Source organism: Salvelinus namaycush, chromosome 28, assembly GCF_016432855.1.
Source record: "Salvelinus namaycush isolate Seneca chromosome 28, SaNama_1.0, whole genome shotgun sequence".
NCBI classification, from domain to species: Eukaryota; Metazoa; Chordata; class Actinopteri; order Salmoniformes; family Salmonidae; genus Salvelinus; species Salvelinus namaycush.
This window is the reverse complement of record NC_052334.1, coordinates 7,177,772-7,422,771: the sequence shown is the minus strand read 5'-3', so window position 1 is coordinate 7,422,771 and position 245,000 is coordinate 7,177,772. Positions and strand designations below refer to the sequence as shown.

At 43.9% G+C, this 245,000-nt stretch overlaps 6 protein-coding genes and 1 non-coding gene across 7 annotated transcripts; 4 read left to right on the top strand and 3 right to left on the bottom strand.

The window, feature by feature from the left end:
- The first annotated feature begins 10,382 nt into the window (after window positions 1-10,382).
- hivep2b (HIVEP zinc finger 2b) lies at window positions 10,383-16,866 on the top strand. The gene is made up of 7 exons (XM_038966960.1): window positions 10,383-13,667; window positions 13,894-14,081; window positions 14,557-14,732; window positions 14,953-15,051; window positions 15,206-16,071; window positions 16,369-16,556; window positions 16,785-16,866. The coding sequence occupies exons 1-7, from the start codon at window positions 10,383-10,385 to the stop codon at window positions 16,864-16,866; spliced, it is 4,884 nt and encodes a 1,627-aa protein (XP_038822888.1).
- Window positions 16,867-21,493: 4,627 nt separating this feature from the next.
- Window positions 21,494-50,952, top strand: txlnbb (taxilin beta b). The gene is made up of 10 exons (XM_038966959.1): window positions 21,494-21,514; window positions 25,322-25,562; window positions 26,051-26,142; window positions 42,061-42,231; window positions 43,928-44,122; window positions 46,339-46,458; window positions 46,703-46,777; window positions 46,933-47,025; window positions 49,801-49,896; window positions 50,201-50,952. The coding sequence occupies exons 1-10, from the start codon at window positions 21,494-21,496 to the stop codon at window positions 50,816-50,818; spliced, it is 1,722 nt and encodes a 573-aa protein (XP_038822887.1). The 3' UTR covers window positions 50,819-50,952.
- A 13,032-nt stretch (window positions 50,953-63,984) lies between these two features.
- oct2 (organic cation transporter 2) lies at window positions 63,985-87,800 on the top strand. Its single transcript, XM_038966958.1, is given in 7 exon segments — window positions 63,985-64,446; window positions 68,480-68,742; window positions 69,055-69,205; window positions 70,623-70,723; window positions 71,472-71,686; window positions 72,137-72,245; window positions 87,683-87,800. Coding segments are annotated over 7 exon segments (1,419 nt in total).
- Window positions 87,801-99,696: 11,896 nt separating this feature from the next.
- dusp23b (dual specificity phosphatase 23b) lies at window positions 99,697-101,596 on the bottom strand. Its single transcript, XM_038967608.1, has 3 exons — window positions 101,444-101,596; window positions 100,574-100,863; window positions 99,697-100,346 (listed from the first exon to the last, which is right to left on the bottom strand). The coding sequence occupies exons 2-3, from the start codon at window positions 100,841-100,843 to the stop codon at window positions 100,161-100,163; spliced, it is 456 nt and encodes a 151-aa protein (XP_038823536.1). The 5' UTR covers window positions 100,844-100,863; window positions 101,444-101,596; the 3' UTR covers window positions 99,697-100,160.
- Window positions 101,597-109,857: 8,261 nt separating this feature from the next.
- Window positions 109,858-109,940, top strand: trnal-cag. The gene has a single exon. It is a non-coding gene; the product is annotated as a tRNA-Leu (tRNA).
- Window positions 109,941-111,686: 1,746 nt separating this feature from the next.
- Window positions 111,687-145,533, bottom strand: LOC120023583 (guanine nucleotide-binding protein G(I)/G(S)/G(O) subunit gamma-2). The gene is made up of 3 exons (XM_038967618.1): window positions 145,341-145,533; window positions 119,753-119,874; window positions 111,687-112,794 (listed from the first exon to the last, which is right to left on the bottom strand). The coding sequence occupies exons 2-3, from the start codon at window positions 119,837-119,839 to the stop codon at window positions 112,666-112,668; spliced, it is 216 nt and encodes a 71-aa protein (XP_038823546.1). The 5' UTR covers window positions 119,840-119,874; window positions 145,341-145,533; the 3' UTR covers window positions 111,687-112,665.
- Window positions 145,534-169,480: 23,947 nt separating this feature from the next.
- On the bottom strand, window positions 169,481-229,706 carry LOC120023653 (FERM domain-containing protein 6-like). The gene is made up of 14 exons (XM_038967703.1): window positions 229,567-229,706; window positions 199,175-199,489; window positions 198,704-198,794; window positions 195,356-195,435; window positions 188,479-188,555; window positions 187,756-187,942; window positions 186,032-186,187; window positions 185,873-185,938; window positions 185,700-185,768; window positions 179,748-179,922; window positions 178,978-179,289; window positions 178,446-178,580; window positions 176,007-176,098; window positions 169,481-171,796 (listed from the first exon to the last, which is right to left on the bottom strand). Exons 2-14 carry the CDS (start codon window positions 199,274-199,276, stop codon window positions 171,500-171,502), a joined length of 1,839 nt encoding a protein of 612 aa, XP_038823631.1. The 5' UTR covers window positions 199,277-199,489; window positions 229,567-229,706; the 3' UTR covers window positions 169,481-171,499.
- Window positions 229,707-245,000: the final 15,294 nt, after the last annotated feature.

The following is a 245,000-nucleotide window of genomic DNA, read 5'->3' as shown; positions in this document are numbered from 1 at the left end:
ATTACTATATGTATTATTGTTACTATTATTATTATTACCATATTTATTATTATTATTATTACTATATTTATTATTATTATTATTATTACTATATTTATTATTATTATTATTATTATTACTATATTTATTATTGTTATTATTATTATTATTACTATATGTATTATTGTTATTATTATTATTACTACTATATGTATTATTGTTATTATTATTATTATTACTATATTTATTATTGTTAATATTATTACTATATGTATTATTGTTATTGTTATTATTATTACTATATGTATTATTGTTATTATTATTATTATTACTATATGTATTATTGTTATTATTATTATTATTACTAGTATTATTATTATTATTATTATTACTATATGTATTATTGTTATTATTATTATTAGTATTAGTATTCTTAAAAGTATTATTACTATTATTATTACTATATTTATTATTGTTATTGTTATTACTATTACTATATGTATATGTATTATTATAATTATTATTACTATATGTATTATTGTTATTATTATTACTATATGTATTATTGTTATTATTATTATTATTACTATATGTATTATTGTTATTATTATTATTACTATATTTATTATTATTATTATTATTATTATTATTACTATATGTATTGTTGTTATTATTATTACTATTACTATATTTATTATTATTATTACTATATGTATTATTGTTATTATTATTACTATTGTTATTACTATATGTATTATTATTATTATTTTTATTACTATATGTATTACTATTATTACTATTATTATTACTATACGTATTACTATTATTATTAATATATTTATTATTGTTATTGGTATTATTACTATATGTATTATTGTTATTACTATTGTTACTATATGTATTATCGTTATTACTATTATTATTACTATTAGTATTACTATATGTATTATTGTTATTATTACTATTATTACTAGTATTATTACTATATGTATTATTGTTATTATTACTATTATTATTACTGTATGTATTGTTATTATTGCTATTAGTATTACGATATGTATTATTGTTATTATTATTATTTGTAGTATTGTTACTATACGAATTATTGTTATTATTACTAGTATTGCTACTGTATGTATTATTGTTGTTATTATTATTACTATATGTATTATTGTTATTATTATTACTATTATTATTATATATTTTTTTATATTAATATTACTTTTTCTTCTTGATATGTGGCATTTTGATTCATTACATTTAGGTAACATGTTAGTGGTTTTGTGGCGATGTAAAAAGGAAGTGACTATGTTAAGAGGAAGTGGCGATGTTAGGAGGAAGTGACTATGTTAAGAGGAAGTGACTATGTTAGGAGGAAGTGACTATGTTAGGAGGAAGTGACTATGTTAAGAGGAAGTGACTATGTTAAGAGGAAGTGGTGATGTTAAGAGGAAGTGACTATGTTAAGAGGAAGTGGTTTTGTGGCTGTGTTAAGAGGAAGTGACTACCGTTAAGAGGAAGTGAGTATGTTAAGAGGAAGTGGTTTTGTGGCTGTGTTAAGAGGAAGTGAAACACAAACACTGCATGCCTAATATCTGGACAGAATCTTAAAGCTAGATTTCTATATCCATTTTTGGACTTATAAATGTAATGACATTTATATGATTTTGAAAGAATATAAGCTTAGTTCAACTGTCATACCATGTCTGTACCCAAAATATAAGCTTGTTTTACTCCAATGTTAGTAACAAAATATAAACAAACACTGTATGGCCTCAAAACATGGTTAAGACTATATTTTTGATATAATTGATGGTAACGCCTTGCATCCATAGCTCTGTCTATGAATTTGACAGTGTTTATATTTCTCCAGGCCCATTCAGCTTTTTACCAAAACAGAGGCAGGGTGGCCCTCTTTGTTATTGTTTCAACTAAGGATTCTAGCTTTAAAGTTTATTACAATGTATATAAATAAAGCAATGAGTTTAATTTCCATATAGCTGTTACATAAACTGAGTAAGCAAACATTTGTTGCGCTGTGTAGGTTTTATATTACAAATAAGCCTCTCCTAAAATGTCCTTAACTGCAGTATATAGCTGGTGCAAACCCCCTACCAAGGACTCCTATTCATAGCAGCATCCAGTTGTTCTCACCCAATAGCACCTACTGAAACTGAAGAGGGGGGTTAAGGCAGGTCAGGTATTTATAGTTGTGATAATTGTATTGTATTAAAAGGGCAAAGATTCACACAAATGACAAAGGTGCACATTGCATCCATACAATTAAGTAACACGTGATGATTTTGATGAGCAATACTTTGGTGATGTGAATACTGTAGTACAAGTAGATCAAATTTATTTTAAATTAGAACATACCACTTCTTTAAAAGACAAAATAAATAATCGTAATTATGTGAATATGTTCATAAACAATTAATGCTTCATAATTACGTCTGTCAGTGACAGCAGAGAGTTGATTGGGATATTCTTGGGGGTGTAGACATGACTGGAGTAGTACATAGGCTGCATAGTACACAGCCAGCTCAGGCTGAACAGAACAGAGCAGAAGGGAACAGAGCAGAAGGGAACAGAGCAAAACGGAGCAGAACAGAGCAGAACGGAACAGAACAGAGCAGAAGGGAACAGAGCAGAACAGAGCAGAACAGAACGGAACAGAACAGAGCAGAATGGAACAGAGCAGAAGGGAACAGAGCAAAACGGAGCAGAATAGAGCAGAACGGAACAGAACAGAAGGGAACAGAGCAGAATGGAACAGAGCAGAACAGAGCAGAACAGAACGGAACGGAACAGAACAGAGCAGAACGGAACAGAACAGAACAGAACAGAACAGAACAGAGCAGAACAGAGCAGAAGAGAGCAGAACAGAAGGGAACAGAGCAGAACAGAGCAGAACAGAAGGGAACAGAGCAGAACAGAAGGGAACAGAACAGAGCAGAACAGAGCAGAACAGAAGGGAACAGAACAGAGCTTTATTGTCCATCCAAGGATAGAAAAGTTTATTTGGCGTCACCTTACAAACTGCCTGCTGCACGTCTATATAATAGGATAGTTTGCTCTCCTGAGGTTGGTGTCCTAATTTTAGCCAACAAATTTGCTTTGGGAAATGTTCACCACATCATTGGTCCACTTCTGAATTCCCACAGTTTAACCACCTGGGCTGGGTTTCCCAAAGTGTCGTAGCAATGAGATCATACTAATTCCATTGAAACTAAATGGACGAAAGATGCTCTTAGTGCTACGATGCTTTTGGAAACCCAGGTCAGGAAGAGAGAGAGAGAGAGAGCATGTCATAGAAGCTAACCAGACTGTGGAGTAGTGTAGGCTATAGTGATTACATCACATTTAAACACCTCATGATTTGTTCCTCTTTGTATGGTGAGGAAGAATGTCTTTGTAGTTGTCAGTGATCATAGTGACATGTTGCCCATCTCCAAGAGGTGTTCAAAGTAAGTGTCTGCTGTGTTTTGGCCCACTGAGAGAGTTTAAATCCCCAAATAGCAAACCCGGGTTTCATCCGAGTCCCTCAGTGTATGTGGGTCATCCCAGGTTATCAGAGTCTAGTATAATCAAGGATCCCAGACCTGCTAAAAGCCATTTTGATGTATAGAGAACCCAGTCTACCCACACTGTGTAGTTGAATATTCTATTACTTTTGTATTTTACCACGTTTTTCTCCCAATTTCAATTACGATCTTGTTTCATCACTGCAACTCCCCAACAGGCTCGGGAGAGGCAAAGGTCAAGTCATGCGTCTTCCAAAGCATGACCCGCCAAACCACGCTTCTTAACACCCACCCTACTTAACCCGGAAGCCAGCCACACCAATGTGTCAGAGGAAACACTGTTCAACTGACTACTGAAGTTAGCCTGCAGGTGCCCGGCCCACCACAAGGAGTCGCTAGAGCACGATGAGCCAAGTAAAGCCCAACCTCTCCCCGCCCTATGGAACTCCCGGTCACGGCCGGTTGTGACACAGCCTGGGATCAAACCCGGGTCTGTAGTAACGCCTCAAGCACTGCAGTGCCTTAGACCACCGCGCCACTTGGGTGGCCCTGAATATTCTATTTTATTCTACTATTCTAATGTTGAAGTTGTCTGCTGTGTTTTGAACCTCAAGCTGAGATGTGGCTGTCTGTTGTGTGCCAACCATTGGTAAAAGCAGAATATTGACAACAGTGTTTTCCCCCCACACTGAGACTGTATCTGTCTGCTGTGTTGGAGAAAGTGTCCTAAACCGTGGGCTGTTGTGTAATCCCTCACTGGGCCCCTTGCTATTTCTGTGCCTGGGTCCCGCGTCACGCTTGGGTATTTTCTCTGGTGACTAGCTCACATCAATAGATCTCCTAATGCACGTTCAGTCAGCCAGCATCGGCGGCTGCAACGTCTGATTGATAAGATTTTACCCTCGCTAAATCTGATCATAATTGCTTATGTTATTACTATAGCCCAGGGATGTGGAGAATGGACAGCTGTAATTTGCAATATGAGGAATGTGACATGTGACTGGCGATGTGGGACAAGAAGAGAGTATACTAATGTCAGGTTTGTTTGAGGATTATATTCGACATCTGCATGTCCGTCTGTCTGCTGCTTGTGGAAAGACTATTTGAAAAACAGTAGGATAGAAAACAGTCTCTCATCTCACATCGGTGTTAATTCTGCATGTTGTGTTCTGTGCATGCTGTCATGCCATGGGCTTTCTGCCTCAGTGTCCCTGACTCGATGTGTTTTCCTTATAAAATGTATGGATGAGGGGCTAGTGTTAGACTACTCTGTATAGCTGAACGTGATGCAGTGGCATTGTAATGACGTTTTCCATAATCTATGTACAGTATGCTTCCCATTGTCTCCATGCAACATGCTTCAGCAGTGTTGCTGTACTATGTCTTATGAGCATGTAAATGTATAAGCAAACGGTATCTTGAATATAAAGAAACCTTCTAAGAGTCACCCCCTCCTCTCATCCACTCAATCACACACATGCGAGCAGCACATTCACACGCCAATAGCCAATCCACAATCATTCAAAAACACACTGATTTACCACCCAACTGCCAACCCACAATCATTTCAAAACACACTGATTTACCACCCAACTGCCAACCCACAATCATTTCAAAACACACTGATTTATCACCCAACTGCCAATCCACAATCATTTCAAAACCCACTGGTTTACCACCCAACTGCCAATCCACAATCATTTCAAAACCCACTGGTTTACCACCCAACTGCCAATCCACAATCATTTCAAAACACACTGACTTACTACTCAAATGCCAACCCACAATCATTTCAAAACACACTGACTTACTACTCAAATGCCAACCCACAATCATTTCAAAACACACTGACTTACTACTCAAATGCCAACCCACAATCATTTCAAAACACACTGACTTACTACTCAAATGCCAACCCACAATCATTTCAAAACACACTGACTTACTACTCAAATGCCAACCCACAATCATTTCAAAACACACTGACTTACTACTCAAATGCCAACCCACAATCATTTCAAAACACACTGATTTACCACCCAACTGCCAACCCACAATCATTTCAAAACACACTGACTTACTACTCAAATGCCAATCCACAATCATTTCAAAACACACTGACTTACTACTCAAATGCCAACCCACAATCATTTCAAAACACACTGACTTACTACTCAAATGCCAACCCACAATCATTTCAAAACACACTGATTTACCACCCAACTGCCAACCCACAATCATTTCAAAACACACTGACTTACTACTCAAATGCCAACCCACAATCATTTCAAAACACACTGACTTACTACTCAACTGCCAACCCACAATCATTTCAAAACACACTGACTTACTACTCAACTGCCAACCCACAATCATTTCAAAACACACTGACTTACCACTCAACTGCCAATCCACAATCATTTCAAAACACACTGACTTACCACCCAACTGCCTCCTATAGTACTACTCACTTGCCATATTCCTGTGAACTGTTTTGATATACCATGAATGATATATACTAGTGTATATACACGACCACTGGCTTTACCTACACAAGAAATTGATAGTTTCCTAAAAGAGAGGTCTGTTGGGAAGTGTAGTCTATATCTGCTGAGGGAACTTGTAAATATGACTAAGCAGAGGTTGGGAAGTGTAGTCTATATTTTCCTAGCCACCATGCTTCTACACCTGCATTGCTTGCTGTTTGGGGTTTTAGGCTGGGTTTCTGTACAGCACTTTGAGATATCAGCTGATGTAAGAAGGGCTATATAAATACATTTGATTTGATTTGATCTGCTGAAGGAACTAGTAAATATGCCTTAGCAGAGGTTGGGAAGTGTAGTCTATATCTGCTGAGGGAACTTGTATGACTTAGCAGAGGTTGGGAAGTGTAGTCTATATCTGCTGAGGGAACTTGTAAATATGATTAAGCAGAGGTTGGGAAGTGTAGTCTATATCTGCTGAGGGAACTTGTAAATATGATTAAGCAGAGGTTGGGAAGTGTAGTCTATATCTGCTGAGGGAACTTGTAAATATGATTAAGCAGAGGTTGGGAAGTGTAGTCTATAGCTGCTGAGGGAACTTGTAAATATGATTAAGCAGAGGTTGGGAAGTGTAGTCTATATCTGCTGAGGGAACTTGTAAATATGACTTAGCAGAGGTTGGGAAGTGTAGTATATATCTGCTGAGGGAACTTGTAAATATGACTTAGCAGAGGTTGGGAAGTGTAGTCTATATCTGCTGAGGGAACTAGTAAATATGACTTAGCAGAGGTTGGGAAGTGTAGCCTACATACAGTACAGGCTGTGTCCTTCCCTCTCTATATCTGTAGTGTAGTTCAGAAGAGAGGTATGCATTGTTTCAGTGAGGCAGGCTTATCTCCCTGACACCCTGCACTCGTAGTTCCCTCCTCTTATTGCTTTAGGATGGAAACATACCCAGCTATGAGGTCAGAATGACCTTGAGGAGAGAGAGAGATCCCCTGTCCCCTCCCGCTCAAGGCTTACAATGTTGTCACCTCTGCCCTTGCAGAATGTATCAAGAAGTCACATTTTACAGTATACAGTATATACCGTATTCTCCTCTTTGGTCTGTCTGTCTAGGAGAGGAATACAAACCCTATCAGATAGCTGTAGTGTTTAGCCCTGTGTCAAGTGGGAGGACAAAGTACTTCCCATTTAAATATTAGTTGGACATTCTTGCAGTAGAAGCATAACCTCTTTGATTTAATGTATTTTATCTCTGCATCTTAAGAGTCACCTTGGATTTGTATCATCTCTCTGGTCTGTTTGACAAATGTGTATGATGTCTGTGTGTGTGTGTGTGTGTGTGTGTGTGTGTGTGTGTGTGTGTGTGTGTGTGTGTGTGTGTGTGTGTGTGTGTGTGTGTGTGTGTGTTTGTAACAAAGAGAGAAATCCCTGGTTGTAACAAATAGTGAAAGAGAGAGCAGTAGGGTGGAACTGAAAGAGAGAGCAGTAGGATGGAACAGAAAGAGAGAGCAGTAGGAGGGAACAGAAAGAGAGAGCAGTAGGGTGGAACAGAAAGAGAGAGCAGTAGGGTAGAACAAAAAGAGAGAGCAGTAGGAGGGAACAGAAAGAGAGAGCAGTAGGGTAGAACAGAAAGAGAGAGCAGTAGGGTGGAACAGAAAGAGAGAGCAGTAGGGTAGAACAGAAAGAGAGAGCAGTAGGGTGGAACAGAAAGAGAGAGCAGTAGGGTGGAACGGAAAGAGAGAGCAGTAGGGTAGAACAGAAAGAGAGAGCAGTAGGGTGGAACAGAAAGAGAGAGCAGTAGGGTGGAACGGAAAGAGAGAGCAGTAGGGTGGAACAGAAAGAGAGAGCAGTAGGGTAGAACAGAAAGAGAGAGCAGTAGGGTGGAACAGAAAGAGAGAGCAGTAGGGTGGAACAGAAAGAGAGAGCAGTAGGGTGGAACGGAAAGAGAGAGCAGTAGGGTAGAACAGAAAGAGAGAGCAGTAGGGTAGAACAGAAAGAGAGAGCAGTAGGGTGGAACAGAAAGAGAGAGCAGTAGGGTGGAACGGAAAGAGAGAGCAGTAGGGTGGAACAGAAAGAGAGAGCAGTAGGGTAGAACAGAAAGAGAGAGCAGTAGGGTAGAACAGAAAGAGAGAGCAGTAGGGTGGAACAGAAAGAGAGAGCAGTAGGGTAGAACAGAAAGAGAGAGCAGTAGGGTGGAACAGAAAGAGAGAGCAGTAGGGTAGAACAGAAAGAGAGAACGTAGCTCATAGAATGTCCTAATTAAGAGTAGCTCAGAGGGTTTGAACCAGATAATCTTACATAACCTCGTTAAAGAGCACACAGCCTTTGATACTGAGAAGATGAGAATGATGTTCCCTCTGAGACCCAGCATACCATGAAGCCCCACGATGTAGAGCTGAGGTATAGGACTAGATTACATACCCTGGTCCACAGTATAGAACAAGATTACATACCCTGCCCCACGGTGTAGAGCTGAGGTATAGAACAAGATTACATACCCTGGTCCACGATGTAGAGCTGAGGTATAGGACTAGATTACATACCCTGGTCCACAGTATAGAACAAGATTACATACCCTGCCCCAAGGTGTAGAGCTGAGGTTTAGGACAAGATTACATACCCTGGTCCACGGTATAGAACAAGATTACATACCCTGGTCCACTTTATAGAACAAGATTACATACCCTGCCCCAAGGTGTAGAGCTGAGGTTTAGGACAAGATTACATACCCTGGTCCACGGTATAGAACAAGATTACATACCCTGGTCCACTTTATAGAACAAGATTACATACCCTGCCCCAAGGTGTAGAGCTGAGGTTTAGGACAAGATTACATACCCTGCTATGGAGCTATAGGGTACATCCCAAATGGCACCCTATTCCCTTTATAGTGCACTACTTTTGATCAGAGCCCTATGGGTAGTGCACTATATAGGGGATAGGGTGCCATTTGGGGTGCAGACATAGTGTAATGGAGCAGAGACACAGGTAGTCCCATGATATGGAGCTGAGGTATAGGATGAGATAATAAACAGTACACATATCCAGTGTCTTTGATGAGTTTAGCGTCCAGGTAAACATACACACTGTCATTGTAGTGCACTGGCCAGGGGTTAGATGAGGTACAGGTGAGGTACAGGCATTTGAGAGAGTCTAGTAAAGAGCATGGTTATTATTTTATTTCCTGCCGTGATCACTGGTCATTATGCACCAAGTTTAGTTGAAGGAGGAACTATTTAGGAAAAGGATTTTGCCTGTGAGGTTATAAGGTCCCGAAAAAAATAATGAACCAAGTGTTGATATGATCTGCTTTATGTTTCTTGTTGGGAGAAACAGGAAGTGGGTTGAACGTAAACTACAGTATTTTTGTAAGTAGGTAGTTGTGCTATTTTTGCACCTACTGATTAGTTGTGCATTATGTATTTGGTAGGGACAATGCATGTGTGTTCTTAATGTAATACTGTGAAGTATGTAATGTAATATTGTGAAGTATGTAATTTCACAAAAAATAATTATTCTGTTTCTGTTTTCTTTCAGATGACCCTTTCCTGCAACCAGTTTACATCTGCTAATATTACTACTACAGTAACATAACAGACTTTATCGTCTGTTGGAAATCAACCCTGAAGAGGAAGGTGACATTGGAATCGTCATGGAGTCACTAGAAACTACTGCAGAGGTGAAACGCTCTAAAGAGGCTCTGGATAAGACAGTTCCCCAGAGAAAGTCAGCAGCACCAGAACCTACGACTGCCCAAACTAAAATACCCCCCTCGGCTGATTCGGAAGGGGAGGGGTGGCATCTATGCCCAGAACCTGAGGAGGACCAGAGTAGAACCACATGTTGTTCAACAGATATGTCTGACTCAGGGAAACTAAGACAATTAGAAGGGAAATCACCACGCCAATTACAGGATCAACCCTGCAGTCATCCTCATTACAACGTATTAACCTCATATCCACCACAGGAGAGACAGACAGTTCCCTTTGCTAGACAGAAAACAGCAGATCACTTGCTTTCTGCACTGCCACTTGTCAGCTGTGGAGGGCCCTCTCCTCAGAGGAGCTCCCCCAGTTTACCCGTGTCTCTCCAACACTGTTCCCAGTCAGGAATAGAGGAACTATCCAAGGAGGTGTGTAGTAAGATGGAGCAGAAGCAGCAGCAGAGACCTGGAAAGTATGTTTGTGATTATTGTGGGAGGGCATGTGCCAAACCCAGCGTACTTAAGAAACATATTCGCTCACATACTGGGGAGAGACCCTACCCCTGCGTGCCCTGTGGTTTCTCCTTCAAAACCAAGAGCAATTTATACAAACACAGAAAATCTCATGCTCACTTGGTCAAAGCTGGGACAGTGCCATTTTCAGAACTGGGTTCTTACAATGCCAACATGGAGGACCGGGGATCTTTAGAAGGAGAAGGAGAGTTCTACTCTGATGCTGAGCAGAGCTCGGACACGGACGAAGACGATTCATCGCTCTTGGACACTGTTTCAGTGGAGGAACCAGATAGCACCACTGCTGTTAAAGTACTGAATCTCGTTGCCCAGAAACAGGGAGTTACATTAGCATCAACATTATCTGAGGACGGTCCACCCAGGCTCTTGGAGATCAGTGCTGCTCAGGCTCCAGCTGTTTCTCAGGTCAGCCGTGCGATCCAATCTAGCGCCATCAAGCAGCGGCTGGCACTACGGCTCTCAGAGAAAAGGAGCAGTGACACTGACACATCTCTCTCCCTGCCTAGCCAGGGAAGCAAAGGCAGCACAGACTCAGGCTACTTCTCACGCTCTGAGAGTGCTGAACACCAAACAGGTGGTCCTCCCAACACAAACGCCAAGTCCTATCAAGAGATAATGTTTGGAAAGTGTTACAAGCCGAACCCAAAACAACAGGCCATAACTGTTGTGACTTGCAGGACAGACTTAATGAGTGATCGTAAGACTTCGGAGCGAGGTGTTTCCCGCGTATTCACACAAGAAAAGGAATCAATGGTTGAATCGATCAGAATAAACACACATTCATTTACAAGGGAGGACATTAAGGAGGCTCAACTAGAGCTCTCTGATTCTGGACAGCTGGTCCGGAGCAACTCGATGCCCACGTCCTCGGTGGCATGTCAGGACATGTCACAAGGCCTGCGAGGCAGCCACTCCTTTGATGAAAGGGCGTCCCCTGGAGGCATTAGGAGACTTACGAGACAGGCTGCCTTTGAACACTCTGCACACGATGGACCTCCTGACCACTACGGAAACATCTCTGATATTTCCAACCTTGGAGTGGAGATGGAAAGTTTCACCATCCAACAAAAGCAAGCGATGGAATATGCGACGAGGAAACGGCGGAAGGAAAACTGTGTTGCGGAGGAGGAGGATGTAGGAGGCCAGTATCACACAGACTATGACCACTCTGAAGAGATGAGGGACTATGATTCAAAGCAAACCTCTCAAGGTGCTCTAACCACTACATCCTCAGTGAAAGGACATGCCCAAAGCGTGCACACACAGGATAGAACACAATGTGATAGACTGGAAAGGGAAATGTGGGAAAAGAGAGAGAGAGAAGAGAGAAGATCTTTAGGTAACGTCATCTCTGTGATTCAACACACTAACTCCCTTACCAGGTCTCTCTCTGAACAGTCAGATTCTTACAACTACCAGAGACAGGATAAGCCTTCCTCAATGGATGTGGTGGAGCAAACCGAAACTAGAGAGATGCACAAAAGGACTGAGATCTTTGCACACCAGTTGAGTGACAGTAGATTATTAGATAAGTCGTATCAAATGACACCTAAGCTAGTCCGTCAGTCTAACATACCGGTTCCAGAGATCAGGGTGACTGTAGAACCAGACAGTCCAGAGAAAGAGAAAGCATCTGAGGTAAAACAGGTGAAGGTGAAGGAGCCCGATAGACATATAGAGGAGTTCCAATGGCCTCAGAGGAGTGAAACACTGTCTCAGTTCCCCCCAGAGAAACTCCCTCCAAAGAAGAAGAGACTGCGCTTAGCTGACTTGGAGCACTCCTCTGGCGAGTCTAGCTTCGAGTCGGCTTGTACGAGCCTCTCCCGGAGCCCCAGTCAAGACAGCAATTTATCCTACTGCTCCAGCTTCTCATTTGACCGAGAGGAGAAAGAGAGAGAGGTTATCCCTAAGCCAGCTTCCCCGGCGGCTAGACAGGATGAGTTTGGCAAAGCGTTGGAGTTCTTAGCGGTGCCAGGAAGCGGCTACTCCCTCTCTATCCTGAACCAACGTCAACAACATGAAATGAGACGTACCTCTTCAGAACAGGCACCGTGCCACTCCCAGTGCAGAGAGCTCCCAGAGGTCCGCAGTGTATCGTTTGACTACGGCAGTCTCTCTCCAACGGCCAAAGTTAGACATGCGGAACTCAGCGCCAGCTACTCGGAGCCCAGACGGGGTAACTTGGTAAGACAGGAGTCCTTGAATGTTAACCTTGAATTTGCACATCCAGTCCTTCCGCTAAATATTCTTCCTCAGTACCTCAGCAGTGCCCTGTCGTTCTCAGCCACCGCTCTGCACTCTCAGTCTCTGCCAATGTTCGCCCCTCAGCCGTCACACTCTGGTCTCCTAGTTCCTGTTAGAATCCAGACTCACGTGCCATCCTATGGTAGCATCACATACACCACTGTGTCCCAAATTGTAGATGATCCATTCGAAGGCGTTAACTCCACCAGAACCTCTTTTCTCACTTCTCACTTCGCAAATTTAGCCACGAATTTGGACACATCGAATCTATTATTAGGACACCCTCGAGGACTGTTGACCAGCCCAGTCCAGGTTCAAGTTCTGGATCTGCCCCCAGCTAAGCTGAAGACAGGCATTCCTCTCTCCCTGACCTCCAGAACAATCTCCACCACCAATTGTGGGTCCAGTGGTGGGTCCAACAAGCGCATGTTGTCTCCGGCCAGCAGCTTGGACCTGTTCATGGAGGTCAAACAGCAGAAACGCGTCAAAGAGGAGAAAATGTACGGTGAGATAGTGGAGGAGTTGGGTGCTGTGGAGTTAGGGAATTATAATGTGACTGAAGAGAACAAGCACAGTTTAAAGTCAGAGTTTCAAAGTGACACCAACCAGGGAGCATCACTGTCAGGCTTTCCTTCAAAATCCTCTTTGTCTGCGTCATCCTCGCTTCATTCTCATAACGAGCCAGCAAGAGGAAGCGTCATCTCACCTCAGCAACAAGGGTCAGAAAGTCCTGATTCCCCTATGGATAACTCCCCAACAGAAGCAAGCCTACATCCACACGCTCTGCTTTCTCTGAAGGATTTCAATGAGTCTGGCATGGACAGCAAGGCACAGATGGAGGTGCTGGTGCAGCTAGTCAAAGGTCAGGGCATCCTCATCTCTGACGGGGAAAACACCAAACGGATATCTCAATTTCCAAGTCTCCGCACAATGACAGCTGTGAGTTGGTGCTATCTGAACTACACCAAGCCAAACAGCACTCACAGCAGCTCTCCCCTGTCCTCTGTGTACGCTACGTGGTGCATCAGTTCCCATAACCCCAACCCTCCTAACCTCAACACCAGAGCCACCTTGGCTCTGCTCCGCTCCAAACAGACGACTAACACATGGGTATACACCATGGCTGCCATGTACCAACCTGGGACTGGGAAGCTGGTCTCCTCCTCACTCTTATGGAGGCAGCGGCTCGGGCTGGTGAGAACACTGATCGTTCATTATTTCATTATTCATAATTCCATAAACGGCTATATTGAATGTTTCCAATCCTGGAATCAAGTTACATTATAAATACATCATCTAATTGTAACCATATTATACTTTTTCTTCTATACCTAAACTGCATGTTCACAGAATGTTTAATGTTTCACAAAAGTGTTTTATTTATTCTTTATATTAATGTTTAATGATCTGTCTCATTTAGCTACAGAGCAAACCGGAGTTCAACGAGCTGGAAGGGAGCTCTTATGGACGGAAAGTGAAGGATGCCAGCTGCAGGGGAAAAGCAAGGAAGGAGGACTGGAAAGAGAGGGAGGTCTCCTCGAAACAAACACCAACGCCAACACCAACACCAACACCAGCACCAACCCGGATCAAAATATTTGAAGGAGGGTCCGTTATGATAATATCACATCAATCAATAAGCGATAAAATATGACTTAGAATGTTATTTTGTAATGTGTACATGTTTTATAAAAGGGTTACGCCTGGTGGTAGAAATTATGTTTTACTTTATTTAACCTGGTAGTCCCATTGAAGTCAGAAGACCTCTTTGAAAGAGATCCCTGGAATTAGATTGAATAGCTGTTTTCACTTACTTTGCATGTCTATAGCTACTTATAATATAAAACACATGTCATTCCATGGAGGGCCAAGTGTCTGCAGGTTTTTGCTCCTCCTTTGTACTTGATTGATCAATTCAGGTCATTGATTAGTTAGGAACTCCCGTCACCTGGTTGTCTAGGTCATAATTGGACATAAATTGAAAGGAACTGACAAAAACCGGCATACACTCGGCCCTCCGTGGAATGAGTTTGACACCCCCCTGATATAGAACATCACATTCAGGTTGGTTTTCCTCCCTCAGGTTCAAGTCCAATGAGGACTATGTGTACGTGAGAGGCCGAGGCCGGGGGAAGTATATCTGTGAGGAGTGTGGCATCCGCTGTAAGAAACCTAGCATGCTGAAGAAACACATACGCACCCACACTGACGTCAGACCCTACGTCTGCAGGGTCTGCAACTTCGCTTTCAAAACTAAAGGTGGGTTTCCCTTCTTCTTTCATTGAGATGAATGAGACAAGAGCTGAACAAGCGCTTTGTGACGACTGCTGATTTAAAAAGGGATTGATCAAATCAACTAGATTGAATGATGATTGAATTGATGACAACAGTAACATTTACCCCCCCAAAAAAGTACAATTGAATGATAATGATAATAAGATAATCAGCTAAATGAATCTTTGACATGTTTGTCCTACAGGAAACCTGACCAAGCATATGAAGTCAAAGGCTCACATGAAGAAGTGTCGTGAACTTGGTGTGTCAGTCACAGTGGATGATACAGAGACACTGGAATCTGGTAAGATATTGACCAATGACCAGGGAGTTATTCAGATATTTAAAACTGATTGTGTAACCCATGGTAACTGTACCACAGAAAGAATGACAGAAACACGTGATGTATCCTTTGTCTTTATCCTTTGTCTTTATTTGTGTTCTTTCAAACAATGCAGATGACATCCAGCAAGACTTGAAGACCGGGGTCTTGAGCACAGCCAAACACCAGTTCTCAGATGCAGACGACTCCGATGGCATGGATGAAGAGATCGATGATATCGACGAAGATGACGATGACGATGATGACTACGACGGTGACTCTACTCCCAAGATCCTTTCCCGGAGCACCAGCCCTCAGCCCTGTGGCGTAGCCTCTCTGTCGGTCACAGCTACCGCCGTCATCCAGGGTGTGTCGTCAGACATCCATGGCTGTCCCCTCAGTACCTTCCATCCCCTCCCCAGCTGCCTCTCAACCTACACCCTGCCTAGCGTCGATATCCACCCCCATCCCACCTCCACCCTGCCAGGCATAGATGTCCACCCCCATCCCCATCCCCCCTCCACGGTCAGGAGGACAGGGCCAGACCGGAGAACTGTCTTGGCCTCCAGCCTGGACAAGGAAAACTGTAGCCTGGCCATGCTGTCTCCTGACCAGGGCTGTCTGTTCTTCGACCCATATCCCACCTGTCTGCTGTCCCCCGGCTGGGAGTCCCCTCTGAGGGAACCGCCTAACTCCCGCCTCGGCTACCTCTCCCCCCGGGGAGACCTCTCCCCCCGGGGACGCTCCTCACCTCGATGGGACACCTCCCCGCTAAGGCCCAGCTCCCCCAACCTCACCCCCATCCAGCACCTCTTCCCGGTCTGTATGGAGAGGCCCCTGTCCCCAGGTGGAGTGGACCTGGCTGGGAGGAGACAGAGGGTGGTGCTCAGGGCTGTGTCTCCACGTAGAGGGGGCTCACAACATAGAGACTCCGGGGATAAAACCAGGCAGCAAGCCAAGGCTGAACTGGTTCAGCAGGGAGGAGCCATTGAAATGGATATGGTATGTAATATAGTTGTTTACAGTATGTTTTCATTGACTAGTATATGTTTAGATTGACTGGTATATCCTTGTCCATCAAAACTGCTGCACTGACTTCATTTCAACTGACTTCATTTCAACTGACTTCATTTCAACTCAGTGTTCTTGATGTAAAACCTTTATTAATCACAATGTTTGTTTTTTTCACCAATGGTGTCCATGCATTTTTTTCTTGATTGTCATTTAAAACTTTTTTTTTTTTAGAAAGAAACTGTAGAAAAGTGTCTTCTGATAGTCACTATAACTTGTTGTGTTTAGGATCAGAGGAGAAGCGTGCCTCCCTGCCTGCCTGGGCCAACCTGCTCCAGTTGTCCCCGTCAGAACCTCTTCAGCCACCTCCCCCTACACTCTCAGCAGCAAGCTGGGACTCTCCTACCCATGGTGCCTATCGGAGGGATCCAGGTACTGCGCTCCCTGCCCTCCTGCAGCTCTGGCCGGACCCATCTGTCAGCCCTATCCCCTCAAAAGACTGAGCTCCACCAGGACAGCACTAAGGAGGGATCTGTTCGTCTGGCAGCCCTCGGTGCAGAGGACTCAGGAGCCCAGCAGCAGGGGAGGGAGAGGGGGATGGAGAGGGAGATGGAGAGGGGGATGGAGAGGGAAAGGCTGTCCCCCCTCCAGACACCCCGGGACTCTGAGGAGGAGAACCCCCCTGTCTCTGTCCTCACGGTCAGGAACCCTAAGCAGGAAGAGGTTCTTCAGACCTGCACCAAGGCCATCGCCTCCCTCAGGATCACCTCTGAAGAGCATCTATAGACTGGGGCTGCATCCCAAACAGCACCCTATTCCCTATATAAAGCACTACTGTTGACCAGAGGGCTCTCGTCACAAGTAATGCACTATATAAGGAATAGCGTACCATTTGGGCCTTTCCTCATTTGGGACGTTCCTTGGAGCTTCCTCCAGGAGCAGCTGAGCCCCCCCCCCCCCCCCCATCCAACGTCCAGTCCTCAGCTAGCATGGTTCTAGATCAATTAGCGATGTCTTGACAACTGCTATGGTCACATTTGAGTTGGCAAGACAGCACAAATAGATATGGAACCAGGCTACGTCCACAGTTCCTCTCAACCTCATTCCACTAGACAGGCAGGCAGGCAGGCAGGTAGACAGACAGACAGACAGACAGACAGACAGACAGACAGACAGACAGACAGACAGACAGACAGACAGACAGACAGACAGACAGACAGACAGACAGACAGACAGACAGACAGACAGACAGACCCCTGTCAGGCAGGCAGGCAGACAGACAGACAGACAGACAGACAGACAGACAGACAGACAGACAGACAGACAGACAGACAGACAGACAGACAGACAGACAGACCCCATTGGTTGGGTGTGGGGGGATTCTTCTCTCAGTTTCAGTTACTTCAGGTTTCTTCATGTTAGTAATGCAAAGGTCATGTGTCTTAACATTCCCCTCCCCTCCCCTCCCCTCACCATACTATATCTGAGAGGAAAACAAACCTTTAAATACATTACAAAACAGAGACGTTATACTCTCTATGAATTCTCTATGAATTTCTTTGAACTTTTAGGTCAGTGGAGAGGACGGTTGAAGTAGTGGACACAGGTGCAATATATGGGATTTAAAGAGAATGCTTCTACGTTAATTATGCTTGCATACACTTGCACACAAACAGAAACATTTATATTTATTATACCCCATAACCCACTCTTAACACATTTATTCATATAAATGCATATGTGTACTATTTTCAAAATAGGCTTGTTGTTTAAATTGTATTCATATCGAGTGATTAGTTAAGGATTTGATTCTTGGAGAGAAATTGGAAAGGAAATAACGGGTAAAGTATCGAAAAAAAATATGAAAGTATTTGAAAACTGAATCTGACCAAATTTAGTGTAGACTTGCTTCTTGTCCAGTTTGGTGCTTTTGATTGAAAAGCAAAGATCTGTGCCTTTTCCTTGCTTTCTACGTATGTTTTAAGGAATCATATTAAGCAAGGAAAAAGTGAATATCATGTTTTAAGGAAACTTTGAATCAGAATTGTCTGACGTGACAGTGTTATTATCAACAAAAAAATTGCACAAAAAAAAATTTGCTTTTACTTTGTGGAATTAAATTGCTGGTTTTTATAGCTACATTTTATGTAAAATATATCTATTTGAAATATTTGTTATGTTGCAGATTCTCAATGTTGTGGTTTTAGCTTTTTGAACAAACGCATGAGTTTTTGCTATTGCACACATAGAGAAGTGTATAGATGTCTTTATATATTAGAAAAGTATGCTTTTATTGATGATGGTAAATATTTGTCTACTATTTATATGCTGTATATGATCTCCACTTATGCAACAGTGTGTCCCACTGACCCAATGCTTATGAGATGCTTATGAAGTCATGTCATTGCATTATAACTTATGGCTTTAATCAATCGTTGTTCGTTATTCTGGCCTTTAAACCTTTATGAATTGAAATAAGCACTTTCATCCTATCTTTGATAACTGAATGAGAGGGTTATTAAGGAGAAATAAAAACAGTCATGTGCTCTAGTGTCACTTCAAACATTCCACTACTTTGAAGGGATTATTATCCGTGTGCACGTACAGGGCACATAAGTTTAACTCCTCTTTTATTTCAAGTGTGAATTCATTTTACTTACAAATTTTTTGGTAAAGAAGATGGGTGGGTTGAGTAGTTTGTAACGACCTGTAACGACGTACCTTGAAATTCAAATTTCCTTTACGTCCAATTTTATTTTATTTTTCTTTTTCAGTGTTGAATTCACATGACTTTGTATGTGAATTGTAGATACAGAGATAAACGACTAAGATTATCTTTTCAGAGGTAAAAAATATTGGCTGCATTTTCCAATATGGAAGTTAACAGGAATGTTAGCAAAATTGACATTTTGACATTTACAGGTTCACCGTTGAGGTATGAGTTAGTGGACTGATTTGAAACACACAACTCCACATGTTTACATTACAAGCACGGTGTTATAATCAGCTTTACCTCTCACAAGAATGTCTGGGGTAGCTATCGCTGAACCCAGTCAATGTACATGCTGTCTGGGGTCATACTGTAAGGTATGTACCATATAGCTACAGGGTTATGTTATGTGTGTATTCAGGTGGGGGAATAGAAATTCTTGCAACCAATAGATATGACTTTCTGTTGGATTTCATTTGACTGCAGATTATCAGTTTGTATCATCTCTCCCTCTCCTGCTACTGAACAGAACTACACTGAGTGTACCAAACATTAGGAACACCTTCCTAATATTAAGATGCACCCCCCTTTTGTCCTCAGAAAAATTTAATTAGTCGGGACATGGTCTCTTCAAGGCGTTGAAAGTGTTCCACAGGGATGCTGGCTCATGTTGACTCCAATGCTTCCCACAGTTGTGTCAAGTTGGCTGGATGTCCTTTGGATGGTGGACCATTCTCAATACACACGGGAAACTGTTGAGCGTGAAAAACCCAGCAGCTTTGCAGTTCTTGACACAAACCAGTACACCTGGCACTTACTACAATACCCTGTTCAAAGGCGCTTAAATATTTTGTCTTGCCCATTCACCCTCTGAATGGTACACATACACAATCCATGTCTCAATTGTCTCAAGGCTTAAACATCCTTCTTTAACCGGTCTCCTCCCCTTCATCTAAACTGATTCAAGTGGATTTAACAGGTGACATCAATAAGGGATCATAGCTTTCACCTGGATTCACCTGGTCAGTCTATGTCATGGAAAGAGCAGGTGTTCTTAATGTTTTGTATACCCAAGTGTATTTTCTGTTGCAGAGTATCGTCTGTGTTTTAGTCCACTATGTCATATCTATTGAACTGTGCTTCTCGTGTTCTTTATTAAAGTCTGTGTTAAATCACAGATCCTTTACCCATCACATATTGAAGCAGAAGCTCTGTGGATGATTACATTGACATTTTAGTCATTTAGCAGAGGCTCTTATACTCAATTTACAGTTAGGGCATTTATCTTAAGGTACCTAGGTGAGACAACCACATATCACATGGCAGATAATTCCCTTGTTTAGTTATTCACATCATTACAGGACAGTTCTTCTATTTGTGTCTTAATGTTGGAGCTTGTTTAGTTATTCACGTCATTACAGGACAGTTCTTCTATTTGTGTCTTAATGTTGGAGCTTGTTTGTTATTGTGTGCTATACTTTTGATAAATTAATTTTAAATGGTTTTTAAATGAATATACATCGTTCTCAATCATTTATGAATGTTTACTACAGATTATTTTGAACAGGGAATACCGAGTATTAATAACATTATCAGTAATTTATCTCCTTAAAGCTTTACCTTTGTGCTTGTTGATAATGAATGTCCAAAACCATCTACATAATCTATCGCATAATCTACAGTTGTTTAGGATTAGAGCAAACCCAGTGAGGTTTCAGATTATATCATACTCCCTCTGGGAGGGAGAACGATAGAATAGAGTGATAGAGAGATTCATGTTTCATATTCTACTGACATCCTCTGGTGAGGAATAGTCACTACAGACAGCGCTTACTCTGAGAAAGGGGCGGACTTGCAACTAAATACAATCATTTATAATCCAGCCACTGTTACTAAGCACGCCCTGATCAATTATACAATGGATTCGTGTGTATATTAGTCATAAAATGTCTCAGCTCTCTATGAATTCAGTTGCTGGTTGCTGCAGAGTGAGTAAACGATGGTTGCTGGTTGCTGTAGAGTGAGTAAACGATGGTTGCTGGTTGCTGTAGAGTGAGTAAACGATGGTTGCTGGTTGCTGCAGAGTGAGTAAACGATGGTTGCTGGTTGCTGCAGAGTGAGTAAAACATGGTTGCTGGTTGCTGCAGAGTGAGTAAACGATGGTTGCTGGTTGCTGCAGAGTGAGTAAAACATGGTTGATGGTTGCTGCAGAGTGAGTAAAACATGGTTGATGGTTGCTGCAGAGTGAGTAAAACATGGTTGATGGTTGCTGCAGAGTGAGTAAAACATGGTTGATGGTTGCTGCAGAGTGAGTAAAACATGGTTGATGGTTGCTGCAGAGTGAGTAAAACATGGTTGATGGTTGCTGCAGAGTGAGTAAACGATGGTTGATGGTTGCTGCAGAGTGAGTAAAACATGGTTGCTGGTTGCTGCAGAGTGAGTAAAACATGGTTGCTGGTTGCTGCAGAGTGAGTAAACGATGGTTGCTGGTTGCTGCAGAGTGAGTAAACGATGGTTGATGGTTGCTGCAGAGTGAGTAAACGATGGTTGCTGGTTGCTGCAGAGTGAGTAAACGATGGTTGCTGGTTGCTGCAGAGTGAGTAAACAATGGTTGATGGTTGCTGCAGAGTGAGTAAAACATGGTTGCTGGTTGCTGCAGAGTGAGTAAAACATGGTTGCTGGTTGCTGCAGAGTGAGTAAACGATGGTTGATGGTTGCTACAGAGTGAGTAAACGATGGTTGCTGGTTGTCTTATGTATAGAGCTAAATTGTACTGTTGCAAAGTCCTTAAAGTGTCTTGGTCAATATCAATCTGACTCTTGTCTTTAGGTCATTACAATCTTGGAAGCATAAGTTTGTGTGGTTTCATTGTGAGTCGTCCTCATCAAGGAAAGACATGTATACGTTCCCCTGTCTCTCTCTCTACTGGTGTCAGTATGTTCCCCTGTCTCTCTCTCTCTCTATTGGTGTCAGTATGTTTCCCTGTCTCTCTCTCTATTGGTGTCAGTATGTTCCCCTGTCTCTCTCTATTGGTGTCAGTATGTTCCCCTGTCTCTCTCACTCTCTCTCTCTATTGGTGTCAGTATTTTCCCTTGTCTCTCTCTCTCTATTGGTGTCAGTATGTTCCCCTGTCTCTCTCTCTATTGGTGTCAGTGTGTTCCCCTGTCTCTCTCTCTATTGGTGTCAGTATGTTCCCCTGTCTCTCTCACTCTCTCTCTCTATTGGTGTCAGTATTTTCCCTTGTCTCTCTCTCTCTATTGGTGTCAGTATGTTCCCCTGTCTCTCTCTCTATTGGTGTCAGTATGTTCCCCTGTCTCTCTCACTCTCTCTCTCTATTGGTGTCAGTATTTTCCCTTGTCTCTCTCTCTCTATTGGTGTCAGTATGTTCCCCTGTCTCTCTCTCTATTGGTGTCAGTATGTTCCCCTGTCTCTCTCTCTATTGGTGTCAGTATGTTCCCCTGTCTCTCTCTCTATTGGTGTCAGTATGTTCTCCTGTCTCTCTCTCTCTATTGGTGTCAGTATGTTCCCCTGTCTCTCTCTCTATTGGTGTCAGTATGTTCCCCTGTCTCTCTCTCTATTGGTGTCAGTGTGTTCCCCTGTCTCTCTCTCTATTGGTGTCAGTGTGTTCCCCTGTTTCTCTCTCTCTCTCTCTCTCTCTCTCTATTGGTGTCAGTATGTTTCCCTGTCTCTCTCTCTATTGGTGTCAGTATGTTCCCCTGTCTCTCTCTCTCTCTATTGGTGTCAGTATGTTCCCCTGTCTCTCTCTCTCTATTGGTGTCAGTGTGTTCCCCTGTCTGTCTCTCTATTGGTGTCAGTATGTTCCCCTGTCTCTCTCACTCTCTCTCTCTCTATTGGTGTCAGTATTTTCCCCTGTCTCTCTCACTCTATTGGTGTCAGTATGTTCCCCTGTCTCTCTCTCTATTGATGTCAGTATGTTCCCCTGTCCCTCTCTCTGTGTTGGTGTCAGTTGTGTCCCTGTCCCTCTCTCTGTGTTGGTGTCAGTTGTGTCCCTGTCCCTCTCTCTGTGTTGGTGTCAGTTGTGTCTCTGTCCCTCTCTCTGTGTTGGTGACAGTTGTGTCCCTGTCCCTCTCTCTGTGTTGGTGTCAGTTGTGTCCCTGTCCCTCTCTCTGTTTTGGTGCCAGTTGTGTCCCTGTCCCTCTCTCTGTGTTGGTGTTAGTATGTTCCCCTGTCTCTCTGTGTTGGTGTCAGTATGTTCCCCTGTCTCTCTGTGTTGGTGTCAGTTATGTCCCTGTCCCTCTCTCTGTGTTGGTGTCAGTTGTGTCCCTGGGGTTTATTTTGAGGTCTTATCACAGCTGTTCTATATGTGGGAAAGACCCCCCACCCCCACCCCCTCTCTCTCGCTCTTTTCCTCCTTCTCACTTCTCCTTTTCTTTCTCATATACCCAGGACCTTCTGGTAAGAATCAGTTCAATATCTCGTATGCATTTTGTGTTTTTGGTGATGTAGACCGAAATTTTATCATGGGTATATGTTTCCTGTCTTCTTGTGGCATTATATGGATTGTTTGAAAAGTATTTTGGATAAGCTATTTTTATTTTTGGAATGGGTAACAGATTTGTCATATTGGTGAAGTAGTGTACAGTTTGTGTTACAGTGGACCACTTGTTTTTTGTCATTTTTATGTGAACTTGTCAATTACAATATCGGGATACTGTTGAATCAGATTAGTGTTCGGTTCCAAAAGTCTTTCTTGGAATGGATTAGGCAGGCTGCTTGGAGGTTGATGTCCTATCACACTACTCTATCTGAAAGATTCATTAGAAATACATACACATGCAAAGTGTCCCATTTTTAGACAAGAAGCTGTGGAATATAGTATTACAATAAAAATAGATGTGTTACTTCTTCTGGGTATAATGCAACTCCAACTCTGTTGTGTAGTCACTGTTCTGGGTATTTCAAGTGCTGGTATTAGTTTCATCAATCCATATACTACTACAATTTACACCAACAAAAGTGAGGTTTTGAAATAAATAAATAACATGACCATATTAAGAAGTTCCTAAAATAGCATGTGTGCCCAGAACAGGTGGCAAGTACTCTGACAGCTCAGCTCTGCCTGTGAAAGCACTGAGCAGCGGGAAGGGGAGAATGAGTAGAGGCTTTGCACCCAGGCAGCAGACTAATTATATGCACATAAACAGGCCACAGTCAAGCTCCACCAACCAGACTTCAGTTGATATATTATAAGTTGTGAATCTGATTGACTATGTCATTTAGGGTCATTCAATAGATACAAATCAAGAGAAAACATAATAATATTGGAAAAGATTATGTTAAAGCTATTCTGTTGAAGTTTGGATTGACCTTGCCTTGAATGTTTTCCCCTTATACAGTAGTATAATACTAGAAGTATATTAGTATACACTGAGTGGACAAAACATTAGGAACACATGCTCTTTCCATGATATAGACTGACCAAGTGAATCCAGGTGAAAGCTATGATCCCTTATTGATGTCACTGTAACGTCTGGAGAGTGATGGGTGTGGAGTCAGACGCAGAAGGTTGACGGGAAAAAAACGCTTTAATGTCCTTTCGCACAGTAACCAGTTACAAACATGGGTGAAGCCCAAAACACAGGTGCAACAAACCCAAAACCATAGTTACTAAAAAACCCGGACAGCGAAAACCCAACAGAACACAAACACCACTAATGTATAATAACAACAAGCCCGCACAAACACCAGCGGGCTAAACGAACTTAAATAACACCCATCCCAAAACCCCAACAAGGAACAGGTGAAAACAATTAGACAAAAACAAACGAAAAGGAAAAAGGGATCGGTGGCAGCTAGTAGACCGGTGGCGATGACTGCCGAGCGCCGCCCGAACAGAAAGGGGAGCCACATTCGGTGGTATTCGTGACAGTCACTTGTTAAATCCACTTCAATAGGTGTAGATGAAGGGGAGGAGACAGGTTAAAGAAGGATTTTTAAGCCTTGAGACAATTGAGACATGGATTGTGTATGTGTGTCATTCAGAGGGTGAATGGGGAAGACATAATATTTAAGTGCCTTTGAACAGGGTATTGTAGTAGCTGCCAGGTGCACCGGTTTGTGTCAAGAACTGCAACGCTGCAGGGTTTTTCACGCTCACCCGTTTCCCATGTGTATCTAGAATGGTCCTCCACCAAAAGGGCATCTAGACAACTTGACTCAAATGTGGGAAGCATTGGGGTCAACACGGACCACATCCCTGTGGAACCCTTTAGACACCTTATAGAGTCCATGCCCAACTATTTAAGGCTGTTTTGAGGGCAAAAGGAGGGTGCAACTCAATATTAGGAAGGTGTCCCTAATGTTTTGTACACTCAGAGTATTTTATTGCTTTTATTACCCGAGCATGAGGAACAAATCGGGGGATTTGCATTGTGAGTGTGTGGATTAGCGCATAGTCTCTAGGTCTTGTCTCATTAATGACCATCCTTCATGGAAACATTGAACTAGAATATAACCACATTAGTTTTAGTCATTCTAATATTATGCTGTATCATTCTCTCTCGTTGCTAGCCTATCAGAATGGAGACTTGTCAGGTGAATGGCCAGGGGGAGCCAGCCCAGGGTCAGGGTCAGGTGGACTTGACAGAGGACCTGAGCAAGCAGCTAGAGGACATTATCAGTACCTACCAGGAGGCCAGTGAGGAGCCCACGGAGCAGGAGGAGGTGGAAGAGGAGGCGCTGAAGGAGCAGGTCACGAAGAAGAGCTCTGCCAAGGACCAGAAACTGGAGAAGAAGATGCTCAAAAGCCTTGGTGGGTTCTTTTCTTCTTCTTCTTTGGTTCTATTCAGCATCATTAGTTCTAGTGTTACGGTGTATCAATAGTTCTAGTGTTACAGTGTATCAATAGTTCTAGTGTTACAGTGTATCAATAGTTCTAGTGTTACGGTGTATCAATAGTTCTAGTGTTACGGTGTATCAATAGTTCTAGTGTTACAGTGTATCAATAGTTCTAGTGTTACGGTGTATCAATAGTTCTAGTGTTACGGTGTATCAATAGTTCTAGTGTTACAGTGTATCAATAGTTCTAGTGTTACGGTGTATCAATAGTTCTAGTGTTACGGTGTATCAATAGTTCTAGTGTTACGGTGTATCAATAGTTCTAGTGTTACGGTGTATCAATAGTTCTAGTGTTACGGTGTATCAATAGTTCTAGTGTTACGGTGTATCAATAGTTCTAGTGTTACGGTGTATCAATAGTTTTTGTGTTATTAACTGTACTATAACGTGATCTCTATTCAGGTAAAGAGGCCATGCTATTGATGCAGAGTTTGAACAAGCTCGGCACGCCAGAGCAGAAACTGGAGGCCATCATCAAGAAACATGCTGAGCTGGTGAGCGGAGCGTGCTGATCCATGAGGCAGTGTTGATCCATGCTTCAGAGTTAGTGCTGATCCATGAGGCAGTGCTGATCCATACCCCAGAGGTAGTGTTGATCCATGAGGTAGTGTTGATCCATGCCCCAGAGGTAGTGCTGATCCATGAGGTAGTGCTGATCCATGAGGCAGTGCTGATCCATGAGTTAGTGCTGATCCATGAGGCAGTGCTGATCCATGAGTTAGTGCTGATCCATGAGTTAGTGCTGATCCATGAGGCAGTGTTGATCCATGAGGCAGTGCTGATCCATGAGGCAGTGCTGATCCATGCTTCAGAGTAGTGCTGATCCATGAGGCAGTGCTGATCCATGAGTTAGTGCTGATCCATGAGGCAGTGCTAATCCATGATGCAGTGTTGATCCATGAGGCAGTGTTGATCCATGAGAGAGTGCTGATCCATGCTTCAGAGTTAGTGCTGATCCATGAGGTAGTGTTGATCCATGCCCCAGAGGTAGTGCTGATCCATGAGTTAGTGCTGATCCATGAGGCAGTGCTGATCCATGAGGCAGTGCTGATCCATGAGGCAGTGCTGATCCATGAGGCAGTGTTGATCCATGAGGTAGTGCTGATCCATGAGGCAGTGCTGATCCATGAGGCAGTGCTGATCCATGAGGCAGTGCTGATCCATGAGGCAGTGTTGATCCATGAGGCAGTGCTGATCGATGAGGCAGTGCTGATCCATGAGGCAGTGTTGATCCATGAGGCAGTGTTGATCCATGAGGCAGTGCTGATCCATGAGGCAGTGTTGATCCATGGTTCAGAGTTAGTGCTGATGGAAAAAGTACCCAATTGTCATACTTGAGTAAAAGTAAAGTCACCTAGTAAAATATTACTTGAGTAAAAGTCTAAAAGTATTTGTTTTTAAATATACTTAAGTAGCAAAAGTAAATGTAATTGCTAAAATATACTTGCGTATCAAAAGTAAAAGTAAAAGTATAAATCATTTCACGTTCCTTGTATTAAGCAAACCAGACGGCACCATTTTCTTGTTGTTTTTTAATTTATGCATAGCCAGCGGCACGTTGAAACACTCAGACATCATTTACAAACGAAGCATGTGTTTAGTGAGTCCGCCAGATCAGAGGCAGTAGGGATGACCAGGGATGTTCTCTTGATAAGTGTGTCAATTAGACCTGCTAAGCATTCAAATTGTAACAGGTACTTTAGGGTGTCAGGGAAAATGTATTGAGTACAAAGTACACAATTTGTCAGAAAGTAAAAGTTGTCAATAAGATAAATAGTAAAGTAAAGTACAGATACCCCAAAAAACGAATTAAGTAGTACTTTAAAGTATGTTTACCTAAGTACTTTACACCACTTCCCAGAGGTAGTGTTGATCCATGCCCCAGAGGTAGTGTTGATCCATGCCCCAGAGGTAGTGTTGATCCATGCCCCAGAGGTAGTGCTGATCCATGCCCCAAAGGTAGTGCTGATCCAGACCCCAGAAGTAGTGCTGATCCATGCCCCAGAGGTAGTGCTGATCCATGCCCCAGAGGTAGTGCTGATCCAGACCCCAGAAGTAGTGTTGATCCATGCCCCAGAGGTAGTGCTGATCCATGCCGGAGAGGTAGTGTTGATCCATGCCCCAGAGGTAGTGCTGATCCATGCCCCAGAGGTAGTGTTGATCCATGCCCCAGAGGTAGTGCTGATCCATACCCCAGAGGTAGTGCTGATCCAGACCCCAGAGGTAGTGCTGATCCATACCCCAGAGGTAGTGCTGATCCATACCCCAGAGGTAGTGTTGATCCATGCCCCAGAGGTAGTGCTGATCCATGCCCTAGAGGTAGTGCTGATCCATGCCCAGGAGGTAGTGCTGATCCATGCCCCAGACGTAGTGCTGATCCATGCCCCAGAGGAAGTGCTGATCCATGCCCCAGAGGTAGTGCTGATCCAAACCCCAGAGGAAGTGCTGATCCATGCCCCAGAGGTAGTGCTGATCCAAACCCCAGAGGTAGTGCTGATCCAGACCCCAGAGGTAGTGTTGATCCATGCCCCAGAGGTAGTGTTGAGCCATGCCCCAGAGGTAGTGTTGATCCATGCCCCAGAGGTAGTGCTGATCCATGCCCCAGAGGTAGTGCTGATCCATGCCCCAGAGGTAGTGCTGATCCATGCCCCAGAGGTAGTGCTGATCCATGCCCCAGAGGTAGTGCTGATCCAGACCCCAGAGGTAGTGTTGATCCATGCCCCAGAGGTAGTGTTGAGCCATACCCCAGAGGTAGTGTTGATCCATGCCCCAGAGGTAGTGCTGATCCATGCCCCAGAGGTAGTGTTGATCCATGCCCCAGAGGTAGTGCTGATCCATGCCCCAGAGGTAGTGCTGATCCATGCCCCAGAGGTAGTGCTGATCCATGCCCCAGAGGTAGTGCGGATCCATGCCCCAGAGGTAGTGTTGATCCATGCCCCAGAGGTAGTGCTGATCCATGCCCCAGAGGTAGTGCTGATCCATGCCCCAGAGGTAGTGTTGATCCACGCCCCAGAGGTAGTGTTGATCCACGCCCCAGAGGTAGTGTTGATCCACGCCCCAGAGGTAGTGTTGATCCAGACCCCAGAGGTAGTGCTGATCCAGACCCCAGAGGTAGTGCTGATCCATACCTCAGAGGTAGTGCTGATCCATGCCCCAGAGGTAGTGCTGATCCATGCCCCAGAGGTAGTGCTGATCCAAGCCCCAGAGGTAGTGCTGATCCATGCCACAGAGGTAGTGTTGATCCATGCCACAGAGGTAGTGTTGATCCATGCCCCCAGAGGTAGTGCTGATCCATGCCCCCAGAGGTAGTGCTGATCCATGCCCCAGAGGTAGTGCTGATCCATGCCCCAGAGGTAGATCCAGACCCCAGAGGTAGTGTTGATCCATGCCCCAGAGGTAGTGTTGATCCATACGCCAGAGGTAGTGCTGATCCATGGCCCAGAGGTAGTGCTGATCCATGCCCCAGAGGTAGTGCTGATCCATGCCCCAGAGGTATTGTTGATCCATGCCCCAGAGGTAGTGTTGATCCATGCCCCAGAGGTAGTGTTGATCCATGCCCCAGAGGTAGTGCTGATCCATGCCCCAGAGGTAGTGTTGATCCATGCCCCAGAGGTAGTGTTGATCCAGACCCCAGAGGTAGTGTTGATCCAGACCCCAGAGGTAGTGCTGATCCAGACCCCAGAGGTAGTGTTGATCCAGACCCCAGAGGTAGTGTTGATCCAGACCCCAGAGGTAGTGTTGATCCATCCCCCAGAGGTAGTGTTGATCCATGCCCCAGAGGTAGTGCTGATCCAGACCCCAGAGGTAGTGCTGATCCAGACCCCAGAGGTAGTGTTGATCCATACCCCAGAGGTAGTGTTGATCCATGCCCCAGAGGTAGTGCTGATCCATGCCCCAGAGGTAGATCCAGACCCCAGAGGTAGTGCTGATCCATGCCACAGAGGTAGTGTTGATCCATGCCACAGAGGTAGTGTTGATCCATGCCCCCAGAGGTAGTGCTGATCCATGCCCCCAGAGGTAGTGCTGATCCATGCCCCAGAGGTAGTGCTGATCCATGCCCCAGAGGTAGATCCAGACCCCAGAGGTAGTGTTGATCCATGCCCCAGAGGTAGTGTTGATCCATACGCCAGAGGTAGTGCTGATCCATGGCCCAGAGGTAGTGCTGATCCATGCCCCAGAGGTAGTGCTGATCCATGCCCCAGAGGTATTGTTGATCCATGCCCCAGAGGTAGTGTTGATCCATGCCCCAGAGGTAGTGTTGATCCATGCCCCAGAGGTAGTGCTGATCCATGCCCCAGAGGTAGTGTTGATCCATGCCCCAGAGGTAGTGTTGATCCAGACCCCAGAGGTAGTGTTGATCCAGACCCCAGAGGTAGTGCTGATCCAGACCCCAGAGGTAGTGTTGATCCAGACCCCAGAGGTAGTGTTGATCCAGACCCCAGAGGTAGTGTTGATCCATCCCCCAGAGGTAGTGTTGATCCATGCCCCAGAGGTAGTGCTGATCCAGACCCCAGAGGTAGTGCTGATCCAGACCCCAGAGGTAGTGTTGATCCATACCCCAGAGGTAGTGTTGATCCATGCCCCAGAGGTAGTGCTGATCCAGACCCCAGAGGTAGTGTTGATCCATACCCCAGAGGTAGTGTTGATCCATGCCTCAGAGGTAGTACTGATCCATACCCCAGAGGTAGTGCTGATCCAGACCCCAGAGGTAGTGCTGATACAGACCCCAGAAGTAGTGTTGATCCAGACCCCAGAGGTAGTGCTGATCTAGACCCCAGAGGTAGTGCTGATCCAGACCCCAGAGGTAGTGCTGATCCAGACCCCAGAGGTAGTGCTGATCCAGACCCCAGAGGTAGTGCTGATCCAGACCCCAGAGGTAGTGTGGATCCATACCCCAGAGGTTGTGTTGATCCATGCCCCAGAGGTTGTGTTGATCCATGCCCCAGAGGTAGTGCTGATCCAGACCCCAGAGGTAGTGTTGATCCATACCCCAGAGGTAGTGCTGATCCATACCCCAGAGGTAGTGCTTATCCATACCCCAGAGGTAGTGTTGATCCATGCCCCAGAGGTAGTGCTGATCCATGCCCCAGAGGTAGTGTTGATCCATACCCCAGAGGTAGTGCTGATCCAGACCCCAGAGGTAGTGCTGATCCAGACCCCAGAGGTAGTGTTTATCCAGACCCCAGAGGTAGTGCTGATCCATACCCCAGAGGTAGTGCTGATCCAGACCCCAGAGGTAGTGCTGATCCAGACCCCAGAGGTAGTGCTGATCCAGACCCCAGAGGTAGTGCTGATCCAGACCCCAGAGGTAGTGCTGATCCAGACCCCAGAAGTAGTGTTGATCCAGACCCCAGAGGTAGTGCTGATCCAGACCCCAGAGGTAGTGCTGATCCAGACCCCAGAGGTAGTGCTGATCCAGACCCCAGAGGTAGTGCTGATCCAGACCCCAGAGGTAGTGCTGATCCAGACCCCAGAGGTAGTGTGGATCCATACCCCAGAGGTAGTGTGGATCCATGCCCCAGAGGTTGTGTTGATCCATGCCCCAGAGGTAGTGCTGATCCAGACCCCAGAGGTAGTGTTGATCCATACCCCAGAGGTAGTGCTGATCCATACCCCAGAGGTAGTGCTTATCCATACCCCAGAGGTAGTGTTGATCCATGCCCCAGAGGTAGTGCTGATCCAGACCCCAGAGGTAATGTTGATCCATGCCCCAGAGGTAGTGTTGATCCAAGCCCCAGAGGTAGTGTTGATCCATGCCCCAGATGTTGTCCTGATCAATGCCCCAGAGGTAGATCCAGACCCCAGAGGTAGTGCTGATCCATGCCACAGAGGTAGTGTTGATCCATGCCACAGAGGTAGTGTTGATCCATGCCCCCAGAGGTAGTGCTGATCCATGCCCCCAGAGGTAGTGCTGATCCATGCCCCAGAGGTAGTGCTGATCCATGCCCCAGAGGTAGATCCAGACCCCAGAGGTAGTGTTGATCCATGCCCCAGAGGTAGTGTTGATCCATACGCCAGAGGTAGTGCTGATCCATGGCCCAGAGGTAGTGCTGATCCATGCCCCAGAGGTAGTGCTGATCCATGCCCCAGAGGTATTGTTGATCCATGCCCCAGAGGTAGTGTTGATCCATGCCCCAGAGGTAGTGTTGATCCATGCCCCAGAGGTAGTGCTGATCCATGCCCCAGAGGTAGTGTTGATCCATGCCCCAGAGGTAGTGTTGATCCAGACCCCAGAGGTAGTGTTGATCCAGACCCCAGAGGTAGTGCTGATCCAGACCCCAGAGGTAGTGTTGATCCAGACCCCAGAGGTAGTGTTGATCCAGACCCCAGAGGTAGTGTTGATCCATCCCCCAGAGGTAGTGTTGATCCATGCCCCAGAGGTAGTGCTGATCCAGACCCCAGAGGTAGTGCTGATCCAGACCCCAGAGGTAGTGTTGATCCATACCCCAGAGGTAGTGTTGATCCATGCCCCAGAGGTAGTGCTGATCCAGACCCCAGAGGTAGTGTTGATCCATACCCCAGAGGTAGTGTTGATCCATGCCTCAGAGGTAGTACTGATCCATACCCCAGAGGTAGTGCTGATCCAGACCCCAGAGGTAGTGCTGATACAGACCCCAGAAGTAGTGTTGATCCAGACCCCAGAGGTAGTGCTGATCTAGACCCCAGAGGTAGTGCTGATCCAGACCCCAGAGGTAGTGCTGATCCAGACCCCAGAGGTAGTGCTGATCCAGACCCCAGAGGTAGTGCTGATCCAGACCCCAGAGGTAGTGTGGATCCATACCCCAGAGGTTGTGTTGATCCATGCCCCAGAGGTTGTGTTGATCCATGCCCCAGAGGTAGTGCTGATCCAGACCCCAGAGGTAGTGTTGATCCATACCCCAGAGGTAGTGCTGATCCATACCCCAGAGGTAGTGCTTATCCATACCCCAGAGGTAGTGTTGATCCATGCCCCAGAGGTAGTGCTGATCCATGCCCCAGAGGTAGTGTTGATCCATACCCCAGAGGTAGTGCTGATCCAGACCCCAGAGGTAGTGCTGATCCAGACCCCAGAGGTAGTGTTTATCCAGACCCCAGAGGTAGTGCTGATCCATACCCCAGAGGTAGTGCTGATCCAGACCCCAGAGGTAGTGCTGATCCAGACCCCAGAGGTAGTGCTGATCCAGACCCCAGAGGTAGTGCTGATCCAGACCCCAGAGGTAGTGCTGATCCAGACCCCAGAGGTAGTGCTGATCCAGACCCCAGAAGTAGTGTTGATCCAGACCCCAGAGGTAGTGCTGATCCAGACCCCAGAGGTAGTGCTGATCCAGACCCCAGAGGTAGTGCTGATCCAGACCCCAGAGGTAGTGCTGATCCAGACCCCAGAGGTAGTGCTGATCCAGACCCCAGAGGTAGTGTGGATCCATACCACAGAGGTAGTGTGGATCCATGCCCCAGAGGTTGTGTTGATCCATGCCCCAGAGGTAGTGCTGATCCAGACCCCAGAGGTAGTGTTGATCCATACCCCAGAGGTAGTGCTGATCCATACCCCAGAGGTAGTGCTTATCCATACCCCAGAGGTAGTGTTGATCCATGCCCCAGAGGTAGTGCTGATCCAGACCCCAGAGGTAATGTTGATCCATGCCCCAGAGGTAGTGTTGATCCAAGCCCCAGAGGTAGTGTTGATCCATGCCCCAGATGTTGTCCTGATCAATGCCCCAGAGGTAGTGCTGATCCATGCCCCAGAGGTAGTGCTGATCCATGCCCAGGAGGTAGTGCTGATCCATGCCCCAGAGATAGTGTTGATCCATGCCCCAGAGGTAGTGCTGATCCATGCCCCCAGAGGTAGTGCTGATCCATGCCCCAGAGGTAGTGCTGATCCAAACCCCAGAGGTAGTGCTGATCCAGACCCCAGAGGTAGTGTTGATCCATGCCCCAGAGGTAGTGTTGATCCATGCACCAGAGGTAGAGCTGATCCATGCCCCAGAGGTAGTGTTGATCCATGCCCCAGAGGCAGTGTTGAGCCATACCCCAGAGGTAGTGTTGATCCATGCCCCAGAGGTAGTGTTGATCCATGCACCAGAGGTAGAGCTGATCCATGCCGCAGAGGTAGTGTTGATCCATGCCCCAGAGGTAGTTCTGATCCATGCCCCAGAGGTAGTGCTGATCCATGCCCCAGAGGTAGTGTTGATCCATACCCCAGAGGTAGTGCTGATCCATACCCCAGAGGTAGTGCTGATCCAGACCCCAGAGGTAGTGTTGATCCATGCCCCAGAGGTAGTGTTGAGCCATACCCCAGAGGTAGTGTTGATCCATGCCCCAGAGGTAGTGCTGATCCATGCCCCAGAGGTAGTGTTGATCCATGCCCCAGAGGTAGTGTTGATCCATGCCCCAGAGGTAGTGCTGATCCATGCCCCAGAGGTAGTGCTGATCCATGCCCCAGAGGTAGTGCGGATCCATGCCCCAGAGGTAGTGTTGATCCATGCCCCAGAGGTAGTGCTGATCCATGCCCCAGAGGTAGTGCTGATCCACGCCCCAGAGGTAGTGTTGATCCACACCCCAGAGGTAGTGTTGATCCACGCCCCAGAGGTAGTGTTGATCCAGACCCCAGAGGTAGTGCTGATCCAGACCCCAGAGGTAGTGCTGATCCATACCCCAGAGGTAGTGCTGATCCATGCCCCAGAGGTAGTGCTGATCCATGCCCCAGAGGTAGTGCTGATCCAAGCCCCAGAGGTAGTGCTGATCCATGCCACAGAGGTAGTGTTGATCCATGCCACAGAGGTAGTGTTGATCCATGCCCCCAGAGGAAGTGCTGATCCATGCCCCCAGAGGTAGTGCTGATCCATGCCCCAGAGGTAGTGCTGATCCATGCCCCAGAGGTAGATCCAGACCCCAGAGGTAGTGTTGATCCATGCCCCAGAGGTAGTGTTGATCCATACGCCAGAGGTAGTGCTGATCCATGCCCCAGAGGTAGTGTTGATCCATACGCCAGAGGTAGTGCTGATCCATGGCCCAGAGGTAGTGCTGATCCATGCCCCAGAGGTAGTGCTGATCCAGACCCCAGAGGTAGTGTTGATCCATGCCCCAGAGGTAGTGTTGATCCATGCCCCAGAGGTAGTGTTGATCCATGCCCCAGAGGTAGTGCTGATCCATGCCCCAGAGGTAGTGTTGATCCATGCCCCAGAGGTAGTGTTGATCCATGCCCCAGAGGTAGTGCTGATCCATGCCCCAGAGGTAGTGCTGATCCATGCCCCAGAGGTAGTGCGGATCCATGCCCCAGAGGTAGTGTTGATCCATGCCCCAGAGGTAGTGCTGATCCATGCCCCAGAGGTAGTGCTGATCCACGCCCCAGAGGTAGTGTTGATCCACACCCCAGAGGTAGTGTTGATCCACGCCCCAGAGGTAGTGTTGATCCAGACCCCAGAGGTAGTGCTGATCCAGACCCCAGAGGTAGTGCTGATCCATACCCCAGAGGTAGTGCTGATCCATGCCCCAGAGGTAGTGCTGATCCATGCCCCAGAGGTAGTGCTGATCCAAGCCCCAGAGGTAGTGCTGATCCATGCCACAGAGGTAGTGTTGATCCATGCCACAGAGGTAGTGTTGATCCATGCCCCCAGAGGAAGTGCTGATCCATGCCCCCAGAGGTAGTGCTGATCCATGCCCCAGAGGTAGTGCTGATCCATGCCCCAGAGGTAGATCCAGACCCCAGAGGTAGTGTTGATCCATGCCCCAGAGGTAGTGTTGATCCATACGCCAGAGGTAGTGCTGATCCATGCCCCAGAGGTAGTGTTGATCCATACGCCAGAGGTAGTGCTGATCCATGGCCCAGAGGTAGTGCTGATCCATGCCCCAGAGGTAGTGCTGATCCAGACCCCAGAGGTAGTGTTGATCCATGCCCCAGAGGTAGTGTTGATCCATGCCCCAGAGGTAGTGTTGATCCATGCCCCAGAGGTAGTGTTGATCCATGCCCCAGAGGTAGTGTTGATCCATGCCCCAGAGGTAGTGTTGATCCAGACCCCAGAGGTAGTGTTGATCCAGACCCCAGAGGTAGTGCTGATCCAGACCCCAGAGGTAGTGTTGATCCAGACCCCAGAGGTAGTGTTGATCCAGACCCCAGAGGTAGTGTTGATCCATCCCCCAGAGGTAGTGTTGATCCATGCCCCAGAGGTAGTGCTGATCCAGACCCCAGAGGTAGTGCTGATCCAGACCCCAGAGTTAGTGCTGATCCAGACCCCAGAGGTAGTGCTGATCCAGACCCCAGAGGTAGTGTGGATCCATACCCCAGAGGTTGTGTTGATCCATGCCCCAGAGGTTGTGTTGATCCATGCCCCAGAGGTAGTGCTGATCCAGACCCCAGAGGTAGTGTTGATCCATACCCCAGAGGTAGTGCTGATCCATACCCCAGAGGTAGTGCTTATCCATACCCCAGAGGTAGTGTTTATCCAGACCCCAGAGGTAGTGCTGATCCATACCCCAGAGGTAGTGCTGATCCAGACCCCAGAGGTAGTGCTGATCCAGACCCCAGAGGTAGTGCTGATCCAGACCCCAGAGGTAGTGCTGATCCAGACCCCAGAGGTAGTGCTGATCCAGACCCCAGAAGTAGTGTTGATCCAGACCCCAGAGGTAGTGCTGATCCAGACCCCAGAGGTAGTGCTGATCCAGACCCCAGAGGTAGTGCTGATCCAGACCCCAGAGGTAGTGCTGATCCAGACCCCAGAGGTAGTGCTGATCCAGACCCCAGAGGTAGTGTGGATCCATACCCCAGAGGTAGTGTTGATCCATGCCCCAGAGGTTGTGTTGATCCATGCCCCAGAGGTAGTGCTGATCCAGACCCCAGAGGTAGTGCTGATCCAGACCCCAGAGGTAGTGCTGATCCATACCCCAGAGGTAGTGCTTATCCATACCCCAGAGGTAGTGTTGATCCATGCCCCAGAGGTAGTGCTGATCCATGCCCCAGAGGTAGTGTTGATCCATACCCCAGAGGTAGTGCTGATCCAGACCCCAGAGGTAGTGCTGATCCAGACCCCAGAGGTAGTGTTTATCCAGACCCCAGAGTTAGTGCTGATCCATACCCCAGAGGTAGTGCTGATCCATACCCCAGAGGTAGTGCTGATCCAGACCCCAGAGGTAGTGCTGATCCAGACCCCAGAGGTAGTGCTGATCCAGACCCCAGAGGTAGTGTTGATCCAGACCCCAGAGGTAGTGTTGATCCAGACCCCAGAGGTAGTGCTGATCCAGACCCCAGAGGTAGTGCTGATCCATACCCCAGAGGTAGTGCTGATCCAGACCCCAGAGGTAGTGTTGATCCAGACCCCAGAGGTAGTGCTGATCCATACCCCAGAGGTAGTGCTGATCCATACCCCAGAGGTAGTGCTGATCCAGACCCCAGAGGTAGTGCTGATCCAGACCCCAGAGGTAGTGCTGATCCAGACCCCAGAGGTAGTGCTGATCCAGACCCAGAGGTAGTTCTGATCCAGACCCAAGAGGTAGTGCTGATCCAGACCCCAGAGGTAGTGCTGATCCATACCCCAGAGGTAGTGCTGATCCAGACCCCAGAGGTAGTGTTGATCCAGACCCCAGAGGTAGTGCTGATCCAGACCCCAGAGGTAGTGCTGATCCAGACCCCAGAGGTAGTGTTGATCCAGACCCCAGAGGTAGTGCTGATCCAGACCCCAGAGGTAGTGCTGATCCAGACCCCAGAGGTAGTGCTGATCCATACCCCAGAGGTAGTGCTGATCCAGACCACAGAGGTAGTGCTGATCCAGACCCCAGAGGTAGTGCTGATCCAGACCCCAGAGGTAGTGTTGATCCAGACCCCAGAGGTAGTGTTGATCCAGACCCCAGAGGTAGTGTTGATCCAGACCCCAGAGGTAGTGTTGATCCAGACCCCAGAGGTAGTGTTGATCCATGCCCCAGAGGTAGTGCTGATCCAGACCCCAGAAGTAGTGTTGATCCATGCCCCAGAGGTAGTGCTGATCCATGCCCCCAGAGGTAGTGTTGATCCAGACCCCAGAAGTAGTGCTGATCCATGCCCCAGAGATAGTCCTGATCCAGACCCCAGAAGAAGTGTTGATCCATGCCCCAGAGGTAGTGCTGATCCATGCCGCAGAGGTAGTGTTGATCCATGCCCCAGAGGTAGTGCTGATCCATGCCCCAGAGGTAGTGTTGATCCATGCCCCAGAGGTAGTGCTGATCCATGCCCCAGAGGCAGTGTTGATCCATACCCCAGAGGTAGTGCTGATCCATGCCGCAGAGGTAGTGTTGATCCATGCCCCAGAGGTAGTGCTGATCCATGCCCCAGAGGTAGTGTTGATCCATGCCCCAGAGGTAGTGCTGATCCATGCCCCAGAGGCAGTGTTGATCCATACCCCAGAGGTAGTGCTGATCCATACCCCAGAGGTAGTGCTGATCCAGACCCCAGAGGTAATGTTGATCCATGCCCCAGAGGTATTGTTGATCCAAGCCCCAGAGGTAGAGTTGATCCATGCCCCAGATGTAGTCCTGATCAATGCCCCAGAGGTAGTGCTGATCCATGCCCCAGAGGTAGTGCTGATCCATGCCCCAGAGATAGTGTTGATCCATGCCCAGAGGTAGTGCTGATCCATGCCCCAGAGGTAGTGCTGATCCATGCCCCAGAGGAAGTGCTGATCCAGACCCCAGAAGCAGTGTTGAGCCATGCCCCAGAGGTAGTGTTGATCCATACCCCAGAGGTAGTGTTGATCCATGCCCCAGAGGAAGTGTTGATCCATGCACCAGAGGTAGTGCTGATCCATGCCCCAGAGGTAGTGCTGATCCATGCCCCAGAGGTAGTGCTGATCCATGCCCCAGAGGTTGTGTTGATCCATGCCCCAGAGGTAGTGCTGATCCATACCCCAGAGGTAGTGCTGATCCAGACCCCAGAGGTAGTGCTGATCCAGACCCCAGAGGTAGTGTTGATCCATGCCCCAGAGGTAGTGTTGATCCATGCCCCAGAGGTAGTGTTGAGCCATGCCCCAGAGGTAGTGTTGATCCATGTCCCAGAGGTAGTGCTGATCCATGCCCCAGAGGTAGTGCTGATCCATGCCCCAGAGGTAGTGCTGATCCATGCCCCAGAGGTAGTGTTGATCCACACCCCAGAGGTAGTGTTGATCCACACCCCAGAGGTAGTGTTGATCCACGCCCCAGAGGTAGTGCTGATCCAGACCCCAGAGGTAGTGCTGATCAATACCCCAGAGGTAGTGCTGATCAATACCCCAGAGGTAGTGCTGATCCATGCCCCAGAGGTAGTGCTGATCCATGCCCCAGAGGTAGTGCTGATCCATGCCACAGAGGTAGTGTTGATCCATGCCACAGAGGTAGTGTTGATCCATGCCCCCATAGGTAGTGCTGATCCATGCCCCCAGAGGTAGTGCTGATCCATGCCCCAGAGGTAGTGTTGATCCATGCCCCAGAGGTAGTGCTGATCCATGCCCCAGAGGTAGATCCAGACCCCAGAGGTAGTGTTGATCCATGCCCCAGATGTAGTGTTGATCCATGCCCCAGAGGTAGTGCTGATCCATGCCCCAGAGGTAGTGCTGATCCATGCCCCAGAGGTAGATCCAGACCCCAGAGGTAGTGTTGATCCATGCCCCAGATGTAGTGTTGATCCATGCCCCAGAGGTAGTGCTGATCCATGCCCCAGAGGTAGTGCTGATCCATGCCCCAGAGGTAGTGCTGATCCATGCCCCAGAGGTAGTGTTGATCCATGCCCTAGAGGTAGTGCTGATCCATGCCCCAGAGGTAGTGTTGATCCATGCCCCAGAGGTAGTGTTGATCCAGACCCCAGAGGTAGTGTTGATCCAGACCCCAGAGGTAGTGTTGATCCAGACCCCAGAGGTAGTGTTGATCCAGACCCCAGAGGTAGTGTTGATCCAGACCCCAGAGGTAGTGTTGATCCAGACCCCAGAGGTAGTGTTGATCCATGCCCCAGAGGTAGTGTTGATCCAGACCCCAGAGGTAGTGTTGATCCAGACCCCAGAGGTAGTGCTGATCCATGCCCCAGAGGTAGTGTTGATCCATGCCCCAGAGGTAGTGTTGATCCAGACCCCAGAGGTAGTGTTGATCCAGACCCCAGAGGTAGTGTTGATCCAGACCCCAGAGGTAGTGTTGATCCAGACCCCAGAGGTAGTGTTGATCCATACCCCAGAGGTAGTGTTGATCCAGACCCCAGAGGTAGTGTTGATCCAGACCCCAGAGGTAGTGTTGATCCATGCCCCAGAGGTAGTGCTGATCCATGCCCCAGAGGCAGTGTTGATCCATACCCCAGAGGTAGTGCTGATCCATACCCCAGAGGTAGTGCTGATCCAGACCCCAGAGGTAATGTTGATCCATGCCCCAGAGGTTGTGTTGATCCATGCCCCAGAGGTAGTGCTGATCCATACCCCAGAGGTAGTGCTGATCCAGACCCCAGAGGTAGTGTTGATCCATGCCCCAGAGGTAGTGTTGATCCATGCCCCAGAGGTAGTGTTGAGCCATGCCCCAGAGGTAGTGTTGATCCATGCCCCAGAGGTAGTGCTGATCCATGCCCCAGAGGTAGTGCTGATCCATGCCCCAGAGGTAGTGCTGATCCATGCCCCAGAGGTAGTGTTGATCCACACCCCAGAGGTAGTGTTGATCCACACCCCAGAGGTAGTGTTGATCCACGCCCCAGAGGTAGTGCTGATCCAGACCCCAGAGGTAGTGCTGATCAATACCCCAGAGGTAGTGCTGATCAATACCCCAGAGGTAGTGCTGATCCATGCCCCAGAGGTAGTGCTGATCCATGCCCCAGAGGTAGTGCTGATCCATGCCACAGAGGTAGTGTTGATCCATGCCACAGAGGTAGTGTTGATCCATGCCCCCATAGGTAGTGCTGATCCATGCCCCCAGAGGTAGTGCTGATCCATGCCCCAGAGGTAGTGTTGATCCATGCCCCAGAGGTAGTGCTGATCCATGCCCCAGAGGTAGATCCAGACCCCAGAGGTAGTGTTGATCCATGCCCCAGAGGTAGTGTTGATCCATGCCCCAGAGGTAGTGCTGATCCATGCCCCAGAGGTAGTGCTGATCCATGCCCCAGAGGTAGTGCTGATCCATGCCCCAGAGGTAGTGTTGATCCATGCCCCAGAGGTAGTGTTGATCCAGACCCCAGAGGTAGTGTTGATCCATGCCCCAGATGTAGTGTTGATCCATGCCCCAGAGGTAGTGTTGATCCATGCCCCAGAGGTAGTGTTGATCCAGACCCCAGAGGTAGTGTTGATCCAGACCCCAGAGGTAGTGTTGATCCATGCCCCAGAGGTAGTGTTGATCCCATGCCAAAGAGAAGATTTTGCAATTTTATAACTAATTTCATGCAATTCTACTTATTTTACCATGGGATGGAGAGGAAAAGCTTCTGTTTTACAATACATTTCCTGCAATTCTGCACATTTTGCCAAAGGGTGGTGTCTTGTCTTTACTATCCTTAAATGTGAAGACTGTTATTTCATCAAATCAATTCTCTATGTGTAATTATTATTACGTGATTAAGCTAATCATGTAAACTTTCAGCAACTAGGAAGTCGGGGCACCAAGGCAAATGTTGATACTCTCTTCAGATATTTTCATATCTTTTCGAGTACAGTCTTCTATTAATGATTATTAATCTTTAACTTCCGTCAGACTCATTCCAAATGTCGTAAAATTGTTTTTGGGGACCTTCAATGCTGCAGAAATGTTTTGGTACCCTTCCCCAGATCTGTGCCTTGACACAATCCTGACTCTGAGCTCTACGGACAATTCATTCGACCTCATGGCTTGGTTTTTGCTCTGACATGCATTTTCAACTGTGGGATATTATATAGACAGGTGTGTCCCTTTCCAAATCATCTTTCCAAATCATGTCCAATCAATTGAATTTACCACAGGTGGATTCTAATCAAGTTGTAGAAACATCTCAAGGATGATCAGTGGAAACAGGATGCACCTGAGCTCAATTTCGATTTTTTTTAGCAAAGGGTCTGAATACTGAAGTAAAAAAGGTATTTCTGTTTTTTATTTGCAAAAAATTCAAAAAAACTGTTTTCACTTTGTCATTATGGGGAATCGTGTGTAGATTGATGAGGAAAAAAAGTCTGTAACGTAACAAAATGTGGAAAAAGTTAAGGGGTCTGAATACTTTCGGAATTCACTTTTTACTACATAGATTTGTTTTGTTTGTGAAGAGGAAAAGTAATGTGTGTTCGTGTCTTTGTGTGTGTGTGTGTGTGTGTGTGTGTGTGTGTGTGTGTGTGTGTGTGTGTGTGTGTGTGTGTGTGTGTGTGTGTGTGTGTGTGTGTGCGTGTGTGTGTGTGTGTGTGTGTGTGTGTGTGGGTGTGTGTGTGTGTGTGTGTGTGTGTGTGTGTGTGTGTGTATGTGTGTATGTATATATATATATATATATATATATATATATGTATATATAGCTGGATGAGCACCGGGGTGACCAGAAGCAGCTGAAGTGTCTGCAGAAGAAGCTTCTCCAGGTGATGAAAGAGAAGGACCAGCTCCAGAGTGAACACAGCAGGGCTGTTCTGGCCCGCAGCAAGTTGGAGTCCCTGTGTAGGGAGCTGCAGAGACACAACAAGACCCTCAAGGTGAGCCTCTCATTGTAGCATGATTTACACTACATGACACTACACTACAAAAGTATGTGGACACCTGCTCATTGAAAATCTCATTCCAAAATCATGGGCATTAATATGGAGTTGGTCCTCCCTTTGCTGCTATAACAGCCTCCACTCTTCTGGGAAGGCGTTCCACTAGATGTTGGAACATTGCTGCTGGGACTTGCTTCCATTCAGCCACAAGAAAATGAGTGAGGTTGGGCACTGATGTTGGGTGATTAGGCCTGGCTCGCAGTCGGCGTTCCAATTCATCCCAAAGGTGTTCGATAAGGTTGAGGTCAGGGCTCTGTGCAGGCCAGTCAAGTTCTTCCACACCGATCTCGACAAAGCATTTCTGTATGGACCTCGCTTTGTGCACGGGGGCATTGCTATGCTGAAACAGGAAAGGGCCTTCTCCAAACTGTTGCCACAAAGTTGCAAGCACAGAATCATCCAGAATGTCATTGTATGCTGTAGTGTTAAGATTTCCCTTCACTAGAACTAAGGGGCCTAGCCCAAACCATGAAAAACAGCCCCAGACCATTATTCTCCTGGCATCTGCCAAGCCCAGATTCGTCCGTCGGACTGCCAGATTGTGAAGCGTAATTCATCAATCCAGAGAACGTGTTTCCACTGCGCCAGAGTCCAATGGCGGCGAGCTTTACACCACTCCAGCCGATGCTTGGCATTGCGCATGGTAATCTTAGGCTTGTGTGCGGCTGCTCGGCCATGGAAATTAATTTAATGGAGATCCCGACGAACAGTTCTTGTGCTGATGTTGCTTCCAGAGGCAGTTTGGAATACGGTCGGGAGTGTTGCAACCGATGACAGACAATGACAGACAATTTTTATGCGCTATGTGCTTCAGTACTCGGCAGTCCCGTTCGGTGAGCTTGTGTGGCCTACCACTTCGCGGCTGAGCCGTTGTTGCGCCTAGACGTTTCCACTTCACAATAACAGGACTTACAGTTGACCAGGGCAGCTCTAGCAGGAATGAAATTTGACCAACTGACTTGTTGGAAAGGTGGCATCCTATGACAGTGCTGTGTTGAAAGTCACTGAGCTCTTCAGGAAGTCCATTCTACTGCCAATGTTTTTCTATGGAGATTGCATGGCTGTGTGCTCGATTTTATACACCTGTCAACAACGGGTGTGGCTGAAATAGCCAAATCCACTAATTTGAAGGGGTATCCAAATACTTTTGTATATATAGTGTGCCTCAGTACCCATAACACTCTGTGTAACATGTCCAGGGTGAAGCTCTCCTCTCACTGACTAGTACCGCCAATCAGAATTGTATCAAATACTACTTTGAAATACCTGAACTGCTATTGGTTTACTTTGCCCTTTAAAATGGAACCAATGGATTAGCCTTGAATGTTCAAACTCCAAGCTAAATCAAGCGCATCTCAAATACTTTTACATATTTATTTGACCTGGGTCTGATGCAACAACCAGTGGCCCTCACTAAGTTAAAATTATATGGCAGGTGTAAGGTTAGTATGTGAATACACTGTCTGTGTATTCACTCCTTACATGAGTTTGTCTGGGAGTCCAAATGGCACACTTTTCCCTATGTAGTGCACTACTTTTGACCAGAGTCAAAGGTAGTGCAATACATAGGGAATAAGGTGCCATTGGGGACAAACCCTAATGGTGCATCATCCTGTATTCTATGATTGTTCAGGAGGAGACCCTCCAGAGGTGTAGGGAGGACGACCTGAAGAGGAAGGACATCACCACTCACTTCCAGAGCACGCTAACGGACATCCAGGTCCAGATCGAGGAGCACAGTACCCGCAACACCAAGCTGTGTCAGGAGAACAGCGACCTGGCAGAGAAACTCAAGAGCCTCATCTCCCAGTACGACGCAAGAGAGGCGGTATGGAGCCCTGTTACAAACTCTCTGGATCTTGTAGTGCAGTTTAAACTGAATGTGTTTACTTACAGTACCGGTCAAATGTTTGGACACAGGTTTTTGCTTTATTTAAAAAATGTTATACATAGTAGAATAATAGTGAAGACATCAAAACTATGAAATGACACATATGGAATCATGTAGTAACCAAAAAAGTGTTAAACAAATCAAAATATATTTGAGATTTGAGATTCTTCAAAGTAGCCATCCTTTGCCTTGAAAACAGCTTTGCACACTCTTGGCATTCTCTCAACCAGCTTCATGAGGAATGCTTTTTCAACAGTCTTGAAGGAGTTCCCACATATTCTGAGCACTTGTTGGCTGCTTTTCCTTCATTCTGTGGTCCAACCCATCCCGAACCATCTCAATTGGGTTGAGGTCGCATGATTGTGGAGGCCAGATCATCTGATGCAGCACTCCATCACTCTCCTTGGTAAAATAGCCCTTACACAGCCTGGAGGAGTGTTGGGTCATTGTCCTGTTGAAAAACAAATGATAGTCCCACTAAGCGCAAACCAGATGGAATGGTATATCGCTGCAGAATGCTGTGGTAGCCATGCTGGTTAAGTGTGCATTGAATTCTAAATAAATCACTGACAGTGTCACCAGCAAAGCACCCCCACACCATCACACCTCATCTTCCATGCTTCATGGTGGGAACCACACATGCGGAGATCATCCGTTCACCTACTCTGCGTCTCACAAAGACACGACGGTTAAACCAAAAATCTCAAATTTGGACTCATCAGACCAAAGGACAGATTTCCACCGGTCTAATGTCCATTGCTTGTGTTTCTTGGCCCAAGCAACTCTCTTCCTCTTATTGGTGTCCTTTAGTAGTGGTTTCTTTGCAGCAATTCAACCAGGAAGGCCTGATTCACGCAGTCTTCTCTGAACAGTTGATGTTGAGATGTGTCTGCTACTTCAACTCTGTAAAGCATTTATTTGGGCTGCAATCAGAGGTGCAGTTAACTCTAATGAACTTATCCTCTGCAGCAGAGGTAACTCTGGATCTTCCTTTCCTGTGGCGGTCCTCATGAGAGCCAGTTTCATCATAGCGCTTGATGATTTTTGCGACTGCACTTGAAGAAAATTTTCCGCATTGACTGACCTTCATGTCTTCAAGTAATGATGGACTGTTGTTTCTCTTTGCTTATTTGAGCTGTTCTTGCCATAATATGGACTTAGTCTTTTACCAAATAGGGCTATCTTCTGTATATCACCCCTACCTTGTCACAACATAACTGATTGGCTCAATGCATTAAGAATGAAAGAAATTCCACAAATTAACTTAAAAAGGCTTACCTGTTAATTGAAATGCATTCCAGGTGATTACTTCATGAAGCTGGTTGAGAGAATGCCAAGAGTGTGCAAAGCTGTCATCAAGGCAGATGGTGGCTACTTTGAAGAATCTCACATATAAAATATATTTTGATTTGTTTAACACTTTTTTGGTTACTACATGATTCCATAGCTTTGATGTCTTCACTATTATTCTACAATGTAGAAAAATAGTTTAAAAAAAAGAAAAACCCTTGAATGAGTAGGTGTGTCCAAACTTTTGACTGGTACTGTCTATTAACACGCAATCACACATGTATTTTAAATAGCGTTTTTCATTACAATGATAATCTCAAAGATGCTTTAAAATAAAACAAATGTTACAATGTTAGTATTAAATTGTACACAACTTTTTTGTCTCTTTCTAACATCCATCGCACACACTTCACATCACACACACTTCACATCACACACACTTCACATCACACACACTTCACATCACACACACTTCACATCACACACACTTCACATCACATCACACACATTTCACACACTTATATTCAATTCAATACTCAACTGAGATAGAAACCCATCATGATTGAACACAACAGGCCCATGCAACAATAGGGGTCACTGTGTGACAATATAAGCTTGCTCCTCCTTGAGTCAAGGGCATGCTCAGTTGTTAATTTGTCTCATTTCTCATTATTGTTAGTGTCTGATGAGCTTGGCTCGGTTATGGATGTCAAAGTTCACCTTTCAAGCAAGAATGATACCACTAAGAATACACCAATGATACAAACCAGCCCTTGCCACTCTTTTACTGTGGAAACGTTGTGTAAAATGTGTAGTGTTTGTCTCAGTGAAAGTGATCCAATCTACCTCTTGTTACCTCACAGAACCTGGAAAAGGTGTTCAAACATAGAGACCTGCAGCAGAAGTTGTTGGAAACCAAACTTGAACAGGCAAACATGATCATTGCTGCGGGAGAAGAGAAGCACAAGCGAGAGAAAGACCACGTAAGTTAGCATCTTACAGCACTTGACTGACAATAGATTTGACACAATTTACAATATTTTATTTTCAGGTTATATTGACTATGAGAAGAGTTTCATCACATACAGTGTATTCATATACTGTCTATTATTGAAGATCAGTGCATGGAATAAGCTACACACATGAAAAAACATAATGGAAAAATGTTATTCAGTGACAAGGCAAAGAATTCACAACTGATATATTTTCATTTGACATTTTTTGAAGTTGATAAATAAGGCTGCACGGTCGCAGGTGAAGGTGCAGATTCTGAAAGAACAAGAGGAAGGGATGCAGGCCCAGGTAAATGGAGACTGTTTCTTTATCTCTGTCTGTCTTCCCTCTCACTCTCTCCCACTCTGTCTCCGCTCTATCTCTCTCTGTCTGTCTCCCCTACCCTCTCTCTATCTTTTTTACATACTGCTGCACAAACTTAACTTTCTAATTACTCCCTCCAGATTTCCATGTACTCTGAAAAGTTTGATCAAATCCAGGGGACTGTGTCAAAGAGCAATGGAGTGTACGCCAGCTTCAGACAGGACATGGAGAAGGTAGCCAAAGTCTTACTCTCAGTGTATATCCTATAGTGATGACCTTATGTATAATCTTATATGAGACCAATGGTGTTGCCATGGCACAAATACATTCCATTTATTTATACCATGGCATTGTTGAATACTAATATCTGATTGGCTCTAAGGGCATTCTAGAGCTTGCATTATTGAAGTGACAATGCCCGAGAAGCTGATGTTTGGAAGATATTGGCATGGGTTACCAACATATTCAAATAATAATTGACATATTTTCATTACAAACGTTATTTTTATGAATTTATTCATACTATTTCATCCAAAAGATATAGTCCCGACTCACAAATGTAGGTTTGTTACCAAAGCCGGCTGGTCGTTCGTTCTATCGGTACGGTTGCCAGAGACTCGACCCAGTCATCCAGTCTTTTTGTTCTGTATCTATTGACGGGACCCAGTCGTTCGTTCTAAATGTTACATTGCCATACTGGCTGGCAACGTTCTCATCCCTTGCTTGCTAGCTACTTACAGTCACGTAAAAAAGTGCAGCCAGAAAAAAAGCTAAGTAGCTGCATTTGCATTTGTTTAAGCTGTTTTCTAGTGACATATATTTGGGTACATCCATAACAATGAGATAATGAAGCGTGATTTCGGCTGGCATAGAAAATCTGCACACTTGTCTTGTTCAGGGGAGCTATCCAACAACACAGCAATCCCTTCAAACTGAAGCTGAAAAGACTGCAAACTAGCTGCACTTTGTTTTGTTGAACCTTTTTTCAATTGACATTTCTTTGTTTATGTCCATAAATGAAGCCAGCTGATTCATGATTTTGACTGGCTGAGAAACGCTGCCTGCCTGTCTGTCTCGTCCCAACACGTTCATTACTATGGGACAGCTGGAGTTGAATATTGAAACAATGTTGCAAATGTCGGAGAGACAGACAGTAAGGTTTATACAAATTTCCGCTGTTGAAAACTAAATATTAGTCTAAAAGAAATGTGAGATAATGTCTAGATGCTTTTTATAGTGGAGATCAAGTTTATAAATTCCCTGGATGGGCTGATGAGACAGTGGATTGCGCAGTCAGATCCAACAGAGTAAATAGACATTTTAACATCATATATTTAACCGGGGGTAACTTGTGGAATAGACACCGGCTGGAATGTGTTTTCTTAATAAAAAAAATATCCAATTGGTAGTTACAGTCTTGTGCCATCGCTGCAACTCCCCTACGGACTCGGGAGAGGCGAAGGTCGAGAGCCACGAGAGCCTCCGAAACATGACCCTGCCAAGCCGCACTGCTTCTTGACACATTGCTCGCTAAACCCGGAAGCCAGCCTGCACCAATGTGTTGGAGGAAATACCGTACAACTGTTGTTGACCGAAGTCAGCATGCATGCACCAGGCTCACCATAAGGAGTCACTAGAGCGCAATGGGACAAGGACATCCTGGCAGGCCAAACCTTCCCCTAAGCCGGACGACGCTGGGCCAATTGTGCGCCGCCTCATGGGTCTCCTGGTCACAGCCTGCTGCGACACAGCCTGGGATCGAATCTGGGTCTGTAGTGCCTTACATGCTGACCACATCGCCCGCATCGCGTGCGAGCATTGCAAAAGAAATGTACACATACATGCTATTCAATTATTGCACCCACTTGGTTCTATTTGTGACGCTTGATACGCGGCAAGTCCCGCCTCTCCCATCTCCTCATTGGTTTTTAGAGATTACTAGAAACAAACCCAGTTTATCCATTTATCTGTTTATTAATTGTCAGAGTAGAGGACCTTGTGCATTTCAGGTAAAATAACAACCCAATGTTTATATCCCAGGACAAATTAGCTAGCAACAGCAAGCTAGCTAGCTAAATTGCAATACATGTTTAATGCTTTTCAACATGTCCCCAAATGAATATAGTTGGTTCAGAGTTTGTTTTTGATATTTCAACCTGCGTGTCCTGATCGAGTCTGGTGTGGGTGGGCAAAATCAACATGTGCGCGATGTGAGTGGTCTGGTCAGCATGTTAGACCCAGAGGCTGGAATGCAGTTTTAACCTTACAGCATTCAGGATTAGACCCACCCATTGTATAATACCCATTTTAAACTGGGTGGTTCGAGCCATGAATGCTGAATGGTTGATAGCGTGGTATATCAGACAGTATACCACGGGTATGACAACGCATTTATTTTTACTGCTCTAATTAGGTTGGTAACCAGTTTATAATAGTAATAAGGCACCTCAGGGCTTTGTGGTATATGGTCAATATACCACACCCTCTCGTGCCTTATTGCTTAAATAAAGCACGGTAGATGCACGGTAGGTGGCTATAGTTCATTCTTACATGTTCAATGTTTGAGCTGCTTTTGAAAGCAAAAGTCGAATTGAAAACATTATTGGCATTGTTGAATTCGATATTCATAATAGCAAGCTAGGACAGATGGTTTGGTTAGCCAAACTAGCAAGTCTGTTTGTTCGGTAACCAAGGCAACTGACAGTTACTGTCGTATCTAGTAAACTTGCTAGCTACTTCAGTTGATGTTTAACAGATTTCTACCTGCAAATGATCACATTTCTAGCTGCAAATGTGTTAAATTATAGCCATTGTATAACAGGGATAATCAACTCTGGGCTCTATGCGTTCTCTGGAAAATAATGCAACTCCGTGCAAGGTTGGTTGAACTCTGCAAGCGTGTCGTGGAACACACCTTCCACGTCCTTCATTATTTTCCATAGAGCGCATAGCCCCCTTGTTGATTATCCCTTACTTTTCAATTGAACTGTCATTTTTTTGTCTTGTAGATGTCCAAGAAGATGAGGAAGCTGGAGAAAGAGTCTATCCAATGGAAAAGCCGTTTCGAGGGCTGCAACAAGGCTCTTATCGATATGCTCACAGACGTAAGATACCATACACATTTCACCCATTTTTTGTAATACTCAGTGCTCTTTTACGTTCACCCTCTATCAAAGACATGAAAGACAAACAAGCAACAAAGACTTAAACATGACTGTAGATCTTCTTTGACTCATGGTGGAGATAGTGTTTGCGTACCAAATTGTACCCTATTCCCTGGTGCAGTGCACTACTCTTGACCATAGCCATATTGGCTATAGACACCAGATAGGGTATAGGAGGACTTTTGTGATGATGGCTATGATTTATCTTGACGAATCTCACCCTGTATCTTTTTACCCCATTCAGAAAACCTTGAAGGAGAAGGAGTTTGAGCTGTTCACCTTGAAGACTCAGAAGCTGGAGAAACTGTGCCGGGCACTGCAGGAGGAGAGGAACAGTCTCTCTCATAAGCTCCAGGAAGCCAATCCAGCGGCTGCCACCAGTGTAGCGGAGACAAAAGAGAAGGAGAATCCAGAGGTACCTGCTACTGAAAAGCCCAGTGAGACACCCTCTGAAAAACCCAGGGCTACTGAAACCTCTGTTCCTATAGAGACCCCCGCAGTCGTAACTCCTGCTACTGAAAATCCCGCTCCTGCAACCCCCCTGACCAGAGAGCTGGCTGACCTGAAGGCCCAGAAGGCCCGTCTACAGGAGATTCAAATGTCCTTCACCCTTTCCAACGTCGTGCCGCCTGAGTTCTTTGACAACGAGGAAGAGGAGGAGACCACCACAGAGCCACATGGACAAACTGAGGCCCCAGAGGCCAGTAACGAGGCAACCAAGGCCCCAGAGAAGAATCACATAGAGGGGTGTAACGGAGACAAGACGACAGAGGAGACCACCAGTCCATCTTCTTCTGCCGTAGCAGCTGAAGAAGACGAAGCCCAGGAGCAGAGAGATAGGGATATGGAGTCAGTTGACTAGACTGACTAAATTAAAGCCCAGTCTTTCAGGCACTGATGATGCAGCTTCTAGCCAACATAGATTAAATGATTATTATTGTACGTGATTACCAAATATGTTTACATACAATAAAATACATTGATTATTATTCACCACCAGCCTCTCTGTGAACAAGAAAAAGGAAGCTGAGGAACTATGGACGAGAAACTACCAGTAAGACATCTAGTATAGCTACCTTTCCTAATGAGAACCATTGACTTTGAACGTAAACACCTTTGTGAGATCAACTTTATTAGAGCCAATGCATTTAGTAATAATCAACTTTATCTCATTCATCACATTATATTAACCTTTGAACAGCACATACAGAAGTTACACAGATTATCTACTGTTATTGCTCTCTATCTCTCTCTACATGTAAGGAAATGCGGAATGCTGTTGAGGACTTTATACAGCTGGGAGTAGGCTGATATACAGTACCAGTCAAAAGTTTGGACACACTCATTCAAGTGTTTTTCTTTATTTTTAAAATGTTCTACATTGTAGAATAATAGTTACGACATCAAAACTATGAAACAACATGGAATCATGTAGTAGTAACCAAAAAAGTGTTAAACAAATCAAAATATATTTTATATTTGAGATTCTTCAAAGTAGCCACCCTTTGCCTTGATGACAGCTTTGCACAGTCTTGGCATTCTCTCAACCAGCTTCACCTGTAATGCTTTTCCAACAGTCTTGAAGGAGTTCCCACATATGCTGAGCACTTGTTGGCTGCTTTTCCTTCATTCTGCGGTCCATCTCCTCCCAAACCATCTCAAAATTGGGTTGACGTCGGGGGATTGTGGAGGCCAGGTCATCTGATGCAGCACTCCATCACTCTCCTTGGTCAAATAGCCCTTACACAGCCTGGAGGTGTGTTGGGTCATTGTCCTGTTGAAAAACAAATGATAGTCCCACTAAGCGCAGACCAGATGGGATGGCATATCGTTGCAGCATGCTGTGGTAGCTATGCTGGTTAAGTGTGCCTTGAATTCTAAATAAATCACCATCACACCTCCTCCATGCTTCAAGGTGGGAACTACACATGCGGAGATCATCCATTCACCTACTTTGCCTCTCACAAAGACACGACGGTTGGAACCCAAAATCTCAAATTTGGACTCATCAGACCAAAGGACAGATTTCCATCGGTCTAATGTCCATTGCTCGTGTTTCTTGGCCCAAGCAAGTATCTTCTTCTTATTGGTGTCCTTTAGTAGTGGTTTCTTTGCAGTAATTCGACCATGAAGGACTGATTCACGTAGTCTCCTCTGAACACTTGATGTTGAGATGTGTCTGTTACTTGAACTCTGTGAAGCATTTATTTGGCCTGCAATTTCTGAGGCTGGTAACTCTAATGAACTTATCCTCTGCAGCAGAGGTAACTCTGGGTCTTCCTTTCTTGTGGCGGTCCTCATGAGAGCCAGTTTCATCATAACGTTCAAAGTTCTTGAAATGTTCCGTATTGACTGACCTTCATGCCTTAAAGTAATGATGGACTGTCGTTTCTCTTTGCTTATTTGAGCTGTTCTTGCCATAATATGGACTTGGTCTTTTACCAAATAGGGCTATCTTCTCTATACCACCCCTACCTGGTCACAACACAACTGATTGGCTCAAACGCTTTAAGAAGGAAAGAAATTTCACGAATTAACTTTTAAGAAGGCACACTTGTTCATTGAAATGCATTCCAGATGATTACCTCATGAAACTAGTTGAGAGAATGCCAAGACTGTGCAAAACTGACATCAAGGCAAATGGTGGCTACTTTGAAGAATCTGAAAATATAAAATATATTTTGATTTGTTCAACACTTTTTTGGTTACTACATGATTCCAGATGTGTTATTTCATAGTTTGGATGTCTTCACTATTATTCTACAATGTAGAAAATAGTAAAAGTAAGAAAAACCCTTGAATGAGTAGGTGTGTGCAAAACCTGCTGTATAGATCATACTAACAGCCCTATAAACAAACCTGCAGTACATACTGACAGTCCTATAGACAGACCTGCAGTACATACTGACAGCCCTATAGACAGACCTGCAGTACATACTGACAGCCCTATAGACAGACCTGCAGTACATACTGACAGCCCTATAGACAGACCTGCAGTACATACTGACAGCCCTATAGACAGACCTGCAGTACATACTGACAGCCCTATAGACAGACCTGCAGTACATACTGACAGCCCTATAGACAGACCTGCAGTACATACTGACAGTCCTATAGACAGACCTGCTGTTGAGGACATATGGACAGTCCTATAGACAGACCTGCTGTAGAGGACATATGGACAGCCCTATAGACAGACCTGCAGTACATACTGACAGCCCTATAGACAGACCTGCAGTACATACTGACAGCCCTATAGACAGACCTGCAGTACATACTGACAGCCCTATAGACAGACCTGCTGTACATCTTGACAGCCCTATAGACAGAACTGCAGTAGAGGACATTTGGACAGTCCTATAAACAGACCTGCAGTACATAATGACAGCCCTATAGACAGACCTGCAGTAGAGGACATATGGACAGCCCTATAGACAGACCTGCAGTAGAGGACATACTGACAGCCCTATAGACAGACCTGCAGTAGAGGACATACTGACAGCCCTATAGACAGACCTGCAGTAGAGGACATACTGACAGCCCTATAGACAGACCTGCAGTAGAGGACATACTGACAGCCCTATAGACAGACCTGCAGTAGAGGACATATGGACAGCCCTATAGACAGACCTGTAGTAGAGGACATATGGACAGCCCTATAGACAGACCTGCAGTAGAGGACATACTGACAGCCCTATAGACAGACCTGCTGTACATACTGACAGCCCTATAGACAGACCTGCAGTAGAGGACATATGGACAGCCCTATAGACAGACCTGCAGTAGAGGACATACTGACAGCCCTATAGACAGACCTGCTGTACATACTGACAGCCCTATAGACAGACCTGCAGTAGAGGACATATGGACAGTCCTATAGACAGACCTGCTGTACATACTGACAGTCCTATAGACAGACCTGCAGTAGAGAACATATGGACAGCCCTATAGACAGACCTGTAGTAGAGGACATATGGACAGCCCTATAGACAGACCTGCTGTACATACTGACAGCCCTATAGACAGACCTGCAGTAGAGGACATATGGACGAGCCCTATAGACAGACCTGCAGTACATACTCCCGAGTGGAGCAGCGGTCTAAGGCTCTGCATCTCAGTGGTAGAGGTGTCACTACAGGCCCTGGTTTGATTCCATGCTCTATCACAATCGACTGTGATTGGGAGTCCCATAGGGCGGCGCACAATTGGCCCAGCGTCGTTAGGGTTTGGCCGTGGTAGGCGATCATTGTAAATAAAAACGTGTTCTTAACGGACTTGCCTAGATTTTTAAAGGTATGCTGTTGGGGTACTGTATATTATTCTGTTTTAATCTTACTCCTGAATCGATACAATAAATATAATAGTTTTTCTTCCATGTATTTTTTAACAAAGATGATAGTTACGTTGAAGTACAAAGTGTAGGGATAAGCCTACAGATGAAATCAGTCTTCAGTACAAACAAGGTGGTATAGCAAGGAGATTAGAATGCCATGAACCAAGAGGATGTGAGTTCAAATACCAGGTGAGGACATGTTGAATAATCATTACTTTATGAATTTACATACACAATGTTGGTCATATTTGTAAATTGAAAACACTATGTTAAAAGCACTGTCTGTGTGTCCCTAGTGTTGCCAAAAGACAAAGAGATGTGATTGGATCAGTGGTTCACCATTCAGGGTCTTGATGTCCTTGGCAACAGTAACAAGGGGTGATGTGTAATGAAACTAGGGCGCACGTGTCCTGGGTCAGTACTTTTTGGGTGGGGAGAATATTTTTATTTTGCGACAATCAGGTGACGTCCCCGGAACAAACCGGGAACTAAACAAAAAACCTCCAGAGGACCATGACTCAAGGTCCCAAGAACGTTCAGCGGACCTTTAGGGGACCATGACCTAACATCTAAAGAAAGTCCTAAAAACTGGGAACTAGACTTAACCTCCAGGGGACCAATGTCCCAAGAACGTCCTAAAAACGTTCACGGGACAAACCGGGATCTAGGCAAAACCTCCAGGGGACCATGAGACAACATCCCGAGAATGTCCTAAAAACTTCCTTGGGGACATCCCCAGGAACAACCGGTAACCAGACAAAACCTCCAGGGTACCATTACACAATGTCCTGACGACTTAAGGCAAACATTTTGTGACGTCCCAAGGACATTGAAGCCAGTTCACTGCTTTTTTAAATTCTTCCCCTCGAATAAGGGACTGATTTAGACCTGAGACACCAGGTGGGCGCAATTAATTATCGAGGTAGAACAGCAGTACTTGTAGAGTAAGATTTGAATAACCCTGGGCCATAGTCTCCAGTGCCAGAGAAGAACAGCAGCTGTTAGGAGACAACAATACCTAGCTAAACTAATCTCAGAACCAAGAACCAAATCTCACATGGTCTAACAGTCTTTTACAGAGCCTTCAGAAAGTATTTACACACATTGACTTTTTTCAAATTTTGTTGTGTTACAGCCTGAATTTAAAATTGATAAAATTTAGATTTTTTTGTCACAGGCCTAAACACAATACCTCATAATGTCAAAGTGGAATTATGTTTTTTGAATTTTCTACAAATGAATAAACCATGAAAAGTTTAATTGTCTTGAGTCACAATTCTAAGACCAAGGAGTTTTCCAATGGCTCACAAAGAATGGCGCCTATTGGTAGATGGTTTAAAAAAACAAAAAAAGCTGACATTGAATATCCCTTGGAGCATGGTGAAGTTATTAATAACACTTTGGATGGTGTATCAATACACCCAGTCACTACAAAATACAGGCGCCCTTCCTAACTCAGTTGCCAGAGAGGAAAGAAACCATTCAGGGATTTCACCATGAGGCCAAAGGTGACTTTAAAATAGTTTCAGAGTTTAATGGCTGTGATAGGACATAATTGACGATGGATCAAAAACATTGTACTTACTCCACAACACTAACCTAATTGACAGACTGAAAAGAAGGAAGCCTGTACAGAATACAAATATTACAAAACATGCATCCTGTTTGCAACAAGGTACTAAAGTAATACTGCAAAAAAATGTGGCAAAGCAATACATTTTTTGTCCTGAATACAACATTTTATGTTTGGGGCAAATCCAATACAACACATTACGGAGTCCCACTCACCATATTTTCAAGCATAGTGGTGGCTGCATCATGTTATGTGTATGCTTGTAATCGATAACTACTGGGGAGTTTTTTTAGGATAAAAGTTCAATGGAATGGAGCTAGGCACAGGCAAAACCTTGTTCAGTGTGCTTTCCACCAGACACTGGGAGATTAATTCACCTTTCAGCAGGACAATAACCTAAAACACAAGGCCAAATCTACACTGGAGTTGCTTACCGAGAAGACAGTAAATGTTCCTGAGTGGCCGAGTTACAGTTTTGACTTAAATCTGCTTGAAAATCTATGGCAAGACTTGAAAATGGCTGTCTAGCAATGATCAACAACCAACGTGACAGATTTGAAGAATTTTTAAAAGAATAATGGGCAAATATTGTACAATCTAGGTTTGCAAAGCTCTGAAGACTTACCCATAAAGACTCACAGCTGTAATCACTGCCAAAGGTGACTCTAACAAGTATTGACTCAGGCGTGTGAATACTTACGTAAATTAGAAATTTCTGTATTTTATTTTCAATAAATTTGCAAAAAAATTGAAAAACATGTTTTCACTTTGTCATTATGGGGTATTGTGTATATAATGGGTGAGAAAAAAATCTGTTTAATCCATTTTGAATTCAGGCTGTAACACAAAAAATGGTGGAATAAGTCAAAGGGTATGAATCGTTTCTGAAGGCACTGTATAAGACACTATCAAGACCCATTACAAAACAAACATGTTCTGTAGTAGCTGATCAGTCGAGAGATAAATTATACACTGCTCAAAAAAATAAAGGGAACACTTAAACAACACAATGTAACTCCAAGTCAATCACACTTCTGTGAAATCAAACTGTCCACTTAGGAAGCAACACTGATTGACAATAAATTTCACATGCTGTTGTGCAAATGGAATAGACAAAAGGTGGAAATTATAGGCAATTAGCAAGACACCCCCAATAAAGGAGTGGTTCTGCAGGTGGTGACCACAGACCAATTCTCAGTTCCTATGCTTCCTGGCTGATGTTTTGGTCACTTTTGAATGCTGGCGGTGCTTTCACTCTAGTGGTAGCATGAGACGGAGTCTACAACCCACACAAGTGGCTCAGGTAGTGCAGCTCATCCAGGATGGCACATCAATGCGAGCTGTGGCAAGAAGGTTTGCTGTGTCTGTCAGCGTAGTGTTCAGAGCATGGAGGCGCTACCAGGAGACAGGCCAGTACATCAGGAGACGTGGAGGAGGCCGTAGGAGGGCAACAACCCAGCAGCAGGACCGCTACCTCCGCCTTTGTGCAAGGAGGAGCAGGTGGAGCACTGCCAGAGCCCTGCAAAATGACCTCCAGCAGGCCACAAATGTGCATGTGTCTGCTCAAACGGTCAGAAACAGACTCCATGAGGGTGGTATGAGGGCCTGACGTCCACAGGTGGGGGTTGTGCTTACAGCCCAACACCGTGCAGGACGTTTGGCATTTGCCAGAGAACACCAAGATTGGCAAATTCGCCACTGGCGCCCTGTGCTCTTCACAGATGAAAGCAGGTTCACACTGAGCACATGAGCACATGTGACAGACAGAGTCTGGAGACGCCGTGGAGAACGTTCTGCTGCCTGCAACATCCTCCAGCATGACCGGTTTGGCGGTGGGTCAGTCATGGTGCGGGGTGGCATTTCTTTGGGGGGCCGCACAGCCCTCCATGTGCTCGCCAGAGGTAGCCTGACTGCCATTAGGTACTGAGATGAGATCCTCAGACCCCTTGTGAGACCATATGCTGGTGCGGTTGGCCCTGGGTTCCTCCTAATGCAAGACAATGCTAGACCTCATGTGGCTGGAGTGTGTCAGGAGTTCCTGCAAGAGGAAGGCATTGATGCTATGGCCTGGCCCGCCCGTTCCCCAGACCTGAATCGAATTGAGCACATCTGGGACATCATGTCTCGCTCCATCCACCAACGCCACGTTGCACCACAGACTGTCCAGGAGTTGGCGGATGCTTTAGTCCAGGTCTGGGAGGAGATCCCTCAGGAGACCATCCGCCACCTCATCAGGAGCATGCCCAGGCGTTGTAGGGAGGTCATACAGGCACGTGGAGGCCACACACACTGAGCCTCATTTTGACTTGTTTTAAGGACATTACATCAAAGTTGGATCAGCCTGTAGTGTGGTTTTCCACTTTAATTTTGAGTGTGACTCCAAATCCAGACCTCCATGGGTTGATAAATTTGATTTCCATTGATAATTTTTGTGTGATTTTGTTGTCAGCACATTCAACTATGTAAAGAAAAAAGTATTTAATAAGAATATTTCCTTCATTCAGATCTAGGATGTGTTATTTTAGTGTTCCCTTTATTTTTTTGAGCAGTGTATGATATTCCCTCATTTCTTATCAGATACCCTTGTGAATTATTATTTTTTTGTATTGCTTACAGATTTTAACTTATGCATTTGAATAAATATAATTTGAATATCACAGCTTTGCTTTGACTTATAAACCCCCCCCCCCAAAAGAAATAGATAAAGTCTTGGTAAATTGCATTTGTTATCATTAATTGCTTGCTGTTGTATACCTTTTTGAAAGTGTTTTGGATGCCGTAGATGTCAGTCATGTACCCATGCTCTAATTTTGAGCTTGGTTCTTCTACTGTACCTACTATGGTACATAAAGGTGCAGACTGTCACAATCGTCTTGAGGTGAAAGAGTGGACCAAGGCGCAGCGTGATATGAATACATCTTCTTTTAATACACTGCTCAAAAAAATAAAGGGAACACTTAAACAACACAATGTAACTCCAAGTCAATCACACTTCTATGAAATCAAACTGTCCACTTAGGAAGCAACACTGATTGACAATAAATTTCACATGCTGTTGTGCAAATGGAATAGACAAAAGGTGGAAATTATAGGCAATTAGCAAGACACCCCCAAAAAAGGAGTGATTCTGCAGGTGGTGACCACAGACCACTTCTCAGTTCCTATGCTTCCTGGCTGATGTTTTGGTCACTTTTGAATGCTGGCGGTGCTCTCACTCTAGTGGTAGCATGAGACGGAGTTTACAACCCACACAAGTGGCTCAGGTAGTGCAGTTCATCCAGGATGGCACATCAATGCGAGCTGTGGCAAAAAGGTTTGCTGTGTCTGTCAGCGTAGTGTCCAGAGCATGGAGGCGCTACCAGGAGACAGGCCAGTACATCAGGAGACGTGGAGGAGGCCGTAGGAGGGCAACAACCCAGCAGCAGGACCGCTACCTCCGCCTTTGTGCCAGGAGGTGCACTGCCAGAGCCCTGCAAAATGACCTCCAGCAGGCCACAAATGTGCATGTGTCAGCATATGGTCTCACAAGGGGTCTGAGGATCTCATATCGGTACCTAATGGCAGTCAGGCTACCTCTGGCGAGCACATGGAGGGCTGTGCGGCCCCACAAAGAAATGCCACCCCACACCATGACTGACCCATCGCCAAACCGGTCATGCTGGAGGATGTTGCAGGCAGCAGAACGTTCTCCACGGTGTCTCCAGACTCTGTCACGTCTGTCACATGTGCTCATGTGCTCAGTGTGAACCTGCTTTCATCTGTGAAGAGCACAGGGCGCCAGTGGCGAATTTGCCAATCTTGGTGTTCTCTGGCAAATGCCAAACGTCCTGCACGGTGTTGGGCTGTAAGCACAACCCCCACCTGTGGACGTCGGGCCCTCATACCACCCTCATGGAGTCTGTTTCTGACCGTTTGAGCAGACACATGCACATTTGTGGCCTGCTGGAGGTCATTTTGCAGGGCTCTGGCAGTGCACCTCCTGGCACAAAGGCGGAGGTAGCGGTCCTGCTGCTGGGTTGTTGCCCTCCTACGGCCTCCTCCACGTCTCCTGATGTACTGGCCTGTCTCCTGGTAGCGCCTCCATGCTCTGGACACTACGCTGACAGACACAGCAAACCTTTTTGCCACAGCTCGCATTGATGTGCCATCCTGGATGAACTGCACTACCTGAGCCACTTGTGTGGGATGTAGACTCCGTCTCATGCTACCACTAGAGTGAGAGCACCGCCAGCATTCAAAAGTGACCAAAACATCAGCCAGGAAGCATAGGAACTGAGAAGTTGTCTGTGGTCACCACCTGCAGAATCACTCCTTTTTTGGGGGTGTCTTGCTAATTGCCTATAATTTCCACCTTTTGTCTATTCCATTTGCACAACAGCATGTGAAATTTATTGTCAATCAGTGTTGCTTCCTAATTGGACAGTTTGATTTCACAGAAGTGTGATTGACTTGGAGTTACATTGTGTTGTTTAAGTGTTCCCTTTATTTTTTTGAGCAGTGTATAACGAAGACTGAAGAACACTGACAAACTAATACAAAAACCGTGACGCTATACAAACTACGTGCACACATGCAACATAGACAATTACCCACAACCTACCTAATGCCTATGGCTGCCTTAAATATGGCTCCCAATCAGAGACAACGATAGACAGCTGTCTCTGATTGAGAACCATTCCAGGCAACCATAGACTTACCTAAACACCTACACTGAACACAACCCCATGAACTCTACAAAAACTCCCTAGATAATAAAACCACCCAAGACGAGACAAACACACACAAACATCCCCCATGTCACACCCTGACCTAACTAAAATAATACAGAAAACAAAGATAACTAAGGCCAGGGCGTGACACAGACATGCGGCACAGTTTTGATTGTTGTTGTTTAGATCCTGATTACAGATAACTTGGGTCAATTATTTCTAGGTAGTTCTTTGGAATCTTTTTTTTTAGTCTAGTGATCATTATGTATAAAAAAATAAAATAAAAAATAATAAAACATTGTATTATGAAGAGCAGTATACCTGGGCATGTTATACTGACACGTTATTCTTTACGATATATTCAAGACAGGTGTATCTTAGAGAATGTGAATTCAGTGAATCTGAAATATGTCATAGCACACAACTTTCAAAATGAGTCCTCAGATCTTTTATTGCCTTTAATGTAAAGAAGATCTAGCAGTTATAAAACGTAGACTTTAATAACAGTTGTGACCATTAAAGCCAGATGTAAAAGGGCAGCTCTGCTGAAGAGCAGTGGCCCATGTATGGTCTGTCATGCAAAATGAAGAGTCCTGTTTATTACATCCAGATGGGTAACAAATAGCTTCATATGAGTACAAGGTCTCCTTTGAACATTCATGTTATCTACAGGGGCTGTCTCAATTGTCACACTATTCCCTATAGCCTAGTGCACCAGGCACCTTATTACCTATTTAATGTGGGAATAGGGTGTCATTTGGGAAACATGCGGGGACTGGAGGAGAGTTTGAGAGAAGGGTTTGTCCTCGTCGAATAAAGAAATTTAATATAGTCCTGGAATATTGTTCCCTGTTTTGTTTCGGTACCATGATAACGCAGTGTGTAGGAAAGACAAAAAGGAAATGAACTTCAAGGGGATTTTTTGGGGGCATTTATTGTATTCAATCTCACATTCTGTACAAATCTTCAAAACATGTTATGTATTGACTTGTGGTTGTCTTATTATTATTACTGTGTTATTATGTCCCGTGTCCCGGTGCTCAAGGCCAAGTTAGGAAAATTAACAAGCTGTCAGTATCTCTTGAAATGTTGCACAACTGGACAGACCAGAGATTTTTTAATTGTTTTATTTTATTTTTTATTTAATCTTTATTTAACTAGCCAAGTCAGTTAAGAACAAATTAAGAACAAATTCTTATTTACAGTGACGGCCTACCAAAAGACAAAAGGCCTCCTGCGTGGACGGGGGATTAAAAAAATAAATAGATAAGATTACCTATTGAAACAGCCTTTGAATGCTTCGAATGGACTCGTGAGTAATATTGTCATGCTTTATATATTGAATTAAAGAAAGTTGGGACATTTAGTCAGTTCTTCTTAAAATTATTTTATGAAATAAATAAGTCTGAGGGGTCAGCATTATTTTTAGACTCTGAATATGTTTACTTTCATTTGATGTTCAACTCATTATTGTATAATTTCTGTTACATATATTGTAAAATGTGCATGTTATATATTGCATGTTATATAGGCTAAATGCAATATGTTGCATATATATGTTGCATAGTGCACCAGGAATAGGTGTAACGGAACTCTAATTCCTCCTCCTCCTCGGACGAGGAGAGGAGAGAGGGATCGGAAGACCAATGTGCAGCGAGGTATGATGACATAATAGATTTATTTAAAGACGAAGACGAACACGAAAAAAACACTTGGAAAATTACAAAACAAATAAACGAATGTAGACAGACCTGGACACGAATTTACATACAACGTGAAGAACCCACGAAACAGGTACAGACTACAAACCAACGCTACAGTCCCGTGTGGCACGAACATACATACATACAGACACGGAAGACAACCACCCACGACAAACAATGTGAAACAACCTCCCTATGTATGTCTCTCAATCAGAGGAAAACGAAAACACCTGCCTCTGATTGAGAGCCATACAAGGTCAATTAACCCTGACACTTAACAAGGAACAAACACAGAGAATGCCCACCCAGCTCACGTCCTGACCAACAAAACAAAGCTATACATTACATTTACATTTACATTTAAGTCATTTAGCAGACGCTCTTATCCAGAGCGACTTACAAATTGGTGCATTCACCTTATGACATCCAGTGGAACAGCCACTTTACAATAGTGCATCTAAATCTTTTAAGGGGGGGTCAGAAGGATTGCTTTATCCTATCCTAGGTATTCCTTGAAGAGGTGGGGTTTCAGGTGTCTCCGGAAGGTGGTGACTGACTCCGCTGTCCTGGCGTCGTGAGGGAGTTTGTTCCACCATTGGGGTGCCAGAGCAGCGAACAGTTTTGACTGGGCTGAGCGGGAACTGTACTTCCTCAGTGGTAGGGAGGCGAGCAGGCCAGAGGTGGATGAACGCAGTGCCCTTGTTTGGGTGTAGGGCCTGATCAGAGCCTGATCAGAGCCTGAAGGTACTGAGGTGCCGTTCCCCTCACAGCTCCGTAGGCAAGCACCATGGTCTTGTATACAAAAGGAAAACAAGGTCAGGAACGTGACAATAGGCCTCTCCCTTGAAGTCAACTACAGGCAGAAAATACTTCAGACTGTCAACCTATACAGATTTAGAATCTTAATTTGAGCCAGTTTGCTTCAGCAGGAAAATAATAATGTAGCAACAAGACATTTTAATTATTATGTGGATTGTAATTAATGTACATTTTTGTTGGGGAAAATCAATCAAAGTGTAAATTACAACCTGCAGAATCTTTTTAAAATCTCAAATACACTATGAGTTTTACATTTCTTGCACTGCAGAAAAGTTCTGCAACAGGGTGATCAAGTTAAGATCATACATCTGTACACATGGTGTTGTATCAAGTTCAATTTACATTAGCCTACTGAGCCCACAGTTCTGCTTTGGTCATAACACCCCTTTCTTGAGTGTCTTCTCCTTCTCCTTGAGGGACTTTGAACAAGTCTCTAGACTAGCCCCACCTCTACTTCTACATATGTAGGATATTCATTCATTTGAGCCAGTTTGCTACAGCAGAAAAATTATCCTGAAGAAAAAGGAAATGTGAATTATTATAATTAAATGTTGTTGTTTTTTATACGGGTTGTTAACATTTTGTTAGGGCAAATCAAGTCTGACATTTCAAAGTGGAAATTACAAACTTTAAAAGCCTTTTTAAACATTGAATACACTACAAGTTTGCATTTCCTGCTGTGCACAGGACAATAATCAGCAGCAACAGAGTGATCAAATTAAGATTCTACATCTGTAGTAAGGTAAAATTACGCATGGAGTCAACCGAACCAAATGATTGATTTGAACAAAAGGAGTGCCTTGTCAAATTACTTGACCCTATCTTTAAAATGATGGTGAGCCCTCCTCGCCACCAGTGACATCTGTCAACCCAAGATAAAATAATAAAACAATGCCGAATTTAGATGACCTGTTCGTCCACATCGGAAATTACGGACCATACCAAAGGAGAATCACTGTCCTCGGATCTCTGCCGGTGCTGACCTTCGCGTTCGTCCTCGTAGGAGTCGTGTTCTTGGGGAACACTCCCGTGCACTGGTGCCGGACCTCCGGGACAGAGCGCATCCAGGATGAATGTGACTGGACAGACAAGGAGCTGCGTGAACTCACCGTCCCGCTGTTGGATGAGTCGGGGCAGGGCGCATTGGGCGCCTACAGCCGCTGCCAGAGGTTCGATGTGGCCTGGAAGTTCTGGAACGGCAGCCAGAGCAACTGCAGTGACCTCACCGACTGGCCCTTGATTTCTAATCTCACCCAGTTACCGGTAGTCGCGTGCGACAGAGGCTGGGTGTTTGATCCGTCTCGCACTACTATCGTTTCAGAGGTAAATTTGGTCTTCAAAAACCCCCGCAGTGTCTGGAAGTTCAGGAGATCAAATTCTACTAAGAAATAATTGAATGAATGAATTCATTTTATTTAACCTTCATTTTATCAGGGAGTCATACTGAGATGAAAGGTATATTTTACAGATGAGCCCTGAATTAAATTACAGAAAATACACACATCAATATAAATACAAAATGCAAGCAGAAAGAAAAACATGGTCATAAAAAACGAAGATATTAATCTCTTAAAAGGTCCTCAATCAGGATTCTGAATTGACCTAGAGGCACCAAAACAGCACATTTCAGTACATTTTGAATACTGTTCCTCAATTAAGATACAATAACTAAAAGCTGATTTACATAATTAGTGACCAAAGGAATTTTCAGAGTTATCCATCCCTGAGACCAGGGGTGGTAACTCCTCTGTCTGAGGTTAAGTGATGCTGTTAGGTCCAGTGGGATTTTTTTGTAAAAGGACTTTATAAATGAAAACATAGCAATGTATCAACCTACATGCCATCAAAGAGGGACAACCAACTTTCTAGAATGCAGTGATGAGTGCTAAAACCGTTGCCCATAATGAAGTGCAGTGTATTATAATAAACTGCATCTAACAGCTTTAATGAAGTAGCAGCTGTGTTCATATAGATGACAGTGGAGGATGATGAGGGGAGGATGGCTCATAATAATGCCTGGAACGGAGCAAATGGAATGGCAACCGTGTGTTTGATACCATTCTATTCATCAGCCATTACCACCAGCCCGTCTTCACAAATGAACGTGCCACCAACCTCCTGTGATAGATGCTGTCGCCGTAGTCTTGGACAGATAGGAACTTTGACTGAATAACTTGCTTTATACTACTTATCGAGAGGCATAACCTATTTGTATAGAAACCTATTTTTATTCTCAGCTTCTTAAGTATATTTAAAACCAAATACTTTTAGATTTATTTACTGGGTGACTTTCACTTTTACTTAGTCATTTTCTATTAACTCATCAATATGCTTTTTAAAAGACAGCTTTTCATCTATCCAGGGACATGATCAATATGGACACCATCCAAAGTACATATGCTCAAATCATCAGAGCTGTTTTTATGGTGCTCTAGAGAATAACATATACTTAGTTTTACCTATATTCACTAATGTAGTACTAATGCACCGAGACTGCCACGCAGCTCCCCTTGGACTGCCGTGCAGAGCACAGAATAAATATCACTCCACAGAGAGAAGCACCAGATTGAATTTCACTCAACTTTCTAGAGTTTTCCCTGTTAGTTAAGACTATCGACGTTTCCCTTAACTGTGACAACTGTGATCGAATCAACGAAATATTAACCACTTTCAATGCAACATAACGAAACAAAACGAACTATGCAAGATATTTTGTTGTAGGCAGAACGCATCAGAGTTGGATTCTATTGCACATGCCTCAGCTGTACTGTGCACAGACTCGTGCGGAATAACCAATCAGAGCTGCAGTAGGCCTTTATGCAAATAGGCCATTGCCATATATGGATCTGTGTCATTTACTTGTACAGCAGGAGCGGTCGCGAGTAGATGCGCTTGTCATGAGATCAAAGAGAGAGCTGCATGTAGCCACATGTGCACATTTTGTTCATATCCTTTGCTAGTTAGTGAGTTATTAGCTCAGTTATAGATCATTTGTAGTCAGCAAGGGAAGTGATTGCTTCCTACAAGAGCACAAAACATGTGCATTTCTAGACATCTTTGAAAAGCAATACAGGTGAATATATTTTTTTGTCTTAAAGGGGCAGTGTTGTATTTTGAGACAGGCTTGAATAAACTAAGTAGCCAATAGGCAGAGGGTAGCATAATTTGTTTTATTCTCTGTAATACTCGTGGTTTCTTCCATCAAACAACACAACAACATTTTCTGTCACCTCCTTATCTAAAGGACAAGTGGATAAACAGATGTATGTCAAGCCCTGCATATCTTTTTCAAAAGTCTCATAGACACCACACATTGGCTTCTACTGTAGGCTGAATGATAGAACAGCTATTTCCATGTTAAAATATTATGGGATGCATTTTCTCTATAGTTTTTGATGGTAGTCCAGTCTGGTATGCCTACATTACGATCAAATAGCCACGGTAGCCTACTTGTCAACTGTTAAAACTGTAACTTAAAGCGGGTACTGCCTCAGTGGTCACAGTCAACAAGTGCAGGAAGTTGCACAGAATTCTTTATTCTACAGACATGTCGATATTGTTAGTCTAAAAAGTAAAGGACCCAAACCTTTCGTAATATCCAGGAAACCTGATTTAACACCATCAGTAGATATACATTGAGTTCTGTCTGTCATGTAATTTTTTAACCAGTTACATGCAGCCTGGTTTAGGCCAATTGAGGAGCCTCTGAATTAGCAGTGAGTGATCATCAGTATCCAAAGCCTTTGACAGGTCAATGAAAAGGGCAGCAGAATGTTGACTTTTATCCATACAGGTAACCACATCATCTATAACTCAGGATGCAGCAGAGATAGTGCTATGACCTGGTCTGGAACTTGACTCATGTACATTTAGAATAGATTTCAAAATTACATAGACACAGACACTTGCATACACACAAGCGATAACATACACACTATACACACAGTGTAACTTCCAGCACGTGTTGACTGTGACCACTGAGGCAGTATCCGCTTTAAGTTACAGTTTTAACAGTTGACATATGCACTATACACACACACAATTACATACGCACTATACACACATGTGCACATGGATTTTGTGTTGTAGATACAGTGCCTTCGGATAGTATTCAGACCCATTGAATTTTTCCACATTTTGTTACGTTACAGCCTTATACTTATTTAATTTTTTTATTCCCTCATCAATCTACACACAATACCCCATAATGACAAAGCAAAAACAGTTTTTTTTTTTTAAATGTACATATGTATTCAGACCCTTTACTCAGTAATTTGATGAAGCCCCTTTGGCAGCGATTACAGTCTTGAGTCTTCTTGGGTATGATGTTACAAGCTTGGCACACCTGCATTTGGGGAGTTTCTCCCATTCTTCTTTTCAGATCCTCTCAAGCTCTGTCAGGTTGGATGGGAAGCGTTGCTGCACAGCTATTTTCAGGTCTCTCCAAAGATGTTCGATCAGGTTCAAGTCTGGGCTCTGGCTGGGCCACTCAATGACGTTCAGAGACTTGTCCTGAAGCCACTCCTGCGTTGTCTTGGCTGTGTGCTTAGGGTCATTGTCCTGCTGGAAGGTGAACCTTCGACCCAGTCTGAGGTTCTGAGTGCTCTGGAGCACGTTTTCATCAAGGATCTCTCTGTACTTTGCTCCGTTCATCTTTGCCTCAATCCTGACTAGTCTTCCAGTTACTGCCGCTGAAAAACATCCGTACAGCATGATTCTGTCACCACAATATTTCACCCTTGGGATGGTGCCAGATTTGCTCCAGACGTGACGCTTGGCATTCAGGCCAAAGAGTTCAATCTTTTCATCAGAGCAGAGAATCTTATTTCTCATGGTCTGAGAGTCTTTAGGTGTCTTTTGGCAAACTCCAAGCGGGCTGTCATGTGCCTTTTACTGAGGAGTGGCTTCCGTCTGGCCACTGCACCATAAAGTCCTGATTGGTGGAGTTCTGCAGAGATGGTTGTCCTTCTGGACGCTTCTCCCATCTCCACAGAGGAACTCAAGAGCTCTGTCAGAGTGACCCTCAGGTTCTTGGTCACTTCCCTGACCAAGGCCCTTCTCCCCCGATTGCTCAGTTTGGCTTGGTGGCCAGCTCTAAGAAGAGTCTTGGTGGTTCTAAACTTCTTCCATTTAAGAATGATGGAGGCCACTGGGTTCTTGGAAAGGTGTGTGCCTTTCCAAATCAGTCACATGGCAGTCACACATAATATCACTGAAACACATGGGTATTGTTTCTACAAAGTAAAAATGTATTAATAATATATGCAAAATTATAAATCGCAGAACACAAAAACAGAACACAGAAACACAGAAAAATAGGAACACAGGAACACAGTCCATACAAGGTTTTTAGGTAGAAAGTCAGTGTCCATGTTTTAGTGTTCAGAGGAATGATGTGGGAGGTTTTGTGCTCCGTTCTGTACCGGCTCCTGCTTTGACGGTTCTGTTATTGTGGTCTGTCTTGTTTTTGTCTTTGATAGTCATTGAGTTCTTTGGCTCAAACAACCGGAAGTTTGTCTCATTGGTGTCCCGTACCTTTTATTCCACTGGGATGGCCATCCTCCCTCTCTTGGCATACTTCTTGCCCTTCTGGAAAACCCTGCAGCTGGCCATGAGACTCCCCTGCTTCATCTTCATCACTTACTTTTGGTAATATGTCAATATTTCTGCACACACACGCACGCACGCACGCACGCACCCCTGCACGCACGCACGCACGCACGCACGCACGCACGCACGCACGCACGCACGCACGCACGCACGCACGCACGCACACACACACACACACACACACACACACACACACACACACACACACACCAAGTAGGTGACAGATGGAATATTATACTTTATAAATATGCAATCTACCTAGATGATCCTATAGTGTGTGGTGGGTAAAACCTAAGAAATTAAGCTGATTATTATTATTATTAAAATATTAAAATATATTTTCCATTTCAGGGTCATTCCAGAATCTCCTCGCTGGTTGTTGTCACAACGAAGAACCAAAGAGGCTATGAGGATCGCTAAAAACATTACCAAGTGCAATAAGAGAACTGTCCCGGAGAATTTTAGAGAGGTGGCCTACTTTTGATTTCTGAAACATCTTGTTGTGCTTCAGGGAGCTCTCTTCGGAGTAGTGTCTGAAACATCTTGTTGTGCTTCAGGGAGCTCTCTTCGGAGTAGTGTCTGAAACATCTTGTTGTTCTTCAGGGAGCTCTCTTTGGAGTAGTGTCTGAAACATCTTGTTGTGCTTCAGGGAGCTCTCTTCGGAGTAGTGTCTGAAACATCTTGTGCTTCAGGGAGCTCTCTTCGGAGTAGTGTCTAAACATCTTGTTGTGCTTCAGGGAGCTCTCTTCGGAGTAGTGTCTGAAACATCTTGTTGTGCTTCAGGGAGCTCTCTTCGGAGTAGTGTCTAAACATCTTGTTGTGCTTCAGGGAGCTCTCTTTGGAGTAGTGTCTGAAACATCTTGTTGTGCTTCAGGGAGCTCTCTTCGGAGTAGTGTCTGAAACATCTTGTTGTGCTTCAGGGAGCTCTCTTCGGAGTAGTGTCTGAAACATCTTGTTGTGCTTCAGGGAGCTCTCTTCGGAGTAGTGTCTAAACATCTTGTTGTGCTTCAGGGAGCTCTCTTCGGAGTAGTGTCTGAAACATCTTGTTGTGCTTCAGGGAGCTCTCTTCGGAGTAGTGTCTGAAACATCTTGTTGTGCTTCAGGGAGCTCTCTTCGGAGTTGTGTCTGAAACATCTTGTTGTGCTTCAGGGAGCTCTCTTCGGAGTAGTGTCTGAAACATCTTGTTGTGCTTCAGGGAGCTCTCTTCGGAGTAGTGTCTAAACATCTTGTTGTGCTTCAGGGAGCTCTCTTTGGAGTAGTGTCTGAAACATCTTGTTGTGCTTCAGGGAGCTCTCTTCGGAGTAGTGTCTGAAACATCTTGTTGTGCTTCAGGGAGCTCTCTTCGGAGTAGTGTCTGAAACATCTTGTTGTGCTTCAGGGAGCTCTCTTCGGAGTAGTGTCTAAACATCTTGTTGTGCTTCAGGGAGCTCCCTTCAGAGTAGTGTCTGAAACATCTTGTTGTGCTTCAGGGAGCTCTCTTCGGAGTAGTGTCTAAACATCTTGTTGTGCTTCAGGGAGCTCTCTTCGGAGTAGTGTCTGAAACATCTTGTTATGCTTCAGGGAGCTCTCTTCGGAGTAGTGTCTAAACATCTTGTTGTGCTTCAGGGAGCTCTCTTTGGAGTAGTGTCTGAAACATCTTGTTGTGCTTCAGGGAGCTCTCTTCAGAGTAGTGTAAACTGCGATCTACAGTAGATGGAAGATGGGAGGCTGATATGTACTGTAGAACTGAATGAGCACACAGTTAGTGCAACAGTTTATCAATCCTAAATATATTTTTTCAGCCTTTTTTAAAATATTTTTATTATCCGGACATGGTTAGCTGGGGGCGGGGGGGGGGGGGGGGGGGGTGTATCATCAGGCATATCATCAGGCATATAACTTATCACATATCAGTCTTTTTTCTGTTTGATCCTCTGGAGGAGAAGCAGGAGCAGGAGGCAGAGATAAGTCGTCCGTCATTCATGGATCTGTTTAGGACGTCCAACATGAGGAAAAACACTCTGATCCTCATCTACGCTTGGTAAGAGACAAGCCAACTGGGCAACAAGATATCACGGTCTCACTTAAGTATTTAACGTTTGTCCAGTGCGGGGATAAACGTGAAATTTCAAAGGTCAAGTTTAGGCATTAATTCCCGAATTTTTAAGGTAAATGTTAAGGTTTGAGATAGGGTTGAAACAGAATAAATTTAAACCAGTGCCGAGCTCTGGGATTGAACCTGTGACCTTTCCTCTATCCCATCCACAACACATACATTTTTTGTCAATGGTTGTGTGGTGATGTCTACAAACAAAATGAATGCACAATGAAAGGCTTTGAATGTAAAACTGGTTTTGTTACAAGTGTTACCAGTTTGGATGTTTGTACTAAGAGTTTAGAAAATTCACCACATTCACCAAATAACTGTCATAGCTGGTGCCAGACACATTTGAAATGGAATGTGCACTGTACATGATGTTTACTGTTCCACTCAAAGAGTTTTTTGTAAAAGAGTAGGCTACATACAGATGCAGTTTGCATCATATCATGCTGCACTCAACTGGAGAAAAATATTTTACTGCATTTAATTGAACAAATGCCACACATCCTCATCATCACCATGGAAATGAAATGATGCTGTGCCAGGTGAGTGCCGCATGCTGTTCTGTGACGTCAAAAAAGACTTTATCTGTACATGAAGTCCTCAGATCAATTGATCCAAAACATCACCCTGTCTCTGTCATGGGCTACGTTCCACACGAACCTCTCACTGCTGGTCTTCCTCCAAGGTTCACGAGCGCAGTGGTTTTCCAAGGGCTGGTTCTCCACCTGGCGATCACTGGAAACAATATCTTCCGGGATTTCTTCATCTCTGCAGCCGTGGAGCTGCCCACCGGCCTCATCTTCTACCTGTTGGTGGACAGGGTTGGACGGAGACCTCTCATGGCTGTGTCTAACTTCATAGGAGGAGTCGCCTGCCTCATAGTGCCCTTCGTCTCAGTAGGTGAGTAGGTATTTTAATGTATTATTTGAAATAGAGAATAGAGACTTGTCCACTTTCTGCATTATTATATTATTAAGCTCAGAATACAGATGTTATTGTAGAGGGGAGAACGTGAGAAGTGGTTGGGGTGGGATTCAATCCCACGTTGCTCCTGGTGGTGGCTTTTCAAGCTGAAGATGGAGGTCAACCAATTAAAACTCAGTTACACAACTCTGATGATAACTGACATGGTGAAGCTCAGACTGAAAATAATAGATTCTGAGAGTTGCTTTCCCCCCTTTTATTCGTTTTTATTTTCCTCTCTTTATTTCTGATCGTTTACTTTGGTTATGAGATTATCTGTTGTATTCCCATCCTTAACATTTCCGGGATGACCATTCTGCTTAGTTTGGCCGTTAAAATATGATGGGTAGTTGAATCTATTCACCCTTCTCTTTTCATCTTCCATAGACTATCTGTGGCTGAAGAAAGCCATAGCAATCATTGGGAGGCTTTCTGTCACCATTGGATTTGAGACCGTCAATTTTGCCAACTCTGAGCTGTATCCAACACCTCTCAGGTGAGAGTGAGACCAAATAATAACATCAAACTCAAGTCATTAATGCTGCTCAATCCTAACGTTTTTACAACCTGGATTACATACTGGTAGTCAATGTTGAAGTACTCGGACCCGTCTCGGTCTCGGTTTCCATTCAGTCAGCACATAAAACCGCTTCACCAGTCCAAATATATACACCTTTATTTAAACATTAATATCTTAACAGCTTTGTCTATTATAGACATGTTTGTGAAGTGGCAAACCTATAGGCCTTCAGTAAGTGACAGGTTGGTGATTCTGAAAGGACAGCAGCCCATCTGTAACTCATGTAGGATAGGACACTTTTTGTAAAGCAGAAAGGGACAGTGTAGTGGAGGGTGTACACAGGTGGGCATTGAGTATACTCACTTCTTAATCCCTACTGATGTGTATCAAAGTAGTGTAGTGGTGTATGATTTATCAGTTATGTAATACAAAAGAGAAATTGTGCACAAAGTAGCCTACACAATCGCAAAGCACGTGGAATATATTCACATGCGCACCGCACACAAAGCCTAGTTTCAACAGAATCTGCAGGCAGCAAGAGTGTTCAGCTCTCAACTGGTTTTGGCATGGAATGACATCGATGTTATTCCATGCCAAAATCAGCCAGGACCTGACAGACCCACCCACTGGGGAGTCAGGACCGGACAGGCCCACCTACTGGCTGGCTCCCCATTGGGTGGGCCTGTCAGGTCCTGACTCCCCATTGGGTGGGCCTGTGTCCACCCAGGCCCATCCATGTCTACACCCCCCATTGTTGCCTTAGTTAGCATTTACTGGTCGATATCATGAATTGAAAGGTCTTTCCTACCCTACCGGCTACCGATGTCATTCCATGCCAAAATCAGCCAGAACCTGACAGGCCCACCCAATCAGATTGATGTGGTTTAAGCATTGTTGAGGACTTAGACCATCAAATGTTTGCATTTTTTCTATAAAAACAAAATGGTGATTTTGAGAGTGAAAATCTGACAAATCTATAGGAAAACACAGTACATTTCACTCAGGGGGCCTTTCTCTGTCATGGGCTACATTCTACATGAACCTGTCACTGCTGGTCTTCCTCCAAGGTTCACGAGCGCAGTGGTTTTCCAAGGGAGGTCCACATGAACCTCTCCATGATTGATTGGACATTGATTGGACATGAATGTTTGGTAACTTTCTGGCAAAATTAGAGTATACCCAAATCTCCAGGCACCACTACTACATTGGATAGGGCTGATGGAAAGACAGCAGTCACACACAGCATGATGTTAAAGGATAAGCAGTCCATAAACTCTGACATTGTAAACCAGTAGGTCCCAATGATAATAGTACAAAAACACAACCATTAAGCGTTTCCCAATCGAAATGTACAACTAGTACTTCCCATTGCACAACAATGTCACATTTAGCACACACAATTTTATTTAAAAAGCAAGTCAGTTAAGAACAAATTCTTATTTTCAATGACAGCCTAGGAGCAGTGGGTTAACTACCTTGTTCAGCGGCAGAACAACAGCTTTTCACCTTGTCAGCTCAGTGATTCGATCTTGTCCAACGCTCTAACCACTAGGGTACCTACCGCGCCGGGGACCTAAAGTTTGAAGTGGAACTGACAATGTTTTAAATACTTTGCAGATATGAAACAAACAAACAATCATAATATCAGTCCAAAATATAAGATTCCCAATTTATCCTACTGCTACTTATCCAACTTCATAAGAGATTTTAAAATATGTTCTATTTGACTCAACGTTCCATGACGTACAGTAAGGCATTGTTGTCAGAATAGATGGATGCAGTTCAATGCATGATCAAAATAATTCACCAATACAAAACAAATATTGCTATCAGGTTGTAAATCACAGGTGGTCTGGTACATTGTTTGCTGCCTCCATTCGTGTTGTACTGTTTCAGTTTCAATGACTCAATATTCTGGACAAAAACGGACGAATGTAACTAAGGCTGGGAATGTCAATACAATCTAACTAGTAAGGGTAATGATCACAAGTCAGAAAAATATACATCTTCAGGGTTAACTCTTTCCTTTCCAACAAAAACTCGAGAGATTAAATCAGAACATCATTAAAAATCATAATATAATGATAATTATTATTATAATAATTATTTTATAAATCCTTAGCCATTCTCTAAAGGAGTAGAAGGCCCATTGATCCCCACTGTGTTTGGGTTAGTAATAATTTGTAGAGTGGCTTTCCCCCCAGAATGCATTTATTCACTATTCTAAATGTCTAAAGCAGGGGTGTCAAACTCATTCCACGGAGGGCCTAGTGTCTGCAGGTTTTTGGTTTTTCCTTTCAATAAAGCCCTAGACAACCAGGTGTGGGGAGTTCCTAACTAATTAGTGATGTTAATTCATCAATCAAGTACAAGGGAGGAGCGAAAACCCGCAGACACTCGGCCCCCCGTGGAATGAGTTTGACACCTGTGGTCTAAAGGATCCATATGTTGTTCTGAAACATGAACACAGAAATACTGGACATTTAGAATTCTTATTATGATGGTGATTTGACAAAATTACAGTCATGGTCTTGAAATGGACTCCCATTTTTTTGATCTCGGTCTTCTCCGGTCTTGGTCTTGAATCAGTCTCGCTTTAGGCGGTCTCGAACACAACACTGCTGTTAGTACTACAGTTGAAGTTGGAAGTTTACATACACCTTAGCCAAATACATTTAAACTCAGTTTTTCACAATTCTTGACATTTAATCCTAGTAAAAATTCCCTGTCTTAGGTCAGTTAGGATCACCACTTTATTTCAAGGATGTGAAATGTCAGAATAATAGTAGAGAGAATGATTTATTTCAGCTTTTATTTCTTTCATCACATTCCTAGTGGGTCAGAAGTTTACATACACTCAATTAGTATTTGGTAGCATTGCCTTTAAATAGTTTAACTTGGGTCAAACGTTTCGGGTAGCCTTCCACAAGTTCCCACAATAAGTTGGGTGAATTTTGGACCATTCCTCCTGACAGAGCTGGTGTAACTGGGCCAGGTTTTTAGTCCTCCTTGCTCGCACACGCTTTTTCAGTTCTGCCCACACATTTTCTATGGGATTGAGGTCAGGGCTTTTCTGATGGCCACACCAATACCTTGACTTTGTTGTCCTTAAGCTGTTTTGCCACAACTTTGGAAGTATGTTTGGGTTCATTGTCCATTTGGAAGACTCATTTGCGACCAAGCTTTAACTTCCTGACTGATGTCTTGATGTTGCTTCAATATATCCACATCATTTTCCTTCCTAATGATGCCATCTATTTTGTGAAGTGCACCAGTCCCTCCTGTAGCAAAGCACCCCCACCACATGATCTTGCAACCCCCGTGCTTCACAGTTGGGATGGTGTTCTTCGGCTTGCAAGCCTCCCCTTTTTCCTTCAAACATAACAATGGTCATTATGGCCAAACAGTTCTATTTTTGTTTCATCAGACCAGAGGACATTTCTCCAAAAAGTACGATCTTTGTCCCCATGTGCAGTTGCAAACCGTAGTCTGGCTTTTTTATGGCGGTTTTGGAGCGGTGGCTTCTTCCTTGCTGAACGGCCTTTCAGGTTATGTCGATATAGGACTTGTTTTACTGTGGATATAGATACTTTTGCAATTGTTCTCTCCATTATCTTCACACGGTCTTTTGCTGTTGTTCTGGGATTGATTTGCACTTTTCGCACCAAAGTACATTCATCTCTAGGAGACAGAACGCATCTCCTTCCTGAGCGGTATGACGGCTGTGTGGTCCCATGGTGTTTATACTTGCGTACTATTGTTTGTACAGATGAACGTGGTACCTTCAGGCGTTTGGAAACTGCTCCCAAGGAGGAACCAGACTTGTGGAGGTCTACAATTTTTGGCTTCTAAAGCCATGACATAATTTTCTGGAATTTTCCAAGCTGTTTAAAGGCACAGTCAACTTAGTGTATGTAAACTTCTGATCCACTGGAATTGTGATACAGTGAATTATAAGTGAAATAATCTGTCTGTAAACAATTGTTGGAAAAATGACTTGTGTCATGCACAAAGTAGATGTCCTAACCGACTTGACAAAACTATAGTTAGTTAACAAGAAATTTGTGGAGTGGTTGAAAAACGAGTTTTAATGACTCCAACCTAAGTATATGTTTACTTCCGACTTCAACTGTTCCTGCTGCTGGGTTGTTGCCCTCCTACGGCCTCCTCCACGTCTCCTGATGTACTGGCCTGTCTCCTGGTAGCGCCTCCATGCTCTGGACACTACGCTGATAGACACAGCAAACCTTCTTGCCACAGCTCGCATTGATGTGCCATCCTGGATGAGCTGCACTACCTGAGCCACTTGTGTGGGTTGTAGACTCCGTCTCATGCTACCACTAGAGTGAAAGCACCACCAGCATTCAAAAGTGACCAAAACATCAGCCAGGAAGCATAGGAACTGAGAAGTGGTCTGTGGTCACCACCTGCAGAACCACTCCTTTATTCGGGGTGTCTTGCTAATTGCCTATAATTTCCACCTTTTGTGTATTCCATTTGCACAACAGCATGTGAAATGTATTGTCAATCAGTGTTGCTTCCCAAGTGGACAGTTTGATTTCACAGAAGTGTGATTGACTTGGAGTTACATTGTGTTGTTTAAGTGTTCCCTTTATTTTTTTGAGCAGTGTACCTCAACTGGTATGCCATCCAGCCCTAGAGTTTTCCCGGACTTGAGGCTTTAATTGCGTCTAGGAGTTCCTCCTCTGTAATTAGGCCTTCACATGATTCTTTCTGTATTGCTAATTACTATACACTATTAATAAAGAAAAAATCCTTACAATTAACTTCAGTTAATGGAGATGGAGGAGACTGAAATGAAAACATATGCTTAAAGTATTTTGCTTCTTCTTTCAAAATATAATTTGGTGAATCATCGATGACTCTGTCATTTGTAACAAGTTTCTGTATATTTTTGGTAGCATTTCTATGTTGATGATTAAAGAATATTTTGGTGCATTTTTCCCCATATTCCATCCAGTTTGCTTTATTTCTATAATATATTACACTTGATCTTTCTTGAATAAGTTCCTCCATTTCTTTTAGTTTTTCCTCTAACTTATTCTGTGCCTGTGTTATAGTTTTTATTGCTATCTATCTGTATTGTTTGTTCCTCTATTTCCTTTTTTAAGATGAACTATTTTGACCTAAATTGTTTTTGTCTTAAAGGTGATTATTGAATTGCATGGCCTCTAAAGGCATATTTAAAAGTGTCCCCATACAATAAGGGGATCTGCTGTACTTATGTTATGCAGGAAAAAGTCAATTATAAATTCTGTTTTGGTTAAAAACAAGTTGTCATCCAGAAGGCTTTGATTACATTTCCAATATCCTCACCCTCGCGGAAATTCTGTAAGAGTAATGTGTATACCAATTATTTGATGGTCCAACCACATTCGGTCCCCTATCAACACTCTTTTGACTTTTGGTGCCAGAGAAATTTATATTAGAAAGTAGTCAAAACAACTACCTTGACTGAGCCTCCGCCATGTATATCTCACTAGGTCAGGATATTAAACCTCCGCCATGTATATCTCACTAGGTCAGGATATTAAACCTCCGCCATGTATATCTCACTAGGTCAGGATATTAAACCTCCATGTATATCTCACTAGGTCAGGATATTAAACCTCCATGTATATCTCACTAGGTCAGGATATTAAACCTCCGCCATGTATATCTCACTAGGTCAGGATATTTAAGCCTCCGCCATGTATATCTCACTAGGTCAGGATATTTAAGCCTCCATATATCCAATAGTTACAATTAGTAATTTCCTTAAATAAGTGCATGAGGGTGATAGTTTGTAGTGTGATTTCCCTTACGGTCCATTGAGGTACTTAAAACCGTATTATAATCTCCCACCATAATAACTGAGTCATGTATTGCCTTTTAAAGACACGTGGATCATCATTATTTGGACCATATAGAGTAATACGCCAAATCTGTTTATGGTCGATTAGCATATTTAAAAGGATCCACCTTCCTTGCTGATCTGTTTGAACAGTTTTCACATTCTGATCTAAATGATTGTTAATTAATATCATCACCCCTTTTGAGTTTCTTTGCACATGGAAGAAAGATATTTCGTTCGTCCGTCCCCCCCAGTCCTTTTTCCATACAACTTCGCATAAAGGTGTAGAATGAGTTTCCTGTAAGCAATAGATATTATATTCCTTCTCTTTTAGCCAGGTAAATACTGATCATATTTTCTTATTGTCTGCTAAGCCATTACAATTATAACTAGCTATACTTATTTCACCGTTTACCATAATGAAATACATGTTTTGATTATACTTACCATAAAATATGTTTGTAAACTTACCATTAATAAGTACCATGATAACTGAGTGTAGCTGGGTCTAAGTAAACATCTAATTGTCCTCCAATATTCCACCATCTAAAACCTCCCCCTATCCCAAGTTGGGTTGTTGTCCCAGTGAGGGCTCTCAAGTGGCGCAGTGGTCTAAGGCACTGGGCAAGAGGCATCACTACAGTCCCTGGTTCAATTCCAGGCTGTATCACATCTGGCTGTGATTAGGAGTCCCATAGGGCAGCGCACAATTGGCCCAGCGTCGTCCAGGTTTGGCCGGGATAGGCCGTCATTGTAAATAATAATTTGTTCTTAACTGACTTGCCAGGTTAAATAAAGGTTCAATAAAAAAACAATAAACTGTCTGACCATCTCTGTACATATGGATCCTAGGGTTTTTAAGAGATAGGGGCCAATCCTTTATAAAGAGCACATGGTGCCATCTACAGTAAAGAACTAGATCCGCAGTCAACATCATTTGGAATGCCTTCGCCTCGATTCTACTGCATCTAGTTATTTAAAAAAATATATATATTAAAACATCTTGCATATCTTAATTTATTCCCAAAATTGACAAATAATAAGCGTAATAATATAAGCACTTCTAGGAAGGATTGTATAACAAGGGCTGGCAGTAGGAATTCTACATTTTTGTCAACAGATGTGGGATGCATACACTCACTCACCCCACCCCTCCCAAACAAACACGTTTGCTCCTCTCTCCTCTTCCACCCATAGATCAACATACCCAGCACTGCCACTACCTAGGTGGGGTACTCCACTGGAATTCCCACCTGCTAAGTACGAGGTCATCAAGTTTCTCATTAGCAGCTTTGAGAAAATCCTTGTATATTATGCTCACCCATCTGGCGGCTTTGGCTTTTGGACCTATCCTGTCAGGCAGGGTTTCAGACTCTTGAGGGGGCAGTGCTACTTTAGTGGGTCTCTGACTGCGTTCACCTTTCTGTCTCGGCTGCGTGCAGGCTACTTGCAGTAGGCCTATAAAGTGGATAAGGACTTCTCCTTAGTGGGTGGGTCGCTCAGGTGCGTGTCTAGGATATAGGGTTGGCAATAGCATTCATTGTTTTGTGTTTTAAATAAGATTTAATTGGTTGTTCATGTGTATTAAGGTATTTGTTCTATTGTGAGTTACTACTGGAAGCGTCAAGAGCAGTCACAAACAGTGCCTTACATTAATGATGTGGTTGAATGGTCTGGATTGAAGGCCTGTAACACATACTGGTGGAGATCACATATATCCATCAGAAGCGGACTCCACTCAAGCGTGATAACTTCCCGGACGCCACTAAAGGAGGGTGGAATGTGCTCATACATACTGTAGCAAGCTGGGGCTGACTTTTAGGGTTCAGGGTAACTACTGTATCTTCATGATTCAGATCAATGATTGAACTGTATGTGTAGGGTACACTGCACCAGACGCCCCCTGAATACACTAGCTGCATCTCATTGCCTCAAGAGTGACTGAATATACTTTTTTCATGAGAAGATATTGTGAATAGACTTTGATGATTAGGCTTGTACGGGGGGGGGGGGGGGGGGGGGTACCATAAACCACACGGTGTAGGGGTTTTCCCAGTTTTTCATAGGCATACATCCCATACCAGATTACCCACACTAGTTAACTATGAAATGAACTAGGACACTGCCCACTTTTACAGTAAAAACAATAGCTATTGGGCCCATAGACTTGGTGATGTTGATTTTATTGTTGATATTGTTATGCTATAATATTGTACACAGGAAGTGCAATATGTATTATTATAGAATCAAGTCATCTGGGTAGCAGCTACGATCAATCAAGTCATCTGGATAGCAGCTACGATCAATCCAGTCATCTGGGTAGCAGCTACGATCAATCAAGTCATCTGGGTAGCAGCTACGATCAATCAAGTCATCTGGGTAGCAGCTACGATCAATCCAGTCATCTGGGTAGCAGCTACGATAAATCCAGTCATCTGGGTAGCAGCTACGATCAATCCAGTCATCTGGGTAGCAGCTACGATCAATCCAGTCATCTGGGTAGCAGCTACGATCAATCCAGTCATCTGGGTAGCAGCTACGATCAATCAAGTCATCTGGGTAGCAGCTACGATCAATCCAGTCATCTGGGTAGCAGCTACGATCAATCAAGTCATCTGGGTAGCAGCTACAATAATTTGATTAAGAGGCCAGTCTATTGTTGTCATGGTCACACATAACAAGGGTGCGATGACCCGCCACTAACAGAGGTGAGGAGGCGTCCCAGGGCCTGCTGCTAGAGAAAGTCATTACGTTATTATGTTTAGGCATTCAGAGTTGTACTACAGATGGGTTATACAGGAGACACAGGAATAGGCTTTGGATTTGCTCTCTTGTAATTGCAGGATAGCGCACTGGAGGAAGAGTGTGGCCAATGAAAGGATTATTTTGAAGACAAAACACTGTCCCTTTAGTATTTACTGGGTTGACGGACAGGGAAGGAAGAGTGGTGGAGGTTAGCTGATATCATCCAACATTGGAACTGGACCTGTTTGAGACCAGTCTGGACCTCAATAATAGAATCAATAGAATCTATATTTAATCTTCACTGAACAGAAATATAAACACAACATGTAAAGTGTTGGTCCCATGTTTCATGACCTGAAATTGTCCATATGTATAAAAATATTATTTCTCTCAAATTTTGTTTACATCCTTACTGGTGAACATTTCTCCTTTGCCACGATAATCCATCCACCTGACAGGTGAGACATATCAAGAAGCTGATTAAACAGCATGATCATTACTCAGGTGCATCTTGTGCCTTTTTAAAATGTGCAGTTTTGTCACACAACACAATGCCATAGATGTCTCAAGTTTTGAGGGAGCGTGCAATTGGCATGCTGACTGCAGGAATGTCCACCAGAGCTGTTGCCAGATAATTGAATGTTAATTTCTACGACCACGACCATAACGTCGTTTTATAGAATTTGACAGTATGTCCAACCAGCCTGACAACCGCAGACCACGTTACCACGCTAGCCCAGGACCTCCACATCCGGCTTCTTCAGCTGCGGGATCGTCTGAGTCCAGCCACCGGACAGCTGATGAAACTGTGGGTTTGCACAACCAAAGAATTTCTGCACAAACTGTCTCAGAGAAGCTCATCTGCGTGCTCGTCATCTTGACCTGACTGCAGTTCAGCGTCGTAACCGACTTCAGTGGGCAAACACTCACCTTTAATGTCCACTGGCACACTGGAGAAGTGTGCTCTTCACGGATGAATCCCAGTTTCAACTGTACCGGGCAGATGGCAGAGTGCCCCATGGTGGCGGTGGGGTTATAGTATGGGCAGGCATAAGCTACGGACAACGAACACAATTGCATTTTATCGATGGCCATTTGAATGCACAGAGATACCGTGACGAAATCCTGAGGCCCATTGTTGTACCATTCATCCCCCACCATCACCTCATGTTTCAGCATGATAATGCACGGTGTTGCAAGGATCTGTACACAATTCCTGGAAGTTGAAAATATCCCAGTTCTTCCATGGTCTTCATACTCACCAGACATGTCACCCTGGATTAATGTGTACGACAGCGTGTTCCAGTTCCCACCAATATCCAGAAACGTTGCACAGCCATTGAAGAGGAATGGGACAACATTCTACAGGTCACAATCAACAGCCTGATCAACTCTATGTGAAGGAGATATGTCGTGCTGCATGAGGCAAATGGCAGTCACAACAGATACTGACTGGTTTTCTGATCCATGCCCCTACCTTTTTTTAAGGCATCTGTGATTAACAGATGCATATCTGTATTCCCAGTCATGTGAAATCCATAGATTAGGGCCTAATGAATTTATTTAAATTGGCTGTTTTCCTTATGTGAACTGTAACTCAATAAAATATTTTAAATTGTTGCATGTTGTGTTTATATTTTTGTTCATTGTATATACAGGACAACTGGGAATAGTGTCCTTCTAGCTAGGGAACTAGATTAAGCTGCGGGATGATTTTTCTCGGAGTGGGTGGTCGGGGCCGGAATATAATTATAATATTTTTTACACTGCAAATTGACCACAACTAAACCCAAAAAGAGATTGTATTTAAGAAAAAAAAACAGTTAATACCTCGATTACAATGAGACACGATCATATATGTCTATTTTTGTGTGTGTGGAAATACCTGGTGAACAGATACCCCCCCCCAAAAAACATTTTAACACGCAAGATTTTGTTCTGTTCTGAGATTACGCTTTTACTAGTTTCTGTCACTCTCTATTCCTACCACCAGATGGCGTACTGAACAACCTGATGGGTGACATGTGCTGTGCTGCCAGGTCAATGTGCTGCTCTGCTGCCAGGTCAACGCAGCCCTCACCATCCAGCTGTTCTCCCAGCTCTTCCACTCCACCAGCGCCTGGCTCTATGCACACTCACAAGACCATATACACTATATACACACACTCACACACTACACTGACACTCTCACACAAAACCCCCACCCATTCACACTACATACAGTGCATTCAGAAAGTATTCAGACCCCTTGACTTTTTCCACATTTTGTTACGTTACAGCCTTAATCTAAAATGGATTAAATAGTTTTCCCCCCTCATAAATCTACACACAATACCCCATAATGACCAAACAAAAACAGGTTTAGACATTTTTGCAAATGTATTACTGTCACGTTCCTGACCTGTTTTCCCTTGTTTTTGTATTTGTTTAGTATGGTCAGGGCGTGAGTTGGGGTGGGCATTCTATGTTGTGTGTCTAGTTTGTCTGTTTCTGTGTTCAGCCTAATATGGTTCTCAATCAGAGGCAGCTGTCAATCGTTGTCCCTGATTGAGAATCATATATAGGTGGCTTGTTTTGTGTTGGGGATTGTGGGTGGTTGTTTCCTGTCTCTGTGTTTGTGTTCTGCACCAGATAGGACTGTCTCGGTTTTCACGTTTGTTGTTTTGTATTGTTGTAAGTATTCACAGTTCGTTAAATTAAACATGTTGAACACTAACTGCGCTGCATTTTGGTCCTCTCCTTCATCCCAGGAAGAAAGCCGTTACAGAACCACCCACCAAACCCGGACCAAGCAGCAGTAGCAGGAGAGGCTGCTGCAGCAGCAGCAGCAGCAGCAGCAGGAGAGGCTGCACTATTTGGAGGAATGGACATGGGAGGACGAATTAGACGGCAAAGGACCCGGGGCAGAGCCAGGGGAATATCGCCGCTCCAAAGAAGAGCTGGAGGCAGCGAAGGCGGAGAGGCGCTATTATGAGGCGCTCGCACGGCAGAGCGGCTGGAGGCCCGAGAGGCAGCCCCAAAAATTTCTTGGGGGGTGGCACACGGGGAGTGTGGCAGAGTCAGGAGTCAGACCTGAGCCAACTCCCCCTGCTTACCGTAAGGAGCCGGTCAGGGCGGAATTGGAGGTGAGCGACGCAGAGACAGTGAAGGAGTTAATGGGGAAATTGGAGGAGAGAGTTATGAGGGAGGTGCTGGTTTGGTGCATGAGGCATGACATCCGCCCGACTGAACGTGTCGGGGAGTTGATGTCACCGGGAACAGCTCTCCATACTCGTCCTGAGGTGCGTGCTAGCCGTCTGGTTAAGACTGTGCCAGCCTCACGCACCAGGCCTCCTGTGCGCCTCCCTAGCCCTGCACGTCCTCTGCCAGCTCGGCGCTACAGCTCTCTCAGCCGTGCTTCCAGTGGAGAGAGAGGGCGTCGTACCAGGCAGGCACCGTGTTATGCGGTGGAGCGCACGGTGTCCCCGGTGCGTGTGCTTAGCCCGGTGCGCAACATCTCAGCTCCCCACATCTGCCGGGCTAGGGTGAAGATCCAGCCAGGGCGGATGGTGCCAGCCCTGCTCTCAAGACCTCCAGTACGCCTTCACGGTCCGGTCTGTCCAGTACCACCAGTGCCTACACCACGCACCATGTTTCCAGTGCGTCTCCAGAGCCCTGTTCCTCCTCCACGCACTCTCCCTGCGGTGCGTGTCTCCAGCCCAGTACCTCCAGTTCCGGCACCACGCACCAGGCCTACTGTGCGCCTCAGCAGGTCAGAGTCGGTCGTCTGCCCAGCGCCGTCTGAGCCATCCGTCTGCCCAGCGCCATCTGAGCCATCCGTCTGCCCAGCGCCATCTGAGCCATCCGTCTGCCCAGCGCCATCTGAGCCATCCGTCTGCCCAGCACCATCTGAGCCATCCGTCTGCCCAGCGCCATCTGAGCCGTCCGTCTGCCCAGCGCCATCTGAGCCGTCCGTCTGTCCCGAGCCGTCAGAGCCGTTCGTCAGTCAGGAGCCGCTAGAGCCGTTCGTCAGTCAGGAGCCGCCAGCCAGTCAGGAGCCGCCGGAGCCGCCAGCCAGTCAGGAGCCGCCGGAGCCGCCAGCCAGTCAGGAGCCGCCGGAGCCGCCAGCCAGTCAGGAGCCGCCGGAGCCGCCAGCCAGTCAGGAGCCGCCGGAGCCGCCAGCCAGTCAGGAGCCGCCGGAGCCGCCAGCCAGTCAGGAGCCGCCAGCCAGTCATGAGCCGCCCTCCAGTCATGAGCCGCCCTCCAGTCATGAGCTGCCCTCCAGTCATGAGCTGCCCTCCAGTCATGAGCTGGCCTTCAGTCATGAGCTGCCCTTCAGTCATGAGCTGCCTTCCAGTCATGAGCTGCCTTCCAGTCATGAGCTGCCTTCCAGTCATGAGCTGCCCTCCAGTCATGAGCTGCCCTCCAGTCATGAGCTGCCCCTCAGCCCGGAGCTGCCATTAGTCCGGAGCTGCCCTTCAGTCCAGAGCTGCCTCTCTGTCCGGAGCTGCCCCTCTGTCCGGAGTTGCCCCTCTGTCCGGAGTTGCCCCTCTGTCCTGAGCTGCCTCTCTGTCCTGAGCTACCTCTCTGTCCTGAGTTACCTCTCTGTCCTGAGCTACCTCTCTGTCCTGAGTTATCTCCTCTATTTAGGAGGGACCTTTGGGAAGGTTCCTAGACCAGGGTCGGGGGCGAGGGTCACCACTCAAAGGACGCTAAGGAGGGGGACAAAGACAATGGTGGAGTGGTGTCCTCGTCCTGCGCCGGAGCCGCCACCGCGGACAGATGCCCACCCAGACCCTCCCCTTGAGTTTTAGGGGTGCGCCCGGAGTTCGCACCTTGAGGGGGGGGGGGTTCTGTCACGTTCCTGACCTGTTTTCCCTTGTTTTTGTATTTGTTTAGTATGGTCAGGGCGTGAGTTGGGGTGGGCATTCTATGTTGTGTGTCTAGTTTGTCTGTTTCTGTGTTCAGCCTAATATGGTTCTCAATCAGAGGCAGCTGTCAATCGTTGTCCCTGATTGAGAATCATATATAGGTGGCTTGTTTTGTGTTGGGGATTGTGGGTGGTTGTTTCCTGTCTCTGTGTTTGTGTTCTGCACCAGATAGGACTGTCTCGGTTTTCACGTTTGTTGTTTTGTATTGTTGTAAGTGTTCACAGTTCGTTAAATTAAACATGTTGAACACTAACTGCGCTGCATTTTGGTCCTCTCCTTCATCCCAGGAAGAAAGCCGTTACAATTACAAATAAAAAACGGAAAAATCACATTTACATAAGTATTCAGACCCTTTACTCAGTACTTTGTTGAAGCACCTTTGGCAGCGATTACAGGCTAGAGTCTTCTTGGGTATGACACAACAAGCTTGCCACAACTGTATTTGGGGAGTTTATCCCATTCTTCTCTGCAGATCCTCTCAAGCTCTGTCCGGTTGGATGGGGAGCGTCGCTGCACAGCTATTTTCAGGTCTTTCCAGAGATGTTTAATCATGTTCAAGTCCAGGCTCTGGCTGCGCCACTCAAGGACATTCAGAGACTTGTCCCAAAGCCACTCCTGCGTTGTCTTGGCTGTGTGCTTAGGGTCGTTTTCCTGCTGGAAGGTGAACCTTTGCCCCAGTCTTAGGTCCTGAGCGCTCTGGAGCAGGTTTTCATCAAGGATCTCTCTGTACTTTGCTCCATTCATCTTTCCCTCGATCCTGACTAGTCTCTCAGTCCCTGCCTCTGAAAAACATCCCGACAGCATGATGCTGCCACCACCATGCTTCACCATAGGGATGGTGCCAGGTTTCCTCCAGACGTGATGCTTGGCATTCAGGCCAGAGTTCAATTTTGGTTTCTCTTGTTTCTCATGGTCTGGGAGTCCTTTAGGTGACTTTTAGCAAACTCCAAGCGGGCCATCAAGTGCCTTTTACTGAGGAGTGGCTTCCGTCTGGTCACTCTACCATAAAGACCTGATTGGTGGAGTGCTGCAGAGTTGGTTGTCCTTCCGGAAGGTTCTCCCATCTCCACAGAGGAACTTTGGAGCTCTGTCTGAGTGACCATCGGAGTCTTGGTGGTTCCAAACTTCTTCCATTTCAGAATGATGGTGGCCACTGTGTTCTTGGGGACCTTCAATCCTACAGACATTTTTTGGTACCGTTCCCCAGACACAATTCTGTCTCGGAGCTCTACGGACAATTCCTTCGACCTCATGGCTTGATTTTTTGCTCTGACACGCACTGTCAACTGTGGGACCTTATATAGACAGGTGTCTGCCTTTTCAAATCATGTCCAATCAATTAAATTTACCACAGGTAGATTCCAATCAAGTTGTAGAACATCTCAAGGATAATCAATGGAAACGGGAGTCTCATAGCAAAGGGTCTGAATACTTATGTAAATAAGGTATTTCTGTTTTTGATATACATTTGCAAAATTTCTAAAAACCTGTTTTCACTTTGTCATTATGGGGTATTGTGTGTAAATCAATGAGGGAAAATGTTAGTATAAGGCTGTAATGTAACAAAATGTGGAAAAAGGGAAGGGGTCTGAGTACTTTCCCAATGCACTGCACATGTATGTTTAATTTGATTAGATTTTACTGTGTCTTGGCTTATTTGTGTGTTTTTTAATTATATTTTATTCATCAATTTATTGCCTCCTGTTGTTTTTATCTTGCTTATTTTATTTGACTGTAAAGGTCATGACATAACATCAGATACATTATAAAGCAATTAGAAGGATTTATAATGGCTTATTCATGGAAGTTATTGTAAAGTGTAACCAAAAAACACAGGTTTTCTCAAATACCCCTTATGTCTTCCTATATACCATGAACCCTGCGCTCCAGGGTGTGATTGACAGGGTGGTGTCTGCTGCAGAGGCCAGTGCTGATGAGGTGGTGCATAGTGAAGGGCGGGACCTCCAGCTGGAGGAGGGGCCAGACCTCCACTTCCCCTTGCTGCTCTCTGAGGATGGCTAATCCTATGACACGGTCAGAGGCATCCCACAGGGCTTCAGAGAGTTCCTAGAGCCTATCTGTCCCAAGGGTACTCTTGTAATCTAGCAAAAAGACAGTGGTGTAAAGTACTTAAGTGAAAATACTTTAATGTACTACTTATGTAGTTTCTTGAGGTATCTGTACTTTACTATTTATATATTTATTTAACTTTTAACTTTTACTTCACTACATTCCTAAAGAAAATAATGTACTTTTTACTCCATACATTTTTCATGACACCCAAAAGTACTCATTACATTTTGAATGCTTAACAGCAGGAAAATGGTCAAATTCACGCACTTATCAAGAGAACATCCCTGGGCATCCCTACTGCCTCTGATCTGGCGGACTCACTAAACACAAATACTTCGTTTGCAAATTATGTCTGATCGTTGGAGTGTAAATTATCCGTAAATTAACAAAAACAAAAAAAAATTACAGTTTGGTTAATATAAGCAATGTGAAATAATTTATAGTTTTACTTTTAAAACTTGAGTATATTTTTACAATTGCATTTACTTTTGATACTTATATATATTTAAGAGCAAATACTTTTAGACTTTTACTCAAGTAGTATTTTACTGGTTAACTTTCACTTGAGTCATTTTCTATTAAGGTATCTTTACTTTTACTCAAGTATGACAATTGGGTACTTTTTCCACCACTGTAAAAAGATAATATGATTACGTTTGCATTCACTTGTCATTAAGGTTTTCTGAACTTTAATGTGTTTCAGTAGGCTATAAAACAGTGAATGACTTTTAAAAACTGGTATTACATTTACATTTAAGTCATTTAGCAGACGCTCTTATCCAGAGCGACTTACAAGTTGGTGCATTCACCTTATGATATCCAGTGGAACAACCACTTTACAATAGTGCATCTAACTCTTTTAAGGGGGGGGGGGGGGTTAGAAGGATTACTTTATCCTATCCTAGGTATTCCTTAAAGAGGTGGTGTTTCAGTTGTTTCCGGAAGGTGGTGATTGACTCCGCTGACCTGGCGTCGTGGGGGAGTTTGTTCCACCATTGGGGTGCCAGAGCAGCGAACAGTTTTGACTGGGCTGAGCGGGAGCTGTACTTCCTCAGAGGTAGGGAGGCGAGCAGGCCAGAGGTGGATGAACGCAGTGCCCTTGTTTGGGTGTAGGGCCTGATCAGAGCCTGAAGGTACGGAGGTGCCGTTCCCCTCACAGCTCCGTAGGCAAGCACCATGGTCTTGTAGCGGATGCGAGCTTCAACTGGAAGCCAGTGGAGAGAGCGGAGGAGCGGGGTGACGTGAGAGAACTTGGGAAGGTTGAACACCAGACGGGCTGCGGCGTTCTGGATGAGTTGTAGGGGTTTAATGGCACAGGCAGGGAGCCCAGCCAACAGCGAGTTGCAGTAGTCCAGACGGGAGATGACAAGTGCCTGGATTAGGACCTGCGCCGCTTCCTGTGTGAGGCAGGGTCGTACTCTGCGAATGTTGTAGAGCATGAACCTACAGGAACGGGTCACCGCCTTGATGTTAGTTGAGAACGACAGCGTGTTGTCCAGGATCACGCCAAGGTTCTTAGCACTCTGGGAGGAGGACACAATGGAGTTGTCAACCGTGATGGCGAGATCATGGAACGGGCAGTCCTTCCCCGGGAGGAAGAGCAGCTCCGTCTTGCCGAGGTTCAGCTTGAGGTGGTGATCCGTCATCCACACTGATATGTCTGCCAGACATGCAGAGATGCGATTCGCCACCTGGTTATCAGAAGGGGGAAAGGAGAAGATTAATTGTGTGTCGTCTGCATAGCAATGATAGGAGAGACCATGTGAGGATATGACAGAGCCAAGTGACTTGGTGTATAGCGAGAATAGGAGAGGGCCTAGAACAGAGCCCTGGGGGACACCAGTGGTGAGAGCACGTGGTGCGGAGACAGATTCTCGCCACGCCACCTGGTAGGAGCGACCTGTCAGGTAGGACGCAATCCAAGCGTGGGCCGTGCCGGAGATGCCCAACTCGGAGAGGGTGGAGAGGAGGATCTGATGGTTCACTGTATCAAAGGCAGCCGATAGGTCTAGAAGGATGAGAGCAGAGGAGAGAGAATTAGCTTTAGCAGTGCGGAGCGCCTCCGTGACACAGAGAAGAGCAGTCTCAGTTGAATGACTAGTCTTGAAACCTGACTGATTTGGATCAAGAAGGTCATTCTGAGAGAGATAGCAGGAGAGCTGGCCAAGGACGGCACGTTCAAGAGTTTTGGAGAGAAAAGAAAGAAGGGATACTGGTCTGTAGTTGTTGACATCGGAGGGATCGAGTGTAGGTTTTTTCAGCAGGGGTGCAACTCTCTGTAACGGCTGTCGTAGTCGTTCTCCTCCTCAGACGAGGAGGAGCATGGATCGGACCAAGATGCGGATTGGTAAGTATTCATATTTTAATGGGAAAACAACAAACACTACAAAATACAACAACCAACAAACGTGACTAACCTGAAACAGTCCTGTGTGGCCCAAACACTGACACAGGAACAAACACCCACAAAACACAAGTGAAACCCTGGCTGCCTTTGTATGATTCTCAATCAGGGACAACGATTCACAGCTGTCTCTGATTGAGAATCATACCAGGCCGAACACAAAATCCCAACATAGAAAATCAAACCTAGACCAACCCACCCAACTCACGCCCTGACCAACTAAAACAAATACATGACAAAGGAAAACAGGTCAGGAACGTGACAGAACCCCCCCCTTAAGGTGCGAACTCTGGGCGCACCAGCACAAAGTCTAGGGGAGGGTCTGGGTGGGCGTCTGTCCACGGTGGCGGCTCTGGCGCTGGTCGTGGTCCCCACCCCACCATAGTCAACCCCCGCTTCCGTGGCCTCCTCCCAATATTCACCCTCCATGTCAATCCCACTATTCCAAAGGGCAGTAACAGACTGAGGGGTAGCACCTGACTGAGGGGTAGCACCTGACCGAGGGGTAGCACCGGACTAAGGGGCAGCACCGGACTAAGGGGCAGCACCGGACTAAGGGGCAGCACCAGGATAAGGGGCAGCACCAGGATAAGGGGCAGCACCAGGATAAGGGGCAGCTCCGGACTGAGGGACGGCAGCTCCGGACTGAGGGACGGCAGCTCCGGACTGAGGGACGGCAGCTCCGGACTGGGTGGCAGCTCATGACTGGAGGGCAGCTCATGACTGGAGGGCAGCTCATGACTGGAGGGCAGCTCATGACTGGAGGGCAGCTCATGACTGTAGGGCAGCTCCTGACTGGCTGGCGGCTCCTGACTGGCTGGCGGCTCTGGCAGCTCCTGACTGGCTGGCGGCTCTGGCAGCTCCTGACTGGCTGGCGGCTCTGGCAGCTCCTGACTGGCTGGCGGCTCTGGCAGCTCCTGACTGGCTGGCGGCTCTGGCAGCTCCTGACTGGCTGGCGGCTCTGGCAGCTCCTGACTGGCTGGCGTCTCTGGCAGCTCCTGACTGGCTGGCGGCTCTGGCAGCTCCTGACTGACGGACGGCTCTAGCGGCTCCTGACTGACGGACGGCTCTAATGGCTCGGGACAGACGGGCGGCTCTAATGGCTCGTGGCAGACGGATGGCTCAGACGGCGCTGGGCAGACGGATGGCTCAGACGGCGCTGGGCAGACGGATGGCTCAGACGGCGCTGGGCAGACGGATGGCTCAGACGGCGCTGGGCAGACGGATGGCTCAGACGGCGCTGGGCAGACGGATGGCTCAGACGGCGCTGGGCAGACGGATGGCTCAGATGGCGCTGGGCAGACGGATGGCTCAGACGGCGCTGGGCAGACGGATGGCTCAGACGGCGCTGGGCAGACGGATGGCTCAGACGGCGCTGGACAGACGAGCAGTGCAGGCGGCGTTGGGCAGACGGACGACTCTGACCCGCTGAGGCGCACAGTAGGCCTGGTGCGTGGTGCCGGAACTGGTGGTACCGGACTGGAGACACGCACCTCAAGGCTAGTGCGGGGAGCAGGAACAGGGCACACTGGACTCTCGATGCGCACTATAGGCCTGGTGCGTGGTACCGGCACTGGTGGTACCGGGCTGAGGGCACGCACCTCAGGGCAAGTGCGGGGAGAAGGAACAGTGCGTACAGGGCTCTCAGGACGCACAGGAGGCTTGGTGCGTGGTGCCGGAACTGGAGGCACTGGGCTGGAGACACGCACCACAGGGAGAGTGCGTGGAGGAGGAACAGGGCTCTGGAAACGCACTGGAAGCCTGGTGCGTGGAGTAGGCACTGGTGGTACTGGGCTGGGGCGGGGAGGTGGTGCCGGAAATACCGGACCTTGCAGGCGTACTGGCTCCCTTGAGCATTGAGCCTGCCCAACCTTACCTGGCTGAATGCTCCCCGTCGCCCGACCAGTGCGGGGAGGTGGAATAACCCGCACCGGGCTATGTAGGCGAACCGGGGACACCATGCGTAAAGCTGGTGCCATGTAAGCCGGCCCAAGGAGACGTACTGGAGGCCATATATGAAGAGCCGGCTTCATGGCACTTGGCTCAATGCCCAATCTAGCCCTACCAGTGCGGGGAGGTGGAATAACCCGCACCGGGCTATGAACACGTACAGGAGACACCGTGCGCTCTACTGCGTAACACGGTGTCTGCCCGTACTCCCGCTCTCCACGGTTAGCCTGGGAAGTGGGCGCAGGTCTCCTACCTGCCCTCGGCCCACTACCTCTTAGCCCCCCCCCCAAGAAATTTTTGGGTGAGCCTCTCGGGCTTCCAGCCGCTCTGCCTTGCTTTCGCCTCATAATACCTCCTCTCCGCTTTCGCTGCCTCCAGCTCCGCTTTGGGGCGGCGACACTCCACTGGCTCTGCCCAGGGTCCTTTACCGTCTAGGATTTCCTCCCAAGTCCATTCCTCTTTTCCCCATTGCTGTTGTTCTTGCCTTCCTTCTCCAATCCGCTTGGTCCTGTTATGGTGGGTGTTTCTGTAACGGCTGTCGTAGTCGTTCTCCTCCTCAGACGAGGAGGAGCATGGATCGGACCAAGATGCGGATTGGTAAGTATTCATATTTTAATGGGAAAACAACAAACACTACAAAATACAACAACCAACAAACGTGACTAACCTGAAACAGTCCTGTGTGGCCCAAACACTGACACAGGAACAAACACCCACAAAACACAAGTGAAACCCTGGCTGCCTTTGTATGATTCTCAATCAGGGACAACGATTCACAGCTGTCTCTGATTGAGAATCATACCAGGCCGAACACAAAATCCCAACATAGAAAATCAAACCTAGACCAACCCACCCAACTCACGCCCTGACCAACTAAAACAAATACATGACAAAGGAAAACAGGTCAGGAACGTGACACTCTCGCTCTCTTGAAGGCGGAAGGGACGTAGCCAGCGGTCAAGGATGAGTTGATGAGCGAGGTGAGGTAAGGGAGAAGGTCTCCGGAAATGGCCTGGAGAAGAGAGGAGGGGATAGGGTCAAGCGGGCAGGTTGTTGGGCGGCCGGCCGTCACAAGACGCGAGATTTCATCTGGAGAGAGAGGGGAGAAAGAGGTCAAAGCACAGGGTAGGGCAGTGTGAGCAGAACCAGCGGTGTCGTTTGACTTAGCAAACGAGGATCGGATGTCGTCGACCTTCTTTTCAAAATGGTTGACGAAGTCATCCGCAGAGAGGGAGGAGGAGGGGGGGAGGGGGAGGAGGATTCAGGAGGGAGGAGAAGGTGGCAAAGAGCTTCCTAGGGTTAGAGGCAGATGCTTGGAATTTAGAGTGGTAGAAAGTGGCTTTAGCAGCAGAGACAGAAGAGGAGAATGTAGAGAGGAGGGAGTGAAAGGATGCCAGGTCCGCAGGGAGGCGAGTTTTCCTCCATTTCCGCTCGGCTGCCCGGAGCCCTGTTCTGTGAGCTCGCAATGAGTCGTCGAGCCACGGAGCAGGAGGGGAGGACCGAGCCGGCCTGGAGGATAGGGGACATAGAGAGTTAAAGGATGCAGAAAGGGAGGAGAGGAGGGTTGAGGAGGCAGAATCAGGAGATAGGTTGGAGAAGGTTTGAGCAGAGGGAAGAGATGATAGGATGGAAGAGGAGAGAGTAGCGGGGGAGAGAGAGCGAAGGTTGGGACGGCGCGATACCATCCGAGTAGGGGCAGAGTGGGAAGTGTTGGATGAGAGCGAGAGGGAAAAGGATACAAGGTAGTGGTCGGAGACTTGGAGGGGAGTTGCAATGAGATTAGTGGAAGAACAGCATCTAGTAAAGATGAGGTCAAGCGTATTGCCTGCCTTGTGAGTAGGGGGGAAGGTGAGAGGGTGAGGTCAAAAGAGGAGAGGAGTGGAAAGAAGGAGGCAGAGAGGAATGAGTCAAAGGTAGACGTGGGGAGGTTAAAGTCACCCAGTACTGTGAGAGGTGAGCCATCCTCAGGAAAGGAACTTATCAAGGCGTCAAGCTCATTGATGAACTCTCCAAGGGAACCTGGGGGGCGATAAATGATAAGGATGTTAAGCTTGAAAGGGCTGGTAACTGTGACAGCATGGAATTCAAAGGAGGCGATAGACAGATGGGTCAGGGGAGAAAGAGAGAATGTCCACTTGGGAGAGATGAGGATCCCAGTGCCACCACCCCGCTGACCAGAGGCTCTCGGGGTGTGCGAGAACACGTGGGCAGACGAGGAGAGAGCAGTAGGAGTAGCAGTGTTATCTGTGGTAATCCATGTTTCCGTCAGTGCCAAGAAGTCGATGGACTGGAGGGAAGCATAGGCTGAGATTAACTCTGCCTTGTTGGCCGCAGATCGGCAGTTCCAGAGGCTGCCGGAGACCTGGAACTCCACGTGGGTCGTGCGCGCTGGGACCACCAGGTTAGAGTGGCGGCGGCCACGCGGTGTGAAGCGTTTGTATGGTCTGTGCAGAGAGGAGAGAAGAGGGATAGACAGACACATAGTTGACAGGCTACAGAAGAGGCTACGCTAATGCAAAGGAGATTGGAATGACAAGTGGACTACACGTCTCAAATGTTCAGAAAGTTAAGCTTACGTTGCAAAAAATCTTATTGACTAAAATGATAGTGCTGCTGGCTGGTGGAGTAGGCTAGCTAGCAGTGGCTGCGTTGTTGACTTAGTTTGAAAGTGTAGCTGGCTAGGTAGCCTCGGTAACTGGCTAGGTAACCTTGACAATTACTCTAACTACACAATTATCTTGGATAGAAAGACAGCAAAGACAACTATGTAGCCAGCTAACACTACACTAATCAAGTCGTTCCGTTGTAATGTAATAGTTTCTACAGTGCTGCAATTCGGTAGACGGTAGACGTTGGCTAGCTGCTAGCTGCTGGCTAGCTAGCAGTGTTGACTAGGACGAAAATAGCTGACTAGCTAACCTCGGTAATTACGATAATACTCTAAACTACACAATTATCTTTGATACAAAGACGGCTATGTAGCTAGCTAAGATCAGACAAGTCAAACCGTTGTACTGTAATGAAATGTAATACTACCTGCGGAGCGAAATGCAACCACTCGTATAAAACATCTGCATTGTTGGAGGCTTTATTCAGGATGGAAAATATAAACATCTTAAGTAAAATGCATGATATACATAACAATGCACTGTACAGCATGTATTGTTTGTTGTGTCTGTGTACAGTTACCTAAATATGCTCTCTCTTTCTGTTGACCTTTGAATTACAATCTCTCATCCCCACTCTGGACCATCTTCTTCAACAGAGAAAACCATTTCTCTACCTCGAACCAAAAGGGGTTCTCATATGGGGACAGCCAAAGAAGCCTTTTTGAAGCCTTTTTTTCTGAGTGTATCCAAAAGCAAATTATACAGTTCTGTATCCGTTTTTATCTTTTTATCTTATTGTGATCTTTTCTCTGTTTCTTTCAATTATTAGACACTGAACCAACCCTTGAACAGAGGAATGTGGGTCAGCGTCATGGCACCCAAGGTACAAATTCATTAGATCATCCATTCATGCAACAATCACTGACAATAATCCATATTTTGCCCCCATCTACAGGGAGCAGGATAAAACAACCTTGGGATTTACGTCGTCTTTCGTCAAGGGAGGACCAGCAGAAATGGTTAGAAAACTACACTGAGCGTACAAAACATCAGAAAAACCTTCCTAATATTGAGTTGCACTCCCCTTTTGTCCTCAGAACAGCCTCAATTCGTCAGGGCATGGACTCTACAAGGTGTTGAAAGCGTTCCACAGGGATGCTGGCCCATGTTGACTCCAATACTTCCCACAGTTGTGTCAAGTTGGCTGGATGTCCTTTGGGTGGTGGACCATTCTTGATAACAAGGGAAACTGTTGACATCCGGCGCCGACAGAGATGGCCGCCTCGCTTCGCGTTCTCAGGAAATTATGCAGTATTTTGTTTTTTTATGTATTATTTTTTACACTGTTACCCCAGGAAATCTTAAGTCTCATTACATACAGCCGGGAGGAACTATTGGATATAAGAGCAACGCCAACTTATCAACATTACGACCAGGAATACGACTTTCCCGAAGCGGATCCTCTGTTTGGTCCACCACCCAGGACAATGGGTCGGATCCCAGCAGGCGACCCAAAACAACGGTGCCACAGAAGGGGGAGACGGAGCGGTCTTCTGGTCAGGCTCCGTAGACAGACACATCGCCCACCGCTCCCGAGTATACTACTAGCCAACGTCCAGTCTCTTGACAACAAGGTAGACGAAATCCGAGCAAGGGTTGCCTTCCAGAGAGACATCAGAGATTGTAACATTCTCTGTTTCACGGAAACATGGCTCACTCGGGATACGTTGTCAGAGTATACAGCCACCTGGTTTCTTCACGCATCACGCCGACAGAAACAAACATCTCTCTGGTAAGAAGAAGTGCGGGGATGTATGCCTTATGATTAACGAGTCGTGGTGTGATCATAACAACATACAGGAACTCAAGTCCTTTTGTTCATCTGACCTAGAATTCCTTACAATCAAATGCCAACCGCATTATCTACCAAGAGAATTCTCTTAGATTATAATCACAGTCGTGTACATCCCCCCCAATCAGACACCTCGACGGCCCTGAAAGAACTTCATTGGACTCTATGTAAACTGGAAACCACATATCCTGAGGCTGCATTTATTGTAGCTGGGGATTTTAACAAGGCTAATCTGAAAACTAGGCTCCCTACATTTTATCAGCATATTGAATGCGTGACCCGAGCTGGGAAAATTCTGGATCATTGTTACTCTAACTTCCGCGACGCATACAAAGCCATCCCTCGCCCTCCTTCCGGCAAATCTGACCATGACTCCATTTTGTTGCTCCCAGTCTATAGACAGAAACTAAAACAGGAAACGCCCGTGCTCAGGTCTGTTCAACGCTGGTCCGACCAATCTGATTCCACGCTTCAAGATTACTTTGATCACGTGGACTGGGATATGTTCCAGATAGTGTCGAACAACAACATTGATGTATACGCTGATTCGGTGAGCGAGTTTATTAGCAAGTGCATCGGTGATGTTGTACCAACAGCGACTATTAAAACCTTCGCCAACCAAAAACCGTGGATTAATGGCAGCATTCGTGCAAAACTGAAAGCGCGAACCACTGCTTTTAATCAGGGCAAGGCGACTGGAAACATGACCAAATACAAACAGTGTACCTATACCCTCCGCAAGGCAATCAAACAAGCTAAGCGTCAGTATAGAGACAAAGTAGAGTCGCAATTCAATGGCTCAGACACGAGAGGAATGTGGCAGGTTCTACAGTCAATCACGTACTACAAAAAGAAAACCATCCCCGTCGCGGACCCAGATGTCTTGCTCCCAGACAAACTAAACAACTTCGTAGCTCGCTTTGAGGACAATACAGTGCCACTGACATGGCCAGCTACCAAAACCTGCGGACTCTCCTTCACCGCAGCCAACGTGAGTAAAACAATTAAACGTGTTAACCCTCCCAAGGCTGCTGGCCCAGACAGCATCCCTAGCCGCGTCCTCGGAGCATGCGCAGACCAGCTGGCTGGTGTGTTTACGGACATATTCAATCAATCCCTATCCCAGTCTGCTGTTCCTACATGCTTCAAGAGGGCCACCATTGTTCCTGTTCCCAAGACAGCTAAGGTAACTGAGCTAAAAGACTACCGTTGCGCCTGGCACCTACTACCATACCCGTTCAAAGGCAATTAAATATTTTGTCTTGCCCATTCACCCTCTGAATGGCACACATGCACAATCCATGTCTCAATTGTCTCAAGGCTTAAACATCCTTCTTTAACCTGTCTCCTCCCCTTCATCTACACTGATTGAAGTGGATTTAACAAGTGACCTCAATAAGGGATCATAGCTTTCACCTGGTCAATCTATGTCATGGAATGTTTTGTACACAGTGTATAGTACAATTAAAATAATGTATGTGGACTGGGTACAGTATGCAATAACATTTCGATACATTTGAATGAACATCATTGAAATCTTATGTTCCCCATGTGTTTCCATGGCGTTGTGTTGGACAGGATGGCAGGTTGATTTCTGGGGGCCAGTTGATGTGCGTGGATGGACACAATCTGGCAGGATTCTCACAAGAAAGGTAGATAGCGTTCTAACTTTCAGGTCCTTTTTCAGTCCTATGGCTATGTGAAACTTTAAAAAATATATATATTATAATAATTGTTGTGACTCAACAGGTTGCCAAGCAGGGGGCAGCATACCATGGTCTGGCTGACCTGCTTGATGAACCACCTTCAGTAACAACTAGATACAAGTAGAGGAACTTCAGTAGCAACTATAGGTACAAGCAGAACAAGAATAAAAGGCAACATTTCTATTGCATTAGCTTTTTTCCCCCTGAACAGTCCCTCAACAAAGGTGTAATGATCTAAGATCAAAGACAATTTGTATTTTCGATTCAGCTAATTGCATTTCATGGACTCCCATCAATCAGTAGTCGTTTTCCACAATGGAAAACGGTAGAGGAATAGTAGACCTTATAGCTGGTGACATTCTCATGGATCTCTACGGGTTCCGAGATGATCTAGATCTAACCAACTGGTTTATGATTCCCTCAGCATTGGATGGTAGTGGCCCTGCTAAGCCCAACGGTAAGACCCTGATCCTGTATGACGGTATGGTGCAGAGCCCTGGTCCTACAGGACTATGGGGTAATAACCTTCACCATGGAGGGAACAGAACACAGAGAGAACAGGCCCTGCTGAAGAACAGACAGCTGTACTGTTCCAGCCCCAACATGATTAGTGAGTCTAACAATAGTGTTGTTATTGAAAATCGACTAACAATTCATTTAATGGGATAATTGCAGTCTTCTCATGGGTCGCATGTGAGGTAAATATAATACGCACAGTCTGTATATCTGTATAGATAACCTACAATTGATCTTCTCAATAACATGTGTGGGTTATTGATTGGTTGTAATGCAGAGTCCAGCAGGACATCAGAGGTGATGCAGCCCCTGAGAATCTCACATTCAAGGAGCACCAACGTCTCTTATCCCTCAGATCAAGTAGTATTTTACTGGGTGACTTTTACTTCAGTCATGTTATATTAAGGTATCTTTACAGCTGGACACTGTTTACCTGGAATGTTTCCTTATTGTAGGCTACTACCACTTTAAGTCTTAATCTTTACTACACTGTTCAGCACATGACCTCACATGTGAATCCATAAAGAGATGGGTGAGGCTGGCTTAAGAGGGTGTGAACAATGCTGAATGTGTATAGACAAAGTAGAGCTCTCCAGTAGGTTTACCAAAACATTCAAAGGCCATTTTCTCAAAAGTGAGTTTACAAGTGTATCAACTTCCAAAGCAGAATTACTTTCCCATTGTTCCTCAAAAATGCAGTGTATGATACCATTTTGTAGTGGAGTCTCTACTTTTTACCAATGTAAAAAACCCAATTTCAAATGTTGCTACATAAGACCAAATCAAGGTGGTGAGTCACAAATGCTTATTGCATGAGTCTGTTTAATTGAACTCAATCAAAACCTAGGTAGGTCAATTAATGCATTTTTGTAATAAATGAATGGTTCTTTTTGGCAAAATTTACAACAGCAATAAAATGTGTTTTATAAAGCCCATTTTACATCAGCAGTTGTCACAAAGTGCATTATAGATAGCCAGCCTAAAACTCCAAAGAGTAAGCAATGCAGAGGCACAGCGGTCTTGGTTAACATTATAGATGTACCGTATACTTCCCATACAACTCAGGACACCTTCCTAGAGTTAAAAATAGTCACTCCTAAAAAATACATGCGTAGTTCCAAACCTGAGTAGCAGCTTTAAAGAAGAAATACAGCTACAATATATAAAATTTGGCCACTTCAATTGATCAAGTTATAGATGTGTACAGTACAGGTATACAAGTTGATTTCCCCTTTAAAATGATTTAAATGTAAAATATTTAAACAAACAAAGTTATTTAATGCGCTGGTAAAACTGCACCACTGCTTTCTCCTGGTCGTGTGTCTCAATAGAGCCGTGACGTAGTCTTCTGATCTCATTGATGGCTGAGATGCCTGAGATCTTCCTGGTCTTCACCAGATAGCAGGCCAACATGGTCCCTGTCCTCCCATGGCCATGCATACAGTGAACAGCTACACCCTACAGCAGAGAGAAATACATGTGGTTGACTACATAGATAAAGAAGGCAGAAGGCTGTGTGTTAATATACATCAATGGTTGACAATAATTAAACAGTGTACATTTTGACTGTGACCATTGTGAACTCAGTGGTCAATGTTTGTTTGGTTTCATGTGTCAGGACAGAAGGAAGTCCTCTGATGTATTAGCTGAATGGCTAACTGGACACTTCTTAATTGAACCCTTACCTCGCCTTTAGCGTTCGATTCCTCCACAATAGACAGAAACCTCTGAATTTGTTCTGGAGTTGGTGGGGTGAAGTCCATTATATTGATGTGGTGTAGTTTCACTCCTGGGACGGTATCATAGTTGGGAGGTTTTTTCTCACACAAGCAGACCAGGTGTTGAATGCCATTGTCCAGAAGGTATTTGTAGTGGGCAGTCATTCGAGGAAGAGCCAGTCCTGCCAACTTTTTAGGTTCGACCCAAGAGAAATTGGGGGGTGGACTACAGGCCATGGCAAAGTCAATCTGAAATACTGTGAAATGTAGAGATTGTTTTACCATTCAATAATCTCATATTCACAGCCAGTCACAATGTGCATTCAGATGCCCCCCAATAAAAATTAAGGAAAATACTAAAATAAGCCCATTGCTGTGTTAACGTTACTAGGGTGAAACTGTTTGGCCTCAGTTTTGTGTAGTATTTAAGAAAGATGACTGAAATCTGGCGTAGTTGAATTGTACTCCACTGGGAGATCGCATGATACTTGAACAAGGTTTATTATAAACAAACGGTTGGTATAACTTGCTAGCTAAAGATTTCCCCTTTCATCTGTGACTTTGACACTTCAACCCACTCAAAAGCAGCTAGTTAGTAGTAGTTACTAGTTGAGTTAGCTAAATAAATCCATGAACGTCCATGACAAACGGTGGGCGTCAACTCCGTGTAAAAAAAAGATGATAAACTAACGTTTGCTATATTGCCAAAGGTCCAAATGTAATATAAAGTTTGCTTGCTAGCTATCTCTACGTGAAGTTTATAAAATAGGTTGTTAGCTAGCATGCTACTGGCACCTGTCAGTTCATTCATACAATGCAATACACTTATTTACTTACATTCAGTATTGTTTTCTGAAGAAATCCTTGTATAAAAACGTCAGATCTGGTGTGAAAAGGTTTTGTAGCTAGCTAAACGACTAAAGTTAGGGTGTGGTGGGTGATGTTCTGTTAAACAGGGGAACGTTAAACACCAAAGAACACAACCTACACTGGAGCTTAATCCGTTTTTAGAACGATGACGTCAAAGATTTGTAAAGGGCGGTGAACAATAAAATATATATACACTAGACAATATTCGGCGGCACTGTTTTGAAGCCACTGCACCTCCATCTTGGCACTCCTCATATGGTTAAAAAAAGATTTGGGAAGTTACTGTACAGAAATGCATTTATAATGTCTACATTTGTTTTTGACACGTTTATTATATTACAGACACCTTAATGCATACAGAACTAAACATACAAATAAAATCCTTAAAGTATAATTTGTTGAAAGTACTAATGTTACTGTCCCCACTACACCAACAAAAATACTTAAATACATGTAATTTTGTCCGTGAAACATTTAATTGGAATACTGTATAATTCCATAAATTCCTACAGAGGACTGCTTCTTCTGAGGAGTGCCAATATGGCCTCATCAGTGGCTTTAAAGCCTCTCATTGGCCAATACAAAGCTTCTGCAATCTAGGCTTTATATACATCGTTGGTTGGGACCAGATAGAGCGAGTAGCGCTATGGCCGGAAGTGACTTTTTGTCGTTAGGAGAGCATTTTAGCTAACTCTAACCCCTTTCCTAACCTTAAACTAAGTCTCCTAACCCACCACAGTAATTATTATAACCTGCTGCGTAAATTCTTCTAACCTGCTATGAAAAGTCACTTCTGGTCGTAGATGTACTCCTTATAGTCAGAACCTTTTTATAGACATACCTTGCCAACGTCGCGGCGGAAGTCATTGTTTTTAATTGGACCGTTGCGGCAGAGAGATTGCAGTAAGGGTCTGGAGCTGGCCTCCAACTGCCACCTTAGCGGCATCATACAGGTCCCAGTGTCCAATTTCAATCTAAGAATAGTCACTTTAATAACTCTACCTACATGTACATATTACCTCAATGACCTCGACTAACCGGTGCACATTGGTACCCCCTGTATTTTTTCTCGCTATTGTTAATTTGCTCTTTAATTATTTGTTACTTTTATTTATTTTCTTTTTTTGGGAGTATTTTTCTTAAAACTGAATTGTTGGTTAAGGGCTTGTAAGTAAGCATTTCACTGTCAGGTCTACATCTGTTGTTTTCGGTGCATGTGACAAATAACATTTGATTTGAGTGAGCAAAACCTTGGTGAAAAGACGTCAATATGACGTCTTTTTATGATGTCTTATTCTGGTCGCAAACTGGATGAAAAAAAATATTTTTAACGTCTTTTTGTGACCACCATATGACCAAATGGTCATAATTGTGAGCTCTATCTGACCTGGTCATAATTCTGACCACTATATTATGTGCTATATTATGTTGCCAACTGGTTATAGTTAAGACCTCCTCATAACCTGGTAATGACCACCTGACTACAGCGTATTACCTACAGTAAAAAGTATTGCAGAGGATACAGTTGGATATTGAAAATATGGTTCATTACATTTCTATCTGTTTCCATAGTCACCAATTAAAGTTTAAATCTGCAAAATAATCTTACATTTAAAAAAGATAGCAAAACAATAGCAAACAATAGCAAAACAAAATCTACATTACAATATTTTTGCACATCTGCATACAGTAATTGATTCGAAAATCACCCATAGAGTGAGTGACACAGAGTATATAAAGGCCCATTGTTTTATTTCATTAATGAATAATATGAGTGGTATGATGAGGTAGATCCTCATCAAGGACCTCTGAGGCCAGAAGACAATCTGGAGCTTAGTGGCCCCCTTGAAGAGGGGTGTGATTGGTCAGATCTGCAGTGAAGAGAATCAGCGCAGTGAAGAGAATCAGTGCAGTGAAGAGAATCAGCGCAGTGAAGAGTCAGCGCAGTGAAGAGTCAGCGCAGTGAAGAGAATCAGCGCAGTGAAGAGAGTCAGCGCAGTGAAGAGAATCAGCGCAGTGAAGAGAGTCAGCGCATTACAAATGTATCAATTTGAGATTTTAAAAGAAAACGAGAAAAGGACATTCCTGAAGAAACTTTGTGAACTCAGCTACCTAAAAGTATTTCCATGGTACATGTTGAAGAAGTTTGTGGCAGTTATCGCTTAGAGATGCTTTCAAAAAAAGAGCAACTTGCTCATATAAATACTTTGCATCCTCAACACATCAACCTCCTGAGATTTCTGGCTTTTCTTGACACTTACTGTAAGGATAAAAAGAGAAAAAATGAATTATCGATTGGCATAATGTGGGCATGCAGGACACAACAGAACAGTAATGCACAGTAAAATATCTTTAACAGTCAGAATCTATTAAAAATGTCTGATTGTCTATGTCAACTGTTCACATTTCCTTACCAACTACAAACATGCACAGGCATGTTTGCTCCTCCTATGTCCCTTCATTATTGAAGTGGGACATAATTTCATTAAATCATCAATCTGAAACATTTTATGAGGATATCAAAATTAGACAGTAGTTGGATTATGTTTGTTTTTTTACTCATCTCTAAATGGTTAAATTTAACTTAATCCTAATACATGTGGTAATATTTAAAAAACTTTTATAAAAACACCGCTCCATAATCCAGAGGTCTCCTCATTTGAGGACAGCTTGGCAGTCTTAAAAAATGAAAGGTAAATGCAAAAATTCAAGTATGTGTAAAAAGGCAATAAAATATTATATTTTTCAAAAGTTATGTGCCTGTCATATCATTCCTGCAACAAACATTGTTAGTAATGGGTGTATTTGGCAAATATCTTAATCTTCTCTGTAACTGCGCAAGTGTGAGTTTAAGTGAGCGACAGGGAGAATGAGCAAGCGCAAAATGGAAGAAACTTTCTCAAGGGTTTTGCACCTGAAAAAAAAGTTCAAATAGGTTTTTATTTGCTTCACAAATGTATATTATTAAAACAGTGATTTCAATTGGATCTACTTACACTACATTCTTAGAATAAAGGGTTCCAAATGTTTTTTTCGGCTGTCCCCATAGGAGAACCCTTTTTTTGGTTCCAGGTGGAACCTTTTTTAGAAAGGGTTCTAGATTGAAGCAAAAATGCTTCTTCAAAGGGTTCACCTATGTGGACAGCCGATGAATCCTTTTAGGTTCTAAATAGCACCTTTTTTTTCTAAGAATGTAAGATCAGGCAATCATAGGCAGCTGAATAGCATGTCTCTTGGGGAAAGTCTCAGTGAAAAACACATTCATGATAATCAGCATTGCCATTACAAACCTAGCTCTTACAAAGCTGGTTAGTAGGAATCAATACACATTACATATCACATTATCAAACATATGGAAAAAATAACTTTTTGCACACAAAACTTACTGTCAATGACTATGGATTTAAGGAGGGGTAGTTCTGCTCTCTCAATTCCCTGGGATGTGGCAGAATAGATCACTGGTAACTTAGTGGGTGGCCAAGCACTGCTTTAGAGGACATGCATTAGGCCATTGACATGTTCCAGGAACTGTAAATACAGAGACCATTACCATTACCTAAGTTCTTTACTAAGTTAGACTTAGCCTAGCAAGTACATTGACTATGTTGCCCCTCAGCAATCTGGGAGTCAGGCAGACATACGGAGAGAGATAGAGAGACAGCAACATATTTTCATTTCTCAGTCAGCAGGCTGATTAACTTCTGTACTCCTTCCCTTTTGTTACCTTTCCTGCATCGCCTCCAGACCGTAGTCGGGACGGCTCAGGCCAGGGAGCCTTCACTTGCTAGCTCCAGGGCCAGAGCAATTTACGGATGCTCTAGGGTAATTCCCCCCCCCCCCCCCCCCCCCCCACACACACACGCACACCACACACACACATAGCTACAACAGGTAAACATTTAAACTTACCATATCCATGGAGGATTAGCCAAATAGCTGATGTTAGCTAGCTAAAGTTGGCCAGCTAAGTTAGCTAGCTAGCAAATCTTTGCTTGACTTAATTCTCCTCAACAAACCACCACTTTATTTACAAAAGTAAAACAAGAATGCTACCACTTAGCAGTCAAATATTTTAGAAGTTTTTTGTGTACATTTTTTATGCACATTTGTATTCCACAAAAACAACACATAGTTAAAATTATTGGAGCATTTGTTATGAAAGAGCACATGTAATCCTGATTTATAACAGACTGTGGGCTCGGCCCCAACTCAGCTGGAGTTGCATGGCAAATTGTCCAGGAACACAAGGAAAGCACAAAGGAAAATGCCCAATGATTAGTCAACTCTTCCCCTTCTTAGGGGCCAAAATATATCTCTCTGTTACAGTATTCAGAGGACTGACTAATGTTATTATGTCCATGTTTGGTCTCTATCTGACACTTGTTCACTGAGGATAACTCTGATAGCTTTATGGATGTATTGTTATCTGAAACGTGTTCAGAGGATAACTCTGATAGCTTTATGGATGTATTGTTATCTGAAACGTGTTCACTGAGGATAACTCTGATAGGATAACTCTGATAGCTTTATGGATGTATTGTTATCTGAAACTTGTTCACTGAGTGTAACGGAATTCTTCGTCCTCCTCAGACGAGGAGTAAGAAATGTCGGACCAAGATGCAGCGTGGTGAGTATCCATTTTAATAGGAATACTTGAAACAAACAAAATAACGAATAAACAAACAAAGACGAAACAGTCCCGTAAAGTGACAACACAAACTCAGGAACACAGTAACAGGAACAATCACCCACAACCCACAATACAAAACAGACTACCTAAATATGGCTCCCAATCAGAGACAACGACAAACACCTGCCTCTGATTGAGAACCATATCAGGCCAAACACATAGAAATAGACAAACTAGACAAACAACATAGAATGCCCACTCAGATCACACCCTGACCAAACAAAACATAGAAACATACAAAGCAAACTATGGTCAGGGCGTGACACTGAGGATAACTCTGATAGGATAACTCTGATAGCTTTATGGATGTATTGCGTCTATGGTTACTTGTATCTGAACAGGTGAACTCTGAATTGCTCTTTTTTTAGTTTTTATTTAACCTTTATTTAACTAGGCAAGTCAGTTAACAACAAATTCTTATTTACAATGATGGCCTACCAAAAGGCAAAAGGCATCCTGCAGGGACGGGGGCTGGGATTCAAAATCAATTCAATAAAAAATATAGGACAAAACACACATCACGACAAGAGAGTCAACACAACACTACATAAAGAGAGACCTAAGACAACAACATAGCATGGCAGCAACACATGACAACACAGCATGGTAGCAACACAACATGACAACAACATGGTAGCGACACAACATGGCAGCAGCACAAAACAGGGTACAAACATTTTTGGGCACAGACAACAGCACAAAGGGCAAGAAGGTAGAGACAACAATACATCATGCAGAGCAGCCACAACTGTCAGTAAGTGTCCATGATTGAGTCTTTGAATGAAAAGATTGAGATAAAACTGTCCAGTTTGAGTGTTTGTTGCAGTTCTATGCAATGGAGTTTATTGTCTTCTCAGGAATTCTGTCTTATTTACATTGGTACAAAAGCTGAAGAACATACGCACATCTAGGTACTTTCCGCAGATGCTGGAGTTGTAGGCAAACTCATGGAGAACTGAAAGGAAAACGCTGCACGCTGCTGCTCATGCTAACAGGTGATTTATTATCAATTCTAATTTCATAGGCTTCTAGGCCTTTGGCCTAGTAGGCATTTCTTTGTTCATGCTTTGTCTTGTAAGTTAACCTTATGATCCATATGCCTAGAATTATGCTTTGTTAATGTCAGTACAAAGCTTTATGCTTTGTATGTGAACCCATTCATTTTACAAAGCAATTAAATACACCTGTATTTAGAATTCCATTTTCAGACATTTCTTAATTGCCCATTACTGTAACTCAACCAGTGCTCGATTACTGTAACTCAACTATAGTGTTCTATTACTGTAACTCAACTATAGTGTTCTATTACTGTAACTCAACTATAGTGTTCTATTACTGTAACTCAACTATAGTGTTCTATTACTGTAACTATAGTGTTCTATTACTGTAACTCAACTATAGTGTTCTATTGCTGTAACTCAACTATAGTGTTCTATTACTGTAACTATAGTGTTCTATTACTGTAACTCAACTATAGTGTTCTATTACTGTAACTCAACTATAGTGTTCTATTACTGTAACTATAGTGTTCTATTACTGTAACTCAACCAGTGTTCTATTACTGTAACTCAACCATAGTGTTCTATTACTGTAACTCAACTATAGTGTTCTATTACTGTAACTCAACTATAGTGTTCTATTACTGTAACTATAGTGTTCTATTACTGTAACTCAACTATAGTGTTCTATTACTGTAACTATAGTGTTCTATTACTGTAACTCAACTATAGTGTTCTATTACTGTAACTCAACTATAGTGTTCTATTACTGTAACTATAGTGTTCTATTACTGTAACTCAACTATAGTGTTCTATTACTGTAACTATAGTGTTCTATTACTGTAACTCAACTATAGTGTTCTATTACTGTAACTCAACCAGTGTTCTATTACTGTAACTATAGTGTTCTATTACTGTAACTCAACTATAGTGTTCTATTACTGTAACTATAGTGTTCTATTACTGTAACTCAACTATAGTGTTCTATTACTGTAACTATAGTGTTCTATTACTGTAACTCAACCATAGTGTTATATTACTGTAACTCAACCATAGTGTTCTATTACTGTAACTCAACCATAGTGTTCTATTACTGTAACTCAACCATAGTGTTCTATTACTGTAACTCAACTATAGTGTTCTATTACTGTAACTCAACCATAGTGTTCTATTACTGTAACTATAGTGTTCTATTACTGTAACTCAACTATAGTGTTCTATTACTGTAACTCAACCATAGTGTTCTATTACTGTAACTCAACTATAGTGTTCTATTACTGTAACTATAGTGTTCTATTACTGTAACTCAACTATAGTGTTCTATTACTGTAACTATAGTGTTCTATTACTGTAACTCAACCATAGTGTTCTATTACTGTAACTCAACCATAGTGTTCTATTACTGTAACTCAACCATAGTGTTCTATTACTGTAACTCAACTATAGTGTTCTATTACTGTAACTCAACCATAGTGTTCTATTACTGTAACTATAGTGTTCTATTACTGTAACTCAACTATAGTGTTCTATTACTGTAACTCAACCATAGTGTTCTATTACTGTAACTCAACCATAGTGTTCTATTACTGTAACTCAACCATAGTGTTCTATTACTGTAACTCAACCATAGTGTTCTATTACTGTAACTAAACCATAGTGTTCTATTACTGTAACTCAACTATAGTGTTATATTACTGTAACTCAACCATAGTGTTCTATTACTGTAACTCAACCAGTGTTCTATTACTGTAACTCAACCATAGTGTTCTATTACTGTAACTCAACCAGTGTTCTATTACTGTAACTCAACCATAGTGTTCTATTACTGTAACTCAACTATAGTGTTCTATTACTGTAACTATAGTGTTCTATTACTGTAACTCAACCATAGTGTTCTATTACTGTACCTCAACTATAGTGTTCTATTACTGTAACTATAGTGTTCTATTACTGTAACTCATAGTGTTCTATTCACAGCCAGTCCCAATGTGAATTCAGACGCCCCCCCCCCATCAAAACGAAGGAAAATAATAAATAGGCTTATTGCTGTGTTAACGTTGCTACAATGAAAATGTATGGCCTCGTTGAAGTGTAGGATTTTGGACAGATTACTGAGTCTAGGCCTAAATTAGTAGCCCTGCACTCCACTGGGAGAGAGCATGATACTTGGACAAAGACTAACAAACGGTTGGTATAACTAGCTAGCTATATTGCCGTAACAAAGAACGTTTGCTCGATTATCTTTCAAGTGACGTTTATTATGTAGGTTGCCAGCTAGTAACGCATACTAACGTTTTAGCTAACTACCTAAACGACTAAAGCTGGGCGTAGGTGATGTCCTGTTAAACAGGGTAACGTTATAATAACAACGTTAAACACCAAAGTACACAAACTCCACTGGAGATTCCTTCTTCTGCCTTCTCTTGCACGACGACGTCGTCAAAGATTTGTATAGCTCCTTGTGTCGCGTTCAGGTGCTAGTCGGAACTAGGAAACTCGGAAATGTCTAAATCGTTGAATGCAACATGTAAGTAACTTCAACCAGTTAGCAAGTACAAAAAATATATATATTCTCAATAAATCCTGCCACTAATAAAACCAAGAACCGTATATATGCTAGTTTTAAATATACTCGAAGTTAACGTATTTACTTTCTAAGGTTAAAATGATATACATTCGCATATCAATCTTATGTCAGGATGGCCGAGCGGTCTAAGGCGCTGCGTTCAGGTCGCAGTCTCCCCTGGAGGCGTGGGTTCGAATCCCACTTCTGACAAATTGTTTTTTCCCCTGAACTGAATCTGACAAGTGCGTCGATTTTAGTAAGATCCTCTGCTACAAGTAAGTTATTTTATAGTAGCAACGAACGCAATACTAAATCAGTATAAATATAATGTTGAAAATTATGTTGGAGCTGTTATCCACACGAGGGCACTAAAAGTGCAGCAAATAGAAGCTCATCAAACTGCAAGGGTGAAGTTTCTCCTAAATACAGATTTAGGATCAGCTTCCTATCCTTAACCATTAGTGGGGAATTAGTCCTTAACCATTAGTGGGGAATTAGTCCTTAACCATTAGTGGGGAATTAGTCCTTAACCATTAGTGGGGAACATGCAAAATGGACCCAAGATCAGTGACTAGAGGCAAATTCACCCTATTCCCTTAAAGAAAGCTCAGATTTTTTTCATTTTTATTTGAACTTTTTGTAATTTTATGCTCACGGATGATCCAAATATTTCTGAGCACCTCCAAGACATGTTATGATACCTACTTATGGTCTAGTTTAGGGATGGGTAACAGGCGGCCCATGAAGGCCCTTGGATAGAGGGACCAGGAAATCTGGTCACAGTGCAGAACACAGTGGACAGATAACAGACACATTTTAATACCATGTGTAGACACTTTTCAGAATGTAGGCAAGGTCAGGACAAAGGATCCATGTTAGCACCGGGTGATAAATGGGGCTTTAGAGTTTGAGTTTTATTGATTTTCTTTTTTTTTACACACAACAGTTTTCTGCAATGCTGCAGTGCACCCCAAAAATAATCACTTCTTTGGTGCTACTTCGTTCATTTATTTGGGCATACAGTATGTTCACTTGCCAAGATTATAAATATGAATGATTCTGAATATGGTAGGATGCCATGTTCCTCGTGAAATGTGTAGGCCTACCTCTTGTTTTCTGATGAAGGGACTAAAACCTATGTCCGTTTCTGCACATTCTGCAATGTCTACTAGATTTCTCCTTGCAGTTCGAATGGCTGATTTATACATTTTATATAGTTTTATGAATAACCCCCATAGTCTGGCCCATGTGAATGTGAATGTTCATTGATGTCTTGTACTCCAACTAGCTAGTAGCTTTATGTGCAAAGTGCTATAGAAATATAACTTACCAGTCAGAACCAGGTATTGCTATAGCATGAGAGGGGAGACCAAATTAAAGGGACTTTTCTGACCAGCATCCGACTAGCCAAAATCTAAAACGGACAACCTATGCCCTAACCTTAACGAAACAGTTAAAGCTAGGGATAGATCCATGCTTTGGTTTAGTCTCCCTGGCTCTGTTTCAACATACTAACGTTTTAGCATTTGTGGCATAAATTCAAGTCATGGAACCGATATTAGCATTTTCATGTACAAAACATCTGTAAGTGACTTTGTTGAGCTTAACAATCATTTTGAGATACTTTTAGATGATTTGGACATGATGTGTGAAAAATGACTTTAATGGGATTTATGCCAAAATGCTAAAACGTTAGCATGTGGAAACAGTGCCATGGAAACTAAACCAAATCATGGATTGCTGTCATACCTGGTCCATAGACTGTTTGGAGAGTTAGGAAACCAATGTGTAATTTTGTAATTTGGCTGAACTATCCCTTTAACCCTAAATCTAACCTTTAACCCTAACCATAACCTATTTTTAAACAAATTGTGAAATTAAGCAACATCGGCTTGCAGCTCAGTCTTGTCCCTTTCGTTTTTCCTATGACAAAGATGTCCTTATGGAGTCCATTTTGAGTCATTGTTATCCTTTTAATACAGTTGGCACTGCCAGATGGAGGCTGCCTCGTTCATACAATCCCCACATTAAAAATAAAATTAAAAAATAGTTAATTTCATGCAATTATTAATGATAAACACAAACATTCAGAACGCACAGCACAACACAGTTTACTTGCTAGTATTTTTATACAAATAGTAAAAAGAGAGCTTGTATCTGAAGGAAACACATACTGTACCACATTGCCAGATATATATGTTGTATACTTCTCTCAGAAGAAGTTTAAAGAAACATGTCTGTAAAGAATATCACTTAATTGAACGTCCAAACTTTCCATTACAACAGCTTTCACCAATTCTAACGATGTAAAAAAAGAAAGAAAGAAAGTTAAAATAGCTGTTTCAGTAATCACATACAGTATAGAAAGTTGTCTAAGTGATATAGCCAAACCAATTCATCTCAGAATCAAAATCTGCATAAAATAAACAACAGCAAAAATAAAAACATTCCGATAAACAGGCGTTAGTATCTGGTAGTAAGCAGCTCATCTACCCTACCCTACCCAACCCATCATTTAATGTAACACTTGGATTTCATGTTCCAAAAGAACCACAAAATATTTTTTGTTTAGTTTTTTTCCTTCATTCTTTTTTATTTTAAACACAACCTGAAGACTTGGTTGATTGGTTGTCCATCATGTTTCTGGGTGGATAACCATACTATCTTCGGTTGTCCTCTGACTACACGGATGGATCCATCAAACATGCTGCACAGCCCTCAACAACAGCCCTCAGATCAGGTCAGATCAGACCGCTGTAAATGGTTACGTCTTACTCTGTGGTTTTTAAATGCCTGCTTTAACTTCCATTGTAGAGAAAGAGACAGTACTACTCCTCCATGCCCTTCTGTTAGAAGATGTCTACATATTGAACGTCCTCGTTCAATGTCCCAAGATGAGTAGACTTCCTGTCAGACCAAATAAACCACACCCCGTTTACAGGATGGCACAGAAGAACTTCTTCTCCCTAAAAGGGTTTTCGGATGCGGGCACCGGCGACAGGAGTGGGTCCTCTTTGGCATGGGCTTCGCAGTACGACATTAAGTCTGCTGCTGCTTTGGACACCTGTATTGAAAGACACGCACACACACGCACACACACACGCACACGCACGCACGCACGCACGCACACACGCACACACACACACACACACACACACACACACACACACACACACACACACACACACACGCACACGCACGCACACACACACACACACACACAATTTGACTTTGACACAATAGATTTGCTGGTACTTTTACATTACAGTGTGGAATAAAGTGGTAATATCATAGTAACTATAACCTGTTACCATACTATCACCATGTTATTACCACTGTATTCTGTGCTGTAATGTAAAGGGCAACCAATGTCTCATTCTGTATATCCCTTACTTTCCTATATCCTTTTAGGCAGTGATGCTACCTATTTCTCATATTTCAGTTATATGCTTTTTGGCAGTGATGCTACCGATTTGTCATATTTCGGTTATATCCTTTTAGGCAGTGATGTTACCGATTTCTCATATTTCAAATATGCCAGTAATCGAAAGATGCTGGATCAAATCCCTGAGCTGACAAGGTAAAAAAATCTGCCATTCTGCCCCTGAACAAGGCAGTTAACCCACTGTTCCCTGGTAGGCTGTCATTGTAAAATAAGAATTAGTTCTTAACTGACTTGCCTAGTTAAATAAAATGTCCTTTGGGTGGTGGACCATTCTTGATACACACAGGAAACTGTTGAGTGTAAAAACACAGCAGCGTTGCAGTTCTTGACATACTCAAACCAGTACACCTGGCACCTACTACCATACCCTGTTCAAAGGCACTTAAAACCTTTGTCTTGCCCATTCACCCTCTGAATTGCACACATACACAATCCAAGTCTCACAGCTTAAAAATCCTTCTTTAACTTGTCTCCTCCCCTTCATCTTCACTGATTTAAGTAGATTGAACAGGTGGCATCATAAGAGATCATAGCTTTCACTTGGAATCACCTGGTCAGTCTATGTCATGTTAAGAGCAGGTGTTCCTAATGTTTGGTCCACTGAGTGTATATCTGTATTATTGTCACGTAGTGAGGAGACCAAAGCGCAGCGTGATGTGAACACATCTTCTTTAATGAAACGAAGAACACTTATTAACAAACTAATACAAAACAACAAACCGAATGTGCCGCTAAGTATAACGATGGCAGACATACAACATCTCATAGACAATCACCCACAAACCAAACTGGGAAATGGCAACCTAAATAGGATCCCCAATCAGAGACAACGATTAACAGCTGCCTCTGATTGGGAACCAATCTAGGCCACCATAGACCTACATAATGCCTAGACATACCCAAAACCCTAGACAAGACAAAAACACAGATACCACCCACGTCACACCCTGACCTAACCAAAATAATAAAGAAAACAAAGATAACTAAGGTCAGGGCATGACAATTATCCTTTTGGGCAGTGATGCTACAGATTTCTCATATACACAACCGGTCAAAAGTTTTAGAACACCTACTCATTCAAGGGTTTTTCTTTATTTTAAATATTTTCTACATTGTAGAATAATAGTGAAGACATCAACACTATGAAATAACACATATGGAATCATGTAGTAACCAAAAAAGTGTTAAATAAATCAAAATAGATTTTCCATTTGAGATTCTTCAAATAGCCACCCTTTGCCTTTATGACAGCTTTTCACACTCTTGGCACTCTCTCAACCAACTTCATAAGGTAGTCACCTGGAATGCATTTCAATTAACAGGTGTGCCTTAAAAGTTCATTTGTGGAATTTCTTTCCTTCTTAGTTCATTTGTGGAATTCCTTTCCTTCTTAATTCGTTTGAGTCAATCAGTTTTGTTGTGATAAGGTAGGGGGGGTATACAGAAGATAGCCCTATTTGGTAAAAGACCAAGTCCATATTATGGCAAGAACAGCTCAAATAAGCAAAGAGAAACGACAGTCCATCATTACTTTAAGACATGAAGGTCAGTCAATACGGAAAATTTCAAGAACTTTGAACATTATGATGAAACTGGCTCTCATGAGGAGTGCCACAGGAATGAAAGACCCAGAGTTACCTCTGCTGGAGAAGATACGTTCTTTAGAGTTACCAGCCTTAGAAATTTCATCCCAAATAAATGCTCCACAGACTTCAAATAACAGACACATCTCAATATCAACTGTTAAGAGGAGACTGTGTGAATTTTTATATTTTTTATATTCAACCAAGTAGGCCAGTTGAGAACAAGTTCTCATTTACAACTGCGACCTGACCAAGATAAAGCAAAGCAGTGCAACAAAAATAACAACACAGAGTTACACATGGGATAAACAAACGTACAGTCAAAATAACAAAAGAAAAATCTGTGTACAGTGTGTGCAAATGTAGTAAGGTTAGGGAGGTAGGGCAATAAATAGGCCATAGTGGTGAAATAATTACAATTTAGCATTAACACTGGAGTGATGGATGTGCAGATGATGATGTGCAAGTAGATATACTGGGGTGCAAAAGAGCAAAAAAACAAGTAACAATATGGGGATGAGGTAGTTGGGTGTGCCATTTACAGATGGGCTGTGTACAGGTACAGTGATCGGTAAGCTGCTCTGACAGTTGATGCTTAAATTTACTGAGGGAGATATAAGTCTCCAGCTTCAATGATTTTTGCAATACGTTCCAGTCATTGGCAGCAGAGAACTGGAAGGAAAGCCGCCCAAAGGAGGTGTTGGCTTTGGGGATGACCAGTGAAATATACCTGCTGGAGTGCGTGCTACTGGTGGGTGTTGCTATGGAGACCAGTGAGCTGAGATAAGGCGGGGCCTTACCTAGCAAAGACTTATAGATGACCTGGAGCCAGTGGGTTTGGCGACGGATATGTAGCGAGGGCCAGCCAACGAGAGCATACAGGTCGCAGTGGTGGGGAGTATATGGGGCGTTGGTGACAAAACGGATGGCACTGTGATAGACTACATCCAATTTACTGAGTAGAGTGTTGGAGGTTATTTTGTAAATGACATTGCTATCAAGTCAAGGATCGGTAGGATAGTCAGTTTTACGAGGGTATGTTTGGCAGCATGAGTGAAGGAGGCTTTGTTGCGAAATAGGAAGCCGATTCTAGATTTAATTTTGTATTGGAGATGCTTAATGTGAGTCTGGAAGGAGAGTTTACAGTCTAACCAGACACCTAGGTATTTGTAGTTTTCCACATATTCTAAGTCAGAACCGTCCAGAGTAGTGATGCTAGGCGGGCGGGCAGGTGCGGGCAGCAATCGGTTGAAGAACATGCATTTCGTTTTTCTAGCATTTAAGAGCAGTTGGAGGCCACAGAAGGAGTGTTGTATGGCATTGAAGCTCGTTTGGAGGTTTGTTAACACAGTGTCCAAGGAAGGGCCAGATGTATACAGAATGGTGTCGTCTGCGTAGAGGTGGATCAGAGAATCACCAGCAGCAAGAGCGATATCATTGATATATACAGAGAAAAGAGTAGGCCCGAGAATTGAACCTTGTGGCACTGCCATAGAGACTGCCAGAGGTCCGGACATCAGGCCCTCCGATTTGACACACTGAACTCTATCTGAGAAGTAGTTGGTGAACCAGGCGAGGCAGTCATTTGAGAAACCAAGGCTATTGAGTCTGCCGATAAGAATGTGGTGATTGATAGAGTCGAAAGCTTTGGCCAGGTTGATGAAAACGACTGCACAGTACTGTCTTTTATCGATGGCGGTTATGATATCGTTTAGGACTTTGAGCGTGGCTGAGGTGCACCCATGACCAGCTCGGAAACCAGATTGCATAGTGGAGAAGGTACGTTGGGATTCTAAATGGTCGGTGTTCTGTTTGTTAACTTAGCTTTTAAAGACTTTAGAAAAGCAGGGCAGGATGGATATACGTCTGTAACAGTTTGGGTCGAGAGTGTCTCCCCCTTTGAAGAGGCGGATGACCGCGGCAGCGTTCCAATCTTTAGGGATCTCAGACGATACGAAAGAGAGGTTGAACAGGCTAGTAATAGGGGTTGCAACAATTTCAGCGGATAATTTTAGAACGAGAGGGTCCAGATTGTCTTGCCCAGCTGATTTGTAGGGATCCAGATTTTGCAGCTCTTTCAGAACATCAGCCATCTGGATTTGGGTGAAAGAGAAGCGGGGGGGGGGGGGGGGGGGGGGGGGGGGATTTGGGCAAGTTGCTGCGGGGGGTGCAGAGCTGTTGGCTGGGGTAGGGGTAGCCAGGTGGAAAGCATGGCCAGCCGTAGAAAAATGCTTATTGAAATTCTCGATTATCGTAGATTTATCGGTGGTGACAGTATTTCCTAACCTGTAGAAGATACGTTCATTAGAGTTAGTGGGCAGCTGGGAGGAGGTGCTCTTATTCTTCATGGACTTTACGGTGTCCCAAAACTTTTTGGAATTAGTGCTACAAGATGCAAATTTCTGTTTGAAAAAGCTAGCCTTAGCTTTCCTAACTGACTGTGTATATTGGTTCCTGACTTCCCTGAAAAGTTGCATATCGCGGGGACTATTCAATGCTAATACAGTACGCCACAGGATGTTTTTGTGCTGGTCAAGGGCAGTCAAGTCTGGAGTGAACCAAGGGCTATATCTGTTCTTAGTTCTATATTTTTTGAATGGGGCATGCTTATTTAAGATGGTGAGGAAAGCACTTTTAAAGAACAACCAGGCATCCTCTACTGACGGGATGAGGTCAATATCCTTCCAGGATACCCGGGCCAGGTCGATTAGAAAGGCCTGCTCGCTGAAGTGTTTTAAGGTGCGTTTGACAGTGATGAGGGGTGGTCATTTGACAGCGGGCCCCTTACGGACGCAGGCAATGAGGCAATGATCGCTGAGATCCTGGTTGAAGACAGCAGAGGTGTATTTAGAGGGCAAGTTAGTCAAATCAAATCAAAGCAAATTTTATTTGTCACATACACATGGTTAGCAGATGTTAATGCGAGTGTAGCGAAATGCTTGTGCTTCTAGTTCCGACAATGCAGTAATAACCAACAAGTAATCTAACCTAACAATTCCACAACTACTACCTTATACACACAAGTGTAAAGGGATAAAGAATATGTACATAAAGATATATGAATGAGTGATGGTACAGAACGGCATAGGCAAGATGCAGTAGATGGTATAGAGTACAGTATATACATATGAGATGAGTAATGTAGGGTATGTAAACATAAAGTGGCATAGTTTAAAGTGGCTAGTGATACATGTATTACATAAAGATGGCAAGATGCAGTAGATGATATAGAGTATAGTATATACATATGAGATGAGTAATGTAGGGTATGTAAACATTATATTAAGTGGCATTGTTTAAAGTGGCTAGTGGTACATTTTTACATAATTTCCATCAATTCCCATTATTAGTCAGGATGATATCTGTGAAGGTGCCAATGGTTACGGATTTGGGGTTGTATCTGGTAGGTTCCTTGATAATTTGTGTGAGATTGAGGGCATCTATCTTAGATTGCAGGATGGCCAGGGTGCTAAACATATCCCAGTTTTGTTCACCTAACAGTACGAACTCTGAAAATAGATGGGGGGCAATCAATTCACATATGGTCTCCAGGGCACAGCTGGGGGCTGAGATGGGTCTATAACAAGCGGCAACAGTGAGAGACTTATTTCTGCAGAGATGGATTTTTAAAAGCAGAAGCTCGAACTGTTTGGACATAGACCTGGATAGTATGACAGAACTCTGCAGGCTATCTCTGCAGTAGATTGCAACTCCGCCCCCTTTGGCAGTTCTATCTTGACTGAAAATGTTGTAGTTGGGGATGGAAATTTCAGAATTTTTGGTGGCCTTCCTAAACCAGGATTCAGACACGGCTAGGACATCAGGGTTGGCAGAGTGTGCTAAAGCAGTGAATAAAACACATTTAGGGAGGAGGCATCTGATGTTAACATGCATGAAACCAAGGCTTTTACGGTTACAGAAGTCAACAAATGAGAGCACCTGGGGAATAGATGTGATGCTGGGGGCTACAGGGACCCAGCATCACAGAGGAACAGAGGAGGAGTAGGATAAGGGTACAGCTAAAGGCTATAACAACTGGTCGTCTAGTGCGTTGGGAACAGAGAATAAAAGGGGCAGATGTCTGGGCGTGGTAGAATAGATTCAGGGCATAATGTACAGACAAAGATATGGTAGGATGTGAGTACAGTGGGGGTAAACCTAGGCATTGAGTGACGATGAGAGAGCTTGCATCTCTGGAGACACCAGCTAAGCCAGGTGAGGTCTCCCCTTGTGTGAGGTGTGTGACAAAAGAGCTATCTAAGGCATGTTGAGCTGGACTAGGGGCTCTACAGTGAAATAAAATGTATTTATTTAGAATTCAATTGAAGTACTCTGAAAAATATTGATAACCTCTATTCTTACTTGTGTACCCTTCAAGGCACACTTAACCAGCATGGCTACCACACCATACTGCAGCGATACGCCATCCCAGCTGGTTTGGGCTGAATGGGACTATCATTTGTTTTTCAACAGGACAATGACCCAACACACCTCCAGGCTGTGTAAGGGCTATTTTACCAAGAAGGAGAGTGATGGAGTGCTAAATCAGATGACCTGGCCTCCACAATCTCCCGACGTCAACCAAAATGAGATGATTTGGGATGAGTCGTACCGCACAGTGAAGGAAAAGCAGCCAACAAGTGCTCAGCATATGTGGGAACTCCTTCAAGACTGTTGGAAAAGCATTCCAGGTGAAGCTGGTTGAGAGAATGCCAAGATTGTGCAAAGCTGTCATCAAGGCAAAGGGTATCTACTTTGAAGAATATGAAATATAAAATATATTTTGATTTGTTTAACACTTTTTTGGTTACTACATGATTCCAAATGTGTTATTTCATAGTTTTGACGTCTTCACTATTATTCTACAATGTAGAAAATAGTAAAAATAAAGACAAACGCTTGAATGAGTAGCTGTTCTAAAACCTCTGACCGGTAGTGTATCTGTTAGGTTTTTTATCTTCTTGGCCGGTGATATAGACCTAATTCCCCCTCACCTTTATCCTGTCAATGTTGGCCTCCATCTTCAGCTGCTCTACCAGTTTCCTGGCCTGGGCGATGCTTGCTGTGTTGTTGGACGCCATGATAGAGATTCTCAGCTAGGCCTGGTATAGGCTGTCTGAAGGGAAGAGAAGAGGTTCGGTTAGGGTTGAAGCTTAAGGTTAGTCTGTTTGTCTGTCTGTCTGGGGTGGCAACCTGGTCTCAGAGCATTTCGTATCATTCTGTATGTACAGTGCATTCGGAAAGTATTCAGACTCCTTCCCCTTTTCCACATTCTTTTTTACGTTTCAACTTTATTCTAAAATGGATTAAATAAAAGAAAATCCTCATCAATACACACACAATACCCCAAAATGACCAAGTGAAAACAGGTTTTTATAAATTGTTGCAAATGTGTTAAAAAAAACTGAAATACCTTACTTACATAGGTATTCAGACCTTTTGCTATCAGACTTGAAATTAAGCTCAGGTGCATCCTGTTTCCATTAATCATCCTTGAGATGTTTCAACTTGATTGGAGTCCAGCTGTGGTAAATTCAATTGATTGGAAATGATTTGATCTGACAGTGCATGTCAGAGCAAAAAACCAAGCCATGAGGTCGAAGGAATTGTCCGTAGAGCTCCGAGACAGGATTGTGTAGAACCTCAGATCTGGGGAAGGGTACCAAAACAGTTATGCAGCTTTGAAGGTCCCCAAGAAAACAGTGGCCTCCATCATTCTTAAATGGAAGAAGAGGGTCACTCTGACAGAGCTCCAGAGTTCCTCTGTGGAGATGGGAGAACCTTCCAGAAGGACAACCATCTATGCAGCACTCCAACAATCAGGACTTAATGGTAGAGTGGCCAGACGGAAGCTACTCATCAGTAAAAGGCACATGACAGCCCTCTTGGAGTTTGCCAAAAGGACTCTCAGACCATGAGAAACCAGATTCTCTGGTCTGATGAAACCAAGATTAAACTCTTTGGCCTGAATGCCAAGTGTCACGCCTGGGGGAAACCTGGCACCATCCCTACAGTGAAGCATGGTGGTGGCAGCATCATGCTGTGGGGGATGTTTTTCAGCAGCAGGGACTAGAGGAATAGTCAGGATTGAGGGAAAGATGAACAGAGCAAAGTACAGGGAGATCCTTGATGAAAATCTGCTCCAGAGCGCTCAGGACCTCAGACTGAGGCGAAGGTTCACCTTCCAACAGGACAACGACCCTTAGCACACAGCCAAGACAACACAGGAGTGGCTTCGGGACAAGTCTCTGAACGTCCTTGAGTGAACCCGATCGAACATCTCTGGAGAAACCTGAAAATAGCTGTGCAGCAACGCTCCCCATCCAACCTGACAGAGCTTGAGAGGATCTGCAGTGAAGAATGGGAGAAACTCCTCAGTTACAGGTGTTTCAAACTTATGTTGTTATGTTGTGTCATGCCAAGAAGACTCAAGGCTGTAATCGCTGTCAAAGGTGCTTCAACAAAGTACTGAGTAAAGGGTCTGAATACTTATGTAAATGTAGTATTTCAATTTGTTATTATACATACATTTGCAAAAATGTTTAAAAAAACAGTTTTTGCTTGGAATTTCAAATCAAATCACATGTTATTTGTCACTTGCGCCGAATACAACAGGTGTAGACCTTACCATGAGATGCTTACTTACAAGCTCTTAACCAACAGTGCAGTTCAAGAAATATTAAATAAACTAAAGTAAATAATCAACTAAAAAGTAACAATAAAATAACAAGTATGAGGTTTTATACAGGGTGTACCAAGTCAATGTGCGGGGGTACAGGTTAGTCAAGGGAATTTGTACATGTAGGTAGTGGGAAAGTGACTATGTATGGACAATAAACAGCGAGTTGCAGCAGAGTAAAAACAAAGGGGGGAGGGGGGGGGGTCAATGCAAATAGTCTGGTTGGCCATCTGATTAATTGTTCAGCAGTCTTATGGCTTGGGGGTAGAAGCTGTTAAGGAGCCTTTTGGACCTAGACTTGACGCTCCGGTACCGCTTGCTGTGCAGCTGTAGAACTTTTTGAAAATATGGGGACCCATGCCAAATATTTTCAGTCTCCTGAGGGGGAATAGGTGTTGTCGTGCCCTCTTTACGACTGTCTTGGTGTGTTTGGACCATGATAGTTTGTTGGTGATGTGTGCACCAAGGAACATGAAACTCTCGACCCGCTCCACTACAGCCCCGTCAATGTGAATGTTTCAGGAAACCTGTTCGGCCATCCTTTTCCTGTAGTGCATGATCAGCTCCTTTGTCTTGCCCACATTGAGGAAGAGGTTGTTGTCCTGGCACCACACTGCCTGGCCTCTGACCTCCTCTCTATCGGCTGTTTCATTGTTGTCAGTGATCAGGCTGTTGTGTCATCAGCAAACTTAATGATGGTGTTGGAGTTGTGCTTGGCCACGCAGTCGTTGGTGAACAAGGACTACAGGAGGGGACTAAGCACGCACCCCTGAGTGGCCCCCGTGTTTAGGATATGGGGCATTGTGTGTAGATTGATGAGGGGAAAAAATAAATAATACATTTTAGAAGGCTGTAACAACACAATGTGGAAGAAGTCAAGGGATCTGAATACTTTTTGAATGCCCTGTAAATCCGAGGCACTCCATTTAGTATGAAATGTCACGTTTCGTATGGTATGTATTAATTTGTGGATGTCCATCCATTTTGTATGATATATTACGATTTACAATTTATAGGATATGTTATGGATTCCAATTTGTTGTGGCTAATGTTAGCTAGGTGGATAACACTAACGTTAGCTAGCTGGCTAATGTTAGCTAGGCTAGGTGTTAGGGTTATGGGTTAGGGTTAGTATTAGGATCAGGTTAATTAAGGTTAGGGGAAGGGTTAGCTAAAAGGTTTAAGGTGAGGGTTAGGGGAAGGGTTAGATAACATGCTAAGTAGTTGCAAAGTAGCTAAAATGTAGTTCAAAAGTGGCTAATTAGCTAAAGTTGTCCACGGTGAGATTCAAACACTCAACCTTGTGGTTGCTAGATGTTTGCATTATACATAGTGCACTACTTTTGACCAGAGGCCATAAAAAGACAGGATGAACTCACTGCAACCCTCGAAAACACTGGCTGCCTAGTCTAAGGGCCGGGGCTTGGTTTCTACTAAGCTAACATATGGAATTGTTTTAAGATGGTCATACCAAGGATCATTTAGCTATTTTATTTGGAATTCTAGCACCCTTGCAGGTACAACATTTAATGAAACATTGAATTTGGCCTTACTCCTATTAGCCCATAGAAACGTATTGAATAACATATTCATACATGGCAAAACAGATAATCAAAACATTTATTCAAATAAAGTATATTTGGGCCTCTCGAGAGGCGCAGAGGTCTAAGGCACTGCATTGCAGGGCTAGAGGCATCACCCAGGTTCGATCCCGGGCTGTATCACAACTGGCCGTGATCGGAAGTCCCATAGGCTGGTGCACAATTGGTCCAGCATCATCTGGGTTAGGTGAGGGTTTGGCCGGGGGGGTTTATTGGCTCACCGCGCTCTAAGGACTCCTTGTGGCGGGCCGGGCGCCTGCAGGCTGACCATGGTTATCAGGTGAACGGTGTTTCCTGACACATTGGTGCGGCTGGCGAGTGGGTGTTAGGAAGCGCGGTTTGGCAGGTGATGTTTCGGAGGACTCGACCTTCGCCCCACCGATCCCTTTGGGGAGTTCCAGCGATGAGACAATATTTACATTTGTGAGAAAAAGGGGGTCAAATACAAAAAAATTAAGCTTATTTTGCAGTGTCTGTCCTATAGCTCAGGGTTATTATAATCTGTTTCTATCCATATTTAACCACTTTTTTGGCACTAAAGTACGTCCATGCTTCCATCATTTTTTTAAACTGGTACTGGGTTACCTTTAGGCAAGTTTTGTGAGGCTTGTGGGCATCGTAGAGCCCAAACCGTTCAGACGCTACAGACGTTTTCAGGATGTCTCCTGGTCTGACAAACATCGTTGTAGCTCTGCCACCTTCCACCGCAGATGCGGAAGGCCGACATGAACAGATATATCGAGTTTAAATAGACAGATTTTGATGGTGGATTTTTGTTATTATGCTAATTGATTTCTGCATGGGCGGTTAAAAACAGGATTAAAACATTGATAAGAGGGAGGTTGAAGTTTCTGTGTGTGTGCCAGTGTAACTGACTAGCTATCCCTGGTGATTCATCCCATCAGTGGCCTCCTACCTTTCAGCCCCATGGTGCAGCAGGTTAGGGTTGGGCTCACCGTGGGATCAGATGGATCAGTGGGTTAAACGCTCATCTCAGATTTCTGCATGGTGCTGGAACATCAATATTGATGTCCCACAGTGGCACACCTGTCCATGTCACAGCACCCCACCGGTCCATGTCACAGCATCACACCTGTCCATGTGGATGCCTCAAAAGGGACAGCCCTGTAGCACGGTCAGTTTTCACTGCTGTCACAGCCTGACTACACCCTGCACCTGATCTGCCTCAGCCACAGGGTCCAGACCTAACCAGTTACCACAGACCTCCACTAGGTGCTGGTTTATCCCTACCTTTTTCATTTACATTGTCCTAAATCTGAGGAGACAAAACTGCAGAGCAGTGATTCACTTTTGACAGGTTAAGATAACTGAGATACAACTTTTTTTTTTTAGCTACATGTCGCTACACAAGTAAGAATAGAGGTTATCAATATTTTTCAGAGTACTTCAATTGAAAATGATCACACTTATTGCCAGATAGAACTGCATGTTAGAGGTGGTGTGACGAGGTGTATAGTTTGAGGAGGGTCTGTGTGTTCAAGTTTTGTAACAGAGTCTTTTTTATTTAATTGTTTTTATTTCAAGTCCATGCACCCCAGATGGCACCACACAGCTAAGGAACAGGGACCAGACCTCAGTATGTCTGATGAGTAAGCTGCAGCTACAGCAGGCTGTGGTGTTAGTGGGTCAGGTGGTCAGCCTGAGGTGGTGTTAGTGGGTCAGGTGATCAGCCTGAGGTGGTGTTAGTGGGTCAGGTGATCAGCCTGAGGTGGTGTTAGTGGGTCAGGTGATCAGCCTGAGGTGGTGTTAGTGGGTCAGGTGATCAGCCTGAGGTGGTGTTAGTGGGTCAGGTGATCAGCCTGAGGTGGTGTTCTTTATTCATTCTTTATTCATTAGTCTGGTTCTACCCCAGAACACAGTGAGTCTGAGGTCCCACTTGAGTCCCCCTGCACATTTTAAGAATTCCCTTATCCTACCCTTACCTTTCGACACACCTCCTCATATTAAATCCTCTGGTGTGGCCTGGGTTGTCTAGGGGTCAGTGCCACCACATATAGCAAACAAAGACCAGCATCAACATGGGTTCAAATCCCACACTTCCTATGTGGAGCACTGTCTCCTCCATTAAACTCATACTGTCTATGTGATGCACTGTCTCCTCCATTAAACTCATACTGTCTATGTGATGCACTGTCTCCTCCATTAAAAAACTCATACTGTCTATGTGATGCACTGTCTCCTCCATTAAACTCATACTTTCTATGACGCACTGTCTCCTCCATTAAACTCATACTGTCTATGTGATGCACTGTCTCCTCCATTAAACTCATACTGTCTATGTGACGCACTGTCTCCTCCATTAAAAAACTCATACTGTCTATGTGATGCACTGTCTCCTCCATTAAAAAACTCATACTGTCTATGTGATGCACTGTCTCCTCCATTAAACTCATACTGTCTATGTGATGCACTGTCTCCTCCATTAAAAAACTCATACTGTCTATGTGACGCACTGTCTCCTCCATTAAACTCATACTGTCTATGTGATGTGCTGTCTCCTCCATTAAACTCATACTGTCTATGTGGCACACTGTCTCCTCCATTAAACTCATGCTTTCTATGACGCACTGTCTCCTCCATTAAACTCATACTGTCTATGTGATGCACTGTCTCCTCCATTAAACTCATACTTTCTATGACGCACTGTCTCCTCCATTAAACTCATACTGTCTATGTGATGCACTGTCTCCTCCATTAAACTCATACTTTCTATGATGCACTGTCTCCTCCATTAAACTCATACTGTCTATGTGATGCACTGTCTCCTCCATTAAACTCATACTGTCTATGTGACGCGCGGCCTCCTCCATTAAAAAACTCATATTGTCTATGTGATGCGCTGTCTCCTCCATTAAACTCATACTTTCTATGATGCACTGTCTCCTCCATTAAACTCATACTGTCTATGTGATGCACTGTCTCCTCCATTAAACTCATACTGTCTATGTGACACGCTGTCTCCTCCATTAAACAACTACATTGTCCCCACAATAAGTTGGAGAAGTTGAAATAAAGCCAATTATTTCAGTGAGGCAAAGAACCAGCTATCATAGTGGATTTATAGTGACTGTAAACAGGCTAAGTTGTATCAACAGTGTAATGTAAACTACAGGGTTTTACTGAGTCTAAGGCTCTCAGGACATGGGCTGTTTCAGAAATGGCAGCCTATTCCCTATGTAGTGCACATATTTTGACCTGGGCCCTGGTCAACAGTAATGCACTACATAAGGAACAGGGTACCATTTCTGACGCAACCCTGGTTGCTCTGGTTGTTCTCTCTCACACACACACACACACACACACACACACACACACACACACACACACACACACACACACACACACACACACACACACACACACACACACACACACACACACACACACACACACACAAAGTAGCAACCACCTAGTAGACCTTGTCTGGTACCTGCTAGCGGTGAAGGAGAACAGGCTACAGAGGTAGACAGGGAGTTTACCCAGAAGCGCAGAAGGAGGTGCCAACAGAAGGAGGTGCCAACAGAAGGAGGTGCCAACAGAAGGGGGTGCCAACAGAAGGAGGTGCAAACAGAAGGAGGTACAAACAGAAGGAGGTGCCAACAGAAGGAGGTACCAACAGAAGAAGGTACCAACCGAAGGAGGTGCCAACAGAAGGAGGTGCCAACAGAAGGAGGTGGCAACAGAAGGAGGTACCAACAGAAGGAGGTACCAACAGAAGGAGGTACAAACAGAAGGAGGTGCCAACAGAAAGAGGTTCAAACAGAAGGAGGTGCCAACAGAAGGAGGTACCAACAGAAGGAGATGCAAACAGAAGGAGGTGCCAACAGAAGGAGGTACCAACAGAAGGAGGTACCAACAGAAGGAGGTACCAACAGAAGGAGGTGCCAACAGAAGGAGGTACCAACCGAAGGAGGTGCCAACAGAAGGAGGTGCCAACAGAAGGATGTACCAACAGAAGGAGGTACCAACTGAAGGAGGTGGCAACAGAAGGAGGTGGCAACAGAAGGAGGTACCAACAGAAGGAGGTGCCAACAGAAGGAGGTACCAACAGAAGGAGGTGCCAACAGAAGGAGGTTCCAACAGAAGGAGGTGCCAACAGAAGGAGGTGGCAACAGAAGGAGGTACCAACAGAAGGAGGTGCCAACAGAAGGAGGTACCAACAGAAGGAGGTGCCAACAGAAGGAGGTACCAACAGAAGGAGGTGCCAACAGAAGGAGGTACCAACCGAAGGAGGTGCCAACAGAAGGAGGTGCCAACAGAAGGATGTACCAACAGAAGGAGGTACCAACTGAAGGAGGTGCCAACAGAAGGAGGTACCAACAGAAGGAGGTACCAACAGAAGGAGGTGCCAACAGAAGGAGGTACCAACAGAAGGAGCTACCAACAGAAGGAGGTTCCAACAGAAGGAGGTGCCAACAGAAGGAGGTGGCAACAGAAGGAGGTACCAACAGAAGGAGGTGCCAACAGAAGGAGGTGCCAACAGAAGGAGGTACCAACAGAAGGAAGTACCAACAGAAGGAGGTGCCAACAGAAGGAGGTGTCAACAGAAGGAGGTACCAACAGAAGGAGGTGCCAACAGAAGGGTGGCATGGCGACCACTCCAGGACCACTCTAGAAACCACTCCAGGACCACTCTAGAAACCACTCCAGGACCACTCTAGAAACCACTCCAGGACCACTCTAGAAACCACTCCAGGACCACTCTAGAGACCACTCCAGGACCACTCTAGGGACCACTCTAGAGACCACTCTAGAGACCACTCCAGGACCACTCTAGGGACCACTCTAGAGACCACTCTAGAGACCACTCCAGGACCACTCTAGGACTCCTCCGGTACCACTCCAGGACCACTCTAGAGACTACTCCAGGACCACTCTAGAGACCACTCCAGGAAAACTCTAGGACTCCTCCAGGACCACTCTAGACACCACTCCAGGACTCCTCCAGGACCACTCTAGAGACCACTTCAGGACTCCTCCAGGACCACTCTAGAGACCACTTCAGGACTCCTCCAGGACCACTCTAGAGACCACTCTAGGACCACTCTAGGACCACTCTAGAGACCACTCCAGGACTCCTCCAGGACCACTCTAGAGACCACTCCAGGACTCCTCCAGGACCACTCTAGAGACCACTCCAGGACCACTCTAGGACCACTCTAGAGACCACTCCAGGACCACTCTAGGACCACTCTAGAGACCACTCCAGGACCACTCCAGGACCACTCTAGAGACCACTCCAGGACTCCTCCAGGACCACTCTAGAGACCACTCCAGGACTCCTCCAGGACCACTCTAGAGACCACTCCAGGACTCCTCCAGGACCACTCTAGAGACCACTCCAGGACCACTCTAGGACCACTCTAGAGACCACTCCAGGACCACTCTAGGACCACTCTAGAGACCACTCCAGGACCACTCCAGGACCACTCTAGAGACCACTCCAGGACTCCTCCAGGACCACTCTAGAGACCACTCCAGGACTCCTCCAGGACCACTATAGGGACCATTCTAGGGATCACTCCAGGACCACTCCAGGGACCACTCCAGGACCACTCTAGAGACCACTCCAGGACCACTCTAGGGACCACTCCAGGACCACTCTAGGGACCACTCCAGGACCACTCCAGGACCACTCTAGGACCATTCTAGTGACCACGCTAGGGACCACTCCAGGACCCCTCCAGCATGCGTCACACTGATGGGGTGGGTGGGCAGTTGAGTTCTACCATGAAACCAGTTCCCCTTGAACATTAAATACTAGAATAGCAGAACTGAATACTAGAACTGAGTATAAGAATAGCCTACTGAATATATACATTAAATAGTAGAATTGGATATTATTCAGTACTATACTAAAATTAGTGAATACTGTAATTATAATTATTACAGAGAGATAACACAGAGAGGTGCGTTGGATGTTTTCATATTTGTGAGAAGGGTTTTATAATCTTTAACCTGGCTGGGACACTATATCATTCATTTTATATAACCAGCTTAGTCGTATTGAGATATAAAATAGATTTTTCAAGACAGACCTGGATAAATCTTCCATACTTATAATCTGTTATAATCTGGGTCCCCTCTGTGGAGGCCATATGCCTGCCCTTCTACACATTGGCCTCTGATGGGTGTCAGGAAGACCAGCATTGTGAGGTTGAGGCCCCCAAGGGCCTCGTTATATGTTGGATGGTTAATACTGATTTAGGTTATGATTCAGTCCAAGGCGGATTTTAGAGAAACACATTGCTCTTTGACTTTTAAAGGCAATTTACACTTGACCCAAAATTTAAAATATTTACTGTGAATGTGATGTTCGTGAATATCGGGACCATTGCTTTTGAAAGGTGCATTGTTGACAGACCAATGCTGTTCCCTACAAAGCGCCTTGGATTGAAATCCAGACTTGGTCTCCCAATTGCACATGAGAATGTAATTTAAATTGCCCCACTTGTTCAAATAGGGCAGAAACTACAACAGCATCATTGACAAAGCTCTGAACAACTCTAAAATAAAATGATTTTTCCATAATGGGGCCACAATATCATAATGGTCAATACTCATGGGAGATGTCGAAACAGGTCACAATACTGTTTCATTGGGTGACAGCAGTATGATATCAACACTGTCTGCACACTCTTTGAGGACTTGTGCTTGATATTGTACACTGAATAGTGAGAGAGAGAGACAGAGAAGGAGAGAGAGACAGAGACAGAGACAGAGACAGAGACAGAGACAGAGACAGAGACAGAGACAGAGACAGAGACAGAGACAGAGACAGAGACAGAGACAGAGACAGAGAAGGAGAGAGAGAAAAAGAGAGCGAGAGGGAGAGAGAGAAAAAGAAAGTGAGACAGAGAAAGAGAAAGAGAAAGAGAGAGGGAGAGAAAGCGAGAGAGAGAGCGAGAGAAAGCGAGAGCGAGAGAAAGCGGACCCCAGCTGTGCTTAGACACACCATCATGTCCCCCTCCAAGCTACCAATTACTTCACACTGGAGGAAGTTAAGCTACACTAAAGCTAGGCTTAAGAAATGTACAGTTTACTGAACTAAAGTTACTTTGAAAATGTAGTTCACTACATCCAAACTACTTCTTGGAAAATGATCATAATCTGAACCGTCATAGACTATAAATGTTAACAGAATCTGTAATTTAGCATCGACCCATTATTGCAATAAATACAAGGTTTCCTAAATTGCATTCTGTTACAGGTCCTAAACAAAAACATCATGACACTCACAGTCATAGTGCCTCTCTTCAGACCCAGATGTATCCTTTAGTAGTCTGTGTTGTGTGTCAGTATAATGATTGTGGCATCAGTAGCCTCTGAAACATTAGACACTCGTCTGACATCACAGTTACATTACATCCTTATTCTAAAATGGATTCAATTTGTTTTTTTCCTCATCAATCTACACACAATACCCCATCATTTGGGGGTCTCCCCAGTGGCGCAGCGGTCTAAGGCACTGCATTTCAGTGCTAGGAACATCAATACAGACACTCTGGTTCAAATCCAGGCTGTATCACAACTGGCCGTGATTAGGAGTCCAATAGGGTGCACACAATTGGCCAAGTGTCATCCAGGTTTGGCCAGTGTAGGCCATCATTGTAAATAAGAAATTGTTCTTAACTGACTTGCCTAGTTAAATAAGAGGTAAACAAATATTTAAATGACAAAGTGAAAACATTAAATGTTTTATTTAACCAAATGTATTACAAATAAAAAACAGAAATACCTTATTTACATAAGTATTCAGACCCTTTGCTATGAAACTCGAAATTGAGCTCAGGTGCATCCTGTTTCCATTGATCATCCTTGAGATGTTTCTACAACTTGATTGGAGTCCACCTGGGGTAAATTCAATTGATTGGACATGATTTGGAAAGGTACAAACCTGTCTATATAAGGTTCCACAGTCGACAGTGCATGTCAAAGCAAAAACCAATCATGAGGTCGAAAGAATTGTCTGTAGAGCACCGAGACAGGATTGTGTCGAGGCACAGATCTGGGGAAGGGTACCGAAACATTTCTGCAGCATTGAAGGTCCCAAGAACAGAGTGGCCTCCATCATTCTTAAATGGAAGAAGTTTGGAACCACCAAGACTCTTCCTAGAGCTGGCCGTCCGGCCAAACTGAACAATCGGGGGAGAAGGGCCTTGGTCACCTGAACCCGATGGTCACCTGGTCTGAAGAAACCAAGATTGAAGTCTTTGGCCTGAATGCCAAGCGTCATATCTGGAGGAAAGCTGGCACCATCCCTACGGTGAAGCATGGTGGTGGCACCATCCCTACGGTGAAGCATGGTGGTGGCACCATCCCTACGGTGAAGCATGGTGGTGGCACCATCCCTACGGTGAAGCATGGTGGTGGCACCATCCCTACGGTGAAGCATGGTGGTGGCAGCATCACTTTTATTCACTTAAAGAAGTGATACATCCCAGACGTTGCGTTATCAGCAGCAGCTGTAAATGTTTGTGGCCTAGGAAAGGACGAACAATCTCTTCAGAACGACACGGTACTACAACATATCCGTTCTACCACAAGACAACAGACTACAACGCATCTGCCCAGAAATATTCTTCAAAGGACAAGGGAGATCTCTGCTGGGCAACCCAATCTCCATCTTCGACCAATCTATCGAAGCGCAGCTCAGAGTAAATATATTTCTTGCATTTTCCTTTTCCGAATGGGCAGTTATTTAGAATGCATAAGATTCTGTATTTACGATACCATAGCTTCATAAGGTCCGATAGAGACCCAATCCTTCTGTTCCTCAGTCTTCCCGCACTTTCATTCAAACCCCCCTTTTCTTTGTGTAACCAGCCGTCATATCGGTTTCATCCGCTAGGGACGTTTTCTTGTATGACATAATTAGTCATCAATTTATGACAATTTTAGAATAAGGCTGTAACCTAACAAAATGTGGAAAAATGCACTGTACTGTATATATATACTGTATATATTTTTAATGTGTGGTTTATGAGGTCAGAACACTGCCATTGACAACCATTAATTTTAAGGTAAAGAAGTAAGATACGATCTCTTCAAATGAAGCCAGAAAGGAAAACCCAATATTACTTAAAGTAAGTTAGATATTATCCATACATAGAAAAACCACAGAAATATGTTTTTTTATTGCAAAATGCAATTGTGTGGATTGGTCAATGTCACGTTCCTGACCTGTTTTCTGTTGTTTTGTATGTGTTTAGTTGGTCAGGGCGTGAGTTGGGGTGGGTAGTCTATGTTATGTGTTTTCTATGTTGGGTTAATGTGTTGCCTGGTATGGTTCTCAATTAGAGGCAGGTGTTTGACGTTTCCTCTGATTGAGAACCATATTAAGGTAGGTTGTTCTCACTGTTTGTTTGTGGGTGATTGTTCCTGTGTCTGTGTATACCACATGGGACTGTTTCGTTTGTTTGTTCGTTTTAGGTAGTCTGTTCCTGTGTCTGTGTATACCACATGGGACTGTTTCGTTTGTTCGTTCGTTTTAGGTAGTCTGTTCCTGTGTCTGTGTATACCACATGGGACTGTTTCGTTTGTTCGTTCGTTTTAGGTAGTCTGTTCCTGTTCGTGCGTTCTTCGTGTTATTATGTAAGTTCGTTTGTTCAGGTCTGTTGCCTTCGTTTATTGTTTTGTAGTTTGTTCTAGTGTTCATTAGTGTTTCGTCTTTCATTTAATAAATTCAGTATGTATTCATCACCCGCTGCGCCTTGGTCCGTTCATTCACCACAAGACGAACATTACAGAATCACCCACACACGAAGGATCAAGCAGCGGGTTAACGGGCAGCAGCGACAGCAGAAGTGGTACAAGGAGGAATGGACATGGGAGGAGATTCTAGACGGAGAAGGACCCTGGGCAGAGCCAGAGGAGTGTCGCCGCCCAAAAGCGGAGCTGGAGGCATCTAAAGCGGAGAGGCGGCATTATGAGGCGCTAGCAAGGCAGAGCGGCTGGAAGCCCGAGAGGCTCACCCAAAAATTTCTTGTGGGGGGGGATAAAGGGGAGTGTGGCGAAGTCAGGTAGGAGACCTGCGCCAACTTCCCGGGCTTACCGTGGAGAGCGAGAGTACGGGCAGACACCGTGTTACGCAGTAGAGCGCATGGTGTCTCCTGTACGTGTTCATAGCCCGGTGCGGGTTATTCCACCTCCCCGCACTAGCCGGGCTAGATTGAGCATTGAGCCAAGTGCCATGAAGCCGGCTCTACATATCTGGCCTCCAGTACGTCTCCTCGGGCCGGTGTACATGGCACCAGCCTTACGAATGGTGTCCCCGGTTCGCCTACACAGGCCAGTGCGGGTTATTCCACCTCCCCGCATTGGACGGGCTACGGGGAGCATTCAACCAGGTAAGGTTGGGCAGGCTCGGTGCTCAAGGGAGCCAGTACGCCTGCACGGTCCGGTATATCCGGCGCCACCTTCCCGCCCCAGCCCAGTACCTCCAGTTCCAGCACCCCGCACTCGCCTTATGGGGCGTGGCCCCAGCCCAGTACCACCAGTGCCTACACCACGCACCAGGCTTCCAGTGCGTCTCCAGAGCCCTGTTCCTCCTCCACGCACTCTCCCTGTGGTGCGTGTCTCCAGCCCAGTGCCTCCAGTTCCGGCACCACGCACCAAGCCTCCTGGGCTTCTCCAGAGCCCTGTACGCACTGTTCCTCCTCCACGCACTCTCCCTGTGGTGCGTGTCTCCAGCCCGGTACCACCAGTTCCGGCACCACGCACCAAGCCTCCTGTGCGTCTCCAGAGCCCTGTACGCACTGTTCCTTCTCCCCGCACTCGTCCTGAGGTGCGTGCCCTCAGTCCGGTACCACCAGTTCCGGTACCACGCACCAGGCCTATAGTGCGCATCGAGAGTCCAGTGTGCCCTGTTCCTGCTCCACGCACTAGCCTTGAGGTGCGTGTCTCCAGTCCGGTACCACCAGTTCCGGCACCACGCACCAGGCCTACTGTGCGCCTCAGCAGGTTAGAGTCGGCCGTCTGCCCAGCGCCGTCTGAGCTGCCTGCACTGCTCGTCTGCCCAGCACCGTCTGAGCCATCCGTCTGCCCAGCGCCGTCTGAGCCATCCGTCTGCCCAGCGCCGTCTGAGCCATCTGTCTGCCCAGCGCCGTCTGGGCCATCCGTCTGTCCAGCGCCGTCTGAGCCATCCGTCTGCCCAGCGCCGTCTGAGCCATCCGTCTGCCCAGCGCCGTCTGAGCCATCCGTCTGCCCAGCGCCTTCTGAGCCATCCGTCTGCCACGAGCCATTAGAGCCGCCCGTCTGTCCCGAGCCATTAGAGCCGTCCGTCAGTCAGGAGCCGCTAGAGCCGTCCGTCAGTCAGGAGCTGCCAGAGCCGCCAGCCAGTCAGGAGCTGCCAGAGCCGCCAGCCAGTCAGGAGCTGCCAGAGCCGCCAGCCAGTCAGGAGCTGCCAGAGCCGCCAGCCAGTCAGGAGCTCCCAGAGCCGCCAGCCAGTCAGGAGCTGCCAGAGCTGTCCTCCAGTCATGAGCTGCCCTCCAGTCATGAGCTGCCCTACAGTCCGGAGCTGCCACTCAGTCCGGAGCTGCCAGGAGTCCAGAGTTGTCCCTCTGTCCTAAGCTACCTCTCTGTCCGGAGCTACCTCTCTGTCCTGAGCTACCTCTTTGTCCTGAGCTACCTCTCTGTCCTGAGTTGTCTCCTCTATTTAGGAGGGGCGTTGGTGAAGGTTCCTGGACCATGGTCGGGGGCGAGGGTCGCCACTCAAGGGACGCTAAGGAGGGGGACAAAGACAGTGGTGGAGTGGTGTCCTCGTCCACCGCCGGAGCCGCCACCGCGGACAGATGCCCACCCAGACCCTCCCCTTGAGTTTTAGGGGTGCGCCCGGAGTTCGCACCTTGAGGGGGGGGTTCTGTCACGTTCCTGACCTGTTTTCTGTTGTTTTGTATGTGTTTAGTTGGTCAGGGCGTGAGTTGGGGTGGGTAGTCTATGTTATGTGTTTTCTATGTTGGGTTAATGTGTTGCCTGGTATGGTTCTCAATTAGAGGCAGGTGTTTGACGTTTCCTCTGATTGAGAACCATATTAAGGTAGGTTGTTCTCACTGTTTGTTTGTGGGTGATTGTTCCTGTGTCTGTGTATACCACATGGGACTGTTTCGTTTGTTCGTTCGTTTTAGGTAGTCTGTTCCTGTTCGTGGCGTTCTTCGTCTATATGTAAGTTTGTTTGTTTCAGGTCTGTTGCCTTCGTTTATTGTTTTGTAGTTTGTTCTAGTGTTCATTAGTGTTTCGTCTTTCATTTAATAAATTCAGTATGTATTCATCACCCGCTGCGCCTTGGTCCGTTCATTCACCACAAGACGAACGTTACAGTCAAGTTGATCAATTTGGCTTTTTCAGACAAAATATGACTTTATTAAATGGTAAATGGTTAGTAAATGGTTTTAATCCATTTCGATGTGATATTGATAGAATTTCACAGGTTTCTTACCACCCATTTTTCCTACCATTTTCCTGTGATTCCTACCACCTCCCCCCACCACCCCCCCACTTCCCCCAGCTGACCCTCATAATTTAATATTTCATCCACAGAGTTCCAGATGGCTCTGTGAGGGACAAACACACACACAGCGAGGGACAGATTTTTAATTACCATGCTCTGATTTCACACCCTGGGCATCGCAGCATGGGGCAGGGGTGGGGGACTGTGTGTGTGTGTGTGTGTGTGTGTGTGTGTGTTCGTGACAAGGCCCTCCACAGATGTGATCATGGCTGGTGTTTGCCTCTGGATGTCTCTGACTTACAGGGTGATTAATTAAACCTACAGGACTAGATCCTACAAAGGGCATGGAGAGAGACATGGAGAGAGAGATTCATCATTGATTAGTTAATGCTGTGGGAGGGATGAAGCAGGATGAAGCGTGCTGGGTGCTTTATGAATCATCCCTAAACACCTGTCTGTGTTGGAGGGGGAGAGAGGAAGCAGAAGGCCTGGGACACAGGGGAGGAGCGGAAAAGAGATGAGAGGAGAGGGGAGGATAGGAGACGGGGAGGGGACGAAAGGAGAGGAAAAGAGGAGAGGGGGAGAAGGAGAGGAGAGGGAGGGAGGGGAGGATAGGAGACGGGGAGGGGACGAAAGGAGAGGAAAAGAGGGGGAGAAGGAGAGGAGAGGGAGGGGAGGGGAAGGGAGGAGATAGGACACAGGGGAGAGGAGGATGGAATTGGATCACTTGTCATGATGCCCCTTGTATATTATTCTCAGTCCAAATCCTACTACTCTGCTCTGCCTGGGAGCATGACTCAACAATGATGACGACATGCACAAAGAGTAAAAACAAGTAGAAACTAGAATTTTTCCTTCAGAAAAATGGTGTGCTTGCTTCAGAATAATAACTATAAGTCAGAAGCTTAGCAAGCAGATGAATAACAACATTATTCAGTCTGCTACCTCCACTAGTGTAGTTCTCTATACAGTCTGTAGTGGTTGGCCTGTAGGCCTTCCTACTGTACTGTATCTGTCCCAGACATCACATTTCAGACTTTTCCCTGTTTTGTACACTCATGCGACAGGGTTGTGATCGATGTTGATATGGGTGTGTTCTAAAAGAGTCAAATAACGAGAGGACACACCTCTCTTGTCCCTTCACTTCCTTCCTTCAGGATTCCAGACTATCTTTAGATTCTTTAGAACTCCTTAAGCTGCATTCCAAATAACACCCTATCCACTACATAGTGCACTACTTTTGACCAGGGCCCATAGGGTTCTGGTTGTGCACTATATAGGGAATAGGGTGTTATTTTGAATGCACCTAAAGGAGTTGCAACCAACTATAAGGTTCCATTTGAGACACAATCTTTGTTTCTATGATGCTCGATATGAACGTCGGTGCATAAAGAGATTCTGTCCTATAGTGTCCCCACCACAGTCAGACGACCACAACCCACAACTATTAGATTACCCCAGACATCTGTGCCCTCCCCTGGCCTCAGCGGGCACTGTCCTGCCCAGCCTGGTTCTGCTCTGCATGACGAGGAGGAGGAGGAGGTAGAACCTGGGGCTCCAAGGTTTAGGGGGGAGGGGTGAGGGCAGTGGCCCAGGAAATGATGCCTCCCCTGGGATGCGAGGAGACAGCAGGCACGGTCCTTCCTCCAGGCCATTGCCTTATGTCTGTGGTTATTTTAGGCTATTTTAGGCTATTATTATCAACTGGTCTAGGGCCTGACTTACAGATAGGATTGTAATGGTGGAGTGACAGAGAGACAGAGGACTGATTCTAGATCAGGTGCGAGAGAGAGAGAGAGAGAGAGAGAGAGACCATGGAGGGTAGAGATACAGAGGACTGATTCTAGATCAGGTGCTAGAGAGAGAGAGAGACCATGGAGGGTAGCGATACAGAGGACTGATTCTAGATCAGGTGCTAGAGAGAGAGAGAGAGATATAGTGACCATGGAGGGTAGCGATACAGAGGACTGATTCTAGATCAGGTGCTAGAGAGAGAGAGAGAAATAGTGACCATGGAGGGTAGCGATACAGCTAGCTGGACAGGGCTACGGGTGAGTGGGTGCATGTGGCCTTACAGCTGGCCTATACACTGAGAGGACAAAACATTAACACCACCTGCTCTTTCCAAGACGAAGACTGACCAGGTGAATCCAGGTGAAGCTATGATCCCTTATTGAGGTCACTTGTTAAATCCACTTCAATCAGTTTAGATGAAGGGGAGGAGACCGGTTAAAGAAGGATGTTTAAGCCTTGAGACAATTGAGACATGGATTGTGTATGTGTGCCATTCAGAGGGTAAATAGGCAAGACAAAATATGTAAGTGCCTTTGAACAGGGTATGGTAGTAGGTACCAGGTGCACTGGTTTGTGTCAAGAACTGCAATGCTGCTGTTTTTTTCACGCTCAACAGTTTCCCATGTGTATCGAGAATGGTCCACCACCCAAAGGACATCCAGCCAACTTGACACAACTGTGGGAAGCATTGGGGTCAACACGGACCACATCGCTGTGGAACCCTTTAGACACCTTATAGAGTCCATGTCTTCAACTCAATATTAGGAAGGTGTTCCTAATGTTTGGTATACTCCGTGTACAGACTACGTGAAGAATCTAGATGTAATTCTATACTAATAGATTGACCCTACCTTAAATGAAGTCCATGGTGTAATGTACAGTAGTGTGTAGATACATCCCTTGGTCTCTTGACTGATGGACTATAAATGAATGGTGAAAAGGTTTACGTTCATGCTATACATGTTGCAGAGATGATCTATTAAGTTGAAATATCTTTCAAATAAAATGTCATGTAATATAAAAATCCCAACGACACACAAAAAAGAAAAAGAGTTGATGGGATTTTCACAGACTCGCGTTAGAAGGTGTTCTCCTGATGGGAGTACAGGGGATTGGTTGATCCAGCTGACAGGCACTGTGTATGCAGATGTAAACAGGAAGTACAGGGGATTGGTTGATCCAGCTGACAGGCACTGTGTATGCAGATGTAAACAGGAAGTACAGGGGATTGGTTGATCCAGCTGACAGGCACTGTGTATGCAGATGTAAACAGGAAGTACAGGGGATTGGTTGATCCAGCTCACCTGGCAAGCACTGTGTATGCAGATGTAAACAGGAAGTACAGGGGATTGGTTGATCCAGCCCACCTGGCAGGCACTGTGTATGCAGATGTAAACAGGAAGTACAGGGGATTGGTTGATCCAGCTCACCTGGCAAGCACTGTGTATGCAGATGTAAACAGGAAGTACAGGGGATTGGTTGATCCAGCTCACCTGGCAAGCACTGTGTATGCAGATGTAAACAGGAAGTACAGGGGATTGGTTGATCCAGCTCACCTGACAGGCACTGTGTATGCAGATGTAAACAGGGAGTACAGGGGATTGGTTGATCCAGCTGACAAGCACTGTGTATGTGGATGTAAACAGGAAATACTTCTCCATCTGTTCTCATTTACTTGGCTTCATACCCCTCGCTGGAAGCCAGGCCAAAGAGTTGGGTTACATCCCAAATGGCACCCTATTCCCTACATAGTGCACTACTTTTGACCAGAGCCCCTCCCCCTATTCCCTCATAGTGCACTACTTTTGACCAGAGCCCCTCCCTCTATTCCCTACATAGTGCACTACTTTCGACCAGAGCCCCTCCCTCTATTCCCTACATAGTGCACTACTTTCGACCAGAGCCCCTCCCTCTATTCCCTACATAGTGCACTACTTTTGACCAGAGCCCCTCCCCCTATTTCCGACATAGTGCACTACTTTCGACCAGAGCCCCTCCCTCTATTCCCTACATAGTGCACTACTTTCGACCAGAGCCCCTCCCTCTATTCCCTACATAGTGCACTACTTTCGACCAGAGCCCCTCCCTCTATTCCCTACATAGTGCACTACTTTTGACCAGAGCCCCTCCCCCTATTCCCGACATAGTGCACTACTTTTGACCAGAGCCCCTCCCCCTATTCCCGACATAGTGCACTACTTTTGACCAGAGCCCCTCCCCCTATTCCCTACATAGTGCACTACTTTAGACCAGAGCCCCTCCCCCTATTCCCTACATAGTGCACTACTTTAGACCAGAGCCCCTCCCCCTATTCCCTACATAGTGCACTACTTTAGACCAGAGCCCCTCCCCCTATTCCCTACATAGTGCACTACTTTTGACCAGAGCCCCTCCCCCTATTCCTTAGTGCCCTACTTTTGACCAGAGCCCCTCCCCCTATTCCTTAGTGCCCTACTTTTGACCAGAGCCCCTCCCCCTATTCCCTACATAGTGCACTACTTTAGACCAGAGCCCCTCCCCCTATTCCCTACATAGTGCACTACTTTTGACCAGAGCCCCTCCCCCTATTCCCTACATAGTGCCCTACTTTTGACCAGAGCCCCTCCCCCTATTCCTTAGTGCCCTACTTTTGACCAGAGCCCCTCCCCCTATTCCTTAGTGCCCTACTTTTGACCAGAGCATTATGGGGAAGAAGGGGGTCATTTGGGATGTGTTGATGATACTGCCTGGTTATATGGTCTAATTCTCTCCTTTCATCTCTAAGGATCACATACCTTTAGTGTAGCCATCAACTGTACATAATGGTATTCAAACTCATTCCTGTAAAATGTTCAGTGATTGCAGTGAGTTCCAGATAGCATCTGCTACACACACACACACACACACACACACACACACACACACACACACACACACACACACACACACACACACACACACACACACACACACACACACACACACACACACACACACACACACACACACACACCCCAGCGTTGGTCTGGTCAGCAGTGAGGGGAATGTAGTGTTATGCTACGTTGCTCTGGGTGAGGAGGAATAAACACCGCTTCCTCAGCCACCAATAACACTTCCTGACTCCCTCCGCTAGACGGTTAACAGTCACGTCTGAGTCCCTAATGGCACAGGTTGCTGTGGGCCCTGGTCAAAAGTAGTGCACTAAATATGGAATAGGCACCCTATTTGGGACTCAGACAATATTACAAACATCCGGGCTTGTTTAGAGTCTGCAGGAAAGTTTATAACCGAAACATAACCTAAGCAGGCTGTCTAGATAGATATGGATACACTACACAGAGGGAATCATGAGCTAGTACAAAAGCTTGACAGAAAGACTGCAAGGCACATACCTTTGGTTGTTGTTTACCTTGAAGAGAAAAGAAGGAAGGAAAGCGTTGCTAGGATACGATAGTAGATCTTAGTAGGTAGAAGGTGCTTTTAGGTAAGGGGGTTAACTGGTCATTAAAAAAAAACATGCATGCAACATGCAACAATGCATTGTTCATATAATTAAAATAGCTTCATTGTTACGGCATGTTCAATAGAACAAACCATTTCATAACTCTGAAGCGTTACGGCGTAGCCTTCATTTTAAACATGGTCTTTGACCAGCATAGAAAGATATAAAAGTCCATCATACTCTAGTAGTTCAGTAGTGGAATGCTGAGTCTCCTCTAAAGGTTATAAAAGGGCTGTCGTAAACAGAGCCTTCAGAAAGTATTCAGACCCCTTTACTTTTTCCACATTTTGTTACGTTAAGGCCTTATTCTAAAATGGATTAAATATAATTTTTTTCTCAGCAATCTACACACAATATCCCATAATGACAATGCGAAAACAGGTTTGTAGAAATTGTTGCTAATTTTTTAGAAATAAGAAACAGAAATACAGAAAATATATAAGTATTCAGACCCTTTGCTCTCAGACTCGAAATTGAGCTCACGTGCATCCTGTTTCCATTGATCATCGTTGATATTTTTCTACAAAAACCAAGCCATGAGGTCAAAGGAATTTTCCGTTGAGCTCAGAGACAGGAATGTGTCGAGGCACAGATCTGGCAAAGGGTACCAAAAATATCTGCAGCATTGAAGGTCCCAAGAACACAGAGGCCTCCATCATTCTTAAATGGAAGAAGTTTGTGACCACCAAGCCTCTTCCTAGAGCTGGCCGCCCGGCCAAACTGAGGAATCGGGGGAGAAGGGACTTGGTCAGGGAGGTGACCGAGAACCTGATTGTCACTCTGACAGAGCTCCAGAGTTCCTCTGTGGAGATGGGAGAACCTTCCAGAAGGTCAACCATCTCTGCAGCACCACCAATCAGGCCTTTGTGGTAGAGTGGCCAGATGGAAGCCACTCCTCAGTAAAAAACACATGACAGCCTGCTTGGAGTTGGCCAAAAGTCACCTAAAGACTCTCAGATCATGAGAAACCAGATTCTCTGCTCTGATGAAACCAAGATTGAACTCTTTGGCCTGAATGCCAAGCGTCACAATTGGAGGAAACCTGGCACCATCCCTACAGTGAAGCATGGTGGTGGCAGCATCATGCTGTGGGTATGTTTTTCAGTGGTAGGGACTGGGAGACTTGTCAGGATCGAGGCAAAGATGAACAGAGCAAAGTACAGAGAGGTCCTTGATGAAAACCTGCTCAGGACCTCAGACTGGGGCAATGGTTCACCTTCCAACAGGACAACGATCCTAAGCACACAGCCAAGATAACGCAGGAGTGGCTTTGGGACCAGTCTCTGAATGTCCTTGAGCAGTGGTAGAAAAAGTAACAAAATGTCATACTTGTGTAAAAGTAAAGATACCTTTATAGAAAATGACTCAAGTAAAATAAGTACTTGAGTACAAGTCTAAAAGTATTTGGTTTTAAATATACTTAATTATCAGAAGTTAATGTAATTGCTAAAATATACTTAAGTATTAAAAGTCAAAGTAAAAGTATAAATCATTTAAAATTCCTTATATTAAGCAAACCATAAGGCACCCTTTTCTTGTTTTTATTTATTTAAATATAGCCAGGGGCATTTTCCGATACTCAGACATCATTTACAAACTCAGCTTGTGTGTTAGGTGAGTCCGTCTGATCAGAGGCAGTCGGGATGACCTCTTGATTAGCCTCTCTTGATTAGTTTGTGAATTGGAACATTTTCCTGTCCTGCTGAGTCAGGGAAAATGTATGGAATAAAAATAACATATTTTCTTTAGGAATGTAGTGAAGTAAAAGTTGTCAAAAATATAAATAGGAAAGTAAAGTACAGATATCGGAAAACTACTTAAGTAGTACATTAAAGTATTTTTACTTAAGTACTTTACACTCCTGGCCTTGAGTGGCCCAGCCAGAGCCCGGACTTGAACCTGATCGAACATCTCTGGAGAGACCTGAAAATAGTTGTGCAGCAATGCTCCCCATCCAATCTGACAGAGCTTGAGAGGGTCTGCAGAGAAGAATGGGAGAAACTCCCCAAATACAGGTGTGCCAAGCTTGTAGCGTCATACCCAAGAAGACTCACGGCTGTAATCGCTGCCAAAGGTGCTTTAATTAACAAAGTACTGAGTAAATCGTCTGAATACTTATGTAAATGTGATATTTCAGTTTTTTTTTAAAATAAATTAGCAACATTTTCTAAAAACCTGTTTTTGCTCTGTCATTATGGGGTGTTGTGATGTCATTATGGGGTGTTGTGATGTCATTATGGGGTATTGTGATGTCATTATGGGGTGTTGTGATGTCATTATGGGGTGTTGTGATGTCATTATGGGGTGTTGTGATGTCATTATGGGGTGTTGTGTAAAGATTGATGAGGGAAAAAAACTATTCAATCAATTTTAGAATAAGGCCGTAACGTAACAGATTGGTCTGCATACTTTCCTAAGGCACTGTATATACTCCTCTCTACCTGTCACATGACGTGTCACATCTACCACAGACACGGCCGCTTCTCAAATGGCACCCTATTCCCTATATAGTACACTACTTTTGACCAGGGCCCTATGGGAGACAGACACAATAAGGAGAACCCTAACTATAATGTCTCTACCAATCCGGCCAGAACTAGGCCAGTGACTCAGCAGTCAGTGGGTTTTAGAGTGCGTACGTGTGTGTGTGTGTGTGTGTGTGTGTGTGTGTGTGTGTGTGTGTGTGTGGCTACTGACTCAGTCATAAGTAGGTTTTAGAGAGAGCCACACCCCAAAACAGGGTCCAGCTGAGAATGGAAGGCAACAATGAGTTTCGGTGGACAGAAAGGAAAAGTCTTTAACTGGGAAATTATTAGCATTTTCTTTTGTCTTTTGTCTCCCTCTCTCTCACACTCTCACACTCTCTGTCTGTCTGTCTGTCTGTCTGTCTGTCTGTCTGTCTGTCTGTCTGTCTGTCTGTCTGTCTGTCTGTCTGTCTGTCTGTCTGTCTGTCTGTCTGTCTGTCTGTCTGTCTGTCTGTCTGTCTGTCTGTCTGTCTGTCTGTCTGTCTGTCTGTCTGTTATACACACACACACACACGCACGCACGCACGCACGCACGCACACACGCACGCGCACACACACACACACACACACACACACACACACACACACACACACACACACACACACACACACACACACACACACACACACACACACACACACACACACACACACACACACACACACACACACTCATCTACAAACATATGCACACTTCCCTTCTCCGACATCTCTGTTCTGTGTCACGAGAGCTGAGCAGCCTGTAACGGAGCAGTTGCATAATTATGACGCTGGACTTGTTATGTGCCTTTATAACACCCTGGCAGAAAACACTCATCTATCTCAGCGGTGACGGTTAAACCATTTCACTGTAATGTAATCAGGGCTGACGCCTGAGAAAATAACAACGTGAGAAAATGGTCATTCTCACACCACACAGTGAAATACAGTAGGAGATAGTAATACATGCACACCTAACATGGCTGGCTGGGTGTGAGAGTGTGAAGGTGTGTGTGTGTGTGTGTGTGTGTGTGTGTGTGTGTGTGTGTGTGTGTGTGTGTGTGTGTGTGTGTGTGTGTGTGTGTGTGTGTGTGTGTGTGTGTGTGTGTGTGTGTGTTTGTGTGCGTCTGTAAATCTGAATGTGAATCTGTCTGTGCGCGTGAATGTCTGCTTGTATCAGTGTGTGTTCCCAAAGAAAGCCTTTCCCAAAGAGAAGAGAATGTATGCAACATGGCCAACACGAACCCTGCTGCTTTACTGAGAGGACAGCTCAGCCTGTGGTCAGCTGATATTTTACAATAGTACTGAACGGTAACTGCCTTCTGAATAGGAACGACCAGAGAACCCAAGGGAGGGTTGAGGGATTCCTATTCCATTCTCAGCCCCCCCCCTCTCTCTGTCTCCAGCAGCATCTATCCTCCAGTCCTCTCCCTTCCCCCTAACCTCCTTCTCTCTCTCCGTCGCTCTCTCTCTTCCCCCACTCATGCAAATTTTCCCTAAACAGATGCTCCTAATTTCTCCCTCTCTGTATAACAGACCTGTCCAATGTGAAATGAAAACATTCCATTCTCTCAATCCTCGCTCTCTCACATACACACAGAGATCAGAAATCCAAAGGCAGTAAATGCAAAACACACCTCAGAGAGAGAAAAAGGGAGAGAGAGGGAAAGAGGGAGGGAAAGAGGGAGAGAGAGAGAGAGGTAGAGGGAGAGAGAGAAAGAGGGAAAGAGGGAGAGAGAGGGATAGAGGGAAAGAGGGAAAGAGGGAGAGTGCGAGCGAAAGGGAAAGAGAGAGAGAAAGAGAGGGAAAGAAGGAGAGAGAGGGAGAGAGAGAGAGAGGGAGAGAGGGGGATTACATGATGTAGAGACCAGCTGAAGGGAAGACGGGAACAGAACAGATCTTTTTCTCCCCTGCAGCACTGACACAACCACTGACTGTAAATCAACAGACCCACCGCCCCTGTGAAGAAGACACTCCCTAACAATCCTTTTTCTTACAACCAAACAAAGGGAAAGCCAACAATACATGGTTAGAATATGGTGGCAATGTCTTACCTCTGTAATGTGTGGACTGCTCCCCTAGTGATGCCAGAGACATGCAGTCTGGTGGAGTAGTATCCACAAGCTCCCTGACTCTCTCTCTCACACACACACACACACAGTCAGTCAGGCAAGCAAGCAGGAAGGCAGGCAGGCTCATACACACACTCTTTCACTGTGCTGTGGCTCCCTCTCTAGCTGCTCTCACTTGCTGATCCAGCTGACATACGCCCTCCCCTCCTTCTCTAGCTGCTCTCACTTGCTGATCCAGCTGACATACGCCCTCCCCTCCTTCTCTAGCTGCTCTCTCTTGCTGATCCAGCTGACATACGCCCTCCCCTCCCCTCTGCTGCTCTCAATCTCCACCCTTCAGCCAGCACCAACACTACACTACACTACACTGTGCCTACAAGGAGCCAGTAGGAGACCATCTCCTCTCTGCCTCACTCCTTCCCCGTACACCTCTCTCTTCCTCCCCTTCTTTCTCTCTCTCCCTGTTCGACACTTAGACACAGTGCTTCTATGGGGCCACAGGAAAAGGCTTGACTGTCTTTTCTAATCACAGACTGTAAACATACACAGACTGTAAATAAGCACAGACTGTAAATAAGCACAGACTGTAAGCAAATACAGACTGTAAACAAACAGACTGTAAACAAACACAGACTGTAAACAAACGCATAATGTAAATAAACGCAGACTGTCAACAAACACATACTGTCAACTAATACAGACTGTAAACAGACATATAGTGTCAACAAACACATACTGTAAACAAACACAGAATTTAATAGCAGATGACAGTGACACCCATGGCTTTTTCCATCTTTGCATGTAGATGATGTAGCTGATGTAGATGATGTAGCTGATGGTGATGTAGATGATGTAGCTGATGATGATGTAGCTGATGATGATGTAGATAAGGTAGATGATGTAGCTGATGATGATGTAGATAAGGTAGATGATGTAGCTGATGTAGCTGATGATGATGTAGCTGATGATGATGTAGATAAGGTAGATGATGTAGCTGATGATGATGTAGATAAGGTAGATGATGTAGCTGATGATGATGTAGATAAGGTAGATGATGTAGCTGATGTAGCTGATGATGATGTAGCTGATGATGATGTAGATAAGGTAGATGATGTAGCTGATGATGATGTAGATAAGGTAGATGATGTAGCTGATGATGATGTAGAAAAGGTAGATGATGTAGCTGATGTAGATGATGAAGCTGATGTAAATGATGTAGCTGATGATGATGTAGCTGATGATGATGTAGATAAGGTAGATGATGTAGCTGATGATGATGTAGATAAGATAGATGATGTAGCTGATGTAGCTGTTGATGATGTAGATGACGTAGCTGATGATGGTGTAGCTGATGATGATGTAGGTGATGTAGCTGATGATGATGTAGCTGATGATGATGTAGATTATGTAGCTGATGATGATGTAGATGATGTAGCTGATGATGATGTAGCTGATAATGATGTAGATAAGGTAGCTGATGATGATGTAGCTGATGATGATGTAGCTGATGATGATGTAGATAAGGTAGATGATGTAGCTGATGTAGCTGATGATGATGTAGATGATGTAGCTGATGATGATGTAGATAAGGTAGATGATGATGATGTAGATGATGTAGCTGATGATGATGTAGATAAGGTAGATGATGTAGCTGATGTAGATGACGTAGCTGATGATGATGTAGCTGATGATGATGTAGCTGATGATGATGTAGATGATGTAACTGATGATGATGTAGATAAGGTAGATGATGTAGCTGATGATGATGTAGATGATGTAGATGATGATGATGTAGATGATGCAGCTGATGTAGCTGATGATGATGTAGATGATGTAACTGATGATGATGTAGATAAGGTAGATGATGCTGATGATGATGTAGATGATGTAGATGTAGCTGATGATGATGTAGATTATGTAGCTAATCTAGATGTAGCTGATGTAGATGTAGATTATGTAGATTATGTAGATTATGATGTAGATGATGTAGCTGATGTAGCTGATGATGTAGTTGATGTAGATGTAGCTGATGTAGTTGATGTCGATGATGTAGATTATGTAGATGATGTAGCTGATGATGACGTAGCTGATGATGATGTAGATGATGTAGATGATTTAGCTGATGATGATATAGATGTAGCTGATGTAGCTGATGTAGATGATGTAGCTGATGTAGATGTATCTGATGTAGATGTAGCTGTTGTAGCTGATGTAGATGTATCTGATGTAGATGTATCTGATGTAGATGTAGCTGATGTCGATGATGTAGATTATGTAGATGTAGCTGATGTAGATGTATCTGATGTAGATGTAGCTGATGTACAGTTGAAGTCGGAAGTTTACATACACCTTAGCCAAATACATTTAAACTTAGTTTTTCACAATTCCTGACATTTAATCCAAGTAAAGATTCCCTATTTTAGGTCAGTTAGGATCACCATCTTACTTTAAGAATGTGAAATGTCAGAATAATAGTAGAGAGAATGATTTATTTCAGCGTTTATTTCTTTCATCACATTCCCAGTGGGTCAGAAGTTTACATACACTCAATTAGTATTTGGTAGCATTGCCTTTAAATTGTTTAACTTGGGTCAAACGTTTCATGTAGCCTTCCACAAGCTTCCCACAATAAGTTGGGTGAATTTTGGCACATTCCTCCTGACAGAGCTGGTGTAACTGAGTAAGGTTTGTAGGCCTCCTTGCTCGAAGATGCTTTTTCAGTTCTGCCCCCAAATTTTGAGGTCAGGGCTTTGTGATGGCCACTCCAATACCTTGACTTTGTTGTCCTTAAGCCATTTTGACATATCTTTGGAAGTATGCTTGGGGTCATTGTCCATTTGGAAGACCCATTTGCGACCAAGCTTTAAGTTCCTGACTGACGTCTTGAGATGTTGCTTCAATATATCCACATAATTTTCCTACCTCATGATGCCATCTATTTTGTGAAGTGCACCAGTCCCTCCTGCAGCAAAGCACCCCCCACAACATGATGCTGCCACCCCTGTGCTTCACGGTTGGGATGTTGTTCTTCGGCTTGCAAGCATCCCCCTTTAGCCTCCAAACATAACAATGGTCATTATGGCCAGACAGTTCTTTTTTTGTTTCATCAGACCAGAGGACATTTCTCCAAAAAGTACGACCATTGTGCCCATGTGAAGTTGCAAACCAGAGGTTGCAAACCAGCAAGAAAGAGCTTTGGCTTCTTTCTTGCTGAGCAGCCTTTTAGGTTATGTCGATATAGGACTCGTTTTACTGTTTTCTTCAGCATCTTCACAAGGTCCTTTGCTGTTGTTCTGGGATTGATTTGCACTTTTTGCACCAAAGTAGAATGTGTCTCCTTCCTGAGCGGTATGACAGCTGTGTGGTCCCATGGTTTTATACTTGCGTACTATTGTTTGTACAGATGAATGCGGTAGCTTCAGGCATTTGGAAATTGCTCCCAAGGATGAACCAGACTCGTGGTCTACAATTTTTTTTCTGAGGTCTTGGCTGATTTCTTTTGGTTTTCCCATGATGTCAAGCAAAGAGGCACTGAGTTTGATGGTAGGCCTTGAAATACATCCACAGGTACACCTCCAATTGACTCAAAGAATGTAAATTAGCCTATCAGAAGCTTCTAAAGCCATGACATAATTTTCTGGAATTTTCCAAGCTGTTTAAAGGCATAGTCGACTTAGTGTATGTAAACTTCTGACCCACTGGAATTGTGATACAATGAATTATAAGTGAAATAATTTGTCTGTAAACAATTGTTGGAAAAATTACTTGTGTCATGCACACAGTAGATGTTCTAACCGACTTGCCAAAACTATAATTTGTTTACAAGAAATTTGTGGAGTGGTTGAAAAACGAGTTTTAATGACTCCAATCTAAGTGTATGTAAACTTCCGACTTCAACTGTAGATGTAGCGGATCTAGATGATGTAGCTGATCTAGATGATGTAGCTGATGTAGCTGATGTAGATGTAGATGATGTAGCTGATGTAGCTGATGTAGATGATGCAGATGATTTCGCTGATGTAGATGTAGCTGATGTAGATGTAGCGGATCTAGATGATGTAGCTGATGTAGCTGATGTAGCTGATGTAGATGTAGCGGATCTAGATGATGTAGCTGATGTAGATGATGTAGATGATTTAGCTGATGTAGATGTAGCTGATGTAGATGTAGCGGATGTAGATGTAGCTGATCTAGATGATGTAGCTGATGTAGCTATGTGTCACGTCCTGACCTTAGAGATCCTTTTTATGTCTCTGTTTTGGTTGGTCAGGGCGTGAGTTTGGGTGGGCATTCTATGTCTGGTGTTCTATGTTGTCCTTGTGTTGTATTTCTGTGTGTTTGGCCTGGTATGGTTCTCAATCAGAGGCAGCTGTCATTCATTGTCTCTGATTGAGAATCATATTTAGGTAGCCTGTTCCCACTTGTGTTGGTGGGTGGTTGTTTCCGGTTTAGTGTTTGTGGCACCTTTCAGGACTGTTCGTTTGTCGTGTTTGTTGTTTTGTTTAGTGTTGCATATTTTATTAAATGATATGAACACTTACAACGCTGCACCTTGGTCCTCTTCTTCTCCTCCAGACGACAAACATTACACTATGTAGCTCTAGATGATGTAGATGTAGCTGATGTAGATGATGTAGCTGATGTAGATGATGTCGCTGATGTATGTACACCTTTGATTCTGACACTGTGCTGATACCTGCTACGCCCACACAGACAGACAGCCCATTGTGAGCTCCTGTAATCAAAGGGCTTTCATCTTCAGACCACTGGATTATTAAAGCCACAGAAGATTAAACCCCCAAAAATGCCTGCATGCATCCCAGAGTGGAATCACCCTAACACACACACACACACACACACACACACACACACACACACACACACACACACACACACACACACACACACACACACACACACACACACACACACACACACACACACACACACACACACACACATACACCGATACATACATACATACATACATACATACATACATACATACATACATACATACATACATACAAACATACATACATACATACATACACACACACATGCCAAGGCTTTGTGTGTGTGCGTGGAGTCAAACCCTTAGAGATATTGTCTTCCTCATTGTTATCAGAATAAAATATGGTCCGTTCTGGCTCGGACAAGGCTGAATAATTCTTCATTCCCCAGACCTTGCTGTGTATCACACATTTTCTTTTAATCACTATTTCCTCAGCTCCATTCATACTGGTGTTATCCTGTTATCCTGTCTTATCCTGTCTTATCATGTAATCCTGTCTTATCCTGTCTTATCCTGTCTTATCATGTTATCCTGTCTTATCATGTTATCCTGTCTTATCCTGTCTTATCCTGTCTTATCCTGTCTTATCATGGTATCCTGTCTTATCCTGTCTTATCCTGTTATCCTGTCTTATCCTGTCTTATCCTGTTATCCTGTCTTATCATGTTATCCTGTCTTATCCTGTCTTATCCTGTCTTATCCTGTTATCCTGTCTTATCCTGTCTTATCATGTTATCCTGTCTTATCATGTTATCCTGTCTTATCCTGTCTTATCCTGTCTTATCATGTTATCCTGTCTTATCATGTTATCATGTTATCCTGTCTTATCATGTTATCATGTTATTCTGTCTTATCATGTTATCCTGTCTTATCCTGTCTTATCCTGTTATCTTGTGTGGAGAGTTACTGTATGTACTACAAAGCAGTGGTGGAAAAAGTACATTTTCATACTTGATTAAAAGTAAATATATCTTAATAGAAAATGACTCAAGTAAAAGTGAAAGTGACCCAATAAAATACAACTTGAGTTAAAGTATAAAAGTATTTTCTTTAAATACTTAAGTATCAAAAGTAAAAGTATGAATCATTACAAATTGATCATATTAAGCAAACCAGAAGGCAAAATTGTGATGTTGTTTTTTAACGGAGAGCGAGGGGCACACTCAAACACTCCAACACTCGGACATAATTTACAAACAAAGCATGTGTTTAGTGAGTCTGCCAGATCAGAGGCATTAGGGATGACCAGGGTTGTGCTCTTGATAAGTGTGTGAATTGGACAATATTTCAGTCCTGCTAAGCATTCAAAGTATAACGAGTACTTTGGGGTGTCAGGGAAAATGTTTGTAGTAAAAAGTATTATTTTCTTTAGGAATGTAGTGAAGTAAAAGTAATCAAACATATAAAAGGTAAAGTAAAGTACAGATACACCAAAAAACGACTTAAGTAGTACTTTAAAGTATGTTTACTTACTGTAACTACTTTAGATCACTGCTAAAGAGATAGGGATGGAGAAAGAGAAAGAGAGAAAGAGAGAGCGATAGAGACATAGAGAAAGAGAGAGAGAGATAGGCCTAGAGAAAGATACAGAGAAAGAGAAAGACATGGAGAGAGACAAGAGTGAGTCATTGTTCCAGCAGTATAAAATAAAGGAATACTGGAAAAGACCAGAGAATATCTACACCATGAGATAGCTAGCAGTATTTGGAGTTCATTCCATTTAAATTCAGTCAATAACCTGAAATTCAATGTTTTTAAAAGAAAATTGGAATCAGAATTTTGGTGTACTTCTAGAATCGACTGAATTGAAATGAATCTGACCCCAGACCAGATGGTGTATAATCCCCCCAGTAATGGTTCCTCTGCCAGAGGGATTGTGTAAAGCCAGTCTGCTTCCCAAATGGCACTCTATCCCTCTTCCCTATGTAGTGCACTACAAAACTAGTACACTACATATGGAATAGGGCACCGTTTGGGACGTACCTTCAGAGAGATTGACATCACAGTGACAGGGCACACCCTCCAGCCGAGAGAGATAAATCGTGAGAGTTGTTGATTTGTAATCTGGCTATGATGTTTTATTATCGGCTCATAGGATCATCTCTGAACCCTGTTTTGGTGTCACTAAGGCTGTTTTAGTTAATGAGCTGGTTTAATAAGTACTAGATCACTAATCCCTCAGACAGAGGACACTCCCTCCTAGATATACTGCTGGCCACAACAATTCCAGAAATTGGTACAGTGGGGTAGACTAGGGTTTGTGACAGAGGAGGTAGAGTCGAGACAAGGAGCAGAAACAGGTCAAGTACAGGCTTCTTCGGTTGTATTTCCATCATTACTAGGCTACTACTATTATAAATAAGGTATAAAGATCGTAGGCTAGTGTTTATGGTAGAGGAGAGAGTCAAGGAGCAGGAAGAGACATTCCTGAAACATAACAAACAAAAACACTAAAAGAAGAAAAAGAAGACATAAAAGAAAAGAAGCAATCCGAAAAATGAAAATAAATGTATTATATCAACAACAAAACATTTGAAAATAAGTCTAGAGGCTTGAATGGGTCTCCCGCCACAGGCTACAGGCTACAGGCCACAGGCCACAGGCCTTCCATTCTGCTTCGTGGTCATCTGGCTCCTGCAGCAGCTGTTGTACAGGGCAGGGTTTACGCGGCTCTCTAATGATCCGCCAGCTGCCCAATCAGAGACAACGATAAACAGCTGCCTCTGATTGGGAACCATATCAGGCCACCATAGACATACAAATCACCTAGATGACCCACCCAAGTCACTATCACGCCCAAACCAACACAGAGAATAAACAGCTAACTATGGTCAGGGCGTGACAGTACCCCCCCCTCAAAGGTGCGGACTCCGACCGCAAAACCTGACTCAATAGGGGAGGGTCCAGGTGGGCATCTATGATGGATAACACAGGGCGTCGGGTGCGGCTCCGGTGCGGGGCGCATCGCCGGAAGCTCCGGACCGTGGGTCGTCGCCGGAGGCACCGGACCGTGGATCATCGCCGGAGGCACCGGATCGTGGATCGTCGCCGGAGGCTCCGGACCGTGGATCGTCGCCGGAGGAACCGGACCGTAGATCGTCGCAGGAGGCTCCGGACCGTAGACCGTCTCAGGAGGTTCCGGACCGTAGACCAGCTCAGGAGGTTCCGGACCGTAGACCAGCTCAGGAGGTTCCGGACCGTAGACCAGCTCAGGAGGTTCCGGACCGTAGACCGTCTCAGGAGGCTCCGGACCGTAGACCGTCTCAGGAGGCACCGGTGCGTCGATCGTCGCCAGAGGCACCGGACCGTAGATCGTCGCCGGAGGCTCCGGACCGTGGATCGTCGCTGGAGGTACCGGACCGTAGATCGTCGCAGGAGGCTCTGGACTGAGAACCCCTGTTGAAGGCTCCGGACCGCCGACCATCTCAGGTGGCTCCGGACCGTAGACCGTCTCAGGAGGCTCCGGACCGTAGACCGTCTCAGGAGGTTCCGGACCGTAGACCGTCTCAGGAGGTTCCGGACCGTAGACCGTCTCAGAAGGTTCCGGACCGTAGATCGTCTCAGGAGGTTCCGGACCGTAGACCGTCTCAGGGGGTTCCGGACCGTAGACCGTCACCGGAAGCTCCGGACTGGGAACTGTCGCCGGAAGCTCTGGACTGGGAACTGTCGCCGGAAGCTCTGGACTGGGAACTGTCGCCGGAAGCTCTGGACTGTGGAGGCGCACTGGGTTCCTGATGCGTGGGACCGGTACAGGTGGCACCGGGCTGATGACACTCACCTCAGGGCGAGTGCGGAGAGGAGGCACAGGACGTACTGGAGACCTGATGCATGGGACCGGTACAGGTGTCACCGGGCTGATGACACTCACCTCAGGGCGAGTGCGGAGAGGAGGCACAGGACGCACTGGATTGTGGAGGCGCACTGGAGATCTAGAGCGCAGAGCTGGCACAACCCTTCCTGACTGGATGCTCACGCCAGCCCGGCAAGTGCGGGAAGCTAGCACAGGACGCACTATGCTGTGAAGGCGCACTGGCGACACAGTGCGTAGAACCGGCGTAGGATATCCTGGACCGAGGAGACGTACTGGAGACCAGGAGCGCTGAGCCGGCACAATCCGTCCTGGCTGAATGCCCCACGCATGCTAGAGCACGGCAACTGCGGGAAGCTGGAACAGAGCGCACCGGGCTGTGAATGCGCACTGGAGACAACGTGCGCATCACCGCATAACACCGTGCCTGACCGGTCACGCGCTCCTCACGGTAAGCACAGGGAGTTGGCTCAGGTCTGAACCCTGACTCTGCCAATCTCCCCCTGTGCCCCCCCAAATTTTTGGGGGGAGGGGCTGCCTCTCATGCTTGCTGCGTTGAGCTATCTCCTCGTATCGTCGCCGTTCCACTTTCGCTGCCTCTATCTCATCTCCTCCTTTGGATGGCGATACTCCCCGGGCCTTGTCCAGGGTCCTTCTCCCTCCAGGATTTCCTCCCAGGTCCATTCCTCCTGGCCACGCTGCTTGGTCCGTTTTTGGTGGGATCTGATGTCACGCTCGTCGTAATGAATAGACCAAGGCGCAGCGTGAGTAGAGTTCTACATACTTTTAATAAACCGAAACTCAGCAAAACAAAACAAACAAGCACAAACAACTAAACGTGAAGCTACTGTTGTGCACTCAGGCAACTCAATGTAGACAAGATCCCACGAATAACCCCAGGGAAATGGCTACCTAAATATGATCCCCAATCAGAGACAACGATAAACAGCTGCCTCTGATTGGGAACCATATCAGGCCACCATAGACATACAAATCACCTAGATGACCCACCCAAGTCACTATCACGCCCCAACCAACACAGAGAATAAACAGCTTTCTATGGGCAGGGCGTGACACTGCCTTTGTGCTGAGCTTCGGAATCATTCTGCTTCGCGTAATAATATGATTATTATTTTTAATTTGTAATAAAAAATAGGCGTATTTAGTGCAAATTACATCTTAAAAGGAGACAGCAAGAAATAAAGAGAAGCAGGTGAAAAGGGAAGCAGGTGAAAAGAGAAGCAGGTGAAAAGAGAAGCAGGTGCAAAGGGAATCAGGTGAATAGAGAAACGGAGAGAAAAGGAGGAGGCTGATAAAATAGATTTTCCGTCTGTGTTGCCATGGCGACAGTGGTGGCTGGTGGATGACTGATTTCCTGTACAGCTGTGTAGCTGGGAGGAAAAGGGTGAGTGAAGGAGGAGGAGCAGCGAGAGAGAGAGAGAGAGAGAGAGAGAGAGAGAGAGACTGTATTGATGTCATAGGCTGGGGGAGGAGCTTACTGAAGAGAGCAGTCCATGTTTTCTCTAGATTTTAAACCACATCTGATTTCCCCACTCCTGTAACGGGTTTCGTCCTCGTCTGAAGAGGAGTATGAAATGTCGGACCAATACGCAGCGTGGTAAGTGTCCATAATAATATATTTAATCAATCAAACAGAACACTGAACGAAATAACAAAAATACAAAACAAACAACCCGAAACAGTCCCATATGGTGAGAACACTAACACAGGATACAACCACCCACAAAACACAAAGGAAAACAGGCTACCTAAATATGGCTCCCAATCAGAGACAACGACTGACACCTGCCTCTGATTGAGAACCATACTAGGCCAAACACATAGAAAAAGACAACCTAGACATACAACATAGAATGCCCACCCACATCACACCCTGACCAAACAAAACATAGAAACATACAAAGCAATCTATGGTCAGGGCGTGACAACTCCACTGTATTTCTACATGTTAATATCGGGTTATTGACTTGACAGTTATTACAATTCATGACAAATTTGGTTGACTACAATAGCAAATATACTGATGAGGTTTAGGGTAATTTTTTAACTGGGATTTATGATGTTCCCTACACATTACTGACAACAGTGAAGACTAAAAGAGAGAGAGCGAGAGAGTGAAAGGGAAAGAGGGGGAGAGGGAGAATCAGAGAGAGAAAGAGAGCGAGAGAAAGTGTGTCCCTAGCTTATTAAAGCCGACTGTGTACAATGTGATTAATGTCATCTCTTTAACCTACCCACCCACACACACAGCATCCCCCTCCATGAGAAATACTCATTCAACGCACAACACAACTCTCCATCCCACTCAAGTACTGTAGAGCAAAACTCAACAATTGGGAACAATTACTCATACACTCACACACAAAGTGTAGGGGAGACTGGGGTTGGTTGTCACACTTTTTACTCTCATGTGTATTTCTCAGAACCAGTATATCTTACAAGACTATTTTCAAAATTGAAATGGGAACCCTTTTTATCCTAATATCTTATTCAAACATGGAGGTATAAACCATCAAAGACATTGTGTCCACTTGTGACAACCAGCCCCATTGGATGTGACAGTACGGGGTTGGTTGTTTATGATAATGAGGTTAATAGTGACAAACAATCCAAAACCACCCCCCAATGCTAATTAAGATGCTGGTTACCACATGGTTTGATTTAGGAACTCAGAAATCCGTTTGAAATATAGCTCTCTTTCCTCTTTTCAACAAAGATAATTGTTTATCGATCCGTAAAATATTTCTGTATTTATCTGTTTTCATTTTGTATTTAGGTTTTTGTATCTGCTCTATGGATATTATTAATGCTTGGATAACCTATGTATTGATTTATTTTACATTCTTTATGCTGTGGGCACTGCATTCTATGTGAATCATTGTAATGTTTGTTTATGTGTCAATCCCGTAAAGGATTAATCCCGTAAGGGATTAACTGGTGATTTGACACAAAAATAAAATGTCATTAATTAATTAGATTCTCCCATAATTCAAACATTTACAAAGAAAACACAAACATATATATATTTTTTACTTTCACTTATGAAAAACACAAAGTCCATTCACCTCAATGTTTTGTCATTCTGACATGAATTGACCAGGTAGATGAGTTCTTTCAAAGAATTCACACATTTTAACCTTAAAAATATTACACAGCTCCATTTAGATTGGGAGTAATTAGTACTGTGACAACCAACCTGGTCTGCCCTACTCCACACAGTTCCCTTACAGTGCATTCAGAAAGGATTTAGACACCTTGACTTTTTCCACATTTTGTTACATTACAACCGTATTCTAAAATTGGTTAAAAATAATGTATTTCCTCATCAGTCTACACACAATACCCCATAATGACAAAGCGAAAACGAAGGAATTGTCCGTAGAGCTCCGAGACAGGATTTCGTCGAGTCACAGATCTGGGGAAGGGTACCAAAAAGTGTCTGCATGTCTGAATACTTATGCAAATGTGATATCAAATATATATATATATATATTTGCAAACATTTCTACAAAACATTTTTGCTTTGTCACTATGGGGTATCTTATGTAGATTAATGAGGGGGGGAAAACAATTTAATCATTTTAGTATAAGGCTGTAAAGTAACAAAATGTGGACAAAGTCAAGGGGTCTGAAAACTTTCAGAATGCACTGTATACACACTTATAGTGAGCTATAAGAAACAACTATTATTATAGTTCTAACCTGGGGTCTGTAACAGCTTTTCATCACACTCAAGTACTAAATATAAACGCAACATGTAGTGTGTTGGTCCCATGTTTCATGAGCTGAAATAAAAGATCCCAGAAATGATCCATACGCACAAAAAGGTTATTTCTCTCAAATGTTGGGCACAAATTTGTTTACATCCCTGTTAGTAAGCATTTTTCCTTTGCCAAGATAATCCATCCACCTGACAGGTGTGGCATATCAAGAAGCTGATTAAACAGTATGATCATTACACAGGTGCACCTTGTGCCATTTTGTCACACAACCCAATGCCACAGATGTCTCAAGTTTTGAGGGTGTGTGCAATTGGCATGCTAACTGCAGGAATGTACACCAGAGCTGTTCCCAGAGAATTTAATGTTAATTTCTCTACCATGAGTTGCCTCCAACATTGTTATAGAGAATTTGGCAGTATGTCCAACCGACCTCACATACATAAACATTCTTCACTCGTACACACACGTATCCCATGCTTGTTCAATGAACCATAAACAATTAATGAACATGCACCTGTGGAACGGTCGTTAAGACACTAACAACTTACGAACGGTAGGAAATTAAGGTCACAGTTATGAAAACTTAGGACACTAAAGAGGCCTTTCTACTGACTCTGAAAAACACCAAAAGAAAGATGCCCAGGGTCCCTGCTCATCTGTGTGAACGTGCCTTAGGCATGCTGCAAGGAGGCATGAGGACCGCAGATGTGGCCAAGGCAATAAATTGCAATGTCCGTACTGTGAGACGCCTAAGACAGTGCTACAGGGAGACAGGAGGGACAGCTGATCTCCCTCGCAGTGGCAGCCCACGTGTAACAACACCTGCACAGGATCGGTACATCTGAACATCACACCTGTGGGACAGGTACAGGATGGCAATAACAACTGCCCAATTTACACCAGGAACGCACAATCCCTCCATCAGTGCTCAGACTGTCCGCAATAGGCTGAGAGAGGCTGGACTGAGGGCTTGTAGGCCTGTTGTAAGGCAGGTCCTCACCAGACATCACCGGCAACAATGTCGCCTATGGGCACAAAACCCACCACAAAACTGTTTGCATGTTCTTCACAAAGAGGGCAACAGATGCTATTGAGCCAGATATCTGTGTCAGGGGAGAAGCTCCAGGTGGTATCTGATTTTAAGTACCTTGGCATCATACTTAATTCCAACCTCTCTTTTAAAAAGCATGTGAAAAAGGTAATTCAGATAACCAAATTCAACCTAGCTAATTTCCGATTTATACGAAATTGTTTGACTACAGAGGTAGCAAAACTGTACTTCAAATCTATGATACTCCCCCACTTAACATACTGCTTGACTAGTTGGGCCCAAGCTTGCTGTACAACATTAAAACCTATTCAGTCTGTCTACAAACAGGCTCTCAAAGTGCCCAGCCATCATCATTGTTACATCCTCAGAAAGCATGAGCTCCTGAGTTGGGAAAATCTTGTGCAATACACCGATGCATGTCTTGTATTCAAGATCCAAAATGGCCTGGCTCCCCCTCCACTCAGTATTTCTGTTAAACAGAAAACCCAAACATATGGCAGCAGATACACAAGGTCTGCCATGAGAGGTGACTGTATAGTTCCCTTAACGAAAAGCACCTTTAGAAAAATTTGCTTTCTCTGTGAGAGCTTCCCATGTCTGGAATACATTGCCATCAGACACACATAACTGCACCACATGTCACACTTTCACAAAATGCATGAAGACATGGCTAAAGGTCAATCAGATTTGTGAACATAATCCCTAGCTGTGTATTGCCGCTTTCCATGTTGTCTGTTGTCTGTAGCTTGTGAGGTGTGGAAACACTTTGTTGCTTTTATGAATTTTGTCTTGCTGCTTTTTGTTCTATGTTGCTCTGTCTGTATGCTACGTCTTTGCTTGTCCTATGTTGCTCTGTCTGTATGCTACGTCTTGCTTGTCCTATGTTGCTCTGCGTGTGCTCACTGCTCATTGATTGTCTGTATTGTAATTGATTTTAATAACCTGCCCAGGGACTGCGTTTGAAAATTAGCCGGCTGGCTAAAACCGGCACTTTTACTGAAACGTTGATTAATGTGCACTGTCCCTGTAAAAATAAAATACACTCAAACTCAAACAAACCGGACCAAACAGTACTGGCAAAAAGTGCTCTTCACTGACGAGTCGCGGTTTTGTCACACCAGGGGTGATGGTCGGAATTGCGTTTATCGTCGAAGGAATGAGCGTTACACCGAGGCCTGTACTCTGGAGCGTGATCGATTTGGAGGTGGAGGGTCTGTCATGGTCTGGGGCGGTGTGTCACAGCATCATCGGACTGAGCTTTTTGTCCATGCAGGAAATCTCAACGCTGTGTGTTACAGGGAAGACATCCTCCTCCCTCATTTGGTACCCTTCCTGCAGGTTCATCCTGACATGACCCTCCAGCATGACAATGCCACCAGCCATACTGCTCGTTTTGTGCGTGATTTCCTGCAAGACGGGAATGTCAGTGTTCTGCCATGGCCAGCAAAGAACCCGAATCTCAATCCCATTGAGCACATCTGGGACCTGTTGGATCGGAGGGTGAGGGCTAGGGCCATTCCCCCCAGAAATGTCTTGGTGGAAGTGGAAGTGGTGGAACTTGCAGGTGCCTTGGTGGAAGAGTGGGGTAACATCTCACAGCAAGAACAGGCAATTCTGATGCAGTCCATGAGGAGGAGACGCACTGCAGTACTTAATGCAGCTGGTGGCCACACCAGATTCTGACTGTTACTTTTGATTTTGACCTCCCCCTTTGTTCAGGGACACATTATTCAATTTCTGTTAGTCACATGTCTGTTGAACTTGTTCAGTTTATGTCTCAATTGTTGAATCTTATTATGTTCATACAAATTTACACATAATGAAAATAAACGCAGTTGGCATTTATTTTTTGCTGAGTTTACATAAACACTATTCACTCACACACTCACATACATAAACACTATTCACTCATACATAAACACTATTCACTCACATACATAAACACTATTCACTCACATACATAAACACTATTCACTCATACATAAACACTATTCACTCACATACATAAACACTATTCACTCATACATAAACACTATTCACTCACATACATAAACACTATTCACTCACATACATAAACACTATTCACTCATACATAAACACTATTCACTCACATTCATAAACACTATTCACTCACATACATAAACACTATTCACTCACATACATAAACACTATTCACTCACATTCATAAACACTATTCACTCACAGACATAAACACTATTCACTCACATACATAAACACTATTCACTCACATACATAAACATACATAAACACTATTCACTCATACACTCACATACATAAACAAATCAAATACATTTTATTTATAAAGCCCTTCTTACATCAGCTGATACCTCAAAGTGCTGTAGAAGCACGGTGGCTAGGAAAAACTCCCTAGAAAGGCCAGAACTTAGGAAGAAACCTAGAGAGGAACCAGGCTATGAGTGGTGGCCAGTCCTCTTCTGGCTGTGCCGGGTGGAGATTACAACAGAACATGGCCAAGATGTTCAAATGTTCATAGATGACCAGCAGGGTCAAATAAGAATAATCACAGTGGTTGTCGAGGGTGCAACAGGTCAGCACCTCAGGAGTAAATGTCAGTTGGCTTTTCATAGCCGATCATTCAGAGTATCTCTACCGCTCCTGCTGTCTCTAGAGAGTTGAAAACAGCAGGTCTGGGACAGGTAGTACGTCCGGTGAACAGGTCAGGGTTCCACAGCCAGAGGCAGAACAGCTGAAACCGGAGCAGCAGCACGGCCAGGTGGACTGGGGACAGCAAGAAGTCATCAGGCTAGGCAGTCCCGAGGCATGGTCCTCGGGCTCAGGTCCTCCGAGAGAGAGAAAGAAAGAGAGAAAGAGAGAAAGATACTTAGAGAGAGCATTCTTAAATTCACACAGGACACCGGATAAGACAGGAGAAATACTCCAGATATAATAGACTGACCCTAGCCCCCCTACACATAAACTACAACAGCATAAATACTGGAGGCTGAGACAGGAGGGGTCAGGAGACACTGTGGCCCCATCTGACGATACCCCCGGACAGGGCCAAACAGGCAGGATATAACCCCACCCACTTTGCCAAAGCACAACCCCTACACCACAAGAGGGATATCTTCAACCACCAACTTACCATCCTGAGACAAGGCCGAGTATAGCCCACAAAGATCTCCGCCATGGCACAACCCAAGGGGGGGCACCAACCCAGACAGGAAAATCACGTCAATGACTCAGCCCACTCAAGTGACGCACCCCTCCTAGGGACGGCATGGAAGAGCACCAGTAAGCCAACGACTCAGCCCCTGTAATAGGGTTAGAGGCAGAGAATCCCAGTGGAGAGAGGGGAACCGGCCAGGCAGAGACAGCAAGGGCGGTTCGTTGCTCCAGTGCCTTTCCGTTCACCTTCACACTCCTGGGCCAGACTACACTCAATCATAGGACCTACTGAAGAGATGAGTCTTCAATAAAGACTTAAAGGTTGAGACCGAGTCTGCGTCTCTCACATGGGTAGGCAGACCATTTCATAAAAATGGAGATCTATAGGAGAAAGCCCTGCCTCCAGCTGTTTGCAAAAAAATTCTAGGGACAGTAAGGAGGCCTGTGTCTTGTGACTGTAGCGTACGTGTAGGTATGTACGGCAGGACCAAATTGGAAAGATAGGTAGGAGCAAGCCCATGTAATGCTTTGTAGGTTAGCAGTAAAACCTTGAAATCAGCCCTAGCCTTAACAGGCAGCCAGTGTAGAGAGGCTAGCACTGGAGTAATATGATCCATTTTTTGGGGTTCTAGTCAAGATTCTAGCAGCCGTGTTTAGCACTAACTGAAGTTTATTTAGTGCTTTATCCAGGTAGCCGGAAAGTAGAGCCTTGCAGTAGTCTAACCTAGAAGTGACAAAAGCATGGATTAATTTTTCTGCATCATTTTTGGACAGAAAGTTTCTGATTTTTGCAATGTTACGTTGATGGAAAAAAGCTGTCCTTGAAACAGTCTTGATATGTTCGTCAAAACAGAGATCAGGGTCCAGAGTAACGCCGAGGTCCTTCACAGTTTTATTTGAGACGACTGTACAACCATCAAGATGAATTGTCAGATTCAACAGAAGATCTCTTTGTTTCTTGGGAACTAGAACAAGCATCTCTGTTTTGTCCGAGTTTAAAAGTAGAAAAATTGCAGCCATCCACTTCTTTACATCTGAAACACAGGCTTCCAGCGAGAGCAATTTTGGGGCTTCACCATGTTTCATCAAAATGTACAGCTGTGTGTCATCCATATAGCAGTGAAAGTTAACATTATGTTTCCGAATGACATCACCAAGAGGTAAAATATATAGTGAAAACAATAGTGGTCCTAAAACGGAACCTTGAGGAACACCGAAATTTACAGTTGATTTGTCAGAGGACAACCCATCCATATACACTATTCACTCATACAATCACATACATAAACACTATTCACACATACATAAACACTATTCACTTATACATAAACACTATTCAATCATACACAAGCTTTAAGAAAGTGATATTAGTAACAACTCTCACTGACCTATATCCTTGGAGTTAGAGCACATAGTGAGGGGCTATAGAGAGAGGCATGTCCAATCTATGTGCAATGTTTGTGTGTGTGTGACTAAACATTATGTAGCTTCATGATCCCTCATGTCTCCATTAAAAAACTTGCAGTTATAGTTTGTCAGCTTGATACCCAGACAATGAATATATCATATTGAATTACATTGAAATATAATTTAAAAACTATAATCCTTCAATTCAGTATCAAAACATGAAATACAAGTTCAATTTATGAATTCAATGATTCAATTTGTGAATTACAAATGCAAAAATATTGAATTCAAATAGTTAGGGTAAATGTTATTTTTGGGATAGTCAACCCTTTTCAGACTGCACAGCCCTGGCACAGTGTTTTGGGACACAGACAACACTGCCACCTGGTGGCTAACTATAGTATGATGAGGCAGAAAACTAATGACTGCTGAGGTTAGATGTTTTCTACGGGCAGCAGAGGGGAGCATGTCTCCATGGACACAGAATCTTGGCTTCTCCCAGTGTTCTCAGAATGTCAGTCGAGAGGAGAGGTCTCAGTTCCAATACTTCCCTCTTTGAAGTAATTATTGATCTGACATTATTTAGACACAAAGCAGGGACTCCACTACATATATTTGCTTTGATAAACCCACTGTTAGATCAGTGAAAACGTCAAGGAAGGGTTAGGTATAAGAGCATTAGTCATTTGTATACGCAACTTAGTCAGTGGTGCATTCAAAAAAGTATTTGAATAGGGCACTGCGTTTGACTCTGTTTTCATTGCTCAGTCTGTTATACACAGAGTATACCAAAAGCTAAAGACAACTTCCTGATATTGTCGCCTAAAACCCTGACAAACTTTTACAGATGCACAATTGAGAGCATCCTGTTGAGTTATATCACCGCCTGGTATGGCAACTGCACCGCCCTCAATCTCAAGGCTCTCCAGAGGGTGGTGCGGTCTGCAGAACACATTACCGGGGGCAAACTACCTGCCCTCCAGGACACCTACAGCACCCGATGTCACAGAAAGGCAAAAAAGATAATCAAGGACAACAACCACCCAAGCCACTGCCTGTTCACCCTGCTACCATCCAAAAGGCGAGGTCAGCATAGGTACATCAAAGCTGGGACCGAGAGACTGAAAAACAGCTTCTATCTCAAGGCCATCAACCTGTTAAACAGCCATCACTAACACAGAGAGGCTGCTACCTACAGTTGAAGTCGGAAGTTTACATACACTTAGGTTGGAGTCATTAAAACTCATCCACTCCACAAATTTCTTGTTAACAAACTATAGTTTTGGCAAGTCAGTTAGGACATCTACTTTGTGCATGACACAAGTAATTTTCCAACAACTGTTTACAGATAGATTATTTCACTTATAATTCACTGCATCACAATTCCAGTGGGTCAGAAGTCTACATGCACTAAGTTGACTGTGCCTTTGCCTTTAATTTACATTCTTTGAGTCAATTGGAGGTGTACCTGTGGATGTATTTCAAGGCCTACCTTCAAACTCAGTTCCTCTTTACTTGACATCATGGGAAAATCAAAAGAAATCGGCCAAGACCTCAGAAAAAAATTATTGTAGACCTCCACAAGTCTGATTCATCTTTGGGAGCAATTTCCAAACGCCTGAAGGTACCACGTTCATCTGTACAAACAATAGTGTGCAAGTATAAACACCATGGGACCACACAGCCGTCATACCGATCAGGAAGGAGAGGCGTTCTGTCTCCTAGAGATGAACGTACTTGGTGTGAAAAGTGCAAATCAATACCAGAACAACAGCAAAGGACCTTGTGTAGATAATGGAGGAAACAGGTACAAACATATCTATATCCACAGTAAAACGAGTCCTATATCGACATAACCTGAAAGGCCGCTCAGCAAGGAAGAAGCCACTGAACCGCCATAAAAAAGCCAGACCACAGCTTTCAACTGCACATGGGGACACAGATCATACTTTCTGGAGAACTGTCCTCTGGTCTGATGAAACAAAAATAGAACTGTTTGGCCATAATGACCATCGTTATGTTTGGAGGAAAAAGGGGGATGCTTGCACGCCAAAGAACACCATCCCAACCGTGAAGCACGGGGGTGTCAGCATCATGTTGTGGGGGTGCTTTGCTGCAGGAGGGACTGGTGCACTTCACAAAATAGATGGCATCATGAGGTAGGAAAATTATGTGGATATATTGAAGCAACATCAAGACATTAGTCAGGAAGTTAGTCTTCCAAATGGACAATGACCCCAAGCATATTTCCAAAGTTGTGGCAAAATGGCTTAAGGACAACAAAGTCAAGGTTTTGGAGTGGCCATCACAAAGCCCTGACCTCAATCCTTTAGAAAAATGTGTGGGCAGAACTGAAAAAGTGAGTGCGAGCAAGGAGGCCAACAAACTTGACTCAGTTACACCAGCTCTGTCAGGAGGAATGGGCCAAAATTCACCCAATTTATTGTGGGAAGCTTGTGGAAGGCTACCCGTAACATTTGACACAAGTTAAAGAATTTAAAGGCAATGCTACCAAATACTAATTGAGTGTATGTAAACTTCTGACCCACTGGGAATGTGATGAAAGAAATAAAAGCTGAAATAAATCATTCTCTCTACTATTTCAACATCTTGGCCATGTTCTGTTATAATCTCCACCCGGCACAGCCAGAAGAGGACTGGCCACCCCTCATAGCCTGGTTCCTCTCAAGGTTTCTTCGTTGGTTCTGGCCTTTCTAGGGAGTTTTTCCTAGCCACCGTGCTTCTACACCTGCATTGCTTGCTGTTTGGGGTTTTAGGCTGGGTTTCTGTACAGCACTTTGGGCTTTATAAAAAAATGTGATATTATTCTGACAATTTATATTCTTAAAATAAAGTGGTGGTCCTAACTGACCTAAAACAGGGAATTTTTACTAGGATTAAATGTCAGGAATTGTGAAAAAATGAGTTTAAATGTATTTGGCTACGGTGTATGTAAACTTCCGACTTCAACTGTACATACCAACTTGAAATCATTGGCCACTTTAATAAATGGATCACTAGTCACCTTAAATAATTCCACTTCAATAATGTTTACTTACATATCTTGCATTTCTCATCTCATATGTATATACTGTATTTCATACCATCTATTGTATCTTGCATGTGCCGCTCCGGTCATCGCTCATCCATATATTTATATGTACATATCCTTATTCCATCCCTTTAGATTTGTGTGTATTAGGTAGTTGTTGGGGAATTGTTAGATTACTTGTTTGATATTACTGCACTGTCAGAACTTGAAGCACAAGTGTAACATTAACACTATGGGCTACTGTATGTTTAAGCGTAAACTCTATTGGAGCAGTTAGGTTCGCTACTGGAGCAGTAGGGAGAAATAAAAACCACACAAGTGAATCATTTAGGGGAAAAATGCCGTCTTGTATTTTGTAAATAAAAATACTTACAAAAAAATGAATCACCTTGAGTAAATATTGATGTGTGAAATTTGTACAATGAGCTCAATATGAATGAAATACATCAATAGTACAATAGACTTAGATATCGGCCATATATCCTGCCTATAGTTTACTAGGGCCCACCCAACTCTATCTTAATCTGAGGGTCTCTCAGATTTCAATATTCAAAGTTCAATAGCAATACAATAAACATGAATCCACAGAAAAACACAACCCAATTCACAAATAGTGACTTATAAACCACTATGACATGGAATCAAATGTGAGTGACTGTGCCTATCAATTAACACTGTAAGGTGTTTATGTGTAGCATGTGTTTAACAATCCCACTGCAATGTAGGATGCCTTGCAAGAAACATCCTACCACACCGTAGTATGGCAGTGCAAATTCACTGTTCTCCAAGGAAAATAAATCTTTGCATGTAAATCTTCTTATTGATGTCTTGAGTTCGGGCGGCTCTCCATCCTTGGTGGAACTGAATCCAAACTCAAAAAACCTGACCAAATCCTGGCGTCAATCTTTCCCTCAATCCCTTCACAGCATGTTAGTATAGAAAAGGGAGTGTTAATATCCAGTTCTCTCTTTTAAGTTTAGTTTTATACAACTTCTCAACGATTTGAAACTTTGTTTTTCTTCCATGGAATGGCGGTAGCTACTCACGTTCCGTTCTTTTTTTTCAGCATGTTGGCGCTAATTGGTGTATAATTTGAGGTTAGGAGACGGACTAAGAGAATATTGAGTTTTGATCGGCTCAAGATAAACTGCTCGTCATGCAGCTTCTGACAGCTAATTTGTAATAGCTGTCAACTTAAACATATTAATAGCAATATAGTATAATATGATTGGTTACTGGAATCTCACTAGTAACGATAAGTATTCAACATTAGTTGACCTGCGTTACACAAGCATTAACATCTGCTAACCATGTGTATGTGACCAATACAATTTGATTTGTACCTCCCACTTTTGCCATCAGAACAGCCTCAATTCGTGGGGACATGGACTCTACAAGGTGTCGAAAGCGTTCCACAGGGATGCTGGCCCATGTTGACTCCAATGCTTCCCACAGTTGTGTCAAGTTGGCTGGATGTCCTTTGGGTGGTGGACCATTCTCGATACACACGGGAAACTGTTCAGCGTGAAAAACCCAGCAGGTTTGTAGTTCTTGACACACTCAAACCGGTGCGCCTGACACCTACTACAATACCCCGTTCAAAGGCACTTAAATCATTTGTCTTGCCCATTCACCCTCTGAATGGCACACATACACAATCCATGTCTCAAGTCCTAAAAATCCTTCTTTAACCTGTCTCCTCCCCTTCATCTACACTGATTGAAGTGGATTTAACAGGTAAAAGCAAGAAGGGATCACAGATTGACCAGGTGAAAGCTGTCATGGAAAGAGTAGGTGTTCTTAATGTTTTGTACACTCAGTGTATAATGTCTTGCACAACATTGACCAAACAGAATATCAGAGAGGTCAGGACAGTTTAGACAAATAAATGTATTTTTTTTTATTGAATATTGTTTCACTACAACAGGGTTTGACAAAACAACTAAATCATTCATTTTTTCCTGAAGGGCGATCCTTTCACAGAAAGGACTATGGATACTTAGTTGCAGACATACAGTAAGGGTGTGTGTAGAAGCTAAGCCACCAAAGGAGAGAGTTTAACAAAATGCTAATGTTTTCAGGTTGTTGTTCTGGTTTTATGGCGGTGTACCTGGACACACACTGGCTTTATACAGCATAGAACATCAATGATCTACCAGAGAAATATTTCAACTTGTGAACAAGCCTTTGTTTGCTCGGATACCCAATATTATTAAGTATAAATTATAAGAGTAAAAAAAAGAGAAGCTAGTAACATGTCGTTAGAAATAAAATGTTACAGTATGCACTGTCACTTTGAAATCACACAACAATATCAATTTTATAAGTGTATTCATTATTACACATTTCTTTCCAACAATCACGTCTTGCTGCCTTGGCCTGATCTGTGGTTCTAGATCAAGACACTTTGCTCTGTGGTTCTAGGCCGACGTGTCCAGCTGATGAGACCGGCTGTGAAGAGAAGTGGAACTGTCAGGTCTCTCCACTGTACCACAGCAAAGCTGTTTCTAGAACATTCTAAAAAGGTTCTAGAGCATACGTAGCGCCCGGGAGCAGCAATGGAAAAGCTCAGCGGGAATGTTGATCCAAAACAACTACTTTACTGAGGTACATAGTGGTCTATCATTCCAAATACATCATGAAGTAGCATTTTGTTTATTACTCCAGAGATTTTAGGTAACACAAATGAGGGTAAGGATTACAAATGTACATGCATAATGTACTATTACCATACATGAAATTAAGAGGTTAATGAAACTGACAGGGCCTTCTCAATAAGGTTTACTGAGTGGGGAAGAAATGCAAAAGTACTGTGTGAAAGACATTTGGAAGACAAACTCTACTTTCCATATATATTGAGTAAGTATGGTTTGGAGATTTATTAGTTAGAACTCTAAGACAAAAGATAATTGGAAAAAAAAAATGAAAAAATAGGCCTCGTCTGGATCCACACATAGTAAGGTATAATAAAGCCGTCTTTATATGAACATGACTTGTGTAGTTGTGTGTTTCAAACCTTGTGAAAATGGTTTAGCTCTTGGCCAATTAACTGAGCAATGTAAAAATCATTAGGCATCAACTTTCTTCAGCTACTGGAAGATGAAATGAGACTATCGCTGGGTAAAAAAAAGGCACAATATTTATTTTTAAGTGAGTGTGATTTCACAGGTTTGTAATACTGTCACATAAATGTACATTGCTTATAATACTGACTGACATCAACCGCACACAAATAATACCTTTTCAACAAATACAAAGCATCTCATTGTTCTAAAAATGCTCCATTCCAAAAATATTACTTTAAAACTTCCAATTAGCTAAAATGATCAAATAAAAAGTAACAAAAATGTTGTAACAAGTTCCAGTTTGAAATAATAAATTGAGACAGAACAAACATGGCAATCCCCAAAACTAACAAAGACAGCCGAGTGAATAATAATATTTCAGCATACAGAAAGAAAAGTCTAAATCCCAGTTTGAGAGCTGGCCTAAACACAACCAAACTCCATTTTGTCTGTGTGTGGATTACATCTAGTATTTTCTCAGCTCTGCGCACACATAGACAGGTGAGGACATGTAGAAACTCATCCTGCCCCAAGCAACAGAGCAGACCTGAAACATCCAATGACGTTTCGCGAAGGCCTGAAACAGCCAATGACGTCGCCCGTGCTACATGTCACATGACAGGAAACTAACTGTCACAGATTCAAATATGTCTGTTATAAGGATGGTAGGATAGGGATGGTAGATGACATCATTATAGAGGTAATCCCCTTCAATCATGACTGGTTAATAAACAGACTGTTTGAAAAATGATTTTTAAAGTCTGATGTCAATGATTAAATACCAAATATACTGCTGACCAACAATAAAGTTAGAGGAGAGCCTTATGACATAAAAACTGATCTCTGTGATTCGTGTGGGCAAGTGTTGCTAAGCAAGAAGCTGGGATTGATTGTCAAGGCACGGTTGTAGATCAGGACTTGCATAGGTGTAATGAAGGCATGTGGGGTGTGTTCCTAATATCAGTCTACTCCCCACACTAGCAGACAGCTCTACAGAGGAACTGTTGGCACATTGCACTTCCTGGCAAAGAGAGGAGAAATGGCGTGTCATGTCTAATCTCAGACTAGCGCATGCTGGATTTGGTTCTGGGCTCCGAGATGCTGTCATATCATGTCATACCTACTGGAGACAGAGGGAAGGGAGATGCAGGACATCATCAGTGTTTCTTCTTCTGGATCAACCTCTAGATTCTGGATCAATCCAGAACCTGCTCATTGTGACTTCATAATATCCTGTCATGGACTCACAAAGCTGTATCATTTCATTGATTGGTTTCACACTACAATAATAATAATAATAAGTGGACATTCAGTTTTTTCTTTAGTTTAATGCAACTAGTCTTTGGTTCATAGCACAAATAGCTTCACTATCTATTTTTGTAGGGGAAGGAGTGGGATCTAGTCTTCATGGCAGAACATTTTGATATAGGCTGTGTGTGTTTTCGGTATGTGTGTACTGCGTTATTAAAGTCATAGTAGGCAAACACAAGACGTTGATTTTAGGTTCCTGTGAAAGCATTATTTTGCTTAGCACACCCAAGGTTCAGATCCAAAAAACCATTCTGGATAAAGTACATGCTTTGAAAACGCAGAAGGTCAGAGGTTGTATAAATAACAGGGTGATGGTGAGATATTCCTTGACGTTCCTTAACTTTTCCCTTTACTCTCCCAACCAGAGTGTCACTGTGGAGTATTATCAGTCCGATTAAAAGATGCTGTCAGCTTTTCTTGAAACCTAGAAAAGGTTTATCCTTTTTTTAAATATTTTTTATTATACCCCCGTTTACGCAAAAGATTCCTCTGAAAGGGCTTTCGTTATCAGTTATCTGTCTCTCCGGTGTAGGTCGTCTCAGGTATTACCATGGTTACGTTGACTGGTGATGTACCAGTATGGTGCAGATGGCTGTTATGGCTGACAGGTTATGGCAACAGACAGATAAACCAAGTATCACCTCTCCAAACCTCAAACCCTCTTCTCTCATCCCATTCTGTTTCCTGAGGCACCTACAGGTCTGAGCGGTGGAGGCAGGGGTCATGAGGCCACCCTTTTTTGCCTCCCCCATCCATCCATCACACCACAAACTCTGGGACCTCGTCGCTGGTCAGCTCCAGGGAGAAGTACTTGCTGGTCCTCTTGATGGGGAAGCCGTCAAGCTGTTCACCGCGGATCCCGGCGCACTGCTCGGCAAGGTTGCCCTGGTAACCACTGCTGTCGCTCAGCTCCTGGGCACAGCCGAAGGTGTAGCTGTGGGCGGTGTCCTGGCATAGCTCCGCCCATTGGAGGCAGCCCTTCTGGTAGAGACGCACATCGTCCAGGGATTGGCTGTGGCGGTCCGTCGATGTCTGAGGCTTCCTGCACACCGTCGTCTGGGGAACAGAAGGAACACTAAACAATCAGTAAATGTATTCCTTTTTTTTTTTTACAATGTAAAAACTGCTGTACTTGCCTTTTCCCTTACTATTTCTAGCAAGAGAGCAGATATTTTTTTGTGAAGGTTTTACTTGATAATTTAAAGGAATAAGTGATCAAAATTGTTTAATCTTATTTAGTTCAATGCACTGATTGTAAGTCACTCTGGATAGGAGGGTCTGCTAAAATAACTAAAATGTAAAATGTCAGTACTAGGGATGCAAATTTTGGTCAATTTTGATGCAAAGTAACCGACCCTCATTAACCGGTTAACAAACGGTTACATTTGTTCCAAATAGTTAAATGACCAACAAAAAATACAAGGAACAGACATGTTTCACTATAGAGCTTACTTGAATCAAGCAACAGAAGCAAGCCAATCGTCTCACTGCCAAAAGGCTGGTATTGAACATACAACTACTGTAACGAAGCAGCCAATGTAAAACATTTCCAACATTTGCCAAAATGCAATTCCCAGGTTAACACTGTTCTACACAGAGAACAGATGCCAGCAGCTCCATATATGAGAGATGAAAATATCTGTTAGAAATGTAGAATGAGGGAGACTCTAAAGATGCAACAACTAGGATGGTGGTTGTTAATATGACTAGGATGGTGGTTGTTAATATGAATAGGATGGTGGTTGTTAATATGACTAGGATGGTGGTTGTTAATATGACTAGGATGGTGGTTGTTAATATGACTAGGATGGTGGTTGTTAATATAACTAGGATTGTGGTTGTTAATATGACTAGGATGGTGGTTGTTAATATGACTAGGATGGTGGTTGTTAATATGACTAGGATTGTGGTTGTTAATATGACTAGGATGGCGGTTGTTAATATGACTAGGATGGCGGTTGTTAATATGACTAGGATGGCGGTTGTTAATATGACTAGGATGGCGGATGTTAACATGACTAGGATGGTGGTTGTTAATATGACTAGGATGGTGGTTGTTAATATGACTAGGATGGTGGTTGTTAACATGACTAGGATGGTGGTTGTTAATATGACTAGGATGGTGGTTGTTAATATGACTAGGATGGTGGTTGTTAACATGACTAGGATGGTGGTTGTTAATATGACTAGGATGGTGGTTGTTAATATGACTAGGATGGTGGTTGTTAATATGACTAGGATGGTGGTTGTTAATATGACTAGGATGGTGGTTGTTAATATGACTAGGATGGTGGTTGTTAATATGACTAGGATGGTGGTTGTTAATATGACTAGGATGGTGGTTGTTAATATGACTAGGATGGTGGTTGTTAATATGACTAGGATGGTGGTTGTTAATATGACTAGGATGGTGGTTGTTAATATGACTAGGATGGTGGTTGTTAATATGACTAGGATGGTGGATGTTAATATGACTAGGATGGTGGTTGTTAATATGACTAGGATGGTGGTTGTTAATATGACTAGGATGGTGGTTGTTAATATAACTAGGATTGTGGTTGTTAATATGACTAGGATGGTGGTTGTTAATATGACTAGGATGGTGGTTGTTAATATGACTAGGATGGCGGTTGTTAATATGACTAGGATGGCGGTTGTTAATATGACTAGGATGGCGGTTGTTAATATGACTAGGATGGCGGTTGTTAATATGACTAGGATGGCGGATGTTAATATGACTAGGATGGTGGTTGTTAATATGACTAGGATGGTGGTTGTTAATATGACTAGGATGGTGGTTGTTAATATGACTAGGATGGTGGTTGTTAATATGACTAGGATGGTGGTTGTTAATATGACTAGGATGGTGGTTGTTAACATGACTAGGATGGTGGTTGTTAATATGACTAGGATGGTGGTTGTTAATATGACTAGGATGGTGGTTGTTAATATGACTAGGATGGTGGTTGTTAATATGACTAGGATGGTGGTTGTTAACATGACTAGGATGGTGGTTGTTAATATGACTAGGATGGTGGTTGTTAATATGACTAGGATGGTGGTTGTTAACATGACTAGGATGGTGGTTGTTAATATGACTAGGATGGTGGTTGTTAATATGACTAGGATGGTGGTTGTTAATATGACTAGGATGGTGGTTGTTAATATGACTAGGATTGTGGTTGTTAATATGACTAGGATGGTGGTTGTTAATATGACTAGGATGGTGGTTGTTAATATGACTAGGATGGTGGATGTTAATATGACTAGGATGGTGGTTGTTAATATGACTAGGATGGTGGTTGTTAATATGACTAGGATGGTGGTTGTTAATATGACTAGGATGGTGGTTGTTAATATGACTAGGATGGTGGATGTTAATATGACTAGGATGGTGGATGTTAATATGACTAGGATGGTGGTTGTTAATATGACTAGGATGGTGGTTGTTAATATGACTAGGATGGTGGTTGTTAATATGACTAGGATGGTGGATGTTAATATGACTAGGATGGTGGATGTTAATATGACTAGGATGGTGGATGTTAATATGACTAGGATGGTGGTTGTTAATATGACTAGGATGGTGGTTGTTAATATGACTAGGATGGTGGTTGTTAATGACTAGGATGGTGGTTGTTAATATGACTAGGATGGTGGTTGTTAATATGACTAGGATGGTGGTTGTTAATATGACTAGGATGGTGGTTGTTAATATGACTAGGATGGTGGTTGTTAATATAACTAGGATGGTGGTTGTTAATATGACTAGGATGGTGGTTGTTAATATGACTAGGATGGTGGTTGTTAATGACTAGGATGGTGGTTGTTAATATGACTAGGATGGTGGTTGTTAATATGACTAGGATGGTGGTTGTTAATATGACTAGGATGGTGGTTGTTAATATGACTAGGATGGTGGTTGTTAATATGACTAGGATGGTGGTTGTTAATATGACTAGGATGGTGGTTGTTAATATGACTAGGATGGTGGTTTGTTAACATGACTAGGATGGTGGTTGTTAATATGACTAGGATGGTGGTTGTTAATATGACTAGGATGGTGGTTGTTAATATGACTAGGATGGTGGTTGTTAATGACTAGGATGGTGGTTGTTAATATGACTAGGATGGTGGTTGTTAATATGACTAGGATGGTGGTTGTTAATATGACTAGGATGGTGGTTGTTAATATGACTAGGATGGTGGTTGTTAATATAACTAGGATGGTGGTTGTTAATATGACTAGGATGGTGGTTGTTAATATGACTAGGATGGTGGTTGTTAATATGACTAGGATGGTGGTTGTTAACATGACTAGGATGGTGGTTGTTAATATGACTAGGATGGTGGTTGTTAATATGACTAGGATGGTGGATGTTAATATGACTAGGATGTGGTTGTTAATATGACTAGGATGGTGGTTGTTAATATGACTAGGATGGTGGTTGTTAATATGACTAGGATGGTGGTTGTTAATATAACTAGGATGGTGGTTGTTAACATGACTAGGATGGTGGTTGTTAATATGACTAGGATGGTGGTTGTTAATATGACTAGGATGGTGGTTGTTAATATGACTAGGATGGTGGTTGTTAATATGACTAGGATGGTGGTTGTTAATATGACTAGGATGGTGGTTGTTAATATGACTAGGATGGTGGTTGTTAATATGACTAGGATGGTGGTTGTTAATATGACTAGGATGGTGGTTTGTTAACATGACTAGGATGGTGGTTGTTAATATGACTAGGATGGTGGTTGTTAACATGACTAGGATGGTGGTTGTTAATATGACTAGGATGGTGGTTGTTAATATGACTAGGATGGTGGTTGTTAATATGACTAGGATGGTGGTTGTTAATATGACTAGGATGGTGGATGTTAATATGACTAGGATGGTGGTTGTTAATATGACTAGGATGGTGGTTGTTAATATGACTAGGATTGTGGTTGTTAATATGACTAGGATGGTGGTTGTTAATATGACTAGGATGGTGGTTGTTAATATGACTAGGATGGTGGAACAGCTCTCACTGTCCAACCGGTGATTTTGTTGTGCTCATGTAGCATATTCTGTGCGCGTGCTATAAAGAAGATGCATGACGAACTAACGAAAATACACACGCATCAATTTAATTCCATTACGCAAATTGACCTATAGGCCGATAAGCATGACCGGTCACATTTATTTTGCCGGCTAACCGGTAAACGGTTAACTGTTAACATCCCTAGTCAGTACCAAAGAGGATAAACTGTCACTGACCTGAGGAAGAGACTCAATGCTCTGGCCTCTCATCTTCACAACGGTCTCAGAGGAACTGGAGGTGGATGAGCTGAAGTCCTTCACTATGAGTCCTACAGTGCAGACAGAGAGGATGACATTCATAAAAACAACAACTAATACAAAGCCATCTGTTGACCACCCAGCCAAGTTCAACTCAACCAGTCTCACTGAGACAGGAGGCTGTTCTAAAACAGAGTGAATGAAGACAGCAAGACAGTAAGAGGTTGTATGTACCAGAGTATCCATTGGTCTGGGTAGAGAAGCTAAGACAGTGGTTGTATGTACCAGAGTATCCGTAGGTCTGGTCTGGGTAGAGAAGCTAAGACAGTGGTTGTATGTACCAGAGTATATGTTGATCTGGTCTGGGTAGAGAAGCTAAGACAGTGGTTGTATGTACCAGAGTATCCGTTGGTCTTGGTAGAGAAGCTAAGACAGTGGTTGTATGTACCAGAGTATCCATTGGTCTGGGTAGAGAAGCTAAGACAGTGGTTGTATGTACCAGAGTATCCGTTGGTCTTGGTAGAGAAGCTAAGACAGTGGTTGTATGTACCAGAGTATCCGTTGGTCTGGGTAGAGAAGCTAAGACAGTGGTTGTATGTACCAGAGTATCCGTTGGTCTTGGTAGAGAAGCTAAGACAGTGGTTGTATGTACCAGAGTATCCGTTGGTCTGGTCTGGGTAGAGAAGCTAAGACAGTGGTTGTATGTACCAGAGTATCCGTTGGTCTGGTCTGGGTAGAGAATCTAAGACAGTGGTTGTATGTACCAGAGTATCCGTAGGTCTGGTCTGGGTAGAGAAGCTAAGACAGTGGTTGTATGTACCAGAGTATATGTTGATCTGGTGGGTAGAGAAGCTAAGACAGTGGTTGTATGTACCAGAGTATCCGTTGGTCTTGGTAGAGAAGCTAAGACAGTGGTTGTATGTACCAGAGTATCCGTTGGTCTGGGTAGAGAAGCTAAGACAGTGGTTGTATGTACCAGAGTATCCGTTGGTCTTGGTAGAGAAGCTAAGACAGTGGTTGTATGTACCAGAGTATCTGTTGGTCTGGTCTGGGTAGAGAAGCTAAGACAGTGGTTGTATGTACCAGAGTATCCGTTGGTCTGGTCTGGGTAGAGAAGCTAAGACAGTGGTTGTATGTACCAGAGTATCCGTTGGTCTGGTCTGGGTAGAGAAGCTAAGACAGTGGTTGTATGTACCAGAGTATCCGTTGGTCTGGTCTGGGTAGAGAATCTAAGACAGTGGTTGTATGTACCAGAGTATATGTTGATCTGGTCTGGGTAGAGAAGCTAAGACAGTGGTTGTATGTACCAGAGTATCCGTAGGTCTGGTCTGGGTAGAGAAGCTAAGACAGTGGTTGTATGTACCAGAGTATCCGTTGGTCTGGTCTGGGTAGAGAATCTAAGACAGTGGTTGTATGTACCAGAGTATATGTTGATCTGGTCTGGGTAGAGAATCTAAGACAGTGGTTGTATGTACCAGAGTATCCGTAGGTCTGGTCTGGGTAGAGAAGCTAAGACAGTGGTTGTATGTACCAGAGTATCCGTTGGTCTGGGTAGATAAGATAAGACAGTGGTTGTATGTACCAGAGTATCCGTTGGTCTGGGTAGATAAGATAAGACAGTGGTTGTAAGTACCAGAGTATCCGTTGGTCTGGGTAGATAAGACAGTGGTTGTATGTACCAGAGTATCCATTGGTATGGGTAGATAAGATAAGACAGTGGTTGTAAGTACCAGAGTATCCGTTGGTCTGGGTAGATAAGATAAGACAGTGGTTGTATGTACCAGAGTATCCATTGGTCTGGGTAGAGAAGCTAAGACAGTGGTTGTATGTACCAGAGTATCCGTTGGTCTGGGTAGATAAGATAGTGGTTGTATGTACCAGAGATTATGTTGATCTGGTCTGGGTAGAGAAGCTAAGACAGTGGTTGTATGTACCAGAGTATATGTTGATCTGGTCTGGGTAGAGAAGCTAAGACAGTGGTTGTATGTACCAGAGTATCCATTGGTCTGGTCTGGGTAGAGAAGCTAAGACAGTGGTTGTATGTACCAGAGTATCCATTGGTCTGGTCTGGGTAGAGAATCTAAGACAGTGGTTGTATGTACCAGAGTATCCATTGGTCTGGGTAGAGAAGCTAAGACAGTGGTTGTATGTACCAGAGTATCCGTTAGTCTGGGTAGAGAAGCTAAGACAGTGGTTGTATGTACCAGAGTATATGTTGATCTGGTCTGTGTAGAGAAGCTAAGACAGTGGTTGTATGTACCAGAGTATCCGTTGGTCTGGTCTGGGTAGAGAAGCTAAGACAGTGGTTGTAATTACCAGAGTATCCATTGGTATGGGTAGATAAGATAAGACAGTGGTTGTATGTACCAGAGTATCCATTGGTATGGGTAGATAAGATAAGACAGTGGTTGTATGTACCAGAGTATCCGTTGGACTGGTCAGGGGACATGGTCAGCATGTCCTCAGTGATGTGGATGCACAGGTCCTGGTTCAGGTCCAGGGTCAGCTCATGGAACTCATAGTCTTTAGGGTCGTCCACTAACATCTCAATCTCTGGAGGGAAAGACAGACATTAATATTAACCTCTGGAGGGACAGACAGCCAGACACTAATATGAATCTCTGGAGGGACAGACAGACAGACACTAATATGAATCTCTGGGGGGATAGACAGACACTAATATGAATCTCTGGGGGGACAGACAGACACTAATATTAATCTCTGGAGGGACAGACAGCCAAACACTAATATGAATCTCTGGAGGGACAGACAGACAGACACTAATATGAATCTCTGGGGGGACAGACAGACAGACACTAATATGAATCTCTGGGGGGACAGTCAGACAGACAGAGGGCCAGTGATGATCACCAGTGGAGCAGGGGAGAAGGCATCATGACAAAAGAAGTGTGTGTGTGTCCCTTGCCGTGTGTGCAATTGATTGCCTTACCATCATCGTCCAGCATCCGCTCCTTGCCCCCGCTCTCGACCCCCGAGGTGTGTGAGCTTCCATGGCTAGTAGTTGAAGAGCTGCAGGTTCTCAGGGCCCGGTGTAGGGCCCCTCCAGGGGCCAGGAAACTGTCTGTCTCCACCCCAGAGGTTCGTGAGCTGCTGTGGCTGGCGGTGGAGTGGCGAGAAAGGCGTTTGAGGTGAGACACGGTGCTGCCGGCGCTGCTGCCGCTGGCCCGGGAACGCTTGTCCAGCACGTCCATATCCAGCTCCAACGCATCGCTGATGTATGACTCACGGTACTGCTTCTTGTCTGGAGAGGAGGGATAGACAGAGGATTAGACACAGCAGTACCACAGATAAAGAGCCTCACAGGAGCTGGTCAGATAGAGAATTCACTCCTAAGAAATTATAGATATGCCCTACACATGAAAGCTGACTGAAAAAAGGAATATGTCGCGGCAGGTAGCCTAGCGGTTTAAGAGCGTTGGGCAGGTAACCGAAATGGTAGCTGGTTCAAATCCCAGAGCAGACTAGGTTAAAAATCTGTCTGTGCCCTTGAGCAAGGCACTTAACCCTAATTGCTTCTATAAGTCACTCTGGAAAAGAGCGCGTGCTAAATTACTAAAATGTAAATATCAACATTACAACTGGCTAAGGGAAGGAATGCTGAATTACGCAGAGACACCAAGAGAATACAGGGAGTCAAATTTCTCCAGTATGGCCAGATGGCAGCATGGCCAGGTAGGTGTGTCCAGGTATGTAATGTACCTTCGTTCTCCTCCAGCCTTCGGACTTGTTTGAGAACAGGCTGCAGGTTCATGTAGAGGCGATGGCTGTTGCTGAGTAACTGTAGGAGGTGGCGGGACCGCAGGGGACAACCGGTGTAGTAGATCAGTTTACGGGCCGACGGGAGACCATCCGGCAGGATCTCAAACTTCTTACCCTGAAAACAGACAAGAGAGAGAGGAATAGGAGTTAGAATCCTTGCAGGGTATCTTCATGCCATCTACATGTCATCCAGCTTACGTATGATTGATTGATGTTTAACACTATGATCAGGGAAGATCTTGGTGTCTGAGATCACTAATGGAGCGACGACCCTGTGTGATTCATCAGACACCAGTGTGAGTGTTGCATCTTTTTGAATGTTCAGTTTGTTTGCAGAGGGATATGCATGAGAGGATTCAGACACTTCGCTAGAGAGCCAGATATCCCCACAGGCAAAAACACACAATGGGGGGGGAGCAGAACCGTCTCTTCTTTGAAAACTATTCTGCGGCACTTCTTACAACCAAAACAAGAGCTGAATCTCCAGATTGAGGGACACAAACCAAACTGCAGAAACATTTAAACGTTTTGTTATTTGTTTATTAGGATCCCCATTAGCTTTTGTAGCAGCAGTTACTCTTCCTGGGGTCCACAAAAAACATGACAAGTAACAAAATACTGATAGACTGATACAGTGATAGACAAGGACAGTCACGCAAATTCAAAATACGATAAACAATACAATAATAAAAAATATATAAACAATAAAACTAAAACAAGTTTGTGTGTTAGTGTGTCTGTGTGTTAGAGTGTCTGTGTGTTAGAGTGTCTGTGTGTTAGAGTGTCTGTGTGTTAGTGTGTCTGTGTGTTAGAGTGTCTGTGTGTTAGAGTGTCTGTGTGTTAGAGTGTCTGTGTTTCTCCTCACAGTCCTCGCCGTTCCATGAGATGTTGTTTAATACGATTTTTAAAAGGTCATTTTGCTGTTTGAGTAATTGGAGTTTGAAGGGAATTTCATGTGATCATGGCTCTGTATAATACAGTGCTGTGGATTCACTTTTGACATTATGATCAGAATGTTATTTGATTATGCAGACAAATCTGGAATTTTCATCACAGTAATATTTATCATAAAAACTAAGAGAAGCAGTTCATCTCTTTTCAACACTCAACCAGGAAGACTGGTATGCATGTTGTTGTTAGTTCTGTATGTGCAGTTAAGAGTCAGCTGCAGCTTTGCTAAGTCTTTCTTTGCTGCACTTGACCACATTACCGGACAGTAATCAAGATGGGACAAGACCAGAGCCTAAACTAGTACCGTTGATTTGTGTCAAAAAACGCAGAACATCTTTTTTATAAACAGACAAAGCCCTCCCCATCTTCACAACAACTTTGTCAATATGACTTGACCATAATTGACCATCCAATGTTATACCTAGGAGATTAGCTTCCTCAACTTGCTCAATGGTCACACACAACTCCAGTTGAGGTTTAGTTCTTTGAGAATGTATTTGGTTTAAAACAATGTTATTAGTTTTAGATGTATTGAAGACCACTTTATTATTAAGCTCGGGGAGCGTCTACTAAGCTATATGGAATTGTTTTAAGAAGGTCATACCAAGGATCATTTGGCTATTTGATTTTGATTTTGAATCCGAAGCCGGGCACAATATGACAACAGCCACTTCAAGTGCAGGGCGCGAAATTCAAAATATATTTTTTAGAAATATTTAACTTTCACTCATTAACAAGTCCAATACAGCATATGAAAGATAAACATCTTGTGAATCCAGCCAACATGTCCGATTTTTAAAATGTTTTACAGCGAAAACACCACATATATTTATGTTAGCTCACCACCAAATACAAAAAAGGACAGACATTTTTCACAGCACAGGTAGCATGCACAAAGCCAACCTAACTAACCAAGAACCAACCAAACTAACCAAGAAACAACTTCATCAGATGACAGTCTTATAACATGTTATACAATAAATCTATGTTTTGTTCGAAAAATGTGCATATTTGAGGTATAAATCAGTTTTACATTGCAGCTACCATCACAGCTACCGTCACAAATAGGACCGAAGCAGCCAGAGTAATTACAGACACCAACGTCAAATACCTAAATACTCATCATAAAACATTTCTGAAAAATCGATGGTGTATAGCAAATTAAAGACAAACATCTTGTGAATCCAGCCAATATTTCCGATTTTTTAAGTGTTTTACAGCGAAAACACAATATAGCATTATATTAGCTTACTACAATAGCCTACCACACTACCGCATTCATTCATCAAGGCACGTTAGCGATAGCAATAGGCACGTTAGCGATAGCGAATAAACCAGCAAAAGATATATAATTTTTGACTAACCTTGATAAGCTTCATCAGATGACAGTCCTATAACATCAGGTTATACATACACTTATGTTTTGTTCGAAAATGTGCATATTTAGAGCTGAAATCAGTGGTTATACATTGTGCTAACGTAGCATCTTTTTCCCAGAATGTGCGGATATTTTTATGGCACTCAACTATTCTGACCAAATAACTATACATAAACGTTACTAAAAAATACATGTTGTATAGGAAATGATAGATACACTAGTTCTTAATGCAATCGCCGTGTTAGAATTCTAAAAATAACTTCATTACGACATCCAGCTTAGGTATAGCGAGAGAGTACCCAAAATCTGGGCGCAAACGACTATTTCACATGTTCGACAGATATATGAAATAGCATCATAAAATGGGTCCTACTTTTGATGATCTTTCATCAGAATGTTGTACAAGGGGTCCTTTGTCGGGAACAATCGTTGTTTGGATTTAGAATGTCCTCTTCTCCAGTCAATTAGCACGGAAAGCTAGCAAAGTGGCGCGAAGCTCTCCTTCCTGAACAAAGGCACACAACGCAACACGCCTAACGTCCCGAAAAATTTTCAATAATCTAATAAAACTATATTGAAAAAAAAAAACTATACGATGATATTGTCACATTTATCAAATAAAATCAAAGCCAGAGATATTAGTCGTCTATAACGACAGCTTATCAGAAGGCAAAACCAGGTCCCTTCACGCGCTCTCCAGAAAACAGGAAACTGGTGACACGTCATGCCGAGAGCTTTTATTCGACCCCAGATCAAGTTATACACTCAATTTCTTCTCTCACTGCCTGTCGACATCTAGTGGAAGACGTATGAAGTGCATGTATTCTAATAAATATCAAGGACATTTATAGGCAGGCCCTAGAACAGAGCATCGATTTCAGATTTTCCACTTCCTGTCAGGAAGTTTGCTGCAAAATGAGTTCTGTTTTACTCACAGATATAATTCAAACGGTTTTAGAAACTAGAGAGTGTTTTCTATCCAATAGTAATAATAATATGCATATTGTACGAGCAAGAATTGAGTACGAGGCCGTTTGAAATGGGCACCTTTTATCCGGCTACTCAATACTGCCCCTGCAGCCCAAACAGGTTAAGACCCCTTGACGTATCAAAAAAAAAAAAAATGAAAAATGGTATTTGGCCTTACTGCTATTAGCCTATACAAAAGCATTGCATAACAGATTCACTACATAGAACAACTGTCACGTATACTCCCCCTCCCCTCCGGCGCCCGAGGTCGTCAGGCTGCTCATTATTACACACACCTGTCACCATTGTTAAGCGCATCATCAGACCTAATCACCTGCCTGATTAACCTTCCCTATACATGTCACTCCCTTTGGTTCTTTCCCTAGGCGTTGTTTCTGTTCCTTTGTTTCATGTCTGTACGCTACTAGTGTTTCTTGTTTTGTTCCTTGTGTATTTATTATTAAGTCACTCCCTGAACTTGCTTCCCGACTTACAGCGTAGACGTTACAACAACAAATAGTCCCCCCCAAATGAAAAGTGCATGTCCTATATCTGAGAGATATAAGAAAGATCAGAAAACATGCATTTAACCCCTTATTTTGAGCACTTTCAACTGATATCAGGGGACCTTCAGACGAGTCGTGAGGCCTGTGGGTGTCCTAGAGAAAAACAACCGGCATTTTGTGTTCGTGAGAGTCTCACCTTTACACAGAGGGGTCATATTACAGAATATGACCCCTCCATCTTGTTCGTGAGAGTCTCATCTTTCCATAGAGGGGTCATAATAGTTTGTTGGCCAAACTGTTCAACACCACAGCTGATTTTGTGAGAACATCGATTTGCGGGATGTCTCATGGTCTAACAAACACAGCTCTAGCTCTGTCACAGCAGATGCGGATGTGTGACATAAAACAGATCTCTAGCTTAAACTGACATGTTGATTTTTGTATAATTTTTGATGTTGTTGTACTATTCACCTGCTTGATAGTGTGTTTGGTGTTAACAGATGTTTGTTTTCTGGTTGACCTGAACATTGACTAGTTGGCAACTAGCTGTCCTCCCAAGAGGTAGTTTCTATCCATGACTAGCGCCAGTAATATGACTCAGGCTGGCAGTCCGACGGACTGTGTTTGGCAAATGCCAGGAGAACACTACCTGCCCGAATACATAGTGCCAACTGTAAAGTTTGGTGGAGGAGGAATAATGGTCTGGGGGTGATTTTCATGGTTCGGGCTAGGCCCCTTAGTTCCCATGAAGGAAAATCTTTACACTACAGCATACAATTACATTCTAGACGATTCCTTGATTCTTGTGGCAACAGTTCGGGGAAGGCCATTTCCTGTTTCAGCATAACAATGCCCCCGTGCACAAAGAGAAATTTGCACAAAATGGCTTTATTACAGACAGAAATACTCCTCAGTTTCATTAGCTGTCCGGGTGGCTGGTCTCAGACGATACTGCAGGTGAATATGCCAGATGAGGAGGTCCTGGACTGGCAAGGTTACACGTGGTCTGTGGTTGTGAGGCTGGTTGGATGTAGTGCAAATTCTCTAAAACGACATTGGAGGCAGCTTATGGTAGAGAAATGAACACCGGAAAATGCTCCCCTTCGATGGCCAATGGCACGCTGGAGAAATGTGCTCTTCACAGATTAATTTAGGTTTCAACTGTACTGTGCAGATGGCAGATAGCGTGTATGGCATTGTGTGGGCGAGCGGTTTGCGGATGTCAATGTTGTGAACAGAGTGCCCCATGGTGGCGGTGGGGTTATGGTATGGGCAGGCAACGAAAACAATTTAATTTTAGCGATGGCCATTTGAATGCATAGAGATACCATGACGAGATCCTGAGGCCCATTGTCATGCCATTCACCCGCTGCCATCACCTCATGTTTCAGCATGATAATGCACGGCCCCTTGTTGCAAGGATCGGTACACAATTCCTGGCAGCTCAAAATGTTCCAGTTCTTCCATGGTCTGCATACTCACCAGACATGTCACCCATTGAGCATGTTTGGGATGCCCTGGATCGGTGTACGACAGCGTGTTCCAGTTGCTGCATGAGGCAAAGGGTGGTCAAGCCAGATACTGACTGGTTTTCTGATCCACGCCCCTATCTATTGTGCGTGGGAATACTTTGGAACAGATTTCCAAAATTGAAATCGATTTGAGATGATTTTCTGCAGTTTTAACAATATTTTCTGTCCAACAATAAAAAATATAAAAAACTTGTGGGCCCAAATAAAATCACCTGCGGGCCCCTGCCTTTTGGTAGTGAAGTGACTGTAGCAGCTATGGGTAAGACCCAACAGAGAAGAGCTCTGTGACACTATTTCCACAACTATAGTCTGTGTAGGAGCTGAACTTTCACTAACCACTGCCATAAGTCAAGACTGGCTTCAAGTTTCAAAGACGTCACCGCTGGGATCATGAGAGAAAAAACAGAACTTCCAGAGAGAGACTCCCCTAGGCCCTCAAAGTGCCTAATGACATCCGACTTTGACATTTCCTTGCCACGATCCTAACAAGTATCGCGATACTGGCATAGTCTCAGCCTTACCTCTTAGTATATACCATCTCCATGGCTCTACTCACCACAAATACCAGTTTGCCCACATTGGTCCAGGGGAAATCATACAGGAGCTGTTTCACTGTCCCCACATTCTGAGAGAAACAGAAACATGATATAAATCATCACAGAAACCATACATATTAATAACACATAACCTAGACACATTTATCCATCACACCCATCCTTACTACTGTACCTGAAATATTTGGATCCCACGCAAGGTCAGTCCTAAAGTCATGGAACCCTCCACATCCTTTTTGTCCTGGGGAAGAGATAGACGTTTATTGGTAAGTTAATTATGTGTGTGTGTGTGTGTGTGTGTGTGTGTGTGTGTGTGTCCAGGTTGACCTCTGACCTTATAGAGTCTGTAGTAGTGGACTGTAACATCATCCAGCTGGGCACACTCCTTGATGTATTTGAGATGAGCCTCTGAGGCGGTGAGGGAAAACAGGTCTTTGTGCATGTTGGGGATGTGTCTCAGGATGTAATCCCGGCCTCGCTTGGCCTTCACCTGGAAGAGACAGAGACATATAGGCTGGTTTCAGTGCGGTGACAAAGGAGTTCTCTCATACAAGCATCTCAGTAGTGAACTCCATCTGCTGGTTCTGATGTCAGCTCACTGGCAGAAGGAAGGAAGGAAGGCTTGCCAGTTGGGTTAATGGAGGTTGATGAAACCCCCGCCCAGGGGAAGACAGATGCCTCATATACTGATATTACATTAAGTATACAAAACATTAAGAACCCCTGAACTTTCCATGACACAGCTTTCACCTGGATTCACCTAGTCAGCCTATGATCCCTTATTGATGTCACCTGTTAAATCCACTGCATTCAGTGTAGACGAAGGGGAGGAGACCGGTTAAAGAAGGATTTTTAAGCCTCAAGACAATTGAGTCATGGATTGTGTATGTGTGCCATTCAGAGGGTGAATGGGCAAGACAAAAGATTTAAGTGCCCTTTGAACAGGGTATGGTAGTAGGTGCCAGGCGCACCGGTTTGTATCAAGAAGTGCAACACCACCCACAGGACATTCAGCCAACTTCACACACCTGTGGGAAGCATTGGAGTCAACATGGGCCAGCATCCCTGTGGAACGCTTTCGACACCTTGTAGAGTCCATGTCCCGACGAACTGAGGCTGGGGGGGGGGTGCAACTCAATATTAGGAAGGTGTTCTTAACGTTTGGGATACTCAGTGTGTAGTGCACTACTTTTGTCCAGAGCCCTATGGGCCATGGTCAGAATAGTGCACTATATAGGGGATAGGGTGCTATTTGGGAGGGACCCACAATCCCACTGGGCTCAGTCAGTTTCAGGTCTGGATTTGGGGCGTTTCTCCAGAACCCAGTCACTCACTCAGAACCAGTTAGAGAACACCCTGAGAGGATGTATTTATGTACCATTCCTGAATGTACAACCATTTCCTGACCCTGTGGCTTCAAAGTGGATATGGGACCAATGGGAAGGCAACAGAATAATCACAGGAAGTGGTTGGTAATTAGAGGGGTGGGGCACCGTCGTGTCCGGGAGGGGAGGGGGGCATGTCAAATAGGAGAGGCAGCAAGTTTAGCCAGCTCGCATCCAGATCATTTCTCTAAAGAGTCAAGCGTGCTGTGTGCCAGGGACCAAAATAAAACTAGCGTCCTAGATCCAGCTATCTCAGCATGCTCCAATGAGGTAGCGTCCTCAAATTGTTGGAGCTCAGTGATTAATGAAACTGGCTACAAACCTACATTCAGGCTGTGTGCTAGACTACACTTAGCCGGTCCAAATTTACTCCTTATCACTTTTTCCTTGGTTCTAACCCTTCTACGTTTTCATATCTGTAGCAATATGGTGGAAATTTCAGCACTACACTGACTATACCCATTTTCAGGTCTGCAAACAATGAAGGGTTACGGGGGCTAAGAGGAATGGAGAGGAAGGCCATAATACTGCCTGGGCAACTCCAATCAATCACATTTATAAAACCCTTTTTATATGAGCAGTTGTTATAAAGTGCTTTACAGATACCCAACCTAAAACAAAAAAAGAGCAAGCAATTTGGTACTGGTTAGGTCAGAAGGATAGACCTACTTACCCATGGAGGGAAGTAGGCCTCAGGTTCAAAGTACTTCCCAAAGTGCTTGTTGCGTTTGAAGTTGCCCAAGTCGGCCTGGAGAGCAAAGGCTGCCAACAGGAAGTAGGCCTCCTCTCTCTGCATACACTGCGATAGCAACACCTGTTTCCTCAGGTGCCAGTAGTAGTAGTACCGGGCTGAGCGGTCACTGGAAGTGAAGAGAGAAGAAGACATGATACAAACACATCTCGCTAGGCTAGATCACCATTCTCAGGTTCCTGTAGTAGAGTAGGAGAAGACGTTACCCTGGGGGAGGAGACATCATGATACAAACACATTCTGCTAGGCTAGATCACCAATCTCAGGTTCCTGTAGTATAGTAGGAGGAGACGTTACCCTGGGGGACTCAACGTTACCCGGGGGGACTCAACGTTACCCGGGGGGAGGAGACGTTACCCGGGGGGAGGAGACGTTACCTTCGTAACGTACTTAATCCTTTTCACCCCCATTGGGACATTATGCCACAATGAGCTCCCTCACTTTTCTATCCTCGTCCTCAGAAACACATCATCATATTAGATCTAATCAAGCAGCTTTAGTATCGATCAATCCAAACCACTTATTCAGAATGATATCACACTTGGCTCTGATTGTTAAACTTAAGTATGTGTAAGAGGAGATTACTCATAGAATTGCATACAGAATCAAATAGTAATTTATAGGATCTCTGTGGGATTTACTTGCCTTATTAATCTCCCATTCTCAACGTAATATTGAGCCCTGAAGTGGATGATCATAGGAGGCCCAAATTGATCGATGCCCTGAAAACAACAAGATACAAATGAAAAACATTGGTTTTGTTATTTTCCAGCAAATCAAACCATCAAGACAGTGTATTCATTCTACAAATATAAATTCAAACACTTCCATCATGACAGTGAAAACAACAGCAGTTGCTCACATATTTGAATTTAAGATTGACTGTCTTTTGGGGGGTAATCTTGAACCCCTGATAGACCGCTTGCTGTTGAAACGATAGTTAAATAAATGATTCAGTCGGAGCCATAGAGTCATACAGTTGAAGTGGGAAGTTTACATACACCTTAGCCAAATACATTTAAACTCAGTTTCACAATTCCTGACATTTAATCCTAGTAAAAATTCCCTGTCTTAGGTCAGTTAGGATCACCACTTTATTTTAAGAATGTGAAATGTCAGAATAATTGTAGAGAGAATTATTTATTTCAGCTTTTATTTCTTTCATCACATTCCCAGTGGGTCAGAAGTTTACATACACTCAATTAGTATTTGGTAGCATTGCCTTTAAATTCTTTAACTTGGGTCAAACATTTCAGGTAGCCTTCCACAAGCTTCCCACAATAAATTGGGTGAATTTTGACCCATTCCTCTTGACAGAGCTGGTGTAACTGAGTCAGGTTTGTAGTCCTTGCTCACACAGGCTTTTTCAGTTCTGCCCACACATTTTCTATGGGATTGAGGTCAGGGCTTTGTGATGGCTACTCCAATACCTTGACTTTGTTGTCCTTAAGCCATTTTGCAACAACTTTGGAAGTATGCTTGGGGCCATTGTTCATTTGGAAGACGCATTTGCGACCAAGCTTTAACCTGGCTGATGTCTTGAGATGTTGCTTCGACATATCCACAATTTCCCTTCCTCGTGATGCCATCTATTTTGTGGAGTCCACCAGTCCCTCCTGCAGCAAAGCACCCCCACAACATGCTGCCACCCCTGTGCTTCACAGTTGGGATGGTGTTCTTCGGCTTGCAAGCCTCCCCCTTTTTCCTCCAAACATAACGATGGTCATTATGGACAAACAGTTCTATTTCTGTTTCATCAGACCAGCGGACATTTCTCCAAAAAGTACGATCTTTGCCCCCATGTGCAGTTGCAAACCGTAGTCAGGCTTTTTTTATGGCGGTTTTGGAGCAGTGGCTTCTTCCTTGCTGAGCGGCCTTTCAGGTTGTCGATATAGGACTCGTTTTTACCGTGGAAATAGATACTTTGTACCCGTTTCCTCCAGCATCTTCATAAGGTCCTTTGCTGTTGTTCTGGGATTGATTTACACTTTTCGCACCAAAGTACGTTCATCTCTAGAAGACAGAACACGTCTCCTTCCTGAGCGGTATGACGGCTGTGTGGTCCCATGGTGTTAATACTTGCGTACTATTGTTACTATTGCGTTTGGAAATTGCTCCCAAGGATGAACCAGACTTGTGGAGGTCTACCATTTTTATCTGATGTCTTGGCTGATTTCTTTTGATTTTCCCATGATGTCAAGCAAAGAGGCATTGAGTTTGAAGGTAGGCCTTGCAATACGTCCACAGGTACACCTCCAATTGGCTCAAATTATGTCAATTGGCCTATCAGAAGCTTCTAAAGCAATGACATAATTTTTCTGGAATTTTCCAAGCCGTTTAAAGGCACAGGCAACTTAGTGTATGTAAACTTCTGAACCACTGGAATTGCGATACAGTGAATTATAAGTGAAATAATCTGTAAACAATTGTTGGAAAAATTACTTGTGTCATGCACACAGTAGATGTCCTAACCGACTTGCCAAAACTATAGTTTGTGGAAGAAATTTGTGGAATGTTTGAAAAACAAGTTTTAATGGCTCCAACGTAAGTGCATGTAAACTTCCGATTGTAATACCCATAAAACCTAGCGGTCAAACAGGGAAATGGTTCCAATCGATCAGGAAAACTGAAAATGTTTTAAAAGTTCTGAGAACGGAAGCGAACATTTAGTCTGTTCTGGGAACGTTAATTTTTAGGTTGCAGGGCGGATCTGAGAACGTTTTACTATGGTTTCCTGAATGCTTTAACGTTCTGAGAACATTATTTATTTGGAGGTTTTTGAATAACTTCCTTAAAGCTTTCACTGAATGTTTCAATATGACTTTTAATAACACTGCCAGCTTAGTTTGGGTTAACTGTTTCAAACTCCAAGCAGAGATAGGACACATGGAAATGTATTTGCTTAGGTATTAAATCATGCAAACAATTTGTTTTATTGTGGCACAGCATCACTGAGATTCAAACCTATAATATTCTGTTCTCTATTCGTGGAATTAATCCACTGCACCACCAGGATGGAGCTAGCATGCCATGTTATTTTTTAACTCATACAAAGCTGTTCATTTTTGTCTATTCGAACAGACCCCATTTCAAAGGAAACACTCATTAAGATCAGGTATAGCCAATTAGTCGGCACAAACACACCTGAACACACTAAACAAGATAGAGGATAGAGAGAGTTTTCTTATTGTTCTGAGAACATGACTTTAAATAGAACCATGAGGAAACGTTATGCTGAATTACTGAAATGTCTAAATAAGGTTGTTTAACTATTTGAGAACATTCCCAATGTCAAACCAGCTGTAGAACGTTCATAGAATATTACCAAAATTGAAATGTAACCATTTGAACTTTTGTGAAACATTCTGTTGGAAGTAATGAGAATTTCCTCGTCAGAGGAAATCCAAGATGGCAGCATGTCAAGTCGTTTGTTTGTGACTAGTACATTTTAACCTACTAATAATCAATTTATTTATGGTTGCGTAACTTCGTTGTTGCGTAGTGCAAACTATTTTATTTTTGCTGGTGTAAAGATCACGGGTCCTCCTCAACTCGGAACTTCATTACTTGAAGTTTACCAAAGTAACCCTATCTCTGGCTGGCCTGAGTTCCTCCTCCGTCCGCGGAGTGTCTTGTCCAAGCTGCTCCTTTTTGCTCTTCGCCTGGCTGTCAGTGGCAGCTCAACCCGTTCTCTCTATCGCCCTCAACACCCAATCTACTCACACGCGCAAACACTCACATTGACTCACATACACGCTGTCCCTCTCTCCACTTACCTTCGTTGGCCTCTTGTTTTTTGGTCAGAGAAAATGACAATTTACGTGGTATTGCTTTGCGCACTGACTTTACTGAACTCTGGAGAAAACGAACATTGTCGCAGGGTGAGTACATCTGACAATGTACTCTCGCGTCCATTAGACATTTTGTCTGCAGGAACTCGCTCTTTTTCACTCGGTCCACTCGTCCAAGTGCCGATGCATTTGTGGCATGATGTGAACAGTACGAATTTGTGTCACTACCAAAGTCTAATGGTTTTAAATGACTGTTTTGTATTGTCTGGAAACTCACTTGTAGAATTCGCTTGCAGTAGGTCTCTTAAAAAAGAGAAGCCGTGCAAGGTTATTAAACAGAGGTGCTTAGTTATTCTTCTGTTGTTGATATCAGGTAACGTGCAACCTAACCCTGGCCCTGATATGCAATGTCTCCAAACCCCCTCTGATTTTAAATCAAGATCTGGTTTTGGTATTTTTCATTTAAATGTACGCAGCCTGTTGTCAAAAATTGATGGGGTTAGGATTTGGGCTAAATCAACTGATGCTGATGTAATTGTGTTTTCTGAAACCTGGCTCAGCAAGTCTATTTTTGATAAGGATATTTGTATAAGTGGTTACAATGTTTATCGCACAGATCGGGTTAAGAAAGGTGGGGGTGTGGCTATATATGTAAAATCTAAATTCCATGTAAGTGTGGCAAAGTCTGAAACTATTTGTAAACAGTTGGAATTTCTTGCTTTGAATATTGAGGTTTCAAAGGGCCTCTCTATAACTGTGATTGGCTGTTATAGACCCCCCTCTGCTCTTGGTGATGCATTTTCTTCTTTGACGCACCTTATGTCTAAACTTCTTTACAGTGAAATGATCTTGATTGGTGATCTCAACTGGTGTTGGTTAAAGCCGGTGTCTGATGATTTAAAAATGTTTTGTAATTCTATGAATCTTACCCAGTTGATTAATTCACCCACTCGCCCAAATCTTAAATGCCCAGATAAATCTACCCTGATTGATTTGATATTGACAAATGTTCCACATAAATATTCTGCGGTTGGTGTTTTTTGTAATGATTTAAGTGACCATTGTGCTGTTGTTGCTGTTAGAAATACTAAGGTTCCAAAGACAAATCCACGTTTTATTCGTAAGAGAAATTTGAAGTGTTTTAATGAGCAGGCTTTCTTTCATGATTTGTTTTATTTTGACTGGAGCAAGATTGAGCTTATCCCTGATGTGGAAACTGCATGGAAATTCTTTCATGATGGGTTTTTCCAAATAGTAAACAAACATGCACCATTCCGCAGGTTCAGGGTTAAAGGGCGGGATAATCCATGGTTTTCTTCTGAGCTGTCTTGTATTATTCACGACCGTAATCTAGCCTGGGCTAAAGCAAGGAAATCTTGTTCTGATGCTGATTGGCTTATTTTTAGGCAGTTAAGAAACAAGTGTTCTTTTCTTCTCAGGAAGGCCAAGTCTGAATATTTTATGTCTGTTACCACTGATAACCTGAATGACCCTAGAAAGTTTTGGAATGCTATTAAGTCTATGTCTGGTAACAGTAATGTTAATGAATTACCGTCATGTGTTTTGAAGGACTCTGTTGCTATATATGACAAAACTGAAATACTGAATTGTTTCAATGAGCACTTTGTATCATCTGGTAGGCTGTTTGATTCAGTGCCCTCTGTCTCTGTACAACCCTGTGTGGATGAACCAGTGTCCTCTGTCTCTGTACAACCCTGTGTGGATGAACCAGTGAGAGCTGGTCAAACTTTTAGCTTTTTGCCATTCTCAGTGCAGGTGGTACATAAAGCCCTGAAATCCTTAGATCAAAGAAAGCCTGCAGGTCCTGATGTTTTGGATCCCTGCTTTTTAAATCTGGCAGCTGATTTCATAGCTGAACCACTTACATATCTGTTCAATCTAACCCTGGAATGTAATGAAATTCCAAAGATCTGGAAATCAGCATTTGTCCTACCACTTTTAAAAGGGGGAGATCCAACTCTTTTAAATAATTATAGGCCAATCTCAAAGCTGTCACCCCTGGTGAAAATACTTGAAACCCTTGTAAGTGAACAGCTAAAATAGTTTTTATTTACTAACTCTATTTTATCAATGTACCAATCGGGCTTCAGGAAGAAGCATAGCACAATTACAGCAGCCATGAAGGTTTTAAATGATATCACTGAAGCCCTTGACAAAAAACAGCACTGTGTCTCACTTTTTATTGATCTCTCTAAGGCTTTTGATACAGTTGATCATGCTATACTGAGGCAGAGATTGTTGAGTGTAGGTCTTTCGGAGCATGCAGTTGCATGGTTTGCTAACTATCTGTCTGATAGAACTCATTGCACTCAATTTGATGGGCTTATGTCTGTTAAATTGTCTGTCCTGAATGGTGTGCCCCAGGGCTCTGTACTTGGTCCTCTCTTATTCACTATTTATATAAATGATTTAGACAGAAATGTCCAAAATGCACAACTTCATTTTTATGCTGATGATACTGTTATTTACTGTTGTGCCTCATCTCTTACAAAAGCTTTCCAGAACTTGCAAACTGCTTTTTATACTGTTCAACATACCTTGTGTCAATTGAAGCTTATCCTCAATACTGACAAAACTAAACTAATGGTGTTTTCTAATGCAAGAAATAGACCTCTGAACCTTTCACCTGTTACTACCTGTCAGGGCAAGGAGATTGAGGTTGTAACCTCATATAAATATCTTGGAATTCTAATTGATGACGGCCTCTCTTTTAAATTGCATATTCAACAACTTACAAAAAAATTGAAGCTGAAATTGGGATTTTATTTTAGGAATAAGGCCTGTTTTTCTTTTGAAGCCAGAAGGAGGCTAGTATCAGCTACATTTATGCCTTTACTAGACTATGGGGATATTTTATATATGAATGCTTCCGCTCAGTGTTTGAGATCAATTGACACTCTTTACCATGGAGCTTTGAGATTTATTTTAAACTGCAAAACCCTTACGCACCACTGCACTTTGTATACCAGGGTTGGCTGGCCTTCTCTAGTCACTCGTAGGCTCAGTCACTGGTATACTTTTATTTACAAAGCCATTTTGGGTTTACTACCTTTTTATTTGGGCATTTTTATTGTTCAGAAATGTGGTGGGTACTCTCTTCGTTCACTGGACTTTATCCTGCTAACTGTTCCAAATGTCCGAACTGAATTTGGTAAAAGGTCTTTTATGTACTCTGCGCCATCGTCTTGAAACACCTTACAAAATAATTTTAAACTGGAAGAACTTGTCCCGATTGGTGTTTTTAAGTCACTGATGAAGGATTTTGAGGCTGATTCCCTGACCTGTCAATGTTTTTAATTTGCTGTTTTTGATATTGTTATACTTGTGAATTCATGAATGGTTTTTACTAGATTACTTGTAGTTTTTCATGTTGTCTGTCTGTAATTTTTTGTAATGACTTGGTGCTGCCTATCTTGGCCAGGACGCTCTTGAAAAAGAGATTTTAAATCTCAATGAGCCCTTCCTGGTTAAATAAAGGTTAAATAAATAAAATGAAATACCAACTAATTAAAGTAATTATTTTTGGTCAAATTCCTTACATTTGCTGAGCAAAGCCAAGCAACTATCCTGCACCTTTACCAGAAAGTTGTGGGAGGTTGTATGCAAAATAACCATAGGACAACCACGCTCACACCAAGCCCTAAGAAACATATGGTTCTCAGAACGTTATGTGCTTGCTGGGTACTATTTGGTTGTGCAGACTGACTCACCTTGCTGGCCTCTCTCTTCCACTCCTTGGGACAGTACTTAGACAGCTTCTGACCCAACTCCATGTAGATGTGCTCATTGTCTGGAGGGACACACACAAAGGGTTAACTTAAGTCACTTTATGATGACAGAGTTGTCTCTGGGTCGGTGATATGCATGGAATGAGTCACCCATTGACTCCCGTGTAGCAGACAGACATAGGTAGTTGACAGACAAAGGCAGTGACAATTGCAAGCAGCTGCAAAGGAAAACAAATGGCAGCAGGGCCAGTCAGCCAGTGCTGTTCTGAAAATGGGTTCATCTCATCTGATGGCAATCACATGTCCTGCAGGACAGGTCTATTGACCAGGAACCAGTGGGGCTGATTTAGGGACATTCCTGAGCTGCTTGTCAGAACAGCGCAAAATCACAAGGCAAACAGTGACTAACCACCCACACTCTAACCCCTAGCCCAAACCCAGTTCTATACCTACCACCCACCCCCAGCTCAGCACCACCCCCCTGCTCTACCCCCCAGCTCCACCCCCCTCGCACTGACCAATCACTCTACCCACATACTTCTGTCACCCCACCCAACCCTCAATCTAGCGCAACTAGGCAGCAGACTAGTCAGCTAGTCTCCCTCTCTCCCTCCCCCTACCTCCCTCTCCCTCCCTCAGTGACATAGACAGAGATCATATGCCATTCAAATCAAAATTCCAATTAGAATCTGGCTCAAAATTGTATCATTAAGTTTTATAACCAATTGCTTTATATGGCAGCACAGTATGGGGTCCACTCTCTAATAGTGAATTTACCAAATGGGACAAACATCCAATGGAAATACTGCATGCAGAGTTTTGCAAGACTATTGTAAGTGCAAAGAAAACCTCCAATAACGCATGTTGAGCAGAATTGGGCCAAAACCCCCTCCTACTTACTAAACAACCTAAAAACAAGTGACCCCGAAACATTTCATCACACAGCCTTACAATGTCAAGAGACGAAACAAGAGAAGAGTCCCTTCAGTGAACTGAGGCTCTGTTCACTAACCCAAACCAACCCCATAGAGCCTCAGGACAGCACTCAGAAAATCTGGCCATGCCAATAAAGTCTACTGAATCGAATTAAGTGAGTACTATATGACAATAACACTATTTGACGAGTTAAATAAGCTTATAATTTGACACGTCAAATAACAGTTCTATTACAGAATGTTGTGTGTTCTGAATTTGCACGTGCCAAACGCCACCACTACTATCAATAGTACTGTCAAAGCAGTATAAAAAAAAGTCAGAAAACTAGCAAACACCGGCCACGAACGATGCGTTTACAATACCGTGTTGGTAATTAAGCATTATTTGTTCGACCGAAACTTCTGGGGTAGCTAGCTAGCTTTAGCTTGGTACCTAGCTAGCACCAATACAAACAGCCTGAAAACAATGACCAGTAGAAACTGCAGTCATTTTCATTATTCTTAGCAATGATCCTTGTAAGTATTAGCTAGGTAGCCACTTGTTGTTCGCCTATTGAAAGTTCAGCTACTTGAGGTCACCTCCCCAGTCGGCCTATTGTGTGTCTTGACATTCATATTGCACTGTACAGCTTTACCTAAGGATTGGGGATCAATGAAATGGGGTATCAGTCTACGCAATACCCAAGATATTTTTTCTCCAACGTCCTCCTCAGAGTTATCAGACTTCCACGCAGTATTGTTTTTCCTTGGGAATAGTGTTCAATACACATAGGTTGACAATAAATGTGGCTCAATTCACAGTTGTTTCAGAGCCCGCAATAAGAGCTACGGCACTAATGTTCTCTGGGTGTCAAGGAGGAGATTGATACCCCATGTCATTGATCCACAATCCATAGGTAAGGCTGTTCAGTGAAATAAGTATGCCCACAATGCAATTCTAAAGTATAACACATCCAGTGTGATTTCAACAGATTTGTCAAATTAACAAATAGTATTTTGTTGATTTTATGTAACATTCCAAACTTGTTTACCATGATCTATTCAATTATGGCATAATCATAATATTTGTATTAATTTGCATCACTGTCAAAGACGTACTTTTATTTAAGGCTAACCGCAAAGTCCACTATTGTGGCTAATCCTTATTGTGGTTAGCGTCACATAGATGGGTCCGACCAGCATTAATCAAATAAGAACTGTCTTATAAATTAGGGTTATTTTAGATGACACCTAGCTATATAGTTAGCTAGCTGACTATAGCTACTGAAACAGATTGTCGTTTTGCTATGTTTTTGGGGAAGGACATTGTATCCATGAGCTAGCTAGCTTTTTTTCTTAATGGCCAGCACTGTAGGTGCGTGAGACAACTTTACCAGCATCATAGCCTACGTGTCGATGAATCGTTGTGACATATGAAATATGAGTGATAGTGTAATCAATGTGTAATAACTACGTAAATAATTAATACACGTGTTAAATTATGTGACGTGCAGTCATTCAGGTCCTGATTGGTCAAATTGTGTTATTTGACGTGCATCTTTTTTTGACACGCAAAGACCCAAATGGCGTTCCATAGAAATCCTGGTTGAGAATGAAACGACTTAACAAATGAACAACGAAACAGCACAGCAAGTAAGTGAAAGAAATACGTTTTGATTATATTTTACTGGTAATGGGGACATACGTAAATGCCAACAAAATAACTTTTTGGTCAGTGTGGTGTGTGTGTGACCTTTAATTAACTAGACAAGTGAATTAAGAACAAATTCTTATTTACAATGACGGCCCGAACGACGCTGGGCCACTTGTGCGCCGCCCTATGGGACTCCCAATCACGACCGCTGCGTTCGTGTGTGTTAAGTATTTAACTGTACTAGAATGCTTAAAAGGCTGCTAAAATGTTCAATATCGGTATCGTTTTTTTTTGTCAAGGAAAATATTGGATATCGGTATCGTACAAAAATGTCATATCGATGCATCACTAACAGAGACAGAGAAACCGATAGAGAGAAACCAATAGAGAGAAACAGACAGACAGAGAAACCGACAGACAGAGACACACAGACAGACAGACAGCCACACAGACAGACAGCACCAGAAGGACTGGTTAAGGCTGTTTGACAGAGATGGCTCCTCCCATGTATACACATCAATCCAATGCTTTTCAATGTGTGGGGAGAAGTGCACACTTCTGGAGAATTGAGGCGTAACTCATTGGGACTGTACAGAGGAAAGGCTAACTGCTAACTGCGCTGATATAACACACAGTAAACTATTGTGACTAACCACAGAGACAATGGACCCCATTCAGTAAGGCTGAGATGGGAAAAGACGTTACAGTGAGGTGAGAGATGTCAGACACAGCAACACACACACAATGGTAAACCATTCTTACTCTGAATGACGCTGAGTCCAAACAGGTGACAGTCCTTCAGTCGGAGCAGGTCACACACCTGGACCAGCAGCTCCTGACACAATGTCTTCACCTGAGCAGAGAGTGAACACACAGCATGGGGTTAGAGGTCAGGACATACAGGAGGAGATCAGAGAGTCATTTAGACACACTGTGAAACAACCATGAATGGTATTGCCAGTTTGAAAACAATTACTGCCATTCCTGACCCTGGCTTTTGGACAATACACTATAATATGTGTGTTACTCACAAATATAATCCAATCATACATATAACTGTTTCCCTGCTGCAGTCGTCGTACCAGTAGTCTTACCTCATATGTACCTGAAAAGTATTGAGGTACTATAGACACACATTTCCATTTGAGTAATTTAGCAGACGGTCTTATCCAGAGCCACTTACAGTAAGGCCATTCATCTTAAACAGCTAGGCGAGACCCCCACAGTACTCACATTGACGATTACGTTGAGCGTGTCATCGTTGGGGAGGAAGACGCAGACACAGCGGCGGTCCTGCATAGCTTTGTTGTTGTGGAAGCTGGTCAGCTTGTTCATCTTCGTGTGTCTGGGAGGTGGTCCGGAGAGGCCCTTTGGCCCAGACGGACTAGGCTCCTCCAGGCCCCTGGGATGGGACACTCAACCAGCACCAGTAGAAGCCCTGGTTCAGCTCTAGCCCAAGCCCAGCGAGCAGACACCAGGCCCAGCAGCAGCTACAGCCTCAGCAGGCCAGGACATGGGAGGCACCAGGACACAGGGCAGTCCCACACACTGTAGAAGACAAACAGAGGGGACATCACGTTAGCACTGCTGCATGGGAATGTAGAGATCGGGGAACCCCCAGCTGTTCTATATATTTGAACTATTCCAGAGCTAGCACATCTGATTCAACTTGTCATCCAACTACCAAGCCCTTAACTAGGTGAATTAGGTGAGCTAGTTCTGGGCTACAACAGAATTGTGAAACATCTGGGGGTTCCCGAGGAGAGGTTTGAAAAACAATGAATTCATACACAACATAATAAACAGATAGAATAACATATTATACAAATATCAGGGACTATAAAATGGTATGTCTCCCTCCAACAAGTTTGGGAAAACAACGTAACAAATTACCTTAAAGTTTATAATAAAAACACCAAAGTGCAAAATGGACAGAGCTTTTTCACAGCTTGTGACGAGTATATTTGAGAAGAGCGTACAGTTCAGTAGGCAACTGAAAACAGACTTTGTCATGTGTGATCTCACAGGAGAATATCATGTTGCCATAGTCCCTCACTGAGTCCCTATGGCACCCTATTCCCTATATTGTGCACTACTTTTGAGAATTAGTAGAGAGCCCAGGTAAAAAGTAGTGTACAATATAGGGAATAGGGTGCCATTTGAAACATAACCCTGACTGAGTCCAGGGGAACATCTGTCTGTCTCTATCTGGAGAGGAACTGGATGAAAGTAGTTGATGATGGCGATGGTGTGGCTAGGAGGGAGGAAGATGAGGGTGGGCGTGCCATGCAACCCATGATGTATATAAACCCTGGATTGCTGATGCTATGCATTGACCATTAAGAGGCTTTGAAGCTGTCACGCCTGCTCCCGCTTTTCCCCCCTGGCGCTCGTCGGCGCCAGGCTCCCCCAGCATTACGCACACCTGCCTTTCCCCGTCACGCGCATCAGCGTATTATTGGACTCACCTGGACTCAATAACCTGTTTATTACCTCTCCTATATTTGTCAATTCCCCATCTATGTTCCCTGCTGCTGCATTGATTGTCAAATGTCGTTGTGTTGCCCGTGTGCTGACGCTGTGCCTGTCTTGTTCCATATCTGTTTCTTATTCAAATGTTGACTCCCCGTACCCGCTTCTCATCTCCAGCGTCGGTCCTTACAGAAGCCACCGGTCGGCCATATTGACATTCCCCAGTAGGAGCAGTCCTCCATAGGAATGGAATTCTACAGTATTATAATCAAATGTTTCAAGGACAAAATCACATGTATTTAAAAACGTTGTTGTAGTGGGGACAGTAACATTAGTAATCTTCCCAAAATTATATTTTCTGGAATTCTTGGCAAATATATTTTTTCTTCATTTTTAGCTCACATAATATCATTTAAAAGTATGCATTAAGGTGTCTAATATAATAAACGTGAAAAACAGATTAGACGTTCGTAAATGTATTTCTATAGCTTCCAAAATATTTTGTAAATGGTGAGGGAGTGCCAAGATGGAGGCACTGTAGCTTCAGAACAGTGACCCCCATCAGTCATCTAGTGTATATAAATTCAGCAAAAAGAGAGCTTCTGGTCAGCGGGGTGGTGGCACTGGGATCCTCATCTCTCCCAAGTGGACATTCTCTCTTTCTCCCCTGACCCATCTGTCTATCGCCTCCTTTGAATTCCATGCTGTCACAGTTACCAGCCCTTTCAAGCTTAACATCCTTATCATTTATCGCCCTCCAGGTTCCCTTGGAGAGTTCATCAATGAGCTTGACGCCTTGATAAGTTCCTTCCCTGAGGATGGCTCACCTCTCACAGTTCTGGGTGACTTTAACCTCCCCACGTCTACCTTTGACTCATTCCTCTCTGCCTCCCTCTTTCCACTCCTCTCCTCTTTTGACCTCACCCTCTCACCTTCCCCCCCTACTCACAAGGCAGGCAATACGCTTGACCTCATCTTTACTAGATGCTGTTCTTCCACTAATCTCATTGCAACTCCCCTCCAAGTCTCCGACCACTACCTTGTATCCTTTTCCCTCTCGCTCTCATCCAACACTTCCCACTCTGCCCCTACTCGGATGGTATCGCGCCGTCCAAACCTTCGCTCTCTCTCCCCCGCTACTCTCTCCTCTTCCATCCTATCATCTCTTCCCTCTGCTCAAACCTTCTCCAACCTATCTCCTGATTCTGCCTCCTCAACCCTCCTCTCCTCCCTTTCTGCATCCTTTGACTCTCTATGTCCCCTATCCTCCAGGCCGGCTCGGTCCTCCCCTCCTGCCCCGTGGCTCGACGACTCATTGCGAGCTCACAGAACAGGGCTCCGGGCAGCCGAGCGGAAATGGAGGAGAACTCGCCTCCCTGCGGACCTGGCATCCTTTCACTCCCTCCTCTCTACATTTTCCTCTTCTGTCTCTGCTGCTAAAGCCACTTTCTACCACTCTAAATTCCAAGCATCTGCCTCTAACCCTAGGAAGCTCTTTGCCACCTTCTCCTCCCTCCTGAATCCTCCTCCCCCTCCCCCCCCCCTCCTCCCTCTCTGCGGATGACTTCGTCAACCATTTTGAAAAGAAGGTTGACGACATCCGATCCTCGTTTGCTAAGTCAAACGACACCGCTGGTTCTGCTCACACTGCCCTACCCTGTGCTTTGACCTCTTTCTCCCCTCTCTCCCCAGATGAAATCTCGCGTCTTGTGACGGCCGGCCGCCCAACAACCTGCCCGCTTGACCCTATCCCCTCCTCTCTTCTCCAGACCATTTCCGGAGACCTTCTCCCTTACCTCACCTCGCTCATCAACTCATCCTTGACCACTGGCTACGTCCCTTCCGTCTTCAAGAGAGCGAGAGTTGCACCCCTTCTGAAAAAACCTACACTCGATCCCTCCGATGTCAACAACTACAGACCAGTATCCCTTCTTTCTTTTCTCTCCAAAACTCTTGAACGTGCCGTCCTTGGCCAGCTCTCCTGCTATCTCTCTCAGAATGACCTTCTTGATCCAAATCAGTCAGGTTTCAAGACTAGTCATTCAACTGAGACTGCTCTTCTCTGTGTCACGGAGGCGCTCCGCACTGCTAAAGCTAACTTTCTCTCCTCTGCTCTCATCCTTCTAGACCTATCGGCTGCCTTTGATACTGTGAACCATCAGATCCTCCTCTCCACCCTCTCCGAGTTGGGCATCTCCGGCGCGGCCCACGCTTGGATTGCGTCCTACCTGACAGGTCGCTCCTACCAGGTGGCGTGGCGAGAATCTGTCTCCTCACCACGTGCTCTCACCACTGGTGTCCCCCAGGGCTCTGTTCTAGGCCCTCTCCTATTCTCGCTATACACCAAGTCACTTGGCTCTGTCATAACCTCACATGGTCTCTCCTATCATTGCTATGCAGACGACACACAATTAATCTTCTCCTTTCCCCCTTCTGATAACCAGGTGGCGAATCGCATCTCTGCATGTCTGGCAGACATATCAGTGTGGATGACGGATCACCACCTCAAGCTGAACCTCGGCAAGACGGAGCTGCTCTTCCTCCCGGGGAAGGACTGCCCGTTCCATGATCTCGCCATCACGGTTGACAACTCCATTGTGTCCTCCTCCCAGAGCGCTAAGAACCTTGGCGTGATCCTGGACAACACCCTGTCGTTCTCAACTAACATCAAGGCGGTGGCCCGTTCCTGTAGGTTCATGCTCTACAACATTCGCAGAGTACGACCCTGCCTCACACAGGAAGCGGCGCAGGTCCTAATCCAGGCACATGTCATCTCCCGTCTGGATTACTGCAACTCGCTGTTGGCTGGGCTCCCTGCCTGTGCCATTAAACCCCTACAACTCATCCAGAACGCCGCAGCCCGTCTGGTGTTCAACCTTCCCAAGTTCTCTCACGTCACCCCGCTCCTCCGCTCTCTCCACTGGCTTCCAGTTGAAGCTCGCATCCGCTACAAGACCATGGTGCTTGCTTACGGAGCTGTGAGGGGAACGGCACCTCCGTACCTTCAGGCTCTGATCAGGCCCTACACCCAAACAAGGGCACTGCGTTCATCCACCTCTGGCCTGCTCGCCTCCCTACCTCTGAGGAAGTACAGTTCCCGCTCAGCCCAGTCAAAACTGTTCGCTGCTCTGGCACCCCAATGGTGGAACAAACTCCCTCACGACGCCAGGACAGCGGAGTCAATCACCACCTTCCGGAGACACCTGAAACCCCACCTCTTTAAGGAATACCTAGGATAGGATAAAGTAATCCTTCTAACCCCCCCCCCCCCCCCCCCCTTAAAAGATTTAGATGCACTATTGTAAAGTGGCTGTTCCACTGGATATCATGAGGTGAATGCACCAATTTGTAAGTCGCTCTGGATAAGAGCGTCTGCTAAATGACTTAAATGTAAAATGTAATGTAAAATAAACATCCTCTCACTGTCAACTGCGTTTATTTTCAGCAAACTTAAAATGTGTAAATATTTGTATGAACATAATAAGATTCAACAATTGAGACATAAACTGAACAAGTTCAACAGACATGTGGCTAACAGAAATGGAATAATGTGTCCCTGAACATAGAGGGGGAGTCAAAATCAAAAGTAAGAGTCAGTATCTGGTGTGGCCACCAGCTGCATTAAGTACTGCAGTGCATCTCCTCAATGACAGCATCAAATTTGCCAGTTCTTGCTGTGAGATGTTACTCCACTCTTTCACCAAGGCACCTGCGAGTTCAAGGACATTTCTGGGGGGAATGGCCCTAGCCCTCACCCTCCGATCCAACAGGTCTCAATGGGATTGAGATCCGGGCTCTTCGCTGGCCATGGCAGAACACTGACATTCCTGTCTTGCAGGAAATCACGCACAAAACGAGCAGTATGGCTGCTGGCATTGTCATGCTGGAGGGTCAAACAGTTTTGTGGTGGGCTTGTGCCCATAGGCAACATTTTTGCCGGTGATGTCTGGTGAGGACCTGCCTTACAACAGGCCTACAAGCCCTCAGTCCAGCCTCTCTCAGCCGATTGCGGACAGTCTGAGCACTGATGGAGGGATTGTGAGTTCCTGGTGTAACTCGGGCAGTTATTGCCATCCTGTACCTGTCCCACAGGTGTGATGTTCAGATGTACCGATCCTGTGCAGGTGTTGTTACACGTGGTCTGCCACTGTGAAGACGATTAGCTGTCTGTCCTGTCTCCCTGTAGCGCTGTCTTAGGCGTCTCACAGTACGAACATTGCAATTTATTGCCTTGGCCACATCTGCGTCCTCATGCCTCCTTGCACCATGCCTAAGGCACGTTCACACAGATGAGCAGGGACCCTGTGCATCTTTCTTTTGGTGTTTTTCAGAGTCAGTAGAAAGGCCTCTTTAGTGTCCTAAGTTTTCATAACTATGACCTTAATTGCCTACCATTTGTAAGCTGTTAGTGTCTTAACGACCGTTCCACAGGTACATGTTCATTAATTGTTTATGGTTCATTGAACAAGCATGGTAAACAGTGTTTAAACCCTTTACAATGAAGATCTGTGAAGTTATTTGGATTTTTTAAAATTATCTTTGAAAGACATGATCCTGAAAAAGGGACATTCCTTTTTTTGCTGAGTTTATATAAATCATTGTGTGTAACTAACTGATTCCCTGCTTTGTGCAACGATGCAGCGATAACACAACTGTTCATGGAGATCTATTTCATCGCTATTCAAACGTGTTCTGATGTACACCAACACACCCTGACAGCTGGTAGCAGTGTATCAGGTCAGGCTGGCTGAGCACACTCAGCAAAGAGCTTTTGATGGGCCACGTCCAGGAGGTGTGTGTGTGTGTGTGTGACTGGTGTAGAAGCATCACTTCCTTCCTGTCTAAAACAGAACAACCATCCCCGCACTACACTACAGAACAGCCATCCCCGCACTACAGAACAGCCATCCTCCGCACTACACTACAGAACAGCCATCCCCACACTACACTACAGAACAGCCATCCTCCGCACTACACTACAGAACAGCCATCCCCACACTACACTACAGAACAGCCATCCTCCGCACTACACTACAGAACAGCCATCCCCACACTACACTACAGAACAGCCATCCCCACACTACACAACAGCCATCCCCGCACTACACTACAGCCATCCCCACACTACACTACAGAACAGCCATCCCCACACTACACTACAGAACAGCCATCCTCCGCACTACACTACAGAACAGCCATCCCCGCACTACAGAACAGCCATCCCCGCACTACAGAACAGCCATCCTCCGCACTACACTACAGAACAGCCATCACCACACTACAGAACAGCCATCACCACACTACAGAACAGCCATCCGCACACTACAGAACAGCCATCCTCCGCACTACACTACAGAACAGCCATCCGCACACTACAGAACAGCCATCCTCCGCACTACACTACAGAACAGCCATCCGCACACTACAGAACAGCCATCCTCCGCACTACACTACAGAACAGCCATCCGCACACTACAGAACAGCCATCCCCGCACTACAGAACAGCCATCCTCCGCACTACACTACAGAACAGCCATCACCACACTACAGAACAGCCATCCTCCGCACTACACTACAGAACAGCCATCCGCACACTACACAACAGCCATCCCCACATTACACAACAGCCATCCCCACACTACACAACAGCCATCCCCACACTACACAACAGCCATCCCCACACTACACAACAGCCATCCCCACACTACACAACAGCCATCCCCACACTACACAACAGCCATCCCCACACTACACAGCAGCCATCCCCACACTACACAGCAGCCATCCCCACACTACACAACAGCCATCCCCACACTACACAACAGCCATCCCCACACTACACAACAGCCATCCCCACACTACACAGCAGCCATCCCCACACTACACAACAGCCATCCCCACACTACACAACAGCCATCCCCACACTACACAACAGCCATCCCCACACTACACAACAGCCATCCCCACACTACACAACAGCCATCCCCACACTACACAACAGCCATCCCCACACTACACAACAGCCATCCCCACACTACACAGCAGCCATCCCCACACTACACAACAGCCATCCCCACACTACACAACAGCCATCCCCACACTACACAACAGCCATCCCCACACTACACAACAGCCATCCCCACACTACACAACAGCAGGTGTGTGTGTGATGGCATGAAGGTTAATTAGGGGAAAGATTGACATAATTGGATCACTCTCTCACTCTACAACATAACACACCACACACAGAGAGAGAGAGGGGGCGTGCTAACAACCACCATTATCTATCATGTCTGACCTTTTCTTTACCTACTCGCTCTAGTACCAAACATAAATAAAATCAATGACTTATGTAATAAAATATGTGTCTTTATGTGTGAGACCCCAACTGTGTATATAAATGTATGTACAATATAAATAATCATATTATTGTTATTCCTTATGGTCATGAGATGTATTGGTGAGGTAAGAATTACATTATATTTAATAGCATCCTGTAAGTTATATTATCTTGTTAAGTAAAGAAGTTAGTCTAATGTTGTGGTTAAAATCATACCCTTTTACACTTTCAGGTAGGAATATAATCCTCACTCCCAACGTAGTAATAACACCACTCAGCGACAAAGGCATTTCACTCTACTTGTGCACGTGACAATAGAGAAAAAGGGAAACTTGAAACTCAGTACAGTTGAGCTAAATGACGAGGATGCCTGTGTTGGGCGGGCCGGGTGAGGAGGGGTAAACCGTCAGTCAGTAGGACACTGTGTGAGAGAGGGGTGAGTCATCAGATCACTAATGGTTTAGAACCCGATTGTGTCATGTCTAATCAACACATTAGACATCCCAGTGTTCCATAGACTGTTAGAGATGGAGCTCTACACAGATTCCCTCTGCTCTTTCATCCAGCCTGGAGTCCACACTGAGATGCTCATTTTCACCATGGTTTCAACTTGGATTCCAGGCTGGGGATCTTCCATCTCTGGCATGAAGGCTTTGTGTGAGAGGGCTGGATAATAACATTACTGCTGCCTTCCATCCCCTATTCATCCACAGCAGCCCAGCAGACCAGTGATGAAACACCAGAACAGTCCACAGCAACCCAGTAGGCTAGTGATGAAACACCAGAACAGTGTCCACAGCAGCCCAGCAGACCAGTGATGAAACACCAGAACAGTGTCCACAGCAGCCCAGCAGACCAGTGATGAAACACCAGAGCAGTGTCCACAGCAGCCCAGTAGGCTAGTGATGAAACACCAGAACAGTCCATAGCAGCCCAGCAGACCAGTGATGAAACACCAGAAGTGTCCACAGCAGCCCAGTAGGCTAGTGATGTAACACCAGAACAGTGTCCACAACTTCCCATCATTAAATAGTGATTCAACACCAGAGCAGTGTCCACAACTTCCCATCACTAAATAGTGATTCAACACCAGAGCAGTGTCCACAACTTCCCATCATTAAATAGTGATTCAACACCAGAGCAGTGTCCACAACTTCCCATCACTAATAGTGATTCAACACCAGAGCAGTGTCCACAACTTCCCATCACTAATAGTGATTCAACACCAGAGCAGTGTCCACAGCAGCAGCCCAGCAGTCAGACAGAAAGAGAGACCCACTTCCTGCCTTCAGCCCGGGATAGCGGCCAGGATGGAGTATTTCTGTCAACGTGGCAAGCTAGCTTCAGAGCCAGGCAGACCCACGACACAGAAGAGCCCCGAAATACAACAGAGCAGTGGTGGAAAAAGTACTTAAAATGTCCTACTTGAATGAAAGTAAAAGATACCTTAATAGAAAATGACTCATGTAAAAGTCACCCAGTAAAATACTATTTGAGTAAAAGTCCAAAAGTATCTGGTTTTAAATGTACTTCAGTACAGTTGTGGAAAAAGTAAAAGCTATATACATCAAACTCCTGACATTAAGTAAACCGAACGTCACGATTCCATTTATTTATTTATTTTTCACAGACAGACAGGGGCACACGCCAACACTCAGACATCCTTTACAAACACACCAGTTGTGTTTAGTGAGTCCGCCAGATCCGAGGCTGTAGGGATGACAACGTGCTATATTGATAGGTGTGTGAATTGGAACATATTGCTGTCCTGTCCGAGCATTCGATGCGTATCGAATACTTTTGGGTGTCAGGGAAAATGTATGTAAAGTAAAAAGTACATTATTTTCTTTAGGAATGTAGTGGAGTAAAAGTTGTCAAAAATACAAATAATAAAGTACAGATAACCCCAAAAACGTAACAAGAAAATACTTGAAACTACTACTTAAGTACTTAACACCATTGAGACAGAGAGCATTTTTAAATATCTGAAAGTCTCTGTCTCTCCCAATGCCTTGTTTGACATCACAGGGGTGGGGTGCTCCTATATGAACCCTTCCAGGACTATAGACAGAGGTTGGGCCAGAAATCCCCTGGAACACGAACAGAGAGACTAAAACCAGAGGGAGGCAGGGGTGGCTGAGAAACACATTTTAATATTACAGAGAGAGAAGGAAGAGAGAAACTGACTGGAGAAAAAAAGAACAGTTTTAGATAAAATACATGTAGAGATTAAGACGAGGGAGAGAGAGAGAGACAGAGAGAGAGAGAGAGAGACAGAGAGACAGAGAGAGACAGAGAGAGAGAGAGAGACAGAGAGAGAGAGAGAGAGAGAGACAGAGAGAGAGAGAGAGAGACAGAGAGACAGAGAGAGAGAGAGAGACAGAGAGAGAGAGAGAGAGAGAGAGAGACACACACACCGACAAAGATACGAGTGAGGGAGAGCGAAAGAGACATGGAGAGAGCCAGAGAGAGAGAAAAGAGGGAAAGAGGGACGCTCAATGCACAGCAGTGAGAAACTGCTGCAGTCAGGAGAGTTCCATACTAACATCTGCTTCTCATTCCAACAATGGCGGCCTTTGACACCCACCCACCCACGTCTCCATGTACCCCGACTCCTGCATACACAGGCTACATGCAAAAATTCCTGACGCCTCCACGGGATAGGGAATGGAATATTTTGATTCAACAGGAATGTTAGGGATGTAGAGACATGTACAGAACGGTGGGGGAGCTAGCTACACGTTTAGAACCTTGTTCATCGCCAACAACCCTTTTTATTCTATTCAGAACCTTTTAGTAATTACATGGAACCTTGTATTGTCGAAAGGGTTCCATTTGGAACCAAAAAGAGTTGTTTTCATAAGGTCCTCCTATGAGGACAGTTGAACCCTCTTTCTAAGAGTGTTGCTAGTGGGAAAAAGGAATGACCAGAATGTGGGGGACGATGGATGAACATCAGGTTTCTACTATCCCAGTGCTTCCCAAACTGTGGGGTCGGCAGGGGGAACCCAGTCCGGCTTTAAACTTACTCTTGAATGTTGTAAATAGTAGAATGCACAAGGAGCAATTTCCAAATTGGGTCGTGCATCATCAGGTCCTCTGGTCATATTAGTCATTGCGTACCTTGGAAAGATGTTTACTCAGGGGGCCGTGAGTATAAAAGGTTGGGAACCCCTGTACCATCCCTCTTTACTCCTCTACTGTGTATAGAAGACATGTGCTGTATAAAGACATGTGCTGTATAAAGACATGTGCTGAATAGAAGACATGTGCTGAATAGAAGACATGTGCTGTATAGAAGACATGTGCTGAATAGAAGACATGTGCTGAATAGAAGACATGTGCTGTATAGAAGACATGTGCTGTATAGAAGACATGTGCTGTATAGATGACATGTGCTGTATAGAAGACATGTGCTGTATAGAAGACATGTGCTGTATAGAAGACATGTGCTGTATAGAAGACATGTGCTGTATAGAAGACATGTGCTGTATAGAAGACATGTGCTGTATAGAAGACATGTGCTGTATGGAAGACATGTGCTGTATAGAAGACATGTGCTGTATAGAAGACATGTGCTGTATAGAAGACATGTGCTGTATAGAAGACATGTGCTGTATAGAAGACATGTGCTGTATAGAAGACATGTGCTGTATGGAAGACATGTGCTGTATGGAAGACATGTGCTGTATAGAAGACATGTGCTGTATAGAAGACATGTGCTGTATAGAAGACATGTGCTGTATAGAAGACATGTGCTGTATAGAAGACATGTGCTGTATGTTGAGCAAGAAAAACACAGTGTACCACTGAGCTCCAGGAAGTTATGGAAATAGAGACAGGAAGGACTGACAGGCAGCAATACGATATCCCCAAGGCATGCTGTAAATCGTAAACATTACACGATAGAGAGGACGAAGAAGAGGAATATGAAGAAAAAGAAGTGCGGAGAAGATGAGTCATGTAGATGCTAGGTCAATACAGACAGGATACAGTAGTGTCGTCAGACTGAGGTGACCTGGCTAATAACAACATATTTTTGTTTTCCCTCTCCAGTTGGAAGAGCAGCTGGACCCTGGTACAGGTCAGTGTGGCCCTCCCCTGGTCTCACTTAGTTTTGGCATTTGGTAGGGAAATGTTGCCCTCAATCATACACTGTATATCAGCTGCATCTCAAATGTATAGTCCCAGATGTGTTTTTGTGCTCTTGACAAATCCATTGTCATTGTCAGACAAAACATGTTTGTTTTGGCACACAGACGGACTCCAGCTATAAATCACCTCTGTGGACCCCCAAAACCACGTCCTACTTCTTCCTAGCATCTGTCCCAGATCAAACAGAGCGGCAGAAGAGGAAATGATGACTATTTAGTGCGGTCCTCTGGCTAACTCTGGTTCATCAGGGGCGGCAGGTAGCCTAGTGGTTAGAGCGTTGGACCAGTAACCAAAAGGTTGCTATATCGAATCCCCGCGCTGACCAGGTAAAAATCTGTCATTCTGCCTCCTGAACAATGCAGTTAACCCACTGTTTCTAGGCTGTCATTGTTCCTAGGCCAAATTTGCTTTTAACTGACTTAAATATAAATATATAAATAAATTAAAATAGCAGCTGAGTAGCTTACAATCTGTAGTAGGCCTGGCTGGCAGAGCTCCACTGGAACAGGGAGAGAGGGAGGGTTCACAGACACAAGAGAGAACTAAACGGTAGAGAAAGTGAATAAAATAAATAAAAACCTTAAAGTTGAACATAAGTCTAGTTTAAGTTTGGAATGATATCTTCATTGTGTTATGAACAATGTAGAGAATAAATAAAATGACAGAGCGAGAAGGAGCAAGGTTAATATAGCTTGTAATTATCTCTAAATTCAGTTAGAATCAACCAGATAGCGTCAAACTGAGTGAGATCAGATAACATCACCACTAGATTAAACATCTTCAGGTTTACTGAAGATGGATCAGAAATGTGGGCGGGGCACTGGGCAGATTGTATCATATCATATGATCCAATGTGATGCAACGCTTTGTAATAAGGGCAATGGCCCATTATACTACATCCACTCTTTCTCTATGCCAGCCTGCAGGAATAGACATGCAACTTCACATGATCCTCTCCTCTTACTGATAGTGGTCTTCTACACCTCAGAGCACCAGGATAAGCCTCAGACAAATAACTGTTGATATGAAAAGAGGTTATGACAAAGTGTTTCCTTGGCAATCAAATATCACTCATCGTCTCCAGCACCTAACAATCCACTCATACTGCCAAGGGCAGGCATCGGAGTAGAGGTCAGAGGTGTCTGCCTTTGCCAAGCATTTCATCCTTGTGTTTCACTATGAAAAGTTGTAACCAACTGTGTTATTACCATGGTTACCAGTTACCACTTTAGTCCGTGCTGTAAGTGCTGGCATAAGAAAGACATTCAGGTCAATATCAGTGTCAAATTCCATACCACATCCCACTCCATAAGATCAGCCTCCAGACATGTTTGTTTGTCTGACGGGGAAATAACAGTCTATTTTAGGGTGCTATGTAGGACGCAGACTGACTGGCCCCAACTAGATTTCCATCAGCACGGTCTAACTGAAGTAGAAAGTTGTGAATGGTATAAACTAAATACTACAGGGCATCATGGTGCTGTGTTCATGACATGTGAATGGTATTAACTCTATACTACAGGGCATCATGGTGCTGTGTTCATGACATGTGAATGGTATTAACTCTATACTACAGGGCATCATGGTGCTGTCTTCATGACATGTGAATGGTATTAACTCTATACTACAGGGCATCATGGTGCTGTGTTCATGACATGTGAATGGTATTAACTCTATACTACAGGGCATCATGGTGCTGTGTTCATGACATGTGAATGGTATTAACTCTATACTACAGGGCATCATGGTGCTGTCTTCATGACATGTGAATGGTATTAACTCTATACTACAGGGCATCATGGTGCTGTGTTCATGACATGTGAATGGTATTAACTCTATACTACAGGGCATCATGGTGCTGTGTTCATGACATGTGAATGGTATTAACTCTATACTACAGGGCATCATGGTGCTGTCTTCATGACATGTGAATGGTATTAACTCTATACTACAGGGCATCATGGTGCTGTCTTCATGACATGTGAATGGTATTAACTATACACTACAGGGCATCATGGTGATGTCTTCATGACATGTGAATGGTATTAACTCTATACTACAGGGCATCATGGTGCTGTGTTCATGACATGTGAATGGTATTAACTATACACTACAGGGCATCATGGTGCTGTGTTCATGACATGTGAATGGTATTAACTCTATACTACAGGGCATCATGGTGCTGTCTTCATGACATGTGAATGGTATTAACTATATACTACAGGGCATCATGGTGCTGTCTTCATGACATGTGAATGGTATTAACTCTATACTACAGGGCATCATGGTGCTGTCTTCATGACATGTGTATATTATGCCAAATACTGGTGGTGGGGGGGGGGGGGGGGGGGGGGACGGACTAATCCTGCAAAGGCTTAGCCTTATATAGTTTCAAGTGTCATCAGAATCGAGCAAATCTTCTAACTTCATTTGGGTATTCACGGAGGTGTCACGATACCTGATCATGGAGGTGTGTTATTAAAATACAGAGCCAGTTTAACAGGTTAAGCTAAGGAATCAAGAGACTCAATAGTCTGTAGCAGTCTGAATGCCTGGTCTATGTCCCAAATGGCACCCTACATAGTGCACTACTTTTGACCAGATCGCCAATATAGTGCCCTACTTTTGACCAGATCCCCTATATAGTGCCCTACTTTTGACCAGATTCCCTATATAGTGCACTACTTTTGACCAGATCCCCTATGGCTGCTGGTCAAAAGCAGTGCACTATATAGGGGATAGGGTGCCATGCAGTGGTGTAAAGTACTTAAGTAGTTTTTTGGTCTTTGACAACTTTATACTTTTACTTCACCACATTTCTGAAGAAAAGAATGTACTTTTTACTCCATACATTTTCCCTGACACCTAAAAGTACTTGTTACATTTTGAATGCTTAGCAGGACAGGAAAATGGTCTAACTCACACACTTAAAGAGAACATCCCTGGTCATCTTCTGTTTCTGATCTGGCCAACTCATTAAACACAAACGCTTTGTTTGTAAATTACAGTGCCTTGCAAATGTATTCAGCCCCTGGGCATTTTTCCAATTTTGTTGCCTTACAACCTGGAATTAAAATTGATTTTTTGGGGGGTTTGTATCATTTGATTTACACAACATGCCTACCACTTTGAAGATGCAAAATATTTTTTATTGTGAAACAAACAAGACATAAGAAAAAAAAATGAAAACTTGAGCGTGCATAACTATTCACCCCCCCCAAGGTCAAAACTTTGTAGAGCCACATTTTGCAGCAATTACAGCTGCAAGTCTCTTGGGATATGTCTCTATAAGCTTGGCACATCTAGCCACTGGGATTTTTGCCCATTCTTCAAGGCAAAACTGCTCCAGCTCCTTCAAGTTGGATGGGTTCCTGCTGGTGTACAGCGATCTTTAAGTTATACCTCCGCTGTGGAGCTTTACAGCTCCTTCAGGGTTATCTTTGGTCTCTTTGTTGCCTCTCTGATTAATGCCCTCCTTGCCTGATCCGTGAGTTTTGGTGGGCGGCCCTCTCTTGACAGGTTTGTTGTGGTGCCATATTCTTTCCATTTTTTAATAATGGATTTATTGGTGCTCCGTGGGATGTTCAAAGTTCCTGATATTTTTTTATAACCCAACCCTGATATGTACTTCTCCACAACTTTGTCCCTGACCTGTTTGGAGAGCTCCTTGGTCTTCATGGTGCCACTTGCTTGGTGGTGCCCCTTGCTTAGTGGTGCTGCAGACTCTGGGGCCTTTCAGAACAGGTGTATATATACTGAGATCATGCGACAGATCATGTGACACTTAATTAAAGTCCACCTGTGTGAAATCTATGTGACTTCTTGGTAATTGGTTGCACCAGATATTATTTAGGGGCTTCATAGCAAAGGGGGTGTTAACATATGCACACCACTTCCATTTTTTTATATTTTTGGGGGGAAAACAAGTTATTTTTTCATTTCACTTCACCAATTTGGACTATTTTGTGTATGTCCATTACATGAAATCCAAATAAAAATCTATTTAAATTACAGGTTGTAATGCAACAAAATAGGAAAAACGCCAAGAGGGATGAATACTTTTGCAAGGCACTGTATGTCTCAGTGTTGGAGTGTGCCCCTGGCTATCCATAAAACAACATTTAAAAAGAAGATTCCTTAATAAGGAATTTGAAATGATTTATACTTGATCCTTAAGTATATTTTAGTAATTACATTTACTTTTGATTCTTAAGTATATTTAAAACCAAATACTTTTCCTCAAGTAGGATTTTACTGGGTACTTTTTCCACCACTGGTGCCATGTCAGAGTAAATGTTGTAACATAGCCGACAGCCAGACAACATCATCAAGGTGTGTTTGAAGTCATGAAAGGTGACTAACGGTTATTATGATTAACTAAATGAATAGCAATTTCCTGTCATATTTTGACTCAACTTGTCTACACATTCATGGAGAAGGTATAGACTGCAATCACACTTATTTAGTTGTGATAATTTAATCGTCATAGTGAATTAACAAAAACATTTTTCAACGGTGCTTCTGGACAGGGGAGGTGTAATCATTTCTAAACCATTTTGTTATCGTTCACTACCTTCCAAGGACAAGATTTACTTTTAGATAAAAAGTCATTTAGAGTAGAACCTTAAATCAAGAGAAAATGTTACCATGACGATTCTTGCTGAGCTGGAACAGACCAACAGTTAAGGGTGTTAATAATAACTCTAAAAAAGGTTAGGAATAATATGTTTTTAAAAAAAGGTTTCAAATCATTTCACACCTGGTTCCCATGTGGTAGTAAGCAGAGGAGTGAGAGGATGTAGTACACAGTTCCACACACACACACAATTAGGGCAGGGTGATAATAGATTCATTCGAATTTATGGTTTTAGCGCGTTATTCCAAATGCCTGTATCGCAAGAATCTAGTTGTGTTTTTAGTTTTTAATGAGTGTTTATGTCCGCTTGTTCTCATGTTGTCTTTTGTGTCGTCGTCGCCTTCTGTGCTGTGTGCACCTTCCCATTAACACACACCAAGCCCCTCCCCATGCCACTCACAACAACAAACATGGTATTGTTAGAGTACACATATTTTGCAGATGTTAGCGGGTGTAGCAAAATGTTTATGTTCCTAGCTCCAACAGTTCTTCCTCTCTGACAAGTGGTTTTAACTTGCTATTGCATGTGAGGTTCTATAATGCCTGCTATAAGAAATGAGTCATTATTAGTGAATGTACATTATGTATGAATGGTTCTGGTTAAATTTATCCTCAAAATTGCATTTTTCATAGACAAACCTGTAAGCTAGAGCAGTGATTTTTGCAAAAACATCACGTTGCGGAAGGCTTATATTTAGCCTAGGTATAATTTCACAAACCCTGATTTACGTAGATTATTGCTGACTGTTTCAAATGTACTAAATTTGACCTTTAAAAATTGTACAACAAAGCTTATTTAGAGATTTGTTTTAAGCGAGATACTGTACATATAGTGAATCGGCCATAAGTTTGAAAACAATATAGATATGATTTATAGGCCAATTCGCCCAGCCCTACATACTACACACACACACACACACACACCCCAAACACACCCCAGTAGTACACACACACACAAACCTCAAACCGCCCGAGCTTCCAGGCATGTATAAACAGTCAGCAGCAGTCTCTCTTTCTCACCTCGCTCTTTCACCTGCTCCTCTCTCTCCTCTCTCGCTCCTCTCCTCCCTCGAGGCTCATCATGGAGCTCTGTATTCAGCCATGTGACATGCTAAACTAGCACAAGAAGACCCATGCTCTGAGAAGAGAAATCCCCTCAAATCCCCTCGTCATATCCGCTCAGAGTAGAGTATGTGGCCATAAATAAAAGGGTTGGGAAAAACAAACGGGTATTATTCATATACAAGACACCCACAGCCTGGCGTTTTGTTTTAAATGAGGCAAATCCTTCTGTTAAAAACAACTTAGTGGATGAAAGGTATTGTATGACACAACAGGATATGCACAGGCATATCAATACAAAATCTGTGACACTCCCCTGGTTCTCAAGATCATGTTTACAACCACAGTCAATAGAAGCCTGGGATACTCCCCTGGTTCTGAAGATCATGTTTACAACCACAGTCAATAGAAGCCTGGGATACTCCCCTGGTTCTCAAGATCATGTTTACAACCACAGTCAATAGAAGCCTGGGATACTCCCCTGGTTCTGAAGATCATGTTTACAACCACAGTCAATAGAAGCCTGGGATACTCCCCTGGTTCTGAAGATCATGTTTACAACCACAGTCAATAGAAGCCTGGGATACTCCCCTGGTTCTGAAGATCATGTTTACAACCACAGTCAATAGAAGCCTGGGATACTCCCCTGGTTCTCAAGATCATGTTTACAACCACAGTCAATAGAAGCCTGGGATACTCCCCTGGTTCTCAAGATCATGTTTACAACCACAGTCAATAGAAGCCTGGGATACTCCCCTGGTTCTCAAGATCATGTTTACAACCACAGTCAATAGAAGCCTGGGATACTCCCCTGGTTCTCAAGATCATGTTTACAACCACAGTCAATAGAAGCCTGGGATACTCCCAGTGAGTTGAACGTGATGTGAGACACTATGGCAGCGTCCCAAATGACACACTATTTCCTATGGGCTCTGGTCAAAAGTAGCACACAAAAGTAGGGAAGTGTGCCATTTTGGATGCAAACCTATTTTATCTTCAGGGAGGTTAAATCACTCCAGTCAACATTCTTGAATTGACGTTATACTAGCACCGACTACGCTGGTAGACTAGCACCGCTGGTAGTCTAGCACCGCTGGTAGTCTAGCACCGCTGGTAGTCCAGCACCGCTGGTAGTCTAGCACCGCCGGTAGTCTAGCACCGCCGGTAGTCTAGCATCGTTGGTAGTCTAGCACCGCCGGTAGTCTAGCACCGCCGGTAGTCTAGCACCGCCGGTAGTCTAGCAACGCCGGTAGTCTAGCACCGCTGGTAGTCTAGCACCGTTGGTAGTCTAGCACCGCTGGTAGTCTAGCACCGTTGGTAGTCTAGCACCGCTGGTAGTCTAGCACCGCTGGTAGTCTAGCACCGCTGGTACTCCAGCAACGCTGTAAGCGCCAACTCTAGAAGGAGACCAAGTATGACTGGTAGTCCAGCAACGCTGTAAGCGCCAACTCTAGAAGGAGACCAAGTATGACTGGTAGTCTAGCACCGCTTTAAGTATGACTGGTAGGGGAAAGCAATCCAATAAGGGAAACAGACAACTGCAGGAAGGATGGAGTGACATATTTCCCTTTAGTCCTGATGGTAGATTTCACTAATGGACACTAGGAGGAGGAATCTGACCACAGTGTTGGATAAAGAATAGAGTTACTGTTACTGTTGGTGAAATGGGAGCTAGCCAACGGCTTCTTTCTGTTTGACAACTTTAAAATGAGAGGGAGGTTCGAGTGAGTAAAATCACATTTGATTTGTCACATACGCTGAATACAAGGTATAGATCTTACCGTGAAATGCTTACTTACAAGCCCTTAACCAAATATGCAGTTTTAAGAAAATAAGAGTTAAAATATGTGTGTGTGTGTGTGTGTGTGTGTGTGTGTGTGTGTGTGTGTGTGTGTGTGTGTGTGTGTGTGTGTGTGTGTGTGTGTGTGTGTGTGTGTGTGTGTGTGTGTGTGTGTGTGTGTGTGTGTGTGTGTGTGAACCAACCTTCGAGGAGTTGGACATAAAAGACAGGCAGAAGGGGAGGGAGAGTATCTCTCTGTTTCAATGATGATAACATGGTGCCATCAGTCTTACGTTACTGTGCCATATTGTCCTCAGACACTTTCAACTCCAGGAACACAGTTCACGGATAAGATATGACTAAAGGGTAAAGTATACTCATGGGCTGTCCCCCAAATAGCGCCATATTACTTATATAGTGTAGGACAAGTAACAGACTTAAAATGGCCAGTGCATTCGGAAAGCATTCAGACCCCATGACTTTTTCCATATTTTGTTACGTTACAGCCTTATTCTAAAATTGATTAAATTGTAGTTTTTTTCATCAATCTACACCCCATTATGACAAAGCAAAAACAGGTTTAGACATTTTTGCAATTTTACATAAGTATTTGGACCCTTTACTCAGTACATTGTGGAAGCACCTTTGGCAGCAATTACAGCCTCGAGTCTTCTTGGGTATGACGCTATAAGCTTGGCACACCTGTAATTGGGGACTTTCTCCCATTCCTCTCTGCAGATCTTCTCAAGCTCTGTCAGGTTGGATGGGGAGCGTCGCTGCACAGCTATTTTCAGGTCTCTCCAGGTTCAAGTCCGGGCTCTGGCTTAGCCGCTCAAGGACATTCAGAGACTTCTCACGAAGACACTCCTGCGTTGTCTTGGCTGTGTGCTTAGGATCATTGTCCTGTTGGAAGGTGAACCTTCGCCTCAGTCTGAGGTCCTGAGCGCTCTGGAGCAGATTTTCATCAAGGAACTCTGTACTTTGCTCCGTTCATCTTTCACTCGATCCTGACTAGTCTCCCAGTCCCTGCCGTGGAAAAACATTCCCACAGTATGATGCTGCCACCACTATGCTTCACCATAGGGATGGTGCCAGGTTTCCTCCAGATGTAATGCTTGGCATTCAGGCCAAAGAGTTCAATCTGGGTTTCATCCAGAGAATCTTGTTTCTCATGGTCAGAGTCCTTTAGGTGCCTTTTGGCAAACTCAAAGTGGGCTGTCATGTGCCTTTTACTGAGGAGTGGCTTCCATCTGGCCACTACAATAAATGCCTGACTGGTGAAGTGCTGCAGAAACGGTTGTCTTTCTGGAAGGTTCTCCCATCTCCACAGAGGAACTCTGGAGCTCTGTCAGAGTAACCATCGGGTTCTTGGTCACCTCCCTGACCAAGGCCCTTCTCCCCCGATTGCTCACAGCGGCCAGCTCTAGGAAGAGTCTTGGTGGTTACAAACTTCCTCCATTTAAGAATGATGGAGGCCACTGTGTTCTTGGGGACTTTCTATGCTGCAGACATTTTTCGTACCCTTCCCCAAATCTGTGCCTCGACACAATCCTGTCTCGGAGCTCTATGGACAATTCCTTCGACCTCGTGGCTTGGTTTTTGCTCTGACATGCACTGTCAACTGTGAGACCTTATATAGACAGGTGTGTGCCTTTCCAAATCATGTCCAATCAATTGAATTTACCACAGGTGGACTCTAATCAAGTTGTAGAAACATCAAGGATGATCAAACGAAACAGGATGCACCCGAGCTCAATTTCGAGTCTCATAGCAAAGGGTCTAAATACTGTTTTTGCTTTGTCATTGGGGTATTGTGTGTAGATTGATGAGGGAAAAAACATTTAATCCATTTTAGAATAAGGCTGTAACATAACAAAATGTGGAAAAGGGGTCTGAATACTTTCCAAATGCACTGTATGCCAAACAAAAACCATTGATTTCAAAGGTGAACAAACTATACAACAAAATGACAACTTTACAAAAACACATTTTCTGGAAGAACAGTGCAGATGCCACGTTTGGTAACAGAATTTCTGTAAAATCCCCCCTCAGTTTTTTGTTCCCACGTTTTCCAAAAATGTAAATATCCGCTCCGAATTAAGATTCAACGATGTCTGCAGAAAGAATGGGGTGTCAGCTATGACACATTGAAAACATCTATTTTGATCATTGAAGTGGATTTACACGCGGTAACGGAATTGCGATAAAGGAATTGCATCATGGGCTCCTGACCTATACAACAAATAAATGCATAATGATGGATATGAATGTCATTCTCTTCATGGTGATGTATCCTAAATAGATACACAAATATAAATATGCTAAATCCTCCTTTGTATTTTTGGGTATTATTCTACACACCTGGCTATTATGTTAATGAGCTCTGACCCTAAACAAGACCAAATTTGGATGGCCCAGACCAAATCTGAACCAATCATAGAAGTTAAGAATATTTCGAAGATAACGCAGAGACAGAGGACGAGAGGTCAATAAAGTACTAACGATCAAGGGAAATTGTGGATTTTCTGTAACAGGGGATTAATGCAGAGACATGGGGGGAATTTGTCTATATATTGAGTCTGAAACAGGATACTTGGTATTTGGCCATTGGCCCAGTTTTATTGCAAAGAATTCTAATTGGTCAACCACAGGCTAGGGCTGGGTTATAAACTACATCCTGTCCCTTTGTTCGGCAGAGAACCACAGGAGAGAATCACTGAACACAGGGGAGCATGAACATCTACCTCCCCGCATGATTCGTCCTATTTGAATAAGAATAAATCCATTTTCCTTTCCCTAATTTGCTTTGGGGTCTGTGTTATTAAAGAGTAACATCAACTGCTAACAAAGTCTATCGTTTCACAAGTTTGGACATCAAAGTACAGCACAGTAGAGTTCAGTATAGTACAGCAAAACACAGAAGAGTGTAGTCCATTATAATGTACTCAACTTGAAATCATTGGCCACTTTAATAAATGGAACACTAGTCACTTTAATAATGTTTACATATATTGCATTACTCATGGTATAAAATACAGTATATACATATGACATCTATTGCATCTTAGCCTATGCCACTCTGTCATTGCTCATCCATATATTTATATATTATTATTCAATTCCTTTACTTAGATTTGTGTGTATTAGGTATTTGTTGTGGAATTGTTAGATATTACTTGTTAGATATTGCTGCACTAGAAGCACAAGCATTTCACTACACTCGCAATAACATCTGCTAACCATGTGTATGTGACCAATTTGATTTGATTTGAACTCGTGTGCTGTACTGTACAGTACTATACTTTTCTTTACTCTACAGAACCTAACTTTGGTTTGTGACTACTATGACCTCTCATTGTAGCCAATTCAACTGCAGAAATTCTGTTACCGATTTTGTAATGGAATTTCGAGTTTTAAACACTTAATAATTCATAAACAAAATTGATATCAGTAAAAATACTAATTGATAGGCCTACCTTTACTTGTTACTTTGTGAACTTTCATTATCCCTCTCCTCATGAGGGAGAGAAATTAGACAATATATTCAAGATGTGGGTTTTGGTAACAGAATTTCAAGGCACAAGGCAATGTTTCTTAAATTTACAGAATGCAGAAAAATGTATCCAAACGAAATGTTAGTGTTGATATTAGTTGGCAAGGGTCTTCAATTCAACATTGTGTTTTTATGTATATCCAATAACTTAAGACTTTTTCTGAGAGAGGTTTTCTAAGACCCATTTTCCATCTGTTTGACCCAGAAATCAAAGTCTTTACTTATTCCTAAATGGTTGAAAAATTGACGTTACCGCATAAAAAAAAGGTGTGTGGTGCACTAGAACAGTCTGCAGCGCCCGGCCTCACCCTAGTAGACTCTGAAGTGAAATGTCTACTGTTTGCAGATGATCTGGTGCTTCTGTACCCCAACCAAGGAGGGCCTGCACCAGCACCTAGATCTTCTGCACAGATTCTGTCAGACCTGGGCCCTGACCGTTAACCTCTAATTCCTCCCAAACCCGGATCCGGGAGCACCCCCATCAGTAAAAAAGCTGACTAGCATAGCCTTGCATAGCGTCACAAGTAAATACTAGCATCTAAATATCATTAAATCACAAGTCCAAGACACCAGATGAAAGATACACATCTTGTGAATCCAGCCATCATTTCTGATTTTTAAAATGTTTTACAGGGAAGACACAATATGTAAATCTATTAGCTAACCACGTTAGCAAAAGACACCACTTTTTTTACTCCACCAGTTTTTTACTCCATCAGTAGCTATCACAAATTCGACCAAATAAAGATATAAATAGCCACTAACCAAGAAACAACTTCATCAGATGACAGTCTGATAACATATTTATTGTATAGCATATGTTTTGTTAGAAAAATGTGCATATTTCAGGTATAAATCATAGTTTACCATTGCAGCCACCATCACAACTCTCACCAAAGCGACTAGAATAACTACAGAGAGCAACATGTATTACCTAATTACTCATCATAAAACATTTCTTAAAAATACACAGCGTACAGCAATTGAAAGACACAGATCTTGTGAATCCAGACAATATTTCAGATTTTCTAAGTGTTTTACAGCGAAAACACAATATAGCGTTATATTAGCTTACCACAATAGCAAACATCACAACAGCATTGATTCAAGCCAAACATAGCGATAACGTATAAACCACCAAAAGATATTAATTTTTTCACTAACCTTCTCAGAATTCTTCAGATGACAGTCCTATAACATCATATTACACAATGCATATAGAGTTTGTTCGAAAATGTGCATATTTAGCAGCACAAATCGTGGTTATACAATGTGATTAGTGGCCAAAACTTCAAGCAATCTGTCCGGCGCCATCTTGGAGAGGCACCTATTCTAATCGAAAACTATTCATAAACTTGACTAAAAAATACAAGTTGGACAGCAAATGAAAGATAAATTAGTTCTTAATGCAATCGCTGTTAGATTTTTAAAATTAACGTTACTGCGCAATACAGCGTGCGCTAAAGCGAGACCGCACCATAATTCATGGCGGAATTATTATTTGACATTTGTCAACATAAGTACGAATTAACAGCATAAAGACTGCTTACTATTAGCTGAGCTTCCATCAGAATCTTGGGCAAGGTGTCCTTTCTCCAGAACAATCGTCTTTTGGTTGAAAGATGTCCTCTTCTCCTGTCGAAATAGCAGCTAACGACAGCCACCCACTGGAGAGGTGTCCAACTCGTGAAAGCGCATGACAAAGAAATCCCAGAAAATCGCTATAAACTGCTATAAGTCGGTTTAAATTAACTACCTTATGATGTCTTTAACACCTATAACGAATAAAAACATGACCGGAGATATAGAACTACTAAAACGAAAGCGTTTGCAGGACGCCATTGTGATGTCTTCTTGCGCCAGGCGCACCGTTGAAAAGGACGGTACTTCCGTTCCACGGTCTTATATAGGGTCCCAGATTGCGCAATCCACTCCATTCAAATTCTCCCCGCTTACTGACATCTAGAGGAAGACGTATGCAGTGCATGTAGCCCGATGGCTTACATGGGGACTTATAAACTGACCTCAGAACAGGGACCTCGATTTCTGAAATCTCACTCCCTGACAGGAAATGTGCTGCAGAATGAGTTCTGTTTCACTCAGAGAAATAATTCAAACGGTTTTAGAAACTAGAGAGTGTTTTCTATCCAATAGTAATAATAATATGCATATTGTACGAGCAAGAATTGAGTACGAGGCAGTTTAATTTGGGAACTCATTTTTACAAAGTCGAAATGGCGCCCCCATAGGCTCAAGAGGTTTAATCTCAGGAAGACAGAAATGGTGTTCTAAAAAAAAAAGTCCAGTTGCCATAAATACAAATTCCACCTAGACACTTCTGCCCTCGAGTACACAAAAAAATATACCTACCTCGGCCTAAACATCAGCACCACAGGTAACTTCCACAAAGCTGTGAACGATCTGAGAGACAAGGCAAGAAGGGCCTTCTATGACATCAAAACGAACATAAAATTTGACATCCCAATTAGGATCTGGCTTAAAATACTTGAATCGGGTTATATAACCCATTACCCTTTATGGTTGTGAGGTCTGGGGTCCACTCAACAACCAAATTGAGACTCTGCATGCAAAATTCTACAAAAGCATCCGTGTTCAACGTAAAACACCAAATAATGCATGCAGAGGATAACAAAATTATCAAAATCCAGAAAATAGCAATTCTACAATAAGTTCCATAACAAAGCCCACACATACAGAGAGATAAACAGGACAGCAACATAATCAGACCCAACCAAATCATGAGAAAAACAAAAAGATAATTACTTGACACATTGGAAAGAATCAACAAAAAAACTAAGCAAACTAGAACGCTATTTGGCTCTAAACAGATAATGGTCAGGTATTCTGCTACTGTGTACTGTGACTGACCCCAAATTAAGGAAAGCTTTGACTCAGTGAGCATAGCCTTGCTATTGAGAGAGACGCCGTAGGCAGACCTGGCTCTCAAGAGAAGACGGGCTATGTGCAGACTGCCCACAAAATGATGTGGTAACTGAGCTGCACTTCCTAACCTCCTGCCCAATGTATGACCATATTAGAAACACATATTTCCCTCAGATTACACAGACCCACAAAGAATTTCAAAACAAATCCAATCTTGATAAACTCCCCTATCTGTTGGGTGGAATACCACAGTGTGCAGTCACAGCAGCAAGATGTGTGACCTGTTGCCACAAGAAAAGAGAAACCAGTGGAGCGCCAACACCATAGTAAATACAACCTTTATTTAACGGTATTTATTTTCCCTTTCATATTTTAACTATTTGTACATTGTTACAACACTGTCAATAACATTTGAAATGTCTATACATATTTTTTTTTACTTGTGTGTGTAATATTTACTGTTCATTGTTTATTTTCCCTTTTCTTTTTTGTCTATTTCACTTGCTTTGGTAATGTAAATGTCACGGATGTGAAATGGCTAGCTAGGTAGCGGTGGTGCGCGCTAATAGCCTTTCAATCGGTGACGTCACTTGCTCTGAGACCTTGAAGTAGTGGTTCCCCTTACTCTGCAAGGGCCGCGGCTTTTGTGGAGCGATGGGTAACGATGCTTCGTGGGTGACTGTTGTTGATGTGTGCAGAGGGTCCCTGTTTCGCGCCCGGGTCGGGGCGAGGGGACGGACTAAAGTTATACTGTTACATAAACATATGTTTCCCATGCCAATAAAGCCCTTTGAATTTAATGCAAGAGTCTGTACGTCAGGCAGCTTAGCAAGCTCCAGTTCCAGCACCCAGAACTATGTTTTTCTGGTTATCACTGCAGAATAGATTGCGACAGCAGCAGTGAAAGAGAGAGAGAGCCCTGAGGTTATGGTCTTTGGTGTGGAGGAGGAGGAGTCAGTGAATCAGTCAGGTTTTACACATAAAACCAAACAGCAAGTGTAACTCCAAACTGAAGATCCTCAGGAGGATAGAGTGACCCAGGATCAATAATTCAAAACATAAAGGCAGGATGCTCCCTCACACAGAGTGTCACCAAACTAGGTAGGATGACTTGGGCACGGGCAGAAACAAATAGGTTCAAGAGAAACAGCAAAACAGCTGCTCAGAGGAAAAAAGGTCTGTCCCGGAAAGACCTACTTACATAAATAATAATAAATATATATATATTTGTTTAAATATTTTTGTTGGTACTTTTTACCCCTTTTCTCCCCAATTTCGTGATAACCAGTCTTGTCCCATCGCTGCAACTCCTGTACGGACTCGGGAGAGGCGAAGGTCGAGCCATGCATTCTCCGAAACACGACCCCGCCAAGCCGCACTGTTTCTTGACACACTGCTCGCTTAACTCTGAAACCAGCTGCACCAATGTGTCGGAGGAAACACCATACAGCTGGCGACCGAAGTCAGCGTGCACTGCGCCCGGCCGCCACAAGGAGTTACTAGAGCGCGATGGGACAAGGACATCCCAGCCAGGCCAATCCTTCCCCTAACCCGGACGACGCTGGGCCAATTGTGCACCACCTCATGGGTCTCGCGGTCGCGACACAGTCCGGGATCGAACCCGGATCTGTAGTGACGCCTCTAGCACTGTGATGCAGAGCCACTCGGGAGGCCTACTTAAAACATGTCATTTTGTTTCCTGCTCAGGCAGTGGAGACTTCATTCCTGTCCCGACAGACACAGCACCATCTACTTTACTGTCTCTACTGTGTCTCTGTCTCTTTACGATCTATGTGTCTCGATCTCTACGGTCTTTAATATGGCTTTTAATATGACAAAATGTCCACGTTGTGGGCAAATTCGTAGGCCGTAAACGATTGTCGGACGTCTTGGCTCGTTCAGCGTGACAGGGTCTACGTCTTGGCCCGTTCATCGGCTGGTGTTACAAGCCGATCCCGGTGACTGACCAATAGGAACATGGTCGGCACGGAGTGTGAATAGTGTGAATAGTGTGAATAATATAATACTGTAGTTTGATTTAAACGTTTTCATGCTGTGCAATAAGAGCGATTTCCCTAATAATGTTGTTTACATGATACATCTGAAATCAGGCTACCTGATAGGATTTTAAAAAATGCACAAAATGACCAATCAAAATAAAATGTTCTACTACATTATTATTGCCATTTTGGGGAAGCGTATTTGATTCTGAGTTTAGATGTATACATTTTGTATGTGAAAACTATGCATACTTTCAGTTTTTACAAACTCGCTTCACTCGTGCATAAGCATAGAGAGGTAAGCGCTGCTGGTGCTGGCACATTGGCAGATCAGATACACCGCTGCAGAGGACGTAGCCTACATCGGCTGACGTAGCCTCTCAAGCTAATCGCAGAATGTGACGACAGAACTGAAGCGAATCATACAATCTGGTCAGGTTGATATCAAGATTTTAATTTAGTTACATCGCACAGTGACGTGATGATCGTAAAAGACTGAATCCGACGTACAGTCTGCAAAGGCCTTTAGGGGGCTGCATGCCTATCCACCAAGCTACCAGATTCTGTCAACCATTAAGCCTAGGATTACAACTGATCCCAAACCAGGTAGAGCAACTAAGGCATAAACTATAGCTTCACTAGTACTCCTTAAACTATTAGGCATAATTGTGTGGAGGTAACTACCATTGGGTTATTGGATTAGCCTACAAGGGCACACTTATTTTCCAGGTAATTCAATCACACAGATATTCAGTTCGAAATATGGAAAGGAGTTATACAGTATGTTAAATTGAGTTATATATGAAGATATGATGATATCATCTGCACAAAGTAATTGTATGTCTTAAGTTCAGAATAAAACGTGTGGAGATTTCCCCTGCCTCTTGTCCATGATAGAAATTAAATGGAAGGAAAGCCACAGGGAGGGAATTGTTGGCATTCCTGAATACTGAAGCAAACAGAAGAAAGGTCCCAACAAGCAAACATATAGGCCTGCTGCAACCTGGTCTCAGAGCATTTCCTATTATTCTGTATGTAAATCCGAGACAATCCATTTAGTATGATATGTTGTTCCGCATGGTATGTATGAATTTGTGGATATCCATCACCTGTATCTTATGATATGTTACGAATTACAATTCGTATTATATACTGAACCAAAATATAAAACACAACATGTAAAGTGTTGGTCCCATGTTTCATGAGCTGAAATAAAAGATCCCAGAAATGTTCCATATGCACAAAAAGCTTATTTCTATCAAATGTTGTGCACTAATTTGTTTACATCCCTGTTAGTGAGCATTTCTCCTTTGCGAAGATAATCTATCCACCTGACAGGTGTGGCATATCAAGAAGCTGATTAAACAGCATGGTCATTACACAGGTGCAACTTGTGCTGGGGACAATAAAAGGCCACTAAAATGTGCCGTTTTGTCACACAACAAACAATACCACAGATGTCTCAAGTTTTGAGGGAGCATGCAATTGACATGCTGACTGCAGGAATGTCCACCAGAGCTGTTGCCAGATAATTGAATGTCCATTTCTCTACCACAAACCGCCTCCGTCGTTTTAGATCATTTGGCAGTACGTCCAACTAGCCTCACAACCGCAGAACACATGTATCCACACCAGCCCTGGACCTCCACATCCGGCTTCTAATTTCAGTTTCCCAAATGTATATTTACTATGTTACGTCTAGGTTATGAGACCAGGCTGGACACACACACACCTCTCTTCTACCAAATTTCCTAGTTCTATGCTAGTTGTATCCTTCTATACCTATTTCTAATCTTCTATTCGATTTCTATAGTCTCCACTCCAATAGCCTACATGTCTCTCCGTGCAGAGTCATTTCATTCCAGAACAGTATTATAGCATGGTTATAATAGAATGCCAGATTCCATTCCAGAGGACAGGAAGCCTAAAATAAGAAGTCAAAAAAAGTGTGACCCCTTCCAAAATGGAACAGTGATGATGTTCTAGGGAAGACATTTAGTAATGCGCAACTTAATCGCAAATTGGGCACGCTGGCTGCTGTTATTAGGTTTGACTTACAAGAAATAATATATACCACTTCCAGATGGCATTTGACACGAGAGACCGCATCCTACAGTAAACTTGGTGCCAGTCTTTTTTATGGAAAGAACGACTATAGCCAACTGTAATGATAACAAATACTGCACTAGCTGGTGTATGTAAATGCATTGGAACGAAACAGTGAGGGGAGGGTCATATAAAAAGCAATACGTCGATGAGCCAGATGCATTAAATAACGATGAGAGGGTCAAATTAGTGCTCACAAAATGTAGAATAAACATCACCCATTATAGTAAGAAAGATCGATACATTGTTGCAACAAAATGCATCTCTGTCTCAAGTTCGTAATGTTGCCTTATAACGGATAGCGGCAACATTCTGACAGCATCGCTAGCTAAATTGTAGGCACAGGAATTGATCGGGTCCGGTTTTGAACAACCAACCGTTGACCAAACTTTAATCAGTTTTAAATACTGTTTGAAAACATATATTGTAAACATAGAACGATTGAATACATTTTATACCATTCGTGTAGCCTAATATAGTTTAGAAATGTTGTAATAGCAGGACAATAATAACTTCGTCCATGCGCGCAGATGAGGTGGATCAGTTAAATGAGTGGCAAGAGAAATGACAAAGAACGAAAGGAGAGATGTAAAATGCAGCCTTTGAAATAAACTTACCTTTCGTGAGAAAAACGAATCCTAACTCCTTTAAAACAAAAATAGTTATCCGATGAAGTTGTATCCAAACGCTTTAGTATATCCAATTTATCGTCAGCAAATGCAGGCTAAAGTTTTAAATATAAACGGGGCTGCTTCGTCGAGCGCCACATTTATATGACTTTGATCAGTAACAAGTAGCCTAGGATTACATGTGCAATTGCTGGAAAGACGGCTTCAAATCACGGATGGCGGGGGTTCGCATAGATTTTACATCATTTAGTGTTTGTTTTAATACCAAATGTTCTTCAGTGAAAATATCCTTAAATTCATGTTAATTATAATAATCCAAACATTATCATACAGATATTCCGTTGCTCTTTTGAAAAATACTATATAGAACGTACTGATACCCCTCAACGACCAATAGTTGGTATCGCCAACGGCTGCCTGTCATTCCATTCCTCCCGTCCCATTCCCGACTGTAGCAGTGCAGCAGTATTTTGGAAGCCTGGTGGCAGTGAAGAGGGAAATAGTAGCGGCGCTTAGAATACCCATTCTTAGGAAGCGGGTTCAGCCTAGGGACATTTACGCCCTATAGGTTTAGAGTTTCGTACAATAAACGGGTCCGCTTGGTTTTATATGTATAAATCATAGGCTTTGGATAGGGAGAAGAAAATAACAGAATACCTTTTCCAACAAAGAATAACAGAATGTTCTCAGAATGTAGACTTTCTACTACAGTAGGCTTACCACTTGGGAGAGTAGGAGGCTACAGACTACACATGTCTGAGCATTGTAGAAGTGGATCGGTTTTAGAGAGAAGGTGTCTGTCTGTATTTTCCCATTGTGGAGAAGTGACATGGTGTGGCCCTACTACTCTTGTTACATAGGGCTCTGGAGGGCTATAAGACTTTCTCCTGCTAGGCCAGAGCTTCTTCCCTTACAGCAGGTCAAGAAATAATATGGAACAGAGACAGCATGCCTCCTACATTGTACCCTGTTCCCTATATAGTCCACTACTTTTGACCAGAGCTCGATAGGGCCCTGGTTTAAAGTAGTGCACTAAATAGTGAATAATGGATGACATTTGGGACACAAACAAAGTTTAGGAACCGTATGGTGGGGACTCTTAAGGTGAAACAAAGACGTAGTTTGAAAATAATGCAACAACATAAATCTATAAATGTGACAGTATTTGTATGTGTCCTAAACTGGGTTAAGGCTGATGCACCAGATATTCTCCCCAAGCTCTGTGCAAAGCCTGGGGATGAGTTTAGACTGAGTTTGATGAAAAGGAACCCTCGAGGAGTATGTCAATGCATGTGTAATACTTCCACGGCATAGAGTTAGTCATTCTATGAATCATCTCACAGCCCTAGCTGCAACATCTACCTATAGTCAAAACGAGTGCACTATATAGGGAATAAGGTGCCATTTGGGATACAGACATTCCCTGTCTTGCCCTTTCCAGTATGATACCATCCTGTCAGTAGTTATGGGATTAAGCATTTGCAATGTTGTCAACAAGGAGTGGGTTGCATCACAAATGGCTCCTTATTCCCTATATAGTGCAGTAATTTCGACCAGGGCCCATAGGGTAGTATGTAGTGCACTATATAGCGAATAGGGTGCCATTTGGGAAGAACTGTGATCTCTGATTGGGATGCACTGTGATGCCGTTGTTGCTCTGTTGACCTGTAATTAGGGTTAGGAGTTGAGGTCCAGACCAACCATAGAAATATAATTACCAGAACAGGCAAAGCCCCTCAGACCACCATTCATTTATACATTATTGGGAGTGCTCGTACTAGTAATTACATTTCTATGGACCCAATCAAATGCAGACTGCCTGCCTGTCAGTTTAGAGAAATAGAGTGGCCAACATTAAAGGGGCATGGATTGAAGTACGCCTTCCAAGGCCTCCCTAAGCCCCCTTGGCTCTGCTCAGGTCACAGTGCTTTGATGTGACTGTAGAAAAGCTGAGACCTTAGAACTACAAAAGCCACCGAGACGATCCACCCCAGGACCCATAGATCACAAATCTCCAATCTCTGTCCTGTCTGTCTCCACCACAAAACTCCTCAGGTTACTAGGCTCACTCTGTTATGTAGGGGGAGGGATGGTAACAGGTCAGGAACACAAGCTAATTCATTAGAACAGGATCCAGTGACAAGATGAGAGAGAAAACTTGTATTTTCCTTGTCAATACAGTTGTTTTCTACCATATTCAACAGATTTTTACAACAGGCTTACTGTAATGCAATGCACACACACACACAAAGACACACACAGCACATGCACTCTACACACAGTACATTGTAATTTTGTTGTATGGTGATATTATATTTGTATTTGTATGTGTTATGGATCTTCATTAACTGCCAAGGCAGCAGCTACTCTTCCTGACATCCAAACACATTAAGACAGTTACATCACACAAACAACAAAATATACATCATATAACACTATTACACCACTAAATATTTACAATACAAAATGTATAATACCACCATACAACAAAATGTGGAATAGTTTCATGTAGTCATGGCTCTATGTAGTACTGTGTGTTTCCTGGAATGTGTTCTGGACTTGGGAATTGTGAAGAGACCCCTGGTGGCATGTCTTGTGGGGTATGCGTGGGTGTCTGAGCTGTGTGCTAGTCATTTGAACAGATAGCTTAACACTTTCAACACGTCAATACCTCTCACAAAGTCAAGTAGTGATGAAGTCAATCTCTCCTCCACTTTGAGCCAGGAGAGATTGACATGCACGTTATTGATGTTAGTCCTCTGTGTACATTTTAGAGCCAGCCGTGCTGCTCTGTTCTGGGCCAACTGTAATTTGCAGTTGTCCCTCATTGTGGCACTTGACCATACACAGTTGAAGTCGGAAGTTTACATACACCGTAGCCAAATACATTTAAACTCAGTTTTTCACAATTCATGACATTTAATCCTAGTAAAAATTCCCTGTCTTAGGTCAGTTAGGATCACCACTTTATTTTAAGAATGTGAAATGTCAGAATAATAGTAGAGAGAATGATATATTTCAGATGCTATTTCTTTCATCACATTCCCAGTGGCTTCCACAATAAGTTGGGTGAATTTTGGCCCATTTCTCCTGACAGAGCTGGTGTAACTGAGTCAGGTTTGTAGGCCTCCTTGCTCGCACACACTTTTTCAGTTCTGCCTACAAATTTTCTATGGGCTTGTGGTCAGGGCTTTGTGATGGCCACTCCAATACCTTGACTTTGTTGTCCTTAAGCCATTTTGCCACAACTTTGGAAGTATGCTTGGGGTCATTGTCCATTTGGAAGACCCATTTGCGACCAAGCTTTAACCTCCTGACTGATGTTGCTTCAATATATCCACATAATTTTCCGTCGTCATGATGCCATCTATTTTGTGAAGTACACCAGTCCCTCCTGCAGCAAAGCACCCCCACAACATGATGCTGCCACCCCGTGCTTCACGGTTGAGATTGTGTTCTTCGGCTTGCAAGCCTCCCTCTTTTTTCTCCAAACATAATGATGGTCATTATGGCCAAACAGTTCTAGTTTTGTTTCATCAGACCAGAGGACATTTCTCCAAAAAGTACGATCTTTGTCGTGAAATAGCACTGTGAAATAGCATTGTATCTGGTCAAACTAATTTTTTCTCCAAAGGTTTACTAAGGGTTGGTAGCAGGCTGATTGATCGGCTGTTTGAGCCAGTAAAGGGTGTTTTGCTATTCTTGGGTAGTGGAATGACTTTTGCTTCCCTCCAGGCCTGAGGGAACACACTTTCCTGTAGGCTTAGATTGAATATATGGCAAATAGGAGTGACAATATAGTTCGCTACCATCCTCCTCCTCAAGCCTTCATCTACCTGTACATCACTTATTTTCTTACATCTCCTGAGTGATTAGACTCTCCAGCTAAACACATTACATCCCAGAGCCCCACACTAATGTGCTACAGACACCACACATCTCCCCTCCCTACTCCACCCCACCCCTCCTGTCTGCCTCTCCTAGCCTCCTTCAGTGTCTGAAAAAAAAAAAATCTTGATTTGATTAGTTGTTCAGAGCCAGGCTGAGTCTGTGGAGGGAGAGGTGGTGGGCTTTTTGATTAGTTGTTCAGAGCCAGGCTGAGTCTGTGGAGGGAGAGGTGGTGGGCTTTTTGATTAGTTGTTCAGAGCCAGGCTGAGTCTGTGGAGGGAGAGGGAGAGGTGGTGGGCTTTTTGATCAGTTGTTCAGAGCCAGGCTGAGTCTGTAGAGGGAGAGGTGGTGGGCTTTTTGTCGTGGCAGAATCCCACTAATTAAAATGTCTCCCCCCTGTGTCTCACTCCTTTCCCTCCCCTCTGCCTCCTCCTTTCACATTCTCTCTTTTGTCCCTCCCCTCCCCCATTCCTCCCCCTGCATCCTCTCTCACCTTTCCTTCCCCGGTAACTCCCCCTCTCTTTCCCTGCCCCGGGGGAGGTTCTGTCATTATGGAAAGAGCTTGCACAGAGCTCGGCCTTTAGCTTTAATGAGCGACATGCTGCGTATTCACACCTCAGAGCAACAGTACATCCGCTTCTTATTGAAATGTGGCTGTCACCTATACTGAGACATCAATACACATGTATAATTTAGTATTTTGGAAATGTTGGTGCATAGGCGTGTGTGTGTGTGTGTGTGTGTGTGTGTGTGTGTGTGTGTGTGTGTGTGTGTGTGTGTGTGTGTGTGTGTGTGTGTGTGTGTGTGTGTGTGTGTGTGTGTGTGTGTGTGTGTGTGTGTGTGTGTGTGTGTGTGACAGAGAGAGAAAGAGAGAGCTGGTTGGGTGATGTGATCTGTATATATTATTTTATAGTCATTACACTTGTTGTGACATGTTATCTGTCTTTGATGATTGTTGTACATCACTCACAACACATTCCAAATCCACAGCACCAGATATACTTTCTCTCCATCTTCACTTAGTCAGTCTTTCCTTAAGAATAACAACAGTCACCAAGCTACCTGCCTGAAGTCATTCCTCTTCATGTAACACTGTATTCTTGAGTGGGATGCTTTAGAGATGGCTTCTTTCCTACTCTGACAACAACAGGCATCTGTTTTTCCAAACCCTGGGAGCTGGCTTTGAAATCGGAGAATATAAAAATGAAAGCCGAGCAGATGTTCTCTAATTGCTGCTCTTTAGTGCTGGGCCTTATGTAAGAATGATGCCTAACACTCCTGGCTTCTCTGGACCAATCCAAGGTCAGGAAAAGGGAAAGAAAAAGGAAACCACACAATTCTGGCTGCCAGGTCAAACATCGTGGGCGTCCTAAATGACACACTATTCCCTGGCACCTACCTACTGTGTACAGGTAATAGGGTACCATTTGAGATGCAGCCGTTACCACCAGAACTCTGAGCTCCAGAACTTTAACAGCCTTGTTTATCTAGATCTTTTAGAAGTCTCTGAGCTCCAGAACTTTAACAGCCTTGTTAATCTAGATCTTTTAGAAGTCTCTGAGCTCCAGAACTTTAACAGCCTTGTTAATCTAGATCTTTTAGAAGTCTCTGAGCTCCAGAACTTTAACAGCCTTGTTAATCTAGATCTTTTAGAAGTCTCTGAGCTCCAGAACTTTAACAGCCTGGTTTATCTAGATCTTTTAGAAGTCTCTGAGCTCCAGAACTTTAACAGCCTTGTTAATCTAGATCTTTTAGAAGTCTCTGAGCTCCAGAACTTTAACAGCCTTGTTAATCTAGATCTTTTAGAAGTCTCTGAGCTCCAGAACTTTAACAGCCTTGTTAATCTAGATCTTTTAGAAGTCTCCGAGCTCCAGAACTTTAACAGCCTTGTTAATCTAGATCTTTTAGAAGTCTCCGAGCTCCAGAACTTTAACAGCCTTGTTTATCTAGATCTTTTAGAAGTCTCTGAGCTCCAGAACTTTAACAGCCTTGTTTATCTAGATCTTTTAGAAGTCTCTGAGCTCCAGAACTTTAACAGCCTTGTTAATCTAGATCTTTTAGAAGTCTCTGAGCTCCAGAACTTTAACAGCCTTGTTAATCTAGATCTTTTAGAAGTCTCTGAGCTCCAGAACTTTAACAGCCTGGTTTATCTAGATCTTTTAGAAGTCTCTGAGCTCCAGAACTTTAACAGCCTTGTTAATCTAGATCTTTTAGAAGTCTCTGAGCTCCAGAACTTTAACAGCCTTGTTAATCTAGATCTTTTAGAAGTCTCTGAGCTCCAGAACTTTAACAGCCTTGTTAATCTAGATCTTTTAGAAGTCTCCGAGCTCCAGAACTTTAACAGCCTTGTTAATCTAGATCTTTTAGAAGTCTCTGAGCTCCAGAACTTTAACAGCCTTGTTTATCTAGATCTTTTAGAAGTCTCTGAGCTCCAGAACTTTAACAGCCTTGTTTATCTAGATCTTTTAGAAGTCTCTGAGCTCCAGAACTTTAACAGCCTTGTTAATCTAGATCTTTTAGAAGTCTCTGAGCTCCAGAACTTTAACAGCCTTGTTAATCTAGATCTTTTAGAAGTCTCTGAGCTCCAGAACTTTAACAGCCTGGTTTATCTAGATCTTTTAGAAGTCTCTAAGCTCCAGAACTTTAACAGCCTTGTTAATCTAGATCTTTTAGAAGTCTCTGAGCTCCAGAACTTTAACAGCCTTGTTAATCTAGATCTTTTAGAAGTCTCTGAGCTCCAGAACTTTAACAGCCTTGTTAATCTAGATCTTTTAGAAGTCTCTGAGCTCCAGAACTTTAACAGCCTTGTTAATCTAGATCTTTTAGAAGTCTCTGAGCTCCAGAACTTTAACAGCCTTGTTAATCTAGATCTTTTAGAAGTCTCTGAGCTCCAGAACTTTAACAGCCTTGTTTATCTAGATCTTTTAGAAGTCTCTGAGCTCCAGAACTTTAACAGCCTTGTTAATCTAGATCTTTTAGAAGTCTCTGAGCTCCAGAACTTTAACAGCCTTGTTTATCTAGATCTTTTAGAAGTCTCTGAGCTCCAGAACTTTAACAGCCTTGTTTATCTAGATCTTTTAGAAGTCTCTGAGCTCCAGAACTTTAACAGCCTTGTTAATCTAGATCTTTTAGAAGTCTCTGAGCTCCAGAACTTTAACAGCCTTGTTTATCTAGATCTTTTAGAAGTCTCTGAGCTCCAGAACTTTAACAGCCTTGTTAATCTAGATCTTTTAGAAGTCTCTGAGCTCCAGAACTTTAACAGCCTTGTTAATCTAGATCTTTTAGAAGTCTCTGAGCTACAGAACAAGCCCAATAATGCTTTTCCTTGTTTTGGTTTGGGTTTGCTAATAGATTTTAAAATAACATTTTAGTCGCTGTGTGTTCTGCAATCTCTCGTAACATTTTTCTTATGATATCCCCTTTGACTGGGTGGCGCGTGGTGCTGGCAGTGCCATGGTTGTGGATTTGATTCCCACGGGGGACCAGTATGGAGAAAATGTACTGTATGTACTCACTACTGTAAGTCTCTCTGACTCACTACTGTAAGTTTCTCTGGAAAAGAGTGTCTGCTAAATGACTAAAATGTAAATATACTCAAGCCTGTGTCCCAAACTGAATTGTTTCACTATACAATACTGTGATGGGAAACAGAACAATTCAGTTATTGTGAAGGTGGGGAGTGAGATTAGGATGGAGGAGGAGTAAATTAAAGGGGGAGGAGGGGGAGACAGCAAGCTAAGGAGGTGAGGTTTGATCTGATTGGCCAGCTCTCCGCTAACTACTCTGTTGTTATTAGGTTACCTAGTTACATGATTATGACACAATAATGAATGTCCTATACGACTAAAACGATAAACATTTGTCCAACTGACTGGTGGTCACAAAGTACAGAGATATGGACTCAAGGAGAATTGAATCCACTCAGGTTCACTCAGAGTCATGAGACTGAGAGCAGGTCATCAGTGTCACTAAGGAGGATCGATAGTGCACTTTATAGTGCACTTTATAGTGCACTACTTTTGACCAGAGCCCTATGGGAATAGGGGGCTGTTTGGAACGTGGACAAAGAGGTTATATGTTAATGGATCCCTAAGTAGGTATCACGATGACAGTATAAGCTCAACCTAAGAATAGGGAGAATACATTTATTGATGTGAAGAAGAGATTTCATCTGATGGAGATGTGAACTGAGGATGGTGATAATATAATGTAGAGCCCCCGGTGAATTGTACAGTATGTCCTTCAGAGGCACACAAAAGTCTGAGGATCCCTGCAGAAAGAAAGAAGGAGGGAGGGAGGGAGGGAGGGAGGGAGGGAGGGAGGGAGGGAGGGAGGGAGGGAGGGAAGGAGGGAGGGAGGGAGGGAGGGAGGGAGGGAGGGAGGGAGGGAGGGAGGGAGGGAGGGAGGGAGGGAGGGAAGGAGGGAGGGAGGGAGGGAGGGAGGGAGGGAGGGAGGGAGGGAGGGAGGGAGGGAGGGAGGGGCATTGATTTTAGTAATTTTGCCAAAGCCTTTTTCCTTCCTTTGCTGTCTGCAGAATCCATATGGCTGTCATTAGTCTTCATCCACAGCACTGATGTTATTATAATGCTGCAAGTTACAAAATATGATATCTAGCTTCACAAATACAGCCTGTTTTTATTGTGGTTATATTAAATGTACTGTATATGCCAGTGTTTATATTATTATTTATAAATGTACTGTATGTGTTATTAGTATTAGTATTATTTGAAAAAGCCATTTCCAGGGACCTTGGTTTATAAAAGGCTTTACTGTATTTAAGTGGAGTGAAGGTTAACATTTGAACTGAGAAATGATTGTATTTTATCATCAATAAAATACCACATATGTACATTTTTGTAAATTAGCAGACACTCTTATCCAGAGAAACATACAGAAGCAATTAGGGTTAAACAAAAACAAATTCACCCAACACCACTCATTCCTTTAATTTACAGTATTACAATTATTTTACCTTTATTTAACTAGGCAAGTCAGTTAAGAACAAATGCTTATTTTCAATGACAGCCTAGGACCAGTGGGTTAACTGCCTTGTTCAGGGGCAGAATGACCGATTTTTTACCTTGTCAGCTCGGGGATACAATCTTGCAACCTTTCGGTTGTTGTGGAAAATTGTTGTGGAAATCTGTTGCAGCTCAAGTCGACGACAAAATTCACAATGCAACGCTCTCTCTATGGGCTGGCTGACTAGCTAGCTAGCTAGGTAGCTAGATAGCAAACATAGCTACACACAATAATAACAAAGTCAACATCAGCATGTAAAGTAGCTAGTTAGCTGTAAAATCGCCTAAACAAACTTCACTATCAATTTAGGAGTCTACAATCTCACCATGTTCAATCTGAAGATGGATTTGCCTCACAGAGTGGAGTCTAACATTCGCAACGGCAGATATTGTGAAGCATAAATGGTTATTGTGAAGCCTAATTGGTTATTGTGAAGCCTAATTGGTTATTGTGAAGCCTAATTGGTTATTGTGAAGCCTAATTGGTTATTGTGAAGCCTAATTGGTTATTATTTTTGTATAAAATAAAGTTGATCCAAATGTGGAACAGGCTCTTTTTATTTCCATTATTATTGGACCTGATTTAGACATCCACAATTACAGAAGGTTTTATTTTCTTAAGTAAACCATAATTGGATATGATGTTATTGTTAATTAACAGTAAAAAAATATATAATTATGATAATAATCTGTAAAGTGTTTAATAAAGAAAAATAAGTTTAAAAATATATATAAATAAATAATAAAAATAAATAATTTTGAGGAGATTGGAAACGTGGCCCATGCTACGCAGTGGGCAGAGCAGTACATTCTGGGCAATTCTGGGACAAGGAACATTCTCTTTCAAGGAGTGAATGGGAGTCTATTGGGCGCTAGCTCAAAAACCCAACATTAGCACAAATTTTTCATCAACAAAAAGTACAACACTTCAAATCTTTTCCGATGTGAGATAATTAACTTGCTATTTGTAGTATCGTGTAGCTTTGGAATCGTGACATTACGTATTTTCGAAGAAAATAGGCACATTTCTCCACATATACATACACTGACTTTGAGAAGGGATTGCGTGATGATTAGCTTAGCAACCGCATGACGCAGCATGACAACTCGAATGCGACAGACTGCTGGGTGGGGAACTATATCCAAGATGGCGTAACAGTGCAGACGTTGTTTGTCGTTCTCCCGTGTACATTTTAGTTTTTTCGTCTTTCTTTGTATATATTTCAATATATTTCAATCTCTTTTTCCATTTTTAAATTAAATATACCTTCCGGCAAACCACCTCACCCAATGTGATACGGATCTGCTATTTTTAGACCTTATAGCCAGAACCTCCATCAAAAGCTAGCCATCAGAAGCTAACCAGCTACTAGCTATTTAGTCATTGTTAGCCACTGATAGCGGCCTTTACTTGTAGCACAGACACCAGCCGCCTTTAGCCTGGTTTTTCTCCACTACAACACCGGATTCCTGCCGTAAGCCCTGGACCATTACTCCTGTTGATCTCAGCTAGCTAGCTGCTATCGAGTGGACCAGCCCCGAAGCTAGCTTTGAGCCAGGCCCATCTCCCGTACTGCTCAGCGGACCCTATGATCACTTGGCTACACAGCTGATATCTCTCGGACTCTTCAACTGGCCTGGACCCATTGCCGACACGGAGCCCCACCCGCCGATCCATCACGACTGGTCTGCCGACGTAACTCCATCCGTTGTGCCCTCAACCGGCCCTAGCCAGACATCGGTGAAGACCCTTCTACTAGCCCCGGCCTGCTAACATTTTTTTTTTGAACGCTATGTCTCCGCTTGCTAGGGGGTGACACTCTAGACCCAAACTGTTACAGACGTATATCCATCCTTCCCTGCCTTTCTAAAGTCTTCAAAAGTCAAGTTAACAAACAGATCACCGATCATTTTGAATCTGACCGTACCTTCTCCGCTGTGCAATCCGGTTTCCGAGCTGGTCACGGGTGCACCTCAGCCACGCTCAAGGTACTAAACGATATCATAACCGCCATCGATAAAAGACAGTACTGTGCAGCCGTCTTCATCGACCTGGCCAAGGCTTTCGACTCTGTCTATCACTGTATTCTTATCGGAAGACTCAACAGCCTTGGTTTTTCAAATGATTGCCTCGCCTGGTTAACCAACTACTTCTCAGACAGAGTTCAGTGTGTCAAATCGGAGGGCCTGCTGTCCGGACCTCTGGGGTCTATGGGGGTACAACAGGGTTCAACTCTCAGGCCGACTCTTTTCTCTGTATATCAACGATGTTGCTCTTGCTGTGGGTGATTCCTTGATCCACTTCTACGCAGATGACACCATTCTCTATACATCTGGCCCTTCTTTGGACACTGTGTTAACAAACCTCCAAACGAGCTTCAATGCCACGTGGCCTCCAACTGCTCTTAACCGCTAGTAAAACTAAATGCATGCTGTTCAACCGATCGCTGCCCACACCTGCCCGCCTGTCTAGCATCACTACTCTGGACGGTTCTGACTTAGAATATGTGGACAACTACAAATACCTAGGTGTCTGGCTAGACTGTAAACTCTCCTTCCAGACTCACATTAAACATCTCCAATCCATAATTAAATCTAGAAACGGCTTCCTATTTCGCAACAAAGCCTCCTTCACTCACGCTACCAAACATACCCTCGTAAAACTGACTATCCTACTGATCCTCGACTTTGGCGATGTCATTTACAAAATAGCTTCCAATACTCTATTCAGCAAACTGGATGCAGTCTATCACAGTGCCATCCGTTTTGTCACCAAAGCCCCATATACCACCCACCACTGCGACCTGTGCGCTCTCATCGGCTGGCCCTTGCTACATATTCGTCGCCAGACCCGCTGGCTCCAGGTCATCTATAAGTCTCTGCTAGGTAAAACTCCGCCTTATCTCAGCTCACTGGTCACCATAACAACACCCACCCGTAGCACACGTTCCAGCAGGTATATTTCACTGGTCATCCCCAAAGCCAACACCTCCTTTGGCTGCCTTTCCTTCCACTTCTCTGCTGCCAATGACTGGAACGAATTGCAAATATCATTGAAGTTGGAGACTTATATCTCCCTCACTAACTTTAAGCATCAGCTATCTGTGCATCTTACCGATCGCTGCAGCTGTACACAGCCCATCTGTAAATAGCCCATCCAACAACCTACCTCATCCCCATATTGTTTTATTTACTTTTTTGCTCTTTTGCACACCAGTATTTCCAGTTTTTCTACTTGCACATCATTATCTGCACATCTATCACTCTAGTGTTAATTTGCTAAATTGAAATTACTTCGCTACTATGGCCTATTTATTACCTTACCTCCTTACCTCATTTGCACACACTGTATATAGACTTTTCCTATTGTGTTATTGACTGTACGTTTGTTTATTCCATGTGTAACTCTGTGTTGTTGTTTGTGTCACAGTGCTTTGCTTTATCTTGACCAGGAGGCAGTTGTAAATTAGAACTTGTTCTCAACTAGCCTACTTCCTTCCTTTAATTGGATTCCTATCTCTTTTCTATAGTACAGTATCTCTGGCAATGTCACCATGCAATGCACCCTGGACTAAAGACGCAGACAAATAGGAAAAATGTGCTTGTACCTCCATTAAATTACACATTTCTCAAGGTAGGAATATGTAAAAAATATATATATATATATGATCAATGGATCATTCAAGAAAAGACATCCTCCTGAGTTATGACACCGGCCAGTATTGAAATCTGACATGTATGATAGACGTTTTCGCGATCTAAAAGTTCTATTCCTATTAAGTCCCAGTGTAGTGAGAGAGGCTTTATCACAATGCTACGTCATACCGGCTGAATTTCTGCCCGCTTGAACGCCAAAAACACAGATACACATGAAATCATGAAATGACCCAGGGAATCAATAGAACATCACTCAGAGATGCACACAAACAATATAACTTTCAAAATGGGTGACCCTTTCCTTTCTTGCTCTAGGACACATCGGTAGATTTTTCACCTAGTCAGCTTGGGGATTCAAACCAGCTACCTTGATGCTGCTATTGTTATTGTGAGGTAAAAACAATTCCCTCTGTATTGCCTAGACAAAGAGGCCAGGCATAACCATCACACACACACACACACACACACACACACACACACACACACACACACACACACACACACACACACACACACACACACACACACACACACATACACACACACACACACACACACACACACACACACACACACACACACACACACACAAACAAACTCTGTCTCTCGCTCTCTCTCATCACATCAGCAGACTGTCCTCAGCCTGATTATATCTCTCTCCCCAATGGAGAATGAAATAGCAACACTGAAGACAGAATAGAAAACAAGCACCTCTGAACCAGTTATTTCACCAATAACAGGGCCAACGTACGAAGGCATGAGGCTGTGTCCCAAATGGCACCCTATTTCCTACATACAGTAGGGAATAGGGTGCCATTTGGGACACAATGCATTCAGAAAGTATTCAGACCCCTTTGACTTTTTCCACATTTTGTTACGTTACAGCCGTATTCTAAAATTGATTAAATCGTTTTTTGTCCTCATCAATCATTAGGAGTCTACAATCTCAACCTGAAGATTGATTTGAGCCATGAGGTCGAAGGAATTGTCCATAGAGCTCCAAGACAGGATTGTGTCGAGGCACAGATTTGGGGAAGGGTACCAAAAAATCTCAGCAGCATTGAACGTCCCCAAGAACACAGTGGCCTCCATCATTCTAAATCGAAGACATTTGAAACCATCAAGACTCTTCCTAGAGCTGGCCGCCCGGCCAAACTGAGAAATCTGGGGGAGAAGGGCATTGGTCAGGGAGGTGACCAAGAACCTTATGGTCACTCTGACAGAGCTCCAGAATTCCTCTGTGGAGACAGAGGAACCTTCCAGAAAGACAACCATGTCTGCAGCACTCCACCAATCAGGCCTTTATGGTAGAGTGGCCAGACAGAAGCCACTCCTCAGTAAAAGGCACATCAGCCCGCTTGGAGTTTGCCAAAAGGCGCATAAAGGACGCTGATCATGAGAAACAAGATTCTCTGGTCTGATGTAACCAAGGTTGAACTCTTTAGCCTGAATGCCAAAGGTCACGTCTGGAGGAAACCTGGCACCATCCCTACGGTGAAGCATGGTGGAGGCAGCATCATGCTGTGGCAATGTTTTCAGTGGCAGGGACTGGGAGACTAGTCAGGATCGAGGGAAAGATGAACGGAGCAAAGTACAGAGAGATCCTTGATGAAAACCTGCTCCAGAGCGCTCAGGACCTCAGACTGGGGTGAAGGTTCACCTTCCAACAGGACAACGACCCTAAGCACACAGCCAAGACATCGCAGGAATGGCTTCGGGACAAGTCTCTGAATTTCCTTGAGTGGCCCAGCCAGAGCCCGGACTTGAACCCGATCGAACATCTCTGGAGATAGCTATGCAGCGACGCTCCCCATCCAACCTGACAGAACTTGAGAGAAGAAGAATGGGAGATACTCCCCAAATACAGGTATTCCAAGATATAGCGTCATACCTAAGAAGACTCATGGCTTTAATCGCTGCCAAAGGTGCTTCAACAAAATACCGAGGATAGGGTCTAAATACTTATATAAATGTGATATTTCAGTTTTTTTTTTTTTATACATTTGCAAAATGTTCTAAAAACCTATTTTTGCTTTGTCATTATGGGCTATTGTGATGTCATTATGGGGTATTGTGATGTCATTATGGGGTATTGTGATGTCATTATGGGGCATTGTGTGTAGATTGATATTTTATTGTTTTACACTTTTAAATTAAACCTTTATTTAATAACTAGGCAAGTCAGTTAAGAACAAATTCATATTTACAATGACGGACTACACCAGCCAAACCCGGACGACGCTGGGCAAATTGTGCACCACCCAATCACGGACGGTTGTGATACAGCCTGGAATTGAACCAGGGTGTCGTTCAAGCACTGAGTGACGCCTCAAGCACTGAGATGCAGTGCCTTAGACCGCTGCGCCACTTGGGCTTGGTGGTTACAAAGTTCTTCCATTTAAGAATGATGGAGGCCACTGTGTTGGCAGACATTTTTTGGTACCCTTCCCCAGATCTGTGCCCCGACACGTCATACGTTTCATCGTTGGGTTGACTAGCTAAACAAACATTTAGTTTATTTGTGTGTGAGACAGAGAGACAGAGCCAGGAAGGTGGCCTTCAGGAGAGAAATGGTCACGAATCAGACGCATTCTAGCAAGAATACACTATAATACAATGTAGGAACCCAAACTTCCTTTCTCCTTGAATCATTGATATCGATTTAATCCGTTGGCCTATCTGTTGTATGATGTTAAACACATTCTCCAATTTACATCTGTGATGTCACGTCACATCCAGGGGGATGTTATGATGCTGAGAAGACAAGCTATTTCCCAAGCATCCCTGCCCTTGTAACATGTGCCAACAGGACTTTTAATCCTCAGTACAGAGAGACAGAGATAGGTGGAGAGGAAG

Excerpts from the sequence above, each read along its gene's own strand:
- hivep2b (XM_038966960.1), top strand. The coding sequence starts at position 10,383 with ATGGAGGACCGGGGATCTTTAGAAGGAGAAGGAGAGTTCTACTCTGAT. Across the intron at positions 13,668-13,893 it reads GGAGGCAGCGGCTCGGGCTG|CTACAGAGCAAACCGGAGTT; the intron begins GTGAGAACACTG and ends TGTCTCATTTAG. Across the intron at positions 14,733-14,952 it reads CTTCGCTTTCAAAACTAAAG|GAAACCTGACCAAGCATATG; the intron begins GTGGGTTTCCCT and ends TTTGTCCTACAG.
- txlnbb (XM_038966959.1), top strand. The coding sequence starts at position 21,494 with ATGGTTGATGGTTGCTACAGA. Across the intron at positions 46,778-46,932 it reads AGGAAGGGATGCAGGCCCAG|ATTTCCATGTACTCTGAAAA; the intron begins GTAAATGGAGAC and ends TACTCCCTCCAG. Across the intron at positions 49,897-50,200 it reads TTATCGATATGCTCACAGAC|AAAACCTTGAAGGAGAAGGA; the intron begins GTAAGATACCAT and ends TACCCCATTCAG.
- dusp23b (XM_038967608.1), bottom strand. The coding sequence starts at position 100,843 with ATGGCCTGTAGTCCACCCCCCAATTTCTCTTGGGTCGAACCTAAAAAG. Across the intron at positions 100,347-100,573 it reads AATCGAACGCTAAAGGCGAG|GGTGTAGCTGTTCACTGTAT; the intron begins GTAAGGGTTCAA and ends TCTCTGCTGTAG.
- LOC120023583 (XM_038967618.1), bottom strand. The coding sequence starts at position 119,839 with ATGGCGTCCAACAACACAGCAAGCATCGCCCAGGCCAGGAAACTGGTA. Across the intron at positions 112,795-119,752 it reads CCAACATTGACAGGATAAAG|GTGTCCAAAGCAGCAGCAGA; the intron begins GTGAGGGGGAAT and ends CTTTCAATACAG.
- LOC120023653 (XM_038967703.1), bottom strand. The coding sequence starts at position 199,276 with ATGAACAAGCTGACCAGCTTCCACAACAACAAAGCTATGCAGGACCGC. Across the intron at positions 188,556-195,355 it reads GGAAGAGAGAGGCCAGCAAG|GGCATCGATCAATTTGGGCC; the intron begins GTGAGTCAGTCT and ends TGTTGTTTTCAG. Across the intron at positions 187,943-188,478 it reads GAGAATGGGAGATTAATAAG|TGACCGCTCAGCCCGGTACT; the intron begins GCAAGTAAATCC and ends CTTCACTTCCAG.